We start from the raw sequence: 288,358 nt of genomic DNA, 5'->3' as shown, positions 1-288,358 counted from the left end.
AAGAGAAGCTTGGATGTTCTCTCTAGGCTCCCATGACCTCTCCTCAGGACCGAAGCCCCTACGATCCACCAAAAAATAGGTCTTACCCTTTATCCTTTTAGTGGCCAAGATATTCTCTACCTCAAAAACATCCTCCTCACTGACGGGATCTGGAGTGGAACCAGGGTCTTTAAAAAAAGAACTCAAAAATATGGGTTTGAGGAGGGAAACATGGAAAGAATTAGGCACATGTAATGAAGCTGGCAATTTCAATTTGTACGAGGCAACGTTGATCTGTTTCAGGACTTCAAATGGACCGATGACATGGGGACCCAGTTTGTAAGAGGGCATCTTCAGATGGATATACTTGGAGGAGAGCCATACCTTATCGCCAGGCCAAATGGAGGGAGCATCCAGACGTCTTTTGTCCGCATGCTTTTTCATACGTAGAGAAGCTTTTTCTAATGCAACCTTGGTGTCGCTCCATACTTTCGAGAATTCTTCAGTACAGGTATCAGCTCCAGGAACACCAGAAGACCTAGAGATGGGAAGCAGAATCTTTGGTTGGAGTCCAAACACAATTTGAAAGGGAGATTTACCAGAGGACTCACTTACTTGATTATTGTACGAGAATTCTGTCCAAGGTAGCAACTTGATTCAGTCATCATGATGCACGTTGACGAAGTGACGCAAGAATCCTGTCAGAATCTGATTTGTCCTCTCTACTTGCCCATTGGACTGAGGGTGATATGCGGAAGAGAAATCCAGCTCTACTTGTACAGACTTAAAAAGTGCTCTCCAGAACTTGGAGGTGAACTGGACACCCCTGTCGGACACAATGTGGAGAGGAAACCCATGAAGACGGAAGATAAGTTGCATGAAATGGTCAGCGAGCTCTGAAGCAGATGGGAGACCAGATAACGGAACAAAATGAGGCATCTTAGAAAAACGATTCCACCACGACCCAGATGACCGAGCAGCCGGAGGAGACGGGAAGATCAGTAATGAAGTCCATTGCAATATGCTGCCAGGGTACAGAAGGAACAAACAGAGGAAATAACTGCCCAGAGGGCAAATGCTTATCAGTCTTGTTGCGAGCACATGAAGGACAGGCAGCAACATATTCCTGAACATGGCAGATCCTGCCCCTCCCTGCTGTCCACTTTTTATGTCTCAATAAAATGATGCATACCACACTAGGGTAAGTGCGCTCCTATTTTTTTCTTATTTTTCTATTTTTTTAACATATTCCTGAACATCTTTGCCCATGGTAGGCCACCAGTAGTAGCGAGAAATGAGTTGCAGAGTCTTCCTTTGTCCGGCATGACCGGCCAACTCAGAAGAATGGCCCCACCGAAGAACTCGTTTCTGATCAGAAGTAGATACTAGGGATTTTCCTGGAGGGAGTCGAGCAAGATTAACCGCGGCCTCCGGCATCAATCTGGATGGTTCAATAATGTGGTGCGGTCCCTCCACTAAATCATTAGGCAAAAACGCTCTAGAAAATGCATCGGCTTTAATGTTCTTATCAGCTGGACGGAAATGAAGCACAAAATTAAATCAAGCAAAAAACAAGGCCCACCAGGCTTGACGAGAATTTAGTCTTTAAGCAGATTGAAGATAAGCGAGGTTCTTATGATCTGTGTAAATGACAACCTGATGTGCAGCTCCCTCAAGGAGATGACTCCACTCCTGCAGGGCTAACTTGATCGCCAATAACTCTCGATCTCCCACGGAGTAATTTCTTTCAGAAGCAGAAAAGAGTTTTGAGAAGAATCCACAGGTAAACATCCGGCCGGACGATGACTTCTGGGTAAGAACTGCGCCAGCACCTATGGAGGAAGCGTCTACCTCAAGCAGAAATTGTTTTTTGGAGTCCGTTCGATGAAGAACGGGTGCGGAGGAGAAGACATGCTTAAGGGAAGTAAAAGCCTCCTCTGCCTCTGGTGTCCATTCCTTGGCGTTAGCGCCTTTTCGGGTCAAGGCAGAAATAGGTGCCACTCGAGTGGAAAAATGTGGAATGAACAAACAATAATAGTTGGCGAACCCCAGGAACTGTTGTATTGCCTTCAGACCGCATGGGCGAGGCCATTTAAGAATGGCTGACACCTTTTCCAGATCCATCTTTAAACCTGTAGACGAGACAATATAACTAAAAAAAGGCAGAGAGGATTGCTCAGAAACATTTTTCAAATTTAGCATAAAGTCTGTTCTCCCTGAGTCTTTGAAAGACCAGATGAACTTGTCTTCGGTGAGAGGCTAAATCTGCAGAGAAAATCAGGATGTCATCCAAGTAAACAACAACACACGAGTAAAGCAGATCTCTGAAAATATCATTTACAAATTCCTGAAAAACTGCAGGTGCATTGCTTAAGCCCGGGTGTTAAAAGCGGTCTTCCATTCGTCTCCCTTACAAATGCGTATCAGATTGTAAGCTCCTCTGAGATCCAATTTGGTGAAAATTTTAGACCCCCTAAGACGATCAAACAATTCTGAAATTAACGGCAACGGATACCTGTTCTTTACCGTAATCTAGTTCAGCCCACTGTAATCGATACAGTGTCGTAGAGATCCATCCTTTTTCTTCACGAAGAAGAATCCAGCTCCAGCAGGTGAGGAAGACTTCCGGATAAATCCTCTGTTGAGATTCTCCTGAATGTACTCAGACATGGACTGAGTCTCTGTTTGAGAAAGAGGATAAATCCGTCCCCGAGGAAGACTTTCGGATAAATCCTCTGTTGAGATTCTTCTGAATGTACTCAGACATGGACTGAGTCTCTGCTTGAGAAAGAGGATAAATCCGTCCTCGAGGAGGCGAAGCTCCGGGAAGCAGATCAATAGGGCAGTCATACGACCTGTGTGGAGGTAATTTCTCTACCTCCTTCTTCGCGAAGACATCAGGGAAGGACCAGTAAGAGGAAGGCAAACCCGGCAGGGCTTTGGGTTCTAACGGACGAAGAACAGGTCTAACCGGAATGATACATTGATCTAAGCAGGAATCTCCCCAGCGCAGGACCTCTCCCGTCTTACAATTTAGAACAGGTTCATGCTTCCGGAACCAAGGTAGACCTAGAAGCAAGGGGTGAGACAAATCTGGCAACACATAAAAACGGATTCTTTCAGAATGAGTTAAGGTACCATCACACTAGACGATATCGCTAGCGATCCGTGACGTTGCAGCGTCCTGGCTAGCGATATCGTCCAGTGTGACAGGCAGCAGCGATCAGGCCCCTGCTGTGCTGTCGCTGGTTGGGGAAGAAAGTCCAGAACTTTGTTTCGTCGCTGGACTCCCCGCAGACATCGCTGAATCGGTGTGTGTGACACCGATTCAGCGATGTCTTCGCTGGTAACCAGGGTAAACATCGGGTTACTAAGCGCAGGGCCGCGCTTAGTAACCCGATGTTTACCCTGGTTACCATCGTTAAAGTAAAAAAACCAAACGCTACATACTTACCTACCGCTGTCTGTCCCCGGCGCTCTGCTTCTCTGCTCTGGCTGTGAGCACAGCGGCCGGAAAGCAGAGCGGTGACGTCACCGCTCTGCTTTCCGGCTGCCTGGCGCTCACAGCCAGAGCAGAGAAGCACAGCACCGGAGGACAGACAGCGGAAGGTAAGTATGTAGCGTTTGTTTTTTTACTTTAACGATGGTAACCAGGGTAAACATCGGGTTACTAAGCGCGGCCCTGCGCTTAGTTACCCGATGTTTACCCTGGTTACCGGCATCGTTGGTCGCTGGAGAGCGGTCTGTGTGACAGCTCTCCAGCGACCAAACAGCGACGCTGCAGCGATCCGGATCGTTGTCGGTATCGCTGCAGCGTCGCTTAGTGTGACGGTACCTTTAGACCCACCCGCAGTTCCAAGAGCTCAGTCTGGAACCGTACGGACTCCAACAGGGGTCTGCAATCCACAGATGTGACCTGCAGCGGCTCTGGTAAATGCTGGACTGGAATCTGATAACGATCCACTACTGCCTGTCGAATAAGGTTCCCGGCGGCACCAGAATCCAGGTGACAGAACTCCAAAAATCTCGTCTTGCCGAAGGCCAAGGAGACTGTTATTTGCAGAGCTGGAGAGGAATGAACCCTACCAGAATCCAGGTGACAGAACTCCAAAAATTTTGTCTTGTCGAAGGCCAAGGAGACTGTTATTTGCAGAGCTGGAGAAGAATGAACCTTACCCTAGGCACTGGAGTTTCCCAACCTCTTAGGACAATAGCGGATATAATGCTTGGCAATGCCACAGTAGAAATAGCTCCCCTCCCGGTGACGCACCTCCTGGCGAAGGGTGACCAAATTTACTCGATCCACCTCCATAACCAAAGGAGCGGGAGACAAAGTTGGAGAGTTCGCAGATTTTGGAGCACAAGCAACCTGGAGATTGGATTCTATTTCATGACTGATCTCGTTGGACCGCTCCTGAAACCGTAGGTCTACCCGAACTGCCAGGGAAATCAGGTCATCCAGGTGAGTAGGCAAGTCTCGTCCCACCAGTTCATCCTTAATTCTCCCAGAGAGTCCCTGCCAGAAGGTTGCCACCAAAGCCTCATTGTTCCAGGACAGTTCAGATGCCAGGGTACGGAACTGCACTGCATACTGAGCCACCGTAAGTGCCTCCTGTCGTAGTCAAAGAAGAGCAGAAGCCATCAATGTGGTATGACCAGGTTCATCAAAGGTCCTGCGGAATGCTTCTAGAAAAGACTGGAGGTTAGTAACCAATGGATCCATCCTCTTCCACTACGGATTCATCCAGGCTAGCGCCTCACCATTGAGGTGGGACCTAATGAAGCCATCTTTGGCCCGATCAGAAGCGAACCTATGTCCTAGCAGTTCAAAGTGCAGTATGCACTGATTTATGAACCTTCAACACAAAACGGGACCACCTCGGAAGTGGGTGGGAGCCGCTAAGCGAGAATCCTTACTTACCTGCCACCTGTGCAGTTAGATACCTGAACACTGGTGGCAGGAGCAGATGCAGTCAGAGAAGCCAGACTATCCAGGCGACCAGAAACGTTGTGCAGGAAAGGCATGATTTTGTCCTGTTGCTCCCTCAGCTGGGAGACCTCCTGACGTTACTCCATGGCTGGTGATTTCTGGGATCCAGGGGGTTCCATGGCCGGAGCAATCTGTAACGAATGGAAACGGAGGCACAGATGTAGAAGTTCACATTCGTATTTCTTGAGGTTAGATGTGGAACCACTAGACCACGGTACGGGGGGCTCCGAAGGGGGCGTTACTGCGTGAGCCCCAAACACCCGTAGTAAGTCCCCTCGAACAGGGACAGAGTGGAATGTCTGGAGGACACGGGTGCTGCCTCCATTTAGACCCCGTACTTGTGGCGGCTGTCCCAGCGGAACAGACGGATAAGCAGGGTTAGCGGATACTGCAGAGCTGGCCGGAAGATACCGGGTGCTTGAATAGTGGCTGGTACCGGGAGTACTGGCAAAGTCCGGAAGAGTAACTGGCAGACTGGCGGGACTAGACGGGTCCAGCGTAGACAGTGCGGATGCAGTCCAGATTAACTGGGTAACAGGTTGCAGAGGCTCTGTGGAGACAGACAGTGTAAGCAGAGTACTAGGCAGATATCTCAGAAACAGAGACGCATGTTAACAGGAACCGGAAGTAAGCAACAGTTGATACTTATTGCTCCGGTGCCCTCCTCCGGGTGGAGGAGCTAGAAATAGTAACCAGCCATACGCTATTGGTTAGAGGCAACTTTTGGAAAATGCACACTGTCTCTCCAAGAGACCGGGAGCGAGCGCGCGTGTGACCTAAGAACCCTGTCTGGGAAGCTGCTAGCCGCAGATAGAATACAGGTATGGGCCTAGGTATGCAGCCCCCAGGATGACAGAAGCAAGACATACAGAATACAGGTACAGGCCTGGGTATGCAGCCCCCAGGATGACAGAAACAAGATAGGACAGGACCTGGCAATGCAGAAGCACAAAGCAGACTGAGAGAGTTTGTTGCTCAGGCATCTCCCTGTAGGAGGACATGCCTTAACTACCCAATACCTCTTAGCAATAAGATAGGGAAATAATAGGAGTGTACACACTGTCTCTATCAGGCTGCCGTCACACTAGCAGTATTTGGTCAGTATTTTACATCAGTATTGGAAGCCAAAACCAGGAGTGGGTGATAAATACAGAAGTGGTGACATGTTTCTATTATACTTTTCCTCTAATTGTTCCACTCCTGGTTTTGGCTTACAAATACTGATGTAAAATACTGACCAAATACTGCTAGTGTGACGGCAGCCTAAGACTCAGGAAGTCCCGGGGCTACCACCCTAAGCATACAGCCAGGAATTATGCAGCAAGCAGGGACATGAGGTTCACAGTAAGAAGCCGGCAGAGGACAGAACTCACAGCATGGCCCGCAGTGGTGAGTAAGATGGGAGATGGAAAGCCATGCAGTGATTCTGGCAGGGATGTTAAAAAAAAATGGTCCCAGTATCTTACAAGCTGCGGCATAATATAGTTCGAAGATGCCAACAGCAGAATCAGTAGTTCATGGACAGGGACCCCTATGTGGGATGCTTTGGGACGCAGAAGTAGAGGTCGGCCAGTCTTGTCCCTTACGTATGGACCCACACCAATCAGCAATTTACCACTTATGTTACAGGTAGGTTATAACTTCTATGACTGGGAATAGCCAATGTATTAGTATGGATTGAGTCAATTATGCTAAACTAGAGATTTCTGTAGCCATAGAAAGTTCTGTGCAGCATATGATAGTTTTTCATAGAAATTACCTCCCCAACAACTAGGCGCCTCACAGTCTGTGAAGCAATGCTCTTAACAATAGACAATACCTTATGGTTGATACTGACAGATCTGCAACAAGAAGACACTCGGCCAGTACTTCTGGGTGATTGCCAGTCCCATGTGCTTGGAGTCAGGGTTTCTTAATATTTTGTTTTATAACACTTATGAGGAAGAGGGCAGAGGAATACAACTGACAGGGGCCTTTATGTTTTATCATCTAACCTACATTTGTACTACAACTGCTTCCTATCTCTTATTTAATACTGACCCAGTTCAAGAGATTCACTATCTTGGTGAATCATGTGTGATGATATGATCTGGGTGAGGAGCTCTATCAGTTTTAATATTAAGTACTTAAACCAACACTGCACAAAAATCATGCAATCCTCTATAAAATGCTTTTTACAACACACAACAGAATATAGCATCCGAAGATTTAAAAAAACATATTTAACCCCTTCATGACCCAGCCTATTTTGACCTTAAAGACCTTGCCGTTTTTTGCAATTCTGACCAGTGTCCCTTTATGAGGTAATAACTCAGGAACGCTTCAATGGATCCTAGCGGTTCTGAGACTGTTTTTTCGTGACATATTGGGCTTCATGTTAGTGGTAAATTTAGGTCAATAAATTCTGTGTTTATTTGTGATAAAAACGGAAATTTGGCGAAAATTTTGAAAATTTCGCAATTTTCACATTTTGAATTTTTATTCTGTTAAACCAGAGAGTTATGTGACACAAAATAGTTAATAAATAACATTTCCCACATGTATACTTTACATCAGCACAATTTTGGAAACAACATTTTTTTTGCTAGGAAGTTATAAGGGTTAAAATTTGACCAGCGATTTCTCATTTTTACAACGAAATTTACAAAACCATTTTTTTTAGGGACCACCTCACATTTGAAGTCAGTTTGAGGGGTCTATATGGCTGAAAATACCCAAAAGTGACACCATTCTAAAAACTGCACTCCTCAAGGTACTCAAAACCACATTCAAGAAGTTTATTAACCCTTCAGGTGCTTCACAGCAGCAGAAGCAACATGGAAGGAAAAAATGAACATTTAACTTTTTAGTCACAAAAATGATTTTTCAGCAACAATTTTTTTATTTACCCAATGGTAAAAGGAGAAACTGAACCACGAAAGTTGTTGTCCAATTTGCCCTGAGTACGCCGATACCTCATATGTAGGGGTAAACCACTGTTTGGGCGCACGGCAGGGCTTGGAAGGGAAGGAGCGCCATTTGACTTTTTGAATGAAAAATTGGCTGCACTCTTTAGCGGACACCATGTCACGTTTGGAGAGCCCCCGTGTGCCTAAAAATTGGAGCTCCCCCACAAGTGACCCCATTTTGGAAACTAGACGCCCCAAGGAACTTATCTACATGCATAGTGAGCCCTTTAAACCCCCAGGTGCTTCACAAATTGATCCGTAAAAATGAAAAAGTACTTTTTTTTCACAAAAAAAATCTTTTAGCCTCAATTTTTTCATTTTCACATGGACAACAGGATAAAATGGATCCTAAAATTTGTTGGAAAATTTCTCCTGAGTACACCGATACCTCACATGTGGAGGTAAACCACTGTTTGGGCACATGGTAAGGCTCGGAAGGGAAGGAGCGCCATTTGACTTTTTGAATGAAAAATTATCTCCATCATTAGCGGACACCATGTCGCGTTTGGAGAGACCCTGTGTGCCTAAACATTGGAGCTCCCCCACAAGTGACCCCATTTTGGAAACTGGACCCCCCAAGGAACTTATCTAGATGCCTAGTGAGCACTTTTAACCCCCAGGTGCTTCACAAACTGATCCGTAAAAATGAAAAAGTACTTTTTTTTCACAAAAAATTTCTTTTCGCCTCAATTTTTTCATTTTCACATGGGCAATAGGATAAAATGGATCCTAAAATTTGTTGAGCAATTTCTCCCGAGTACGCCGATACTTCATATGTGGGGGTAAACCACTCTTTGGGCACACGGCAGGGCTCGGAAGGGAAGGCGCGCCTTTTGACTTTTTGAATGGAAAATTAGCTCCAATTGTTAGCGGACACCATGTCGCGTTTGGAGAGACCCTGTGTGCCTAAACATTGGAGCTCCCCCACAAGTGACCCCATTTTGGAAACTGGACCCCCCAAGGAACTTATCTAGATGCCTAGTGAGCACTTTTAACCCCCAGGTGCTTCACAAATTGATCCGTAAAAATGAAAAAGTACTTTTTTTTCACAAAAAATTTCTTTTCGCCTCAATTTTTTCATTTTCACATGGGCAATAGGATAAAATGGATCCTAAAATTTGTTGAGCAATTTCTCCCGAGTACGCCGATACCTCATATGTGGGGGTAAACCACTGTTTGGGCACACGGCAGGGCTCGGAAGGGAAGGCGCGCCTTTTGACTTTTTGAATGGAAAATTAGCTCCAATTGTTAGCGGACACCATGTCGTGTTTGGAGAGCCCCTGTGTGCCTATGCATTGGAGGTCCCCCACAAGTGACCCCATTTTGGAAACTAGACCCCCCCAAGGAACTTATCTAGATGCATACTGAGCACTTTAAACCCCCAGGTGCTTCACGGAAGTTTATAATGCAGAGCCATGAAAATAAAAAATAATTTTTCTTTTCTCAAAAATGATTTTTTAGCCTGGAATTTCCTATTTTGCCAAAGGTAATAGGAGAAATTGGACCACAAATGTTGTTGTCCAGTTTGTCCTGAGTACGCAGATACCCCATATGTGGGGGTAAACCACTGTTTGGGCGCACGGCAGGGCTCAGAAGGGAAGGCACGCCATTTGGCTTTTTAAATGGAAAATTAGCTCCAATCATTAGCGGACACCATGTCGCGTTTGGAGAGCCCCTGTGTGCCTAAACATTGGAGATCCCCCACAAATGACCCCATTTTGGAAACTAGACCCCCAAAGGAACTAATCTAGATGTGTGGTGAGCACTTTGAACCCTCAAGTGCTTCACAGAAGTTTATAACGCAGAGCCATGAAAATTAAAAAAAAAAAATTATTTTCTCAAAAATGATTTTTTAGCCCGCTATTTTTTATTTTCCCAAGGGTAACAGGAGAAATTTGACCCCAAACGTTGTTGTCCAGTTTCTCCTGAGTACGCTGATACCCCATATGTGGGGGTAAACCACTGTTTAGGCACATGCTGGGGCTCGGAAGTGAAGTAGTGACGTTTTGAAATACAGACTTTGATCAAATGCTCTGCGGGCGTCACGTTGCGTTTGCAGAGCCCCTGATGTGGCTAAACAGTAGAAACCCCCCACAAGTGACCGCATTTTGGAAACTAGACCCCGAAAGGAACTTATCTAGATGTGAGGTGAGCACTTTGAACCCCCAAGTGCTTCACAGAAGTTCATAACACAGAGCAGTGAAAATAATAAATACGTTTTCTTTCCTCAAAAATAATTATTTAGCCCAGAATTTTTTATTTTCCCAAGGGTTACAGGAGAAATTGGACCCCAAAAGTTGTTGTCCAGTTTCTCCTGAGTACGCTGATACCCCATGTGTGGGGGTAAACCACTGTTTGGGCACACGTCGGGGCTCAGAGGGGAAGTAGTGACTTTTGAAATGCAGACTTTGATGGAATGGTCTGCGGACGTCACGTTGCGTTTGCAGAGCCCCTGGTGTGCCTAAACAGTAGAAACCCCCCACAAGTGACCCCATTTTGGAAACTAGACCCCCAAAGGAACTTATCTAGATATGTGGTGAGCACTTTCAACCCCCAAGTGCTTTACAGAAGTTTATAACACAGAGCCGTGAAAATAATAAATACGTTTTCTTTCCTCAAAAATAATTTTTTAGCCCAGAATTTTTTATTTTCTTAAGGGTTACAGGAGAAATTGGACCCCAAAAGTTGTTGTCCAGTTTCTCCTGAGTACGCTGATACCCCATGTGTGGGGGCAAACCACTGATTGGGCACACGTCGGGGCTCAGAAGGGAAGTAGTGACTTTTGAAATGCAGACTTTGATGGAATGGTCTGCGGACGTCACGTTGCGTTTGCAGATCCCCTGGTGTGCCTAAACAGTAGAAACCCCCCACAAGTGACCCCATTTTAGAAACTAGACCCCCCAAGGAACTTATCTAGATATGTGTTGAGCACTTTGAACCCCCAAGTGCTTCACAGACGTTTACAACGCAGAGCCGTGAAAATAAAAAATAATTTTTCTTTCCTCAAAAATGATGTTTTAGCAAGCAATTTTTTATTTTCACAAGGGTAACAGGAGAAATTGGACCCCAGTAATTGTTGCGCAGTTTGTCCTGAGTATGCTGGTACCCCATATGTGGGGGTAAACCACTGTTTGGGCGCACGTCAGGGATCGGAAGTGAGGGAGCACCATTTGACTTTATGAATACAAGATTGGCTGGAATCAATGGTGGCGCCATGTTGCGTTTGGAGACCCCTGATGTGCCTAAACAAACTATTTTTTAAAGTAACCCAGCCAGTCCCTCAGATTCTCACTCACTAATTTCTTACATCTTTTTTTTCTGGCTCCAGCTCCTGTATAATTGTGTTTCTTTGCTCATTGTGAATTGGGCGATCCTTCAGTGGTATGTGACCACTGTAAACTACATTTCCCAGAACTCCCTGCTTCTCCTCCAGGCTCCCTACTCTCCACCATGTACAGATAGTGAGTCACCCACCAGGGCAATGGGGATACTCGGTACCGGGTCCGGTCGCTCTTTAAAGGGATGTCACGGTGGCTGCAACCTGGTCCGTGGCCCTGGGCGCTCACTTAAAAGGGGAAAAGTCTTTAAAGGGAATTTGGTAATAAAGTCTATTTGTGACGCCACCTGTGGCTCTCGGTCAGAGTGACCGATGCTGCTTAAAGGGGTCCTCTGGGGTGATGTTGTTGCAGCAAGATGGTGATGCTTCCCACAGGTGAAGCGGGGTCTCCGGGGCTCCCAAGGTATATGGCAAGGATGGTGGGTTGCTGGTAAATAATGAATGACACAGAGTTGCAGTCTTTACCTGGTTTTCTCATGGTAACTGGCCTCAGTCCAGGGTACCGGCAACAGGTGCAGAAGCAGTCCAGGCAGCCTGAAAACAAGTGGTAATCTCCCTTGGCAGGTCAGGTTGGGAGCCTTCTTCTATGCGCTGGTTTTCTGGCCCCTTGCTACCTGTAGTTCACTGGCAAGGCGCCATTTTCTCTCTCCTGTCCTGGGACAGTACCTGCACGGCAGGCAGCTTGATCTGTACTCTTGGGGGTCTCTGACATGGTGACTCCAGGCTTTATCTGCACTGTACCTCAGGTATGGTATGGGCAATTAACATACAGTCCTATGCCCTCTGGTTCTACTGTGGACCTTGCAGTTATCCACAATCTCGGGCTCCCAGTGCCTGTTTTCTGTGCTCTGGCTCACAGGAGGCCCAATTGCAGCCTCCCTGTGCTCCTAATCACTCCTCTCCCTTCACTGTCTGCTCCAGACTGAACTAAGTCCTCCAGACCAGGATAGAAATCAGGAAAGTTCCCCTAAAACAGGGTTCTGAGCTCCCCCTTCTGGCCTGGAGTTAGAATATGTTGTGTGTAAGATTTACCTGCCAAAGGGATCCCACTTGTCTCCAGGCATGGCACTACCCTCCCCGAGAGGAAGGCAGCATCACTGTGGTACCCAAACTCCTGGGGTGCCACAATAGCAATAACTGCTCCTCCAACTGTTCAGTGATTTACTAAAGTCCCCAGGGGCAGAGCTGACAGTTGGAGATGTGGTGGCATGCATAGTTTTTAATTGTACATGAAGGAATATAACTTTTGTACATTCAATTTTTAAACAGTAACCGTAGCTTTAATTTGAAATACCCAAATCAATAATGCAAATGAAAATAAGCAACTTTGTAAAATATCTTATCAGAGAGATATTATTATTTATTATTATTATAGCGCCATTTATTCCATGGCGCTTTACATATGAAGAGAGGTATACATAATAAAAACAGGTACAATAATCTTACACACAATACAAGTCATGACTGGTACAGGAGGAGAGAGAAGATATGTTTCTTTCTCTGGCAAAATTGATCTCTGTCTCTAGCTCTTTCCTCCTCCCGTCTACACAGAATCTCATCAATGGTATCGCTGCTTTCAGAATAGTCCGATTTATCAAAATATAAAAATAATTAATCTGATCGGTAAACACAATACACTAAAAAAAACAGGGAAGCAAAAATTAGGTCTTTTTGGTCACTGAAATTCCGCAAAGAATGTTGTAAGAAACAATCAAAATGTCTCATTTTTCCCAAGATGGTTTCAATCAAAACTTTGTCTTATCCAGCAAAAAATAATCCATCACACAGCTTCATCAACTGAAAAATACAAACGTTTTGGTTCTTGGAAAATGACGACACAATCCCAATTTTTTTTTTGCAAATTTGCAACAATAAAAAGAATTGGACAAGTTTGGTGTCGCTCTACTCGTACTTATGAACAGAATGATATTGTAAGGTGATTTTTACCACAAAATGTACACCGTAAAAACAATTCCCAAAAATGGGTTGATTGTGACCTGTAGGATCGCTACTTCCAAAAGGTGGAGCTATAGAGTTTAAGTCCTCTTTTTCTCAGAAGAGGCAATTTGCATATTAAATTTCCCAGAGGAGCATTGCACGGCGAATAAGCCTCCTTACCTTGACAAGCCAGAGATGGTATGTCACTCTCCATAAGGAGAAACATTACCCCTTAGACCCCAGTCCAGAGCCTCTCATCTAGCTGACGAGGGCCAACAGCCCGAAACACCGTGTCTGCGAATTGAGATACTGATTTGTCATTTTATCCTAAGTCATAATGCAAGACTCGTTAAAGGGTTGATTGTGACTTGTAAGATCGCTACTTCCAACAGGTGGCGCTATAGAGTTCAAGTCCTCTTTTTCTCTGAAGAGGCAATTTGCACACAAAAAAACAATGTTAGATTTGTGGGGGGGGTTTCACAATTTCTCCCCACTTGGAATTTATTTCACGTTTTCCAGTACACTATGTGGTAGAATGAAAAGTGTCATTCAAAAGTACAACTTGTCCAGCCAAAAACAAGCTCTTGTAATGTCTATGTGGACAGAAAAATAATAAAAAGTTACTGCTCTGGGAAATGAGTAGGAAGGAAGAAAGGTACAAAACGGAGATTGGTCGCGCCTGGAAGTGGTTAAGGGCTAACATGGTGAAGTAAATGGCCATGTATTCCCAATGCAATGTGTGCAATAGACTGCAATTTTCATGAATAATGCTACAGAAAGGACATGTTACAGCTTCAATTTACAGCAGTTATGTCATGGAATCTGCATTGACTGCAGGTAAAATGGCCTTTATAAAGCACCGTTTGCACTGCAATGTACTGTGAATTCCAAACTGAATATCTTCAACAATTATGCCACATGGGAAGGACACATACAAGGAATGCTGGCTGTATTGTTCCCTATGTTTGGGCTGGTGGACATGCTGCGTGAAGACGCTTTTGAGGATTCTATCAGTTTACATTTTTTTTTCCTCTTCCCGTTTCCTTTACAAATGTCTACTAATGAGGCCTGTGATGTCAGATAAACATCTTTTTTGCAGCTTTTTCTTGGTATCCGCAAGAGTCGACTTATTATTCTGTTCGAAATAAGGATGACATAAAGACGTACAAAACGTTGTGTCTTCTCTTGATCATGCACTGTTTATGGAAAAAATGTGACAGCGTTGTACAATTTTTTTTCTAATAGATTCTTGAGGAATTCCTAAGAAAAAAAAAGCTTTGTGTGCCAAATACTGAGCTCTGTATTACAAATCTGCACCTCCGAGTTTGGTGCATTTTTTGCAACTAACTAGCTATGGAATTTACACTGCTGATACCCTACAGTTATCAGTTCTGTGTCCGGTCTGGTGTACCCCAACTAAACCTGACATCCCAATCCAACCACAACTTACAGGTCCTTCTTCAAAATTAGAATGTCATCAAAAGGTTAATTTATTTCAGTTCTTCAAAACAAAAAGTGAAAGTCATATATTGTTAGGGCTGGCGGAACGCACCGAGTTAATTTGAGAGATGTTATTTGGTGCGTTCGCAGCCCGGGGTCCACCGTGCAGGAGAGGACCTGCGCTGGCAAATGGCGGACCTATATGGCGGTAGAAACGCACTCTGTTACTTCACAGAGACGCTGTGCCAGATCTCACTCTGACCCTCGGTGGCTTTTAAGCCCGCGCCAGAGGACGCCCCGAGTCAGCAGCTGAGACCTTGGCAACTAAGAAATGTGGAACCCTGTTGACTTCACAGGAGTATCCAGCAACTGCCGAGCTAAAGGCATACAATCTCCTCACCGGAGTAGCCGGTATTCTAGGGGCTTATTTCAGCCGGAGCCCTAAATCCATGCACACAATCTCCTCGCCGGAGGTGCCGGCATTCTAAGGGGCTTATTTCAGCTGAGTCTCTGCACACACATAAATGTGACCACACTGGCGCATGCACATAACTGATTCAATACTAGCGCATGGTCGTGCGGTCATGAGAGCCTTAAATAGCTGCAGCAAGTACAGGACCTTCCAAGAAGGACCAATGAGGAGCTGCTACAGAGCCTGAGCACCTACAGGACCTTCCTAGAAGGACCAATGGATTTAGCTGCAATATCTGAACATGTGACCCTCAATCTCCACTGAGAGATCTTACTCTGGGCATGCTCAGAACGAGAAAAGCAGGACTTAGTCCTAGAAGCGTCTGCTCGCCGCTGCCCAACACTGACTTCAATGGCAGAAACAGGAAAAGCAGCAGTAACCCTTTGTACAGAGTCAGACTGAGCGAGACTCTGGGACTGATGTCTCTGCTGAGCAGGCTCCACTGCGGCAAGAGAAGAATGGGAGATCGCAGCGTAGATGGCCTGAGATTCCCCCTGTGCAGAGGCAGGAACTCGACCCCTAACATATATTACATAGAGTCATTACAAACAGAGTGATCTATTTCAAGTGTTTATTTTTGTTGATGATTATGGCTTACAGACAATGAAAACCCAAAAGTCATTATCTCAGTAAATTAGAATGATTAACAAAAAACATCTTCAAAGGCTTCCTGTGCATTTAAAAATGTCTCTTAGTGTATTTCAGTAGGCTCCACAATCATGGGGAAGACTGCTGACTTGACAGATGTCGAGAAGCCAGTCGTTGACACACTCTACAAGGAGGGTAAGCCACAAAATGTCATTGCTAAAGAAGCTGGATGTTCACCAGCGAAACGTCCATTGGGGACCGTAGACACAACGTTCACTGCTGTCAGCCATTTGTAATTACTAACATACTTCCTACTGTCTATAAGTCCGTCATATGTTGCATTGTACTGCTTGTTGGATACATGCATGTACCTTGGGGTAGAGATTCTACTGCCAAACACTGAGTCTTTTGTACGCTATTGTACTATGCATTGTTTTGAACTCTGCCATACTTTGGCCACAGTGCAGAGTTCATTTATTGAGACCCACAGTGTATTTTGGCACAGTATATACAAACCAGAGACACAATTCGACATTGGATACATTTTTCCTGGATGGACATGTATGAATATTACAAATATATACGAAATAATTGTTACTACCCTTTGAGCTTGTCAATCAGTGCCACTGACCACTTAATCTCTCAGCTCATTGCCACTATCTTTTGCCCTCATTTTCACTCCTTGCCCAATTTTTCTATACATGTTAACGTGTGTATAAATTTCTAATAAAATTTGTTTCGATTTTTGATAACTTTTTGTGGCATTAACTTTTTGTATTGAAGAACTGAAATAAATTAACTTTCTGATGATATTTTAGTTTTGGGAGAAGCACCTCTGGATACCAACAGGAAAACAATTGCGAAATCTATCGGAAATTAAAGGGAACTGACAGCTGACACACGGTGCCTGATCTATGAGCAGTGTGCACTGGGCTCTGGCTGTATGATTTCAGCAGGTATGTTTGACTCTGAAAGGCAGTGGTGTTTCACAGAAAAACATACGGCACTTTAAGGCTATGTGCACACGTCGCGGATTAGCCTTAGGAATTTCTGGTGCAGATTCTGCATCTCTTAGCAGAAAATGCAGCTGCGGATTTGTCGCGTTTTTTGTGCGGATCCACAGCGTTTTTTGTGCGGTTTTGCTGCAGATTTTTAGTGTTTTTTACCCCTGCAGATTTCTATAATGGAATGGGTAGAAAAACGCTGCAGATCCGCAAAAAAAAAGTGACATGCTACTTCTTTTAATCCGCAGCGTTTCCGCACAAAATGTTCCACACCATCTGCACAGCGTTTTTTTTTCCTCATTGAATTACATTATACTGTAAATCAATTGCAGATCTGAAGCATTTCTGCACCGCAAAAAACGCTGCTGATCCACAGAGAATCCGCAACGTGTGCACATACCCTAAAGGGAACTTGTCATGTGAAAAAACGATATTACCCCGCAGATACAGGGTTAATCTGCAGGTTAATAACAATCTGATCCCTCCCATTGCCAGCACTTAGAGCTGCGCTGCTAGGAGGAAATGAACTTAATTCCTCCCATTAGTGTTCAAATTTGTCAAGGGGTTGGCACCGCCATGGGTTCAGTCACCGCTCTACGCATAGAGAGCAGTGGCTGTAATCGCGCCCCTGGCACTGACTGACAGTGGGGGAAAAAAAAACTATTTGAAAATGGCACCTGCGCAGTAGCAGCTATTGTTGTCTATAGCTATGATACGATAGCAGCTGCTGCGCATGCACCAGCGGCGCCATCTTACTGGAGAAGAAAAAAAAATTCCTCCTCCAAGATGGCGCTTCCCGCACCTGTGCAGTAGCAGCTCTCGGATCACAGCTATGGACACCGATAGCTGCTACTGTGCATGTGCAGACGGCGCCATCTTGGAGGAGGAAATTTTGTTTTCTTCTTCAGTAAGATGGCGCCGCCGGTGCATGCGCAGTAGCAGCCCTTGGATCACAGTTATAGACACTGTGCAGGCGCAGCGGATGCCATTTTCAAATTGTTTTTTTTCCCTAGCTGGATAACATCAAGAAAATGTATTATTGCCACACTAAACATGCAATTATGCTGCAGAGCAGGTGACATGGCTGGCACCTGCCTGCAGAAGCGTTTTCTGTCTCTTTCGTTAGTATGTTAGGTATTCATTATGCAAACTATGGGTCAGGTCACTACGGATCAGTGACCTGTCAGCAGTCTGCATTATGAATATATAAACAGAGCACCACATACCCCACCCTGCCTTAGGGCGCGGGCATATCATTAACTACAAACTGAAAATAAAGCTTAAGAAACAACCACAAGACATATTTCATCAACCCAGGTATCATTGTAATCAGTATAACGGCGCCAACCTGACACTATGTGTAGGTTACTGTGCACAATCCTGCTGACAGGTTCCCTTTAAAGCGGTAGTCACTTTTGAGGATTATTTCTTTTTTTCTTAAGTGCATGTATTTGGGGATAAAAATATTTTTTTTGCAATTGAGCTTCATTAAAAATTGTACTCCGTTTGGCTATAACAAGATTTTGATTCCCTGCGCATTCAACTTTGATGTGGTCTGTGGTTCTAAAACAACTTGGAGGAGCTGAGAAAAAGAGGGATAAATGAGATACAATCCCGATCGTCTGACCTTCTTCACGAGCTCTCTGATAGATTCTCGGTGAACTCATTCAGCAGCCAGCTATACCCCGTGCAAAACAAAGACTATAGAAAGAAAACGCTGCAAGACCTTTAATGAATACGAACTGCAAAAATGATTTATATCCCTAAATAAATGCATTTAAGTAAAAAAAAAAGCTAAACTTTACTTTTTTCTGATCACAGTGTGTGGACAAATTAATAAGCTGTGCCATTCTGCCAATCAGCTTTAGACACAATTAGAATTCACACAGAATTTTTATTTTATTATTATTTTATTATTATTATTTATATTATTATTACATTGATTTGGCAGCGGATCTCCTACAAAATTGACATAGAAGCGCATTCAAAGTGTTGTTTAATGTGGATTTTGAAGCCATAAACCAGTGGTGATAATATAGAAAAATTTTACCACCTTCTGCTTTGTGAAACCACATGAATTCAATCTACCAAACAGAAGAAATAATGGTTTGGGTAAAAGAACCATTCAGGCACAGTATATACACATCTAACGGTCAATGTCTACCTAAAAGCTGTGTTGCGGTTTTACTGCAGATCAGTCCGGTTTTCAAATTATCGCCTATGGTTTTAACAGGTAGAGAACACCTTGGCTGGACTGTGGCAGCTACATGTGTCAGTACAAAGCAACACCCTTGGTTTTACAGAAGAAAGTGCCTGCTAGATAAAACATAACACTTTAGAAGCCCTGAGATGGCAGAGTGCGTAAAGGAGTGAATACATTATATCTGGCAAAGTGATTTATGCATGGAGTATTTTGCCTTAAGGAATATATTTCTTGATCTGTATGATTTTGCTTTCACTGCTGCATTTTAATTACAGTTAGGCTAAGAGTATTGGGATTGATGGAATTTTTAATATGCTCCATAACCGCTTTAAGCTTTAATCTTGGTGGTTAAGTTAATAAATTTGCTAGCTATTGCAACTATTAGGCTGGAATCACAGTATTGTATGGCATCCGATGTGAGAGCATGGGATCAGGGCCGCCATCAGGGCATTACTGCCCTGACTGGCGTATGGGGCCCGGTGGGCAGAGGGGCCCGCATCAGGCCCCATCTCTTCTAATCATCGGGCCTGGGCCCCAGCGGCAGGTTGTTGCTGATGCAGTAACTGAACCTGCGTCCAATCAGAGGCTGGCAGCTGACGTCAGCGTGCATGTCACCCACGTATTACATCATTGTCATTCGCCGGCGAGTGCGCGCTTGAAACGCCGGAGTGATCATCACCGCAGGAGTCCGGCAAGGTAAGGAGAAAGGTGTTTTTTTTTTTTTATTTCCATTTTTATTGAAAACGGCAAGCCCCAATGTTTCACCGGCAGGATGGAGACAGATGAACCATGTGTCTCCATCCTGCCCGGCGCAGAATGGAGACAAGGGGCCGAATGGGCGACACGGGGGCAGGATGGAGACGCGGGGCAGAATGGAGACAAGGGGCAGAGTGGAGACAAGGGGCAGAGTGGAGACAATGGGGTAGAATGGAGACACAGAGGCAGAATGGAGACACGGGGGCAGGATGGAGACAGATGGGGAAAGATGGAGACAGATGGGACAGGATCATGGTGCAGGATGGAGACATGGTGCAAGATGGAGACAGATGGGGAGGATCATAAGGCAGGATGGAGACAGATGGTACAGGATCATGGGGCAGGATGGAGACACATGGGGCAGGATCATGGGACAGATGGGGCAGGATAGGACATCACATGGGGCAGAATCGATACTCATGAGGGCAGGATGGGAGAACATATGGCTGGAGCCAGGAATGAGACACAAGGGGGCCAGGATGGGGGATATTATTTCCATGGGGCTAATTAAGGGATATTATTACTGCAGTGATGTATTTATTTTATTTTTTGAGGATACTGTTTTAAATGCGGGAGGCGGTCCTGTTACTGTGCAGAGCGACACTCGCCTTTTTATCTTCATCTGATGTAGTTTAGAATTTGGGAAAAAAATTAAGTAATGTGTTCTGCAAGTGGAGCTCTAGATACCTGTGTTATTTCCTGCAAAGACCAGGCCCTGGCTGGATGAAGATGAAAAGCAAAGATGAAGGACTTCACCTAGAGACGTCATCAGTGAGTCAGTGTGTTACCTGTACACTGACACAATACACTGAATACTCTATACAGAGGTCATGCGTACAATGTCACCAGTTATCCCTGTATTACCTTTACACTATATACAGAGCTCCTGTGCATAATGTCATTGATCACAGTATAACCTGTACAATATATACAGTTTTCATTTGTATATACAGAGCTCTTGTGTAGAATGTCACCGGTAATCACTGTATTACCTCTACACAGACACTGCATACTAAGTCAAGTTCTCCTGTGTATAATGGCACTTATAGTGATATTAGTATTGTGTTTTTTTTTACTAATGATCAGTATTGTAGTATTCAGTCTCTATGTGCTGGTAATATGTTGTCCGGCCATGGTGTGGTGGTATTTGTTCCTTGAATGTGCTAATATTTGGTCACTATGTGGTGATAATACAGTATGTGGTCTGGTCATGGTGTAGTGGTATTTATTCCTTGTATGCGGTATTATTCGGTCACTTGTGGAAATATGTGGTCTGGACATGATGTGGTGATCTTTGTTCCTTGTATGTGGTATTATAGGTCACTATGTGGTGGTAATATGGTGTCTGGTCATGGTGCGGAGATATTTGTCCCTTGTATGTGATACTATTGGTCATTTTAAAAATTGAAAAACGAATAAAAATCTAAGACTGTATTGGATATTTTAACAAATGTTTAGTAAGTTACAGTAGCGTAGAACCCAGCCAAAAGAGTCTACCTTGTCGTTTTGGCGGCTTGAAAAATCTTTTGGCCAAAACAAAAGCTGCTGGCTATATGTGTGATCTTGTGATCTCGTGATGGGAACTGTTCATGTGTGATTGGTGAGAAGTGGAGTTTTTTCAAGAGAGAGCAGTGGGACTGTGGACAGTTTGAGGGGTGGAGGCGGGGATGGGGTGGAGTCTCAAAGGGACTCTGAAAGTTTTGCCAGTATGGGGCCCCAAAATTCCTAGTGGCAGGCCTGTATGGGATATGATGTGTTAATAACTCCTGTCTCCTCTTTTGCTGCTAGCGTGAGCTGAGTGTCAGTGCTTTGTGCTCCTATCCTCTCGCAAGAGAATCACGGCACAGGTGTGAAGGAGACAGATAAAGTAATTTCTCCTGTCTCGGTGTGTATCAGACTGCACTGGGATGACATCCGAGTGGAGTCTGAATTTTCATACTCACCTATAGACAGGGGTGCGAGGGAGCCAAGTCTCACTGCCAATCCCAGCATGCTGCCATTGTTCTCTCATGCCGAATCAGCACAAGAAAATAACTGCTGATCTGCTCTACACCGTAGTAGAACCTAGTGCTCTCTGATAAAACATTGTATAGCACTTGGTCGTGTTATACGTTAGTGTGACCCCGGCCTTAGAAATACTATTACGCGGCATAAGAACATGCCAACTTTCACTTGTTCATCCCAAACTCAAGAAGTGGGACCTTTGAAAGATTTCAGACACGGCCTCTTGAGATGATGAAGACTAGTGTTCAATCTGACCTAAAATCTCGAGAGGGTCAATTCTGTTGGCAAAATTGTCATAATAAGAGAGGACAGAATAACAGGTGAACATTCGTACCAGCCATCAGGATGGAGACCCAAATAATCATGCAAACAGGGAAACTGTGCTGTTGTATCAATCCTGACAGAGCTCACAATGGAGCTGCTGTGTTTCAGGGATCAGTCCTTCAGTAAATATCTAACAGTGTTTGTCTATAAAGAGGACATCAAAGACTAATAATTATTGATGAGCGAATATACTCGTTACTCGAGATTTTCCGAGCACGCTCGGGTGACCTCCGAGTATTTTTTAGTGCTCGGAGATTTAGTTTTTCTTGTTGCAGCTGAATGATTTACATCTGTTAGCCAGCATAAGTACATGTGGGGATTCCCTAGCAACCAGGCAACCCCCACATGTACTTATGCTGGTTAACAGGTGTAAATCATTCAGCTGAGGCGATGAAAACTAAATCTCAGAGCACTAAAAAATACTCGTGCTCGGGAAATCTCGAGTAACGAGTATATTCGCTCATCACTACTAATAATATAAATTCCCCTAAAAAGCTTTCTTTATTAAAGAGAACCTGTCAGCAGGATTTTGCTAAGTAAACTACAGGCATTGTCAGGCTGGTGCTGTTACACTGATTAAAATGATACATTGGGATGAAGAAATCCGTCTTGTGTCATCAGTGTTAGAAGTTTTCAGTTAATGAGATGCCCGTGCTTCAAGGCGGGTCTGAAGGCAGAGCCTTATCTTCCTGCTCTGGGCCAGAGAAACCAAGAAGAGACCTGTCCACAGGCCACCCCGAAGCACAAACATGTTCCTCATCATAGAGACAGAGAGAGACAGACTATCTCTCTCTTAACCATCATCCACTCATACAGTATGTACATAGCACCCTCCAGAGACCCTGCCATAGCAGCACAGAGTACCATATATACTCGAGTATAAGCCGACCCCCCTAATTGTGCCACAAAAAACTGGGAAAACGTAATGACTCGAGTATAAGCCTAGGGCAGAAAATGCAGCAGCTACTGGTAAATTTCAAAAAATAAAAATAGGTACAAATAAAAGTAAAATTAATTGAGACATCAGTAGTTTAAGTGTTTTTGAATATCCATATTGAATCAGGAGCCCCATATAATGCTCCATACAGTTCATGATGGGCCCCATAAGATGCTCCATACAAAATACACCCCATATAATGCTCCATACAGTTTATGATGGGCTCCATAAGATGCTCCATATTAAAATATGCCTCATATAATGCTGCACAAATGTTGATTATGACCTCATAAGATGCTCCATAGACACACTTGCCCTGTATAATGCTCCACAAATGTGGATTATGGCCCCATAAGATGCTCCATACAGATATTTGCCCCATATAATGCTGCACATTGCCCCATAAGATGCTCCATAGAGATATTTGCTCCATATAATGCTGCACATGGCCCCATACAGATATTTGCCCCATATAATGCTGCACATGGCCCCATAAGATGCTCCATACAGATATTTGCCCCATATAGTGCTGCACATGGCCCCATACAGATATTTGCCCCATATAACGCTGCACATGGCCCCATACAGATATTTGCCCCATGTAATGCTCCACATGGCCCCATACAGATAGTTGCCCCATATAATGCTGCACATGGTCCCATACAGATATTTGCCCCATATAACACTGCACATGGCCCCAGATATTTGCACCATATAATGCTGCACATGGCCCCATACAGATATTTGCCCCATATAATGCTGCACATGGCCCCATAAGATGCTCCATACAGATATATGCCCCATATAACGCTGCACATGGCCCCATAAGATGCTCCATACAGACATTTGCCCCATATGCTGTTGCTGTGATTAAAAAAAATAAAAAAATTACTTACTCACCTCTCAGACCCCCGCCACTTGCTATATTCACCTGCTCCCCGTTCCACCGCCAACCGCCGCTGTGTCTTCCCCCTCCTCTGCACTGACATTCAGGCAGAGGGCGGCGCACACTAATTGCATCATCGCGCCCTCTGACCTGAGCATCACTGCAGAGAACGCTGAAGATGCAGCGACGCCGACGGCGGAACGGGGAGCAGGTGAATATCACGCACTGAGTTATACTCACCTGCTCCTGGCGCGGTCCCTGCACATCTGTTCCCCAGCGCTGGCAGCTTCTTCCTGTAGTGAGCGGTCACATGGTACTGCTCATTACAGTAATGAATATGCGGCTCCACCCCTATGGGAGTGGAGTCGGGTCCATATTCATTACTGTAATGAGCGGTACCATGTGACCGCTCACTACAGGAAGAAGCTGCCAGCGCCGGGGAACCAGGGACATGCAGGGACCGTGCCAGGAGCAGGTGAGTATTATTACACAGCTCCACACCCCCTCCCCTGCCAACCCCTGGGTATGACTCGAGTATAAGCCGAGGTTACTTTCAGCCCAAAAAAGTGGGCTGAAAATCTCGGCTTATACTCGAGTATATACGGTAAGTCAGAGACTCCCCCTCAGCAGTAAAGAGTATGTCAGCAATCCCGCCAAAGCAGCACAGAATGTATCAGGGACCCCCGCCAAAGCAGCACATAGTGTGTCAGCAACCCCGCCACAGCAGCACAGAGTGTATCAATAACCCCGCTGCAGCAGCACAGAGTATGTAATCAACTCCTGCCACAGTAGCAGAGTATGTCAGTGACCCCCGCCACGCCACAGCAGCACAAAGTGAGTCAGCGACCCCCGCCACAGCAGGACAGAGTATGTCATGGACCACCACCACAGAGTATGTCAGCGATTGTTTTTGTAGCATTTATTCTATAGGTTCATACTTGGTACTATTTCTGTCAATTTAATGAGCCAGTGCATGTACAGTATATGCATAATTTCAAGGACTATGTCCACCTCTTTTTTTGTTAAATAGACCATATTTGGTTTCCTCAGGCACTTCCCCATTGTGGTTAGGCCTGTTGGAAGGGCTGTGTTTTACTTCTCTGAGTTCTGTAGCAGTCTTTGCATATGTATTCCCCTATTCTTGTATGTGTTTTTATATTTCATGTCCTTTTGAGATTAATAAAGAATATTTTTGAATAATATGATTGGGCTTAAGCTTCTCTTCTTCATAGGCTTTTTTATATTGTTTGGAAGTGCCTGTAATACTTTATTAGGCCTTTATCTTTTGGTTTATTCAATTTCTCTATATTTACGTTTTTATTGGCCAGAATGTATATTAACCCCTTCGCGACATGCGCCGTACTAGTACTGCGCTGCCGGCACTGCATTAGTGCCAGCAGCAGTACTAGTACGGCGCACCGATCACCGCGGTCTCGCGCTGAGCGCCGCGGTGATCGGGTGCGGGTGTCAGCTGTATATGACAGCTGACACCCCGCAGCAATGCCCACGATCGGCGCTATCGCCGATCGCGGGCATTTAACCCCTCTGATGCCGCTGTCAGTAGTGACAGCGGCATAGAGGGGGATCGCGCAGGGACGGGGGCTCCCTGCGCTCTCCCACCGGAGCAACGCAATGAGATCGCGTTGCTCCGGTGACCCGGAAATGACCTGGCTAGCCGGCGCCTGCTGAGAGCAGGCGCTGGAAAGCCAGCTAAGCTGCCTGTCAGATCGTTGATCTGACAGTGTGCTATGCACAGTGTCAGATCAACGATCTGATCTAATACAGAGATGTCCCACCCTGGGACAATGTTAGAAAGTAAAAAAAAAAAAAAATAGAATGTGTAAAAAAAAATAAAAAAAAATCCCCAAATAAAAAAAAAAAAACATTTCCCAATAAATCCATTTATTTATGTAAAAAAAAAAAAAAAAACAATAAATGTACACATATTTGGTATCGCTGCGTCCGTAACGACCCGCTCTATAAAACTATCCCACTAGTTAACCCCTTCAGTGAACACCGAAAAAAAAAAAAAAAAAAACAAGGCAAAAAACAACGCTTTATTATCATACAGGCGACCAAAAAGTGGAATAACACACGATCAAAACGATGGATATAAATAACCATGGTACCGCTGAAAACGTCATCTTGTCCCGCAAAAAAAAAGCCGCCATACAGCATCATCAGCAGAAAAATAAAAAAGTTATAGCTCTCAGAATAATGCGATGCAAAAACAATTATTTTTTTTATATAAAATAGTTTTTATTGTGTAAAAGCGCCAAAACATAAAAAAAATTACATAAATGAGGTATCGCTGTAATCGTACTGACCCGAAGAATAAAACTGCTTTATCCATTTTACCACACGTGGAACGGTATAAACGCCCCCCCTAAAAGAAATTCAGGAATTGCTGGTTTTTGTTCATTCCGCCTCCCAAAAATCGGAATAAAAGGCGATCAAAAAATGTCATCTGCCCGAAAATGTTACCAATAAAAATGTCAACTCGTCCCGCAAAAAACAAGACCTCATATGACTCTGTGGGCCAAAATATGGATAAATTATAGCTCTCAAAATGTGGTGATGCAAAAACTATTTTTTGCAATAAAAAGCGTCTTTTAGTGTGTGACAGCTGCCAATCATAAAAATCCGCCAAAAAAACGCTATAAAAGTAAATCAAACCCCCCTTCATCACCCCCTTAGTTAGGGAAAAATAATAAAATGTAAAAAAATGTATTTATTTCTATTTTCCCATTAGTGCTAGGGCTAGGGTTAGGGCTAGGGTTAGGGCTAGGGCTAGGGTTAGGGCTAGGGTTAGGGCTAGGGCTAGAGTTAGGGTTAGGGCTAGGGTTAGGGTTGGGGTTAGGGTTTCAGTTATAATTGGGGGTTTCCACTGTTTAGGCACATCAGGGGGCGTCCGATCTCAATTCCAGCCAATTCTGCTTTGAAAAAGTAAAACAGTGCTGCTTCCCTTCCGAGTTCTCCTGTGTGCCCAAACAGTGGTTCCCCCCAACATATGGGGTATCAGCGTTCTCAGGACAAGTTGGACAACAACTTTTGGGGTCCAATTTGTCCTGTTACCCTTGGGAAAATAAAAACATAGGGGATAAAATATCATTTTCGTGGAAAAAGAAATATTTTTTATTTTCACGGCTCTGCGTTATAAACTGTAGTGAAACACTTGTTGGTTCAAAGCTCTCACAACACATCTAGATAAGTTCCTTTGGGGGTCTAGTTTCCAATATGGGGTCACTTGTGGGGGGTTTCTACTGTTTAGGTACATCAGGGGCTCTGCAAATGCAACATGACGCCTGCAGACCAATCCATCTAAGTCTGCATTTCAAATGGCGCTCCTTCCCTTCCGAGCTCTGCCGTGCACCCAAACAGTGGTTCCCCCCAACATATGGGGTATCAGCGTTCTCAGGACAAGTTGGACAACAACTTTTGGGGTCCAATTTGTCCTGTTACCCTTGGGAAAATAAAAACATAGGGGATAAAATATCATTTTCGTGGAAAAAGAAATATTTTTTATTTTCACGGCTCTGCGTTATAAACTGTAGTGAAACACTTGTTGGTTCAAAGCTCTCACAACACATCTAGATAAGTTCCTTGGGGGGTCTAGTTTCCAATATGGGGTCACTTGTGGTGGGTTTCTACTGTTTAGGTACATCAGGGGCTCTGCAAATGTAACATGACACCTGCAGTCCATTCCATCTAAGTCTGCATTTCAAACGGTGCTCCTTCCCTTCCGAGCTCTGCCATGCACTCAACCGGTGGTTTCCCCCCACATGTGGGGTATCACCGTACTCAGGACAAATTGGACAATAACATTTGTGGTCCAATTTCTCCTGTTACCCTTGGGAGAAAAAAAAATTGCGGGCTAAAACATCATTTTGTGGAAAGAAAAAATGATTTTTTAATTTTCACAATGCTACATTCTAAACTTTAGTGAAACAATTGGGGGTTAAAAGTGCTCACCACACATCTAGATAAGTTCCTTAGGGGGTCTTCTTTCCAAAATGGGGTCACTTGTGGGGGGTTTCCACTGTTAAGGCACGTCAGGGGCTCTCCAAATGCGACATGGCGTCCGATCTCAATTCCAGCCAATTTTGCATTGAAAAGTCAAATGGCACTCCTTCCCTTCCGAGCTCTGCCATGCGCTCAAACAGTGGTTTATCCCCATATATGAAGTATCGACGTACTCAGGACAAATTGCACAACAACTTTTGGGGTCCAATTTATCCTTTTACCCTTGGGAAAATAAAAAATTTGGGGCAAAAAGATCATTTTTTGTGAAAATTAATAAAAATTTTTTTTTTACGGCTCTACATTATAAACTTCTGTGAAGCACTTGGAGGTTCAAAGTGCTCACCACACATCTAGATTAGTTCCTTAGGGGGTCTACTTTCCAAAATGGTGTCACTTGTGGGGGTTTCCACTGTTTAGGCACATCAGGGGCTCTCCAATCGTGACATGGGCTCCGATCTCAATTCCAGCAAATCTTGCATTGAAAAGTCAAATGGCGCTCCTTCCCTTCCGAGCTCTGCCATGTGCCCAAACAGTGGTTTACCCCCACATATGGGGTATCGGCGTACTCAGGACAAATTGTACAACGACTTTTGTGGTCCAATTTCTCCTGTTACCCTTGGTAAAATGAAACAAATTGGACCTGAAGTAAAAATTTTGTGAAAAAAAAGTTAAATGTTCAATTTTTTTAAACATTCAAAAAATTCCTGTGAAGCACCTGAAGGGTTAATAAACTTTTTGAATGTGGTTTTGAGTACCTTGAGGGGTGCAGTTTTTTGAATGGTGTCACTTTTGGGCATTTTCTGTCATATAGACCCCTCAAAGTCAAAAATGGTTTTGCAAATTTTGTTGCAAAAATGAGAAATCGCTGGTCAACTTTCAACCCTTATAACGTCCTAACAAAAAAAAATTATGTTTCCAAAATTGTGCTGATGTAAAGCAGACATGTGGGAAATGTTGTTTATTAACTATATTATGTGATATAACTCTCTAATTTAAGGGCATAAAAACTAAGAGTTTGAAAATTGCCAAATTTTCATAATTTCCGACAAATTTTTGTTTTTTTCACAAATAAAGGCAAGTCATATCGAAGAAGTTTTACCACTATCATGAAGTACAATATGTCACGAGAAAACAGTGTCAGAATCACCAGGATCCGTTGAAGCGTTTCAGAGTTATGACCTCATAAAGTGACAGTGGTCAGAATTGTAAAAATTGGCCCTGTCACTTAGGTGAAAACAGGCTTTGGGGTGAAGGGGTTAAAGTCAGGGATCTTCCTGGCTATCATGTGTTGATACTGTTTTTAATGGGGAAACAATGCAAAGTGTATCTACTGAGAGTGGGCTGAAATTGGAACTAAAAGTTCAATGAAATACATGCTCAAAAAGCAAATGATGACATGGTGGAACAAGGCAGATTCTCTGGAGAGTTCCCTAGAGAAAGGTTTCATTCCAAGAGGCCTGAAAGTAAGGCTGTGTGCTCAAGTTCAGGATTTTTCACGTTTTTTCTCTATAAAAATTCAATAAAAACGCTTAAATAACACATACATATGCATCCCATCATTTATAATGCATTCCGCAATTTTTGTGCATATGTTGCATTTTTTCCGCGAAAAAAAACGCATCGCGGTAAAAAACGCAGCATGTTTATTAATTTTGCAGATTGTTTGCGTTTTTACCGCTATTTAATTGCATTGGGAAAGGTCCGGAAAAAACACACGAAAAAACGCGATGAAAACGCGTAAAAAACGCATGCGGATTTCCTGCAGAAAAAGTCAGGTTTTGTTCAGGAAAATTCTGCAGAAAATCCTGACGTATGCACATAGCCTAAAAATCATGCCATCCTTCCAGGTGGAGGACATTACCTTCAGAACTAAGTGTGAGGAAGCATGCAACATAAGCTCTAGGGCTCTCTTTGAATTATTAATAGGCAATAACAAAAAAGGTTTGTGCACACTTAATATGGACATGGATACAACTGAGATGTTATCTGCTCCAGAGAAATGGAGGTATTATATAAAGATGTAGACACCCAGTTGCAGTCTAATCAAAATAGAGAGCATTCAACTACAAGAGCTAAAAAAAATTTCATCAAGAGATGAAGTTAGTGAATCTTGGAATGGCAATCATTTTACAACCTAAGAAGAAATAAACAGAGAATGAGCAACCAATTGAAGAACAGTTGAGATAGACGTAATGTTGCATTATCAGGAATGTCTAAATTCCAGGTAGTTAATCTGTCTAGTGTTGAACTACAAGAGACGCAGAAGGATGTTCTGGGCCTGGGTCTCAATTTTTCACCTTCATCTCATTTTGAGTTTTTTTACAGCCATGAAGGACCTCCACCTCTTCGAAAATTGAGTCCTAGTGTCAAAGAATTGAATATCTTTATCAGTTTGAATTCACAATTTTTTCTTTCTCTGTCGTCCTTAAAATGATCTTATAGTATTAAGACTTGTAAATATGACAGACTTAAAAGCCTTAATACTAAAAGGCCATTTTAAGGATGACAGAGAGAAAAATTTGGGAATTCAAACTGATAAAGATGTTCAATTCTTTGACACTAGATCTCAATCTAACACTTGGATTTATGAGTCACTACATGGATACAATTCACACCTCCACCAGACGGACTCCAGATAACTAAGAACATTATTCCCACTGCCTCTCCATTTGTAACAAAATTCCTAATTTGATTTCCTTGGCTTATCTTCAGTAGGCATCAAACCCCCCACCTCATGAACAAATGTCCTACTGTAGTATCCCTTAAATGTTGTGCTTTTTTTCTTATTAATCTATTTGTAATCTTGCCTGAAGGTAGCCAATAAAGGTACTATATCACTCCGAGAATACTTTTGTCATCATTGGGCAGAAAAGTATTCACATTGTTTTTTATTTTAAAACACAATTTTTTCATCTTCAAGGAAACCATTTATTTGCAAACACAGGGGGCTGCCATGGGAGCAGCCTTTGCGTCCTCCAATTCTAATCTGTTTTTAGGTCTCTAAGGCTAGTTTCACACTAGCGTTTCTTTAACATTGGGTATGCAGGCCATCAGTGGCGTAACTACAAAGTTATGGGCCCCGATGCAAACTTTCAAATGGGCCCTCCCCCCCCCACCATGCCAAAATATTTTCCACCCAAATTCACATTTTCCCTATTCATATCGCACACTATAGCTTTATTGCAAAGTTGTATAGTGTGACCTCAGTGGCGTAACTATCCGGTGCCCCATCCTGGTATATACTGTATTTGTCCCCCGTACTGCCAATTGTTATGTAATGTATACAAGAAAATAAATCATCATACTCATCAGGGGCTTACATAGAAGTCATGGGGATCCATATAAGAAGTATAATGCACCCCCATAGTCATCCTTATAATATAATGCACCCCGATAGTCCTCTATATAATATACTGCACAGTTCATAGTCATCCATATAGTATAATACACTGCCAATAGTTCTCCATATAGTATAATACACTCCCCATAGTCCTTCATATAGTATTATACACTCCTCATAGTCCTCCATATAGTATTATACACTCACCATAGTCCTCCATATAGTACTATACACTCCCCATAGTCCTCCATATAGTATTACTAGATGGTGGCCCGATTCTAACGCATCGGGTATTCTAGAATATGCATGTCCACGTAGTATATTGCACAGCCCACGTAGTATATTGCCCAGCCACGTAGTATATTGCCCAACCGCGTAGTATATTCTCCAGTCATGTACTATATTGCCCAGTCACATAGTATATTGCCCAGTCACTTAGTATATTGCCCAGCCACATAGTATATTGCCCAGCCACGTAGTATATTGCCCTGCCACGTAGTATATTGCCCAGCCACGTACTATATTGCCCAGTCACGTAGTATATTGCCCAGTCACGTACTATATTGCCCAGCCACATAGTATATTGCCCAGCCACATAGTATATTGCCCAGTCACGTACTATATTGCCCAGCCACATAGTATATTGCCCAGCCACGTAGTATATTGCCGTCACGTACTATATTGCCCAGTCACGTACTATATTGCCCGGCCACATAGTATATTGCCCAGTCACATAGTATATTGCCCAGCCACATAGCATATTGCCCAGACATGTAGAATATTGCACAGCCCGCGTAGTATATTGCACAGCCGGCGTAGTATATTGCACAGCCCACTTAGTATATTGCACAGCCCGCGTAGTATATTGCACAGCCCGCGTAGTATATTGCACAGCCCGCGTAGTATATTGCACAGCCAGCGTAGTATATTGCACAGCCCGCGAAGTATATTGCACAGCCCGCGTAGTATATTTCACAGCCCGCTTAGTATATTGCACAGCCCGCAAAGTATATTGCACAGCCCGCGTTGTATATTGCACAGCGCAATATACTATATAGCAATGTGGGCATCATATCCCTGTTAAAAAAAAGAATTAAAATAAAAAATAGTTATATACTCACCTTCCGTTGGCCCCTGGATCCAGGAAGCATTTACCGACGCTCCTCGCACGCTCCGGTCTCCAGAGTGCATTGCGGTCTCACGATATGATGACGTAGTGGTCTCACGAGACCGCACGTCATCATCTTGCGAGATCGCAATGCATGGAGCGGTCACCGGAGCATCGCAAGGAGCGGGAAAGGCGCCGGAAGGTGAGTATATGATGATTTTTATTTTTTTAAATTATTTTTAACATTAGATCTTTTTACTATTGATGCTGCATAGGCAGGATCAATAGTAAAAAAATTGGTCACACAGGGTTAATAGCAACGTTAATGGAGTGCGTTACACCGCGGCATAACGCGGTCCATTAGCGCTGCCATTAACCCTGTGTGAGCGCTGACTGGAGGGGAGTACGGAGCGGGCACTGACTGCGGGGAGGAAGGAGCGGCCATGTTGCCACCGGACTGTGCCCGTCGCTGATTGGTCGTGGCAATGGTCGTGGGTGTTGTGCCACGACCAATCAGCGACTTGTATTTCCATGACAGAGGCCGCGACCAATGAATATCCGTGACAGACAGACAGACGGAAGTGACCCTTAGAAAATTATATAGTAGATACAGTCATGGCCAAAAGTATTGACACCCCTGCAATTCTGTCAGATAATACTCATTTTCTTCCTGAAAATGGATTGCAAACACAAATTATTTGTTATTATTATCTTCATTTAATTTGTCTTAAATGAAAAAACACAAAAAGAATTGTCCTAAAGCCAAATTGGATATAATTTCACACCAAACATAAAAAAGGGGGTGGACAAAAGTATTGGCACTGTTCGAAAAATCATGTGATGCTTCTCTAGTTTTTGTAATTAACAGCAGCTGTAACTTACCTGTGGCACCTAACAGGTGTTGGCAATAACTAAATCACACTTGCAGCCAGTTGACATGGATTAAAGTTGACTCAACCTCTGTCCTGTGTCCTTGTGTGTACCACATTGAGCATGGAGAAAAGAAAGAAGACCAAAGAACTGTCTGAGGACTTGAGAAACCAAATTGTGAGGAAGCATGAGCAATCTCAAGGCTACAAGTCCATCTCCAAAGACCTGAATGTTCCTGTGTCTACTGTGCGCAGTCCAACAAGACTGATCCCAAACATAAAGCAAAATCTACAATGGAATGGTTCACAAATAAACGTATCCAGGTGTTAGAATGGCCAAGTCAAAGTCCAGACCTCAATCCAATCGAGAATTTGGGGAAATAGCTGAAAACTGCTGTTCACAAACGATCTCCATCAAACCTCACTGAGCTCGAGCTGTTTGCTAAGGAAGAATGGGCAAGAATTTTAGTCTCTCGATGTACAAAACTGATAGAGACATACACCAAGTGACGCAGCTGTAATCGCAGCAAAAAGTGGTGCAACAAAGTATTAAGTTAAAGGGGCCGAATATTATTGCATTCCCCACTTTTCAGTTTTTGAATTTCCACAAAAATTTTAAATAACCAATAAATTTCGTTCAACTTCACAATTGAGTTCCACTTGTTGATTCTTCACTAAAAATTTACATTTGGTATCTTTATGTTTGAAGCATGATTTGTGGGAAAAAGTTGAAAAGTTCCTGGGAGCCGAATACTTTTGCAAGGCACTGTATATATATATAGATATACACACACCGTATTTTTCAGACTATAAGACACACCGGACCATAATACACACCCCAAATTTTTGGGTGAAAATAGCAGAAAAAAAGATTTTTATAAGATGGGGGGGTCTGTCTTATTGTCCGAATTTAAGGTATCTTACCTGAGGGTTGGCGGTGGTACAGCAGGGTCACAAGAGGTATGGTCCCTTCTTCGGGATAAGTCCGGTCCGGTGTCGGCAGTGCTGATGTTCGGTGTGGGCTGTGGGGAGTGCACCTTAGCAGGGTCCCCTACTGCTAAGGTGGGTTACGCCATGGCCTGGTGTCCACGGGGGGTTGCGGCAGTGGTGTCGCGGCGGCAGAGGTGCGATGATGCTGAGGTGCGGTGGGCAGTACGGCATGGACCTTAGCAGGGTCCCTTCCTCAGGTGTGGTGAAGCCACAGCCCGGAGTCCAAGGCAAGCAGCAGAGCCGGGTTAATCACGGGTTTCTCGGTGGTGGCGGCCATCTTCCTGAGGCCGCACGTGCGCAGGTTGAGTACTCTGCTTCCTGGGGCTTCAGGAAAATGGCCACGAGAGGCCGCACAGGTGCAGACTGAGATTGCGTCGGTCATCTTCCTGAAGCTGAGATCTCAATCTGCGAACTCAGCTTCAGTAAAATGGCCTGAAGCCCCGGGAAGCAGAGAACTCAATCTGTGCACGCGTGGCCTCAGGAAGATGGCCGCCGCCACCGAGAAACCCATGATTAACCCGGCTCTGCTGCTTGCCTTGGACACTGGGCTGTGGCGTCACCACACCCGACGAAGGGACCCTGCTCAGGTGCATGCCGTACCGCCCCTCAGCATCACCGCATCTCTGCCGCCACCACACCACTGCCACAACCAACCGCTAAGCCTGCGTTCGCACTGTAAGACGCACCCCCCACTTTCCTCACAATTTTTTTGGGGGAAAAGTGCATCTTATAGTCCGAAAAATACGGTATTTATATATATATATATATATATATATATATATATATATACTGTATATACAACCTACCATTCAATAGTATAGGGTCACCAAGACATTTTTATGTTTTCAATGAAAAATCATACTTTTATTAATCAAATGAGTTGCCAAATGAATTGAAAATCTAGTCCAGACATTGACAAGTTTCGAAAAAAAGATTTTTATTTGAAATAATAATTTTCTCCTTCAAACTTTGCTTTCGTCAAAGAATGCTCTCTTTGCAACAATTACAGCAGACCTTTGGCATTTTAGCAGACAATTTGCTGAGGTAATCTGGAGAAATTCCCCCCCCCCCCCCGTGCATCCAGAAGCCCCTCCCACAAGTTGGTTTGGCTTGATGGGCACTTTATGCGCACCATATGGTCAAGCTGCTCCCACAACAGCTCAATGTGGTTGAGATCTGGTGACTGCGCTGGCCACTCCATTACAGATAGAATACCAGCTGCCTGCTTCTTCCCTAAATAGTTCTTGCATAATTTGGAGGTGTTCTTTGGGTCATTGTCCTGTTGTAGGATGAAATTGGCTCCAATCAAACGCTCTCCACAGGGCATGGTGTTGCAAAATGGAGTGATAGCCTTCCTTATTCAAAATCCCTTTTACCTTGTACAAATCTCCCACTTTACCAGCACCAAAGCAACCCCAGAACATCACATTACCTCCACGATGCTTGACAGATGGCGTCAGACACTATTCTAGAATCTTTTCAGTTGTTCTGCATCTCACAAATATTCTTCTGTGTGATCCAAACACCTCAAACTTGTATTCGTCCGTCCATAACACTTTTTTCCAATATTCCTCTGTCCAATGTCTGTGTTCTTTTGCCCATTTTAATCTTTTCCTTTTATTAGCCAGTCTCAGATATGGCTTTTTCTTTGCCACTCTGCCCTGAAGGCCAGCATCCCGGATTTACCTCTTCACTGCAGACATTGACATTGGCATTTTGCGTGTACTATTTAATGAAGCTGCCAGTTGAGGACCTGTGAGGCGTCGATGTCACGAAGTGACTGTCCTAGTGTTACCCGACCCGACGAGTGGTTGGTCACAAAATGGCTAAACACACAAGGGTACACCGGGGACACTTTAACAACAGTGGGCCCTGTCGGTAGGGAACAAGGAATGGACACCTCCTGCACTCACCTAAAGATGAGCCCTGCTTACTACCATTCCTATACGGGTTCTTTCATCCCGTCGCCGACCAGGTTACCTAGTCCCTTACTTGCCCTGCACCTATCACTAAGTAGGGAACTGGCAGGTGAGAGCACTGGTCCCACTGCTGCACTAATACAACACAAGGTAAGATAAGGCTACGTTCACATTAGCGTTTTACGTGTTTGCGTCGGGCGACGCAGCGGCGACGCATGCGTCATGCGCCCCTATATTTAACATGGGGGATGCATGGACATGCATTGTGCTGCGTTGTGCGATGCATGCGTTTTTTTTACGCAAGCGTCGGGCGCAGAAAACGCAACAAGTTGCATTTTTCTTGCGTCCAAATTTCGGCAAAAAACGACGCATGCGTCGCAAAACGCAGCGTTTTTGTGTGCGTTTTTATTTGCGTTGTGCGTTGCATCGCCGACGCAGCGGCGCACAACGCAAATGTGAACGTAGCCTAAGACAAACACCAGGGGAAAAGGAAACACAAAACAACACTTAGCTTTGTCTGCTGCAATGCACCGCACGGCAGAGTAAGGCACCAAATGGAAGAATTCAACAGAACCACCACTGAACCAAGCAAGCTCCTGACTCCAGCTTGGTTGGTCTCCCAGAGGACCTGTATAACCAACAGTCAGCTGATGCATCAGGTGATCTTATGAAGGATGGTGGGAGTGGTCACCAACATCAGCTGACCCAGCAGCCGTGCAATGCAATAACATCAGCGGCCACCAGGGGGAAAACTGCATTAACCCCCGATGATCAGAAAGGAAAAAAGGTTTAAATCAGAGGAAAACCAGATCTGCCACAGATCCAAACATGGATCGTGACAGTCGATTTCTCAAACTACAGTCTCTAATGTACTTGTCTTGTTGCTCAGTTGTGCAGCTGGGCCTCCCACTTCTATTTCTACTCTGGTTAGAGCCTAAAACACATGGGCTACTTGCACAGTGAACAAGTCTGTAGAAACCTGTTCACACCACCAAGTGTGTTTCTTGGTGTTGTGAACAGGTTTCTACAGACTTGTTCACTGTGCAAGTAGCCCATGTGTTTTTGGTTCTATAATTGTTCTCTTGTTTCTACAAGACTGGGGAGTCCACCACTCCTCTGTGGGCCATTTGCACTAAAGCTGTTCCATCCTGCAAGTCCACATAGATATTTTCTCTCTGAACCCTGCTTATACAGGTATTATACAGATGATCAGGTTTTTAATACATCAGATAGGGATTATATACATTAGATAGGACTGCTCTATTATGGGTATACCTTGGCGATTGGTGGAGCAGCTTAATATACATTTTTTTGCAAAAAAACGTATTAACTAAATCAACTGTATTTTTTTTCATTTTTTGACTAGCACTTGCTCATTTACTGTGACTTCTTTACAACAGAGTATTTTTGACCTCGCTGTGCTCTTTTTGTGTCTTCTGGTTAGAGCCTGTTTGTGGTCTCCTCTGAAGGGAGTAGTACACACCGTTGTAGGAAATTTTCTGTTTCTTTTCAATTTCTCGCATGGAATAGCCTTAGTTTCTAAGACCAAGAATAGACTGTCAAGTTTCACCTGAAAGTTCTTTTTTTTCTGGCCATTTTGAGAGTTTAATGGAACCAACAAATGTAATGCTCCAGATTCTCAACTAGCTCAAAGAAAGGTCAGGTTTATAGGTTCTCTAATCAGCCAAACTGTTTTCAGCTGTGCTAACATACTTGCACAAGGGTTTTCAAGGGTATTCTATCCATCCATTAGCCTTCTTACACAGTTAGCAAACACAAAAGTACCATAAGAACACTGGAGTGATGGTTGTTGGAAATACACCTATGAAAATATTGCATTACAAACCAGACGTTTGCAGCTAAAATTGTCATTTACCAGATTAACAATGTATAGAGTGTATTTCTGAATCATTTAATGTTAGCTTATTGGAAAAAACTGTGCTTTTCTTTCAAAAATAAGGAAATTTCTACGTGACCCTAAACTTTTGAATGGTAGTGTATATATATCGGGGATGGAAGCTGGTCCAAATCTGGCACCGAAGCCCATCAGACTCTAGTTATGCCACTGAATAGAATCAATAGATCCAAGTGACAAGGTTACTATGCCAATGACGGAATACAGTATAGATCCTTTAGTGGATAGAGCTACCACCCCAGCCACAGCAGCACAGAGTATGTCAAGCAGTTAACCTGCTCTTTATCATGGCATGATTAAATGTATGTGAAACACATAGGCTCCGTGCTCATTTTATGAGGTAACTCTGTTACATGTTTTTACTGAACATTCACTGAAGATTTTATGCTTCATCCATGTGGCTGGACTAAAGTTGCATTATGGGGTTGTCATGAGATCCAGAAAAACAATAACTTGTAAGAATATTTCAGATTTTCCAAAGGCCATGACAGCACCCATGCTAAAGCCTACAGTATCCTTCTCTACAAAGCAAGATCAGAATAAAAATGGACCTACAATCTATAATATTTAGAAAAGGTTTAGGAAGAACGCCATGTAGCTGCATTAAAACTTGGCATGAGAAGCATCTGTTCTCTTTGCCCAGGAGGTGGCCGTAGACTCTCTATAATGGACACCAGAATTCATAAAAAATCTACTGACTGATACAACCAAATAAATGGCAGGTTTAATCGATCTGGCAATGGCTCTTGAGATGGCTTTGTATCGCTTAGGACATTCCTGACACTGTAGTAAAAAGTTCTCATCCTTACTTCATTCTGAGGAAGCAGCTAAGTAACGGATGAGGCACTTCCTCAAGTCTTACTTCAGAGAGATGTCATCTACAAAATGAAAGCTTTCTTCAGTAGAATCGAGATTAAGATAAGAAAGTCAAACAACCTTTTGAGCTTGGTAGAAATTAGACACAACCGTTAGTAATGCCTGTTTCATACTTCCATTTTTTTATGCACGTGAAAAACAGACCGATTTCATCAGTATTCAGCCGGTTCTTACCATCAGTTTCAGCAGTTTTTCAAGTATACAAAAGATCCACTGATGGAGCTTTCTCAAGACTCAGTCAGTAACCCCCCTGCCCTCCATAAAACACAAAGATGCAATTGGGGTGTTGTCTGTGTCTTTCTCTGACTCATAGACTTAAAAGTCTGATTTTGATCTGAGACTACGTTCATGATCGAACAGGTCTCCATTTTTCATTTTTGGGAACCATTAGTCTGCCAATAGCACACATCTGAGCAGCCCTATATACTCTAAAGCCACATTGACACGTTGAGTATTTGGTTGAGTTTTTACCTCAGTACTTTTAAGCTAAAACCAGGAGTAGTAAAAAAAATACTGAAGCGGTGGCTTGTTTCTATTTTACTTTTCCTCTGATTGTAAGTCAAAACCAGGGATGGAACAAATACTGAGGAAAAAAAGTACCAAATACTCATCATGTGTACATGGCCTGTTAGAAGTGAAAAGGACCTCCAGGCACATCGTATCCAATGCAAGGTTCACTAAACCATCCCAGACAGATGTCTCTCCAGTTTCTGTTTGAAGACTTCCATTGAAGGAGAACTCATCACCTCTGGTGGCAGCCTGTTCCCCTCATTGATCACTTTTTCAAAAAGTTTTTCTAATATCTAATCTGTATCTTCTCCCTTTCAGTTTCATTCCATTGCTTCTCATGTTTCCATGTGCAAATGAGAATAATGATGATCCCTCTACACTGACATCCCTTCAGATATTTGTATACTACTATTAAGTCTCCTCTCAGCCTTTTTTTTTTTAGCAAGCTAAACATTTCATTTAAATGTTCCTCATAGAACATACTTTGCAGTCCGCTCACCATCCTGGTAGTTTTTCTCTGAACTTGCTCCAGTCATATACTAGCTTAAGCAGTGGGACACGTCTGGCACTGCAGGATCTGAGTCCATGGTGGCGTAGTGTGTTACTGATGGTAGCCTTTATGGTGATCCCAGCTCTATGCAGGTCATTCACTAGGTCCCCCATGTGGTTCTGGGATTTTTGCTCACCATTCTTGTGATCATTTTGACTCCATGGGGCGAGAGCTTGCTGCGTGGATCCCTAGATCGAGGGAGATTATTAGTGGTCTTGTATGTTTTCCATTTTCTTATTATTGCTCCCACAGTTGATTTCATCCCACCAAGCTGCTTGTCAATTGAAGATTCAGTCGTCCCAGCCTGGTGCAGGGCTACAATTTTGTTTCTGGTGTCCTTAGACAGCTCTTTGGTCATCACCATAGTCGAGTTTGGAGTCAGACTGTTTGAGGTTGTGGACAGGTGTCTTTTATACTGATAACAAGTTCAAACAGGTGCCATTACTACAGGTAACGAGTGGAGGACAGAGGAGCCTCTTAAAGAAGTTACAGGTCTGTGAGAGCAAGAAATCTTGCAAGGTTTTAGGTGACCAAATACTTATTTTCCAACATAATTTGAAAAATAAATCTTGCCAAATCAGACAAGGTGATTTTCTGGATTTGTTTTCTCAATTTTGACTCTTAAGCTATGTGCACACATTCAGGTTTTTTCGCTTTTTTTTGGCGGGAAAAACGCTATAAAAACTCATTAAAAACGCATACATTATGCATCCAATCATTTAAAATGCATTCTGCATGTTTTGTGCACATGATGCGTTTTTTTTCCGTGAAAAAAACGCATCGCGGTAAAAAAAGCAGCATGTTCATTAATTTTGCAGATTTTCTGCGTTTTTCCCGCTATTCTATGCATTTGGGAAAAAACGCATAAAAAAACGCGTGAAAAACGCATGCGGATTTCTGGCAGAAATGTCCGGTTTTTGTCAGGAAAATTTCTGCAAGAAATCCTGACATGTGCACATACCCTGATAGTTGTGGTCTACCTATGATGTCAATTACAGGTTGCTCTCATCTTTTTAAGTGGAAGAACTTGCACAATTGGTGACTCACTACTTGTTTCCCCACTGTACCTCATGTAATCTAGACTGTATGCTTCTCTTAATACATCCTAGAACTGTTTGCCTTTTTTGCTGCTGCATCACACTGTTGACTATGTGCAGCTGTGATCTATCAGTATACTCATCTTTTTCACATGCGCTGTTGCTTAGTTCCATTCTTGACATTCTGTCGATGTCTTTTGTTTTTCTTGCCCAGATGTAGAATTTTGCATTTCTCCATTAAATACCATTCTATTAGTCGCTGCCCATTGTACAAGCTTTTCTAGATCATCCTTTGTCTTCTCTAGTGTTAGCTATTCCTCCTAGCTTTGCATAATCTGCAAATTTGGTTTACCTGGTTATTAGTGTATTCTTATCCAAGTACTTACATACATGCTGTTTAATAGGTTGTTCAAATATCTTTCCTGGGATAGAAGTAAGGCTCACTGGCCTGTAATTTCCTGGCTCCGTCTTCTTTCATTAATTTTTTTAAGATCGGGACAACATTTGCCCTTCTCCAATCTTCTGGGACTTCTATTCTCCATGAATTTTCAAAGATTCTGCCTAGTAGTTCTGCAATTCCCCCTGCCATCTCTTTCTGTAACCTAGGATGTAATTCAGCTGGACAAGAAGATTTAAATTCAGTTAAACAGGGTAAATGATCCCTCACCATCTCTCTATTTATAGATAACGCAAATTATTTCATTCCTTTGATAGCTGTAAAAGGACAGGAATGCCCCTTAAAAATATACTAAACTTATAGTATCAAAAGGGTGACTCTCCTTACACCTCTATTGAAGTCCGATATTAACTATTATCGCTGAACTTGGCTATTAATAATTAATATCCACTTAATATGCCTCAACGTTATCTTATCCTTATACTGAGACAAAACAGTGTAACAATAAAGGGTATTTATTATACACACACAAGTTTGCAGTCTATAACATACATATATATTTATACCCAAGCTGGCGACTATAAATATATATATATACACAAATATACGGATCTACAACTCTAATACAGTAAGATCACTACAGTATACAGTGATATCCCAACAATATCACACATTAATAACCCACAATGTCCAGTAATATCACAACATCACAGTACAAAAACCCACAATTAACTGCCCGATTACCCAAATCACATATGCAATATCAGCCCTCCCAATCTATAGCTTTCTAACCCTAAGAGGTTACAGGGCCTACTAAGAAAAGGGGATACAGAGTATACTTATCCACCATGTGGTTATTCATCATTCCAGGCAATGCAAAAGAGGGTCTCCAAGCACATCTGTTGTCCCTTTTATATCCAGCCAAGAAGAGGTGTGTTCAGCCCAAGGTGTGTAGGGATGAGGTCACAAGTCTATTGTCCACTGGCAAAGGTACATCCCCTCAATCCTGAATGAGCAAGGTGGAAGATGGGGCCTACTGAGCACATGTGAGGGAATTATACATAGGTATATACACATCTCTATGTAAAGATGTACATTTTTGGGCACTTTCCTTCTACAATAGCACAGTGAAGATTAGTTGATCTGTTTATTAGTTCACTACTGGCTTTACCTCTTCTAATGCTTACCCTGCAGACATTATATTCTTTAGATATGCCCCCTCTTTCCATTTGATATGTTTCTTTTTTCAGCAAGTGTTTAAGTTCTGTATTCATTGTTCCATTTTTCAGGATTGTTACTGATTGTGCAGTGAGAATTTCATTTATTTGCATGTTTAAAGGGAATCTGCCAGTAGGATCAACCCTCCTAAGCCGTTTACATGGACATGTAGGTCATAGGAGGCAGAATAACCTGATACCTTGCTATCTGATGTTTTATTCCAGAGAAAAACTTTTTTCTTATGTGTAAATGAGCTGCTAAGATCTATGGGTAGAACATTGGTCTGCATGAGAATCCACCTCCACAGATTATTTTAAACACATGGAGGAATTATTCGTATAGAACAAGTAACTAATAGTAATGAGCGAATGAAATCGGCTAAGGTGTTATGGGAGCATGCTCGGGAGCTAACCGCGTATCTTCGGCGTGCTGGATTAATATGTTCTGGGCTTTTCTGCTTCACACTTCCGAGACTGGGCACATGCGCTCTGTTGTAATAGTGATCACTTAGGCTGCCGTCACACATTCAGTATTTGGTCAGCATTTTACATCAGTATTTGTAAGCCAAAACCAGGAGTGGGTGATAAATACAGAAGTGGTGCATATGTTTCTATTATACTTTTCCTCTGATTGTTCCACTCCTGGTTTTGGCTACAAATACTGATGTAAAATACTGACCAAATACTGATTGTGTGACGGCAGCCTTAAGGTACCTTCACACTGAACGATATCGCTAGCGATCCGTGACGTTGCAGCGTCCTGGCTAGCGATATCGTTCAGTTTGACACGCAGCAGCGATCAGGATCCTGCTGTGCCATCGTTGGTCGCTGCAGAAAGTCCAGAACTTTATTTCGTCGCTGGACTCCCTGCAGACATCGCTGAATCGGCGTGTGTGACGCCGATTCAGCGATGTCTTCACTGGTAACCAGGGTAAACATCGGGTTACTAAGCGCAGGGCCGCGCTTAGTAACCCGATGTTTACCCTGGTTACCAGCGTAAACGTAAAAAAAAAAAAACACTACATACTTATCTTCCGCTGTCTGTCCTCGGCGCTCTGCTTCTCTGCACTGGCTGTGAGCGCCGGCCAGCCGGAAAGCACAACGGTGACGTCACCGCTCTGCTTTCCGGCCGCTGTGCTCACAGTCAGTGCAGGAAAGCAGAGCGCCGGGGACAGACAGCAGAAGGTAAGTATGTACTGTTTGGTTTTTTTACGTTTACGCTGGTAAACATCGGGTTACTAAGCGCGGCCCTGCGCTTAGTAACCCGATGTTTACCCTGGTTACCGGGGACTTCGGGATCGATGGTCGCTGGAGAGCTGTCTGTGTGACAGCTCTCCAGCGACGCTGCAGCGATCGACATCGTTGTCGGTATCGCTGCAGCATCGCTCAGTGTGACGGTACCTTTAGTCGTCAGAGTTCTCTGCTCCTTTCTTACATTTCCCATTATTCCTTGTGCTGGGCTGTAAGGCAGCAGTGAGCATTAAGAGAAGCATACAGTCGAGATCACATGAGGTACAGTGGGGAAACAAGTAGTGAGTCACCAATTGTGCAAGTTCTTCCACTTAAAAAGATGAGAGCAACCTGTAATTGACATCATAGGTAGACCACAACTATCAGGGTATGTGCACACGTCAGGATTTCTTGCAGAAATTCTCCCGACAAAAAACGGACATTTCTGCCAGAAATCCGCATGCGTTTTTCACGCGTTTTTTCCCAAATGCATAGAATAGCGGGAAAAATGCAAAAAATCCGCAAAATTAATGAACATGCTGCTTTTTTTTACCGCGATGCGTTTTTTTTGCGGAATATTAAAGCACAGAGCAGCATAGTGAGGTCATTTATGTACACATGAGCACTTAAGCACTTTGTCTGTGTTGTATAATTGTTAGCGCGAGTGAGACACCAGTTTAGGGCTATTGCAGGAGATTTAGGGGCAGCCGTCGTTGAGTGGGGGTGCCAACCTCCGCGGATAGGTAGTGTGGCGTCGGCACTGTGGCAGGGGCATATCTAGAGGGCACGGTTGTCTGTTGTGTTTGTGGTTGTCTTTTCATGGTTTTTAAGATATCGATTAAAGTTATGTTTTATCTTGAATATCAATAGGGGTCAAGGTTATTTGTATTGTTCTTGTTGATTTCCCAGGACCTTGAGTTTAATATATTTTTTGGCGTTTTTTTCTGTGACGCCCCTTTTAAGATTAATTTGTTTAGCATTGGAGTTATATGAAAATAAGGGCACGGAATGACAAAAATAAAGAAAAACAAAACAATTCAATACGAGAAAAAAAATCATTTAATAAAATCTGCAATAGTAAATAAGCCCATAGGCAGTAACACATCCGCACATTTTCACACTATATATATATATTATACACACACGGTACTTAGTCTGTGAGCAACAAACACTAAAAAAGGAAATAAAGCTATAAAATGACAAGCTGGGAGCTCCCCATAAAGCAGTATCCTGCAGCACCCGGGTGTGAGCTGTGTGTGTCCACGTCACCGCTGCCCCATGTCCCCTAGTTACCAGTGGTGGCGCCCTCAGCACCTGGACCACAGAGCACAGGAGAGACCATAAGAGCACAGGCGGGGGGGGACCATGAAGCGACATTGCCCAGTACGGTGTATGGGAGGGGGGGATTCCTGTAGGACGCCGGCATCGGTCATCATATTCATTACGGGCCCGGGCACTTCCTGCGTCTCCACCACAGACACGACCTGTGCGAGGGCACTTACTGCACAGCCCCGCCCACTAACGCGTCATTTATCGTTGCCCCTCACGCTCCGCCCACTGTCGCCTAACTGTTACGTGTAAAGACCGTTAATTGTTTTCATTTCTCTCCCTACCACAATGCGAACAACATACGAAAGAGACCGTAGCCAGCGCCAGACTGTCCGTACAAGTAGACGCGACACAGCGGGCGCCCCCTGGCGGGGATCCGCGCACCCAACAGCTTCCTCTGAATATGTCTTGTCGCAATGACGTGTGACTGGCTTTGGCCCCGCCCCCTAGCCACAGCCAATCAGCGCAGCGCTCACATGAGGTTTGGCGGTTACACTGTGGAAGGTGGTGTCCGGGGCGCTGCGCTGTGTGGCTGAATTTCAAGGAAGGAGACGGCACACCGAGCAGCAGGAGGAGGAGTGTACGCCCGCTCCTTCCAGCCTCCGCCCGCCCGGTGTGGAGTGTGACCCGAGGGTACAGGCCGGACACCGTCACCTCCCCCAAGGCTGGAGGAGCTGTATGCGGGGGGAGGACGCCTGACACCCAGCACCGCGCTGCGCACCATGGTGTTCCTGAAGCTGCGGGAGCAGGTGAGAGGCGGCCGGGCCCCGCCGCTGTGTGCGGAGCTGTCACTCGGTGCCTGCACGGGAGGTGGGCAGGTGCCAAGGGCATGCAGGGCTCCCTGCCATGTGACCTCGGGCTCTGCTGGGTGTCGTGGTGGAGCCTGTGGGCTGTGCTGGTCCCACAGGTGTGTGCCCAGTGCCACCAGTAAGGAGTGCGGCTCCCTGTCATCATCATCCATAAGAAAAGTTCTCGTTATTTCCAATGTTATCAGTGATGGTGTAGGACTGCTCCATCCCATAATGTGAGGGCTCGGGTGCCCCTGCCCATCAGGCCTCCATGCACAGAGAATGGCATCTACTGATGTGACAGCATCAGAAGTCCTGTCATTACACAGACATGGCATCAGAAGTCCTGTCATTACACAGACATGGCATCAGAAGTCCTGTCATTACACAGACATGGCGTCAGAAGTCCTGTCATTACACAGACATGGCGTCAGAAGTCCTGTCATTACACAGACATGGCATCAGAAGTCCTGTCATTACACAGACATGGCATCAGAAGTCCTGTCATTACACAGACATGGCATCAGAAGTCCTGTCATTACACAGACATGGCATCAGAAGTCCTGTCATTACACAGACATGGCATCAGAAGTCCTGTCATTACACAGACATGGCGTCAGAAGTCCTGTCATTACACAGACATGGCGTCAGAAGTCCTGTCATTACACAGACATGGCGTCAGAAGTCCTGTCATTACACAGACATGGCGTCAGAAGTCCTGTCATTACACAGACATGGCGTCAGAAGTCCTGTCATTACACAGACATGGCGTCAGAAGTCCTGTCATTACACAGACATGGCGTCAGAAGTCCTGTCATTACACAGACATGGCATCAGAAGTCCTGTCATTACACAGACATGGCGTCAGAAGTTCTGTGATTACACAGACATGGCGTCAGAAGTCCTGTCATTACACAGACATGGCATCAGAAGTCCTGTCATTACACAGACATGGCGTCAGAAGTCCTGTCATTACACAGACATGGCGTCAGAAGTCCTGTCATTACACAGACATGGCGTCAGAAGTCCTGTGATTACACAGACATGGCATCAGAAGTCCTGTCATTACACAGACATGGCATCAGAAGTCCTGTCATTACACAGACATGGCGTCAGAAGTCCTGTCATTACACAGACATGGCGTCAGAAGTCCTGTCATTACACAGACATGGCGTCAGAAGTCCTGTCATTACACAGACATGGCGTCAGAAGTCCTGTCATTACACAGACATGGCGTCAGAAGTCCTGTCATTACACAGACATGGCGTCAGAAGTCCTGTCATTACACAGACATGGCGTCAGAAGTCCTGTCATTACACAGACATGGCGTCAGAAGTCCTGTCATTACACAGACATGGCATCAGAAGTCCTGTCATTACACAGACATGGCGTCAGAAGTTCTGTGATTACACAGACATGGCGTCAGAAGTCCTGTCATTACACAGACATGGCATCAGAAGTCCTGTCATTACACAGACATGGCGTCAGAAGTCCTGTCATTACACAGACATGGCGTCAGAAGTCCTGTCATTACACAGACATGGCGTCAGAAGTCCTGTCATTACACAGACATGGCATCAGAAGTCCTGTCATTAGACATGGCGGGTAGTAAACATTGCGCCATAATCACTCCTCCATCAAGGTGCTTGATGCCATCATCGCTGTCCCCACAATCCAGACCCCTCTTCAGTAGGAATCCCACACAAACACGGGGGGGATCATGCAAGCTCCTTGCAGATGTGGTGGGGATAGAACCCAGGACCTCAGTGTTATTATTGGACCTAATCCAAAGTTTTAAAAGGGGTTTCCTGCCCTGTTGGCCAATAGCCTCTCCATCCTGGTTCCCTGCTGCTTGGTTTTGGATCCTGTGCCTAAAGCAGTGTGTGTGAAGGGGGCTGGCTGATGCCCATAGTTTAGGCCATCCTCGTTCTCTGCACAAATAAGGAAAGGGACTGGTTTAGCGATTTAATGGGCAATCCGCCAGCCTCCTTCACGGACGGCGTCGATAGAGTGAATCTCCCAGAAGTTAAGCGTCTATCAGAGGATCCTGGCACCTTTTGACTATTTATATAGTTTTTTATGCTTGGGAACCACCATAATGGGGTGCCCTGCTGCGTTTAGACCTCTACCTGCTGACAGTGGGGGTATCGGTGATTATATATAGTGTATCCATTGCCAGGCTCGGTGCCGCCTCATATGACAAGTGAAACAATCTCACATTTATTTTAGGCCAAAGTGAGAGGACAGAATTAGCCGAGACTGAGGCTGTATATCCAGGAACACGCTGTCGTGACGTCACTGCTTCTCTGTACAGCACAGTCGTGTGTCGTAACCTGCACATGCTATATGTGCTTATCCAGATCATCGGGCTCTGGGCTTTTATGAAATGACTGTTTGCTATAGTTTTTATTTGGGTTGATGCCTGCGGGGTGACAGGTGCATTTCCTCTGAGAATAATCCCCTGGATGTACGCATGAGTGCCATGCCAATCCCTCACCTGCCTGGCTGCATTCACCTCCATTATGTACCATCCTTCCCTGTGTACATTGCACTGGGCTCCTGCCATCTAGTGTTTCTGTAGTGGGAGCATTCGGTGGAGTCTTCTCTGTACACGCTTTTTATGTAATACATATGGTGGTTTTATTTTTTTGTTTTTCTTGCATTTACCATACAGTTTTCTCTGTCCTGAAATCCCAAATCTGAGTATTTGACTTGTTCTGAGCAGTGACCACCGATATAGGGCATTAGGATCTCTGTTGTGGCAGCTTCAGGCTCCGCTGGGGCATAACTGCAGCCCGGCTGTATGGACTGTAAGCTTATTCTATTCCTTATTGAACTCTACGTACGCCAGACAGTTTCTGCCAACTATAGATGTGCAGCAGAAGTTGTGTAGCCCCGGCCTAAGAGATGTCTATCTTTTGTGTTCTCGTTTACAGCCCTCAGTCCTTCAGCCTTGTCATTGACATGAACGCGCCATATATCTTCTTTGAAGGGGCCTTTTCCAGTGGCTTTACGGATGAGATTATTTAAAGGGACACTGTCACCTGGATTTGGAGGGAACAATCTTCAGCCACGGAGGCGGGGTTTTTGGGTTTTTGATTCACCCTTTCCTTACTCGCTGGCTGCATGCTGGCTGCAATATTGGATTGAAGTTCATTCTCTGTCCTCCATAGTACACGCCTGCACAAGGCAATCTTGCACAGCGCAGGTGTGTACTATGGAGGACAGAGAATGAACTTCAATCCAATATTGCAGCCAGCAGGTAAGGAAAGGGTGAATCAAAAACCCTGCCTCCGTGGCTGAAGATTGTTCCCTCCAAATCCAGGTGACAGTGTCCCTTTAAAGGGATCCTACATTAAAACTGTTATTGTCAAATTAGAAGTTGATTGCCTTCTGTGAATTTTCTGAAATTTTTACAAAATAGTCCTATATTTTTCAGCCCAACACTTAGAATCTAGGCCAAGTACTGATACTTTCGCATGGGATTTGCAGTATCCGTCAGAGGATGCCATTGTACAGTGCTGTCGCAGTCAATACGTTCCCATGTATTTTTTGTTTAAATCACTCTCACCCTCTGTCAGGTGAGTCGGGACCTACACTTAGATCATCCATGTAAGAATAGCTTTTATATCTGCAGGATAGTTCATCAGTATTAGATCAGTGGGGGTCCGACACTCTGGCATCATTATGCATTGTTGGCCACAGCAGTGATGTGTGTTGTAGTTGTGACATCATGGCTGCAGCCAGTGCACCGAGACTGGAGCAGCAATGGAAATCTGGGCCCAGGCAGGGCGAGTATTCTCTGGTTTCAGTACTGGACGTCAGAAGTATGGTGGTGGAACCCCCCCCTTTTAAGGGTATGTTTCCACAAGCCCTATTGCTTGAATTTTTGCTGCGGGTTGGACGCTGTGTACAGCCACAGCGTCCAATCCGCAGCATCCAGATGTTACAGCATAGTGGAGGAGATTTTATGAAATCCCATCTCCACTATGCATACAAACACGCAGGGGGGCAGACCCGCATAACCAGACATGTGGCGCTTCTTTATAGACCGCAGCATGTCTATTTATCTTGCGGAGATGCTCAGTCTCCGCAAGATAAATGACACAGTCTACGTATAGGATGCGGTGATTTCTCATGCGTTCAATAAAGACAGGCGGAATCAACGCGCATACAAAAGGGGTCAGGGCTTTGGTCGGAGTGGGGTATCCGCTGCGTCCAAAGCGTTGCCAATACGCCCCGTGGGCACAGCCTGAAGCATTAGCCAAATTCTCTTTTACGTAGCTTGGAAAGACTGAAATGCAGGGGGATGTTGATGGACTATGGAAATAGACCAGCTGAAGGTGATTGCTTTAGTTTATTTCCCTTTAAGAAATATTTGCATGTGGCATCTTTCGCATTTCGGGGAATGTGTTTTGTTTAGCAGCTGTATAGAAAATTCTGCAACAGGTCTGCGGCGTGTGAATGTATTGGATGCTTCATGTTTATTTGATGGAGTTTTATGGTGTTAATCGAAACTTATACTGAAACGTATACGAGTACAACCTGGTGCATGAATGAAAATTCCATGTTTTCCGGACACGGTTTAGTGCTTTCCCTTTAACTGGGATGTCCCAGTGGCGTTCCACTGGTAATGGAGGCCATATGCGACACATGGCCGCCACACTGTGATCACTTCACTGAAATGACACACACAACCACAATTCAATTACTTTCCTAAGATTCTACAATTAAAATGGGAGGACGATGAATGGAAATGATTTCACTGGTGTTGATTATAAATTAGTTATCCGCAAACCTTTTAGTTAAAGTGAATCCCCAACTACAATCAGAAGTGAAAAGATGTTTCCAAGTACAGTGCATTTTCCTGCAAAAGTGCTGTATATTCTGAGGCTCTTACCAGTGGCTGAGTTGGTCCCTGATCGAACTACATTCTTGTAGAAACCGCCTTCTATTATTTCAAAAAGTGAATGTAAAACTGGCATAAAAGGGCCTTTTTTTTTTTTTTTTTTGCTATTGACTTACACTTTGTAGTTTACCCCTTTTTTGTAATCTCAATTTCGCAGATATGAAAAGTTTCGTGACCTCAGTCATTCGTTTTTTTTTATAGACCTGAATGTTAGTTTCCGTTCATTTTGCAATCGACGTTTCCTGACTAGCTGCCTTCTCTAATTTACATGACTCGCGATGTTCATCAACTGCTCATGAAGGTGAAACAAACGCATGTAAAATCATGAACAAAAATGCGTTTGAATCTTATAAGTTCACCAAGAGGAGGCCAATTCTGTGCTAGTGCATCTACCAGTGACATTACTCCATGCCGGGCACCACTCATTATAGATTGATTTTTGCTTTAGTGCCATTATTTCACCATTATCCACAACACTGATCAGATGTCAATCAAGAACATAGAGATAGCGCTGAGTGGGTAATAATGCAGATGATTGATGCATCGGCGGTGTGCCCGCCCTCGGTCTGCTGGCGGAGTGCCGCCCTCGGTCCGCTGGCTGTGTGAGAAGTCTTAGATGGTAGTGGGAGTTACGTACAATGACTGGCACAGGGTAGAGGCATCCATGTAACGGTTGGTGAGGAATATGATCCTGGCTGCAGCATTCAAGACAGACTGGTGAGGGGAGAGTTTGTTAAGAGGGAGGCCGATTACTAGAGAGTTACAATAGTCCAGACGAGTTAGTAAGGCTAGTTTCACACTAGCGTTTATCCAGGCTGCGGAGCATGCAGACTTCCTCTGTGAAGCCCCACCCACTGCCGCTCCTCTTCGTTCAGCTCCGCTTACGGCTACATGCACACCCTATCTTTAACATTGGGTACGCAGGCCATGCCGCTGTATGCGGATGCTGCCGCATGCATCGTTTTGACGGTGCGACAACCTGCGCCAAACGTAACATGTTGCATTTTCGTGCAGATGCCGCACCTTCAAAACGACGCATGCGGAGGCATCCGCATACAGCGGCATGGCCTGCGTACCCAATGTTAAAGGTAGGGTGCGCATGCAGCCGTAGGCGGAGTTGAACGAAGAGGTGCGGCAGTGGACGGGGCTTCACGGAGGAAGTCTGCATCCCTCCGCAGCCCGGATAAACGCTAGTGTGAAACTAGCCTAAGAGCTACAGTAAGTGTTTTTGCAGAGTCAAAAGTAAGAAAAGGTCGACTTCTAGAGATGTTTTGGAGGCATAGGTGACATGAGCGAGCCAGTGATTGGGTGTGGGGGGGTGAATCAAAAATCTGAATCAAGTATGACCCCAAGACAGACGGCATATTGCTGGGGAGTAATGGTAGAACCACACACAGAAATGGCAATGTCAGGCATAGGTAGGTTAGTGGAGGGAGGAAACAAGGAGTTCAGTTTTTGACAGGTTCAGTTTCAGATAGAGTATGGTACGAGGGGATTGGGAGAAAATTTCCTGTCAGATGTGGTAAATTTTTTCTTTTAAATAATTAGCCAGATCGTCAGCTCTGAGATCTGTAGTTGGGGCTTGAACTCTTGGATTGAGGAGGGAATGAAAAGAGTCAGAGATGTTTATGATTGTTGGATAGTGAGGTGATGAGGGTGTTTAAATAGGTTTATTTGGAGAGTTAAAGGGCAGAGTTGTATGTTTTAAGCATAAACTTATAAGGGATGAAATCTTTGGCCAGATTGGATTTTCTCCACAGACATTCGGCACACCTGGAGCACCGCTGCAGGAAATGTGTTTGCAGCGTGTGCCAGGGTTGTCACCGTCATGTAATAATCTTGGCGTTATCTTTAAAGCGCTCTTTAAAGGACTACCATGAGTTGGAGTAATGATATTGCAACCACTAGTGGCAGCACTGGCATGTAGCGTTGTTGAAGGATAAGCAGTAATCGTAGTCAGGATATTGCCAGAGGTTGGTACACGTAGCAGCAGTAGGATCTTGATGACAGCAGGTGGGAAGAAGCAAGACTAAGGCTGCCGTCACACTATCAGTATTTGGTCAGTATTTTACATCAGTATTTGTAAGCCAAAACCAGGAGTGGGTGATAAATGCAGAAGTGGTGCATATGTTTCTATTATACTGTTCCTCTAATTGTTCCACTCCTGGTTTTGGCTTACAATTACTGAGGTAAAATACTGACCAAATACTGCTAGTGTGACGCCGGCCTAAGGCTGGGAGCTCAATAATCTCACAATGAATGAAGTGCAATGCCAGGTGTAAGTAGGGTGTTCAGTCAGGAGATCACAAGGTGAGCCAATCAGGAACTTGGGGTGGAGACATCAGGAACAACACAGGTACTAGTATCTGATTTGGCGAGGAACTGTCCAGTGAGCTGAGTAGCTCAGAGGGAAGAGCTGCTGCCTGATGCACAAGACGTGCTGGGTTCGAATCCTGACATTTTCCTCAGGTTCATTCTAACTGCAGTCATTAAATGGTTATTCCTGAAAAATTGTTATCCCCTATCGATGGGCTAGAGAATAATTTGTTGATCACTGGGGTCTGACTGCTGGGATCCCAATTGATCCTGAGAGTGGGGCTCTTAATCCTGAAGAACAAAGCTTTGCTGCCCCATCCTGAATGAGGGGGTTGTTTGCATGCTAGGCTTCTACTGTATTCAATGGCTTTTGTTTTTAACTATCGGCCTATGAACTTGCCAATTACTTACCGTACTTGTTCTACCCTTTGACGATCTCTTCCCGCTCTGGTAGAGCTTCTCCGGCTTCATTTAATCTCACGTCAACAGAGGAGCTATTTCCCTTCCAGTCTGCTCTGTCGACAGGGCATCACTGCTGAGATTTTTTTGATCATCAGTTGGCTCAGTCTAACCCAGCGGGGAGCCTACTGTCAGTCGGCATGATATCGGCAGTGACGCTTCACCAGCAAACCCAAAGAAAAGCTATTCTGTTGATATGATGTCAACAGACATGGGCGAATTGATGGCAGGAGCAGTACGTGACCACTCTGAGCATTGAGAGATCGTCACAGGGCAGATAAGGCAGGCAGCTAGCAAATGCCAGCCAGAAAAAAAACGGGTTATCCAAGACGGTTTTTTTTTTTTTAAGTACCGTATCTTCTCTGCAACTCAGATCTTCTGATCTTAAGTTAATACAAATAAATTCACTGTGGGAATGAGGGCGCAAATATTACTAAACTTACTTTCTTCTTGAATGCACGTTGTGGCCGTCTGTATCCCGGACTGTTACAGACTATGCATTTTACTTTCATTGAAAGGCTTCATCACCCTACAAAAATATCTGCATTAGAGTAATATGATGTAAAGCTAGTCTAGATTTTATTTTACATTTTTAACCATACGTGTGTGTCTCGTCAACTTTGCTTAAGGATTATTAAAAAAAAAATAAATAAAAAAAAAAAAAAAATATATATATATATATATATATATATATATATATATATATATATATATATATATATAGTGAAGTAGTCCCATATAACTGTCCTGCCAAGCATCTTTCAAATCTGACATTTCTCCTTGTGGAGAGTGACATTCCTGCCACTTAAGAGTGAGGAGACTTCTACACCATGCATACTCCTCTGGGAAATTAAATATGCAAATTGTCTCTTCAGAAAGTAAGAGGACTAGAACTCTAGTGCCACCATTGGAAGCAGCGACCCTAAAGTCAATATCGACTTTTTAATGAGCCTTGACACATGACTTGGGATAAAAGCCAAACCAGAATCTGTTTGAAGACATGGTGCTTTGGGGTTTTTCGTCTCGTCAGTGCAAGGTATGAGGTCTGATTTGGCTACTTGAGAGGCTCTGGACTGGGGTCTAAGGGGTAATGTTTCTCCTTGCGTAGATTGTTAGTTTGCTTACTGTAAGCACCATGGAATTAATGGTGCTATATATAAAAAATAAATAATAATAATAATTGCATAGTGTATAAGTCTCCTCACTCTGATATGCCAGATCTGGCTAGTCACTGTCCACATGGAGAAACGTTACCCCTTAGACCCCAGTCTTAAGCCTCTCACCTAGCCAAATCAGACCTCATACTTTGCATTGATGAGGGGCAAAACCCCAAAACACTGTCTGCAATTTGATATTCTTGTTTGGTTTTTTATCCAAAGTCATTTGGCAAGACTCGGTAAAGAGTTGATATTGACTTTTAGGATTGCCACTTCTAATAGGTGGCGCTAGAGGTGAAGTCCTGTACCACTCTGAAGAGGCAATTTGCATATTTTTCCAATCTGCAACATGTCAATTTCTCTTGCGTTTTATTTTCGGATTTTATCTCATTTACATCTATAGGTAAAGAAAATTTTGCATATACAGTAAAAACTGCATTTAAAAAAAGTCGTAACAGTAGATATGCAGTAAAAGAAAAATAAACACGATTTTATCAAGAACGTTTTATCGAAACTAAATAGCAAGAAATACCCAAAGCAAAGCTATTTTATTCACAACATAAGGCAAAATCATAATGGAAAAAATGAAAGTAACCAAGTTTAGCTAAGTGCAGAAATGTCACAGAAAAAAGCAGAGATGTTTACCTGCTGAAGCCTCCAACTGAATGCACCAGCAGGGCGCAGCGGACCCGATAAATGATGGCAAACACACAGGTGCAAAAAATACCGATGAAACAACCACTTTCAATCCAGTGTTGGCTGTTTGGCATTAGTGCACAAAAAGATAAAAGATCTGTAAACTATTGGCCTCTGTTCACACAGCATGCATTTTGTAGCACTGGGCAGCCCGCCTGTATGTGCGTTACTAATAGGCTGCAAACCAGATGCATTGCATTGTGTGTGTGAATTATGCCATATACAGACTAGTATCTTTTATCTTTTTTGTGCACTTTTTTCTGTGACTTTTTTGAATTTTTTGGAGGATTTGTAAGTCCTCTTTTTGTGTCGGTGAGCTTTTATTCTAAGGCTACGTTCACATTGGCGTTCCGCCAATGTGCGTCGCTGTTGCGTCGGCGACGCAGCGGCGACGCGCCCCTATGTTTAACATAGGGGACGCGTGCGTTTTTTTGGTGGCGTTTTTCGACACGTGCGTCGTTTCCGACGCTAGCGTCGGACGCAAGAAAATGCAACAAGTTGCATTTTTTGTGCGTCCGATTTTCGTCAAAAAACGACGCACGCGTCGCAAAACGCAGCGTTTTTGCGCGCGTTTTTTGTGCGTCGTGCGTTGCGTCGCCGACGCACCGGCGCGCAACGCTAATGTGAACGTAGCCTAAGTGCAGAAATGGTGCAGAGAATCTGGCTAAGGTTGTGTGCACATGTTGCGGATCCGCAGAGGTTCTGACGCTGCGGATTTGCAGCTGTTTTCCATGAGTTTATAGTACCATGTAAACCTATAGAAAATAAAATCCGCAGTGCACATGGTGCGGAAAAAAAGCGCGGAAACGCTGCGTTGTTTATTCTGCAGCATGTTCATTCTTTGTGCAGATTCCGCAGCGGTTTACACCTGCAATAAGAATCCACAGGTGTAAAACCACAGGTAGAATCCGCACAAAAACCGCATAAAATCTGCAGTAAATCCGCAGGTAAAACGCAGTGCTTTTTACCTGCGGATTTCTCAAAACAGGTGCGGAAAAATCCGCAGATGTTCCGTCTACGTGTGCACATACCCTTAGAGGCAAATAATGCAGATGAGCCTAAAGACACCCCTGCTTCCTCCAAATAATCCCGTTACCAACGCCCCCTTTGTAATGACTATAAAACAATAGCAGGAATACAGTAACAGAAACTGGATATTCGGATTGCCCTCACCAATGCAAGTCAATGATGACATCTGAGTGCAGTCTGATTCCCACGTACTGGCAAAATGGAGAAGATGGAGAATTTTTTTTCTACATCTTCTCTTCTGAGAGACTCTGATCACACTCTGTTTCGTATTATTGATCCGATTCTTTCTGTAGAGAGACGATGCGCTCGTCTTCACCTGTTCTTGAGGCCAGTATTTTGACTTTTGCCTTTTTAAAATGTTAACATTTTCTTTATCCATTGACTCGTGTGCTTGGGTTCATTGTCTTGCTTAATGATCCACGTTTTCTTGAAATTCAGCTTATGGGCAAATGTCCTGAAATTTCCTTAGACTTTAATGGTATAATTCAGAATTTATTATTGCGTCAATGTTGACATACCATCCTGGCCCAGATGCAGCGAATCATGCCCAAACTATGATGTTACTAATTTCACCGTCCAATTATCTCCTGATTTTTAAAGTTCACATACTTTTGCCACTCGGACATGCGATGTTAGATTATTTTCCTCAATTGAAAAAATGATATATTTTGGGCTTCTTGTTTTATTTGGTTTCTTGTATTTACTTTTAAGACTTGTGTGAAAGTCTAATGTAGTTTTTGATCAAGTTTATGCAAAAATATAAAAAGTTCTGAAGGGTTCACAAACTTTCAAGCACTACCGTTATATGCAATTTATGGGTTTTGGGACTCCTCATGGCTGAAGACTCCTACAGTTCATCCAGTATTATCATGCTGAGGAAGTTCTGGGCTTGTACTGTTAGTCGTAGTTCTGTATTATTGTGCCAGCATCAGTTTAACTTCTGCCTTTGATATTTCCTCAGAACTTAGTATTAAAGGAGTTGCCTGTTTCACTAGCATGTTTGAATAACATGCATGGCTGCAATTGCGCGGCCGGGCCCGGATACGTGCTCAAGTGTGAATATAGCTTTCCACTTTACAGGCAGCTGCCAGCAGGTCATACAGTAGGGAGGAGACACCTAATGGCCAGAACTTTGTATTGGTTTTTCATGTGTAAGACCTTGTAATTTGTGAATCGCACACTTGGCACATTACCTAGACATTAGTGCATGTGAAATGTTATATTTACACTTTGCATATGTGTTCTTAAATTAGTATGAATATTGATGCTTTAAATATTTTTGATGTAGCTACTATATATGATGTAAAAGACAATGCCATAGTTGACTTTTTTAATGTATTTTGCCTTTTGTAACTCAAAAAGTTAACAATAGTTTCCCCTCCAACATTAAAAGAAGATACGTCATCAGGTTTTTGCCATGTAATCTGCTAGGAGCATAATGTAGGGGCAGAGACCCTGACTCCAGCAAGGTATCACTTGCTGGACTGTTTCTTGCAGTTTTGATAGAATCCCTGTTTTCTCTTCTGTGGATGTAGCAGTGGTCCGACTGCTGAGCTGTGTATAACCCCACCCACACCCCTGATTGGCAGCTTCCTGTGTACATTGTAAGGAAGCTGCCAATCAGTGGTGGGGGCGAGGTTACTGAGATTGACCTGACTGGCCTGCACATCAGATCTAGTCCTCTTGTGATAATCGCATGCTGATAAAACACTGACTGTATTGAAACTACATCACAGAACGTATGTGACACATCACTGTAATCAGGATCTCTGTCCCTACTTGATCTCAGATTAAATAGCAAAGACCTAGTGACAGATTATAATCTTTGAAATAGTGTGTTCAGTGTATTTGGCATGGAATTTGTGTAAACAAAGAAGAAAATCCACAAACCTTGTATTAATTTTTTTTAAATATATTATAGCTAATGCTTGTGTGTATGGGATTCCTTGAAGACAAAATATGGGCATTTGTGCGGATACTGCTGGATCTCTCAGTATGGTGACTGATAGCATGCATCAGTGATCGTTACTCTTTGCCACATAAGGCTTCATCAGTATAACATGTTCCCACCCCCGTTGTTTGACAATGGCCACCTTCAATCACTAGAAATAATACTTCACATTTTCCTTATCGCAAAACAAACACTGAACTTTTGCAATACCGGCCTTATTGTTAGTACTGAAAATAAGTGTCCGATAAAGGAATGTAAAAATTGGAAAGCACTCCAGGTATTTGTGTCGTATAAAGTAGTTACTGTCTAACAGGTTTATATATTAGTTACATGGTAATGACTAGGCTTTGTGCGAGTTTATTCTTACGTCCCGCTTAGTCGGACTCGACAGTGGTCTGTGGCCCCTGCCCAGGATCGGGAGTGCCGCCTCTTATTGCATCCACAGCTCTGCTTTTCATTAGCCAGCCTGCCCTGACGTGCGTCACACTGCAACAATGACGTGACGCCTGACTGGCTCCATCAAAGAGCGGCCACAGATGCCGTCGGGTAAGAAGCGGTACTCCCGATCCCCTGCAGCGACCACAGACAACTATTGTGACGGATGTAATGGGTCGCTCATATTGATTTACACTAGCTCTATCTCTGTGATAAAGCTGAATTATGCCCATTACCAGAAATGACCAGTTTCTGATCTATAAATCACTTGTCCTGCCACAAAAAGACGATGTCATTTGGCATCTTTTATAACTTGCAACATGTGAAAGTGAACATGTTTTACTTGTTAGTAACTGCAACTACACACTTGCACTAAGAAGATATTTTGGTCTTTGTCCTTTGTGAGAAGGTAGCTTTGGGTACATTGATATGAATGCAAAGATGCAGAAATGCTTGAGTGGGCTCTATAGCTAGAACATTACTGATCGATTGCCTTCAGTATAGGAATTGGCTTTAAAACGTATCTGTTGACTTTTCAGAAAAAGCTGTAGTGTACGCATGAGAAATAACACGCTTTCCAGCTACTACTGTATATGATTTCCTGTCTCTGCGGCACATAAGCAGGAGCAGGGAAGACAATATCTTGCAGTACTGAGCAGTGTAGCTGTGAATCCACCACTGAAGTGACCTAAAACAATGACTAGAAAGCAGCAGCACTTTCTGCATGTGTCCATGCCTTTTTCAACTGCTCCCTTTTCTCTCCATAAGTTTCAATAGACAGCTATAACCAAATCTGTCAGCTGGTATTCTGTCTTTTTTGAGCAAGTAAGATTGAAGTTTTTAATATGTTGATGGCTTATTTTTAGGTCTGGTAATCCGTAACTGGTGGAAGTGTGACACCCTGCACCCCCTCCGATCAGCAGTTTCCAGTGGTAAATGGTTGTGCTCAACTGTATAGTGGCCTTCGTCTGGTTACCACAACTCCCCACCCCATCATATCTGAATTATTACGGGGGCAGATATACATTACTTGGCTGCGCCCTATATGCAGTTGATGGAGCTGTGTAGTGTTCACCTCGAATAAACACATCAGCTGCCGCTGGCACCAGGAATTGCTGATCCGCCAGGCTGCCCCACTGATCAGATATTGATGCCCTCTCCTAAGGATAGCCATCAGCATAGAAGTCCTGGACAGTTGCCTTCAACCATTAATTTAAGAGGCTGCTGGGAGGAAAAAGAATAATAATTCTCTTAAGATATTGCAAAGTTTCTTTGATTTGCTTGGACTATTGATTTATGCAAAATTGTTGAATCTGTGACCATTTTAATTTTGTGATTGAATGCAGTTACTTTTGGCTGAACATGTCTCAGATCAAAAAGCATACCCCCCTATAAGCTGTTTAAAGGGGTTTATTGACCCTTTTTTTCCCTCCTAGTCTGACATTTGTTTTTAAAAGAAACAGAACCACCTTTCTTGCAGTGGATTTTTTTTGTGCGTTTATTTTTTTTACATTGTTCTGTTCGCTTTTATTCTGACTTTTTTTTTTACAAACTGCATTTATTTTTTAGATTGAACAACCTTTTTTTTTTTTATAAGCTTGGATAGTTAATGGGTAACCTGGGATTCGTGAAAAAAATTTGGCACAAGAGTTAGCTGCCTTTCTGGAGAATGTATTGCTGAAGTGGTTTCGTTAACCGTTTACACCATTTGGGAATAGACTTTCTTGCACTGCAAATCTTCACTTGTTATATTTGGAAGATGGTTGTGGCCTTTGCACGAACTTCACTTCCTTTTATGATTTGGAGCACAATCTGTCCTTAAAATAGCAATGTTTTTCATATCTGCACATTTTTAGTGTCTAAAGTCATGTAGATGGTGGAAGGCTGTGTACACGTTTTATATCCAGTTACTGTATAAGACAGTCATTTCAGAAATATCAGAATATTGTAACAGATGACACTGTGAGTAACACGAAGATTTGGTTTGTTTAAAAAGAATTAACTGATCCGCCAATTACTTTAATACGCCAAATACTTTTTTTGATTGAGGAATACCTGTAAGGCCAGTCTCACACGTCCAGATAATTCCGGTACCGGAAAAATCGGTACCGGAATTATTCGTGTCCGTGTGCCCGTGCGTTTCTGTGGCACATCAGTGTGGCACACGAGCGGCACACGTGTGCCGACTGGGTACCACACGCACCGTGCAGGAGACAGCGCTAGAGATAAGCGCTGTCCCCCCCCACATGGTGCTGAAGCCGCAATTCATATCTTCTCTGCAGCAGCGTTTGCTGTAGAGAAGATATGAATAATGCTTTTTTTTTTGGTTTCTCGTGTTTAACATAAAGATCCATGTCCCCAACCCCCTCTCACCCCCTGTGCGCCCGCCCGCTGTTATTAAAGGGAACCTGTCACCCCGTTTTTTCAGATTGAGATATAAATACTGTTAAATAGGGCCTGCGCTGTGCGTTACTATAGTGTATGTAGTGTACCCTGATTCCCCACCTATGCTGAGAAATACATTACCAAAGTCGCCGTTTTCGCCTGTCAATCAGGCTGGTCTGGTCAGGTGGGCGTGGTGACATCGCTCTTTTGTTCCCCAGCTTTCCGTTGGTGGCGTAGTGGTGTGCGCATGTCCAAGTTCCGAATTCCCTGCGCGCACGTGAAGAAACAGCGCGCGATCTGCGCTGTAATCCCTTTCATCGGTGGGGGCGGCCATCTTCCTGGGGCCGCGCGTGCGCAGATGGAGTGCTCTGCTGCACGGGGCTTCAGGAAAATGGCCGCGGGATGCCACGCGTGCGCAGAAGAGATTGCGGCGGCCATTTTCCCAAAGCCGAGATGCAAACTTTTATTCCATGGCGCTTTACATGTGAATATGAGGCAAATATAGACAAATACATTAAACATGAGCAAATAACAGGCACACGGGTACATAAGGAGAGAGGACCCTTCCCGCGAGGGCTCACAGTCTGCAGGGGATGGGTGATGAAACACTAGGAGAGGGTAGGGCAAGTTGCGCGGCGGTTCAGTAACTTCAGGATCACTGCAGGCTGTAGGCTTGTCGGAAGAGGTGGGTCTTCAGGTTCTTTTTGAAGGTTTCTATGGTAGGCGAGAGTCCTACCATAGTCCATTAAATGTATGTTGTTGTCTTATCTTGTCTGAATTCCTTTAAATCTGAGTGATATGGTTCCTTAACTTCAGAACTTTATGTACGCAGCAATATTATTTAAGATAGGTAAAGAGGTTTGTCTCTTCATAAAATTGCAAAGTGCTTATGAAAGCAAGCAACTTTGCAGTTTATCAGTTTTTAAAAATCCTCTACAGTTTTTAAAATGGTAATTTTTAACTTAATAATTTGCAGCTCATTTCCTAGGTTATAGGCTACCTCTGCAGTCTGTCAGCCTTAGCCAGTCTCTTAGGCAAATATCTCAGTGTATTCAAGCTCTTTGGCTGTAGAGCAGGGGTGTCAGACTCAAATACGCAGAGGGACAAATTGAGAACTTGGACAAAGTTGCCTGCCAACCTTGATATTTATTATAAAAAATGTCTACAATTGAAGAAAATATTTAGAATTGAGTCCTCAGTGGTTGATACCCTTTTAATGGCTAAGGCAGGGTTCACATTGCGTTGGTGCAGTCCGTTCAAGTTTGTGTTAAAGGGACTGCACCAACGCTAGTTCCTTTTAAAGATCGCGTTATCCGATCGCGCTGGCGCAGATGCTCCACCTACGCTATCGGTAGCGGACCTGGAAACGCTGCAGCCCGCATCCGAGGGTCCGTCACAGAATGACGGCACATCGCTAACGCATGCCGATTATGAGATGCGTTAGCGATGCGCTACATAGTGGCAGTCAATGGGTGCGCTAACACATCCGTTACATAGCGTTAGTGCCGCTGTGTAGCGGATGCCGTCAGCACATTGCCATTGACACAATATGAACCTGGCCTAACTGGAAAGATGGTAACAAATTGCAGGCTTTCGAGACTACTCAGGTCTCTTAATCAGGCATAGACTGATAGAAATTCTGAAGAATCACATATGAAGAGACCTGTGTAGTCTCGAAAGCTTGCAGTTTACCATCTTTTCAGTTAGCCATCAAAAGGTATCAACCACTGAGGACTCTCAATTCTAAATATTTTTCTATCCTCTGGTACCCCGTTACCAAGATCTATATCTTTCCTGTACAGTTGAGGAAGATTTTCTTTATCGCCGATAGCACAGGTCTTGGCTGCAAAAAGAGAGGTTTTTGCTGAATGTGAACATATGCTTTAATTTGCATTTAAATGATTCATGTGCCTGCAGTTTGGTCAGCATGAGTATCATTTCATGATTAGACAGACTGGCAAGATGTCACCTGTGAGCTGCATAAGAGCAGGTGGCGTGACACAATGTCGGACAATCAAATGCTGTGTCCAAGAACCCAGAAGCTCAGGAAAATTGCTCCACTCCTGTCCACGGCCAGAGAGCACTGACGTGGATCCCCTTGTCTCTAGATAGGGGATGACTTTCTGATTGATTGCGGTCCCAGCACTTAAACCCCCAGTGATTCCAAGCATTGGGCCTTGGACCCAGCAATTGGGCTTTGGTGAATACTGTTTGGAATATAGCAGGGACATAAGTCACTGCCAGAGGAGTCTGAAAGCAGCACTCTCTCAGGCAAAGCATTAACTCGGTTGAGTCAAGTGTGCATTTGTATATGGGAGTCAGGAGAGATGGCTTGCCTATGCCAATTAATAAGTACAGGTGCTTCTCACAAAATTAGAATATCATCAAAAAGTTAATTTATTTCGGTTCTTCAATACAAAATGTGAAATTCATAAATTATGTAGTCAGCAGTCTTCACAAACAGAGTGAACTACAGTATTTCTAGTGTTTATTTCTGTTAATGTTGATGATTATGGCTTACCGCGAACGAAAACACAAAAGTCATTATCTCAATAAATTAGAAAAACTAACAAAAAAAACGCCTGCAAAGGCTTCCTACGCATTTAAAAAGGCTCCACAATCACGGGGAAGACTGCTGACTTGACAGATGTCCAGAAGGCAGTCAGTGACACACTCCATAAGGTAAGCCACAAAAGGTCATTGCTAAAGAAGCTGGCTGTTCACAGAGTGCTGTATCTAAGCGTAATAATGAAAAGGTGAGTGGAGGGAAAAAGTGTGGTAGAAAAAGGTGCACAAGCAACTGGTATAACCGCAGTCTTGAAAGGATTGTTAGGAAAAGGCCATTCAAAAATTTGGAGTAGATTCACAAGGAGTGGACTGCTGCTGGAGTCATTGCTTTAAGAGCCAAGACACACAGATGTATCCAGGACATGGACTACAAGTGTCGCATTCCTTGTGTCAAGCCACTCATGGCCAATAGACAACGCCAGAAGTATCTTACCTGGGCCAAGGAGAAAAGAACAGGACTGTTGCTCAGTGGTCCAAGGTGTTGTTTTCAGATGAAAGTAAATTTTGTGTTTCATTTGGAAATCAAGGTCCCAGAGTCTGGAGGAAGAGTGCATTGGCCACAATCCAAGCTGCTTGAAGTCTAGTGTGAAGTTTCCTCAACCAATGATGGTTTGGGGAGCCATGTCATCTGCTGGTCTAGGTAGGTCCACTGTGTTTTATCAAGACCAAAGTCAGCACAGCCATCTACCAGGAAATTTTAGAGCACTTCATGCTTCCCTCTGCTGACAAGCTTTTTGGATATGGAAATGTCATTCTCCAGCAGGACGTGGCACCTGTCCACAGTGCCAATACCTGGTTTAAAAACCGTATCACTGTACTTGATTTTCCAGCAAACTCTCCTGACCCTGACCTTAACCCCATAGAGAATCTATGGGGATATTGTCAAGAGGAAGATGAGACACCAGACCCAACATTGCAGATGAGCTGAAGGCTGCTATCAAAGCAACCTGGGCTTCCATAACACCTCAGCAGTGCCACATGATGATCACCTCCATGCCACACCACATTGATGCAGTAATTGATGCAAAAGGAGCCACAACCAAGTATTGAGTGCATTTACTGAAAATTTCAGTAGGCCAACATATCGGATTTTAAAATCAATTTTAAAGCTGGTGTTATAAAGTATTCTAATTGAGTGAGATAATGACATTTGCGTTTTCATTGGCTGTAAGCCATAATCATCAACATTAATTGAAATAGATCACTCTGTTTGTAATGACTCTAGATAAAGCTGAAGAAAATGCTGGAAAAATGCTGAAAGATTTGACATTGTGCAGATTTAAGAAACACTACAATTTCCCAATTCAGGCAGTTTTTTTTGGTGCTTTTTTGTGTGTTATATCTATATGCAGTTGTCCATTTATGGTCTGGGTCCGCCTTGGTCAATATGATGGATTTAATTGAATAATATGATTACCAAGACGGACCATGTATTCTACTGAATTGTGTCATATTATTTACCTGCAGATTACCAGTGTGTCTGCAGTTAATCCCGCTTTTCATATTTTGTAACTGACAAGTTCCCTTGAGGCTATGTACACACTTTGCGGATTTTGCTGCGGATCCGCAGCAGTTTCCCATGAGTTTACAGTACAATGTAAACCTATGGGAAACAGAAAACGCTGTGCCCATGCTGCGAAAAAAAAAACGCACGGAAATGCAGCGGTTTACATTCCGCAGTATGTCAATTCTTTGTGCGGATTCCGCAGCGTTTACACCTGCTCCATAATAGAAAACCACAGGTGTAAAACCACAGTGGAATTTGCACAAAAACCGCTGTAAATCCGCAATAATCTGCAGGAAAAACGCAGTGTTTTTGCCCTGCGGAATTATTAAATCCGCTGCTAAAAAAATCCGCAGCCCTCACAAATACATAGCCTTAATATTTGCTGCCCTTGGCAAACAGCTGTTTATTCTGGGAGAACATTGAATCCCTTCTGAATCTCCTCCTCTATGTCAGACTAGTGCATCTTTCCTGTTCACAGAGTCCGTGTTTCCTTATTATTACTTAGCCAAATGTCTTGCAGTTTGCTGATCGGGTCTATTGTTTTTGTTACATGCGAAATTTATAGCCCAAAGGTAAATACATAAATGACATTTAGTGTAAACCCAAACCCATTCAGTGTTGGCTTAACGTCTTAACTTGTCAAGTCTTCCACCAGCAGGTTACAATAATTGTTGGGGGAGTTGTTCTTTGTAACCTGTTGGCCTTGTTATTTAGGCTGTAGATCCTGACGAAGCCTTAATTTCCAGTTCATTTAGAGGAGGATCACACCCTGATCCACACTGGATGAGAGTATATCGCATGTCATAATTTGTCATTGGGTGTTTGGGCTTTACTCTGCGCAGTGTTCAGATGTAACCGCATCCAACTTCACATGATGAGCCGGGTGGAAGTACCCAGCGCCAAAGTATATGACGGTAAGCGCTAAATCCGGTCATCGGGACACATTCTCCAGTCTCCATGGTGACCTGATAACCAGGGGGTTTGCTCAGCCCTGAAGTGTCAAAGCAATATAGAGAGAAATGCAAGTGCCATACCAGGCTAATCGGTAAGCTTTACACCGCCCATACTTATCGACCTACTTGAGTGTGGAGATCCACCTCTGTAAGATCTGGACAGTGACATCCTTTGCTAATTTCCAGTTCGAATAGCTTCTCAACATTTCAATTGCAACACCAAGAAGCCATGAACCAGAAATCACAATCAAATTTTAAAAATCAGGAAAAAATAAATGTTTATGAAAAACAGGATAAGGAAATTTGGCACTTCCTAAATGGGTTAAAACTTGGTTTTCTTTATTGCATCACCATTAAATCGTTACATGCGCTTTGCGCAATTAGGACCTCTGATGTGATTCTCACATTCCACACCCTTAGTGGTAGAGATCAGAAACTCATCGGAGGTTCTAAATGCGCAATGCATCTAATGCTTTAATGGAGTTGCAATAAAGAAAACCAAGTTTCCTTATTCTGTTTTTCTTGATGTACTGCTGGCACCAGCACCTACATGTACAAGCTTTGAAGAGGCCAAATTATAGACACTGGGTCTAGAAAAAAACATTACATTAAGAAATGTTAATCTGAAAATGATGGAACAGCATTTTCAAAACATCAGTTTATTCAGTTTTGAGTATGAATAACTGGTGCAGAAATCTCAGAACTTGCACACCTTGGCTTCTATCAATGAGGCTACTAATGGTTCTCTGAGGAATGTTCTGCCACGCTGAATACACCTAGCGATGCAAATCATAAACATCCACTGTTGTCGGCTCCTATAGCAATTGCCTGCCAATGATGTCCCAGATGTGCTTGATGGGAGACTGGTTTGGAGACGCTGCAGATCATGGTAGCGTGTTTAGGCCACGCAGGCTCTTCACAGTGGTACAAGAAACATGTGGCCGGTTGCTTTCTTGTGGAAAAATGGCTTCTAGTAAGCTTTGGACAAATGGCAGTAGCACTGGATCCACGAGCAAATTAATGTTATGCCGAGCTGTTAGTGTACTTGGTATGAAGGCTAAAGATGTCCGGCTACCACAAATTATTCTACCACCACAATCCTAGGAGTAGGACCAGTATGACATTACCTCGTGAAGGCCTTCTCATTGGTTTCCTCAATGGTCTCGTCAGTTTTGCCGAACGACGCATAGTGAATGATCCATTCTGTACTGCAAGTGAAACTGACCTTTCATGCCACATCTCAGTCTTCAAACAGTGTCTACACAAACCATCAGAAGGTTTTAGTAGAACATTGGGCCATGAGCCAGACATCCGTGTACAGCTGTTCCATTGACCTCACGCCACCTTTCATGATGCACAGCCAGACTGCAATGAATGTCTATTTTCTTCATCGATAAGTCTTGTTTTTCTCATGGACACAACGATGGCCAGAGATCTAGAACGAGACAATGTGGACAGCGCATTAAAGTGGCCTTCTCAATAGAATGTGAAAGTTTCCCAGGAGCCATTTTTCAGCACAGCGCCAAGCCGCATGTTGCTGATGCTACTGTGCACAGCCTGGTTGGCCTAACTGTGCTACCAAGGTCTACAGGCTTTCCGGACTTGTATCACATCGAGCACATCTATTAGATGCCATTGGCCAGCAATTACAATGGAGCTGCCAGCATCGGATCTTTATGATTTGACCAAGTTTATTCAGCTTGGCAGAACGTTCCTCAGACAACTATTAATAACCTCAATAATGGCAGCCAAATTAGAAGAGTTTCCTTTTTTTTATTGTTTGCATATCATTATCATGTTTGTTAATCCTGTGATTTTCATAACTATGACTTTTCCTTCTTGGTGTCTCAATTTCACTGTTGAGTACAGTTCAGGCAGACATAACCGTAGCCAGGATGTTATTCTGTAATATCACATTGGGGCAAGACTAAATGTGAAAGAGCCAAAATATATAGATGAAAGGGTTAAAAAGCATTACGTTGGCAGAGAAAAAGCAGGATTTAATGAGTGGTTACACGGATGAATGCTTAAAGTTCTGACATTATATATTACAATATATTTAATTCTTCTGAGAAAGCATTCTTGGGAACTGGCCTCCAGTTCACTAATATTCTTGGGTTAATTTACCGTCACATTTAGCGACGCTGCAGCGATCTAGACAACGATGCCGATCGCTGCAGCGTCGCTGTGTGGTCGCTGGAGAGCTGTCACACAGACAGCTCTCCAGCGACCAACGATGCCGAAGTCCCAGGGTAACCAGGGTAAACATCGGGTTACTAAGCGCAGGGCCGCGCTTAGTAACCCGATGTTTACCCTGGTTACCAGTGTAAATGTAAAAAAAAACAAACACTACATACTTACATTCCGGTGTCTGTCCCCCGGCGTTCTGCTTCCCTGCGTTCTGCTTCCCTGCACTATGTAGGCGCCAGCCGTAAAGGAGAGCGGTAACGTCACCGCTGTGCTTTACGGCCTGCCGGCGCTCAGTCAGTGCAGGGAAGCAGAACGCCGGGGGACAGACACTGGAATGTAAGTATGTAGTGTTTTTTTTTTTTTTTACATTTACACTGGTAACCAGGGTAAACATCGGGTTACTAAGCGCGGCCCTGCGCTTAGTAACCCGATGTTTACCCTGGTTACCAGTGAAGACATCGCTGAATCGGCGTCACACACGCCGATTCAGCGATGTCTGCGGGAGATCCAGCGACGAAATAAAGTTCTGGCCTTTCTGCTCCGACCAACGATGGCACAGCAGGATCCAGATCGCTGCTGCGTGTCAAACACAACGATATCGCTATCCAGGACGCTGCAACGTCACGGATCGCTAGCGATATCGTTGTTAAGTCGCTCAGTGTGAAGGTACCTTAATGAGTGGTTCAAAAAGTTGAGATGAGATGATTGTCTTGTGCAAACAAGTACCATGATACAAAAATGTGGCAAAGGCATTGAATGTACCTAGAGATACAGTTGGAAGATAATTTGCAAAATAAAGTTAAAGGGCAAGCCATCACAAGCTGCCGCCAGATTTCTGAGGAGGCAGATGGTCAAAGACCCTCGATGGACTGGCAAAATACCTGCAACAAGATTTGGTGAATGCTAAATGCTGAAGTTCTCCATGCCCAAGCTCTGAGACGAACACCTGTACTAACCCAAAAGCAGAAGAACATGGGCTCAAAACCATAAAGCCATAGACGTTTTGGGATTTTGTTCTGTGGAGCAATGGAACAAACAAAATTGAAATATTATAGATTTATGGATCAGCAATACTTTTGGAAGAGGAAAAATGATGTACACTGAAAAGAACAACCGTAATACGGTGGAGAATGGTGGTGGTTCAGTGATGATCTGGGGTTACTTTGCTTCCCTTGGCTCTGGCAACCTGCAGCGTGTGGAGGACAAGATGGATTTAATCAAATATCAGGAATTCCTATATGAAATCCTAGTGCCTTCCGTGTGGAAGCTGAAACTTTGCACCATTGGCTGTCAAACAGGTCAATGATCCCAAGTATACCTCAAAGTATACCAAGGCTTGGTTTCTGAAGTAGTCTTGGAAGATTGTGGAGTGTGCATCATTCGTCTCACTTGAGGCTCATAGAAAATTTATGTGCTGTTCCGAGGAAGTGGGCTGCAGCTCGGGAACCCAATATTTGTGAACTGGAAGCCATTGCCCATGAGGAATGGAATCCAAATTTAAAAGAACGCTGCCAGAAGCTGGTGAATGGCTATGAATCAGGTTTACAGCAGGTCATACAGCCAAAGGGGCTCCACTAAAAACTTAAGAAGATTGAATACTTCTGAAACTGCAGTAATAATTAAAAGTAGCAATTTGGAGAAACCACTTGTTATGGTATGTGCCCATGATCAGGAAATAGCAGCACTTTGGATGCTACGGACTTACTGCATCCAATACATTCTATTGTGACAGGCTGCGGCTCGTAAACCCGCACCGCAGGTGAGTTTATGTAACTTCAAATAGAAGTGCTGTGGGCATCGGATTTCTAGAAGTCCCATCCGCTGTGCTTCTATCGTAGAACGTAAGATTATTAACATTGGTGAGCTGCATCCAGAACTCTTCTATTCCTGATCGTGGGCACGTACCCTTAGTTATCTTGAGCTATTTAAATTGTTTGTTTCGTTGGTTTATTCAAACTTGCGTAAAGCTTATACATTTTTGAAAATGTTACTACTAAACCTAATTTGGGGGCTGAATAAATCTGATTGCACCTGTAAATCAAATGGGTATTCTTAGGATCTTGGCCACATTTTGTAAAGGATGTTGACCATTGCTACTGCAAACATTTATTTTTTATTTTTTTTTTATAAAATATTTGGTTTGTTCCCTCTATTGTATTTTTTTCCTCTCCGAGAACATTAAGGGTGCGTGTCCACGGTCCATAATCACGGCGCTTTGGATGGAGCGGATAACCCGTGCCGCCCCTTCTGTACGTCTGGTGATTCCAGATGTGTTCAGTGAACACATCCGGGAATCTCTGCACCCCATACATAGGGCCCTGTGTTTTACCTTGCGGCTTCGGAGCATCGCCGCAAGGTAAACAGACGTGCTGTGTTCTAAAAAGACGCGCCGCATGTCCGTAAACGCAGGGCCGCCGGATGCGTGTTCGCACGCATAGTGGAGATGGGATTTCATAAAATCCGCTCCACTATTGTGTAACATCTGGGCGCTGCGGGTTGAACGCTGCGGCTGCGTTAAATCCGCAGCTAATCTGGATCTAAAACTGAACGTGGACACATACCCTAAAGGAGCTGCTGGTCTAAAATGAAAACTGTGCACTAACTCTGTATGACTGCAGACTTGTGACTCCGGTGAGCGCACCCGCTGCAAGCATTCGCTGTTGTCTGCCCCGGAACGGTGGTCACATATGAGATGCATACTCCCAGGAAGAACCCGTCTAGTGGGTCCAGCCTCGCTCAATACAAGTGACAACAACGAATACTCACAACGCACAGTGGGTTCACAAGTCTGCAGTCACATGGATTGAGTTAAGCATATTTCAGTATTAGAATGCCAGACTCGCTATCCTCTACCAGTATGTACTGTCTATTGTATAGTATACAGTAGTGGTGATTTACTGTTAGAAGTCAGCCTTTCTGACTATTCCTGCCAAGACCAACATTTTAGGCATGTGCTATTGTTTAATTTTCATTTAGCAACTATTATGGCAGTCATTCAAATTTCCCTTGTTCAGAACAATAGGAAGTATCCATGTCAGACCAATAATAAGTTAAAAAAACAAAACCTGGGTGGATGGTTTCCATTTGTAGTTCATCCCCACAGCAGTCAGTTAATTGTTTCTTAAAGAGATTTTACACCTTTATGTCAATGGCCTCTCACTTGAAGCAAAATGCTGTGTAACTTGTAAGGAAGGTGGAATGCTTTGAGAGTGTCCTTCTGTCCTTTGAGCGTTGCTGCCTACCGATGATTTAGTCGTCATCATATAGGAAGAAGTACATGCCCCTAGTCAAAACTGTCTAATACCCACTTAACTTTTTAAATTTAACTCATTATGTGCTGAGTAGAAGAGAAGCAAAATCAAAATCAATAAAGTCTGCTCTGCAGCCTGTATTTCCATTATTGTAGCCTGTGTGCAGTTCAACATGTAAAATTTGATTAAAGGTCCTCTTTAAGGGTAGGTGCACATGGTCAGTACACAGCATCCAACCTGCAGCGTCCAGATGTTACAGCATAGTGGATGAGATTTTAAGAAATCCCAAGTCCACTATGCGTTCAGAGACGCCCGTGGCTTACCTGCGGAGATGGACATGTGGTGCATCTTTCCAGACTGCAGCATGTTTATTTATTATGCGGAGGCACGAGCCTCCGCAAGATAAATTTCACCTGTACAATGTATTGGAATCAGTGATTCCGCCCGGTTCAATGAGCATATGCGGAATCACCTGCCTTCAGAAGCCGGCGGCACTTTGGACGAAGCGGACATGTGCTGCCTTCAAAGCGCTGCCAATTACTGACCGCGTGCACCTGTCCTAAAGGGAGTCTCCGTACAGAATGACTGTTCAAATCAAGTACAGGCGCTCGATGCACGCTTGTCTCGGCCAAACAGTTCAGTGTACCTTCTCTACTGCCTGCTTTCCCTTTAATCTTTATCTGCCCCATCTCCTTGACAGCTCAGACTTTAAAGAGTCAGAGAAGGGCAGAGGGATATGGAAAACAAGTGGGAAGGTGCGCTCACTCACCTGGTCGGTCGGGCAGTGCGGTCCGATGGGCGTCGCGGTTCGGGGCCTCCCATCTTCATAGGATGACGTCCTCTTCTTGTCTTCACGCTGCGGCTCTGGCACAGGCGTACTTTGTCTGCCCTGTTGAGATCTGAGCAAAGTACTGCAGTGCACAGGCGCTGGGCCTCTCTGACCTTTCCCGGCGCCTGCGCACTGCAGTACTTTGTTCCGCCCTCCACAGGGCAGGCAAAGTACGCCTGCGCCGCAGTGTAACTACAAGAAGAGAACGTCATCGTAAGAAGATGGGGGGCGGGGGGTAGGGGGGGGCCTGGACCGTGACGCCCATCGGACCGTACCTCAGCGGGACCGCCCCTGGGTGAGTATAATCTAACCTCTTTTTCTCATCTTTCAGGATACATCAGGGGCTTATCTACAGCATTACAGAATGCTGTAGATAAGCCCCTGATGCTGGTGGGCTTAGCTCACCTTCGATTTTGGGGGTGACAGGTTCCCTTTAAAAACAGCTACTGCTATAATGTCCGAACAAATGATGATTTATTAGTATTAAAACAATAAATGGTATAGCAAATAAATGGCAACGTGTCTCAATATCAGTGACTTCTTCCCGATCTGAGATTGCAGTACTCCACCCAGCTCGCCGTAGGGAGGGAGCAGCAGCTGATATAAACATTGTGCCTGGTATCTGCCCAGCTAACCAAGGTGCCTGGCACTCTGTCCTCCGCCCAGTTCAGTGCGAGGCCTCTGCACTATGGAGCGCCCGTTCTTCTGTTCTATTTTACGTTATGTGCGTACATGTGGAGTAACACGATTTCTAGCCATTAGGATTTGTATCCGGCATTGGTTATCATTTCCCCTACTTGCATACCTTAGCCAATAGAAGCTGCATATTTCTTTGTCTTTATTCCTCATTTTCACTCTAGCTTCCTCCTCCACAATCCATTGACTTTTATAGTCAGCAGCAGTAAACCGGTCCCTTAGTGAAAACAGATCTGATGACAGATTTAAGCAGTTTTTGATAGAGAATGATCAGTGCAAGAGATGGTGGGGCGGGGGAGGTGGCTGATAAGTGAGGAAAGAAGCATATTTCTTTAATGGGATCTATTACAAGAGGGGTATCGGGCTATCTTAGAAAGTGATGGCATATATCTGACATTTAAATTCACTTTGATTGCTGGGAATTCAACCTCTGGGATCCACCTATTCCTGCAAATAACATGTCCCGATGCAGCCAGATTACCGAGAATGATGTGCCGGGAAATCTTCAGTGAAGACGGAGTACTGCAGCCACCAGATATCTGACCCTCACCTATCAGTGATGAGCCTTGACTTGACAAAATAGGAATAACCCTTTAAGACGCAAGAGTGAAGTGTTCATGTGTATAATGTAAATCCAACATGTATATATTTGTTCACAATATACACCCGGAACAAATACAGTAAATCGATATTTACTACACGCACTCAAAATAGAATGAAAAAAAAAAAAAAAAAAAAAAAAATATATATATATATATATATACATATACACATACATACACACACACACACACACACACAAATAAGTATTTGATCCCTTGCTGATTTTGTAAGTTTGCTCACTGACAAAGACATGAACAGTCTATAATTTTAAGGGTAGGTTAATTTTAACATTGAGAGATAGAATATCAAAAATAAAATCCAGAAAATCACATTGTTTATCTAATATATAATTGCCTAGAATACTACTTCCTGCAATTTGTGCCAACTTCCGTGGCTTTGTCCGGAGCTAATGTCCGGAGCTAATGTCCGGAGCTAATGTCCGGAGCTTAATTGCCTAGAATACTACTTCCTGCAATTTGTGCCAACTTCCGTGGCTTTGTCCGGAGCTAATGTCCGGAGCTAATGTCCGGAGCTAATGTCCGGAGCTAAGTGACGTCAACAGTGTCCAGTGTCTGATTGGTTGCCGCCTGCTGCGAGCGACCAATCAGAAACGTGCCGTACTGTGACACACTCCGCCCGCCATTTTGGTGTGATTTTTGAATTTTTACCTCACAGCAAGTTTCTACTGCGTGGAGGCGGGCCCAGTGACGTTGCTCTTCAAGCTCCTGCCGAATTTCAAGTATATATGGATTCTAGACTCCCGATTCTTTAGAATCGGGCTGCCATCTAGTATTATATAAATTTGTTTGTATTTTGCTGTGAGAAATAAATATTTCACGCACGCATACAGACACGCATGCATATGCATACACATAGACAGACACCCGCACGCGCAGCCGTGCAGACACACAGACGCGCAGCCACTTAAGTTTTGAGCACCCCTGGTCAAAATTACTGTTGTTGTGAACAGTTGAGCAAATGAGGATGAAGTGAATTCTAAAAGGCTAAGGCTAGGTTCACATTGCGTTTTAGTGTGAGCGCTAGCGGACAGCGTTGCACGGCGAAATTAACGCCGTGCAACGCGTCCGTTAGCGCTCCCATTACCCGCAATGTTAAAGCGCATTGCTAGCGCATGTCATTTTCGGCACGCGCTAGCGATGTGCCGTTCTTTTGTAGCGCGCCTCGGACGCTGCTTGCAGCGTCCGCGGCGCGCCCGAGGTCCGTTCCCCGCTCTCGCAGATCGGGGATCTGCGAGAGCGGGGACGTTAACGCGACCCCGAAAAAGACATTGCGTTAGCGCAATCCGCTAGCGCTTAGCGCTAAACGGATTGCACTAACGCAATGTGAACCTAGCCTTAATGTTAAAGATGACACATTTGTCTTATTTAAGGCAAAATATATATACAGTCATGACCAAAAGTATTAACACCCATGCAATTCTGTCAGATAATACTCAGTTTCTTCATGAAAATAATTGCAATCACAAATTCTTTGGTATTGTCCTAAAGCCAAATTGGATATAATTCCACACCAAACATAAAAAAGGGGGTGGACAAAAGTATTGGCACCGTTCGAAAAATCATGTGATGCTTCTCTAATTTGTCTAATTAACAGCACCTGTAACTTACCTGTGGCACCTAACAAGTGTTGGCAATAACTAAATCACACTTGCAGCCAGTTGACATGGATTAAAGTTGACTCAACCTCTGTCCAGTGTCCTTGTGTATACCACATTGAGCATGGAGAAAAGAAAGAAGACCAAAGAACTGTCTGAGGACTTGAGAAACCAAATTGTGAGGAAGCATGAGCAATCTCAAGGCTACAAGTCCATCTCCAAAGACCTGAATGTTCCTGTGTCTACCGTGCGCAGTGTCATCAAGAAGTTTAAAGCCCATGGCACTGTGGCTAACCTCCCTAGATGTGGACGGAAAAGAAAAATTGTCAAGAGATTTCAACGCAAGATTGTGCGGATGTTGGATAAAGAACCTCGACTAACATTCAAACAAGTTCAAGCTGCCCTGCAGTCCGAGGGTACAACAGTGTCAACCCGTACTATCCGTCGGCGTCTGAATGAAAAGGGACTGTATGGTAGGAGACCCAGGAAGACCCCACTTCTTACCCCGAAACATAAAAAAGCCAGGCTGGAGTTTGCCAAAACTTACCTGAAAAAGCCTAAAACGTTTTGGAAGAATGTTCTCTGGTCAGATGAGACAAAAGTATAGCTTTTTGGGCAAAGGCATCAACATAGAGTTTACTGGAGAAAAAAAAGAGGCATTCAAAGAAAAGAACATGGTCCCTACAGTCAAACATGGCGGAGGTTCCCTGATGTTTTGGGGTTGCTTTGCTGGCACTGGACTGCTTGACCGTGTGCGTGGCATTATGAAGTCTGAAGACTACCAACAAATTTTGCAGCATAATGTAGGGCCCAGTGTGAGAAAGCTGGGTCTCCCTCAGAGGTCATGGGTCTTCCAGCAGGACAATGACCCAAAACACACTTCAAAAAGCACTAGAAAATGGTTTGAGAGAAAGCACTGGAGACTTCTAAGGTGGCCAGCAATGAGTTCAGACCTGAATCCCATAGAACACCTGTGGAGAGATCTAAAAATGGCAGTTTGGAGAAGGCACCCTTCAAATATCAGGGACCTGGAGCAGTTTGCCAAAGAAGAATGGTCTAAAATTCCAGCAGAGCTTTGTAAGAAACTCATTGATGGTTACCGGAAGCGGTTGGTCCCAGTTATTTTGGCTAAAGGTTGTGCAACCAAGTATTAGGCTGAGGGTGCCAATACTTTTGTCTGGCCCATTTTTGGAGTTTTGTGTGAAATGATCAATGTTTTGCTTTTTGCTTCATTCTCTTTTGTGTTTTAACATTTAAGACAAATTAAATGAAGATAATAGTACCAAAGAATTTGTGATTTGCAATCATTTTCAGGAAGAAACTGAGTATTATCTGACAGAATTGCAGGGGTGTTAATACTTTTGGCCATGGCTGTATTCATCTTTTACATTCTAAAAATTGCAAAAAGGAAAATGGGTCAGTGTGAAAGTTTAAGCACCCTGCATGGTTAGTACCTACTATCAGCCCTTTTTGATAGTGTCACAGCTTGTAAACGCCAAGAATCTTTAAATTCTTTTTTTGAGGGATGTTCATCCATTCCTCCTTTGGATAATTCGTCCAGTTCTGGGAGATTCCGGGGTCTTCTTGCATGCCCTGCTATTTTGAGGTCTAGCCACAGATTTTTAATGATAAACCTCAAAATAGCAGTGCATGCAAGATCAGGTGACTGAGGGCCATTGTAAAACCTTCAGCTTGCTCCTTTTAAGGTAGTCTATTGTGGATTTTGAAGTGTGTTTAGAATCATCATCCATTTGTAGAAGCCATCCTCTTTTCAGCTTCAGGTTTTTTTTACAGATGGTGTTATTTTTGCATCAAGAATTTCATTAAAATTTCATTGAATCCATTCTTCCTTCAACCAGTGAAATATTCCCCGTGCCATTGGCTGCAACCCAACCCCAAAGCATGATTGATCGTCCCCCATGCTTAATGGTTGGGGAGATATTCATTACCTGAAATTGTGTCCTTTGTTTTTTCTTCACACATACCTTTATCGATGTGGCCAAAGAGTTCTATTTTAATTTCATCATTCAACAGGACTGGTTTTTAAAATGCATCGGCCTTGTTTATATTTTTTTTTTTTTTTGTATACTTCTTTTGCTGAATTTTTTGGAGAGGATGCAGGAGAGGTTTTTATTCTGATGACTCTTCCATAAAGGGCATATTTGTTCAGGTGTTTCTGAAAAATAGGACCATGTACCACAACTCTAGAGTTTTCTAAATCTTTCTTAAGGTCTTGTCCAGTCAAGCAGGGGTTCTGATTTGCCTCTCTAGCAATCCTACTAGCAGATCTCACTGAAATTTTGCTTGGTCTTTTAGACATTGTCTTGACCTCCACTGTTCCTGTTAACTGCCATTTCTTTAATTACATTTCAAATTGAGGAAAGGGCACTTGAAAACGCTTTACTACGTTCTTTTAGCCTTCTACTTCTTTGTGGGCCTCCATCATTTTCAAAGTCCTAGGCAGCTGCTTCAAAGAACCCATGGATGTTGCTTATTGGCACACGGTTAGAGGAGGCTGGGTTTTTATAAAACTGGGAACTTTGCATCACCAGGCCTTTCTGAACGATGATAGTGAAAAATCCATAACCCTAGCAGGATAATTAAGGTCTGAAACCTTGGTCAGTCATCTGAGCACACAATTCTCAAAGGGTGCCTGAACTTTTGCATCGGCCTATTTTCCTTTTTGTAGTTTTTAAAATAAAAATAAAAAACTGACTTTTTTTTTTTTTGCCTAAAACTCAAGGGAAATGTGTTATCTTTTTGTTCTGGGTGTGTTTTTTTTTTTCTGCAGCTCTGTAATGAGTATGTATAATTTCGTATTAGTTTTGCTTAGTTGCCGTTGATACGTGACAGAATAATGTTTGTGCAGTGGATATATTTGCAAGGAATGTTTGGCTAAGCCGAAATGATAATGCATTTTGTAGTAATGCTGTTGAAGGGTGGTCTTCCTCGCTGATCTTTTCTGTATGATGTCTTGAAGTCTTCTTAAGAAATACTTCCTGTTCGGCTTGTAGCTGTGACATATCCTTTTCCTCATGGTCTTTGACTCTTATTGTATTTTTGATATTTTGCTGACGTTCTGTTGTAAGCAATTTTTATACGTTAAACTTGTTTCCCCTCCTTCATTTCCGAGATTTTCTTATTTATTTCATCCACTTAAATAGAAGTGATGAGTACAGTACAACCCTTTTAAAAATGTAATTTTGTGGGAACATTTGCATCAATATTTAGACTTTATCTGATACTATTACAAAAACTATTTCTTTTCAGAATCAGTACCTGGCTTTTGATCATGTCTCAAGCCTTTTTAAATACAATGGTGCATTTTCTCTCCTTTTTAATGTTGAAAAACAGACTGCAGGAATTGTGAAATGAATGTATACGATAGATTAAAGAGAACCTGTCGGCACGATTTAGCAATGTAAAATAAAGCCATGGCCTTAATGGCGCTATAATACTGGTTACATCAATACCTTTGTTGGAGAAATCTGCTCGGTATCATTGGCGTGTGTACCTGGAGCGGCGTACGTGCAGATGACATCTGGGCTCCATGACGTCTTCATTAAGCTGAGATCGCAATCTGGCCCCAAATCATTCCAACTGGTTTTCTTTAAGTGCTTTTAACATTTCGGCTTTATATGAGGGGGTATCACAAGAAAACTAGAATTACCTGTATTTATTTAAAAAAAAATTATTCATGAATAACTTCTTGAAAACATTGATCCCCTTCAAAATTCTGTCCGTTAGATCAGGGGTCCCCAACTCCAGTCCTCAAGGCCCACCAACAGGTCATGTTTTCAGGATTTCCTTTGCATTGCACAGGTGATGCAATTATTACCTGGGCAAGACTAAGGAAATCCTGAAAACATGACCTGTTGGTGGGCCTTGAGGACTGGAGTTGGGGACCCCTGCGTTAGATGATCTGCACTGGTCCCAACGGTTTTTCCACCGTTAGAAACATTCTTTATATTCTTCTGAACTATTGCTGGTAAGCGCCTCCGGCTATTTTTTTCTGAACCTCTTCTACTTCTTGAAAACGCTTTTCCTTTTAGGTTTTTTCTTAATTCTTGGGAATAATAATAAGTAGGAGTGAGCTTGGTCGGTCAAGTAAGGGGGGGGGGGGAGGGATGGGGGTGAGAATCCATTGTTCTGCCGTTTTTCACCAAAGACCGGTTTATTCTCAACGCTGTGTGAACATGTGCGTTGTCATGATGAAGCTGCCAGTCCTCCGATCGCCACAATTCAGGTGTTTTTTTTTTCTCATTGCCTCACGCAATCGCAGATTGTAATGTCGGTTTTCTGCCGTGCCCTGAGAAACAAATTCAACATGAACGACTCCACTGATGTTGAAAAAAACCATTATGGACTTCTAATTTGATTTCACTTGCGGTACTTTTTTGGTCTGGGTGATAAAGCTGCCGCCTTCTCGCTGAACCGCTGTTTTGTTTCAGGACATAGGCTTAACACCATGATTCGTCCACCCTCTATGATGACTTTAGACAAAAAATCAGGGTCAGTTTGTGCCTGTTCTTTCAATACCTGACACGCTCTGACGGTTCTCCCTCTCGTCATTTAACAAGAAACAGAATGCGATGTTGGCGTTCATCCTTAAAGTTTGCCATTGAAAAAATGGCCAGAGCATTGGGAGGGGCTTAAGCAAATGATCACTGCCCGATGCGATGGATTCTCATTAATGCTACTTGGCCACCTGAGCAGGGAGAGTATCTAGTAAGCCTACCGAGCAGGAGAGGACTGCCAGCCCACTTGCCTACAGAAAATCTCCATTCTTTTGGGTACCCCTGTCTACAAATATAAAAGGAATCCCAAAGCTGCTTTCTGGTTTGTGAGGATGTTGTGTAGCTATGGCCTAAAGCTGCAGGAACATCACACAATAAGTAGTCGCCTCAGTTCTATGTATCTAGTGGAAGAGGAGGCAGGAACAACCATGTTTGGGCTCAGAAACAACTTGGAGTCGCACCATGTAAAAGGCAGAGAAGTGCAAGCGGCTGAGCTACTAAATGAGAAATCTGCTTATTCCCCTCTCCCCACGCTTCACATAATGCGCTGGTAACTGGCTGATGAAGGAAACTGTCCAGAACAGGGCAAGAAAGCCATCGGATGTGGCCAGCAGATCTGTGCATTGGGGCTTCCCACTTGCCCTGTTGCGGTGGCAAGTGGGGTTCATATTTGTGGGGTTGATGTCACCTTTGTATTGTCAGGTGATATCAAGCCCATGGCTTAGTAGTGGAGAGGCGTCTATAAGACACCTATCCATTACTAATCCTATAGCTGAATGGTAAATAAACACACAGCAACTATAAGGGTATGTGCACACGTCAGGATTTTGTCAGGATTTTTCATCAGGATTTGTAGCCAAAACCAGGAGTGGAACAATTAGAGGAAAAGTATAATAGAAACATCTGCACCACTTCTGTATTTATCACCCACTCCTGGTTTTGGCTACAAATCCTGATGAAAAATCCTGACAAAATCCTGACAAAATCCTGATGCAATCCTGACGTGTGCACATACCCTTAAGCCTTTTATTTCAAATAAAACAAAACACACTTTTTTATTTAAAAATAAAAACACAGTTAGGGTATGTTCACACGTTCAGGATTTCCATCCTTTTTTTTTCCTGACTGTTTTTTAAAAAACTGCAGCTCTTGGCAGAAAACGCAGGTCCTTTTTTTGGTCCTTTTTTGGTCCGTTTTTGATGCGTTTTTGATGCGTTTTTTGATGCGTTTTTTTGATGCAGTTTTCTAGCCAGAGTCTGTGTGTTTTCTAGGAATTTTTTTAGGGTTAAAATGGCTGAAAATACCCTAACCCTACCCCTACCCCTAACCCTACCCCTAACCCTAACCCTACCCCTAACCCTACCCCTACCCCTAACCCTACCCCTAACCCTACCCCTAACCCTAACCCTACCCCTAACCCTAACCCTACCCCTAACCCTAACCCTACCCCTAACCCTACCCCTAACCCTACCCCTACCCCTATTCTAACCTTAGTGAAAAAAAAAAAAAAAAATTCTTTATTTTTTTTATTGTCCCTACCTATGGGGGTGACAAAGGGGGGGGGGGGTGTCATTTACTATTTTTTTATTTTGATCACTGAGATAGGTTATATCTCAGTGATCAAAATGCACTTTGGAACGAATCTGCCGGCCGGCAGATTCGGCGGGCGCACTGCGCATGCGCCCGCCATTTCGCAAGATGGCGGCGCCCAGGGAGAAGACGGCCGGACGGACACCGGGACGCCGGGTGAGTATAAGGGGGGGAGATTAGGGCACGGGGGGGGCATCAGAGCACTGGGGGGGGGGCATCGGAGCACGGGGGGGCGGGATCGGAACACGGGGGGGGCAGCCACACTCCGCCCACGCACTTCCGCCCGCTCCCCGCACTTCCTGCTGCAGCGGTTCTGCACATCAAATCGCAGTAAAACCCGCAGATATATTTTTGATCTGCGGGTTTTACTGCGGTTTGGACCTCACAATGGAGGTCTATGGGTGCAGAACCGCTGCGGCTCCGGAAAAAGAATTGACATGCTCCTTCTTTTTTCCGGGAGCTATTCAGCGCGTCTTTTTTTTAACAATTTCCGGACCATGTGCACAGTGTGTCCTGTTTTCCATAGGGTACAGTGTACTGTACCCTGCATGGAAAACAGCTGCGGAACCGCAGCGGCAAAACCGCCGCGGTTCCGCGGTAAAAAACGCACTGTGTGAACATGGCCTTATACTCACCTAACGCCTAATTCCACTGAATCCCTTGTCTCCTATAATAAAACAAAAAATAAGAAACAACCACATCACTCACCTATCTGTCGTTCTGTCTCTCACCGTAATCCATATCTGGGGGATAAACAGTTTTCAACCTGGACAGTGCCAAGCTGCGACCGTCCAGGCTGGGAACCACTGGTGAATGAGCTTGCAGCAACAGTGACTGGCGGTGACGTCATCAAGATTACCTCAGGTCACTGAGGCTACGTCCCCAGCCAGGCTGAACTGCGGTGACCTCAGTGAGATCCCCCCTAGCACCGTTTTGTCAGTCATGTAACATACCATAGAAACATTGTTTGACTTGTTTTTTTAAGTTTGTATGGAAAATGCCATTAAGTTGCCGATGTCCTTTCTATAGCAGTCTACTGAATAACCATTCTGTAGCCTCTCATAGACCGGCATGTACGGGTCTAACAAAACCCCTGGTTTGTTTCCTGTGGGAGCCAAGGATTGGGCCTATCGAAATTAGTCATACCAATCTTCTTTTCTTTTGACATTTCCCACCGAGTGAGTCTGTACACCTCCAAACATTGGTTTGTCAGCAGTGTACTTGCCATTATTAGTCTAAATGCACGTTTTGTGGGCACTGTTTTTCATAAGATTGTAATAATTTGTAAATTGATCTATGGCGTTTGCCATTCTCTTATATCGAGCCTTGTGGCTATTCACATTCTTCCTCCATTCAGCAGAAAAAGTAAAAATGGTTTGTAGGAATCAATGCTGATATCTGGTCTGTATTGCATGCAGATCCATAACCCAATGTAATAGCTGGCTTGTCCAGCCAATATGTAATGTTTTCTATTTATTTTTTAATTGCTTCAGAGCTTAATAATTAACATCTGACCAGTTCCCTACTGCTCTGCTTTCCGAGTTCTCACTTGCTTCTGTCTTTCATAGTAATGATGGCTTGACAGACCCTTTAATTGATCATCATTTTACGCGAGCTTGTTAACGAGTAGATAAACGCTCATAGGAGTGCTTGTTATCAAATATCTGCTGGTGTAAAGATGCCAGCAATATACCGCCGAAAAAGCAAACCCCCCTGGTCTGTCAAGTATTTGGGTGGTTTATGCCGATCTCCGCTGATTCTTGGCGGCACATTGCCCTTGTATGCGGATCGTGTGCTTTATACATGAGCTGTATATTTGGACTGAATGGTCATATTGGCTGTTTGTCCCATCGCTGCTAGGAGAGCCCTGTATGAACAAGCGCCTAACATCTTCCTATATAGTCAGCAAGTCTGGATGGGCCATTATATGTACACGTGGTCCGGTATTTTATCTGTAACGTGGTAATCATGGAGAGCATTTTATTTCTCATGAAGTAAAGCTGTAGCAGCCATTCCACTGATTCTATAATGGCATGCAAAGTTCTCGCAGTAATTTAGTCACAAGAGGGAGTTTCAAGGTTTTCTTTTTATGGGCCCTGACTCACCAATATTCTTAGCTTTCCCTCAGTTATATATATAATAAAGCTAAGCTGGTGACATGAGGAGTCGTTGTCTATAGTCATCGTTGCAGTGACATCCTGATTTATTTGTGGATGCAATTAAATAATGTTCAACGTGACAGGGCCATGGTTTTTTCTTATTAATGTACACTCTGCACCACATCTTGACTGAAAGAAAACAGAAATGTAGTAATGTTTGCAAAGTTATTAAAGCAGAAAATCTGAAATATCACATGGTCATAAGTATTCAGACCCCTTGCTCTGTATTGAGTAGAAGCCCCTTTTGAGCTAGTACAGCCATAAGTCTCCTTGGGAATGATGCAACAAGTTTTTAACACCTGGATTTGGGGATCCTCTGCCGTTCTTCCTTGCAGATCCTCTCCAGTTCCATCAGGATGGATGGTGAACGTTGGTGGACAGCCAGTTTCAGGTCTCTCCAGAGATGGTCAATTGGGTTTAGGTCCGGGCTCTGGCTGGGCCAGTCAAGAATTATCACAGTGTTGTTCTGAAGTCACTCCTTTGCTATTTTAGCTGTGTGCTTAGGGTCCTTGTCTTGTTGGAAGGTGAACCTTCGGCCAAATCTGAGGTCCAGAGCACTCTGCAAGAGGTTTTCATCCAGGATATCTCTGTACTTGAGGCGCATTCATGTTTCCTTCAATGACAACCAGTCGTCCTGTCCCTGCAGCTGAAAAACACCCACATAGCATGATGCTACCACCACCATGTTTCACTGTTGGGATTGTATTGGGCAGGTGATGAGCAGTGCCCGGTTTTCTCGACACATATTGCTTAGAATTATCACCAAAAAGCTCTATCTTCATCTCATCAGACCAGAGAATCTTATTTCTCATAGTCTGGGAGTCCTTCATGTGTTATTTTTTTTTTTTTTATTAAGCAAACTATGCCGGCTTTCAGGCCCCTCTGCCATAAAGGCCTGTCTGGTGGACGGCTGCAGTGATAGTTGACTTTGTGGAACTTTCTCCCATCTCCCTACTGCATCTCTGGAGCTCAGCCACAGTGATTTTGGGATTCTTCTTTACCTCTCTCACCAAGGCTCTTTTCTGACGATTGCTCGTTTGGCTGGATGGCCAGGTCTAGGAAGGCTTCTAGTGGTCCCAAACTTCTTCCATTTCAGGATTATGGAGGCCACTGTGCTCTTAGGAACCTTGAGTACTGCAGAAATTATGTTGTAGAAATTCTGTTGTAACCTTGGCCAGATCTGTGCCTTTCCACAATTCTGTCTCTGAGCTCCTTGGCCAGTTCCTTTGACCTCATGATTCTCATTTGGACTGACATGCACTGTGAGCTGTGAAGTCTTATATAGAAAGGTGTGTGCCTTTCCAAATCAAGTTCTATCAGTTTAATTAAACACAGCTGGACTCCAATGGGAGTAGAACCATCTCTAGGAGGATCACAAGGAAATGGACAGCATGTGACTTAAATATGAGAGTCTGAGCAAAGGAACTGAATACCGTACTTTTGACCATGTGATATTTCAGTCTTTCTTTTTTTTATTGAAATTGCAAAAATTTCTACATTTGTTTTTTTTTTCCAGTCAAGATGGGATGCAGAGTGTACATTAACCCCTTTCTGACCTCGGACGGGATAGTACGTCCAAGGTCAAAGCCCCGCTTTGATGCGGGCTCCGGCGGTGAGCCCGCATCAAAGCTGGGACATGTCAGCTGTTTTGAACAGCTGACATGTGCTCGCAATAGCGGCAGGTGAAATCACGATTCACCCGCCGCTATTAACTAGTTAAATGCCGCTGTCAAACGCAGACAGCGGCATTTAACTACCGCTTCCAGCCGCGCGACCGGAAATGCGCGTATCGCCGACCCCCGTCACATGATCGGGGGTCAGCAATGCTTCTGCATTGTAACCATAGAGGTCCTTGAGACCTCTATGGTTATTGATCCCCGCTAGCTGTGAGCGCCACCCTGTGGTCGGCGCTCATAGCACACCTGCATTTCTGCTGCATAGCAGCGATCTGATGATCGCTGCTATGTAGCAGAGCCGATCCAGTTGTGCCAGCTTCTAGCCTCCCATGGAGGCTATTGAAGCATGGCAAAAGTTTTTAAAAAATGCGAAAAAAAAAGTAAAAAAAAATGTGGAAAAAAAAAAGTTTAAATCACCCCCCTTTTGCCCCATTCAAAATAAAACCATAATAAAAAAAATCAAACCTACACATATTTGGTGTCGCCGCGTTAAGAATCGCCCGATCTATCAATAAAAAAAAGCATTAACCTGATCGCTAAACGGCGTAGCGAGACAAAAATGTGAAACACCAGAATTACTTTTTTTGGTCGCCGCGACATTGCATTAAAATGCAATAATTGGCGATCAAAGAACGTATCTGCACAAAAGTGGTATCAATAAAAACGTCAGCTTGGAACGCAAAAAATAAGCCCTCAACTAACCCCAGATCATGAAAAATGGAGACGCTACAGGTATCTGAAAACGGCGCAATTTTTTTTTTTTTTTTTTTTTTTTTTAGCAAAGTTTGGAATTTTTTTTCACCACTTAGATAAAAAATAACCTAGTCATGTTTGTTGTCTATGAACTCGTAATGACCTGGAGAATTATAATGTCAGGTCACTTTTAGCATTTAGTTAACCTAGCAAAAAAGCCAAACAAAAAACAAGTGTGGGATTGCACTTTTTTTGCAATTTCACCGCACTTGGAATTTTTTTTACCGTTTTCTAGTACACGACATGCTAAAACCAATGATGTTGTTCAAAAGTACAACTCGTCCCGCAAAAAGTAAGCCCTCACATGGCCATATTGATGGAAAAATAAAAAAAAGTTATAGCTTTGGGAAGGAGGGGAGCGAAAAAACGAACACGGAAAAACGGAAAATCCCAAGGTCATGAAGGGGTTAATGTGAAAAAAATGAATTTTTTTGAATTTACCAAATGGCTGCATTGAAACAAAGAATGAAAATTTTAAAGGGGTCTGAATACTTTCCGTACCCACTGCATTGTGCGTAAAATCTAGGATAAAAACAATAAGCGAATTCCCTTGCTCTAATACTATGTTTGAGTCCCCATGGCTGAATGTCTCATGGCTGTTTGACAAACACATCCCTGAACGTGTTGCATCTGTTGAACAGCCACGAGACATTCAGCCATGGAGATTCGAACATAGTGTTAGAGCAAGCTGAAGACACTCCATTGGCACTCGCGCATGCTCGGATAAGGTATTATCAGAGCACGCTCGCTCATCACTACCTGCAGTAAATACGTTGTTATAATAAACTAGCTATTGAACCCGTTCTACGCCCGGGTGGCGAGCATTTATATTGGTATATGGTCTCCATCCTGGTATGTGTTGCTTCCATCCTGCTCCCTAATCTTGTCATGTGCTGCTACCATCGTGTGCCCCCATCCTGTTTTGTGTGCCTCCATCTTGTGATGTGCTACTGTCTTCCTGAGCACTCATCCTGTCACATGCTCCCATCCTGTACCCCAATCCTGTCATGTGGTGGTCCCATCCTGATGCCAATGCTGTCATGTGGTGCTCCCATACTCCACCCCAATCCTGTCATGTGCTACCATCATGCGCCCCCATCCTGTTATGTGCTACTATCTTCCTGAGCCCTCATCCTGTCATGTGCTCCCATCCTGCGCCCCCATGCTGTCATGTGGTGCTCCCATCCTGCACCCCCATGCTATAATGTGCTGCTCCCATCCTGCGCCCTCATCCTGTCATGTAGTGCTTGCATCGTGCACCCACATGCTGTCATGTGCTGCTCCCATCCTGCGCCTCCATTTTGGTTATGTGCTGCTCCCATCCTGCGCCCCATCCTTTCATGTGCAGCTCTCATCCTGCGCCCCCATCCTGTCACATGCTGATCCCATCCTGCGCCCTTATCCTGCCATGTGCTGCTCCTATCTTGTGCCCCCATCCTGTTATGTGCTGCTCCCATCCTGTCATGTGCTGCTCCCATCCTGTGCCCCCATGCTGTCATGCGCTGCTCCCATCTTGAGCCCCCATTCTGTCATGTACTGCTCCCATCCTACACCCCAGTTCTGTCATGTGCTGCTACCATCCTGCGGCCCCATTCTGTCATATGCTGCTCCCATCCTGCACACCCATTCTGACATGTGCTGCACCCATCCTGCGCCTCCATTCTGTCATTTGCTGCTTCCATCCTGCGCTCCCATCCTGTCATGTGCTGCTCCCATCCTGCGCCCCCGTTCCGTCATGTGCTGCTTCCATCCTGCACCCCCGTTCCGTCATGTGCTGCTGCCATCCTGCACCCCCGTTCCGTCATGTGCTGCTGCCATCCTGCACCCCTGTTCTGTCACGTGCTGCTCTATTCTGTCACGTGCTGCTCTATTCTGTCACGTGCTGCTCCCATCCTGCACCACAGTTCTGTCATGTGCTGCTCCCATCCATATGCCCCATACGCTGCTCCATAAAGGTTGTTGCCCCCATAAGATGCTCCATAGGATTATATGCCCTGTATGCTTCTCCGTTATGGTTGATGGCCCCATAAGATGCTCCATAGGATTATATGCTCTGTATGCTGCTCCGTTATGGTTGATGGCCCCATAAGATGCTCCATAGGATTATATGCCCTGTATGCTGCTCCGTTATGGTTGATGGCCCCATAAGATGCTCCATAGGATTATATGCTCTGTATGCTGCTCCGTTATGGTTGATGGCCCCATAAGATGCTCCATAGGATTATATGCTCTGTGTGCTGCTCCGTTATGGTTGATGGCCTCATAAGATGCTCCATAGGATTATATGCCCTGTATGCTGCTCCGTTATGGTTGATGGCCCCCATAACATGCTCCATAGGATTATATGCCCTGTATGCTGCTCCATTATGGTTGATGGCCCCATAAGATGCTCCATAGGATTATATGCCCTGTATGCTGCTCCGTTATGGTTGATGGCCCCCATAAGATGCTCCATAGGATTATTTGCCCTGTATGCTGATGCAATAAAAAAAAAAAAAACATACTCACCTATCGTCGCTGGGCGCCGAGTGCCAGGGGCCTGAGCAGGCGGGGACACCGGCGCGTTGTGGGGGTCAGGTGCCGGAGTCACCGCTAGCTCAGGCCCCCGGCACTTGCTATAGTCACCTGGCCCTGATCCAGCGCTGCGCGCCGCTCCGTCTTCCGGCTCCTCTGGCTGTGACTGTTCAGTCAGAGGGCGGCACGCATTAAGCGCGTCATCGCGCTCTCTGAACTAAACGTCACAGGCAGAGGATGTGGAGGACGGAGCGGCGCGCATCGGTGGAACGGGACAGGTAAATATAACATACTCACCCTCCTGGCACGTCCCTGCTTCTCCGTTGGAGATCGCGGTATGCGTTCAGTGTTTACGCATACTGCGATCTCCTGGGAGCGTCACTCTGTGGGGTCCAGACTGCGCCGGCGCTTGCGCAGTCTATAAAGGCTTCGGACAGAGTTACGCTCCCAGCGTTATATTATAGATGTACATTTCTTCAGTTTTGCCATTGACTGTTTTCTATGCACAGTAATCAGGGGCTGGTAGGGAAAAAGGGGTAGAGAAGGTTCGTTATCAGCTTTTGAATTTAGAAAAATACCAGATTTTGGTAACGAGACATTCGTTTAGCAAGAAGTGCCTCTATCATAAAGGATGTGCTTGGGAGACCCTTGTCCTGGATGATTGAATCGGGCCCATGTGCTTGAGTAAACAGTGTTTTCGCCTGATTTCTGTCATAAAACACTTAGAAAAGTCGTAAAAATTTTTCTCAACTCGGAAGTTGCACAACAATTTTGAAACTTTTTCTCCTTTTCACGTCCGTGCCAGTAAGGTTCTCCTAAGTGGGCTGAGCATGGACAGTGCATGACACAGCCCAGCTGACAAATTCTTAAAAAGTTACACCAGAAATATTACTCCTGTCCCTGAAAAATTAAGGTAACCTTTTTTTTACTAAGTGCAAGGAGGCACAATCCAATGACAAGATGCACCTAAAGCATTAAAGGGGTTTCCCAATAACAAAAGTTGTTTTTAATCAGTAGATCTTGGGAAAATAACAAGCTCCTCAATTGGATGCTTAAAACAAATGTTCCTGTGCTGAGATAATCTTATAAATGTGTCTCTGCTGTGTACTGTGTAATGGCTGTGTCTGACCGTACAGGAACATGGTCTGATCATACCACAGCTCCTGGACAGGGGAGGAAGGAAAAGAGTATACAGACAGGACAGCACGGGATCACAGAGGATTCTTTCTTTGAAGTAAAACATTGTTTAAAAACAGACAGGGAAATATTTTACCTCGCAATAAGCAGCATCTGTGATCCCGTGCTGTCCTGTCTGTATACTCTTTTGCATCCTCCCCTTTCCAGGAGCTGTGGCATGACTTTTCATCTGGTGATGGGTTTCCCTTAATATTATTGCTTCTCTGAGAAGATAATGATTTCCTGATCATTTTGAGCTCATATCCGGACACATGATAAACACTGACACCATCTGCTGCTGTAGACGTTTACATGGGTGATCACAGAAATGTATAGATCTACAGGATAGCCCTAATTGTCTGACCAAGGACGGTCCTACTACTGGGGCTCCAGCCGATCGGGGAGCGTGGACCCGTGTCCCGTTTGGTGTCGTGGTCGCGCAGGGACAGAGCCTCTCTATTCTATTCCGTTCAGCTTTTTCTGTGGGCGTTGACATTTCTTTTTATTCAGCTTTGATAAGTCCTTATGTAATACAATGTCTCCATCCTCTGCCTTTCCACATGTTGTGATAACTCCTTTTATATCCCAGTAGTTCCGGTCCTGGGAGTTGTAGGTTTATCATTGTTGCAAAGGCCCAGGTTTGACTTTTTCACTGGTCATTTATGCATTTTTTTAAATTTTTTATAGGCTTTCCACATTTTCTGAAATGCAAGCACAAAATTGAGCAGTGAAAATGTGTATCAAATCCACATTTCAGCAACAAAATCCACAGGGGTTATCAACTGCTTTTGATAGTAATAGCTCCTGAATGTTATATTTGTGCGGATTTGAACCTCCACATCACCAGTGAACCACGTTCATCAGGTCTGAAAGTAGTTGGATATAAACTGCATATAGAGCAACGTATTCCAGCGTCTATATACTGCGTAGCTCCAAATCCGGGATACTGCAGGTCTGCTCCTGTGCAATAAATAGGAGTGAACGTGAAGATATAGAGATTCTCAGCATAAAAGGACAATGACCAGATGTCACCATAACTAGATATGGGCGGACACCTGGATGTTCGGCTCCAGCAGGCTCGGTCGAACAGTTACAAAAAGTTCAAGTTTGGGTACCTGAACAGTACCTGGAGCCCATTCACTTGAATGGAGTGTCCGAACCTCCAGTGTTTGCCACGCTGTCATGGTCATGACAGAGCATCAAATTGCTTCTGATCGGCGGTGAAATCATCCCCACCGGTCAGAGAGCCGTCGTTCCCACACTGTCAAGACAGCGTGAGCGCTCAGTTGTGATCGGAGGTATAAAGTTTACCTCCGGTCACGTGTCAGCTGATGGGACTATAGCTCCCATCATCCAATGCCTGCTGCTGCTAATAACAGCAGGAGCTGCTGATGGGAGTATTCATTAGCTGGCTCCTGCTCTGTAAATAAATATTAAGAAAAAAGAAAACTGTGTGGGTTTCCCTGTATCTTTGATAACCAGCCAGGCAAAACTCACAGCTGAGCTCATCTGTCAGTTTCAGCAAGGCTGGTTATGAAGAATTGAAAAACTAATAATAAAACTCTCACGGTGCTAGGGGGGATCTCACTGAGGTCACCGCATTTCAGCCTGGCTGGGGACGCAGCCTCAGTGACCGGAGGTAATCTTGATGACGTCACCGCCAGTCACTGTTGCTGCAAGCTCATTCACCAGTGGTTCCCAGCCTGGACGGTCACAGCTTGGTACTGTCCAGGTTGAAAACTGTTTATCCCGGCAGTAGTGATTTCACCGCCGATGAGAAGCAGTGTTTGCTGCGTTGCCATGCACGTGACAGCGTGAGAAACACCTGGTGTTCGGGCAGCCGAACAGTAACACGGATTTCCTGGTGAAGTCCATGTTTGGTGTCTGTGCCCGAACTGTAGGTGTTCGGTACGGACGCCGAACTTTACTGTTTGGGTTCACCCATCTCTAACCATAACCCATTAATTGATAGCATGTCAGTCTTCCTCCTGGAAGGTAGCTGTGGTTCCATTCCCTGAAAACAGGGTATTTTGGATTCTCTTTTGTATCCATAATCTAATGCCTTGTATACATAGTAAATAAAGTGTAGCAGATGGGGCTGTGAACTCGATTTGGACTGACACTTTGTTTAGGCAATAAACCTTCCTGCTCCTCTGTGGTATTTCTCTTTTGTGTAACATTTTGTCAAGACAAGATCTCTACATTGTGAAGAAATAATGCATCGCATCCGGAGCCGCTGAATACAGGAGCATGACTGTGACGGATATTTTTGCATGATGGCATTTATTGGGCTCTCCTGTAATTGCAAAATGCCTACCCTGCTCCACAACATCAGTAGGGTGGATGAGCCCAATATCGGGTAAATCCTGTGGAATAAATAGACGTTTTTTCACACTTTTTGTGTAGTAATTATTGGTAGGTTTATCCCATTGTCCTTATCCCAGCAATGATTAACACTATACTTTTCTTCCACAAGGTGGCAGCAAAACCTGAAAAACTGAATGGTGCCTTCCTGTGTGTTCTGTGATGGGAAGACTGTGACTTCTCCCTAAACTTCAGCTACAAGTGACTGCAATGGGTCATTCCTGAATGTGAATGATGGGCATTAAATACAAACTGAAAGATAAAATTAAGGCTGTTCTTGGCATATTTTTCGCCCAGAGCTGGGGTGACATCTGTAGCCATAGCACCTCTGTGTTCATAGTGAGCGTGCTGTATACACTTCACCTGTAGGATATGCTGCGTATACAATCTGAACAGGACCCATCCGCTTCATGGCACGTGGTTAGATATACCTGTTGGGTTAGGGTTACTCGCTCTAGCGGCATTACAGCCTTACATGGTTTTGTGATGTTACTAAAGCAACAGCAGCCCCCTCATTATTTGGGTTCCTCTTGCTTATAATTTTTGGCTCAAGATATGTTTCCATCCGAGAGTCTGGTTTGCATCTCGCCCATGTAGCGGCAGTGGCATAATGAAGAGCTACGGCAGGGTCTTCTGATTCCTGGAAAATGTAGCTTAGAGGAAAGCAATGGAAATCTCCTCCTGTAAGTTTAATCCCCATGTGAACGGTGTCCAGTGGCAGAAAACCTTAAATTAGTGGGAACTGTAAAAGATCTAATATAGAAGCATAGGCTGATGGTAACCACAGAAACCTGCAGGAGTTCCTGGGCAGCGCAGCCTTATAACACCCGCTACATGTGGTGCCCGATGGCCGACTTCTCCTTTGGTTGTGATAATACACACTGCTCCTCTCTGTGGCCTTTTCAGACCCATCCACGGGCCCTCACTATAAGAAAATAGTGGTTCTCCAATTCCTAGCAACCCTATAGATCAGTCCACTAAACCACTGTGGCGAGTCATGTGGCACAGCAGCTCTGTAGGATGTCGGTGCTGAAAACGCTCTATACAGATGCTGCAGAGAGCTTGTAGTACCATTCACGGCCACCACACAGTGTTTGGCGCTGTGACACTTTCATACATAAAGCGTTTAGGAAATCGACCTATTTACATTTCAGAAGCCAAAATCGTGTTCATGGACGCACATTCTGCTCTTGCTGGTGGTACGTATTTCATACAGCTGGTCCTCCTGTAGCAGGAGTTCAGCAAAAATAAAAAGTTGTTATTGTTAACATGGATCATCCATTTTTTCTGCTGGAGATTAACCCCCACTGTCAACAGCTTTCCTTTTTCCACCTAAATGCTGACCTTTACTTCAGCACATACATTTATTTTTATCATTTCTTATCCCCTACATTAGTCATTCTTGTCCTCCGTAGGCTATGTTACTGGCTAAGGATAGGAAATGGTGTAAAATAATCTATTCAAACCAATTTAGTTCTCCAGCACCACCAGTATGATGGCGGCAGTGATGACGTCCTGTCCATTATCTTCTGTCCGCTGCAAGAAATCCCTGACTTCTAGATCCTTCTGGGACTTGAGGCCAGTGATTGACTGCAGCGGTCATGTGTATGATGCTCCCTGTGATTGCTGCAGGACGGTCTGACATCAGAGCAGCAGCACTGGAGCGCCAGGGGGGTAAGTTCAAATGTTACTTTTTATCAATTTTTTTGCTCTTGGGCTATGTGCCCACAATAAGGATATAGCAGTGCTTTGGATGCAGCGCATATTCTTTCTCATCACTCAGGTAAATGTGTTCTTTGAACCATGTAGATTTACCGCATCTAATGAATGGCTATGGGTGAGATAAGCAGCGGAGACTAGTCTCCACTGCAGATAATTCACATGCGGCTCGTAAACCCACAGCGTGTGTGAGTTTACACAGCGTCGAATAGAAGCATAGTGGGCATGGGATTCACTGTGCCTGTAACCTAGAATGCAGATGAGCTGCTTCCAAAACGCTGCTATTCCGGATTGTAATCGGAGTCTGTCCGTTTTGATGGAGTCGGTATAGAATGGATCGACTCCGACTCCTAAAGTATACATAATACATTGGGTAGAGTACAACAGTGCAGGATATGCTGTAAGTGTTCTCATAAGAATTCAGGAAAGTTATGAAGTGTCCTGTAAATGTCTGTTCTGTTCCTGATCTAAGGATCTGGGCTTTTAGTTGAGATGAATCTGTGCTGCACTTTATGTGCGTGGCGACGAGTAGTGACTAGTGCTGTCGGAGTCAGTGAAATTGAGAAGTCGGAGGTTTGGCTTACCAACTGCACAGCCCCGGTAGGCACAAACCCTTACTCCCATTTTAAATTAAGAAAAATGAACAGATGCCGCTGTGCGTGGTCCTGGCGCCGCTGTGCGCGGTCTTGGCGCCGCTGTGTGCGGTCACGCCGCTGTGCACGCTGGAAAGATAAATAACCGTAATCTTTTCATGTCCTGGTCTTGCTGCTGACGTGCGTCATGGTGGAGTACGGCACATTACAAGTTTTGCTATGGTTAGTTGTTACGCCCCTATTAGCTCCACATTTTGCTAATAGTTTGCATGTTTATACACTTCTGTGGATATTTGGAATTTATGCTCTAAATTCAGAATAAATGGAAAATGTAGCATGTCTTGTGGCTAAATACCTTGCTTTTTAGCTAAAGTGAAATGTTTTACGTGTGCCAGGACTCTGCTGAAATGGACGTTTATTGCTAGTACACAGAAACCATATCTGAGTCATGCCTTTATTTCCGGTATGTCTCACTAAGATTCTAAGAAAGTCCTTATTTAACATTAGATTTTCTGCAGCAAAATCTGACTTGGTCTCGTCTGGACAAATCTATTTTTCAGAGGGAATCTATTAGCTGCTTTGCCTCAACCACCCATTACTTTCCCTTCCAGGAGCATGATTTACCATTATTTTTGCAAGAGCGTCATCTCTGACGGAACTTTGCAGGTTTTGCTCAGTGTTCTACCTCCAAGGGGGATGTTCAATACGCTTCCCGCCTTCATCCGCGCACCGCCCAGGCTCAGGGAGGCAGAATGTTGCGCACATGCGCGAGATGTGCAAAGTGCTGTGTCTTTAGCCTCTTAAAGTTGAGATGGAGTATTACTGCATGGTGGTCAATGCCCCACTGGACTAGTCCTCACAGATTTGCATAGACTTGATTATACAATTACAGAGCAATCACTAAGGCAGAGGTCCCCAGCCTGTGGCTCGTGGCTCTCTGCCAGCTTGGTGCGTTAGCACCAGGTATAGCAAACGGCTATGAAGAGCAGATCTCTAGATGGTGACTTTTGTGCGTAGGCCTGCACAGAAGAGCAGATCTGAATGGGGAAACCCTGGAGCTTGGCATACTGCCTTGGTGTGATTTCAGTGGGGAATCTTTGGCTGTCATTACACTGGTAATGGGGGCTCTGGGTGTCATTACTGTGAGGGGGGCAGGAGCTGGTTGGTGACCTTCTTTCATAGCTAAATGTGGCTCTCAAGATCAGAAAGGTTGGGGAACCTCTGCACTAAGGCATAAGGAGGAGCTTGTTAGAATGTAGAAATAGGGTGGATTAGAGACAAAATGGTGGCTTAGGTGGGTGTTGCTGACATTTCCCTTTTAAAGGGAGAATCTCTCATTGATTGACCCTCCTAAGGTGTCTATATGGGCGTGTAGGTCATAGAAAAGCTGAATAAAATGATACCTTGATATCTGCATCCAATGTCTTAATCCAGAGAAATTCACATTAATCTTAATTTGTAAATGAGCTGTTAAGATCTATGGGCTGGACATAAATCTCCCTGAGAATCTGCCTCCAGAGCCTATTTTATATTAAAGGAGGAGTTACCAGTGTGAGACATGTAGATCAGGAGAGCAGACTCTGTCATTGCAGATCACAATATAATGCCCCCTTTCATTTAAAATAAGCTCTAGAGGCAGATTCTCAGGGAGATCTATGTCCAGCCCATAGATCTTAACCCCCGGATCTTTTTTCGGTTTTGCGTTTTCGTTTTTTGCTCCCCTCCTTTCACAGAGCCATTACTTTTTTTAAAAAGTTTTTTCCATCATTATGGCCATGTGAGGGCTTAATTTTTGCGGAACGAGTTGTACTTTTGAACGACATCATTGGTTTTACCATGTCGTGTACTAGAAAACTGGAAAAAAATTTCCAAGTGCGGTCAAATTGCAAAAAAAGTGCAATCTTACACTTGTTTTTTATTTGATTTTTTGCTAGATTCACTAAATGCTAAAACTGACCTGCCATTATGAGTCTCTAGGTCATTACGAGTTGGTAGACACCAAACATGTCTAGGTTCTTTTTTATCGGTCATGAAAAAAAAATCCAAACTTTTGTTAAAACATAAATAAATAAATAAATTGCGCAATTTTCCGATACCCGTAGCGTCTCCATTTTTCGTGATCTGGGGTTGGGTTAGGGCTTATTTTTTTGCATACACAGCTGACGTTTTTAATGATACCATTTTGGCGCAGATACGGTCTTTTGATTGCTCGTTATTGCATTTTAAAGCAATGTCGCGGCGACCAAAAAAAACAAAACATAATTCTGGTGTTTTGACTTTATTGCTACACCATTTAGAGATCAAGCTAATCCTTTTCTTTTATTGATCGGGCGATTCCAAATGCGGCGATACAAAATATCTGTAGGTTTGATTTTTTTTTTTTGTATTGTTTTATTTTGAATGGGGCGAAAGGCGGGTGATTTGAACTTAGTGCTGTGCAAATTAATTGGGACAGCATTTTTTAAGTAAAACCGTAAGTTGGTTACCAGTCAGTGATTCAGACCAGTTTTAATAAATAATAAATCTTGGTCAACTAGCCAGTGGAAAAAGGTAATTTTCAGAATTGGTATGTAACCGTGCATTATAACATTTTATTTTTTTGCTTTGTCCCAATTAATTTGCACAGAATTGTGTATATACCGTATTTTTTTCATATGATCAGATCGCCTCTATGTAGTATAATTACAGACTTGCTATGAGCGCCATCCACAGGGTGGCGCTCATAGCAATCTGGCATCAACAACCATAGAGGTCTCAAGGAGACCTGTGGTTGTCATGCTGATGCACTGATGACCCCCGATCACGTGACGGGGGTCACCGGTGCTTGCATTTCCGGCCTGATGGCTGGAAGTGCTTGTTAAATGCAGCTGTCAGTTTGACAGTGGCATTTAACTAGGTAATAGGCGCTGGTGGATCGCGATTCCGCCCTTGTCTATTGCGGGCACATGTCAGCTGTTCAAAACTGCTGACTTGTCCCAGCTTTGATGCGGGCTCACCACCGGAGCCCCCATCAAAGCAGTGGATACTGCGATTGGACGTACTATTCCGTCCGATGGCAGTATATTTAAAATAGGCTCTGCAGGCAGATTCTCAGGGAGATCTATGTCCGGCCAAAGATCGTAAGAGCACATTTACATAGTAAGAAAATGTGGATTTCTCTGGAATAAGACGTAGAGAATAACTGATTGTATATTAAACTTTTACTATTATTTTAGCCAATGTGTTGAGGGTCTGGATTTGTGTCCCATACGTACATGTGACCAGTCCTGCCCATCAGCCTCCTCCAGGGGAAGAGCATCTTTGTCATGTGCAGTATTTTATCTTGGCGACATCTTGACAAGCGGCATGGTCATTGCTCCTCCATCAGCAGCTATTATCAGAACAGCAGAGCTGTGCAGTCTGTGAGGCAGACGCCAGGAGCCAGGACAGGAGAAGGATATGTGATAAAATCACGTATGTTATAATAAAATTGCTTACCCTATTAAATGAATTCACTCCAGCAATCAACTGCTGCGCCCCATAGCCCCTTGCATCAGGTACTAGTTTTTTAAAGGCAAGAATTATTTTTGTTTGTTATAACATTTCCTTCTGAATTATTTTTTTTTTTTTTAATGGGGCAGTTTTTTTGTAAGGTCATCCTCATCAGCATAGTTATGAAAGGGTCAGCAGACGTCTGCAGGCTTACTGATCTCATGTGCCTTTGAGTAGATGGACAGTCAGATATGATCGTTAAGTTTTGCCTACGTCATCAACGGTTTTCTCTGTTCCCTCCAATTTTTATTTTGTTTTTTCCCTTCTTCTCCAGTCACATGGCAACCTGAAATGAATAACTTTTCGGTTGCTGCTGTGAATAGCTGCCTGTGATGTGGTGAGGAAGCCCTGTGTTCTCGTGAGTCATCACTCTGGACTCTGGTAGCGGCCCCCACTGTCTGTCACCACCCCTCTGCAGACCCAAAATGTGAATCATATTGCTTTGGGGTTTCCCAGACGGAGTCTTGTGTAAACCTTTCCTCTCTTCCCTCCACTTTCCTTCTGCGCTGAGCCGCTCACATGGGAATCCTTGGAAACGGCACAAATTTCCATTCCTTAATTTAGTCGGATGCTTCTGTTACAATAGACCGTTTCTTTCTACATTTCAGATGCTGTTGGATGAAGCCTAGATTTGAGCATTGGGTGGAGTAGTGCTGCTCATGGTCTTAGATTGTTACACTGATTCATACAGCAATCTAGAATATGCCGCCACGTCTATTTGTGCATCTGCAAATCCCATGATGTTCTCTACGTTATCCAGTTTGACAGTACACAAATTCAGATTTGTGCTCTGTGTTACATACAATTGTGTTACATACTTGGAGCGATCTTCAGGTAGTGATGATAGGCGGCTGCAGGATGAAATCATATTAGGCTATGTTCACACTTTGCGGATTTTGCTGCGGATCCGCAGCGGATTTGACCGCTGCGGATCCACAGCAGTTTCCCATGAGTTTACAGTACAATGTAAACCTATGGGAAACAAAAAACACTGTGCACATGCTGCAGAAAAATCCGCGTGGAAACGCTGCGGATTACATTCCGCAGCATGTCACTTCTTTTCTGCGGATTTTGGAATTCTGCTGCGGAAAAATCCGCAGTGGAATCCGCAAAGTGTGAACATAGCCTTAAGGTGCTCCTTACAAGGAAATTCGGATGTAGACTTTATATACAACCTGTCACCGCTAGAAACACTCTGTACCTGCAGATATAGGGGTAAATGTAGCCGGCTTAGGCTACTTTCACACTTGCGTTTTTTGCAATCGTCGCAATCTGTCATTTTGGGAAAAAAACGGATCCTGCAAATGTGCTCGCAGGATGCATTTTTTGCCCATAGACTTGTATTCGCGACGGATGGCCACCCGTCGTGCGACGGATCCGTCGTGTTTTGGCAGACCATCGTCACAAAAAAAGTTCAATGTAACGTTTTTTTGTCCGTCGCGTCCGCCATTTTCTACCGCGCATGCGCGGCCGGAACTCCGCACCCTCCTCACCGGACTTCAGAATGGGCAGTGGATGCGTTGAAAAACTGCATCCACTGCCCACGTCGTGCACAAATTTCACAACGTGCGTCGGTACATCGGCCCGACGCATAGCGATGGACCCGTACCAACGCAAGAGTGAAAGTAGCCTAACTGGTGCAGCAGCTTGCTATGCTGTGAGCATGCTGTAACCTCCCCAGTACATTGATAGGCTGCACACACAGGCTGTCAGTCAATGTGCTGGAGAGTGATGACCGCTATATGCAGAGTATAGCAGGGGTGTCAAACTGCATTCTTCGAGGGCCTCAGACCATGCGTGTTTTCAAGATTTCCTTTGCATTACACAAGGTGCTGGAATCATTCTGTGCAGGTGATTAAATTATCACCTGTGCAATACAAGGAAATCCTGAAAACATGACCTGTTTGCGGCCCTCGAGGAATGCAGTTTGACACCTCTGGTTTAGTGAGTGATGACTAAAACCGCCCCCTGCACCACCCCAACAACTGGAAGCGAGCGGCTGCAGAGAGAACAAAACTTCATTTTCATCCTGCAGCCACTGCTCCAATATCCTCTGTATACACAGGATTTAAACGCCATTTATCTGCAGATTACCCCTATGTCTGCAGGTATACAGCATTTCTGAAGAGGCAGGTTCCCTTTAAACAATTAAGCCCATATAGAGGCACAGCTCCACTTTTGTTGCATAACAGTATTGGCCCCTGGCAGGCCGTCTGCCTCCACATCACATGCGGTGCGATGACATCGCCGATTACGTCACACCGCTCTATCTGTTCTCGGACGTCAATATTTTAGTTGATCACTTTTTGCCCATATGTTGTTTTTTTTTATGTCATCGTTTTCAGAGATGAAGGCTTTTTTTATTTAGTGCACCAATTATAATATTCATAGTATTTACAATGGGTCGTGGCTCACAGGGTAACTATGTACAGCAGCCTAAAGACTCTGACCCCTTCAGAGAATCCTGAGAGCAGCGCCCCCTTGGCAAAGACCATCAAACTTGGCAACAACTAGAAAAGCCTAGATCATGGCAGCGAATCGTATGGTGGATTAAAAAAAGGCAGAATATTAAAGGCGAAGAGCTGGAATAAAGAGCCGAACATGTTTACTTTTGACCTGATGACAGGTCCTCAGGTGGCATCACTCTAGGGCACCCACTGGTATTACTTTATATGACGTTCCCCGGCCGTTGTTGTGTAACTGTGTAAAGGGGTCACTGCCCATTGTTACTGTATATGGAGGCCCTCTGCACACTATTATTGCATAAGGGTGCACAGTGGGGGCTTAATTTTTAAGTGCTAATTAGGCCATTATTCCTTTCGTAAGATGGTTTCTTAAATGATTATAACCTTCCAATGTACTCGGGGGACTTTTATGATTTTTTTCTTTGCAGAGGTTAAAGCTGATGACCATCTCTCAGAGCTGATTGTGTCTCTTTAAGCTAGGGTACACTCACACTGGCATATATTCTCTCATGCCATAGAATCGGGCTGATTATGTAATGACACCCTTCTCAAACTTTCAGAGTGTGATCTATTTCTCTCGCATGAGAGACTCAAAGCACAGGCATGGAGAAGATAGAGAACATAATTGTCTCTGTGAGGATACATAAGGCTGCACTCAGACGTCATTCGAGTGCAGGTCGATGTTTTCTGGGCACTCTTGGACGTGCATGGCTCGGGCGCATGATCAGAATATTGTAGCCACTTGCCGAATGCCGCGATTTTCTCATGTCGAATCGGCATGGTAAAATAATGGCAGATCTGCAGTATCCTGTAGTATAACATTGGGCAGAGGGCTAGCTGATAAAACCTCAGAGAGCACTTGGCCCTAAGAAAGGTTGGGGACCCCAGATGTAAGGGATGATTTTTTGCCAACTCCGGCAAATTTATCTTATTAAATGGCACATGTGACGTCCGCTTCAATTGATCAGTCTTAGGCTTCTTTCACACTAGTGTCGGAATCTCCCCGTCGCAATGTGTCGGGGAGAGATTCCGACGCTAGCGTTTGCTGCATTGCACAATGGAGGCAGCGGATGCATTTTTCCGGCGCTTCCGCTGCCCCATTGTAAGGTGCGGGGAGGTGGGGCCGGAGTTCCAGCCGCGCATGCGCGGTCGGAAAAAGCTGTCCGTCAAGGGGAAAAAAAACGTTACATGTAGCGTTTTTTTCTCCCGACGGTCCGCAAAAGCACGACGCATCCGTTGCAAGACGGATGCGAAGTGTGGCAATCCGTCGCAAATGCGTCGTCAATAGAAGTCTATGGGGAAAAAACGCATCCTGCAAGCACTTTTGCAGGATGCGTTTGTGACTAAACCACTCTCACCTTCTGCGCTCATTTTTAGTGATTTGTTTAATTTTTGTGTGTAGAATATTACGACCAATCTATGGTAATTGTCACGTATGGCATATGTGTGGCCAAATATGTCTTGCTCCATTTTACACATTTTTTTGCAGTTAAAGTAAAATCTTTCCCTTTTGTAATGTGCTTTTCTGGCCAATAAATGGGAACGCTCCATGTGCTTTATTTTGCGCCTTTGTACAAAGTACAAGATCCCTTTTTAATCCTCATTTTGCTCATTTATTGAGCTCAGTGAGAGGAATTTAAATTCAGATTTTCCTCTAATCTGTTATGTAAATTCATGTGAACGGCTGTTGAAATCTCTTTGGGTAAAAGTTTTTAATCTTCTGCTGCGCTAATCTTGTGACTCGGATGTCCTCCCATAGTGACGGCTAATCCCGTGTGACAGCTGGAGGGAAGTGAGGCTTCTCTGGCTCCTGTGACGTCAGGAGCTCGCACATGGTCTTCATCCAAACGTCAAACACATAGGGAATGCCGAGAAATGTTTCCCCGCATAGAGCCTCAGCGCAGCTATAAAACCATTCCTTTGCGACTGCTTGTAAAGGATAAAGACTGAACTACTGGTGTAAAAATGATCTGTCAAAGTTGTGTTGTAACAAGCCCTGTGAAACTGTGCCGTAATCTGAATGTCATCAGCACATGTGCTAAGTGAACAGGCACATTGGTAGTAGAAAGGAGTGCGCTGAGGGAGCCCACCAGCATAAAACGACTGTTCACACTAAGCACAGGCACTTGGTGTACCCTTGGTGTGCCCACCTTCCCACCCACTTGTTAACAGCTATGAGTTTACAATAGCTTGAAATAGATGTAAAACCAATAGGTGGGAAGATGCCCTAAACTGCTTTGCTATGACAAGGGTGCACGAAACACCTGTGCTTAGTTTGAACAGTCATTTTATACCGATAGCCTGCCATGATGCAGTGTCTGTTGTTCCCTAATAAGAGCTCTCTTTTTATAAGGGAACATTAGACTAATTTTAGCCGAAGCAGCCAACATCAATGAGTTTCACCTACAGTCTAATGTGTTTGGGGAGCCTTCGGAATAGTATTGATCCTGCAGGTCCGATTTCAGACTGCCGATCGTATTCTCTGCTGGAGAAAAGCCGTAGCCAGACCTCTCTGGTGACTGTTCTCTTAGAGAATACAGCAGCACTTGGCTGAATGAACGCTCCACTATATAGGAGAGTCAGGCTAGGATGGCTGTAGACCGAACCAGCGTATGGCCAGCAGCCATTTAATGTGTATGGGCGAGTCTGTCAGCACATAATGACTGGTCAAACCGAGCACAAGCGTTTGGTGTACCCTTAACATCACCAAACGTGTCTACCCTCTCTCTCCATCTTTCCTCTTCCTTGACAGTCCTTGAACCAGAGATAGGTGGGGGTGCACTGAACTGATTGGCCATGTCAAGGGTTCAACGAGCGCCTGTACTTGGTTTGAACAGTCATTCTTTAGCTCTCCTGACATGTTTGTTATAGTGACTACCATAATTAAATTTACCACAAAATAACAATGCTTTAGTTTATTTTCTTTGAATTATTACTTTGATATTCCCCTTGGAAGTGTATGAATACATTGACAGCTTGGTGATACCTTTCTATTTGCCATTGGCATGTGACTCTGTCATCACTGAGCCACGTTAGGCCTTATGGATGCAGACAGAATGTGACACTGTCAGCACTGAGCCACGTTAGGCCTTATGGATGCAGGCAGAATGTGACATTGTCAGCACTGAGCCACGTTAGGCCTTATGGATGCAGACAGAATGTGACATTGTCAGCACTGAGCCACGTTAGGCCTTATGGATGCAGGCAGAATGTGACACTGTCGGCACTGAGCCACGTTAGGCCTTATGGATGCAGACAGAATGTGACATTGTCAGCACTGAGCCACGTTAGGCCTTATGGATGCAGGCAGAGTGTGACACTGTCAGCACTGAGCCACGTTAGGCCTTATGGATGCAGGCAGAATGTGACACTGTCGGCACTGAGCCACGTTAGGCCTTATGGATGCAGACAGAATGTGACACTGTCAGCACTGAGCCACGTTAGGCCTTATGGATGCAGGCAGAATGTGACACTGTCAGCACTGAGCCACGTTAGGCCTTATGGATGCAGACAGAATGTGACATTGTCAGCACTGAGCCACGTTAGGCCTTATGGATGCAGACAGAATGTGACATTGTCAGCACTGAGCCACGTTAGGCCTTATGGATGCAGGCAGAGTGTGACACTGTCAGCACTGAGCCACGTTAGGCCTTATGGATGCAGGCAGAATGTGACACTGTCGGCACTGAGCCACGTTAGGCCTTATGGATGCAGGCAGAATGTGACACTGTCGGCACTGAGCCACGTTAGGCCTTATGGATGCAGGCAGAATGTGACACTGTCAGCACTGAGCCACGTTAGGCCTTAGGGATGCAGGCAGAATGTGACACTGTCAGCACTGAGCCACGTTAGGCCTTATGGATGCAGGCAGAATGTGACACTGTCAGCACTGAGCCACGTTAGGCCTTATGGATGCAGGCAAAATGTGACACTGTCAGCACTGAGCCACGTTAGGCCTTATGGATGCAGGCAGAGTGTGACACTGTCAGCACTGAGCCACGTTAGGCCTTATGGATGCAGGCAGAATGTGACACTGTCAGCACTGAGCCACGTTAGGCCTTATGGATGCAGGCAAAATGTGACACTGTCAGCACTGAGCCACGTTAGGCCTTATGGATGCAGGCAGAATGTGACACTGTCAGCACTGAGCCACGTTAGGCCTTATGGATGCAGGCAGAATGTGACACTGTCAGCACTGAGCCACGTTAGGCCTTATGGATGCAGGCACAATGTGACACTGTCAGCACTGAGCCACGTTAGGCCTTAGGGATGCAGGCAGAATGTGACACTGTCAGCACTGAGCCACGTTGGGCCTTAGGGATGCAGGCAGAATGTGACACTGTCAGCACTGAGCCACGTTAGGCCTTATGGATGCAGGCAGAATGTGACACTTTCACCTACGGCGGCGTCTTCATTATGTGGTGAGTCCCCTGTCTCCATGGGTACCTGTGATCCGGCGCGGGTAGCACATGTGCGCTGGCGCTTCCTCCCCCTCTCATCCACGGCGGCGTCTGCATGTTGCGGTGTGTTAACAGTTTCTATGGGAACTTTCCCAGCACTCCCCGCTTCATGACTCCGGCCTGTATGATTGGGCGATGTAGGCTCCGCCCACATGCGCTCGTCAGACGCTGCCGGGGGGGTGCTTTTTCTTTTCTTTTGTTCCTGCTCCACACAGGTGCTTAGTTTAGGATTGCACATGGGACTATATAAGGCTCTGGTTTGGCACACTATCACACTGCCCCTTGAAAAAGCAGCAGCGAAACGCGCGTTGGGGTAACTGTGCGGTGGGTCACGGCGTTCACGGGTAAGATATGCCTATCATTTCATCCCTATGTACTTTTGGCGTTGCACTGTCAGCTTTATTATAATGTGGCTGGGTTATTACATGTTACTTCCCACTCACATTCTGTTCTGTTTTTGCCTGTGATATGTGGCGTACTCTATCCCCATTTATCTTAGTGGATTTCCACTAGGTTGCTCTGTCCTACATACATGCCATGTGATATGACATTCTGCCTTTATATTTATTGTGCATTTTTTGGTATGTAGACTTAACATATATTTGTGAGCGCCTCTGTTCTATTGGATTGCCGGCCCCTGCCAGTTTGTATCATCATTCTGTAGACCTGTCCAGTTTTTTTTGTTTTTATGTTTTGTACTTGTGTGTTTGGCTTTAATATTTGTACTATAATAAAGTTATACATTTTTATACACCCCTTTCTTGCCTTACACTAGTTTTTTTTTTTTGTAGCATTTTTGGCTATGTTTTGGAATTTAAAAGCTCTGGTTTTTTCATATGTTTTCTAGAATGTGACACTGTCAGCACTGGGCCACATTAGGCCTTATGGATGCAGGCAAAATGTGACGGTCACTCCTTTATTGAATCCAAATTAAAACAAACCATTTAAACTAATTTCAGCGCCCAATCCACTGAAGCCAATATCCCCTGTAAAATAATTAAAATAATAAGCAACCATATTCCTTACCGAGAAGATAATCCAGTTGTCCCGTGACACATCTAGCCCTGCCCCATCTAGAAGGCAGGCTGCATTGTTGCTTGATGCGACTATCCAGCCTGCTATCCAGCACTGCCTCGCGGTGACGTGGTAAAGTTGAGCGGGCTTCATATCCAATGAACTCCTTTCACCTCACTGACGTCATCACGAGTCCGAGAAAGCTCCAGAGCCACATCACAGGGGGAGACACGACATGTGATATGCATATAGCACATGTCGTGATGGGGTTTAAAAAAAATGTTTCTCTGCTAAGATATTCTTATAAATGTTCCCCTGCTGTGTAATGGCCGTGAGACATGGTCTGATCATACCACTGCTCCTGGGCAGGGGAGGAAGCAAGAGAGTATACAGACATTGCAGCATGGGATCACAGCTGATTCTTTCTTTGAGGTATAACATTTTTTTTTTTAAAAAGGGCAGTAAAATGTTTTGCCTCAAAAAAAGAATAACCTGCCCTCCCTGGCAGTCTTGTCTGTACACTCCTTCCTCCCCTGCCCAGGACCTGTAGTATGATCAGACCATGTCCCTGCACGGTCAGACACAGACATTACACAGCACACAGCAGGGACACATTTATAAGATTCTCAGCACAGGAACTTTTTATTTTTTTAAATACATCCAATTGTGGACATTATTATTGCAAAATCTATTGATTAAAATAAACTTTAAAATTAACTTTGTGTGAAAACCATTAAAATAAAAGGAATCTTTCAGCAGCTTTTTGCTATGTAATGTGAAGACAGCAGGAGTTAGGGGCTGCAAACACTGAATGTAATGATGTCATTTATTAAGCTGTGTGCTGTTTAATACCAGGACTTTATCACTGCAAGGTCTGGTGCTACAGGACTGCTAGTCAGACTCCGCCCCTTCTGTGATAAGCAGCTCACTGTGAATAGACCATGTACACAGAAAGCTGTGCTGTTGGCTGGGGGCCGCTTTCTCCGCTCTGCTTCATTTAACATTTAATAACTGATTGTGTCACAACTGCTCCACCCAGTAAACAGATACATCCTTGGAATTGAGGTCTTTTTTTTTTCTCCTACATCACTGCTCTCAGATATGGTAGCAAAATATTGGTGACAGATTCCATTTAAAGGCGGTATCCCCTTTCAGCTTGTCTAGAAAATTCATCCTCTTCCGATGAGCCCAATGATTGGCTGCAGCGCTGTTGATGTGACGTCACTACTGCTGCCTGTACTAAATCAGCAGAGCCGAGGTGCAGTGCTGGACCTGGGGAGAATGAGTGAGTGCCAGCTTTTCAGCGGTGCTTCATAGGTTATACTTCAGAATGGCAGGGATACAAAGAAGTGGATAAATTCCAGCACCTGTTTAAATCAAGACACAGAAAATATATTGGAGGCGGTGGGAACCCCTCCTGCATGGAGCCCCCTCTGCTTGTTGTACCACGAGGACTGGGTCTTTTGTTGGGCATATGTGACTGCCATCCAGTTGATCAATATTTAATCCCTGCTTGGACTTATTTTTCTATTCTTGGCGAATTTCAGGTTGTTGAGGAGATGTAGTCTTGCATATCCTAACTGCTTTCATATGTGGCAGTGAAAGAATTCTAGCTGAAGCCGGTCCTGGTTATAAGACCAAATGTGCCGTTATTCTCATGGAAAACATGTGTAAAGTTGAGTTGTAAAGGGTGCCCCCTCCTACTGCAGATCAGTCACAGGAAGTTACTGGTTTGCCCAGTGCCGTGGCTCCAGCGCTGGGTAACGTGTTCGCATTACTGGGCATTTCATTCTGCAGCTCTGCAGTGTGCGCTCCATTGCTGCCTCTGCTGGGGGAGTGCGTTCTGTCTGCTCGCTTACAAGCCACCTCTGCGCCTGGGGCTCTGCAGATCTGAGCAGCATCTCTGCAACAAAGGAGTTATTCTCAGATGGTGAAAGGGAAGCCTATGGGAATGTCAAGCCTGGCACATTAGGAATGAAGATGTTTGCCTGGTGCCCGCTCTGGCTGAGGATTACAGAGGATGCCATTGCCTTTTGGGTGCTACTTTGCTAACTTGTGAATGAAGTGCTGCAATCACCTTTCCTGTATCCACAAGAAGCTGTGGGTTTATATGATGGTGGCAGAGCTTTTGCTTCGGGAATTGAATCGCTTGTAGCTGGCATAATGGAGTAAACACATCCTCTGTCTTTGTCATGTGGGACTTTTGGGATTTAGCCGGCAGCATTTCTCCGAGTACCCGGCTCCCTTGTGGTCTGAATCATCACGAGTGAATGAGCATTTTACTTTAGACTTCATTGTTTCTAGTTTTGTAGACTTTTATGGCTTTTTGTGTGTTTTTCTTTTACCTCTAGATTTTACGTTGAATGTCATTACCGGATTAGAACTCATGAAAGCCGTGCAATGAATGGAAATCCTTTTAGGATGATCTGAGAAATCCAGCATTGATTTAGCAGGATGCAATGGTGTCCGGCCATGAAACAGCTGACTAGTGCGTTTTAGCCACTGACCTTGCATGGAGCACTTGCTCTTTTTACCACCTCCTAGTAAATAAGTATAGAAGACTTTTATAGCCACTCATAGAATTGATTCTTGGATAATTCTCTCTAGTAAATCGGACAAGAGAGAATCTCAAGTCTCCCTGCATGTTATTCGCTTTACGGATTTGTGGCATTGCAGCGGTCTACAAGATGACACAATGGATGGCACCTGTTTTTGTTAGTGGAGCTGTTGGTTTTTTTTCCTGCATTGATTTTTCTAGATGTCACGAGATTTCCGATGTTTTTTTCTAAGGTGATATGAGGCTTGGATCAGTGATAGAATAGAGTGAAGACATGAGTGGGCATTGTGCCCTTATTTTACACTTCCAGTAGCACATGATAAAGAGCCTTGGCTCCAAGCAAGATCGAATGAGCCGCGTTTGTATTGTGGTGCTTGAGGAGGGGGAGGATGAGTCCCCTCATTTTCCCTCCAAGTTAGTAAATTATGGAAATCCCTATCGTCATCCCGCTCCGAAAGCTGTGTCGGTAAGACTTTCATCTGTTCCTACTACGGCTGTGTTCCAGATTACTTTCAGGCTAAGATTCTGAATCTTTAAGGCTATATTCACACTTTGCGGATTTTGCTGCGGATCTGCAGCGGATTTGACCGCTGCGGATCCGCAGCAGTTTCCCATGAGTTTACATTTCAATGTAAACCTATGGGAAACAAAAAACGCTGTGCACATGCTGCAGAAAAATCCGCGCGGAAACGCTGCGGATTACATTCCGCAGCATGTCACTTCTTTTCTGCGGATTTTCAGCTGCTCCAATAGAAAACTGCATTTGAAAATCCGCAGAAGAAAACGCAGTAAAAACCGCGATAAATCCGCAGTGAAAACGCGCTGCGGTTTTCACTGCGGATTTTGGAATTCTGCTGCGGAAAAATCCGCAGTGGAATCTGCAAAGTGTGAACATAGCCTAAGTGCAGAATAACGTTCCTTCAAAAACTGAAAGGAAATCACCTGTAAAGTATTTAATTGGTTAAAATTGTTGTTCTGCAACTTTTGTGTTACCAGTTTCCAGGAAATCTTGCTGCTGTGTATAATCAGTATCTCAGCTGACTTGGGCACTGATATAACATTCTTGTATCCACAACTAAGTCAGTTTGCCATTCAGGACTGTAGAAAAGCTGGGTAACTCACCCTATATCTACTAGTCATTTTGGATGGATACATAAGAATATAAATGCAAGGCAAAAATGATACAAAACATCCCTTTGTTTTTATACCTTTTGCGCTGATTGTATTTCTTTTTCTATTTCATTGTGATATATATATATTCTAAAGTATATTGCTTTCTGTATTATTGTACTGTACTGCCTACCACTAATTGATGCTTTTACCATACTTTTCTAAGACGAAAACTGGATAGAAGCCTGTTTGACATTTATAGCCATGGAAACCTTGTCACACTTCTGAATTTCTCCTGCTAAATCCTGTGTTCTGGGGTGGAAAGAATTTTTCCATGAGGCTTTTGAGCTTCGTGGCAAACCACAAAATAATTGTGTTTTTTTTTTTCCCCCCTTGCTTATTAAACAGTTTGTTTACTATAGTTATACATTGTTTATCTTCATTTACTCTATATTGACTCTTCTATAGTAAATATTTGCATGTGGATACTTGGTTTCCATAGATATATGAGAACGTGGGCAACAATGTATTTCAAATCTATATTTTGTTGGAATTTTTCCTGTGGTCACAAAGTTTGTAATGAGAAAGGAGAGGTTGTAGTTAATATTGAGTTTGTAGAGCTTTCATGTTCACCGATGACACCCATCAAGATTAGTGCTGGTGTTGTTATATTATTGGAGCCCTTCCACCCACAACCTTTGGCATCTCACTCCACTCCCCTGCAGTAGACATTCTGAACTTTTACCATAACAAAATTCTATTTTTTTTTTTATTTTTTTTTAGCTCTTACCCATCAGGTGGTAAGGCGCATACCCTGGAGGACCCCATAGCCTTAGCATGAGATTTATGGCACTAGTATTTGCATTCTCCTATATTAACTGGTGGCCATACACCTTAGAGGGCTGTTGTTGGAACACCCGTTTAGTTGTCAGCTGTATTTCCCTACTGTCCCACAGATGATTCTCACTTTGTTGCTGGTGTTTTCAGTGTGGAGATGAGAATGCAAATTGGCTCTTGCCACAATAAAAAAAAAATCTGGCGAATACCACCTAAATTGGTGGAAGTTGCCCCATAAGTAGAGTTGGTGTGAAACAATTAGCAGGACCCAGTCCACCGGCCAGGTGAGCCGGACAGGAGCCCTGCGAACAGCCTCCTTCTTATTGACGCCCACTATTGAGTAACCGTCATCATTGTGGCATGACTCGTGGTGTTCGCACCAGGCCAGCCAATTAATAAAGCAAGGCTCCGTTCCTAATCACACCTACTGTACCTGTAAGTCTGGGTCTGACTCTTTAATGAGCCATTTAACATGGCAGGGGATATTTTTCCCATTTTCATCCGCATAAGAAATGGGAACACAGCAGTAAACCACTTCTTTCTGTAACATTGGATAACTCCTCTAGCAGCCAATTCTCTCCCATGGAATGTAACAAGTGCGCATGTTAAACCCCCCTTTTTCCAAAATTAGTTGCTTTCCCAATTTGCATCTAAATATGAGCATCTTCGATGGCAATGCGAACATTTGCCAACCCCATATCCTTGGTGACCAGCTTGTAAGATTCCCTATCTGTCATAATTATAAAGGTACAGCTGACCCTGGTAATTGGTATTTGCAGCATGTATTTTACTAATTCCTTCCCATGGTAGCACAGTCTCTAGGAACTGGTCTCAGTCTTAACTACCTGATACTATACCTGTCATGTTCTCAATAATTAGTAAGTTCTATGTATTTTACAGCCAATTGTTATATTTTTTTTTCTGTTTTTTTAATGTCTTACAGCCTCCCCTGGTTCAAGCAATTTTTAATGGAGATCCGGAGGAAGTCCAGGCGCTAATATTTAAAAAGGAAGATGTTAACTTTCAGGTAAGTGGTTTCTGTAGGTGTTAGTATATTTCTTCTAAAGAGCTTAAAGGGAAGGTGCCACCAGTTTTCTTGTATTTTGTTTTTTTGTGAAATTTAAGCTTAAAATAGTAATTAAAATGTATTAATGCAATGTTTGCACTGTTTGCAAACATTTCTATATGAAAAATATTATATATATTTTTCTACAAATATACATATTTACCACTAGGGGGAGCATTTTCCGTTTTAGACCTGAAGCAGCTATAGTAACATTTAGCAGCTCTGCCCCAGGGATATTAGACCACCCAAAAGGGGAGGGAAATGGTGATGTCAGCAGTTACTGCCCCAATTTTGCTGCTAACAGTAAGAATGAAGAGCAGCATCACAGGGCAGCACCATTGTGTGTGACTGCCCTGTGACCTGCTATCACCAGCAGTTACTGCATCAGAGGCACAGCTTGTTTACAGAGGAGCAGAACACAGTGGGCTCAGCAGCATTTTTTGTGAATAACATTCTTGCCATCCCCCTTCCCCCACCTTAATCCCTGTCCTGTCAGCTGCCCTTCCTGCTCTCTCCAGGTGTCACCTCCTCTCTCTGCATGCTGTGAGCGCAGCTTACCGGAGATCACAGGGACTGTGTGTGAGGGGGAGGCGGAGAGACAGCAGGAGAAGCACACAGGGCAGCATGTGAGGAGCAGAGGATGTGTGCCTGCCTGGAGTACAGAGGAGCAGTGAGGGCTTCTTCTGTCCTGCGATAGAGAGTAAGTGGAGCTCGGCAGATAGCACAGGGCTATAATAAAATGGCAGCTAGTTACACCTACAGCAGTGAGTTGTGCAGCCCACAGAGGCGTGCCCAGCTCACTGCTACTGCTGCTACAATGTTACAGATGGGGTCAGCGCCGGTCTATTACCTCCTATGTCCATGGGGTGCCGTAATCTGACACTGATAGTGCCCTGCTACTGCTGCAAAACCAAGATGTCAACCATAGTGCATTCTTTAAACTCATATAACACATGAAATCTGTTTCACATGCATTTCACACTTGCTTATAGCAGCATGTTATGCTACATTACAGTGATTTAATAATAATCTACAAACGCGGTACCTTCCCTTTAAGAATATTTTCTACTTGAAGAGGACCAGGTAAAAAGTAGCCAGTTTTTGCTCTTCTCTTACTCCCGCTGCTCCCCTGAGTACGATTTCTTTTTTTTTTTTTCTTCTTCTTCTTTAAATTCCCCCGTACAGCTCCAGAGTGCGGGGATATTTAGTGAGTACAATATGCAAATATGTACAGTCTTTACCAAGAGGGCGTTCCCCATTGGGTACTTGTGCCACGCAGCCTAAAGTCTCACCCCCAGTGAATCTTCTAAACTCCCCAATTCCTCCCCATTGGTAAAGACTTAAAAAATTAGCACAAATTTAAAAGGCCCATAACTCTGGAATGGTATGGCCGATTATATAAAGGAGAAAAACTGCATATTCACTGGAGCAGCAGGAATAAAATAAGAGGAAAAACTGTCCCCTTTTGACCTGGTGACAGGTCTTCGAGTCTTTATTCACAACTTTTAAAGTGATCACATTTCCACTGGATAACGTGCAAATCAATGGCGGTTTGACCACTAGTACCTCCACCGATCCGGAGAATAGGGCTCAGAAGGGGGATGTGCATGTGCTGCTCCCGCTCCATTGATGGTTTATGGTGCTGCCAGGAAAGGGAAGAGACAGCTGCATTCTGCTACCACTGGGGGTCCCACAGAGAATTGACGGAGCGGGGGCTGTGCTTGGGAAGTCCAAAAGGGGCATTTCAGAGCCAAGAATCAATGTAATCCCTAAAATGCCCCAAATTAAGGGTTAAAACTGCGTACCCCTGCATAGGGCAGAGAGAAGCATCACAGTGCTGCATTGAAAATCCAATTTAGCACTAATTCCAATTTCTGTAACCCGAGAAGAAGTAAATGTAGTGACTGTAAGCCCATACAAAGTTCTGTTTTGCTCAGTGAGATTTTCCCTTGCAGGCTTGTGTAACCTTGGGAGAATTTCTGCTATTTTTGAGCGAGAGTATGAGGGAACTGCACCATAACTCCTATAAGGTCACCGGTGTCACCTGTTCTGCAGGCTCACCATCCTGTTGGAGCATGTCCTGTGGGGGTATTGTTAAAGCTTCGTATTAGCGTGGTTTCACTTCCCACTGAATTCCTTATCTTCCAGAGTGAGACAAGCAATGATGTGAGGTATTGCTGCTTGGCAAATTTACCGCTATCCCCTGTTAGTAAAATATCTACCAGCTCCAGTCTGGTGGTTCTCGTGTTCTTTTCTCCTGGTTTAACCTTGCTTGGTCATTGGAGTCCCTATACATTTTTGGGCAGAGTCTGGGTGGGCCATGAAGGAAAGTTGGGAAGCAGATGGAAAACGTGTACTCGGAAGACGACCGGTGACGAATCGTGGAGTGTGATTCATTTTATAACTGAACAGTTTTAGCAGAAAAAAAGTTCTGAGACTGACAGTAAGTAGTAGGCAGAGAGTGGGATTCGTGATGGATATTCTATATCACTGGAAAACTTCTGTAACTGCAGGCGGCACAAATTAAAAGTCTCTTGAGATGATCTGTGATTTCTAGGTTATTACAGAGCGTTGTGTTATGAGATGTCTGTGAGTGCAGCAATGCTGATACTTCTGGCTCATAACTTGGTGCTGGATTGTTTCAAGAATACAGGAGACAAATATGAGATTGGCCCAAGGCTTCTGTGAAATGTCATTTCTTTTAAAAGCGGACTTCTTCAGTGGCCACCACAGCTTAACCCCAGGGGTCTTGGAGTTTTACGCTATGCTTAAATGAGGTTTCTACTTAACATCCATGGCTCTTATAGGGGTGCGTCTGATACCCCGAAAACCATAATTCTGCTGGAACCTCCCGCAAAGTCAGAATAATGAGACAGAGTCCAAAGTCTTCAATCTTGGACTCCATTTGGACTCTTACGTACAGTTAATAGAAATATTACACTAGTCCTACCTTTTATAAAAAAAAAAAAGAGCAAAGAATCCGCACCACTGCAACAAGGGTTCACTGCGCCTCACTCTCACCACAGCCACGTGCCATAAACGCCCCAAAAGGATCGGGTGCTCAATCTGAGAAAAGTATGCAGGAAAACTCCAATGAAAGAAGAAAACTGAGAGCACTCACCGTCTTAAAAATAGTTCTTTATTGCAACAGAAGAATCTTCAGCGTTGTGAATTGTGACAGACGACGGCCGTTTCGCGCTGCTGCACTTCCACGGGTCCTACTATTCACATTCTCCCCTGCTGAAGATTCTTCCGTTGCAATAAAGGACTATTTTTAGGATGGTGATTGCTCTCAGTCCTACCTTTATGCCTCATGTTAATTGTCTTGATGCTGAGAAATGTTATATTCTTTCTTTAAGTTAATGACTTCTTCCAGGCTTCGGGGCGTGCGGTGCCTAGAAGAAATCACTGCCTCCTGTCTTCATTGTAATACCCCCTCCCATCAGTGTCAGTTACGACCCCAGAAATCACACGCCAGCGCCCTGTACTCCCTCAGAAATCTATACCTCATCCCCCTTTCTATGGGTGCTGCATTCAGGGATCTTCTGTGCAGGCGACTTCCTCTCCAGTGTGCGTGCAGATTAGGTGCTCTCCCTATCTCCTCCCTGCATAGTCATCGCCATGTGCACATGGTTCCTAGCGATGACTGTGCAGGGAGGAAGAGGGGAGGGCATAATATTGGAGCGTAGGACTAGTGTAACATCTGTCACCTGTATAGCCATATTAATAGGTCATATACATCCCAGGGGGTGACAGATTCCCTTTAAATATCATCGTGTACTTTTAAAGGGGCTTTCCAAAATCATAACCCAGATGAGCCATCAATATCAATACACTGCAAAACCTTACACAGTGACTACTAAGTAGATATCAAGCAGGTGAATGGAGGACATGACACAGATATGAGGGTTGTCTGATCCTCAAAAGACTTCACTTTAGCGTAGATGGTTTTCAGGTCCTCTTGAAACTGAACTAAAAGCATACTGAAAAAAATGAATTTGAGTATTATTATTCTTTTTTATAGCTCCATTTATTCTGTGGTGTTTTACATGTGAAAAAAAGGGGCATACATAGACAAGTACAATAAACATGAGCAATACTAGGCACAAAGGGAGAGAGGACCCTGCCCGCGAGGGCTCACAGTCTGCAGGGGATGGGTGAGGATACACTAGGAGAGGGTAGAGCTGGTCGTGTGGCGGTTCTGTAGACTGAGGATCACTGCAACGACAAGAAAGAAACAATGGAGTTGAAGTCCATAAACAAATATTTATTATTTACAACAATTGGCCACCATAGCCAAGAAACATGCAAATATTATAATACAATTTAGACATTACACATAACTGAAAAGGAGGATGAATGGTAGCAAAAGATGGAAATAGACACCATGTGGGTGATCCTGATACCAACTTTAATATTAATAAAGTGCATAGTGCCACAAAAAATAACCGGGAAAAGGACCAGATAATATCAGGCTACCCCTATAAGTCTATACTAATGGCTGTATATACATATAACTAGCCCTGCGCACAGGCTAAATGACCACAAAAACTGGTCGATAGTCAAAGGCCAAAAAGAGAAGGGGAAAAAAACGCCATAAATAAACCCTATTGATCCTTACCCTCAGGTTGGTAACCAAGATGACCCACGCGGTGGCCCCAAAGCGCGTTTCGCGTCAGCTTCGTCAGGGGGCATACATAGACAAGTACAATAAACATGAGCAATACTAGGCACAAAGGGAGAGAGGACCCTGCCCGCGAGGGCTCACAGTCTGCAGGGGATGGGTGAGGATAGACTAGGAGAGGGTAGAGCTGGTCGTGTGGCGGTTCTGTAGACTGAGGATCACTGCAGGTTGTAGGCTTTTCTGAAGAAGTGGGTCTTCAGGTCCTTTTGAAGGTTTCCGTGGTAGGCGAAAGATGTGTTGGGGTAGAGAGTTCCAGAGTATGGGGGAAGCACGGGAGAAGTGTAGGTTTGTATGCATGCAAAATAGAAGCATGTTTACATTGAACAGGAAACAGACAAAACCTAAGACAGAAACAAAATGAACATATACCCTGCTGTAAGTAAATAAGTAAAAGCAATGGTGCCTATAAATAAGGTACGGTACTTAGTAAACATCGTTTCGTTAAAGCCATCCCACCAGCGTTAAGGCATACCCAAATTCGGGAACTTCCTAGCCTCTAATATTAAAACCTTACCATGTCATAGTGATGTCACTGTGAATAAGGGCTTGGCAGGACCGGGTCCCGAACATGGACACACGGCAAAGCTGAAGCCATACAAATATAATGTCCAGCTCAAATGAAGGGAGGCCGCACGCTTACCTGCACTAAATGCAGAAACCTGAAACTTAACCGGAAAAAATGAATATCAGTTGATATGCATGAAAAATAGGAGCATGTTCACACTGACCATTAGACAGACTAAACGGCGCTTCCTTTGAGCTGGACATTACAGCTGGAGCTTATATAAATGGGATGTGCCATTAGTATATATATATAAAAAAAGACAAGCTCGTTTTACCTGGCGTAGTGATAAGGCTGCGTTCACATCTGTTATAAGTGATGGCCACAGTGTCCATCCTGGTGTGGACGAGTGTGTGTTACCTAACATGATGGGGATTAGACAGTTCAAGCAAGTTGATATATCAGTTCTCCATAGTGATGTTATGGGGCTCATGAGCTTTGCCAGTGACATCATGTGTGGCTTTTGGCTGTGTTCATACAACCATCTTCCCATTCCTAACGACCTGGACCAGATAACTCCAATCCCACTCATGTAATCCTCAGACACTGCGGCCAAAGCTGGCTATACTTTCCTCTGGCTAGACGGTGACTCCCTCTGTCACCATGATTCCCTGGCACATGCCAGAGGCCGGGGGTAATACACAATGATACACCGTACAGAGGAAATAATAAAACATTTTCGCTATAACATTTTTATTATGTAAATAAAATGAATTAACCAAATTGCTCTTGCTGCAGCTGTTATAACCATAGAGCTAAAACTGTCATGTTTTTTTTTTTAAAGTTATAAATGCATTATTTTTTTCTAATCCTCCCCACCCCCACATCCCCACAAAATCTTTGTCTATTCTATCATTTTTGCGCTGAGTCGTATAATTATAATGTACAGATGCATAGTCACATACTATTCTTAAGATTGAGATCTTGTAATTCTGTTCTGTGTCGCCAATGCCTGAAGCGTTCTCTAAATTGGCTGCTGGTGTGAGAAGAAGTTTCTGCGATGCTAATCCTTTCTGGCATTTTGCTTCTTGGCAACTTTGTCAACATGAAAGTGAACGTTATCCTGTACAGGATTATTATTAATTATAGTAATGTATTGGTATTTATCACATGGACTTTACAGAATGGGTGGTAAAAGAAACTGCAACTGCATAGCACAACGAAGTGTTTAAGGCCTGCCCTGTATTGTGTGCGCGCGGTCTGTGCTTGTATGGAGGACGGTCTCTTTACAGCCAAGTGATCTGTTTAGTAAGTAACCAAATCATCATTATAGGCAGGTCAAAATATAATGTATTGGCCGAGACAGAATGAGTGCTCACCTTCAGCATTCAGTTGCAGTTTCTAGTACAGGCAGTCCATAGGTTAAGAACAAGAATGATTCTAAAGATGAATTTAATGTAAGGTAGAGCGGGTACATATGTGTATGTAAGGTAGATCGGGTACATACAGTTAGGTCCATATATATTTGGACAGAGACAACATTTTTCTAATTTTGGTCATAGACATTACCACAATGAATTTTAAACAAAACAATTCAGATACAGTTGAAGTTCAGACTTTTAGCTTTCATTTGAGGGTATCCACATTAAAATTGGATGAAGGGTTTAGGAGTTTCAGCTCCTTAACATGTGCCACCCTGTTTTTAAAGGGACCAAAAGTAATTGGACAATTGACTCCAAGGCCATTTCACGGACAGGTGTGTGCAATACCTTCGTTATGTCATTCTCAATTAAGCAGATAAAAGGCCTGGAGTTGATTTGAGGGGTGGTGCTTGCATTTGGAAGGTTTTGCTGTGAAGTAAACATGCGGTCAAAGGAGCTCTCCATGCAGGTGAGACAAGCCATCCTTAAGCTGCGAAAACAGAAAAAACCCATCCGAGAAATTGCTACAATATTAGGAGTGGCAAAATCTACAGTTTGGTACATCCTGAGAAAGAAAGAAAGCACTGGTGAATTCATCAATGCAAAAAGACCTGTGCGCCCACGGAAGACAACAGTGGTGGATGATCGCAGAATAATCTCCATGATGAAGAGAAACCCCTTCACAACAGCCAACCAAGTGAACAACACTCTCCAGGAGGTCGGTGTATCAATATCCAAATCTACCCTAAAGAGAAGACAGCATGAAAGTAAATACAGAGGGTTCACTGCACGGTGCAAGCCACTCATAAGCATCAAGAATAAAAAGGCTAGACTAAACTTTGCTAAATAAACATCTAAAAAAGCCAGCACAGTTCTGGAAGAACATTCTTTGGACAGATGAAACCAAGATCAACCTCTACCAGAATGATGGAAAGTGAAAATTATGGCAAAGGTGTGGTACAGCTCATGATCCAAAGCATACCACCATCTGTAAAACATGGCGGAGGCAGTGTGATGGCTTGGGCATACATGGCTGCCAGTGGCACTGGGTCACTAGTGTTTATTGATGACGTGACACAGGACAGAAGCAGCCGAATGAATTCTGAGGTATTCAGAGACATACTGAGGGCTCAGATCCAGCCAAATGCAGCAAAACTGATTGGTCGTCGTTTCATACTACAGATGGACCATGACCCAAAACATAAAGCCAAAGCAACCCAGGAGTTTATTAAAGCAAAGAAGTGGAATATTCTTGAATGGCCAAGTCAGTCACCTGATCTCAACCCAATTGAGCATGCATTTCACTTGTTAAAGACTAAACTTCAGGCAGAAAGGCCCACAAACAAACAGCAACTGAAAACCACCGCAGTGAAGGCCTGGCAGAGCATCAAAAAGGAGGAAACACAGCGTCTGGTGATGTCCATGAGTTCAAGACTTCAGGCAGTGATTGCCCACAAAGGGTTTTCAACCAAGTACTAAAAATGAACGTTTTATTTAAAATTATTGAATCTGTCCAATTACTTTTGGTCCCTTTAAAAACAAGGTGGCACATGTTAAGGAGCTGCAACTCCTAAACCCTTCATCCAATTTTAATGTGGATACCCACAAATGAAAGCTGAAAGTCTGAACTTCAACTGCATCTGAATTGTTTTGTTTAAAATTCATTGTGGTAATGTCTATAACAAAAATTAGAAAAATGTTGTCTCTGTCCAAATATATATGGACCTAACTGTATGTGGATGTAAGGTAGACCGGGTACATATGTGTATGTAAGGTAGACCGGGTACATATGTGGATGTAAGGTAGACCGGGTACATATGTGGATGTAAGGTAGACCGGGTACATATTTGGATGTAAGGTAGACCGGGTACATATTTGGATGTAAGGTAGACCGGGTACATATGTGGATGTAAGGTAGACCGGGTGCATATGTGGATGTAAGGTAGACCGGGTACATATGTGGATGTAAGGTAGACCGGGTGCATATGTGGATGTAAGGTAGACCGGTTACATATGTGTATGTAAGGTAGACCGGGTACATATGTGGATGTAAGGTAGACCGGTTACATATGTGTATGTAAGGTAGACCGGGTACATATGTGTATGTAAGGTAGACCGGTTACATATGTGGATGTAAGGTAGACCGGGTACATATGTGGATGTAAGGTAGACCGGGTACATATTTGGATGTAAGGTAGACCTGGTACATATTTGGATGTAAGGTAGACCGGGTACATATTTGGATGTAAGGTAGACCGGGTACATATGTGGATGTAAGGTAGACCGGGTACATATTTGGATGTAAGGTAGACCGGATACATATGTGTATGTAAGGTAGACCGGATACATATGTGTATGTAAGGTAGACCGGATACATATGTGTATGTAAGGTAGACCGGGTACATATTTGGATGTAAGGTAGACCGGGTACATATTTGGATGTAAGGTAGACCTGGTATATATTCGTAAGTTTGACTCCAGCCAAACAAGAGCCAGCTTCTTGTACTGTACAGCACCAGACCCCAAGAACCTTTCACCCCTCGTCAGCACAGGCACGGTAGCGTTACAACTACTGGCGCACTTCACATTATGCTGCGGCCTCAGACCCCCCCCACTGTACAGTAATAGCCTCTTTTCGCAAGTACGAGTCGTATGTAAGTTGGATGCTCGGAGACGGCTTGGATACTGGGATGTCCAGCGTCAATGCTTATTCTGCATGTCGATAGGTTTACTCTTACCTGGAAATACACGGTCTGTAATCCTGGCTCAGAAATAGAATTATTGCGGCTGTTCTCCTAGGACACAGCAGGCAGAATGACAAATTGAGTTAAAAATAATTTAATTAGTAGGGGTATTCCAGGAGCGCTCAGGCCTAAATATAGCTGTGAATTGTAAATGCAGATTTTAGGCATTCTCAATGCATTATCCCGTGAGCTACAAAACCCTGTAATTAGAAAACCCCTCAAACTATATATGTACTGCTCGGGATAATGACGGGAACATGTAAGTCACACATCACATCTCTGTGAATGAAGTATTCAAGTTAAAAGGGTCATCCAGGGCTTTTTTTATAGGCTGAGAACTGACAGGTAGTTGCTGTTGTTCAATATATATGCAAAACTAGAAGAATCGGTGAGTAAGGATAAGGAGAACATAATTATTTGTGGTCGCCAACTGCAGAATCATTGCTATTTTTTGGGGTTACCTCTGTAGTGTCACTTTCATTGGCTCTAAGGCAGAGATGAATTCACAGTCGCTGATGTAATTGTACGTTTCATCTACCTATAGTTTAATTATCTTGGGGTTATATTGTAATTTGTTTATCCTGTTACTTTGTGTACAAACTTGGGTTTCTGTATTCTGACCAAAACTAATCTATAACCCAAGACAAGACCGAGCTCAGAAACTGTATGACCTGAAACAAATCCATCCAAGTAAACCTCATGTTATTGCATACATGCGATTATATAGGACGATGCAAGCCAGCGTGTGACATTGATGCGGGTACTGATATGAAGCTAAACTGTGGGCCTCGTACAAAAAATGCTTTGGGGAGAAGTGACAGTGTTATCCATGGCTGGCTTCTTTTTTCTTAAAGGGAACCTGTCACCCCGAAAATCGCGGGTGAGGTAAGCCCATCGGCATCAGGGGCTTATCTGCAGCATTCTGTAATGCTGTAGATAAGCCCCCGATGTTACCTGAAAGAGGAGAAAAAGACGTTATATTATACTCACCCAGGGGCAGTCCCGCTGCTGGTCAGGTCGGATGAGCGTCTCCGGTCCGCTGCGGCGCCTCCCATCTTCATTACAAGACGTCCTCTTCTGATCTTCAGCCACGGCTCCGGCGCAGGGGGCCTCTTGAGGGCAGAGGATAGTACTGCAGTGGCTGAAGATCAGAAGAGGACGTCTTGTAATGAAGATGGGAGGCGCCGCAGCGGACCGGAGACGCCAATCCGACCTGACCAGCAGCGGGACCGCCCCTGGGTGAGTATAATATAACGTCTTTTTCTCCTCTTTCAGGTAACATCGGGGGCTTATCTACAGCATTCCAGAATGCTGCAGATAAGCCCCTGATGCCGGTGGGCTTACCTCACCCGCGATTTTCAGGGTGACAGGTTCCCTTTAATTGCTGTGCAGAAATGATTGCTGTATTGCTCACTATGGAATACACGGGTACTTTTCCTGAGAACAGTTTTCACACATGAGCCCATGGATGGAGATTTGGCATAAGATGATTGCGCATCGCTGCTTATGTTCATGGTGTGTACTGGTCTACAACAACCAAGGTCATGATTAAGGGAGCTCAGTCTCCAGAAACGGGTTGAGATTCTTACCCATATGGTTCGTGCTGAAGTCTGTATCCTCCATGCTTAAAGTTTGTGAATAAAGAAAACTCTTTTTTTACGGAATCAGTGAAGCTGGACATTCTCTTCTTTTTTTGTATGTTGAGGGTGCCAGGCCTTTTGGCCCCACTTGGCTCCGTGTTACCTCACACAGGCTGAGCTCGGCAGAGCATTTTGCTCTGCATGCTGCTGTGTACTCTCATGGCCTCAATACGCTTCTGTGCACGTCCTGGGGATACACATCGCCCCTCACATATGACACCGGTCACTGCCTCACATCTGTGAAAAACCTAATGTCACGTATATTCATCGTACAGTCAAACCTCGTGCTTAAACAATGATTTGGCCTTTAAAAATGGTCAATTTCGGCTCATACTTGGAGGCTTTCTTGCTGCATAATTTGTGTGTGCAAATGTGTTTTTACCAATGACTGCAATTTATCTTCATCAGGAAACACATTTCTGGGTCATGCTCTTGGTGGATGTGTGGATGAATTCTCTGTATTATGATGCCCTCCTTAGCTCTTGGTGGATGTGTGGATGGATTCTCTATTGTGATGCCCTCTGTAGCTCTTGATGGATGTGCCGATGAATTCCATGTATTGTGATTCCCCCTGTCGCTCTTGGTGGATGGGTTCTCTGTATTATGATGCCCCCTGTAGAAGGTTGGTGGATGTGTGGATGGATTCTCTGTATTTTGATTCCCCCTGTACCTCTTGGTGGATGTGTGGATGGATTCTCTATTGTGATGCCCTCTGTAGCTCTTGATGGATTTGCCGATGAATTCCATGTATTGTGATTCCCCCTGTCGCTCTTGGTGGATGGATTCTCTGTATTATGATGCCCCCTGTAGAAGGTTGGTGGATGTGTGGATGGATTCTCTGTATTGTGATGCCCCCTGTAGATGTTGGTGGATGGATTCTCTGTATTGTGATGCCCCCTGTAGATGTTGGTGGATGTGTGGATGGATTCTCTGTATTGTGATGCCCCCTGTAGATGTTGGTGGATGGATTCTCTGTATTGTGATGCCCCCTGTAGATGTTGGTGGATGTGTGGATGGATTCTCTGTATTGTGATGCCCCCTGTAGATGTTGGTGGATGTGTGGATGGATTCTCTGTATTATGATTCCCCCTGTAGATGTTGGTGGATGTGTGGATGAATTCTCTGTATTATGATTCCCCCTGTAGATGTTGGTGGATGTGTGGATGAATTCTCTATTATGATGCCCCCTGTAGATGTTGGTGGACGTGTGGATGGATTCTCTGTATTATGATGCCCCCTGTAGCTCTTGGTGGATGTGTGGATGGATTCTCTGTATTATGATGCCCCCTGTAGCTCTTGGTGGATGTGTGGATGGATTCTCTGTATTATGATGCCCCCTGTTGCTCTTGGTGGATGTGTGGATGGATTCTCTGTATTATGATGCTCCCTGTAGCTCTTGCTGGATGTGTGGATGGATTCTCTGTATTATGATGCCCCCTGTAGCTCTTGATGGATGTGTGGATGGATTCTCTGTATTATGATGCCCCCTGTAGCTCTTGGTGGATGTGTGGATGGATTCTCTGTATTATGATGCCCTCTGTAGATGTTGGTGGATGTATGGATGGATTCTCTGTATTATGCCCCCTGTAGATGTTGCTGGATGTGTGGATGGATTCTCTGTATTGTGATTCCCCCTGTAGCTCTTGATGGATGTGTGGATGGATTCTCTGTATTATGATGCCCCCTGTAGCTCTTGGTGGATGTGTGGATGGATTCTCTGTATTATGATGCCCCCTGTAGATGTTGCTGGATGTGTGGATGGATTATCTGTATTGTGATGCCCCCTGTAGATGTTGGTGGATGTGTGGATGGATTATCTGTATTGTGATTCCCCCTGTAGCTCTTGGTGGATGTGTGGATGGATTCTCTGTATTATGATGCCCCCTGTAGCTCTTGGTGGATGTGTGGATGGATTCTCTGTATTATGATGCCCCCTGTAGCTCTTGGTGGATGTGTGGATGGATTATCTGTATTATGATGCCCCCTGTAGATGTTGGTGGATGTGTGGATGGATTCTCTGTATTATAATGCCCCCTGTAGATGTTGGTGGATGTGTGGATGGATTCTCTGTATTATGATGCCCCCTGTAGATGTTGGTGGATGTGTGGATGGATTCTCTGTATTATGATGCCCCCTTTAGATGTTGGTGGATGTGTGGATGGATTCTCTGTATTATGATGCCCCCTTTAGATGTTGGTGGATGTGCCGATGAATTCCCTGTATTGTGATGCCCCCTGTAGCTGGACAGCTCTGACTCGGCCGTTGCTCGTGTGTTATTTCGCTGGGTGGGGTGAAAGCATGCGGTTCTAATTTCAGATGATTAGCGTCTCAGCACTGAATGTGTTGAGTGGACATGATGTACTAACAATCTGCTCTCTCAGCAGGACTCCCTGCCTGTCAGGTAATTGAATTATTGTAAGTAGGGCATGAAGAAAAATCAACGTTTTCAGTTATCAATTAATTATAAATCTGATGTTCCTTTTTGGACATAGTGCAGAAATTAAAAAGAAATATTCCCATTTCGGCATTTCCTGGCTGAGAATGGGTTAATTCTGTCCATCCTTTAAGGTTAGATGTGAAGCTGTGGAAAGTGCGGAGTATGCGGTTTCTGTAACGTACATTGGAATGAAAGGTGAACGGCCGAGCTGAGACGCTCGCTCTCTAATCGTCGTAGGCTGAACAACATTATGGGAGACTGAGATTGGAATAACCGTTAGAAGTAACACAACAAGACTCAATGTTTGCATAATCTTGGCTTATATAGAATCAAAACTGTTATTCAGTAAGATGTACTTACAAAAATGAATGTTCTTAGTGCATAAATTGGCCAATTAATGTATGTCCATCAACCACAGCAAGTTGACCTCCTTCTGATGGGTCCCTGTTCTACTGTACATGCCTCTCTTGTGCTATCGGCCTACAGTTAAATGGACAAACAAATCACGAATGCAGGCATAAGTTAGATATGGCAAAAAACGGAAATGGAAAGCAGTACATGTGGTCAAAAACATATAGCTCAAAGACATTATGCCTCATAGATATAGGGGAGGTGTGAACAGGGAGACTGACCTTAACCCCTTCCCGACCCATGACGCCACGTAGGCGTCATGAAAGTCGGTGCCAATCCGACCCATGACGCCTATGTGGCGTCATGGAAAGATCGCGTCCCTGCAGATCGGGTGAAAGGGTTAACTCCCATTTCACCCGATCTGCAGGGACAGGGGGAGTGGTAGTTTAGCCCAGGGGGGGTGGCTTCACCCCCTCGTGGCTACGATCGCTCTGATTGGCTGTTGAAAGTGAAACTGCCAATCAGAGCGATTTGTAATATTTCACCTATTTTAACGGGTGAAATATTACAATCCAGCCATGGCCGATGCTGCAATATCATCGGCCATGGCTGGAAATACTAATGTGCCCCCACCCCACCGATCGCCCCCCCAGCCCCCCGATCTGGCCGGTACACTGCTCCGGCTCCCCTCCATCCAGTGCTCCGCTCCCCCCCGTGCTCTTGTCCGCTCCCCCCGTGCTCCAATCACCCTCCCGTGCTCCAATCACCCCCCCTGCATTCCGATCCACCCCCCCGTGCTCCGTTCCACCCCCGTGCTCCGTCCCACCCCCCGTGCTCCGTTCAACCCCCCGTGCTCCGTTCCACCCCCCGTGCTCTGTTCCACCCCCCGTGCTCCGTTCCAGCCCCCGTGCTCCGTTCCAGCCCCCCCCGTGCTCCGTTCCACGCCCCCGTGCTCCGTTCCACGCCTGCCGCGCTCCGATTCCCCCCCCCGTGCTCCGATTCCCCCCCCCCCCCCCGTGGTCCCCCCCACCCCATCATACTTACCGATCCTGCCGGGGTCCCGTCCGTCTTCTCCCTGGGCGCCGCCATCTTCCAAAATGGCGGGCGCATTCGCAGTGCGCCCGCCGAATCTGCCGGCCGGCAGATTCGTTCCAAAGTGCATTTTGATCACTGAGATAGATTATATCTCAGTGATCAAAATAAAAAAAATAATAAATGACCCCCCCCCCCCCCCTTTGTCACCCCCATAGGTAGGGACAATAAAAAAATAAAGACATTTTTTTTTCCACTAATGTTAGAATAGGGTTAGGGATAGGGGTAGGGGTAGGGCTAGGGTTAGGGCTAGGGTTAGGGTTTCGGTATGTGCACACGTATTCTGGTCCTCTGCGGATTTGATAAATCCGCAGTGCTAAACCGCTGCGGATTTATGGCGGATTTACCGCGTTTTTTTCTGCGCATTTCACTGCGGTTTTACAATTGCGATTTTCTATTTGAGCAGTTGTAAAACCGCTGTGGAATCCGCACAAAGAAGTGACATGCTGCGGAATGTAAACCGCTGCGTTTCCGTGCAGTTTTTCTGCAGCATGTGTACAGCGATTTTTGTGTCCCATAGGTTTACATTGAACTGTAAACTCATGGGAAACTGCTGCGGATCTGCAGCGTTTTCCGCAGTGTGCACATACCTTTAGAATTAGGCTATGTGCGCACGGTGCGGATTTGGCTGCGGATTGGCCGTTGTGGATTCGCAGCAGTGTTCCATCAGGTTTACAGTACCATGTAAACATATGAAAAACCAAATCCGCTGTGCCCATGGTGCAGAAAATACCGCGCGGAAACGCAGCATGTCAATTCTTTGTGCGGATTCCGCGGCGTTTTACACCTGTTCCTCAATAGGAATCCGCAGGTGAAATCCGCACAAAAAACACTGGAAATCCGCGGAAAATCCGCAGGTAAAACGCAGTGCCTTTTACCCGCGGATTTTTCAAAAATGGTGCGGAAATATCTCACACGAATCCGCAACGTGGGCACATAGCCTTAGGGTTAGGGTTGGAATTAGGGTTGTGATTAGGGTTATGGCTACAGTTGGGATTAGGGTTAGGGGTGTGTTGGGGTTAGTGTTGGAGGTAGAATTGAGGGGTTACCACTGTTTAGGCACATCAGGGGTCTCCAAACGCAACATGGCGCCACCAGTGATTCCAGCCAATCTCGTATTCTAAAAGTCAAATGGTGCTCCCTCACTTCCGAGCCCTGACGTGTGCCCAAACAGTGGTTTACCCCCACATATGGGGTATCAGTGTACTCAGGATAAACTGCGCAACAATTATTGGGGTCCAATTTCTCCTGTTACCCTTGTGAATCTAAAAAAATGCTTGCTAAAACATCATTTTTGAGGAAAGAAAAATGATTTTTTATTTTCACGGCTCTGCGTTGTAAACGTCTGTGAAGCACTTGGGGGTTCAAAGTGCTTACCACATATCTAGATAAGTTCCTTGGGGGGTCTAGTTTCTAAAATGCGGTCACTTGTGGGGGGTTTCTACTGTTTAGGCACACCAGGGGCTCTGCAAGACCCGCAGACCATTCCATCAAAGTCTGCATTTCAAAAGTCACTGCTTCCTTTCTGAGCCCCGACGTGTGCCCAAACAGTGGTTTACCCCCACACATGGGGTATCGGCGTACTCAGGAGAAACTGGACAACAACTTTTGGGGTCCAATTTCTCCTGTAACCCTTGGGAAAATAAAAAATTCTGGGCTAAATAATTATTTTTGAGGAAAGAAAACGTATTTATTATTTTCACGGCTCTGCATTATAAACTTCTATGAAGCACTTGGGGGTTCAAAGTGCTCACCACACATCTAGATAAGTTCCTTTCGGGGTCTAGTTTCCAAAATGGGGTCACTTGTGGGGGGTTTCTACTGTTTAGGCACATCAGGGGCTCTGCAAACGCAACGTGACGCCCGCAGAGCATTCCATTAAAGTCTGCATTTCAAAACGTCACTACTTCACTTCCGAGCCCCAACGTGTGCCCAAACAGTGGTTTACCCCCACATATGGGGTATCAGCGTACTCAGGATAAACTGGACAACAATATTTGGGGTCCAATTTCTCCTATTATTCTTGGCAAAATAGGAAATTCCAGGCTAAAAAATCATTTTTGAGGAAAGAAAAATTATTTTTTATTTTCATGGCTCTGCGTTATAAACTTCTGTGAAGCACCTGGGGGTTTAAAGTGCTCAATATGCATCTAGATAAGTTCCTTGGGGGGTCTAGTTTCCAAAATGGGGTCACTTGTGGGGGAGCTCCAATGTTTAGGCACACAGGGGCTCTCCAAACGCGACATGGTGTCCGCTAACAATTGGAGCTAATTTTCCATTCAAAAAGTCAAATGGCGCTCCTTCCCTTCCGAGCCCTGCCGAGTGCCCAAACAGTGGTTTACCCCCAAATATGAGGTATCGGCGTACTCGGGAGAAATTGCCCAACAAATTTTATGATCCATTTTATCCTACTGCCCATGTGAAAATGAAAAAATTGAGGCGAAAAGAATTTTTTTGTGAAAAAAAAGTACTTTTTCATTTTTACAGATCAATTTGTGAAGCACCTGAGGGTTTAGAGTGCTCACTAGGCATCTAAATAAGTTCCTTGGGGGGTCTAGTTTCCAAAATGGGGTCACTTGTGGGGGAGCGCCAATGATTAGGCACACAGGAGCTATCCAAACGCGACATGGTGTCCGCTAACGATGGAAATAATTTTTCATACAAAAAGTCAAATGGCGCTCCTTCCCTTCCAAGCCCTGCCGTGCGCCCAAACAGTGGTTTACCCCCACATATGAGGTATCAGCGTACTCAGGACAAATTGGACAACAACTTTCGTGGTTCAGTTTCTCCTTTTACCATTGGGAAAATAAAATTGTTGCTAAAAGATCATTTTTGTGACTAAAAAGTTAAATGTTCATTTTTTCCTTCCATGTTGCTTTTGCTGCTGTGAAGCACCTGAAGGGTTAATAAACTTCTTGAATGTGGTTTTGAGTACCTTGAGGGGTGCAGTTTTTAGAATGGTGTCACTTTTGGGTGTTTTCAGCTATATAGACCCCTCAAACTGACTTCAAATGTGAGGTGGTCCCTAAAAAAAATGGTTTTGTAAATTTCGTTGTAAAAATGACAAATCGCTGGTCAAATTTTAACCCTTATAACTTCCTAACAAAAAAAAATTTTGTTTCCAAAATTGTGCTGATGTAAAGTAAACATGTGGGAAATGTTATTTATTAACTATTTTGTGTCACATATCTCTCTGGTTTAACAGAATAAAAATTCAAAATGTGAAAATTGCAAAATTTTCAAAATTTTCACCAAATTTCCGTTTTTATCACAAACGCAGAATTTATTGACCTAAATTTACCACTAACATGAAGCCCAATATGTCACGAAAAAACAATCTCAGAACCGCTAGGATCCGTTGAAGCGTTCCTGAGTTATTACCTCATAAAGGGACACTGGTCAGAATTGCAAAAAACGGCAAGGTCTTTAAGGTCAAAATAGGCTGGGTCATGAAGGGGTTAAGGGAAGAGAGAAATAAGAGGAGGAGATGCCACGCTGTAGATAATAATTATGGAGGTTCCGGAAAGAACTGTGAAAAGAAGGGTATATGCTGGATGTAGGTAGGAGGCAAAAGGACAGCAATCATGGGTAATAGAAACCCTGGGGTGGGGGTGGGGGGGGGAGTGAGAGCATACCTAATAATTTAGAGTTCAGGTGCAATGTTTTATGCAGTGAGAACAAGTTGCTTTCAGAAGAACCGCAGTGTGGAAACAAGCAGAAAAGCATAAGCAATAGCATTCATCGGGTCTCTGGGGAAGGAGATCATTGAAATGGCCATTTTCATGTTCTTTGTCGATCCTCTGCCTCCGCACTTCCTGGTTGTCGCGAGGGGGCAGTTTGCTCCGGATGATTCAGTACGAAGCAGCAGCATGATTGTGTCACTGTCCTCATTGCCTCTGCAACATTGGGGGAGTGCAGGGGGACTGGTGCTGGCTGGATCCAGGTTCAGGGCAGCACTTGGAGTGCACGCTCCTCACCTAGGAGACCGGCCACCTCTGATACTCTGGAATGCTGTAAAACTATAAAACTGAAGTGAATTACAATAACAATTAGGAGGTAAATTGCAAAGTTGTATGTTATTTACAGCCGCTTTAACAGGATAAGACCCAACACTTAAGAGTTATGATTTTTACATGACCAATGAGCCTGACGTGACTCCCTGTTCTGTGGAGATCACTTTTCAGTAGTCATCTAATTGTTACCGTCAAAAGTGTTACCAGTAATCGCGTCCTAAAGCTGGATGCACTTTATACCTAATCCACCATTGACAATGGGTAATGAGAACAGTCACTTCCCCGCTAGAAAACAAAGCCGATTGGACAAACGCACTTAGAAAGATTTAAGATTTCATTATTGCACTCCATTTTAACTTTTATCAGCTCATGTCATGGGCCCTGATTCATCAAGACCAGCTAGAAAATTGGCGGTGCTGATGAGGGGGCGTGCTGGAGTCAGCCTCTCTGATTCATTAAGATTTGCCTCTTAGGAGTATCTGACAAGTGATCTGCTCCTCCGTGGCCACTCCAGAAATTTTACTCCAATCCGGGCCTGTAGTGAGATTTCTGGCATCGCACTCCCCGTCCAACTTCATCCATTTCGGTGGAGCTGGGAGTCGCAACATTTTTGCTCAACTCACACGTTACTTAAAAAATGTTGCTACAGAATTGTGGCGTCATTGCTGTGAGGGATCGGGGCCATAGTCTTTTCCAGTCTCTGCTAGGCATAAGCTTGGTAGAGATTTCACTGGAACGCGCACCGCTCTGCTTGTAATGTTTGAGGGATACGAGATACAACAATGTCAGGAAAGATATTCACTGCGGTTTCTGGAACATTGCTATGCAATCTCTAATGTGTCTTATTAAAGGTCAGACATCTCAGGGTGGTCTTCCCGCCAAGGCATTTGTACAGCTTCTGTGCTTTCCATGCTTGTTTCAGCACTTTGGGTACAATTGTAGAAAGAATCTGCTGGTGTGAAAATGTATTTTTGCAGCCTGGTGTGTTGTTTTCCACACTTGAAAGCCTATTCTTGTGCAGCATTTAATTCAACAGGAATTGTAATTAACCTGAAAAAGCATTTCCAGCTTAAAACTTAAAGGGACCCTGTCTGCAGCTTTTACCTCCTTAAACGGTCACAGATTTTGCTTTTTACCATTGATGTTAAAGGAAATATTTTGCCTATATTAATGTTTACGAAACTAAGGTTCTCCAAATGTTGGCAAACTACAACTCCCATAATCTCCTGACTGCATGCGTCATTCCGGGTATGATGGAAATTTGTAGTTTTGAAACGTCCGGAGAGCCACCAGTTTAGAACTACGTGATATTTGTTTGTGTTCTGAAACCTACTGATAGATCCACTTTAATCCACCAGTTAAATAGATGCAAATACAATAAATGGATGCTGCAATATCATCGGCCATGGCTGGAAATACTAATGTGCCCCCACCCCACCGATCGCCCCCCCAGCCCCCCGATCTGGCCGGTACACTGCTCCGGCTCCCCTCCATCCAGTGCTCCGCTCCCCCCCGTGCTCTTGTCCGCTCCCCCCGTGCTCCAATCACCCTCCCGTGCTCCAATCACCCCCCCTGCATTCCGATCCACCCCCCGTGCTCCGTTCCACCCCCGTGCTCCGTCCCACCCCCCGTGCTCCGTTCAACCCCCCCGTGCTCCGTTCCACCCCCGTGCTCCGTTCCACCCCCGTGCTCTGTTCCACCCCCCGTGCTCCGTTCCAGCCCCCGTGCTCCGTTCCAGCCCCCCCGTGCTCCGTTCCACGCCCCCGTGCTCCGTTCCACGCCTGCCGCGCTCCGATTCCCCCCCCCCGTGCTCCGATCCCCCCCCCCCCCCCCGTGGTCCCCCCCCACCCCATCATACTTACCGATCCTGCCGGGGTCCCGTCCGTCTTCTCCCTGGGCGCCGCCATCTTCCAAAATGGCGGGCGCATTCGCAGTGCGCCCGCCGAATCTGCCGGCCGGCAGATTCGTTCCAAAGTGCATTTTGATCACTGAGATAGATTATATCTCAGTGATCAAAATAAAAAAAATAATAAATGACCCCCCCCCCCCCCCTTTGTCACCCCCATAGGTAGGGACAATAAAAAAATAAAGACATTTTTTTTTCCACTAATGTTAGAATAGGGTTAGGGATAGGGGTAGGGGTAGGGCTAGGGTTAGGGCTAGGGTTAGGGTTTCGGTATGTGCACACGTATTCTGGTCCTCTGCGGATTTGATAAATCCGCAGTGCTAAACCGCTGCGGATTTATGGCGGATTTACCGCGTTTTTTTCTGCGCATTTCACTGCGGTTTTACAATTGCGATTTTCTATTTGAGCAGTTGTAAAACCGCTGTGGAATCCGCACAAAGAAGTGACATGCTGCGGAATGTAAACCGCTGCGTTTCCGTGCAGTTTTTCTGCAGCATGTGTACAGCGATTTTTGTGTCCCATAGGTTTACATTGAACTGTAAACTCATGGGAAACTGCTGCGGATCTGCAGCGTTTTCCGCAGTGTGCACATACCTTTAGAATTAGGCTATGTGCGCACGGTGCGGATTTGGCTGCGGATTGGCCGTTGTGGATTCGCAGCAGTGTTCCATCAGGTTTACAGTACCATGTAAACATATGAAAAACCAAATCCGCTGTGCCCATGGTGCAGAAAATACCGCGCGGAAACGCAGCATGTCAATTCTTTGTGCGGATTCCGCGGCGTTTTACACCTGTTCCTCAATAGGAATCCGCAGGTGAAATCCGCACAAAAAACACTGGAAATCCGCGGAAAATCCGCAGGTAAAACGCAGTGCCTTTTACCCGCGGATTTTTCAAAAATGGTGCGGAAATATCTCACACGAATCCGCAACGTGGGCACATAGCCTTAGGGTTAGGGTTGGAATTAGGGTTGTGATTAGGGTTATGGCTACAGTTGGGATTAGGGTTAGGGGTGTGTTGGGGTTAGTGTTGGAGGTAGAATTGAGGGGTTACCACTGTTTAGGCACATCAGGGGTCTCCAAACGCAACATGGCGCCACCAGTGATTCCAGCCAATCTCGTATTCTAAAAGTCAAATGGTGCTCCCTCACTTCCGAGCCCTGACGTGTGCCCAAACAGTGGTTTACCCCCACATATGGGGTATCAGTGTACTCAGGATAAACTGCGCAACAATTATTGGGGTCCAATTTCTCCTGTTACCCTTGTGAATCTAAAAAAATGCTTGCTAAAACATCATTTTTGAGGAAAGAAAAATGATTTTTTATTTTCACGGCTCTGCGTTGTAAACGTCTGTGAAGCACTTGGGGGTTCAAAGTGCTTACCACATATCTAGATAAGTTCCTTGGGGGGTCTAGTTTCTAAAATGCGGTCACTTGTGGGGGGTTTCTACTGTTTAGGCACACCAGGGGCTCTGCAAGACCCGCAGACCATTCCATCAAAGTCTGCATTTCAAAAGTCACTGCTTCCTTTCTGAGCCCCGACGTGTGCCCAAACAGTGGTTTACCCCCACACATGGGGTATCGGCGTACTCAGGAGAAACTGGACAACAACTTTTGGGGTCCAATTTCTCCTGTAACCCTTGGGAAAATAAAAAATTCTGGGCTAAATAATTATTTTTGAGGAAAGAAAACGTATTTATTATTTTCACGGCTCTGCATTATAAACTTCTATGAAGCACTTGGGGGTTCAAAGTGCTCACCACACATCTAGATAAGTTCCTTTCGGGGTCTAGTTTCCAAAATGGGGTCACTTGTGGGGGGTTTCTACTGTTTAGGCACATCAGGGGCTCTGCAAACGCAACGTGACGCCCGCAGAGCATTCCATTAAAGTCTGCATTTCAAAACGTCACTACTTCACTTCCGAGCCCCAACGTGTGCCCAAACAGTGGTTTACCCCCACATATGGGGTATCAGCGTACTCAGGATAAACTGGACAACAATATTTGGGGTCCAATTTCTCCTATTATTCTTGGCAAAATAGGAAATTCCAGGCTAAAAAATCATTTTTGAGGAAAGAAAAATTATTTTTTATTTTCATGGCTCTGCGTTATAAACTTCTGTGAAGCACCTGGGGGTTTAAAGTGCTCAATATGCATCTAGATAAGTTCCTTGGGGGGTCTAGTTTCCAAAATGGGGTCACTTGTGGGGGAGCTCCAATGTTTAGGCACACAGGGGCTCTCCAAACGCGACATGGTGTCCGCTAACAATTGGAGCTAATTTTCCATTCAAAAAGTCAAATGGCGCTCCTTCCCTTCCGAGCCCTGCCGAGTGCCCAAACAGTGGTTTACCCCCAAATATGAGGTATCGGCGTACTCGGGAGAAATTGCCCAACAAATTTTATGATCCATTTTATCCTACTGCCCATGTGAAAATGAAAAAATTGAGGCGAAAAGAATTTTTTTGTGAAAAAAAAGTACTTTTTCATTTTTACAGATCAATTTGTGAAGCACCTGAGGGTTTAGAGTGCTCACTAGGCATCTAAATAAGTTCCTTGGGGGGTCTAGTTTCCAAAATGGGGTCACTTGTGGGGGAGCGCCAATGATTAGGCACACAGGAGCTATCCAAACGCGACATGGTGTCCGCTAACGATGGAAATAATTTTTCATACAAAAAGTCAAATGGCGCTCCTTCCCTTCCAAGCCCTGCCGTGCGCCCAAACAGTGGTTTACCCCCACATATGAGGTATCAGCGTACTCAGGACAAATTGGACAACAACTTTCGTGGTTCAGTTTCTCCTTTTACCATTGGGAAAATAAAATTGTTGCTAAAAGATCATTTTTGTGACTAAAAAGTTAAATGTTCATTTTTTCCTTCCATGTTGCTTTTGCTGCTGTGAAGCACCTGAAGGGTTAATAAACTTCTTGAATGTGGTTTTGAGTACCTTGAGGGGTGCAGTTTTTAGAATGGTGTCACTTTTGGGTGTTTTCAGCTATATAGACCCCTCAAACTGACTTCAAATGTGAGGTGGTCCCTAAAAAAAATGGTTTTGTAAATTTCGTTGTAAAAATGACAAATCGCTGGTCAAATTTTAACCCTTATAACTTCCTAACAAAAAAAAATTTTGTTTCCAAAATTGTGCTGATGTAAAGTAAACATGTGGGAAATGTTATTTATTAACTATTTTGTGTCACATATCTCTCTGGTTTAACAGAATAAAAATTCAAAATGTGAAAATTGCAAAATTTTCAAAATTTTCACCAAATTTCCGTTTTTATCACAAACGCAGAATTTATTGACCTAAATTTACCACTAACATGAAGCCCAATATGTCACGAAAAAACAATCTCAGAACCGCTAGGATCCGTTGAAGCGTTCCTGAGTTATTACCTCATAAAGGGACACTGGTCAGAATTGCAAAAAACGGCAAGGTCTTTAAGGTCAAAATAGGCTGGGTCATGAAGGGGTTAAGGGAAGAGAGAAATAAGAGGAGGAGATGCCACGCTGTAGATAATAATTATGGAGGTTCCGGAAAGAACTGTGAAAAGAAGGGTATATGCTGGATGTAGGTAGGAGGCAAAAGGACAGCAATCATGGGTAATAGAAACCCTGGGGTGGGGGTGGGGGGGGAGTGAGAGCATACCTAATAATTTAGAGTTCAGGTGCAATGTTTTATGCAGTGAGAACAAGTTGCTTTCAGAAGAACCGCAGTGTGGAAACAAGCAGAAAAGCATAAGCAATAGCATTCATCGGGTCTCTGGGGAAGGAGATCATTGAAATGGCCATTTTCATGTTCTTTGTCGATCCTCTGCCTCCGCACTTCCTGGTTGTCGCGAGGGGGCAGTTTGCTCCGGATGATTCAGTACGAAGCAGCAGCATGATTGTGTCACTGTCCTCATTGCCTCTGCAACATTGGGGGAGTGCAGGGGGACTGGTGCTGGCTGGATCCAGGTTCAGGGCAGCACTTGGAGTGCACGCTCCTCACCTAGGAGACCGGCCACCTCTGATACTCTGGAATGCTGTAAAACTATAAAACTGAAGTGAATTACAATAACAATTAGGAGGTAAATTGCAAAGTTGTATGTTATTTACAGCCGCTTTAACAGGATAAGACCCAACACTTAAGAGTTATGATTTTTACATGACCAATGAGCCTGACGTGACTCCCTGTTCTGTGGAGATCACTTTTCAGTAGTCATCTAATTGTTACCGTCAAAAGTGTTACCAGTAATCGCGTCCTAAAGCTGGATGCACTTTATACCTAATCCACCATTGACAATGGGTAATGAGAACAGTCACTTCCCCGCTAGAAAACAAAGCCGATTGGACAAACGCACTTAGAAAGATTTAAGATTTCATTATTGCACTCCATTTTAACTTTTATCAGCTCATGTCATGGGCCCTGATTCATCAAGACCAGCTAGAAAATTGGCGGTGCTGATGAGGGGGCGTGCTGGAGTCAGCCTCTCTGATTCATTAAGATTTGCCTCTTAGGAGTATCTGACAAGTGATCTGCTCCTCCGTGGCCACTCCAGAAATTTTACTCCAATCCGGGCCTGTAGTGAGATTTCTGGCATCGCACTCCCCGTCCAACTTCATCCATTTCGGTGGAGCTGGGAGTCGCAACATTTTTGCTCAACTCACACGTTACTTAAAAAATGTTGCTACAGAATTGTGGCGTCATTGCTGTGAGGGATCGGGGCCATAGTCTTTTCCAGTCTCTGCTAGGCATAAGCTTGGTAGAGATTTCACTGGAACGCGCACCGCTCTGCTTGTAATGTTTGAGGGATACGAGATACAACAATGTCAGGAAAGATATTCACTGCGGTTTCTGGAACATTGCTATGCAATCTCTAATGTGTCTTATTAAAGGTCAGACATCTCAGGGTGGTCTTCCCGCCAAGGCATTTGTACAGCTTCTGTGCTTTCCATGCTTGTTTCAGCACTTTGGGTACAATTGTAGAAAGAATCTGCTGGTGTGAAAATGTATTTTTGCAGCCTGGTGTGTTGTTTTCCACACTTGAAAGCCTATTCTTGTGCAGCATTTAATTCAACAGGAATTGTAATTAACCTGAAAAAGCATTTCCAGCTTAAAACTTAAAGGGACCCTGTCTGCAGCTTTTACCTCCTTAAACGGTCACAGATTTTGCTTTTTACCATTGATGTTAAAGGAAATATTTTGCCTATATTAATGTTTACGAAACTAAGGTTCTCCAAATGTTGGCAAACTACAACTCCCATAATCTCCTGACTGCATGCGTCATTCCGGGTATGATGGAAATTTGTAGTTTTGAAACGTCCGGAGAGCCACCAGTTTAGAACTACGTGATATTTGTTTGTGTTCTGAAACCTACTGATAGATCCACTTTAATCCACCAGTTAAATAGATGCAAATACAATAAATGGATGCTGCAATATCATCGGCCATGGCTGGAAATACTAATGTGCCCCCACCCCACCGATCGCCCCCCCAGCCCCCCGATCTGGCCGGTACACTGCTCCGGCTCCCCTCCATCCAGTGCTCCGCTCCCCCCCGTGCTCTTGTCCGCTCCCCCCGTGCTCCAATCACCCTCCCGTGCTCCAATCACCCCCCCTGCATTCCGATCCACCCCCCGTGCTCCGTTCCACCCCCGTGCTCCGTCCCACCCCCCGTGCTCCGTTCAACCCCCCCGTGCTCCGTTCCACCCCCGTGCTCCGTTCCACCCCCGTGCTCTGTTCCACCCCCCGTGCTCCGTTCCAGCCCCCGTGCTCCGTTCCAGCCCCCCCGTGCTCCGTTCCACGCCCCCGTGCTCCGTTCCACGCCTGCCGCGCTCCGATTCCCCCCCCCCGTGCTCCGATCCCCCCCCCCCCCCCGTGGTCCCCCCCACCCCATCATACTTACCGATCCTGCCGGGGTCCCGTCCGTCTTCTCCCTGGGCGCCGCCATCTTCCAAAATGGCGGGCGCATTCGCAGTGCGCCCGCCGAATCTGCCGGCCGGCAGATTCGTTCCAAAGTGCATTTTGATCACTGAGATAGATTATATCTCAGTGATCAAAATAAAAAAAATAATAAATGACCCCCCCCCCCCCCCTTTGTCACCCCCATAGGTAGGGACAATAAAAAAATAAAGACATTTTTTTTTCCACTAATGTTAGAATAGGGTTAGGGATAGGGGTAGGGGTAGGGCTAGGGTTAGGGCTAGGGTTAGGGTTTCGGTATGTGCACACGTATTCTGGTCCTCTGCGGATTTGATAAATCCGCAGTGCTAAACCGCTGCGGATTTATGGCGGATTTACCGCGTTTTTTTCTGCGCATTTCACTGCGGTTTTACAATTGCGATTTTCTATTTGAGCAGTTGTAAAACCGCTGTGGAATCCGCACAAAGAAGTGACATGCTGCGGAATGTAAACCGCTGCGTTTCCGTGCAGTTTTTCTGCAGCATGTGTACAGCGATTTTTGTGTCCCATAGGTTTACATTGAACTGTAAACTCATGGGAAACTGCTGCGGATCTGCAGCGTTTTCCGCAGTGTGCACATACCTTTAGAATTAGGCTATGTGCGCACGGTGCGGATTTGGCTGCGGATTGGCCGTTGTGGATTCGCAGCAGTGTTCCATCAGGTTTACAGTACCATGTAAACATATGAAAAACCAAATCCGCTGTGCCCATGGTGCAGAAAATACCGCGCGGAAACGCAGCATGTCAATTCTTTGTGCGGATTCCGCGGCGTTTTACACCTGTTCCTCAATAGGAATCCGCAGGTGAAATCCGCACAAAAAACACTGGAAATCCGCGGAAAATCCGCAGGTAAAACGCAGTGCCTTTTACCCGCGGATTTTTCAAAAATGGTGCGGAAATATCTCACACGAATCCGCAACGTGGGCACATAGCCTTAGGGTTAGGGTTGGAATTAGGGTTGTGATTAGGGTTATGGCTACAGTTGGGATTAGGGTTAGGGGTGTGTTGGGGTTAGTGTTGGAGGTAGAATTGAGGGGTTACCACTGTTTAGGCACATCAGGGGTCTCCAAACGCAACATGGCGCCACCAGTGATTCCAGCCAATCTCGTATTCTAAAAGTCAAATGGTGCTCCCTCACTTCCGAGCCCTGACGTGTGCCCAAACAGTGGTTTACCCCCACATATGGGGTATCAGTGTACTCAGGATAAACTGCGCAACAATTATTGGGGTCCAATTTCTCCTGTTACCCTTGTGAATCTAAAAAAATGCTTGCTAAAACATCATTTTTGAGGAAAGAAAAATGATTTTTTATTTTCACGGCTCTGCGTTGTAAACGTCTGTGAAGCACTTGGGGGTTCAAAGTGCTTACCACATATCTAGATAAGTTCCTTGGGGGGTCTAGTTTCTAAAATGCGGTCACTTGTGGGGGGTTTCTACTGTTTAGGCACACCAGGGGCTCTGCAAGACCCGCAGACCATTCCATCAAAGTCTGCATTTCAAAAGTCACTGCTTCCTTTCTGAGCCCCGACGTGTGCCCAAACAGTGGTTTACCCCCACACATGGGGTATCGGCGTACTCAGGAGAAACTGGACAACAACTTTTGGGGTCCAATTTCTCCTGTAACCCTTGGGAAAATAAAAAATTCTGGGCTAAATAATTATTTTTGAGGAAAGAAAACGTATTTATTATTTTCACGGCTCTGCATTATAAACTTCTATGAAGCACTTGGGGGTTCAAAGTGCTCACCACACATCTAGATAAGTTCCTTTCGGGGTCTAGTTTCCAAAATGGGGTCACTTGTGGGGGGTTTCTACTGTTTAGGCACATCAGGGGCTCTGCAAACGCAACGTGACGCCCGCAGAGCATTCCATTAAAGTCTGCATTTCAAAACGTCACTACTTCACTTCCGAGCCCCAACGTGTGCCCAAACAGTGGTTTACCCCCACATATGGGGTATCAGCGTACTCAGGATAAACTGGACAACAATATTTGGGGTCCAATTTCTCCTATTATTCTTGGCAAAATAGGAAATTCCAGGCTAAAAAATCATTTTTGAGGAAAGAAAAATTATTTTTTATTTTCATGGCTCTGCGTTATAAACTTCTGTGAAGCACCTGGGGGTTTAAAGTGCTCAATATGCATCTAGATAAGTTCCTTGGGGGGTCTAGTTTCCAAAATGGGGTCACTTGTGGGGGAGCTCCAATGTTTAGGCACACAGGGGCTCTCCAAACGCGACATGGTGTCCGCTAACAATTGGAGCTAATTTTCCATTCAAAAAGTCAAATGGCGCTCCTTCCCTTCCGAGCCCTGCCGAGTGCCCAAACAGTGGTTTACCCCCAAATATGAGGTATCGGCGTACTCGGGAGAAATTGCCCAACAAATTTTATGATCCATTTTATCCTACTGCCCATGTGAAAATGAAAAAATTGAGGCGAAAAGAATTTTTTTGTGAAAAAAAAGTACTTTTTCATTTTTACAGATCAATTTGTGAAGCACCTGAGGGTTTAGAGTGCTCACTAGGCATCTAAATAAGTTCCTTGGGGGGTCTAGTTTCCAAAATGGGGTCACTTGTGGGGGAGCGCCAATGATTAGGCACACAGGAGCTATCCAAACGCGACATGGTGTCCGCTAACGATGGAAATAATTTTTCATACAAAAAGTCAAATGGCGCTCCTTCCCTTCCAAGCCCTGCCGTGCGCCCAAACAGTGGTTTACCCCCACATATGAGGTATCAGCGTACTCAGGACAAATTGGACAACAACTTTCGTGGTTCAGTTTCTCCTTTTACCATTGGGAAAATAAAATTGTTGCTAAAAGATCATTTTTGTGACTAAAAAGTTAAATGTTCATTTTTTCCTTCCATGTTGCTTTTGCTGCTGTGAAGCACCTGAAGGGTTAATAAACTTCTTGAATGTGGTTTTGAGTACCTTGAGGGGTGCAGTTTTTAGAATGGTGTCACTTTTGGGTGTTTTCAGCTATATAGACCCCTCAAACTGACTTCAAATGTGAGGTGGTCCCTAAAAAAAATGGTTTTGTAAATTTCGTTGTAAAAATGACAAATCGCTGGTCAAATTTTAACCCTTATAACTTCCTAACAAAAAAAAATTTTGTTTCCAAAATTGTGCTGATGTAAAGTAAACATGTGGGAAATGTTATTTATTAACTATTTTGTGTCACATATCTCTCTGGTTTAACAGAATAAAAATTCAAAATGTGAAAATTGCAAAATTTTCAAAATTTTCACCAAATTTCCGTTTTTATCACAAACGCAGAATTTATTGACCTAAATTTACCACTAACATGAAGCCCAATATGTCACGAAAAAACAATCTCAGAACCGCTAGGATCCGTTGAAGCGTTCCTGAGTTATTACCTCATAAAGGGACACTGGTCAGAATTGCAAAAAACGGCAAGGTCTTTAAGGTCAAAATAGGCTGGGTCATGAAGGGGTTAAGGGAAGAGAGAAATAAGAGGAGGAGATGCCACGCTGTAGATAATAATTATGGAGGTTCCGGAAAGAACTGTGAAAAGAAGGGTATATGCTGGATGTAGGTAGGAGGCAAAAGGACAGCAATCATGGGTAATAGAAACCCTGGGGTGGGGGTGGGGGGGGAGTGAGAGCATACCTAATAATTTAGAGTTCAGGTGCAATGTTTTATGCAGTGAGAACAAGTTGCTTTCAGAAGAACCGCAGTGTGGAAACAAGCAGAAAAGCATAAGCAATAGCATTCATCGGGTCTCTGGGGAAGGAGATCATTGAAATGGTCATTTTCATGTTCTTTGTCGATCCTCTGCCTCCGCACTTCCTGGTTGTCGCGAGGGGGCAGTTTGCTCCGGATGATTCAGTACGAAGCAGCAGCATGATTGTGTCACTGTCCTCATTGCCTCTGCAACATTGGGGGAGTGCAGGGGGACTGGTGCTGGCTGGATCCAGGTTCAGGGCAGCACTTGGAGTGCACGCTCCTCACCTAGGAGACCGGCCACCTCTGATACTCTGGAATGCTGTAAAACTATAAAACTGAAGTGAATTACAATAACAATTAGGAGGTAAATTGCAAAGTTGTATGTTATTTACAGCCGCTTTAACAGGATAAGACCCAACACTTAAGAGTTATGATTTTTACATGACCAATGAGCCTGACGTGACTCCCTGTTCTGTGGAGATCACTTTTCAGTAGTCATCTAATTGTTACCGTCAAAAGTGTTACCAGTAATCGCGTCCTAAAGCTGGATGCACTTTATACCTAATCCACCATTGACAATGGGTAATGAGAACAGTCACTTCCCCGCTAGAAAACAAAGCCGATTGGACAAACGCACTTAGAAAGATTTAAGATTTCATTATTGCACTCCATTTTAACTTTTATCAGCTCATGTCATGGGCCCTGATTCATCAAGACCAGCTAGAAAATTGGCGGTGCTGATGAGGGGGCGTGCTGGAGTCAGCCTCTCTGATTCATTAAGATTTGCCTCTTAGGAGTATCTGACAAGTGATCTGCTCCTCCGTGGCCACTCCAGAAATTTTACTCCAATCCGGGCCTGTAGTGAGATTTCTGGCATCGCACTCCCCGTCCAACTTCATCCATTTCGGTGGAGCTGGGAGTCGCAACATTTTTGCTCAACTCACACGTTACTTAAAAAATGTTGCTACAGAATTGTGGCGTCATTGCTGTGAGGGATCGGGGCCATAGTCTTTTCCAGTCTCTGCTAGGCATAAGCTTGGTAGAGATTTCACTGGAACGCGCACCGCTCTGCTTGTAATGTTTGAGGGATACGAGATACAACAATGTCAGGAAAGATATTCACTGCGGTTTCTGGAACATTGCTATGCAATCTCTAATGTGTCTTATTAAAGGTCAGACATCTCAGGGTGGTCTTCCCGTCAAGGCATTTGTACAGCTTCTGTGCTTTCCATGCTTGTTTCAGCACTTTGGGTACAATTGTAGAAAGAATCTGCTGGTGTGAAAATGTATTTTTGCAGCCTGGTGTGTTGTTTTCCACACTTGAAAGCCTATTCTTGTGCAGCATTTAATTCAACAGGAATTGTAATTAACCTGAAAAAGCATTTCCAGCTAAAACTTAAAGGGACCCTGTCTGCAGCTTTTACCTCCTTAAACGGTCACAGATTTTGCTTTTTACCATTGATGTTAAAGGAAATATTTTGCCTATATTAATGTTTACGAAACTAAGGTTCTCCAAATGTTGGCAAACTACAACTCCCATAATCTCCTGACTGCATGCGTCATTCCGGGTATGATGGAAATTTGTAGTTTTGAAACGTCCGGAGAGCCACCAGTTTAGAACTACGTGATATTTGTTTGTGTTCTGAAACCTACTGATAGATCCACTTTAATCCACCAGTTAAATAGATGCAAATACAATAAATGGATCTCTCAGACCTGATGTGGCCGGTGTACTGTGAAAATCCATCGCTGAATGATTCTTAGACTAATGAACTGCTCATCTTAATAGCAAGGGGGGACTTTAAGGATATGTTCACACGGTAAGTATTTGACGCGTAAATTTATGCATGTCTTGCCAGGAAAAACATGCGGTTTTGGTGAAGATTTTTCCCCCCCACTCATTAGCATGGGTGAAATCTGCAGTAAAAACGCTAAGAGGTGACAAGCACCAGATTTACTTTATTTCTGCAAGTCCTAAATAAGCAGCGTGTGCATGAGACTTCAGGGTTCTCAATCATTTTGCTGGCATCCAGAAACCCTTCAAGTTTTGTGACAAACCTGCTTTGAGAAACGCAGCAAAACCGCAACGTGTGCACACAGTCTAAACAAGGATTTTAGTCATTGTCATATGGATTTTCAGATCTCAGAGAGCAGTTTAGTAAAGGATACATTTATATGGATACCCCTGGGTGGGCCATTTATAAAGGTGGATCCAAAATGGCTGACTTCAAAATGGCCGCCATGGTCACCACCCATCTTGAAAAGTTTTTACCCTCCCATATACTAATGTGCCACAAACAGGAAGTTCTCACCAACCATTCCCATTTTATTTAGGTGTATCCATTTACATGGCCCACCCTGTAGTTTACTACTCATTGCCTAGTTTACCAGCCACTGCTGCAGTCCTATCATCCGTGGCCGGTCTTCTAGGCAAAAGGAGTTGAGTACTTCAAGTTTTATTTTTCCCAAAGAGGTTTGAAGCTTTGCCCTTAATCTGCCTGGATTCCTCGATCTGGCCATCTTCAGTGCCCCCGCGCTCCCCCCATGCTGCAGAACCAAAGCTTCCTTAGGCTACGTTCACATTGGCGTTCCGCCAATGTGCGTCGCTGTTGCGCCGGCGACGCAGCGGCGACGCAGCGGCGATGCGCCCCTATGTTTAACATAGGGGACGCGTGCGTTTTTTGGGTGGCGTTTTTCGACACTTGCATCAAATTTTTTTTGGTCAAAAAACGACGCACGCGTCGCAAAACGCGCGCGTTTTTGCGTGCGTTTGCACGCGTTTTTGCATGCGTCGCGCGTTGCGTCGCCGACGCAGGGCGGCGCAACGCTAGTGTGAACGTAGCCTTAGCTTGCACCATTGAAGGGTGCACAGTTCACGCTGCCACCCCCATGGGCACTGCTGGCAAGCGCTGAGCCATGAGGCTGAGGAGTGGTGCACTCTTGAAGATTGTACCTGAGACAATCCCTTTATAGCCGCACATCTCTGGGGAAAAGTCAAACAAATATCTTTTTGTTGGCTTGTCCTTATTTTATTTCAGGCAAGGTCCATCAGGTAGGGATGAGGTCTGCTCTTTTTTCCGCTCTTTTCAAAGCAGGGAAAAATAAAGAAAACGTATCAAAAATATCTCACATGGGAATAATAATAATAATAATAATCTTTATTTATATAGCGCCAACATATTCCGCAGCGCTTTACAGTTTAACAGTTTCAGGGAATTAAACCAAACAAACTTTAGCACTGGAGTTTTACATAGAGCACTACGGTGTGAGGGAGCGCTGCAGAGTTCTTGCTCTTTGCAAACATTAGGATTCTTGTCATTAATGGGAAAACAAAATCCTGAAAAGTTCTGGAACACAATCCGCCTGTGTTGTGTGAGCGTATTACTGAGCTAAAGCCGGCGGTGCTGGAAATAACAATCTACCTGCTGCTTCAGCTTTTTGTTTCAGCAGCGCACAAGTGCTTTCTAAATAAAGACTTGGTTCTCTGTACCCTACTGAACAAAGGCCCACGGGGCGCCGGTAAATGTTTGTTTCACTTGTTGATGTAGTCACGATTCATGAACTGATTCTAGCCATGGTTTTAATGAAGTCTTTGAGTTGTTTCCCATTTTTCTTTTCGGCAGAGGCTTATCCCGTTGCTGAGCACCTTTGGCCGCCCAGCAGTATTTTTCGCTAGAGGAGCTCTGGATGAGGCAGAATCTTCACACTTAAACTATCTCCATCTTCAGAAAGTAATAATTCTTTTACTGTTATCCTTGATGCAATGAGCTCGCTTATGGGACCCACACAGTATGTTTGCTTGTTTTTCTACAGATAGTGGCATGTGCACCGTATGCCGAAATATGGAGATCTATTGCATCTATGGGTGCGCTGTGTATGTGAACCCTTATGGTCCATCCATGTGCTATCCCTTTTTCACAGACACTAAAACGGGGCAAGATCCTGGTCTTGCTCTTCAGTACTAAAGATCAGCTCTTCACCTGAGTAGTGGCCCAAACTGGTAACTGATCGGTGAGGGTGCTGGGTGTCCGACCCCTATAGACCAATATCACTGCTGTGAAACCCCTTAGTGGTCAAAACACATTTTTCTGTAGTCTAATTGTGAAGAGACCCCCTTCCCCAACAGACTGCTCAGTTATAACTAACGTTTTGGAGGGACTTCTAATGCCTTAATAGGACAGCTGCCTGGCACAGTGCGAGGAAGTCTTTGGCCATGTTCTCACATAGCATACACACTGCATTTTTTTTTCCTGCTGCATTTTCTTTTGGGGGAAAATCCGATGCATTTAACAGTTCAAGCAAAGTGGATGTGACTTTATGAAAACTCCTGCCTCACTGTAAGTAAAAGGTGCTGGGAACGTTTGCATTTTTTTGGAGCATTTTTTTTTTCTCCTTAGACTTTTGTAGGAGGAGGCTGAAAAAATGCGTATAAAATTGTGAATGCATTATTGTAGGTTTTGACCTGCGCAAAATACCCCACGATTTTGGCCTATATGAACATAGCCTGTCTACAGTCTATTAGCAATTCATCTTGGGCTTCCCCTTCTGCATCACACTATGTCAGCGCTCAGCCCTCAAGGTGAGGAGGAGAAGGTGTAATGGAGGTCCTTGGTGCCGATTTATCATGCACAAGGGTACTGACCACCGATCGTGTTACCATAATCTTTCAGTGTAAACATGCCACTGATCAGTCACACAAGCAAATTCTTGTTCGTCAGGTTCTCGACAGCGCGAGTCATGTTTACAAAGCACAATGCGCTGCCGAGAATGATGATCTTTTATTGCAGATCGTTCAGTGCTCATCTGAAGAGCAGTCCACTTGTTTAAATCTGCTAGTAAACAACCACTGACTGGTATATTTACAGTCGGTGGTCATTAAGTGCCCCCGATCAGCCTGTATACTCTCTCTGGACATTCCTGATTATTGTGTCCATTTAAAATACCCTCTGCGCCCCGATTTATCTGGGAATTGTTTCTATAGTAGATTTCGATCTGTTGATCTATGGGGTCCTGCTAGTAGTAAGAGAAAATGTTATTCCTTAGTATGTAATGCTTTTTTTTATTGCTCATCTTTACCCTGCTTAGTCAGGGGTTGTTGGGCATCTTCCTTCATTATTGATAAACGCGCATCCTGATGGATGGGACATATCTGGGCTTTAGGCCAGGCTAATATTACTATTAGTACAGCGAGCTCGGCCCTCTGCATCCTATTAATACAGCGAGCTCGGCCATCTGTATACTATTAATACAGCGAGCTCGGCCCTCTGCATACTATTAATACAGCGAGCTCGGCCCTCTGCATACTATTAATACAGCGAGCTCAGCCCTCTGCATCCTATTAATACAGCGAGCTCGGCCCTCTGTATACTATTAATACAGCGAGCTCGGCCCTCTGCATACTATTAATACAGCGAGCTCGGCCCTCTGCATCCTATTAATACAGCGAGCTCAGCCCTCTGCATCCTATTAATACAGCGAGCTCAGCCCTCTGCATCCTATTAATACAGCGAGCTCGGCCCTCTGCATACTATTAATACAGCGAGCTCAGCCCTCTGCATCCTATTAATACAGCGAGCTCGGCCCTCTGTATACTATTAATATAGCGAGCTCAGCCCTCTGCATACTATTAATACAGCGAGCTCAGCCCTCTGCATCCTATTAATACAGCGAGCTCGGCCCTCTGTATACTATTAATACAGCGAGCTCGGCCCTCTGCATCCTATTAATACAGCGAGCTCGGCCCTCTGCATCCTATTAATACAGCGAGCTCGGCCCTCTGCATACTATTAATACAGCGAGCTCAGCCCTCTGCATCTTATTAATACAGCGAGCTCGGCCCTCTGTATACTATTAATACAGCGAGCTCGGCCCTCTGCATACTATTAATACAGCGAGCTCGGCCCTCTGCATCCTATTAATACAGCGAGCTCGGCCCTCTGCATCCTATTAATACAGCGAGCTCGGCCCTCTGCATCCTATTAATACAGCGAGCTCGGCCCTCTGCATACTATTAATACAGCGAGCTCGGCCCTCTGCATCCTATTAATACAGCGAGCTCGGCCCTCTGTATACTATTAATACAGCGAGCTCGGCCCTCTGTATACTATTAATACAGCGAGCTCGGCCCTCTGCATCCTATTAATACAGCGAGCTCGGCCCTCTGCATACTATTAATACAGCGAGCTCAGCCCTCTGCATCCTATTAATACAGCGAGCTCGGCCCTCTGTATACTATTAATACAGCGAGCTCGGCCCTCTGCATACTATTAATACAGCGAGCTCGGCCCTCTGCATCCTATTAATACAGCGAGCTCAGCCCTCTGCATCCTATTAATACAGCGAGCTCAGCCCTCTGCATCCTATTAATACAGCGAGCTCGGCCCTCTGTATACTATTAATACAGCGAGCTCAGCCCTCTGCATCCTATTAATACAGCGAGCTCGGCCCTCTGCATCCTATTAATACAGCGAGCTCGGCCCTCTGCATCCTATTAATACAGCGAGCTCGGCCCTCTGCATACTATTAATACAGCGAGCTCAGCCCTCTGCATCTTATTAATACAGCGAGCTCGGCCCTCTGTATACTATTAATACAGCGAGCTCGGCCCTCTGCATACTATTAATACAGCGAGCTCGGCCCTCTGCATCCTATTAATACAGCGAGCTCGGCCCTCTGCATCCTATTAATACAGCGAGCTCGGCCCTCTGCATCCTATTAATACAGCGAGCTCGGCCCTCTGTATACTATTAATACAGCGAGCTCGGCCCTCTGCATACTATTAATACAGCGAGCTCGGCCCTCTGCATCCTATTAATACAGCGAGCTCGGCCCTCTGCATCCTATTAATACAGCGAGCTCGGCCCTCTGCATCCTATTAATACAGCGAGCTCGGCCCTCTGCATACTATTAATACAGCGAGCTCGGCCCTCTGCATCCTATTAATACAGCGAGCTCGGCCCTCTGTATACTATTAATACAGCGAGCTCGGCCCTCTGCATACTATTAATACAGCGAGCTCAGCCCTCTGCATCCTATTAATACAGCGAGCTCGGCCCTCTGTATACTATTAATACAGCGAGCTCGGCCCTCTGCATCCTATTAATACAGCGAGCTCGGCCCTCTGCATCCTATTAATACAGCGAGCTCGGCCCTCTGCATACTATTAATACAGCGAGCTCGGCCCTCTGCATCTTATTAATACAGCGAGCTCGGCCCTCTGTATACTATTAATACAGCGAGCTCGGCCCTCTGCATACTATTAATACAGCGAGCTCGGCCCTCTGCATCCTATTAATACAGCGAGCTCGGCCCTCTGCATCCTATTAATACAGCGAGCTCGGCCCTCTGCATCCTATTAATACAGCGAGCTCGGCCCTCTGTATACTATTAATACAGCGAGCTCGGCCCTCTGCATACTATTAATACAGCGAGCTCGGCCCTCTGCATCCTATTAATACAGCGAGCTCGGCCCTCTGCATCCTATTAATACAGCGAGCTCGGCCCTCTGCATCCTATTAATACAGCGAGCTCGGCCCACTGCATCCTATTAATACAGCGAGCTCGGCCCTCTGCATCCTATTAATACAGCGAGCTCGGCCCTCTGCATACTATTAATACAGCGAGCTCGGCCCTCTGCATCCTATTAATACAGCGAGCTCGGCCCTCTGCATCCTATTAATACAGCGAGCTCGGCCCTCTGCATCTTATTAATACAGCGAGCTCGGCCCTCTGTATACTATTAATACAGCGAGCTCAGCCCTCTGCATCTTATTAATACAGCGAGCTCGGCCCTCTGTATACTATTAATACAGCGAGCTCGGCTCTCTGCATACTATTAATACAGCGAGCTCGGCCCTCTGCATCCTATTAATACAGCGAGCTCGGCCCTCTGCATCCTATTAATACAGCGAGCTCGGCCCTCTGTATACTATTAATACAGCGAGCTCGGCCCTCTGCATACTATTAATACAGCGAGCTCGGCCCTCTGCATCCTATTAATACAGCGAGCTCGGCCCTCTGCATCCTATTAATACAGCGAGCTCGGCCCTCTGCATCCTATTAATACAGCGAGCTCGGCCCTCTGCATACTATTAATACAGCGAGCTCGGCCCTCTGCATCCTATTAATACAGCGAGCTCGGCCCTCTGTATACTATTAATACAGCGAGCTCAGCCCTCTGCATACTATTAATACAGCGAGCTCAGCCCTCTGCATCCTATTAATACAGCGAGCTCGGCCCTCTGTATACTATTAATACAGCGAGCTCGGCCCTCTGCATCCTATTAATACAGCGAGCTCGGCCCTCTGCATCCTATTAATACAGCGAGCTCGGCCCTCTGCATACTATTAATACAGCGAGCTCGGCCCTCTGCATCTTATTAATACAGCGAGCTCGGCCCTCTGTATACTATTAATACAGCGAGCTCGGCCCTCTGCATACTATTAATACAGCGAGCTCGGCCCTCTGCATCCTATTAATACAGCGAGCTCGGCCCTCTGCATCCTATTAATACAGCGAGCTCGGCCCTCTGCATCCTATTAATACAGCGAGCTCGGCCCTCTGTATACTATTAATACAGCGAGCTCGGCCCTCTGCATACTATTAATACAGCGAGCTCGGCCCTCTGCATCCTATTAATACAGCGAGCTCAGCCCTCTGCATCCTATTAATACAGCGAGCTCGGCCCTCTGCATCCTATTAATACAGCGAGCTCGGCCCACTGCATCCTATTAATACAGCGAGCTCGGCCCTCTGCATCCTATTAATACAGCGAGCTCGGCCCTCTGCATACTATTAATACAGCGAGCTCGGCCCTCTGCATCCTATTAATACAGCGAGCTTGGCCCTCTGCATCCTATTAATACAGCGAGCTCGGCCCTCTCCATCCTATTAATACAGCGAGCTCGTCCCTCTGCATCCTATTAATACAGCGAGCTCGGCCCTCTGCATCCTATAAATATAGCGAACTCAACCCTCTGCATCCTATTAATACAGCGAGCTCAGCCCTCTGCATCCTATAAATATAGCGAGTTTGGCCCACTGCATCCTATTAATACAGATAGCTTGGCCCTCTGCATCCTATTAATATAGCTACTCTGCTCAAGGTGTATTGTTGATGTAGCAAACGTGGCCCAATGCATACTATTAATATAGCAAGATGGCAAGCCCTGCCTGCCTCATACTAGTGATGTGGCAAGCTTGGCCCGCCTCGTGCTAGTGATGTGGCAAGCTTGGCCCGCCTCGTTATAGTGATGCGGCAAGCTTGGCCCGCTGCATGCTAGTGATGCGGCAAGCTTGGACCGCTGCATGCTAGTGGTGCAGCAAGCTTGGCTCGCTGCATGCTAGTGGTGCAGCAAGCTTGGCCCATTGGGGTTTTTTTTTTTTTTTTTTTAATAAATCGGTAGTTCTATTTATTTCATGACATTACTCAATATGTAAACTAAAATGTGTATGTGGGTGGACTCACTGGGCTTCCCCTGCTGGATGTGCTACAGCTGCCTCTTTGGGTAGTCCTCCACTCTGAATGCACAGGCAGTCTGTGCGAACACGTCCTTATAGCTGATCAGATAAACATCATCTGCTGACTCTGTATTATCTCATGGCTTTCATTATTGTATTCATAACTTGGAGTCTGTTTTGCACAGGCATAGTACAGGTGCATTTGTGATCCTGTATTGCAGCCTCAGGGCCTGACCTGACTACTTGTCTTATAACCCAAACACACAACATCATATCACATATTACACTTGTGTGAAAGTGGCCTAAGGCACAAAGGCTGAACTCGTATCATACTGCAGATGTTTTGTGATTTTTTTTTTAAATTTTTTTTTGTTGTCTACAAAATAACTACATTGCGTAAATTCTGCCTAAGGATTTTGGATCCTTATTTATTTTTATTGAAAAATTTAGCAAAATACTCGTACGTTTCCACATGATGGTTTGCAGTGAAAAATACTTTGCATCAGAAAACATATCTGATGCCACATTATTTGCAGCATAAACTGACATAACCATGGTATCTTAATCTGTGGCTCTGCTTCAAAAATCCGCAATAAAACTGACCCCGAGAGTGGGTGACCTATATAAGACAGCTAAAATGGACTAAGATGGAGCAGAACGTTCTGTTTTGTTCCGTACCTGATCCACATTTTCATGCAGAAGTGTGAATAAGTCCCATATATTTGTATTTAGTATGTTTGTGTCCAAATCCTCACCCCGTCATACATTGCAGCAGTTAGTGTATGAGAAATAAAGGACTTGCTGGGGTTGGCACTGCTATGTGGCTATACTTTGTTTTAAAGGAACGTTTTATATCTAGGAAAGGATAAACCGCTGACAGTTGGTAAAACAATAATAATAAGCATATTGAGTTTCATTCCTCCCTAGAGTCAATATTTACCCTTATATCTGACAGCATGTAGTATCTCCAGATTATATATCAGAAACAGTCTTTTAAAGGGGTTGTCCACTACTTTTTATATTTTTTTTGTATTCATTTTACTCACTCATATAGCACCATTAATTCCACAGTGCTTTAGACATTATTGGCACTGCCCCATTGGGGCTCACAATCTAAATTCCTTTTCATTATGCCTTTGGAGTGTGGGAGGAAATGGGAGAACCCAGAGGAAACCCACGCAATCACAGACAACATACAAACTCCTTGCTGAAGTTGTCCGTTGGTGGGATTTGTACCCAGAACCCCAGCGCTGCAGTGCTAACCACTGAGCCACCGTACTACCCTGTAGTTATGGTTTATTGTGAATAAAGCTCATCAATAACAGATTGTGGGGACACAACACCCGGCACCCACAGGGCTGTGGGGTCTGAGCTGTGGAACCCATTTTGGTGGAGTCGGTGTCATGGAAATTGAGGAGTTGGAGGTTTGGCTTACCGACTCCACAGCCCTGGACACACACACGGACCATCCTGTACCAGATCAGGGTGGTATACAGAACAGCACAGCACCAACAACTGTCTAGATACTGCAAATCCACTACAAGTCACTTGAATATAGGTGGCGGATGTGCAGTCCCTGGCCGCGGCCACTATAGACATACAGCTCTGTTCAGCTCCATGACTGATCACATCCTGCTGGCATCGGGAACAGCTGATCGGTGCAGCTGCTGGGGGTCCCACCCCAACCAATCTAACATTTATTACCTAAGAGGGAGGGTTCATTGCGATCCCAAACAGTGCTTCATGAATATGCGACAGGCTCTATAGTCACCACCAGGACGGATGCCACATCCTGAGCCACTCATTTCTCAATTTGTAGCAGAAGAGTCAATCCACCCTCTATAGATCCTAATGATTTTATCAAGACTACATGGCTGTAATGAGATGGCAAGGAGGGCTCCTGTCACACTATACATGACATGCTAATTTTTTTCATGGTCTGCTATATTTTTATTGAAATATAGAGGTGAGAGCACAGAGACGATACAAGGAGCCTGTGCTAGCTGAGCAGCTGTTTAGGCATGTAGCACACTGGTGGGTAACTCGTATAAAGCGGCGGTCCGGCGATCGGGAGCTGCCAGGGTCTTGTTCTTTTTCTGGCTGCTCCATTTGGTTTAGCCATACATTTGACTTGTTGGCTTATTTTTCATGTGTAATATGTTTGTGTCATAATTGTGCTTCATAAAACTTTCCCCAAATGAATGAAATATGCCAGAGTGAATTTACACAAACATTTCTATGTATATACAGTTTACTAAAATATTTTATGTTCTTGCATTTTATGTTAATTATATCTTACTTGTTTTCCTTTAGGATAATGAAAAAAGAACACCTCTCCACGCAGCTGCCTACCTAGGAGATGCTGAAATAATAGAGCTCCTTATTTTATCAGGTATGTTCTGTAGTTTCTGCATGAGAGTACATACTGCACCGTCACCTATATACTATTTGTATCTAGCCGCTCGTTGCTTGGACTAGACACGCTGCACTTTGTTCAATGCCTGTATCCCGAGAGAAAACTAGCAAGTAGCCTTCCCATATCTGGCCCGGGCAGCCTCTTACTCTGATGTCATAGAGAATGATGCAAAATGATCGCTTGCAAAATTTTGACTGCTTGTACACTGCCTCTATTGTTTTGGGGATTTGATGATGGATTGCAGCTGCTGAAATTCTACTTGTTTATATATAAAGCAAAATGGAGGATCGGATCTTGTACAACAGAATAGGTAGTAAATGTATGAGTTTACAGGTCTTAGCAGTTGGATCCCCTCAGACTGAGAACATGGGTCTCGTATTCCTCATGTGACTGATGCTGTAGTGCACATGCCTGACCACTTCAGTGCAGTATTGGACACACACATAAACGGAAATAAGTATTTGATCCCTTGCTGATTTTGTAAGTTTGCCCACTGACAAAGACATAAAGAGTCTATAATTTTAAAGGGGATCTGTCACCTCATTTTTTGCATAAAAGCTGCGGCCACTGCCATTAGGGGCTTATCTACAGCATTACAGTAATTCTGTAATGCTGTAGATAAGCCCCCGATGTACCCTAAAAGATAAGAAAAATCAAGTTAGATTATACTCACCCAGGGGAGGTCCGTGTCGCAGGTATGGGTCCGGCGCCTCCCATCTACATACGATGTCTTCATGCTCCTTGCTTCGTGTCGCGGCTCCCGCGTAGGCGTACTGATTTGCTCTGTTGAGGGCAGCATAAAGTACTGCAGTGCGCACTGCAGTACTTTGCTCTGCAGAGAATTACGCCTGCGCAGGAGCCACGACGGAATCAAGGAAAAGGACGTCCAAGCATAAAGATGGGAGGCGCCAGACCTGAACCTGCAACGCCTATCGGACCCAGATCGCCCCTGGGTGAGTATAATCTAACTTGCTTTTCTTATCTTTTAGGTTACATCGGGGGCTTATCTACAGCATTACTGAATGCCGTAGATAAGCCCTTAATGGCGGTGGCCGCAGCTTATATGCGAAAAATGAGGTGACAGATTCCCTTTAAGAGTAGGTTAATTTTAACATTGAGAGATAAAATATCAAGAATTAAATCCAGAAAATCACATTGTATAAATTATATAAATTTGTATTTTGCAGTGAGAAATAAGTGTTTGATCCCTCTGGCAAACAAGACTTAATACTTGGTGGCAAAACCCTTGTTGGCAAGCCCAACAGTCAGATGTTTTTTGTAGTTGATGATGAGGATTGCGCACGTCATGAGGAATTTTGCTCCTCTCCTCTTTGCAGATCATCTTTAAAAAATTAAGAATTTGGTGCTGTCGCTTGGCAACTCGAAACTTCAACTCCCTCCATAAGTTTTCTATGGGATTTAGGTCTGGAAACTGGCTAGGCCACTCCATGACCTTAATGTACTTCTCTTTGAGCCACTCCTTTATTGCCCTGGCTGTATGTTTTGGGTCATTGTCTTGCTGGATACCGAGCCATGACCCATTTGTAATGTCCTGGTGGAGAAAAGGAGGTTGTCACTCAGGATTTTACGGTAAATAGCTCCATCCATTCTCCTATTAATGCCGTGAAGTAGTCCTGTGCCCTTAGCAGAGAAACACCCCCAAAACATAATGTTTCTACCTCCATGCTTGACAGTGGGGATGGTGCTATTTGGGTCATGGGCAGCATTTCTCTTTCTTCAAACATGGCGAGTTGAGCTAATGCCAAAGAGCCCAATTTTTGTCTCATCTGACCACAGCACCTTCTCCCAATCACTCACAGAATCATCCAGTTATTCATTGGTAAACTTCAGACGGGCCTTCTTGAGCAGGGGGACTTTGTGGGCACTGCAGGATTTCAAACCTTTACGGCGTAATGTGTTACCAATGGTTTTCTTAGTGACAGTGGTCCCAGCTGCCTTGAGATCATTGACAAGTTCCCCCCGTGTAGTTTTAGGCTGTTCTCTCACCTTCCTCATGATCAAGAATTCCCCACGAGGTGAGATTTTGCATGGTGCCCCAGATCGATGTCGATTGACAGTCATTTTGTATTTGTTCCATTTTCTTACTATTGCACCAACAGTTGCCTCCTTCTTACCCAGCGTCTTTCTTATGGTTTTGTAGCCCATTCCAGCTTTGAGCAGTTCTATGATCGTGGTGTCCCTGACATGCTTAGAAATATTTTTGGTCTTGCCCATCTTGTAGGGGTTAGAGTCTGTCTGAGTTGAGGGTATTAGATCAGCATCTCTCACAGGTAGGATGTGTCAGCTCCTGCTCTGAGCCAAATTTTGCAGGCCACCGTACTTGGGTAACCCTGTGGCCTTCTTTCGGCCCGGTCATCATGGAGACCATCAGCACAACGCAATCACAGTGGCTTTATGCCGGTTGGAGCAGCGAGGGAGCTCCCTCACTTTGTCATGCTCCTCGATGTCTGTCACTATTGACAGCAGCATCAGATGGGTTAAACACCTGGGATCGGCGCTAGCACCAATCGTGGGCGTTGCTGCAGGCTGTCAGCTCTCCTATATCACTGATGCCTGCTTTTGATCGCGTCTACACTAGGAATGAGCCTGCGCGATGATCATGTACGATGATTTGTAGTAACGCACCTTTCACAGTGCTGTACATGTATGGCGGATGTCGTGAAGGGGTTAAAAGTATTATCCCGCAAAGTGTTAAGGGTTAAAGGGGTTGTTCAGGATTAGATAAACATGGCTCAGGCTTTTACGGACAGTGGAACCCCTGACCATTGGTTGTGTGTGTAGTCATAGATGGTGCTCTTTCTGGAAAAAAGCTGCCATATTTCTCTAGTCCTGGACATCCCTTCTATAAGGGTTGACCACTTTTTCGGCAGCCATTCTGTCTCTTATAGGGCTATGAGAAAATTTGCACTAACCAGTGCAGGTGCAGAATATGTAGTTTCCATAAGTGCTACAAAATAGTGTTCTCCAACACATTTGCTCCAAAAACAAAAAAGTGGACCTCCCCTTTCGTGTCTTAAGGTACCTTCACACTTAACGATATCGTTAACGATATCGTTGCTTTTTGTGACGTAGCAACGATATCGTTAAGGAAATCGTTATGTGTGACAGCGACCAATGATCAGGCCCCTGCTGGGAGATCGTTGGTCGCTGAGGAAAGTCCAGAACTTTATTTCGTCGCTGGATCTCCCGCTGACATCGCTGGATCGGCGTGTGTGACGCCGATCCAGCGATGTCTTCACTGGTAACCAGGGTAAACATCGGGTTACTAAGCGCAGGGCCGCGCTTAGTAACCCGATGTTTACCCTGGTTACCAGCGTAAATGTTAAAAAAACAAACACTACATACTTACCTTCAGCTGTCTGTCCCCGGCGCTCAGCTTCTCTGCACTCCTCCTGCATCCTGGGTCAACACCGGCCAGCCGGAAAGCACAGCGGTGACGTCACTGCTCTGCTTTCCGGCTGACCGGCGCTGACCCAGGATGCAGGAGGAGTGCAGAGAAGCAGAGCGCCGGGGACAGACAGCTGAAGGTAAGTATGTAGTGTTTGTTTTTTTAACGTTTACCTGGTAACCAGGGTAAACATCGGGTTACTAAGCGCGGCCCTTACGCTTAGTAACCCGATGTTTACCCTGGTTACCGGGGACCTTGGGATCGTTGGTCGCTGGAGAGCTGTCTGTGTGACAGCTCTCCAGCGACCAAACAGCGACGCTGCAGCGATCGACATCGTTGTCGATATCGCTGCAGCGTCGCTGAGTGTGAAGGTACCTTTACACTTTGTTTACATAAAAATGCTGCTGGAGAAAAGAGCGCAATAGGGTCTTATCTGAGATACAATTGATTAGATAGATCACATTCTAGTCACCAATTTGAGCCGAAGGAAAGGCTCATAGATATATCCTGCTGCAGCAGATCCACCGGTCCACGAGTGACCAACAGAGGTAAAAAAAAAAAATAAGGCTAAACAGTGGTTTAAACAGCACCGCACTGCTGAAAAGAATAAATCCACGATCTAATGGCTACATATTTGGACTTTGAATCATTCAGCAGCGCAGTTTAAATCCACGTTTTACTCCCTTTTTTTTTTACTTTGTTTACATGACAGAGCAGGTTGATTGTGATCTTGCAGGCCTTTTCGGTAATGCAGATCTCCCACCGTTGATATGTGGAAAGGAGTATACAGTCATTACTGCAGGGGAACACACAAAATTTGTTCTTTGAGGTAAAACATTTTTTTAAAAACATGCAGTGAAATGCTTTATCTCACAGAAAGAATCAGCTGTGATTCGGTGCTGTCCTGTCTGTATACTCTCATATGCTTCCTCTGCTGCCCAGGAGATGTGGTATGATCAGACCATGTTCCTGTACGGTCACAGACATTACACAGTACACAGCAGGGGCACATTTGTAAGATTATCTCAGCACAGGAACATTTTATTTAAACACATCCAACTGTGGGAATTATTATTATTCCAAGATCTACTGATTAAAATCCACTTTGTTCGTGGGAAACCCCCTTTAATGTCTGAATAGATGAGGCAATGTTTATAGTGAGATTACCTACAGTAATACATAAAAGCTGGAGTATTACTGTAGGTATTCATTTTATTTACATAGTGCCAACATATTCCACATCACATTACAATTAAACTGGGACATGAACAAACACTAAAGACATCACAAAGTATACACATTCACCAGTTACAGGAGGAGTGAGGGTCGCTTGCAATCTAAAAGGAAATAGGGAGGACACAATAGGTTGTCATGTCTAGCCCAGCCATCATTATAATGAATAGGGCATTTCAAATAAGCTGCATGATCCGGTCATCGGCCAGGATCTGTCTATGTGCAGTTACCAAGTGCCCTCGGATGCCAGGAGGATGTGGAGATGGATGAATAGGAGAGACCAGATTCTGATTAAAGTTTAGAAAGAAGGAACAGGGGAGATTTAGGTTGAGCTGATCGGCCTGTCTAAAGAGATGTGTTTTTAAAGCATGCTTAAAATCGTAGGGGCTAGGTTTTAGTTAAAGGGATCCTGTCACCCCCAAAATCAAAGGTGCGCTAAGCCCACCAGCATCAGGGGCTTATCTACAGCATTCTGTAATGCAGTAGATAAGCCCCCGATGTATCCTGAAAGATGAGAAAGAGGTAAGATTATACTCACCCAGGGGCGGTCCTGCTGCGGTCCGGGTTCGATGGGTGTCGTGGTCCGGGGCCTCCCATCTTCTTACGATGACATCCTCTTCTTGTAGTCACGCTGTGGCTCCGACACAGACGTACTTTGTCTGCCCTGTTGAGGGCAGAGCAAAGTACTGCAGTGCGCAGGGGCCGGGAAAGGTCAGAGAGGCCCGGCTCCTGCGCACTGCAGTACTCTATTTTGGGGGGTGACGGGTTCCCTTTAAATCATCAGTGATAGTACGTTGCAGAGAACTGGTGCAGCACGGGAGAAGTCTTTGAGATGGACTTGGGAGGTTTGGATTATGGAGCATGTTAGTCTTAGATCGGTTGCGGAGCCAAGAGCACAGGATGGGTGATAGACCGAGATGAGGGAGGAAATATAGGGTGGTCCAGAACTCTGAAGAGCTTTGTGGGTGAGAGATAACTTTGTATTGTATATTTGCAATGACAGGAACAAGGTGGAAAAAGGTGGAGGCATTGGTGAAACTGCTCGACCGAAAAACTACCCTGGCTACCCCATTCGCAAATTATTGTAACGAAGAATGTTTAGTTAGGAGACCGATCAGTAGAGAGTTGCAGCAGTCCAGACGAGAATGAATGAGAGCAACTGGTTTTTTTTGCAGTTGAAAAGGCGAGAAAAGGTCAGATTGTGGAGTTATTTTTAAGTTGCAGGTGACATGAGTGAGTGATTAGAAATATGGAATAAACAGTTGTGTCCAATATGACCAAAGTCAGCGAGCGTGCCACGGCTGGGTTCACATTGCGTTAGTGGGTGTCCGCTGACGGAATCCGTTACATGGCGCAATTAACGCTATGTAACGGAGCCGTTAGCGCACCCATTGACCGCAATGTATTGAATGCATCGCTAACGTATGCCATTTTTGGCATGCGTTAGCGATGTCCTGTTATTTTCTGACAGACCTCGAACGCTGCTAGCAGCGTTCGAGGTCCGTTTCTCGCTAGCGTAGATCGGGCATCTACGCTAGCGGGATCGCTAAACGCAATCCCTTTTTGGACATTGCGTTAGCGCATTCCATTAGCGTATGCGCTAAACGGATTGCACTAACGCAATGTGAACCTAGCCTTAGGGTACTTTCACACTAGCGTTTTTTGTAAATCCGTCACAATGCGTCGTTTTGCAGAAAAAACGCATCCTGCAAAAGTGCTTGCAGGATGCGTTTTTTCCCCATAGACTTCTATTGGCGACACATTTGCGACGGATTTGCACACTTCGCATCCGTCTTGCGACGAATGCGTCGTGCTTTTGCGGACCGTCGGGGAAAAAAAACCCTACATGTAACGTTTTTTTCTCCCGACGGACCGCTTTTTCCGACCGCACATGCGCGGCCGGAACTCCGCCCCCACCTCCCCGCACCTTACAATGGGGCAGCGGATGCGCCGGAAAAATGCATCCGCTGCACCCATTGTGCAAAGTGTTAAACGCTAGCGTCGGAATCTCTCCCCGACGCATTGCGACGGGGAGATTCCGACGCTAGTGTGAAAGAAGCCTTAGGTGGTTAAACCACCCAAGGCAGTGTCACTATATACAGTGGCGCAAAAAAGTATTTAGTCAGTCAGCAATAGTGCAAGTTCCACCACTTAAAAAGATGAGAGGCGTCTGTAATTTACATCATAGGTAGACCTCAACTATGGGAGACAAACTGAGAAAAAAAAATCCAGAAAATCACATTGTCTGTTTTTTTAACATTTTATTTGCATATTATGGTGGAAAATAAGTATTTGGTCAGAAACAAAATTTCATCTCAATACTTTGTAATATATCCTTTGTTGGCAATGACAGAGGTCAAACGTTTTCTGTAAGTCTTCACAAGGTTGCCACACACTGTTGTTGGTATGTTGGCCCATTCCTCCATGCAGATCTCCTCTAGAGCAGTGATGTTTTTGGCTTTTCGCTTGGCAACACGGACTTTCAACTCCCTCCAAAGGTTTTCTATAGGGTTGAGATCTGGAGACTGGCTAGGCCACTCCAGGACCTTGAAATGCTTCTTACGAAGCCACTCCTTCGTTGCCCTGGCAGTGTGCTTTGGATCATTGTCATGTTGAAAGACCCAGCTACGTTTCCTCTTCAATGCCCTTGCTGATGGAAGGAGGTTTGCACTCAAAATCTCACGATACATGGCCCCATTCATTCTTTCATGTACCCGGATCAGTCGTCCTGGCCCCTTTGCAGAGAAACAGCCTCAAAGCATGATGCTTCACAGTAGGTATGGCGTTTGATGGATGCAACTCAGTATTCTTTTTCCTCCAAACACGACAAGTTGTGTTTCTACCAAACAGTTCCAGTTTGGTTTCATCGGACCATAGGACATTCTCCCAAAACTCCTCTGGATCATCCAAATGCTCTCTAGCAAACTTCAGACGGGCCCAGACATGTACTGGCTTAAGCAGTGGGACACGTCTGGCATTACAGGATCTGAGTCCATGGTGGCGTAGTGTGTTACTTATGGTAGGCCTTGTTACATTGGTCCCAGCTCTCTGCAGTTCATTCACTAGGTCCCCCCGCGTGGTTCTGGGATTTTTGCTCACCGTTCTTGTGATCATTCTGACCCCACGGGGTGGGATTTTGCGTGGAGCCCCAGATCAAGGGAGATTATCAGTGGTCTTGTATGTCTTCCATTTTCTAATTATTGCTCCCACTGTTGATTTCTTCACTCCAAGCTGGTTGGCTATTGCAGATTCAGTCTTCCCAGCCTGGTGCTGGGCTACAATTTTGTTTCTGGTGTCCTTTGACAGCTCTTTGGTCTTCACCATAGTGGAGTTTGGAGTCAGACTGTTTGAGGGTGTGCACAGGTGTCTTTTTATACTGATAACAAGTTTAAACAGGTGCCATTACTACAGGTAATGAGTGGAGGAAAGAGGAGACTCTTAAAGAAGAAGTTACAGGTCTGTGAGAGCCAGAAATCTTGATTGTTTGTTTCTGACCAAATACTTTATTTTCCACCATAATATGCAAAAAAAATGATAAAAAAAACAGACAATGTGATTTTCTGGATTTTTTTTTCTCAGTTTGTCTCCCATAGTTGAGGTCTACCTATGATGTAAATTACAGACACCTCTCATCTTTTTAAGTGGTGGAACTTGCACTATTGCTGACTGACTAAATACTTTTTTGCCCCACCATTGCCTCCTCTATTCAGACATTAATTGCTGCGTTCTTCTGACATTTATTTTCTGCTGATTTGCTTTTTACATTCTGTACATCTGCTTGACAGTATTGTACTTATTACTTCCCTTGATGCATTTTTTCCTTACATTTTCTATCTTCTTTGGTACTTTTTAGATATCGACCACTACTTTTTAGTTTGTTTTGATCTTGTACACTTCATATTGTGACTAATAAAGACTTCTTTTTTTATTTTAACACACACATGCTGTCATATCTGTGGGTTTTCTCTTTGAATGTTGCTTGTGACTGCAACTGGGCTTATTTACACAGCCTTCTGGCTTGTTGCCATTATGTGTAGGTGTAAAATGGTTATTCCTGATTTAAAGGGGTTGCCCACTACTTGGCCTTCACAATCTCTATATTTCCCCCTTTAAAATAACTCTTATGCCCACCTCAGGTGCTGACACTGTGTCTCAGGGCAATAGTGTATGACTTCAGGCGATCCCCGTGATCAGTGGCACTTCACTCTCCGCGCCTTCGGACATATCACATACTTTCAGGGGAAGAATGAGAACAGCAGTGTTCTCTTCCGCCGGATGAAAGTGATTTTGTCTGAAGGGTAGAGTGAAGAGGCCACTGATTGCCTGCAGGGTTCATCTGACATCACACACGGTTACGCGATCGCCATTAGAGACAGTGCAGACTCCGCTGTAATGGTGCCGGCACTGGACGTGAGAATCAGTGATAAAATTTTACAAGGAGGGAAACAGACATATTGAGAAGGAGTTTGTAGGTGTACAGCTTACCATTTTCTTTTAAGTGCTTCCCGTGACAACACCATATTTTTACATATTATGGAAAATGACAGTTAACATAAAGTCACGGAAAGGCAGGCCCTGTTCACCCTCGGATTATGATCCCGGTGCTTCTGCTGTCTGAAACCTCATTCAGACATCCATTTGTCACATGCAAGTTTTATCCATGTTGTTCATGGATAAAACTTGTACCTAGCATACAGGTGCTTCTCACAAAATTAGAATAACTTTTTGAGGATAATTTATTTCAGTTCTTCAATACAAAAAGTGAAACTCATATATTATATAGTCATTACAAACAGAGTGATGTATTTCAAGTGTTTATTGTCTTATAGCCAATGAAAACCCAAAAGTCATTATCTCAGAAAATGTAAATACTTTATAACACCAGCTTGAAATATCATTTTAAAATCCAAAATGTTGGCCTACTGAAATGTATGTTTAGTAAATGCACGCAATACTTAGTCGGGGCTACTTTTGCATCAATTACCACATCAATGCGGCGTGGCATGGAGGCGATCAGCTTGTGGCACTGCTGAGGTGTTATGGAAGCCCAGGTTGCTTTGATAGCAGCCTTCAGCTCATCTGCATTGTTGTGTCCGGTGTCTCTCATCTTCCTTTTGATAATACCCCAAGATTCTCTATGGTGTTAAGGTCAGGCGAGTTTGCTGGCCAATCAAGCACAATGATACTGTTGTTTTGGAACTTTTGGCAGTGTGGACAGGTGCCAAGTCCTACTGGAGAATGAAATTTACATCTCCAAAAAACTTGTCAGCAGAGGTAAGCATGAAGCGCTCTAAAATTTCCTGGTAGACGGCTGAACTGACTTTGGTCTTGATAAAACACAGTGGACCTACACTAGCAGATGACATGGCTCCACAAATCATCACTGATTGTGGAAACTTCACACTAAACCTCAAGCAGCTTGGATTGTGGCCTCTCCACTCATCCTCCAGACTCTGGGACCTTGATTTCCAAATGAAATGCAAAATGTACTTTAATCTCAAAGCAACACCTTGGACCACTGAGCAACAGTCCAGTTCTTTGTCTCCTTTGCCCAGGTAAGAAGCTTCTGGCGTTGTCTATTGGTCATGAGTGGCTTGGCACAAGGAATGCGGCACTTGTAGCCGATATCCTGGATAAGTCTGTGTGTGGTGGCTCTGGAAGCAATGACTCCGGCAGCGGTCCACTCCTTGTGAATCTCCCCAAAATTTTTGAATGGCCTTTTCTTAACAATCCTTTCAAGGCTTCAGTTATCCCAGTGGCTTGTGCACCTTTTTCTACCACACTTTTCCTTCCACTCAACTCTCCATTAATATGCTTGGATATAGCACTCTGTGAACAGTCAGCTTCTTTACCAATGACCTTTTGTGGCTTACCCTCCTTGTGGAGTGTGTCAGTGACTGCCTTCTGGACATCTGTCAAGTCAGCAGTCTTCCCTATGATTGTGAAGCCTACTGAAACAGACTAAAAATACCGTCACATTAAGCAACTTACCAACGAGAACGACAACGATCCGAGACGTTGCAGCGTCCTGGACTACAATCTCTTGTGTTTGACACGCAGCAGCGATCAGGATCCTGCTGTGACATCGCTGGTCGTAGCTGAAAGTCCGGAACTTTATTTGGTCGTCAGGGCGGCGTGATTTGTCATGTTTGACAGCAAAAGCAACGATGCCAGCAATGTTTTTTAATTGAGCCAGCGACCAGCGAGAACAATAAGTACGTCACTGCATCGCTCCTGCATCGTTCTGCTGTTGCCGTGTTTGACGTCTCCTAGCGACCTAAACAGCGACGCTGCAGCGATCGGCTCGTTGTCTATATCGCTGCAGCGTCGCTAAATGTGACGGCACCTTTAGGGACCTTTTTTTAAACGCTTAGGAAGCCTTTGCAGATGTTTTTTATTAATTCTAATTTACTGAGAATGGATCACTCTGTTTGTAATGACTATATACTTGCTTCCAGCAGCGGCCGGGCGATCACGGGTGCACACTACTTAAGAGTTATGAATATTCACCTCTTACCACTCCCATAAGCATAGAAAGAGGTGAATATGCATTGCCTTAATGAGCAGGGACACCTGATCGCCCTGCCGCAGGAGCTGCTGACACCGGAACAAAATGCTGTGAGAGTGTGCAGGGAAGGTAAGTAGGATGTTTTTTTTTTTTTTTTTATGCTTTTCGCATGGGGGCAATGCATACAAGGATAGGGATGAGGAATCATGCATACAATGATAGGAATGCGGAACCATGCATACAAGAATGGGGATGAAGGGGCCACGCATACCCGGTTTTTACTCAAGTCAATACATTTTCCCAGTTTTTCGTGGCAAAATTAGGTGTCTTGGCTTATACTTGGGTCGGCTTATACGCAAGTATATACGGTAATGAGTTTCACTATTTGTTTTGAAGAACTGAAATAAATTTAAAACTTACGGTAGATTTATAAACTTTTTGATGATACTCTAATTTTGTGCGAAGCACCTGTAGTCTATGGGGCAGTTCATTTGTCTGCATATTTTTGCACACTGAGTGGTCCGTACAAATTCACTGAGACCTGTCTGACTTTTTTTTTTTATTATTTGAATCTCCCCAGTGCAAGTTGAAAAGAAAAAGAAAAAATAATGCAGCTGTCTGTTGTCAATTGAGAAAGATTATTAATTTTTTTTTTTTTTTAAATAAAATCTTATTTTTCCCCCTAAAAACAAATCTGGTATCAATCACCGCATCGGAAGCACGTCCCGGACAACCCATACTGTGGAAAGATTTATCCCACAAAGTGAAGCTTGCGAGGCAATACATATATATTCCAAGAACTGACCCATTATTTGCTGCTGTTTGTTCATCCATTATACAAATAAATGAAATAAAACGCCTGAGTCTCAGAAAATGGTGGCAAAAAAGCATTTTCTTTTTTAAAAAGTACCGTAACTTTTTATTTTACTACTTTTTATTTTACTACTTTTCCTGAAAAACCTAAAAAAAACATTACATACATTTGTATTGTCATTATCCTTGTCAACCTGCTGAAAAAAATAGCATGTTAATTATACGGAATAGCAAATAGTGTTAAAAAAAACAAAACAATTCGTAATTAATTACAGGGTGTGTTCTGGTTTATTAAACCAAGGAAAAAGTGTGATAAAACAAAGTCATAAATATCCCAAGATGTAATAAATACATCTAATCAGTCATAAATAAGCCCTCATACAGCTCTTTGGATGGAAAAACGCATCAATTGTCAAACAGAAGAATTACTTTTTTCCCCCGTCCCATAAAGAGTAGGTTAGGTATTAGGTTGTATATTTGGCAAAGGCAGGTATCTGTCCAAATCGATCTATAGTTAAAAATAATTCACTTTATTAACAAATCGTTAAAATCAATTTGGATGTGGAAAAAACAATCCATTTAGACTTTTGGAACTCTACATGCATTTTTAATGATGGTTTACTTACTGTATATTTATTAGATCATGTCCCAAAGTGCTGTCACTGACATATTACTAAGTCACTGAAAAACAAGCCCTCCTACATCTGCGTCGACGAAAAAAGTAAAAAAGAAATGTTGCTTGAAATTCAAGGATGAAACAAAATTGATGTGTGGACATTATGGCCAGATTTAAGAGTAGCCCTTAGAGGTGTGCAGGTACGGACTGGGGATGAAATTCAGCCCTGGCATTTAAAATCACATAGGCCCATGTCGTCCCCGTCCCCATGAACCAGATGGGATATATTACTAATATTAGGCTTAAAACCAATTTTATTATAACAAATTTAAAACACACACCAACCCAGTGCTTAATGGCAGGGAAAAAATCTGCCTGAAAAATACAAAAAAGACCAAGCTCTAGCGCATACCCTGCAGTGACCTTTCCTGTCACTTGCCTGGCTGTGGAGGTTGACGCCCTAGTAACGATTTTTTGGCGCCCCCCACTCAACGTGGACTAACGCTCACTGCCCTGTCTCACCCTACTATGCAGGTGGGAAAACAATAATGTATAAGAACAGAGATGAAGAAAAGCAAAAAAATGGTCAAAAAAATCAAAACACAATATAATGAAATTGGCAAAAAAGGCAGGAGCAGGACAAATGCTATAATTGTTGCAGGGATCCAGCCCCTTTGATAAACCAATCGCTAAATACTGCTAGTTTGCAGTGGGTATGCTACCAGACATGCCACATAAACATAATAATTCAGCATAAACAAGAACTATTACCCATACCACACATAATTATATCCTGTAAGCTGTCTAGCTGACTTGAGCACACACATATATATCGATCATCAGTCCAATGACAGCCCCTTGAATGGGGCTGACAGCATCGGTTATTACTATAGAATGCCCATAAAGATACACTGAGCCAAACTATAGGGTATGCCTCTATGGGCCCCTGTGGGGAGTGGGTGCGCCAAAAATTCGTTACTAGGGTGCCAACCTCCACAGCCAGGCAGGTGACAGGAAAGGTCTCTGCAGGGTATGCGCTAGACCTTGGTCTTTTTTGTATTTTTTTAGGCAGATTTTTTTCCCTGCCGTTAATCACTGGGTTGGTGTGTGTTTTAAATTTGTTATAATAAAATTTGTTTTAAGGGGATTCATGTTCACCAAGCTTCTATTCTAGTTCCCAGTATGAGATTTTTTTCTATAAATATTACTAATATTACCCTGGATGAAGGAAAGGAAGATTTACTACAAGACAAATATTTCTATTGATACCTGTGGCTTGCTGGTGTAAGTTATGGAGTCAGCGACTTTGTGCTCCATCGCAACTCTTAACAGTGTGGGTGTCTTCAGAATATCGATTCTGTTAACAACGTAGCAGACAAGGCAGCCCATGACCAGACAGGCCCTTCTGGCATTTGCCAGAATTGCCAGATGGCCAGTCCGGCCCTGGAGGTGTGTTATCAAGTTTGAAAGTTGGCTCCAATCCAATGGCTAGGGGATAACTTTCTGATCACTGAGGCTCTGACCATCGTGGCCCCAACGATCCAAAGGGTTCTGAAGAGCGCAAGCTAATTGGAGCAGAGGTCAGGCATGCGCACTGCCTCTCCATTCATTTTATATTGAAGTGCCCAAGATAAACCAAGCACAGAACTCCACAATCTCCTGCCCTCCAATTAAAAATGATTGGAGCGGTAGTACCCATAATTGACCTCTGCTCCATTGAGCTGGGGCCCTATTCTTGGGATTGGCCGTGGCCACTGCGGTCTGATGCCCAGTGATTGGAAAGTTATTCTATATCCTCCACCCTTGAGAAAACTGCGTTTTTTGCACAGAATGACGCATTGCAACATCTTCAAAAAGACGGAAGTGTGAAAGAGGCCTAAGAGTCAAGTATGTCTTTATCTTTTCCATCCTGTCTTTTCCATCCTTGGGCAGAACTATTACTACCTCATATAACGAGTAACACCGCTGATAAAAGCATTATTAATAATTTCCAGGTAGCTCTGTAATATCTCTTCCTCAAAATGTTTATAGATTTCTTTCTGAAGACCATCCAATCCAGTGGCCTTATCATGAGCCATGTTTCAAACAACCTGGTTGTAATGCCTGCTGCAGCGCAATAGCACTAAACCTCCACCAGGGTGTGCGGGTGAAGGAAAATAAATAAACTCACAGAGAAACCACAGAGCAGCAGGCAGTAGCCACTAGGTGGCGGAAGAGTCATCAGAAAAGCTGGGTCAGCAACAGAGAGGGAAAACTAAGTACCAGAGGTCACAGCAATACACGTGATCAGAAACAAGCCAAAGAAGTCAGAGCCAGAAAACAAACCGGTCAGGGGACAAGCCGAGTCAAATACCAGGAGGTCACAATGCAGAGAGCGAGTACTACGACGAGCGAAGTCACAGGGGAAAACAGAAACGGGACCTAGGTAAACGGGCAGAGGACAAATCTGGGTATAACTGGGTCAGCTGCTGAGGCCAGAGACTGAAACTATAACGGACACCGCTTGCAGGTAACAGCGGACTGAAATAGCCAGACATACCAAAATGAGGCAGGGAAGATTAACTCCCGCATGACTGTCCCGGGGAGAGAGTAATCAGAAACAAACCCCGGACTGGATCATGACACTGGCTAACGTCTTTCAAGGAAATTGGCTGATCTAAAAAATAAACTAAATAAATAAACTACCGTACGTACTCGAGTATAAGCCGAGATTTTCAGCCCACTTTTTTGGGCTGAAAGTCCCCCTCTCGGCTTATACTCGAGTCATATACCCGGGGGTCGGCAGGTGAGGGGGAGCGAGGGCTGTGTAGATATACTTACCTGCTGCGGCGCGGTCCCTGGCTTCCCCGGCACTGCAGATTCTTCCTGTACTGAGTGGTCACATGGCACCGCTCATTACAGAAATGAATAGGCGGCTCCACCTCCCATAGGGGAGGAGCCGCATATTCATTGCTGTAAATGATCGGTAACTGTGACCGCTCAATTACAGGAAGAAGCTGCAGCGCCGGGGAAGCCAGGGACTGCAGGGACCGCGCTGGAAGCAGGTAAGGGGAGCGCAGCGCTGCGCGATATTTACCTGCTCCTCGCTCCGGTGCGGCTCCGTCTGCAGCGTCCTCTAGCAGTGACGCTCAGGTTAGAGGGCGCGGTGACGTAGTCAGTGCGCGCCCTCTGCTGAGCGTCAGTGCTGGAGACGGAGCCACACGAAGAGCAGGTAAATATTGAAAGCGCTGGCGTCCTGAGCAAGAGAAGTGAGTATGTGATTTTTTTTTATTTTTTTTTATGGCAGCACCAGCAGCATTCTATATGGCACAGCATTGTATAAGGAATATGAAAAATGAGAGCGTTTAGCGCATAAAAATGGCCAATTTTATGTGTACCTGGTAGCCCCTTTACGGCATCTCTTATACCAGGTCCTACACTTGCCTTGCCTCGCTGAGAATAAACGTCTCCATCTGAATGGATACATGGGAAACCTCTTCCTAGACTAAAATTCTCTCTCTCTGTGGAGGGGTATTGGACCTGCTGTAATTAAAACACCTGTGGCTAGGAAGCGGATTGCACGATCAGAAGGCTAAAGAATACATTTCAAAAACCTGACCGGCACATCCAAACATAGACTAAGTGTGAACAGGTGCTGAACCTAGAGTCACCAACTCGTATATAGTTAAATAAATAAGGCAGCACACTTGGATGTGCCGGTCAGGTTTTTGAAATGTATTCTTTAGCCTTCTGATCGTGCACTCCGCCTCCTAGCCACAGGTGTTTTAATTACAGCAGGTCCAATATCCCTCCACAGAGAGAGAGAATTTTAGTCTAGGAAGAGGTTTCCCATGTATCCATTCAGATGGAGACGTTTATTCTCAGCGAGGCAAGGCAAGTGTAGGACCTGGTATAAGAGATGCCGTAAAGGGGCTACCAGGTACACATAAAATTGGCCATTTTTATGCGCTAAACGCTCTCATTTTTCATATTTCTAGTGCAGTAATGCAGTTCAAATTTCGTGTTTCAAGTTTGCATGTTTCAGCGCTGCAGTGTGCTGCCTTATTTATTTAACTGTATACGAGTTGGCGACTCTAGGTTCAGCACCTGTTCACACTTAGTCTATGTTTGGATGTGCCGGTCAGGTTTTGGAAAAGCATTATATAAGGAGCATCTATGGGGCCAAAAAGTACGGTGCAGAGCATTATATATGGCACAGCTTTATATGGCACATCTATGGGGCCATAAAGAACGGTGCAGAGCATTATATATGGCACAGCTTTATAAGGAGCATCTATGGGGAAATAATCAATGGTGCAGAGCAATATACTGTATATGAGGCACAGCTTTATAAGGAGCATCTATGGGGCCATAATCAATGGTGCAGAGCAATATACCGTATATGGGGCACAGCTTTATAAGCAGCATCTATGGGGCCATAATCAACGGTGCAGAGCAATATATATGGGGCACAGCTTTATAAGGAGCATCTATGGGGCCATAATCAACGGTGCAGAGCATTATATGTGGCACAGCTTTATATGGAGCATCTATGGGGCCATAATGAACAGTGCAGAGCATTCTATATAGCACAGTTGTATATGGAGCATCTATGGGGCAATAATGAACGGTATGGAGCATCTATTTTTATTTTTGAAATTTACGAGTAGCTGCTGCATTTTCCACCCTAGGCTTATACTCGAGTCAATAAGTTTTCCCAGTTTTTTGTGGCAAAATTAGGGGGGTCGGCTTATACTCGGGCCGGCTTATACTCGAGTATATACGGTATATACTATCTGTATCCTCCAGACAAAAGAGTTATTCCCGAGACATAATTCAACAAATTATCTTGCGAGTTATTGACCTTACACGAATATACTGGTGCTACTCACAAACTTAGAATATTTTAAAAAAATTATTTCAGTTCAATACAAAAAGTGAAGCTCATACATTATATAGTCATTAGAAACAGTAATCCATTTCACGTGTTTATTTCTGTTAATGTTGATGATTATGGCTTACAGGCAATGAAAACCCAAGTCATTATCTCAGTAAATTAGAATACTTTAGAACACCAGCTTGAAATATGATTTTAATATCCAAAATGTTGGCCTACTGTAAAGTATATTCAGTAAATGCACTCAATACTTGGTCGGGGCTGCTTTTGCATCAATTACTGCATCAATGCGGCGTGGCGTGGCGTGGCATGGAGGCGATCAACCTGTGGCACTGCTGAGGTGTTATTGAAGCCCAGGTTGTTCTGATAGCAGCCTTCAGCTTGTCTGCATTGTTGGGTCTGATGTCTCATATTCCTCTTGACAATACCCTATAGATTCTCTATGGGGTTAAGGTCAGGCGAGTTTGCCGGCCAATCGAGCACAGTGATACTATTGTTTTTACACCAGGTATTGGTACTTTTGGCAGTGTGGACAGGTGTCATGTCCTGCTGGAGAATGAAATTTCCATCTCCTAAAAGCTTGTCGGCAGAGGGAAGCATGAAGTGCTCTAAAATCTCCTGGAAGATGGCTGCACTGACATTGGTCTTGATAAAACACAGTGGACCTACATCAGCACATGACATGGCTCCCCACACCATCACTGATTGTGGAAACTTCACACTAGACCTCCAGCAGCTTGGATTGTGGTCTCTCCACTCTTCCTCCAGACTCTGGGACCTTGATTTCCAAATGAAATACAAAATTTGTTTTCATCTGAAAACAACACCTTGGACCACTGAGCAACAGTCCAGTTCTTTTTCTCCTTGGCCCAGGTAAGACGCTTCTGGCATTGTCTATTGGTCATGAGTGGCTTGACACAAGGAATGCGACACTTGTAGCCCATGTCCTGGATACCTCTGTGTGTGGTGGCTCTTGAAGCAATGACTCCAGCAGCAGTCCATTGCTTGTGAATCTCCCCCAAATTTTTGAATGGCCTTTTCTTAACAATCATTTCAAGGCTTCAGTTATCCCAGTGGCTTGTGCACCTTTTTCTACCAAACTTTTTCTTTCCACTCAACTCTCCATTAATATGCTTGGATGCAGCACTCTGTGAACAGCCAGGTTCTTTAGCAATGACCTTTTGTGGCTTACCCTCCTTGTAGAGTGTGTCAGTGACTGCCTTCTGGACATCTGTCAAGTCAGCAGTCTTCCCCATGATTGTGGAGCCTGCGGAAACAGACTAAGGGACCTTAGTCTTAGGAAGCCTTTGCAGGTGTTTTTTGTTAATAATTCTAATTTACTGAGATGACTTTTTGCTTTTCATTGGCTGTAAGCCATAATCATCAACATAAACAGAAATAAACACTTGAAATAGATCACTCTGTTTGTAATGACTTTACAAAATGAGTTTCACTTTTTGTATTGAAGAAATGCAATAAATTAACTTTGATATTCTAGTTTTGTGAGAAGCACCTGTACATTAGAATATAAACTATGTAAGACCTTTAGTGTATCCGGGGTCTTGATGGCCATATTGCCCTCTACATCCCTCCTGACAACCAAATTAACCTCTACCTCCCTCAATTGATATAAAAAAGCATTTTCCTTTTGGGCTAGAGCCTTCTTTGCAAGTAACCGACCCATGGTCTTTCCCTCCTTATAGAATTGCTGATTAAAACCATACATTTATTATTGGCCTATTCTAGTAGGAATGCCCACAGCTGTTTTTGCGATTTCTTCCACTGTGATAGATGTTCAGGGCTATTATTTTGAATAAGCTGCAATTCAATATCCCATACTGTTTCCCTGGTCTACCCCCTATTTTGTGTGGTATACTTAAGACATTTTTTATCTTTTCAGGCCCCTCAGGAAGGCCTTAATTTTATCCCAAGCCACACTTGTGTGCCGACCTCAAATTAGTGGAAAAGAGTTCCGGTAGTTGCACACATTGTTACAGTCAATAATTTTCAGACGATAGATTAAGCCTCCACTCCTGAGAGAACCTAGACCTCATCGGATCCACCTGTAACCATAGGGGAGAGTGATCTAATAACGACCTAGGAGAATATTTTATATTAACGAGCCCTGGAATCATAGAAGGATTATGTAGTACCAAATCAGTTATTGAAAAAGATGATTCACAATACAAAATACTTGAAATAAAATATTCTGTATTGGTTGTCTCCTACATAGAGCCCACCACACCAAAAATAAACCATAAAACTTGCACAGATGCGCCACTATTAGTGATAAGCTAACGTGCTCTAATAAGGCGTTATCCGAGCATGCTCCGGTACTAACAGAGTGCCTTCGGCGTGCTCGAATAATGTGTTCAAGTCCCTGCGGCTGGATGTCTCGCCACTATTTGACAGCAGCAACACATTCAGGCATGCATTTGTTAGGCAATCCGTGCATGTGTTGATGATGCAGCCACGGGGACTCGAACATATTTTTCGAGCACGCCGAAGACACTGTTAGCACCTGGGCATACTCAGATAACGCCTTATCCAAGTTCGTTCTCATCACTAGTCATTAAACATCACACTATTTCTTGCAACTTCCACATTTAATCTGTCACGATGGAAGCATATGTGGCATAGACTTTACTTACCCCACATTTTAATCACCAAACGAACAGTGTTCTCAAGAATTTGCTAAGAGAATAACTTAGGCACCAGAATGGTGATTTCTTGGCTGCCGCAATGCCCCACAAAAAATACGGAAAGATGCAATCAGAATATCGTATGTAAACCAAAAGTTGTCAATAAAAAAAGTTATTCCTGCTTGGTATGACCATAATAGTACTGACCTGGGAATCATATCGCCAGGTAATTTTTAACGGATAATGAAGTCTGTAACAACAAAACCCTGAAAACTGTCAGAAGTGTTTGTTTTTTGTTTTTTTCCGGAAGGGTAAAATCTTAACGCTTTTCTGGCTAAGAGACTGAAAGAGAAGTGCTGTCCTTTATAATGATGTTGGCACGTGGTCTCATGACTCTTATGTATTGGATAAGTATTATCGCACAGAAGGGAATCTCTGATGGCAATCTCGCCATAGTATAAGCCTGGTGCAGTTGTGTCCTCTGCTCTGTTGTATGTTAGAAGACCAGGAAAGAATGATGTCCTGCTTTTGTATAGCCACATTAAATACCTTAGTTCTACCAAGTTCCTGGTCATTAAGAAAACGTCCTCCACTCGTGGTGAGAAAGGAAGTGTTGGCGAGCCAGACTCGACCATGCTGACTAACCTGGCGGAAGCTGGTCACACACTTCCTGATTTGCTTTTCTTAGCGCTGTTTTTTTTTCTAATTGGGTCTGTTTAATGTCAGCGCCTGTTGCTGTGGTTACATGTTCTTACAGTTTCTTCCGTGAGTCATTATTTGCCTCCTATTCAAGTGACTTTTTATGCAGATGAAATTCCAGAAAGCTGCCGAGCATTGAGACCCCTTTCTGGCGCACAGCTCTACACCGTGACCTTTCTGTAGCAGATTCCTATACAGTTCACGCTCTGCTATGAATGCGACCTTTCATAAATGCTAAATCCTTTAACTTTGCTTTTTTAAATTATTGAATACTTTTGTTAATTATAATTACTATTATTTGCTGATACTTCCTGTATTTTATAAATTCCTTATTTGGCACCCAATTTCTTATTTTTGTTGCCCAAATTATCCATAATTTTAACAAACCAGATTTTGGTACTTATTGGAGTAGTCTAACCTCAGCAACAACTTACCAGTCTGCATGGATGTCATAAAAATAACAAAATTGGGTCTACTCCTCTGCTGTCACCCCTGTGTGGATCCAGTGCAAGTTGCTTGGGTGGTCTGCTCTGGGGACAGAAGCAGTGATGTTCCATTCTTAATCATCTGACTGCTTAGGCCTGTGATTGTCTGCAGCAGTCAGCTGCCTGGGGGTGCTTTAAAGATGCAAGTTTGATGGCGCTCTGTTCCCATCACCTAACCGCTGTAGAAAAAGCAAATTAGTTCCCAAGCAGTCGGATGATTAACGAATGGGACATAATTGCTTACGGTCTGGGCACAGGCCACCAGAATGAACTGCTCTGGATCCAAGGACATCCGGTTTTGTTATATTTAAGGCTATGTGCACACGGTGCGGATTTACTGCAGATCCGCAGCGGGTTTTTTTCCGCGCAGAAACGCTGCAGATCCGCGAGTGATTTACAGTACAATGTAAATCAATGGAGAAAAAAAAATTTCTGTGCTAATGGTGCGGAAAATTCTGCACGGAAAACACTGCAGATCAAAAGGAGCATGTCATTTATTTGTGCGGATCTGCAGCATTTTTGTACCCATTCCATTATAGAAATCCGCAGGGGTAAAAACGCATGAAATCCGCATAAAATCCACATAAAAAAAAACCGCATCAAATCCGCACCTGCGTTTCCTGCCAAGAGATGCAGAATCCGCACAAAAAATTCCAGAGGCAAATCCGCAACGTGTGCACATAGCCTAAGCCATCTGGTACGCTTCTTTGAGGATATATATGTGATTATTTGGGCTTGCCTGTATCACTTTGAATCCATGTGCATTGCGGGTCCTGGTCAGATTTTTGTCTAAACAGTATCTGACATTTTAGATGCTGCTTTTGCTTTTCTTCTTTAAATGAGTGATGTCTGAGCAGAGATACGGTAATCCAGTTATTGCTAAAATGGTCACTTTATGAGCAAACAAAGAGGAAAATACGGTACTTGAAATTGCAGTAGTTTGCTTTATGCCTTTTGCCACTTTTTCTAACAATCTGATTCAATTCTGTAATGTTTCAAGTAATTGTTAATTAGTATTACTTGTGCTACTGTTTTACAGGAGCCAGAGTAAATGCCAAAGACAGCAAATGGTTAACGCCTCTACATAGAGCTGTTGCCCCCTGTAGTGAGGTAAGTGTGAAGTTAGATGCCAAACATTGCATACAAAACTCCTCACATCTCCAGGTGTGTATGTGTACTGTCTATGTATATGTGTCCATATTTATATAGATACGCATGTATATATTTATTATGCTTTGCTTATATGGCGCGATCTTATTCCGCAGCTCTTTACATACATTATCATCACTGTCCCCAATGGGGCTCACACAATCTATCATATATTACATTCTAATTTATATTTATTACGGTATACTATATTATAATATATTATATTCTCAAGTGCATATGTGTGTGTGTGTGTATGGAACAACCCCTTTTTAATGTCCCTCAAGGTAACTAGTAAAATGGAAAAACAAAAAAAACATGCATACCACCAGGACTGGCGCCACTCTTCATACTGTGTACCCCGGCGATCTCGTCACATTATTCGTTTAGACGAGTGTTGCAGTTGCTGATCTGCAGCGCTCACATGATTTAATGTCACAAGATCCCCAAGGGTTCACGTGGCGAGGGGAGTATGTGTTATATATACGGTAACAGTGAGTCATTTCTCAAACCTAGAAAAGTCCAAAATAAATCAGTGATCGGAGTGTGAGGTCTTTCTTATCAATTCTCTTATAACGCTTGAAATTGTGGGGATGCAGATTTTGCAAATAATCAAAGAACCAAACACTTGCGTTACACCATACAGTGAACCAGGGATTTTTAAAAAAAAAATTTTTAATTACTCCTACATAATACAAACATGACCAAAACACTTGTAATGAGATGTATTTTCTGTTATTTAGTGTCCATTTCCCCATTCATGGTTTTGCTTCCTTTTCTGCCAGGATGGTTTTCACACTTTTGACAAAAAATTAAAAGTTAAAAAAGTCAAAATGAAAATCCATATTCTCACTCGGATATAAGCAAGAAACCATCAGTGTAAAAATACAGCCCTGGACTTAACACAAGTTGGTGCTTTCTTGCTATCTTGTATCAAAGTGTAACCGTTTGTATAAGTGCATACAGCCATATTTGTGTCTGTACGTCTCTATTCGCACTTTTTGTTTTTGCTGCTTTTTTTTCTGCAGGCATAACCTGCTCTCTTGGCAGTAAAGAAGCTGCTTACAAAAATCAGATTTTACTGCTTTTTTATTGTGTCTTGTGCATGCTGATAAAGTTTAGTGCACCCCCAAAAATGATGATGCAACTTTTTTTTATGTTTTTGCTGCTTTTTTTGCACTTGCCCATTTCTTTCTATGGGTGTAAAAACGCTGAAAGAAGTGACATGCTAAGTTCTCAAAAACACATCAGTTTTCCAATTCAGTCAAGAACAAAACCCAATTTGTATGCATGAGATTTCTGAAATCTCATAGCTTTTGCTGATGCTGTAAAACGCAGCTTAAAATTTGCTGCAAAAATGCAGTGTGTGAACATAATTTCATTCTGACTGTGAAGGATGGCACCGGTGAATCCCACCGCTGCCACCACATGTGAAGAACCCACACCTCACCACCACGTCTGACGTCACTATTACGTCTAGGGGCTCACGTAGTACTCTTTTCATTTGCATCATGTGACGATCCACACCCCCTGGGGACGCACAAGGTCAGCTTGGCACAGTTTTACACAGACACCCCCTGTCCATTCCTCGCCCTTGGAGGCACGGGGAGTGAGGCAGGTTGGCCCATGCAGCTGCTGACGTGGCACCACACTCACAACCCCAACAGGCTCACACCCCTTCACTACACCAGTTAAACAGAGCGCTGCCAGCCCGCTAGGACTGCCGCCAATCACCAACGGGATTATATCTGACCAGAAACCAGCCCCGGTTGCATGGAAAGTTTAGCCTAATGTGGATTTGTGGTTCAAGATAAAAGAACAACCCAAGGTTAAATTATGTATTTAATTGCCTTAATGGCACACCAGACAAAAAGCTAAATACACAATGGTTATACATATACAATGGTCAGATGTACAAATATAAATAGTGGGTAGTACAAAGTTTGCAGAAGATAAGTCAATCAGATGAAAGGCCTGGCTTGTGGGGAGGGGCCTACACATGGGATTCTGGTGGTCTCCTTTGTTCCTTGACTTCTCCCCACAGGATATGTAGTCGCAACCTCCTTAGAGAAAAGCAATAGACCATGCTTTCCACGAGCATTTGACCCATTTGCGTCACTCCCCTCCTGCTCCCTTGGGCTGAATCTAAATCCCCTTTCCTTAACTCTAATGGCTAAAAACGCCAAACCACGGCCCCCTGAGGAAGCCCACGCGAAACGCGCATTGGGGCTGCGTTGTCAGACCAATTGCAAGGACATACCTGGGTGAGATATTATTTTTGCTATGATGCACATTGTTTAAAGATCTGGGTATTTATATAGGGCCATAGCTATGGTGATAATGTGTCTTTAATTAACCCTCAATATACCCATCGTGCTGTGACTGTTGCAATATATATATTACGATCATTGAAATCCCCGTCCTAGTCTATATAATTGTCTAAGGGTCACTTCCGTCTGTCTGTCCTTCTGTCACGGTTATTCATTCGCTGATTGGTCTCGGCAGCTGCCTGTCATGGCTGCCGCGACCAATCCGCGACGGGCACAGTCAATTTAGTCCCTCCCCTACTCCCCTGCACTCACTGCCTGGCGCCCGCTCCGTAATCCCCTCCACTCACCGCTCACACAGGGTTAATGGCAGCGGTAACGGCCCGCGGTGTAACGCACTCCGTTACCGCTGCTATTAACCCTGTGTCCCCAACTATTTACTATTGATGCTGCTTATACAGCATCAATAGTAAAAATATGTCATGTTAAAAATAATAAAAAAACAAAAAACCTGCTATACTCACCATCCGCTGCCTTTGCCGCTCGTCGCCATGCTCCCGGGACCGCTCCATTGCAAGCGGCAGCTTCCGGTCCCAGGGCTGGTGTGCGACAAGGACCTGCCGTGACGTCACGGTCATGTGACCGCGACGTCATCATAGGTCCTGCTCACACCAGCCCTGGAGCGAGGAGCAGCAAAGGCGGCGGATGGTGAGTATAGCAGGACTTCCAACGGGCCTTCGGAAGGTGAGTATATGTTTTTTTTTTTTTTAAGTCTCTATACTACGTGGCTCTGTGCTGGGCAATATACTACGTGACTGGGCAATATACTACGTGACTGGGCAATATACTACGTGACTGGGCAATATACTACGTGGCTGGGCAATATACTACGTGGCTGGGCAATATATTACGTGGCTGGGCAATATATTACATGGCTGGGCAATATACTACGTGGCTGGGCAATATATTACGTGGCTGGGCAATATATTACATGGCTGGGCAATATACTACGTGGCTGGGCAATATATTACGTGGCTGGGCAATATATTACATGGCTGGGCAATATACTACGTGGCTGGGCAATATACTACGTGGCTGGGCAATATACTACGTGGCTGGGCAATATACTACGTGGCTGGGCAATATACTACGTGGCTGGGCAATATACTACGTGGCTGGGCAATATACTACGTGGCTGGGCAATATACTACGTGGCTGGGCAATATACTACGTGGACATGCATATTCTAGAATACCCGATGCGTTAGAATCGGGCCACCATCTAGTTATATATATAAGCAATTGTGTCGGACTTTTCTGTTTGTGTCCTTCACTATATAAATTGTTTGTCCGTATAACTTTTTTAATATATGTGTCTATGGTATTTACTATTTTATTAATAACCAATAAATTTTTGATATTTTTATGGGTAGTTTGGTACTCCTTTCTCCTAGGTGACTAGAACTGTCTGCTATCCAAATGCTATAAATCTTCATGTCTAGAAGCTAACATGAGGCCTGAGGCACAGGAGATTGTTAGCTTCTTACTTGTTTAGCAAATTTTTTTTTTTTTAAATCCTAACTTTGAGCATATAGAAACCCGATTTAACAGGTTGTTCAGTACTTTATATTAATAATTTATTGATAAGGTGCAGTCAGACGACCTTCCAAGTGGGCTCGAGATCTTCATGCAGTGAGCCGCTGGCCAGTCCGTGCTCTGCATTCCAGTCTTGGTCCGATTTCTGAGGCCGTCTGACTGCACCCTTTGGATAGGTATCGGGCACCCTCATCAATCGTTCTCGATGCCAGCTGAGGCTGGGCGTGATCAGTTGCGGAGCTACACAGACCCGTCAGCCCTATAGTGGCCACAACCAAGATCTGCCCATCTGCCTATATTTAAATGAATAGTTGTGGATCGCACCCCCACTGTTCTTATATTGGTGACCTATCCTATAAAGTACTGCACTGAACCTTTAATGAAAATCTGTCGCCATATGAAAAGTGGCCGTTTTTTGCTCTGATTTTATTCCTGCTTCTAACCTGAGTATTTGTTGTTTTTTTTGTTTGTTTTTTAAAATCCGCGATCTGTTTCCCATTATATGGGCCTTTTTGTTTAGTGCGTATTCTTCTGGTCTTTACCAGGTTTATGTGGCTCACTGGGTAAATCATGCAGATCATCCTTTTTTTTTTTTCCTCCCCAGGATGCCGTTAAGGTGCTGCTAAAACATTCAGCTGATGTCAACGCTCGCGACAAGAATTGGCAGACCCCTCTACACATAGCCGCAGCGAACAAGGCTGTGTCGTGTGCGGAAGCACTGGTGCCTCTCCTTAGCAATGTCAATGTGTCGGACAGGGCAGGAAGAACAGCATTACACCATGCAGCCTTCAGCGGTCATGTGGAGGTACGGTACCGGAGCTTGTGTCTTTTGTCCTTTGCACAAGTGTCTCCTTGCATGCTGTGCTCACTGCTGATGCTTTAGCTGTACGACTTGGGCTTTCAGCAATTATTTTGTCAGGCTTCTGGGAGGCCGATACCTCAGCACGGCAATCATATTCCGGCACAGCAATGTTCTTCAGAGACATCTGCTGTCCAATTCTAGAAGCGCTGCTTGAATGTACTCCGTCTATTCAGTCCCTACCCGCCTTGTTATCTAGGTTTGCTGTAAGTGGCAAGTTCCCCATGGTACTGAATTGAATTCAAGAATCCTGCATTTGTGCCTTCTTTCCAAGGTCTGCATCCTGCCCGGCGTGCGTCGCTAAAGATATTTTAAGCCTATATTTCCTATGAAATTATAGAAGTAACTCGCATTTGGAGACTTGCTCTTAATTTGTCATAGCCGCTTGCATTTCTAATCAAATTAGCCTCAGTCTTTTCGGTATGACTACTAATGTGTAAACAGGTTTAGGTAGAGATTTGGTTTTGTTTTTAAATGGTGCAAACGTGTTTAAAGGAACCCCTGATAAAGTTGTGGAGACCAGTACTTTCCATTTGCCATTTTGGAGAGTATAGACAACGTTAACAGAAAATTTAACACTAGGGTCCCCCTCTACCAGTTAAGCCAAACTCTGTCCGCTGTTTTGCTACAGAGTAATAGGGGTTTCTGTAGCGGGAGATCACCTTGTGAAAGGCACCGACGAAACGCGCGTCGGGACTGTGTCTGTGGTGTGAGGTCAGTACCAGTGACAAGCGAATGTTATCCAACCATGCGCCAGTGTTATACAACCGCTGAGCATGCTCGTATATTATGTTCGAGTCCTTGCGGCTGCATGATTTGTGGCTGTTAAACAGCCTGAACATGTGAGGATTCCCTAACAAACGGGCAATCGCCACATGTGTTGAGGCTGACTAACTGCTGCAAATCATGCAGCCGCAGGGATTCGAACATAATATACAAGCACTCCCAGATGCTCGGATAAGACGTTATCCGACCATATTCACTTATCACTAGTCTCTACTATTGTATTGTATTCTGTAATATAAGATTTATTAAGATGTATATATGTACCACTTCTGGGTGTGTTTACTTTATTGCACTTTGTGGATCGATATTATACTGCTGCCTTTCTCCTCTGACATGAACATAATGCCATCTTCAAGTTTCACCTGTTTTGGCACTTACACGTATGCACTAATTTTCTTGTGCAGTAGTCCGACACTTTTTTTTTATACCCTTTTGATATTTGCTTATGTATGTGGCATTTTTGCATATGTTTTTGAGATTTGTGGCATAGTAACTTAAATTGAAATTTACATTTTTTTTCATCTTTATTATATAACTCTCATCTTTGTATGCTTAGTATTTACATTAAGTGAATGTTATTGAGGTAGGGTCTCTTTACCCACTATACTGACTTTTTTTCCTCTCCCATATGGATGTATGTTTTTTTCTTTTGTTTTTTTTTTTTTTAACCTACAGTTGTGTTTTTCTGCTTTCTTAATTTTTAAATATTTATTTTTAATAAACTTATTATTGCCTTTGTTAATCTTCAGGCCATGCCTCTTATTTCTAGGTTTTATAGCTTTGTCTCGACATGACCATATATTATGATTATTTGGTTTATTAAATTAATCTTATCACAAGTAGTGTTACCCATTTTTTTATGATGCACTGGGCACTTATTCTGCAGACACTCACTTCACTGAGATCATTTGCTTTAGTTAACAAATTACTGAACCATGTGTCAGCTTTTCATAATGGTTTTTCTCGTCCTGATCAGCCTTTCTGTGTTGCAGATGGTCAGTTTACTTTTATCACGAGGTGCCAATATTAACGCATTTGACAAGAAAGACAGGCGGGCCATACATTGGGCGGCCTATATGGGTATGTTTATTTTCTGCTGGGTAATTAAATCTGATCACACTTGACAAACAACCGAAAGTCCAACACTTTTGGAAATGTATGTCACTCTGTGTCGCAGTATATCGCAGGTCGCAACGCGACACTATAGGAGATCATTACGTCCAGTGTTGCTTTGTGTTACATATCGCCAGATAGTCCTAGCCTAGCTCACATGTTGCAGGTAGCCCTAGCTTAGCTCACATGTTGCAGGTAGCCCTAGCCTAGCTCACGTGTTGCAGGTAGTCCTAGCCTAACTCACATGTTGCAGGTAGCCCTAGCCTAACTCACATGTTGCAGGTAGCCCTAGCCTAGCTCACGTGTTGCAGGTAGCCCTAGCTTAGCTCACGTGTTGCAGGTAGCCCTAGCTTAGCTCACGTGTTGCAGGTAGCCCTAGCTTAGCTCACGTGTTGCAGATAGCCCTAGCTTAGCTCACGTGTTGCAGGTAGCCCTAGCCTAGCTCACGTGTTGCAGGTAGCCCTAGCCTAGCTCACGTGTTGCAGGTAGCCCTAGCCTAGCTCACGTGTTGCAGGTAGCCCTAGCCTAGCTCACGTGTTGCAGGTAGCCCTAGCCTAGCTCACGTGTTGCAGGTAGCCCTAGCCTAGCTCACGTGTTGCAGGTAGCCCTAGCCTAGCTCACGTGTTGCAGGTAGCCCTAGCCTAGCTCACGTGTTGCAGGTAGCCCTAGCCTAGCTCACGTGTTGCAGGTAGCCCTAGCCTAGCTAACGTGTTGCAGGTAGCCCTAGCCTAGCTAACGTGTTGCAGGTAGCCCTAGCCTAGCTCACGTGTTGCAGATAGCCCTAGCCTAGCTCACGTGTTGCAGGTAGCCCTAGCCTAGCTCAAGTGTTGCAGGTAGCCCTAGCCTAGCTCACGTGTTGCAGGTAGCCCTAGCCTAGCTCACGTGTTGCAGGTAGCTCTAGCCTAGCTTGCGTGTTGCAGGTAGCTAGCTCACGTGTTGCAGGTAGCCCTAGCCTAGCTCACGTGTTGCAGGTAGCTCTAGCCTAGCTTGCGTGTTGCAGGTAGCCCTAGCCTAGCTCACGTGTTGCAGGTAGCCCTAGCCTAGCTCACATGTTGCAGGTAGCCCTAGCCTGAAGCGTTATAAGTTTTCCAGTTATTAAACTGCTGGCAGCACATTATGACCTTCCTAATTATGATCCTAACAATCCGTTCCTTGAGCCTCTTCATCTTTGCATCCTTTAAGAAATCTCTTTATTAATAATAATAATCTTTATTTTTATATAGCGCTAACATATTCCGCAGCGCTTTACAGTTTGCACACATTATCATCACTGTCCCCTTTGGGGCTCACAATCTAGAATTCCTATCAGTATGTCTTTGGAATGTGGGAGGAAACTGGAGTGCCCGGAGGAAACCCACGCAAACACGGAGAGAACATACAAACTCTTTGCAGATGTTGTCCTGGGTGGGATTAGAACCCAGGACTCCAGCGCTGCAAGGCTGCAGTGCTAACCACTGCGCCACCGTGCTGCCCACTGCTCTCCGCACCGAGCCTTCTAATTGGCCAATGTGAGCGAACCTCAGCACCTCCTATGAGCTCCCTCCCCTGACCCCATCAATCAAGGGTAGTGTACCAAGCAGGAGCGCAGTCAGTATTTTTACATGTATTGGGTGATGAAAACATTTTTTTTAAATGTTTACTTAATTTTTTTAGACCCCTAAACCTGCAGGGTTCTGTCTGATTACTTATACTATGTGCTGCTGTACTAGAGTATATATTGAGATTGCGGTTTTCCTATGAAGTACAGCCTGTGGCTGAGCTTTACAGGGGGGCTAAGATGGCAATTATGGGGGGCCTGCAGCAAGTCCCGGCTGCTATGGTTACCCATCAGGACCCTGCAATCTCATCTGATAAATTTGTTATCTAAATTGTTAAACTGCTGCGATCAGAACAAGATCTGGTTGCTGCAGAGGCCGGCTGTAACACAGCCAGTATATGCTTGTTGTGATGCAGGCTCAGCTCCTGAGCACGTTTCAAACAGACCTGGTGACCAATAACAAAAAGATACGTTAATGCGTGTCCTGTCAGCAGAAAATGACTGTTCAAACCCCAGTTCAGGTGCTCTGTGCATCCTTGGTGTGCTCGAACACTCCAGTTCACTTTAACACCTAATTCTTTATCCTCCATCACCGCCCTTCTGTAAAACCAGAGCTGTCTATCTGGCAAGAGGAGGAGGATGGAGCTAGATGGGAAATTGGACGGAACTGTTTGGCCACACCAAGGATGCACTTGACCTCCTGTGCTTGGTTTGGACAGTCATTTTGTGATGACAGACTCCTTTTAGCCTGATCATCTTAAACCATGTATGTATTTTGGCAATCCCATTTAAACCACATACGTGTCACTCATGTCTTCATTTTATTTCTTTTATCCTAGGTCACATTGAAGTTGTCAAATTACTTGTGACTCATGGAGCAGAAGTAATGTGTAAAGACAAGAAATCCTACACACCGCTGCATGCCGCAGCCTCCAGCGGGATGATCAGTGTCATCAAGTATCTGTTGGACTTAGGAGTGGATGTAAGTTCAAGCTCTTCTTTGAACTCGCCTCTTATTTCCCCAGCCTACAGGCCTGCCAGCCGTCACTTGTCAGGACTTCACATCAGCAGGTCTCCTTTTTTATCCATAGTTTTTTAGTACTTTTTTTTTCAAATGTAAAGATGGGGAATGTAACAAATGTAATAATGGAGAAGCAATACTGCAGCAAAATGATCCTGTTGTGTAATCTCCGTAGCTTGTGTAAAGTGTAGGCTGCAGTGCGGCACTCCTTATTTTTTATTATTGTTATTGTAGCTGGTTGTAGAAAAACAGAAGACGTTTCACACCCTCTCATTTTCTCACCCTAATTAGATGAATGAATCGAATGCTTATGGCAACACCCCTCTCCATGTGGCCTGCTACAACGGGCAAGACGTGGTGGTGAACGAACTCCTAGATTGTGGTGCTAATGTGAACCAAGTAAATGAGCGCGGATTTTCTCCTTTACATTTTGCTGCTGCATCGACCCATGGAGCCCTGTGCCTGGAACTCTTGGTGTGCAATGGTGCAGATGTCAATATTAAGGTGAGAAACATTCACTGACCATTTAAAGCCTTTTGCTGAATGGATGACACAAACATCTATACGAGTGTATATGCCAAGTCTGTTGAGTTTCAGTAAAAAGAGAAAAAAAAATGCTTTTAATATTCAGCACCAAGTTGTATATTTATTCAAATGCTTGTGTCCATAGACTTTTCCAATACTCTTACCAGACAGTCTCTGTATATTTGGTGTGAACTCAGCTTTACCGATTCATCCCTGGATCTCATCAATTGCCTGTTGGTAACAGTCAAGTTTTTTTTTTTCCCCTCCATATGATTCATTAGTCTCTATTTTACCAGAAAGGGCCCAGTTACTTACTCTCTAATTCACAAACCTACAAGCACCTCCATATAAACCACCACCTTTACCTCCTCTTTTACGGTAGTCTCCCAGTTTGCATATAAACACCCAACACCCTCTGCCTAGCCTAAAAAATACCTTTTATAATCCCCTATACTGCACGGTCCGGTCTGATGGGGGTTGCTGATTTTGCTCAAAAAGCAGTTTCTTAAAATGCAGATACTGGTGAATACTAATGCTGGTGGAGGAGGAGAGAGCCGGCGACTCCTTCTTCCACCATTCAGCACGTGTGACTGAGACAGCAGACGCAGACATCACTACATCACGTCTGCAGAGCCTCCGCACACACAGCAAAGAGCAGAGCAGCGCGTCAGGGGAACAGGAGCAAGGGGGTGTTTAGTTTTACATGCGTGGGCTCACACTGTATACAAGGGGGCTGTGGAGGCTCACACTGTATACAAGGGGGCTGTGGAGGCTCACACTGTATACAAGGGGGCTGTGGAGGCTCACACTGTATACAAGGGGGATGTGGAGGCTCACACTGTATACAAGGGGGCTGTGGAGGCTCACACTGTATACAAGGGGGCTGTGGAGGCTCACACTGTATACAAGGGGGCTGTGGAGGCTCACACTGTATACAAGGGGGCTGTGGAGGCTCACACTGTATACAAGGGGGCTGTGGAGGCTCACACTGTATACAAGGGGGCTGTGGAGGCTCACACTGTATACAAGGGGGCTATGGAGGCTCACACTGTATACAAGGGGGCTGTGGAGGCTCACACTGTATACAAGGGGGCTGTGGAGGCTCACACTGTATACAAGGGGGCTGTGGAGGCTCACACTGTATACAAGGGGGCTGTGGAGGCTCACACTGTATACAAGGGGGCTGTGGAGGCTCACACTGTATACAAGGGGGCTGTGGAGGCTCACACTGTATACAAGGGGGCTGTGGAGGCTCACACTGTATACAAGGGGGCTGTGGAGGCTCACACTGTATACAAGGGGGCTGTGGAGGCTCACACTGTATACAAGGGGGCTGTGGAGGCTCACACTGTATACAAGGGGGCTGTGGAGGCTCACACTGTATACAAGGGGGCTGCGGAGGCTCACACTGTATACAAGGGGGCTGCGGAGGCTCACACTGTATACAAGGGGGCTGTGGAGGCTCACACTGTATACAAGGGGGCTGTGGAGGCTCACACTGTATACAAGGGCAATTTTGCTGAAACTGGGAAAACTCTTTTAATCAATTACATTTTAATGAAAATTTCTGTTTTCTAATGGTTGATAGAATAAAGCTGATGAATTGTGTTTTTTTTGTTATTCTCTGGGAAAGTGGTTATGTGGAAACTACAGTTTTCCCTATGGAATTTGGTTTGCACTATACTTAGTTCCAATTTTGACTCTTAGTCCTTTTACATGTAGCTACGGTAATTGTATTTACCAGCAAAACCAACATTTTTAACATTCTTTCACAGCCATTATATTAGCTAGAGGGAAACTTTAAGCAGCTTTTATCTCGTACTGTATAGTTTTCTGGAATATCTTTGTCCTGTTAGCAGCTTTAATCGTCTTTCATGTTGGACTCTAGTTGTCTGCTGGGTTTTCGTATTTTGTGTTTTAATATGATGTGCTTATTCTACCCTCCAAACCTTACTTTGCACCACTTTGTTTTATTTTTGTCCTATATAAGGGTTATATAATGCAATCCTCTTTTGTCATCCTGGGGTATTTAGCAGCTGCGTTGAGGTATTGTTGGACTATGAACCTGAAATGGAATGGACTCCGTTGAATGGAGTGTATTCTTGGCTAAGGGCGCAGGTTTCAGTCTTAAGTGCTTTTCAGAGGAAGCTGATTAGGCCAAAGTTGACCTAGTTTCTTGACACACTCCATGGCTGAGCGACGTGAGCATGCATGTGGAGACTGTTAAGCATACAGCACATCTATTATGGTTGAACAAGCTGCCGTGATAGTCTGGAAGCACTATGAGATTCGCTTGTCATACAACATCAAAAGAGCCGCTCCACATCTGAGGAATCCTTCACTGAACACATTTTCTTTTGGAAAACAAGCCTAAAAGTTTAACGTTTGATCACCACAGAATAACTTGTAAAATGATAAAATGAAGAGAATTACCATTTAAAAGAACAGATTTGTTTTCTCTGAATAAATTGTTAATAGGATATAAAATGACTGCGCATCAATCACCAAATTTAATAAGGCAATGCGCCTTCAGTAAAATATTGTGAAAAGGTGCGTTGGAGTCCTATGCTTCGTATAATTGGCTTTATTCACGTTTTAGCCTCTGCCACAAATTTTGTCGGGAGGGCTAGCGCTATATATATATATATATATATATATATATATATATATATATATATATATATATATATATATATATATATATATATATATATATATATATATATATATATATATATACTATACAAGTTTGATACTGTTGCATTCGTACTGACCTGAAGAATCATGTTTCTACATGTTTCCAGGTCATTTTTACCAAACTATGAACCTCATTAAAAAAAAGCTACAACTTGTCGCGCAAAAATAAAATCCTCATATGTCTGTTGATAAGAAAATAAAAGGTATGACTCTTGAAGGAGGGATAGAAAAAAATGGAAAATTGCCCAGTCAGGAAGAGGTTAATCTCATACACATGATGCAAATGATTTCCTCCACAAAAATTGACCGGAGTATTGCAGGATCCAGATTTATGCTGTGCATGTATAGGTGCGAATTTCACTCTTTGCAACTAGAGGGAAGTGCGGCCTCCCCTCTTCTTCACAGGCATATCCACAGCTGTAAATGTTGTGGATATCACTGCAGGGGAGATGTTACATGGTAATGTAGTAAAAAAGGGCAGTAACAAGGATTTGTAAGTAAAGTTCACTTTTACAATATAACAGATAAGGGAATGTTTGAGGGAAAGTAGGTATTCCAACCAATAGCACCTGATATTTGATCTTGTTTTTCAGAGTAAAGATGGGAAGACACCTCTACACATGACGGCTATTCATGGTCGATTTTCCAGGTCACAAACAATAATCCAAAATGGTAATAGTTTTTTTTATGTATATATATATATTGTACAAGCCACTTGACCTCTCCATAGACCTAAAATTATCAAATTCTGGCAGCCTCCATTATGGGGAGCATTTTGCATGCTGTTTTATTATTCCTTTCAATGTATAAAAGAGTCAGCTCCGAAGTTACTTTTAAGTAGAGATGGGCGAACCCGAACAATACAGTTCAGCATCCGTACCGAACACCTACTGTTTCGGCATGGACACCGAACACAGACTTCACCAGGAAATCAGTGTTGCTGTTTGGGTTCGGTTACCTGAACACCGGGCATTTGTCACTGTCATGTACATGTGATGACGTATCAGTCTCACGAGACCGCTACGTCATCTGAGGTAATTGCCACGAGGCATCACTGGAAACGGAAGCTGCCGGGAGCATCGCGGGGACGCCAGAGGTGAGAATATCACGATTTATTATTATTTTTTTTAACATTAGATCTTTTACTTATTGATGCTGCGTAGGCTAGTGTTTAGCGGGAAAACGCATGCCAATTCCGCATGCGTTTTACCCGTGGCATAGTGGAATTGCCGAATAATATTCCGCGGCAGTTCCGGATGTGTGCACATAGCCTTAAGGTTCTGATTACGTGGAGCTATAAGCGGCACGATACAACCTCCCAGTGGTAAACCTTTCAGTGTCTATTTACTCATGCAGACCAAAGCAAACAATGAACACTAAGGCCTCTTTCACACTTCCATCGCTGCGGGTGCGTCGCAATGCAGTGAAGCGACGTGTCGACGGATGTTGTGAAAGTAGCTGAAAACGTATGCAACGCATCCAGTCTTATGACGGATGCGTCGAATGAGTTCCTGCCTGGATTGAGAGAGCTACTGACTGACTTTTTCCCAGACTTGAAAATCCTTCCGGGCATGCTCAGAGTGGAAAAACTGGATACGTCGCTGGATTCCTGTGTTTGACGGTCAGCGACGGATCCTGCTTCCATAGGCTTCCATTATAGCCGACGACTGACAGCGCAGGACCCGTCGCTGAGCGATTTTCCGACGTTCAGAAAAAACGTTCCTCTGAATGTTTTCTCTGCCCGACGGACCGCTATTTTCCGACGGATCCAGTGCACGACGGATGAAACTGATGGCCATCTGTCGCTAATACAAGTCTATGGGAAAAAACAGGATCCTGCAGAAAAATTTGCAGGGTCTTGTTTTTTCAAAACTTGATAGATTTCGACGGGAGAGAAAAGACGGAAGTGTGAAAAAGGCCTGAGCCATCTAGTATATAGATCGTTCAGTGCTCACAGGCTCCCATGGTCCTCTGCAGTGTGAGTCCTGTGTACACTGGATGATGCACCGCTGAGGGTGATGATCTTTTGTGCTGCACCTGATGAACAAGCGATTGCACGTTAATCAGGTGATTGGCAGCCTGTTTACACAACAAGATAATATTGATCAAGCGTTTTTAACAACACTCGTTCACGATGGTCCCACAGTGTAAATGCCCCTTAAGTTTCACGTATTATATGCAAACAATTGTTCATTTGCTATTATAAATAAGAATGGAAGTCCGCAAGGACAGGGTCTTCTCTCCTCTGTACCAGTCAGTCATTGTAAATTTGTTGACTGTAAACATTATCTATAACCCTGTACGTAACCCCTTTTCACATGTACAGCACCATGGAATTAATGGTGCTATATAAATAATAATAATTAACTATAATCACCATAAAGATACTATATTTTGATACATATTGTACCCACTGCTGGGTTGCAAACAAGTAAAGAAAGTTATCCCACAAGAAACATTGATTCAGAGGATAGGTAACATGCCCCTGGAAGAAGAAGATAGGCGAAACGCACGTCGGGGTGAGGGACCCAGCTGCTACTTCGTCTCTAATGCCTTCAATTAGGTAAAACGTTGACCATATATGCGGCTATTATTTGGATACAACACCTATTTTGCACCAATATCTGCCTATAATACTTACCTTGTCTTGATATATATAGCGCTAAGAACTTTAGATTTAATTATTTTGCTCATATATGCTTTACTATACTGATTTAACCCTGTATGATCAGTTTATATGGTGACTATCCAGTACTATTTGTAGGTGGGTAATCCTATATACGGTATATTTGGGCTTTGTCCTCTTTCTTGTCGTGAGGCACCTTGTTTTAACTTTGATATTATTTTAATGTAATATCGATACATTTTTTTTTTTTGTATACACTTCTTTTGACTTTGGATTCCAATCTAGTGCCTGTGTTGAGCAACGTCATGTGAAGCGTGAACTTGTAAATGTTTAAGGATAATTGGACTAATATGTTTGCTAGAGGATGGATAATTTATGATTTACTTGTGCACTCTCCAACATTCACTGGTGTTGCTTTAACTGGTGTTGCTTTAAAGAGCAATTCCTGCTGGCTTAAGTCTGTAATTTTTTTTCTTTGGCATTTCTTTAACAAAATTGCCGGTTATGTTAGCTGCCTGTGATTGTATGTTTTATGAGCTGCACAAGTTCAGATCTCGCCTATTTATTGCTTTGGCCTTTACCAGCTTCTGTTCCTCCTTCATCTGTGCTCTGGGTATGACATAAATAACTTGGCTTTGCCCTTCTCTACTGACCTCCTGGAAATAATTGATCAGGCTTATCAGAAAAATAAATTACAGCATGGGCATGTCCCTATTTTTTTGTTGACTGATTTTGATGCTTGTATTAAAGGGAACCTGTCACCCCCAAAATCGATGGTGAGGTAAGCTCACAGTCATCAGGGGCTTATCTACAGCATTCTGTAATGCTGTAGGTAAGCCCCCGATGTAACCTGAAAGAGGAGAAAAAGAGGTTAGATTATACTCACCCAGGGGCGGTCCTGCTCCGATGGGTGTCTCAGGTCCGGAACAGCGCCTCCCATCTTTATTCCATGACGTCCTCTTCTGGTCTTCCTGCCGTGGTTTGGGCGCAGGCGCACTTTGTCTGCCCTGTTGAGGGCAGAGCAAAGTACTGCAGTGCGCAGGCGCCGGAGAGGTCAGAGAGGCCCGGCGCCTGCGCACTACAGGACTTTGCTCTGCCCTCAACAGGTCAGACAAAGTATGCCTGCACCGGAGCCGCGGCGTGAAGACCAGAAGCGGACGTCATGGAATGAAGATAGGAGGTGCTGGAGCGGACCTGAGACACCCATTTGACCGGACCGCAGCGGGGTCCGCCCCTGGGTGAGTATAATGTAACGTCTTTTTCTCCTCTTTCAGGTTACATCGGGGGCTTATCTACAGCATTCCAGAATGCTGTAGATAAGCCCCTGATGACGGTGAACTTACCTCACCATCGATTTTGGGGGTGACAGGTTCCCTTTAAATGTAACTATAACCAAGTACTGTCTGCTGTGCTATGTTATAGGAGCGGAGATAGACTGCGAAGACAAGAATGGAAACACTCCACTGCACATAGCAGCCAGATACGGCCATGAGCTCCTCATTAACACTTTAATCACCAATGGTGCAGATACCTCAAAGTAAGTGGTCACTCCTGCCCGAGGGTATTTCACAGCAGATATGAGATTTGTCCTTCCATTGGGCTGTTGGAACCTGCATGCTAACGTGCATATGAGTGGTTTGTCAATACTCCCATTTCTAGTATCTTATATGGTTAGTAAAGAAGTTAACTCTTTTTTTGCCTTCTATATTTTTTTCTGTTTTGCTAATTTTACTAAATTGAGAGATAGTACACTGTGTGCAGAATTATTAGGCAAGCTGTTCAGGCTTGAGAGCCAACTACCAATTAAGTAGACCAGGTGATGTGCATCTCTGTAATGAGGAGGGGTGTTGTCTAATGACATCAACACCCTATATAAGGTGTGCTTAATTATTAGGCAACTTCCTTTCCTTTGGCAAAATGGGTCAAAACAGAGATTTGACGGGCTCTGAAAAGTCCAAAACTGTGAGATATCTTGCAGAGGGATGCAGCAGTCGTGAAATTGCCAAACTTTTGAAGCGTGATCACCGAACAATCGAGCGTTTCATGACAAATAGCCAACAGGGTCGCAAGAAGCGTGTTGGGCAAAAAAGGCGCGAAATAACTGTCCATGAATTGAGGAAAATCAAGCGTGAAGCTGCCAAGATGCCATTTGCCACCAGTTTTGCCATATTTCAGAGCTGCAACGTTACTGGAGTAACAAAAAGCACAAGGTGTGCGATACTCAGGGTCATGGCCGAGGTAAGGAAGGCTGAAAAATAACCACCTTTGAACAAGAAACATAAGATAAAACGTCAAGACAGGGCCAAGAAATATCGACTGACTTTTAAAAGGTTTTATGGACTGATGAAATGGGAGTGACTCTTGATTCTAGGTTCTGTAGAAGGACGTAGATCTGGGAATTTATTATGATGGAATATAGGCTGAACTGGATGGGCAAATGTCTTTTTTCGGCCTTACTAACTATGTTGATGGGCCAGATGGATGGGCCAGAGGCTGGATCAGTAAAGGGCAAGGAGCTCCACTCCGACTCAGACGCCAGCAAGGTGGAGGTGGGGTACTGGTACGGGAGGTATCATCAAAGATGAACTTGTGGGACCTTTGTAGGGTGAGGATGGAGTGAAGCTCAACTCCCAGACCTACTGCCAGTTTCTGGAAGACAACTTCTTCAAGCAGTGGTACAGGAAGAAGTCGGTATAGTTCAAGAAAAACATGATTTCTCCTTCGCCACATTGGGGAACACAGGACCATGGGTGTTGTGCTGCTGTCACTAGGAGGCTGACACTAAGTTGAGACAAAAAGTTAGCTCCTCCCCTGCAGTATACACCCTCATGCTGGCTTCCAGAGACCCAGTTCAAGCTTAGGGTCCGTAGGAGGCACACTGGATTTAAACCTTTTTTCTGGACGAAGGGGCGACGGAACCTTTCAACGCTCCGATCTCCCCGAACCAACAACAGGCGAGCACGGGAGTTTTACCCCTCCGTATCCTATCCTGCGACATGGGATGCCACTGCCTGAGCTGAACTTTGGGGTGACGGGCCCCTTCAAGGGCACCGATTTACACCCCCCTCCCCCCCGCTTTACAGACGAGCACTGGTGTGTCACCTCCTGTATCCTCTTCTACAGCCAGGCCTTATTACAGGACATCTGCTCTGCCCACCGAGTCTCACTGAAAAAGAGCGGATGATGGAAGGAGGCAGACGGTTCCTCTCCACCCCCCTTTTAAGGGGATGGTGGATGGAGGCTTCCCCCACCCTGCACCGTCCTATTTACCCCGGGCACCTTCATTTTGGGGTAAGTGTACTAGGGGTCGGTTTTTCCGGCGGTGGGTTAAGAGATCCCTCTATAACGGGAATCATCGGCCAGCAGGGGCCGCTCTCACCTGAAGGAGGTACGGATATAAAAAAAACGCATCCGCACTACCTATCTTGAGCATTCACCACGCCATTCAGCCTCTGGTAGCTCCACTTCTCGCTCACCCTCTCCAGGGGCTCGAAGCAATCACGACTCTGAGTATGAGTCTGAGGATGATGGAAGGAGGCAGACGGTTCCTCTCCACCCCCCTTTTAAGGGGATGGTGGATGGAGGCTTCCCCCACCCTGCACCGTCCTATTTTCCCCGGACACCTTCATTTTGGGGTAAGTGTACTAGGGGTCGGTTTTTCCGGCGGTCACCAGGTTTTTGGAGGGCTCCATAGCGGCTGGTTTCCCAGGGCACCGCGATTCCTTTCCCTGCGGTCCGCGGGTGCACGCTGGCCCGAAGCCTGAAATTTAGTCAATTTAGTCCCCAGCTTCGGCCTAGTCTAGGCCGCATCTTGGTAGGCTCTGCCCACCGCACGCATCATCCCTGCGGCTCCGCCCACGCTTTTGGCGCTTCTCGCTCCCTGAGAGACTACCCCACAGACTCTCGGCAGCCATCTTCCTTCTGCACAGCAGCGCCGGCTGGCTTTTCCACAAAGCTCCGGAGATTTTCCCACTCAGCGCCACCTATCCGATTGCGGGGCACAGGACCTGGGTAAGGAGACGGCACTACGTGCTTCCCAGCAGCGTTACCCCTCAGCTTCCACTAGTAGCCCTCTTTTTTTTCTTCTCTCATTGGGGTACAACATGTCGCAGTCAAGGGTTAAAAAGACCACTAAGGTACATACCACCTTTTTCTCTGCATGTACCACCTGCCAGGCCCCCCTCCCTCGGCCTCAAAGCTCCCCACTCTGCCCTGCCTGTGATGCCCAATGTGCCCAGGAGCCCTCCACCGCTACCGACCCCAGTGTATCTAGCCCCCCTGAGTGGGCTGCGTCACTGTCACAATCCATGGCTTCGCTAACCAAAGCGATTGAATCCCTTCATGACCCCTCTGGGGAGCGGGGCGCTAGTTTTCCTGGGTTAAGAGATCCCTCTATAACGGGAATCATCAGCCAGCAGGGGCCGCTCTCACCTGAAGGAGGTACGGATATCAAAAAAACGGATCCGCACTACCTATCTTGAGCATTCACCACGCCATTCAGCCTCTGGTAGCTCCACTTCTCGCTCACCCTCTCCAGGGGCTCGAAGCAATCACGACTCTGAGTATGAGTCTGAAGCATCCCTGGACCCGGATTCTCCGGAGTTTAGATCAGCTGTTGACTCCCTCATTGAGGCTGTCAATCATGCGCTAAAGGTTGATGATGACCCTAATTCAGCTCCAGATCACGCAGTTTCTTTTACGAGAACCAAGCGATCCCATAAGGTGTTCACCTCCCATCCAGACTTCCTAGAGATAGTTCGGTGGCACAGGGAACGACCGGATAAATGCTTTACGGGTAAAAAGGCCCTGGAATCAAAGTATCCCTTTTCCGCAGATCTGGTCAAAGATTGGACAGAACCACCACTGGTAGATCCTCCGGTATCGCGTTTGGCTACCAAAACGCTTTTATCCGTACCTGATGGGGCTCCAATTAAAAATCCCACAGAACGCCAGTTAGATTCCCTGGCTCGCTCAGTGTATGAAGCCTCAGGTTCCTCCCTATCTCCTTCTTTCGCTGCGGCATGGGTTGCCAAAGCAATGGTTTTCTGGGCAGATGCTCTTGCAAAAATCCATTCAGGACCAGGCTTTTCCGTCTGAGGGGGCGGATCTCGCCAAACAAATTGCTATGGCTGGAGATTATGTGATGTACGCGTCATTAGACGCAGCGGACTGTGCGGCAACTGCGGCTTCAAACGCCATCACCATTAGGAGAGCTATTTGGCTTAGAGCGTGGCGTGCGGATTCCTCCGCAAAAAAGTCTCTGATTTCCCTTTCAGAGCGGACGTCTGTTTGGAGAAAAATTGGACCAGCTTATTTCCGATGCTACAGGGGGGAAAAGCAAGTTCCTCCCTCAACACAGGCCTAAAGCTGCCTTTCAGCACCAATATTTTCGCTTTCGCCCCTTTCGCAGTGGCCCTTTCTGGTCAAACTCCACAGCATCGTCCAGATCAGAACGATCTACATGCACAGACAGAGACCCTCGCCCTTCTTACAGGCCGAATCAGTCCTGGCGAGGAAAACCTAGACAACCCAGAACCAGAGGCTCCAGGTCTTCCAGATTTCCTTTGCAATGACTTGGGGGGTATTCCAGTCAACACCACCAAAGTAGGCGGACACCTGCTTCTTTTTCAATACGTCTGGTTTTCCGTCATCAACGACGAATGGGTCAGAGACCTGGTGTCTTCTGGTTACAAAATAGAATTCTCCGCCTCCCCTCCAGCACGGTTTTTTTCCCTCTCGTCTCCCAAGTTCGGGGGCTCAATCTCGCGCACTTCACTGCGCCATTGAATCCCTCCGCCAAAACGAGGTCATCATTCCGGTTCCGGAGCACGAGAGATTCAGAGGTTTTTACTCAAACCTCTTTGTCGTGCCAAAAAAGGACGGTACAGTGCGCCCCATTTTGGACCTGAAGCTCCTAAACAAGTACGTAAAAGTACGGCACTTCCCTCCGGTCGGTCATCTCCTCAATGGAGATAAGGGAGTTCCTAGCATCAATAGGCATCAAAGATGCTTATCTTCATATCCCAATCTTCCCGCCACATCAAAGGTTCCTCCGTTTCTCCATCCAAGAGGATCATTTTCAATTCACGGCCTTACCCTTCGGTCTTGCCACTGCCCCCAGGGTATTCACAAAGGTCATGGCGGCTATCATGGCCATTCTTCACTCCCGAGGAGTGGTCATCTTGCCATACTTAGACGACCTCCTGGTCAAAGGTCCGTCTTATCATGCCTGCGAAGCAAGCGTCTGCATTACCTTGGATTCTCTTTCGCACCTGGGCTGGTTAATCAACCTGGACAAGTCCTCCCCCGTTCCAGCCCGACGGATCTCTTTCCTGGGCATGATCCTGGACATGTCCAAGGGGCTGGTTTTAGTTCCTCGGTCCAAGGCCCAAGCGCTTCAGCAGAGAGCCTGGACGCTCTGACGCCCTTGTCCACAGTCCATTCAGTTTGTCATGAAGATCCTGGCGAAGATGGTGGCCCCAATGGAAGCAGTTCCCTTCGCTCAACTGCATCTCCGTCCCTTGCAGCAGGCCCTGCTAGACAATTGGGACACGAGTCCCTTAACTCTCGACCGGCCATGTCCTCTGCCCCCGCGGATCAGGCAAGCGCTCAAATGGTGGACTTTGGAATCATCTCTCAACCGTCTTTTCTCCCGATCCATTGGCTCGTGGTGACTACCGACGCCAGTCTCTTCGGTTGGGGAGCGGTGTTTTGCCACCACACTGCCCAGGGGAGTTGGACGATTCGGGAGTCGAAACTTCCCATAAACATCTTGGAGATCCAAGCTATCAGATTTGCCCTGAGACATTTTTACTTCCTGCTCGCGGGTCACCCAATTCGAATTCAGTCGGACAACGTCACAGCGGTGTACATAAACCATCAGGGGGGTACCCACAGCAGGTTGGCGATGCAGGAAGTCTCCCACATTCTCCGTTGGGTCAAGACCAACCACTCCACCATTTCTGCAGTGCACATTCCAGGCGACGAGAACTGGGCGGAGGACTTTCTCAGCCATCAGGGTCTCGCCTTGGGGGAGTGGGAATTCCATCCAGAGGTTTTTCAACAAATCTGCCTTCGCTGGGGAACTCCGGACGTGAACCTGATGGCGTCCAGACTGAACGCCAAGGTTCCCAACTTCATAGCACGTTCTCGAGATCCCTGGGCCGTCGGGGTGAACGCACTGATATCTCCATGGCACCAGTTCCAATTCCCGTACGTGTTTCCTCCACTTCCTTTGCTGCCGAAAGTAATCCGAAAAATCAAGATGGAGGAGGTTCCTGTGATCCTTATCGCCGCGAATTGGCAACGTCGTGCATGGTATGCGGTGCTCGTTCACCTTGTATCTGACGTCCCCTGGCGGTTACCAGACTGCCCAGATCTGCTTCGCCAAGGACCGATTTACCACCAGAACTCAGGGGCCCTACGTTTAACGGCTTGGCTGTTGAAACCTGGATCCTAACTCAAGCTGGTTTCTCCCAGCAGGTCATCGCCACCATGATCAGCGCTCGTAAGGCGTCTTCCGCTCGCATCAGTCACCGCTCCTGGAAGGCCGCCTTCACATGTGCAGGCTCCGCAGTCGTCGTTCTCTCGTTTTCTCAATTCCCTCCATTCTGGAATTTCTCCAGTCCAGTTTGGATTCCGGCCTGGCGCTCAGTTCCCTCAAGGGTCAGATCTCAGCGTTATCGGTGTTTTTCCAACGTAAGATTGCTGCTAACTTGCAAGTCAGGACCTTTATTCAAGGGGTCTCCCACGTGGTACCCCCCAACAGAATGCCGTTAGAGACCTGGGATCTCTATTTGGTCCTGAGCATCCTTCAGGAATCTCCGTTTGACCCTTTGTAGGATGTCTCGCTGACCATCCTCTCCTGGAAGGTTGCTTTCCTTGTGGCAGTAACATCTATCAGTTGCATCTCAGAGTTGGCCGCACTATCCTGCCGGGCGCCTTTCCTTTCTTTCCACCAGGACAAAGTCTTACGCCCATCTCCGGCTTTTCTCCCTAAGGTGGTTTCATCCTTCCACCTTAATTAAGATATCATTCTTTCCTCCTTCTGCCCACAGCCGAGACATAGGGTCGAAAAGGCCCTTCACACCTTGGACATGGTAGGAGCCCTCAGGAGGTACATTTCTAGAACTGCTCCCTTCCGCAAATCGGACTCCCTCTTTGTGCTCCCTGAGGGTCACAGAAAGGGTTCAGCTGCTTCTAAGGCCATGATAGCCAGATGGATCCGATCAGCTATCCAAGAATCTTATCGGGTCAGGGGCAGACCTATCCCGATGGGGATTAGGGCACACTCTACTCGATCGATGGGTGCTTCCTGGGCCATTCGGCACCAGGCAACGGCGGAGCAGGTTTGCAAGGCCGCAACATGGTCTAGCCTGCATGCTTTCACAAAGCACTACAATGTCCACACTCAATCTTCCGCGGATGCGGCCCTTGGCAGACGTATTTTGCAGGCGGCCGTCATGCATTTGTAGTCAGATGGTACACAGAGTTATTTGGTTGTATTGTTTCCCACCCAGGGACTGCTTTGGGACGACCCATGGTCCTGTGTCCCCCTATGTGGTGAAGGAGAAAAAGGGATTTTTGTGTACTCACCGTAAAATCCTTTTCTCCGAGCCACTCATCGGGGGACACAGCACCCACCCTGTTAGCCTTACGGCTCATTAACTCTTTTGGTTCTTGACTTTCTCTGACACGTTATACTCTAATGTTATGTTATATATTGTTATTAATCTCCTACTGCTTTTGCACTGAATTGGGTCTCTGGAAGCTAGCATGAGGGTGTATACTGCAGGGGAGGAGCTAACTCTTTTTGTCTCAACTTAGTGTCAGCCTCCTAGTGACAGCAGCATAACACCCATGGTCCTGTGTCCCCCAATGAGTGACTCGGAGAAAAGGATTTTACGGTGAGTACACAAAAATGCCTATTTTCATGCAGGACAATGCTCCATCACATGCCTCCAACTACTCCACAGCGTGGCTTTCCAGTAAGGGCCTGAAAGAAGAAAAAATAAGGACATGGCCCCCTTGTTCACCTGATCTGAACCCCATAGAGAACCTGTGGTCCCTCATAAAATGTGAGATCTACAGGGAGGGAAAACAGTCCACCTCTGGGAACAGTGTCTGGGAGGCTGTGGTGGCTGCTGCAGGCAATGTTGATCGTAAACAGAACAAGCAACTGACAGAATCTAAGGATGGAAGGCTGTTGGTGTCATCATAAAGAAAGGTGGCTATATTGGTTACTAATTTTGGGGGGGTTTGCTTTTGCATGTCAGAAATGTTTATTTCTAAATTTTGTGCAGTGATATTAGTTTACCTGGTGAAAATCAACAAGTGAGATAAGAATATATTTGGTTTTTATTAAGTTGCTTAATAATTCTGCACAGTAATAGTTACATGCACAAACAGATATCCTCCTAAGATAGCCAAATCTAAAAAAAAAACACTCCAACTTCCAAAAATATTAAGCTTTGATATTTGACTCTTTTGGTTTGACTGAGAACATAGTTGTTGATCAATAATAAAAATGATCTTCTAAAATACAACTTGCCTAATAATTCTGCACACAGTGTATACCACTAAGATCAAAGTAATCAGTAACTATTTGGTTTGTCCGTTTTGTCGGTTTAATTAAAACCCCCACAAAAAAACATACGCACCTCTTAGTTAATAGAAAACATCACTGAGTGCCCTCATTGGAACAATCCTTATAAAAACCTGTTAAAATGTTGGCTGCTTACCTGTTACTCTATTTATGTGAACCCTTGACTCCTGTAGGCGAGGCATCCATGGAATGTTTCCTCTCCATCTGGCTGCACTGAGTGGTTTCTCGGATTGCTGCAGGAAGCTCCTTTCTTCAGGTTAGTCTTCTGGATTGGAACCCAATATTTCTGACACTTACAAATGTACCTGGATGGAATCTGGTTTTCTCATGAATTTACGCTCTGAGTACATGCGCACAATGTCTTAACCAGGCAGATTCTGGCTGAATCCTACCTGGAAAAGTGCTGAAATACATTAAAAAGAATGATCATATGCACAGCAAGGTATTTTGGAGCTTCTTTTAAATTGAATCTGTCAGCAGGTTTTAGCTATGTAATCTGAGAGCACCATAAATTAAGGGCAGATAGACGGATTTCAGCGATGTCACTAACTGGACTGTGGTTTTAGTTTTAATACAATCATTGTTTTATCAGCAGGAGGTAATCGCTAAGGGACAATGATTTTTTATGCAACAAGTAAACTACGTGATACATAGTTGGAATCGGGGTCTCTGTCCCTACATAATGCTGCTGTCAGATTACATAGCAAAAAGTTACTGACAGATTCCCTTTTAACAGCCTCAGGCTTTGAAAGCCGTAAAGCTGCTGATAGAAGCAACCTTTCCATTCTTCCATTTGTAAGCCACTTGCAATTTATAATTTAAATTCATTAGAAAAAAAAAAGACAAGATGCCAGAGAAGATACTTAAAGGGGTATTCCCATGTCCAAGATCATATCACAATATGTAGTAGGTGTAAATATTAGCAAATACCTCCAATCAGAAATGCAGCATAGTTCCTCTGATTCGCTATGTTGCATTAGGGTAGACTATTGTGTCCAACTAGAAAGGAAAGGAGGGCAAGCTCCTGCAGTGTATAGTGACGCCACCTTTCCTAGTTGCTAACCAGCTCCTTGACTGACTTGACCCTTTTGCAGACCCTGCATTTATATTCAGTGTCTTACGGAACAATATGTTTTTTTTACTGCCAGTTATACACATAAATAAAATAATTACAATAAAAGCTACTATGTTCTGGAAGTAATCCATATACAACCGCCGTGAAAATAAAGATCACTAGAGGAAAACCAAAATATAATATGAAGAGGTTTGGGACAGAAGGTGTGTTAGGCTGTGTGCACACGCTGAGGATTTAGTGCGGATCCACAGCGTTTTTTTCTGCTCAAACGCCGCAGATCCGCAAAGTGATTTACAGTACTATGTAAATCAATAGAAAAAATAATGCTGTGCTAATAGTGCGGAAAATTCTGCATGAAAAACGCTGCGGAACAAAAGTAGCATGTCAGTTCTTTTGTGCGGATCCACAGTGTTTCTGCACCCTTGCATTATAGAAATCCGCAGTGGTAAAAAACGCATGAAATCCGCGCAAAATCTGCAACAGAAAACGCACAAAATCCGCATACAAAAAATGCATCAAATCTGCACATGCATATTCTGCCAGGAGATGCTGATTTTGTGCATAAAATTCTGCACCCCAATCCGTAACGTGTGCACATAGCCTTAGTGTGCAGTTTCCATACAGTAAGCTTTGCATTTTGTGTTCCAGGTTTTGATATAGATACTGCAGATGACTTTGGCAGGACCTGTCTGCACGCTGCCGCGGCTGGAGGGTATGTCGCACTTACTATTATGTCTATAAAGTCTCCCTACAAACTTGTTCTCCCGCGTGGTCAGACATTCTGGAGTGGTGCGACACTAAGAAAAAATGCAGTCAGAGTTTTATTAATCCTAATATGGTACCAATGAAAAATGTACAACTTGTCCCGTAAGAGCAAACCTTTATTATAATAATAATAATGTTTTATTTGGTAGCACCAGCATATTCTACAGCACTTTACAATTCAGAGGCGACATGTACAGACAAAGACAATACAGAGTAACACAGATTCCCTTTCTAAGCCTAAGTTCTAGCTCTTGGAGGACGGGACTGGAAAAAACTACAATGCAAGAAAAAAATGGGTCCATAATGAGAGTAGCAGAAAGACATGGGTGCCCACTTCCAAAAAACAGCACCATAGCTGTCTTTCTTTTTGTTTTTTTGCCTTGTACTGGGCATAAAAACGGAGCTTGTGCTACTTGTATGTATTTATCAGTTTTGATAATTTTTTGATTGAAGAATACTTTATTACACGTAGATATACATCTGATTATTGCCCTTTATGTATTCTGTTACACCACTTTTTTGTCTGAAAAATTTGCAGGCACCAGATTGACAGACAAAGGTGTGGAATTGATTCCTTCTGAATTAAGAATGTATAATTCCTTTTCAGGAACCTGGAGTGTCTGAACTTGTTGTTAAACACAGGTGCAGATTTCAACAAAAAAGACAAGTTTGGAAGGTAAGCGTTTTTTTTTCTTCCAAACTCCGTGGGTTCTGGGGGTTTTTGTTATAATCTTTATTTTTTCTTTTTTTTTTTATATAGCGCTAACATATTCCGCAGCGCTTTACAGTTTGCACACATTATCATCGCTGTCCCCGATGAGGCTCACAATCTAAATTCCCTTTCAGTATGTCTTTTGGAATGTGGGAGGAAACCGGACTGCCCGGAGGAAACCCACGCAAACACGGGGAGAACATACAAACTCTTTGCAGATGTTGTCCACGGTGGGATTAGAACCCAGGACTCCAGCGCTGCAAGGCTGCTGTGCTAACCACTGCTACCTTTTTTGGCAACTTTTTACTATATTTTTTCAAACTGCTAGCCAGTCAGTGAGTTAACATGCACTGTAGAGCTTACATAGCAGTAGTCATTTATATGCACCTAATAATTAGAAGTGGCATCCCAACAAACTCCATCCTTTACCCACCGATGACTGATTTGGGTCTGAACGCTCATATTGCTGAGTTGCAGGGGCTCCTGGGAGGTAGTGGTGGTGTCTTATTGTTCAACCCCCCGTTCATATGTGTGCAATATATCTTTGTCCCTTTGATGGGCAGGCGCACCTTCCAGCTGGGAATTGGAACGGTTGTTACATTGGGGCTAATGCTATATAAAAGAATCTGCAGCACAATGTGTGCACGTTTTTAAATGAATTCACTTTGCATTACCACATATGATGTCTGAGATGAATATTTTCACATTTTTAGAACCTGTTGGGAAGGATTTTGAAATGTTCATTATGCAGTCAAGTCAACCCAGATTTTCCACGGCACTAAGATGGGATTTAGAAAACTCCATCCATGTGTATTGTGCATAGTCTGGAACTTAAAGAAGCACTCCTCCTCCCATCAAAGTTTTTATCCTCTTAATTAATTGGACTCGTCATAATATACGGCACTGTGTATTTACAATTGCTCATTTTGCCTTTCTACCAGCTATTTTTTTCTCTTTTCTTTGCTCTATGTGAAAACAGGGAGTCTATTGTCCCTGCATTTATCATTCCCCTCTTCAACTCCTGACTCAGCTGTTCCCTCCTCCCCTTGCCTGGGACTTTTGCAGTGATTCATGACTTGTGCAGAGAAAATTGACCTCCTGTTTCTTACCTAGAGCTTAAAAGGATTCAGCTAGTCAGTTTTTAATCATGTGAAGTCATATACCTAATGGAAAAGAGAAGAATTAGCTGGGTAGAAAGGCAAAACGAGCAATTGTAAGTACACAGTGCTATATAATATGATTGCAGTACATTAAATTTTGATAGGAGGAGGGCTTCTTTAAGGGGTACGTTCACGCTTCAAAAAGCAGGGGTTATTTCCACTTGTGCTTCCGGAAAATCCACTGCATTTTACAGTCCCAGCATTGTGCATGAGTTTTTAAGAAATCACATGTCACTATGAGAAATATCAATGTTCTAAATGGACCAGTTCGGTGGATATGAAATCCAGTGCGTGCCAATTGGTCCTGTGGACGTCATGGCGTATGTGCGGCTCTCGCACCTTTATTTGTAAGGATATGGTCTGCGGTAAATGCTGCTGCACGAGGTCAGGAGCGGAGGTGCCTCATATTTACTGATGTCTGTAGAAATAATTGTGTTTTCACTTCTCGTTAAATGAAGGACTCCACTTCACTACGCCGCTGCCAATTGTAACTATCAGTGCCTGTTTGCACTTGTGGGATCCGGAGCCAGTGTGAATGATCTGGACGAGCGGGGCTGTTCCCCCCTGCACTATGCAGCCACATCCGACACCGATGGCAAGTAAGTCGTGCTCATGGCGCTGTATGATTTTGCCTTCCGTGTCATTTGGGTGAGCGGTCTGATCAGGGCTCCACGCCACGAGTATGGGAACTTCATCACATTTGTGTCTTTATGTCGATCACAGAGAATGTAGCCTTGTGAGACGGGGAGTTCTTGGCTGCTTCTCTAGGTTAAATCTGACGGTCACGCAGCTTGCCACGTTCACAAAGACCCACTTGTGTAGCTCCTTAGCCCTTTTTGTCCAGAAGAAATCTCAGCCACACTAAGGAAATTCTTTGATTTCGATATTTCATAAAAAAGTGGTACATTTCTACAATTTGCCCTTTGTGTAGTTTTTTTTCCCCGCTTTGTTGCTTTAGAACTACAATGAAGGGGTTGAGCACTGCCCGTAGGGCCAGGCTGGGTTTCGGGCTCAGACCATATGGACATTGATATTCATTTGAAGGATTTCTCCTGAAATGGTTTGCTCATATTGTAAAGTAACTTAATGTTGTTCATTCCCACTATTCTTTTTTTTTTTTTTTTCCTTTCTAATCGATCCTTGAAAACTAAACCCTAATTAGGGAAATCTTGAGCAACAAGGATTTTGGTACGAATTTATTATTTGCTGTTTATACTCTGAGTCTCGTAAATCTTAACGTCTAGCATGCACATGGATTATGTGATCTGCACTTTATTAACCTTGTCAAAGGCCTGCAGGTGCAGGAACGTGACGCCAACAGCAATTTCATTTTTCTGTGCTATAGCAGCTCGTTTCTGCCACCTAGTGACTCATACAGTGAACTAAAGCGGAAGAGTCTTTAATCTGACAGTATTTTTTGGACTTTTTTTTTTGCGTTGCATTTTATTTTATGTGAAAGTTATGGATTGGTGCGAGAATGGATCAAGCAAATAATTTATAATTCCTACAAGGTTACTTTCCATTAATTTAGGTGCCTGGAATACTTATTACGAAACGATGCAAATCCAGGAATCAGGGACAAGCATGGGTACAATGCAGTTCATTACGCAGCTGCCTATGGCCATCGTTTATGTCTAGAATTGGTAAGTGTTCGGTGTGAGGACATGGCTTGCCAGACTGTTGGGGTGGGGGTTATATTTAACCTTGGGCATTAATCATCCCTTTTTCCATCCCACCTTTATCTTTAACCCCAGCATAATATACAATACAAGTATTGTCACAAAACTTGACTTGGTAGTGGTAATTGTTTGACATAGGGACATGCAGTCATGAGAATAACTAAGTACACCCTCTTTTTTGAATTTTATTATTTTGAATATCAGGACCTAATAAAAAAAAAAAATCTGGTCCTAAAATTTAGTAAATAAATTTTCAGATGAGCAAAAAGACCTGACAACTGACAGCATTTCATTATTTACTCAACAAAAAGCCAAGCTAAAATGCAGAAGTTATGTGCAAAAAAAAAATAAATTATACATACCCTCATTGCTTTCTTAGGAATCAAAGGGAACCTGTCACCCCCAAAATCAAGGGTGAGCTAAAGGTACCTTCACACTGAGCAACTTTTGAATGATAGCAATAGCGATCCGTGATGTTGCCGCGTCCTGGATAGCGATCTCGTTGTGTTTGACACACAGCAGCGATCAGGATCCTGCTGTGAGATCACTGGTCGGAGCTAGAAGTCCGGAACTTTATTTCGTCGCTGGATCGACGTGTGTGACGCCGATCCAGCGATGTGTTCACTTGTAACCAGGGTCGCACTTAGTAACCTGATGTTTACCCTGGTTACCATTGTAAATGTAAAAAAAAAAAAAAACACAACATACTCACATTCCGGTGTCTGTCGCGTCCCCCGCCGTCAGCTTCCCGCACTGACTGCGTCATGACGTCACCGCTGTGCTCTGCTTTACGGCCGGCTGGCGCTGACAGTCAGTGCGGGAAGGTGACGGCGGGGGACGTGACCGATACCGGAATGTGAGTATGTAGTGTTTTTTTTTTTTTTTACATTTACAATGGTAACCAGGGTAAACATCGGGTTACTAAGCGCGGCCCTGCGCTTAGTAACCCGATGTTTACCCTGGTTACCCGGGGACTTCGGCATCGTTGGTCGCTGGAGAGCTGTCTGTGTGACAGCTCTCCAGCGACCACACAACGACTTACCAACGATCACGGCCAGGTCGTATCGCTGGTCGTGATCGTTGGTAAATCGTTTAGTGTAACGGTACCTTAAGCCCACCAGCATCAGGGGCTTATCTACAGCATTTTGTAATGCTGTAGCTAAGCCCCCGATGTATCCTAAAAGATGAGAAAAAGAGGTTAGATTATACTCACCCAGAGGCAGTCCGGTCCGATGGGTGTCGCTGTCCGGTCCGGCGTCTCCCATCTTCTTACGATGACGTCCTCTTCTGGTCTTCACGCTCCGGCGCAGGCGTACTTTGTCTGCTCTGTTGAGGGTAGAAGCAAAGTACAGAAGTGCACAGGTGCCAGGAAAGGTCAGAGAGGCCCAGTGCCTGCACACTGCAGTATTTTGCTCTGCCCACAACAGGTCAGACAAAGTACGCCTGCGCCGGAGCCGCAGCATGAGGACCCGAAGAGGACATCATCCTATGAAGATGGGAGGCCCCGGACCGCCCGCCCAGGTGAGTATAATCTAACCTCTTTTTCTCATCTTTTAGGATACATCGGGGGCTTATCTACAGCATTACAGAATGCTGTAGATAAGCCCCTGATGCCATTGGGCTTAGCTCACCCTCGATTTTGGGGATGACAGGTTCCCTTTAAGAGGGTAAGTAGCTGTCATGGGCTGCTAATCGAATACTCTTGATTAATTGCTCATTAGCAAGTGTGACCACCTCTATAAATGAAGAAGTTATGTTGGTTTGCTGGTCTGGAGCCTTTAGACATGAGTTTAAAACTATGCCAACTAGGACAGACATCAGCAATATTCTTAGAAAAGGAATCTGAGAAGGGTTAGAAGACGACCGTTTCCAAACAACTTGGGAGTCCATCGTTCTACAGTCAGATTATATACCAGTGGAAAACATTCAAGACTGTTGCCAACTTCACAATGAACGGGCATCCCTAAAAACGCACCCCAAGATCAGATCATGCAATGCTCATGCATTTTACAAAAAAAGCCAAAAGATGCAGCTCAGACACTAAACGCCTCAGCTTTTAGTTAAATCTTTCCTGACAGTCCAATTAGAAAAGGATTGAACAATATGGCTTAATTTGGAAAGGTTGCCAGGAAAAAGCCTCTTCTTTTTAAAGAGAACATGGCAACACAGTTACATATTAACAAACAACAAGATCCCTGGAACAATTGCCTTTGGTCATAATACTCTACACCATAACTGGTAGAAACCAAATAATGTATTGGTACAAACACCTCAAGTGAACTGCCAAGGACAATGGGAGTGGGAATAATTTGAGCTTGTTTTGCAGCCACAGGTCCTGGGCTCCTTGCAGTTGTTGAGTTGACCACGAACTGCACTATACATCAAGAATTCTAGTTTATACTTGTTTATTAGCACACCAGTGACTTCTACAGTCTGGTATCAGGTGGCTGGTTTCCTCCGCACGCTTTTCCAAGCTTTTAGAGCTTGCATGCTCTTCTTTGAAGCTGGTCTGGATCCAGTGCCTTCAGTGTCCTTGCTCTCCTCAATACTCCCTCTGATATCAGCATGGTGAGAGCGCACCGTTAGGGCCAGTGCTGCAGCCGTGCTACCTGCTTAGAACGGTCAACCTTTAAGGAGCGTGTACCGCCCCTGGCCTGTAAGGAGGCAGGGGAGAGGTGTGCTCCTGAAGATAGGCGATGACACAACCCATTTTAAAGAGTTATGTATAAACGAATGCCCACAAGTCTAAATGAACTTATGCAATGTTATAAAAAGTGACAAAATTGCTCCAGAACAACGTGAGAAACTAATAAAATCATACAGAAAATGATTACTTCGTTATTGCAGCTAAAGGAAGTTTTACAGTCTGCTGATTCCTGGGGTGTAATTACTTTTTCACACGCCTTCTGCATTTGGCCCAGTTTTTAGTTAAATAAAGAATGACACCCTGTGATTTGTCATGTGGTGTTGAGGCTGTATTTTCCTAATTTTAGGATCTTCCATGGAGCAGATATTTTATTATGCCCTGATATTTTTTCGTGACTTTTGGATCTATAGCTATGTAGTGAGGGACTTACAATAAAAAAAAAAAATGAAATAATGAATGTCTGTATTTTGGCTCAAGGTAAAAAGACCAAATAAGTTCACATATAAGGTAGACAGGCCGTTCTACAAAAGTTGTTGTGAACTTCACCTCCTCTTATTAATTTTTACAGATTGCCCGAGAAACTCCCCTAGATGTTGTAAGTAAATCCTTTTCCTTTTAAACTTTGAAATGAATTGGAGGTTTTTCTGAGATGTAAGAAAATTCACCAAAAAGGAAATTACATCAAAGTATCAAAGTACAAAATAATTGCCTGATAAATACAGAGCCGCATTACAGCGCTTTCCTCTGTTCTGTGCTTACAGCGCAGTGATATGCCCATCTACCCATTCGACAGCTGCCACCAGTCATTTGCCTGTGCAATATATAGAACAAGACCACTGAGGCCATTGACTGACTGCAGCGGTCATGTGAGTAGACTGGCATTACTGTGGCACAGTAATCAAAGACAAACTTGGATTATCAGAGCAGATTGGTTTGTAATGTAAGAAATGATTCCTTTGTTATTTTATGTCATTTTTCCCCTTTGGAATATAATTGGCTAATCCATGGACCCCCACCTTCTAGGTCATATAAGGGGTGGTCTTTGTGAAACAGCACCTTAAAGATGGCCGAGATGATATGCAATAAACTAAATCTTCAGTTTAATGTTGTGCCCTTTACTTTAGAAGTTTTCTTGTATGATGTGATCATTTATGATGTATTGAGTATCTGAGTGCTTCTTGTTTTCATACTGTAAATGTACAGATTGTTAATGTGCTTTACTATTTTCATTCAGCTTATGGAAACTTCAGGTACAGACATGCTGAATGAGGCAGATACCCGTGCACCAATCAGTCCTTTGCACTTAGCCGTAAGTTTCTTAAAGGTCAATTTGGATTGCTTGTTAAAATGTTATAATGGAGACCAGATCCCTTTAAAGTGTTCCAATCACCAATCTGGAGCTGCCCTTTATATTTCATATAACAGTGGTGGGCGTCCGCAGACTGGTAATTTAAATATTATCTAGCAACAAAACTTTTCAGAAGTAACCCTAATGTCCCCCAAAAGTTCTGGGATGTGCGGTCACGGCATGCAGAGCTGGATCGCGGCTGATCTTGCTTTGAAAGAGTAAAGGTACCGTCACATTTAGCGACGCTGCAGCGATCTAGACAACGATCCCGATCGCTGCAGCATCGCTGGAGAGCTGTCACACAGACAGCTCTCCAGCGACCAACTATGCGAAGTCCCCTGGTAACCAGGGTAAACATCGGGTTACTAAGCACAGCGCCGGGGGGACAGACACCGGAATGTAAGTATGAAGTGTTTGTTGTTTTTTTTACGTTTACGCTGGTAACCAGGGTAAACATCGGGTTGCTAAGCGCGGCCCTGCGCTTAGTAACCTGATGTTTACCCTGGTTACCAGTGAAGACATCGCTGAATCGGCGTCGCACACGCCGATTCAGCGATGTCTGCGGGAGTCCAGCAACTAAACAAAGTTCTGGACTTTATGCTCCGACCAACGATGTCACAGCAGGATCCTGATCGCTGTTGCCTGTCAAACTCAACGATATCGCTAGCCAGGACGCTGCAACGTCACGGATCGCTAGCGATATCGTTCAGTGTGAAGGTACTTTTAGATATTGCAAGATCTCACTCTTTCCGTCTAGCCGACGCTGCCGCATACTATACAGCCGGGATCATTCGGTAACAGCTTGTAAAAGATAATACTGATCGGTAACCACTTAGTACACAGCAGGACTAGTGGAAGTGACAGATCTCACTCTCTCACATCGGGAGTGGTTGTGGGAAGCCATGCAAATAAATAGCAGAAACTGCTATGTGCAACATGTAGACTTGGGGTCAGCAGCCTGGGGCACTCCAGCCATTGCGAACTACAACCCCTAACGTCTCCTAATAGTCAAAGAGTACAGAAGGTTCAGCAACCCCCGAATTACACCTACAGACATTCTGTACAAGATTTTTCCTACTAAAGAAAAGGGACTATGGCCATAGAGGATGTCTTCAGAAAGAGCGACCCAAAATGGTGGAAAGTGTATTAAATATACCACACACATCCATCAATGGTTTGCCTTAAAGGGCCTCTGTCAGTACAGAATGATTTTTATAACCAAGTACAGGCGCTCGTGCTCCAATATCGTGGCCAAACATTTGTATACACCTTCCCACCTCCTGGCTTTCATCTATCTCCACCCTCCTGTTCTTTGTCAGCTCTGACTTTATAGAGCCAGAGAAGGGCAGAGATGGATGGAAACAAGTAGGTGGAAAGGTATATATGAATGATTGGCCTCACCAAGGGGTTTGAACAGTCACTTTGTGCTGACAGTACCATTAAGATTTTGTGTAATACGAGCAGAGTTTTTACCTTAAATATCCTTGATAACGCTAGATGAGTTACCGTATATACTCAAGTATAAGCTGACCCAAGTATAAGCCGAGACCCCTAATTTTGCCACAAAAAAACGGGAAAACTTAATGACTCGTGTATAAGCCTAGGGTGGAAAATGCAGCAGCTACCGGTAAATGTCAAAAATAAAAATAGATACCAATAAAAGTAAAATTAATTGAGACATCAGTAGGTTAAGTGTTTTTGAATATACATATTGAATCAGGACCCCCATATAATGCTCCATACAGTTCATTATGGGCCCCATAAGTTGCTCCATACAAAATACGCCCCATATAATGCTCCATAAAGTTTATGATGGGCCCCATAAGATGCTCCATATTAAAATATGCCCCATATAATGCTGCACAAATGTTGATTATGACCCCATAAGATGCTCCATATAGACATTTGCCCCATATAATGCTGCAAAATGCTGATTATGGCCCCATAAGATGCTCCATAGAGATATTTGCCCCATAAAATGCTGCACAAATGCTTATTATGGCCCCATAAGATGCTCCCTAGAGATATTTGCCCCATATAATGCTCCACAAATGATGATTATGGCCCCATAAGAGGCTCCATAGACTATTATGCCCCATATGTTGCTGCTGTGATTAAAAAAAAAAAAAAAAAAAAAAGACATACTCACCTCTCGTCGCTCAGGCCCCCGGCACTTGCTATAGTCACCTTTCCCCGTTCCACCGCGGGGCGCCGATGTGTCTTCCCCGTCCTCCACACTGACGCTCAGGCAGAGGGCGTGTACTAACCACGTCATCGCGCCCTCTGACCTGAGCGTCACAGGCGGAAGACTGCGCCCGGCGGTGTAACGAGGAGAGGTGAATATCTCCGTTCTCCCCCTCACCATTATACTCACCTGCTCCCAGTGCGGTCCCTGGCAGCTTCTCTGATGGACTCTCCGGGCGTGGCAGCTCTTCCAGCGTTAAGCGGTCACTGGTACCGCTCATTACAGTAATGAATATGCGGCTGCATCCCCTATGGGAGTGGAGTCGCGTCCATATTCATTACTGTAATGAGCAGTACCATGTGACCACTCAACGCTGGAAGAAGCTGCCAGAGACCGGAGATGCAGGGACCGTGCTAGGAGCAGGTGAGTATGTCACAGCAGCCCCTCCCTGCCGACCCCCCAGGGACAATGACTAGAGTATAAGCAGAAAGGGGCACATTCAGTCTGAAAAAAAAAATGGGCTGAAAATCTCGGCTTACACTCGAGTATATACGGTATTTCATATTAATGTTCATGTATGATAGATTACCATGTATAATATAGCTAATACTGATATGTATAATAGTAAAATTATATAGTCATGCTCTGTACAGACTCAGGAGAGATTAAAGAGGTTGTCAACTTCTTTTACATTGATGACCTATCCTTAGGATAGGTCATCAATGTCTGATCGTCCAGGATTCAGCTGTTACCTGTGTTGGCGGCCGCCAGCCGGAAGTAAATACTTGCCGAGCTGCTTCATCTACTTGTTTTGGCCTCTTCAGTGTACTACACATCCCCCTCCTATTCAAAGCAGCTCGGAAACTGAGTACTGGCGGTCGCCGATACCGAGAACAGCTGATCGGCAGGGGTGTCGGACCCCAGCCGATCAAACATTGATGATCTATCCTTAGGATAGATCATCAATGTAAACGTAGTGGACAACCTCTTTAAGAATCTACATATATAGTTGTCTAAGGGTCTGTTTGTCTGTAACCGAAATACCGCGTCGCTGATTGGTCGTGCCCAGCTGATATCGACCAATCAGCGTTCATAAATAAACTACATACATATACTAGAACGAGAATAACATGAAGGACAGTCTGTGAAGGAGAGAATAACATGGAGGACAGTCTGAGGGAGAGAATAACATGGAGGACAGTGTGTAAGGGAGAGAATAACATGGAGGACAGTGTGTGAGGGAGAGAATAACATGGAGGACAGTGTGTGAGGGAGAGAATAACATGGAGGACAGTGTGTGAGGGAGAGAATAACATGGAGGACAGTCTGTGAGGGAGAGAATAACATGGAGGACAGTGTGTAAGGGAGAGAATAAAAATTTTCCCCGTTTTTAAGTTTATCATATGGTAAAATAAATGGTGTCTTTGAAAACTATAAGTCATCCTGTAGAAAACAAGCTGTCATACAGCAATAGATGACTAATAAAGTTTTGACTCTTAAAATAAAGACAGGAGAAAAACAATGGCAGTGTGTCCAATGGGTTAAAACATAAATGTAAGCACCAATGTTTATATGAATACTAGATGGTGGCCCGATTTTAACGCATCGGGTATCTACTATATAATCGTCTAATTCTGTCTTTGTCTGTAGCGGAAATCCCACGTCGCTGATTGGTCACGGGCAGCTGGCGAGACCAATCAGCGTCAGGCGCAGTCCGGCCGCGAATTGGTCTGGGATTTGAACCACGCTTCGCTGATTGATCGTGGCCGGCCACGATCAATCAGCGATATTAGCTCGAGATTTAAACCCCGCTGCGCTGATTGGTCGCCCTCGGCCGGGACCAATCAGTGATATTGGCGCGGAATTAAACACCGCTTCACTGCTAATGTATATATTTTACCCGGAAAATCCTGTGTTTTCATTGCATTATTCTTAAAGCTTCATAAATAAACTACATACAGTACAGACCAAAAGTTTGGACACACCTTCTCATTCATTTTTTCTGTATTTTCATGACTATGCAAATTGTACATTCACACTGAAGGCATCAAAACTATGAATTAACACATGTGGAATTATATACTTAACAAAAAAGTGTGAAACAACTGAAATATATCTTATATTCTAGGTTCTTCAAAGTAGCCACCTTTTGATTTGATGACTGCTTTGCATACTCTTGGTATTCTCTTGATGAGCTTCAAGAGGTAGTCACTGGGAATGGTCTTCCAACAATCTTCAAGGAGTTCCCAGTGATGCTTAGCACTTGTTGGCCCTTTTGCCTTCACTCTGCGGTCCAGCTCACCCCAAACCATCTCGATTGGGTTCAGGTCTGGTGACTGTGGAGGCCAGGTCATCTGGCATAGCACCCCATCACTCTCCTTCTTGGTCAAATAGCCCTTACATAGCCTGGAGGTGTGTTTGGGGTCATTGTCCTGTTGAAAAATAAATGATGGTCCAACTAAACGCAAACCGGATGGAATAGCATGCTGCTGCAAGATGCTGTGGTAGCCATGCTGGTTCAGTATGCCTTCAATTTTGAACAAAAATTTCGAAAAACTGACCGTCACATCCAAACATAGATCAAGTGTGAACAGGTGCTGAACCTAGAGTCACCAACTCATACACAGTCAAATGAATAAGGCAGCACACTTTCAATTTTGAATATGTCCCCAACAGTGTCACCAGCAAAGCACCCCCGCACCATCACACCTCCTCCTCCATGCTTCACGGTGGGAACCAGGATGTAGAGTCCATCCGTTGACCTTTTCTGCGTCGCACAAAGATATGGTTGGAACCAAAGATCTCAAATTTGGACTCCTCAGACCAAAGCACAGATTTCCACTGGTCTAATGTCCATTCTTTGTGTTCTTTAGCCCAAACAAGTCTCTGCTGCTTGTTGCCTGTCCTTAGCAGTGGTTTCCTAGCAGCTATTTTACCATGAAGGACTGCTGCACAAAGTCTCCTCTTAACAGTTGTTGTAGAGATGTGTCTGCTGCTAGAACTCTGTGTGGCATTGACCTGGTCTCTAATCTGAGCTGCTGTTAACCTGTGATTTCTGAGGCTGGTGACTCGGATAAACTTATCCTCAGAAGCAGAGGTGACTCTTGGTCTTCCTTTCCTGGGGCGGTCCTCATGTGAGCCAGTTTCTTTGTAGTGCTTGATGGTTTTTGCCACTGCACTTGGGGACACTTTGAAAGTTTTCCCAATTTTTCCGACTGACCTTCATTTCTTAAAGTAATGATGGCCACTTGTTTTTCTTAGCTGCTGTTTTCTTGCCATAATGCAAATTGTAACAGTCTATTCAGTAGGACTATCAGCTGTGTAGCCACCAGACTTCTGCACAACACAACTGATGGTCCCAACCCCATTTATAAGGCAAGAAATCCCACTTATTAAACCTGACAAAGCACACCTGTGAAGTGAAAACCATTCCCGGTGACTACCTCTTGAAGCTCATCAAGAGAATGCCGAAAGTGTGCAAAGTAGTCATCAAAGCAAAAGGTAGCTACTTTGAAGAACCTAGAATATAAGACATAATTTCAGTTTTTTCACACTTTTTTTGTTAAGTATATAATTCCACATGTGTTAATTCATAGTTTTGATGCCTTCAGTGTGAATGTACAATTTTCATAGTCATGAAAATACAGAAAAATCTTTAAATGAGAAGGTGTCCAAACTTTTGGTCTGTACTGTATATATTCTAGAATACCCGATGCGTTAGAATCGGGCCACCATCTAGTGTACTATAATGTTTCAAGATCACTGTATCTGTACCCAGAAAAATGATCTTTTCAGATCTAGATGTTACATGTTGGATACTGGCTTCAAGGCAAAATAGGCATTTTACAAAACTTGCTTTGTTTGTTTTTGGCAACTATTCAGCTGTAAAGGGGATTTTCAGTCACATACAATTCTTTGCGACAGCCTAAAATACTGAGCTGCTCATTGCCCTCACTGCATTGGCATCTTTATGGCACAAAGCATCAGGTGTAATTGGCCACCATGCTCCTGTGCAATATCATCCTTACATATAATGCATCCCATAGGCAAGTACACAGCCAAATGCAAAGCTTTCTCCTGTAGGAAGACATGCGTTATTGCTTACTATGCCATTTACATACAAATCAGGTTATTGGCCCAGAAAAGACCCGAAAAGTACCCAAACCTTCCAAAAGATACCTAGGGTTTATGAAGTGCGGTAGTACAAACAGCTATAAAGCGTACACCATAGGATTATTGCTACACCTACTGACGTTGCAAAAAATAAAAATTTTTGTGCATTTGTTTCTAGGCCTTCCATGGGCACCACCAAGCCCTAGAGGTTTTAGTGCAGTCTTTACTTGACCTTGATGTACGGAACGGCACCGGCAGGACTCCTCTGGACCTTGCTGCGTTCAAAGGACACGTTGAATGTGTAGATGTTCTCATCAATCAAGGGGCATCTATATTAGTTAAAGACTATGTTGTGAAAAGGACCCCCATACATTCAGCAGGTATGGCATACAACGTAATGGGCTATATTTTAGTTCTAATGTTGTTTTTGTTGACTTAATGAAAATGTTTACTTTTTATTAGCTATTAACGGACATTCAGAGTGTTTGAGACTTCTCATAGGAAATGCTGACATTCAGACGGCAGTGGATATTCATGATGGAAATGGACAGTAAGTACAAACTTTTAAGTCAATTACATTTTTAGCAGCTGCCAACTTATAGGCTGCGGCACTACATTGATAGAGTGGTACATACGTTGGCACTCTGTGCTATTCCCAAGCCGTTCTCATTTCATTTGCATGTGTGACACTTCCCTATGCCCGTAACACGCCCAACCCAAGGTGATACTTCTGTAGAAATAAAAATCTCAGGCTACGGGCACATCTGCATTGCAAGCATCTCTCATGGGTTTTCTTGAAGTTTGTCACTTTAGATGGCAATAATTGTGTAGTACAGGGTGGGTTTATTTTTCCCAAGGGTAGGGGGCAACATGAGACTGTGACTGTTGTGGAGGGCCGAACAAATACACTAAAATAAATTCTGCTCAATATTAATATTGGCATATTGTTACAAATATTTTATATTGTATCACTATTATATTGAGCAGAATTAAATATGCTAACACCCCCTATATACTGTATGAGCCTGCACACAGCCCCCTATATACCATATGAGCCCGTACACAACACCTATATACAGTGAACCTCATATAGCCTCCTATATACAGTGTTAGCCTCCACATAACCTCCTATGTGAGCCCCCACATAACCTCCTGTATACAGTGAGCAGCCACATAGCCTCCTGTACAAAATATGAGCCTCCTATATACATTGAGCCTCACACAGCCTCCTATATACAGCGTGTGCCCCCACATAGACTCCTATATACAGCGTGAGTCCCCACATAGCCTCCCATATACAGCGAGAGCCCCCACATAGCCTCCCATATACAGTGTGAGCCCCCACATAGCCTCCCATATACAGTGTGAGCCCCCACATAGCCTCCCATATACAGTGTGAGCCCCCACATAGCATCCCATATACAGTGTGAGCCCCCACATAGCATCCCATATACAGTGTGAGCCCCCACATAGCCTCCCATATACAGCGAGAGCCCCCACATAGCATCCCATATACAGTGTGAGCCCCCACATAGCCTCCCATATACAGTGTGAGCCCCCACATAGCCTCCCATATACAGTGTGAGCCCCCACATAGCATCCCATATACAGTGTGAGCCCCCACATAGCATCCCATATACAGTGTGAGCCCCCACATAGCATCCCATATACAGTGTGAGCCCCCACATATCATCATATACAACATAAGCCCTCACAATATCCATTATGTGCTCCATGGGCAACTGTTTTCTCCCCCTGAGCTGCCTCTGTCCATGGTCTGGCCTGGAACAGTCAAAGGGCTGGATGTGTCTTGCGGGCTGCACTTTGCCCAGCTCTGATCTAGTAATTAACCCCTCTGTGACCTTAGACGTACTATCCCGTCGAGGTGCCCTGGGCTTATCTGACCCTGGACGGGATAGTACGTCATAGCCGATCGGCCGCGCTCACGGGGGGAGCGCGGCCGATCGCGGCCGGGTGTCAGCTGCTTATCGCAGCTGACATCCGGCACTATGTGCCAGGAGCGGTCACGGACCGCCCCCGGCACATTAACCCCTGGCACACCGCGATCAAAGATGATCGCGATGTGCCGGCGGTACAGGGAAGCACCGCGCAGGGAGGGGGCTCCCTGCGGGCTTCCCTGAGCCCCCCGCAGCAACGCGATGTGATCGCGTTGCTGCGAGGGTCTCCTCACCTCCCTCCCTGCTCGAGCCCCGGATCCAAGATGGCCGCGGATCCGGGTCCTGCAGGGAGGGAGGTGGCTTCACAGAGCCTGCTCAGAGCAGGCACTGTGAAGCAGCCTGCACTCCTATCAGATCAGTGATCTGACAGAGTGCTGTGCAAACTGTCAGATCACTGATCTGTGATGTCCCCCCCTGGGACAAAGTAAAAAAGTAAAAAAAAAAATTTCCAAATGTGTAAAAAAAATAAAAAAAAATATTCCAAAATAATGAAAAAAAAAAAAAAATATTATTCCCATAAATACATTTCTTCATCTAAATAAAAAAAAAAAACCAATAAAAGTACACATATTTAGTATCGCCGCGTCCGTAACGGCCCGACCTATAAAACTGGCCCACTAGTTAACCCCTTCAGTAAACACCGTAAGAAAAAAAAAAAAAAAACGAGGCAAAAAACAACGCTTTATTATCATACCGCCGAACAAAAAGTGGAATAACACGCGATCAAAAGGACAGATATAAATAACCATGGTACCGCTGAAAGCGTCATATTGTCCCGCAAAAAAAGAGCCGCCATACAGCATCATCAGCAAAAAAATAAAAAAGTTAGTCCTGAGAATAAAGCGATGCAAAAATAATTATTTTTTCTGTAAAATAGTTTTTATCGTATAAAAGCACCAAACCATAAAAAAATGATATAAATGAGGTATCGCTGTAATCGTACTGACCCGAAGAATAAAACTGATTTATCAATTTTACTAAACGCGGAACGGTATAAACGCCTCCCCCAATAGAAATTCATGAATAGCTGGCTTTTGGTCATTCTTCCTCACAAAAATCGGAATAAAAAGCGATAAAAAAATGTCACGTGCCCAAAAATGTTTTCAATAAAAACGTCAACTCGTCCCGCAAAAAACAAGACCTCACATGACTCTGTGGACCAAAATATGGAAAAATTATAGCTCTCAAAATGTGGTATTGCAAAAAATATTTTTTGCAATAAAAAGGGTCTTTCAGTGTGTGACGGCTGCCAATCATAAAAATCCGCTAAAAAACTCGCTATAAAAGTAAATCAAACCCCCCTTCATCACCCCCTTAGTTAGGGAAAAATAAAAAAAAATGTATTTATTTCCATTTTCCCATTAGGGCTAGGGTTAGGGCTAGGGTTAGGGCTAGGGTTAGGGCTAGGGTTAGGGTTAGGGCTAGGGTTAGGGCTAGGGCTAGGGTTAGGGCTAGGGTTAGGGCTAGGGTTAGGGCTAGGGTTAGGGCTAGGGTTAGGGCTAGGGTTAGGGTTAGGGTTAGGGCTAGGGTTAGGGCTAGGATTAGGGTTAGGGTTAGGGTTGGGGCTACAGTTAGGGTTGGGGCTAAAGTTAGGGTTAGGGTTTAGATTACATTTACAGTTGGGAATAGGGTTGGGATTAGGGTTAGGGGTGTGTCAGGGTTAGAGGTGTGGTTAGGGTTACCGTTGGAATTAGGGTTAGGGGTGTGTTTAGATTAGGGTTTCAGTTATAATTGGGGGGTTTCCACTGTTTCGGCACATCAGGGGCTCTCCAAACACGACATGGCGTCCGATCTCAATTCCAGCCAATTCTGCGTTGAAAAAGTAAAACAGTGCTCCTTCCCTTCCGAGCTCTCCTGTGTGCCCAAACAGGGGTTTACCCCAACATATGGGGTATCAGCGTACTCAGGACAAATTGGACAACAACTTTTGTGGACCAATTTCTCCTGTTACCCTTGGGAAAATACAAAACTGGGGGCTAAAAAATAATTTTTGTGGGAAAACAAAAAGATTTTTTATTTTCACGGCTCTGCGTTATAAACTGTAGTGAAACACTTGGGGGTTCAAAGTTCTCACAACACATCTAGATAAGTTCATTGAGGGGTCTAGTTTCCAATATGGGGTCACTTGTGGGGGGTTTCTACTGTTTAGGTACATTAGGGGCTCTGCAAACGCAATGTGACGCCTGCAGACCAATCCATCTAAGTCTGCATTCCAAATGATGCTCCTTCCCTTCCGAGCCCTCCCATGCGCCCAAACGGTGGTTCCCCCCCACATATCGGGTATCAGCGTACTCAGGACAAATTGGACAACAACTTTTGTGGACCAATTTCTCCTGTTACCCTTGGGAAAATACAAAACTGGGGGCTAAAAAATAATTTTTGTGGGAAAACAAAAAGATTTTTTATTTTCACGGCTCTGCGTTATAAACTGTAGTGAAACACTTGGGGGTTCAAAGTTCTCACAACACATCTAGATAAGTTCATTGAGGGGTCTAGTTTCCAATATGGGGTCACTTGTGGGGGGTTTCTACTGTTTAGGTACATTAGGGGCTCTGCAAACGCAATGTGACGCCTGCAGACCAATCCATCTAAGTCTGCATTCCAAATGATGCTCCTTCCCTTCCGAGCCCTCCCATGCGCCCAAACGGTGGTTCCCCCCCACATATCGGGTATCAGCGTACTCAGGACAAATTGGACAACAACATTTAGGGTCCAATTTCTCCTGCTAACCTTGGAAAAATACAAAACTGGGGGCTAAAATATAATTTTTGTGGAAAAAAAAATATTTTTTATTTGCATGGCTCTGCGTTATAAACTGTAGTGAAATACTTGGGGGTTCAAAGCTCTCACAACACATCAAGATGAGTTCCTTAGGGGGTCTACTTTCCAAAATGGTGTCACTTGTGGGGGGTTTCTACTGTTTAGGTACATTAGGGGCTCTGCAAACGCAATGTGACGCCTGCAGACCATTCCATCTAAGTCTGCATTCCAAATGGCGCTCCTTCCCTTCCGAACCCTCCCATGCGCCCAAACGGTGGTTCCCCCCCACATATGGGGTATCAGCGTACTCAGGACAAATTGGACAACAACTTTTGTGGTCCAATTTCTCCTCTTACCCTAGGGAAAATACAAAACTGGGGGCTAAAAAATAATTTTTGTGGGAAAAAAATTTTGTTTTATTTTTATGGCTCTGCATTATAAACTTCTGTGAAGCCCTTGGTGGGTCAAAGTGCTCACCACACATCCAGATAAGTTCCTTAGGGGGTCTACTTTCCAAAATGGTGTCACTTGTGGGGGGTTTCAATGTTTAGGCACATCAGTGGCTCTCCAAACGCAACATGGCGTCCCATCTCAATTCCTGTCAATTTTGCATTGAAAAGTCAAACGGCGCTCCTTCCCTTCCGAGCTCTCCCATGCGCCCAAACAGTGGTTTACTGCCACATATGGGGTATCAGCGTACTCGGGACAAATTGGACAACAACTTTTGAGGTCCAATTTCTTCTCTTACCCTTGGAAAAATAAAAAATTGGGGGCAAAAATATAATTTTTGTGAAAAAATATGATTTTTTATTTTTACGGTTCTGCATTATAAACTTCTGTGAAGCACTTGGTGGGTCAAAGTGCTCACCACACCTCTAGATAAGTTCCTTAGGGGGTCTACTTTCCAAAATGGTGTCACTTGTGGGGGGTTTCAATGTTTAGGCACATCAGTGGCTCTCCAAACGCAACATGGCGTCCCATCTCAATTCCTGTCAATTTTGCATTGAAAAGTCAAACGGCGCTCCTTCCCTTCCGAGCTCTCCCATGCGCCCAAACAGTGGTTTACTGCCACATATGGGGTATCAGCGTACTCGGGACAAATTGGACAACAACTTTTGAGGTCCAATTTCTTCTCTTACCCTTGGAAAAATAAAAAATTGGGGGCAAAAATATAATTTTTGTGAAAAAATATGATTTTTTATTTTTACGGTTCTGCATTATAAACTTCTGTGAAGCACTTGGTGGGTCAAAGTGCTCACCACACCTCTAGATAAGTTCCTTAGGGGGTCTACTTTCCAAAATGGTGTCACTTGTGGGGGGTTTCAATGTTTAGGCACATCAGTGGCTCTCCAAACGCAACATGGCGTCCCATCTCAATTTCTGTCAATTTTGCATTGAAAAGTCAAACTGCGCTCCTTCCCTTCCGAGCTCTCCCATGCGCCCAAACAGTGGTTTACTGCCACATATGGGGTATCAGCGTACTCAGGACAAATTGGACAACAACTTTTGAGGTCCAATTTCTTCTCTTACCCTTGGAAAAATAAAAAATTGGGGGCAAAAATATAATTTTTGTGAAAAAATATGATTTTTTATTTTTACGGTTCTGCATTATAAACTTCTGTGAAGCACTTGGTGGGTCAAAGTGCTCACCACACATCCAGATAAGTTCCTTAGGGGGTCTACTTTCCAAAATGGTGTCACTTGTGGGGGGTTTCAATGTTTAGGCACATCAGTGGCTCTCCAAACGCAACATGGCGTCCCATCTCAATTCCTGTCAAGTTTGCATTGAAAAGTCAAATAGCGCTCCTTCCCTTCCGAGCTCTCCCATGCGCCCAAACAGTGGTTTACTGCCACATATGGGGTATCAGCGTACTCAGGACAAATTGGACAACAACTTTTTGGGTCCAATTTCTCCTGTTACCCTTGGTAAAATAAAACAAATTGGAGCTGAAGTAAATTTTTTGTGTAAAAAAGTTAAATGTTCATTTTTATTTAAACATTCCAAAAATTCCTATTAAACACCTGAAGGGTTAATAAACTTCTTGAATGTGGTTTTGAGCACCTTGAGGGGTGCAGTTTTTAGAATGGTGTCACACTTGGGCATTTTCTATCATATAGACCCCTCAAAATGACTTCAAATGAGACGTGGTCCCTAAAAAAAAATGGTGTTGTAAAAATGAGAAATTGCTGGTCAACTTTTAACCCTTATAACTCCCTAACAAAAAAAAAAATTGGTTCCAAAATTATGCTGATGTAAAGGAGACATGTGGGAAATGTTACTTATTAAGTATTTTGTGTGACATATCTCTGTGATTTAATTGCATAAAAATTCAAAGTTTGAAAATTGCGAAATTTTCAAAATTTTCGCCAAATTTCCGTTTTTTTCACAAATAAACGCAGGTACTATCAAAGAAATTTTACCACTATCATGAAGTACAATATGTCACGAGAAAACAATGTCAGAATCACCAGGATCCGTTGAAGCGTTTCGGAGTTATAACCTCATAAAGGGACAGTGGTCAGAATTGTAAAAATTGGCCTGGTCATTAACGTGCAAACCACCCTTTGGGGTAAAGGGGTTAAAGCAATTATGATCAAAAATTTTGGAAATCTTGAATTGACCCTTTTTTATATTAATTGGTACTATTGGGTGCTATTGGATGTGTCAGAAGCCATAATACCATTGTAAGCAAAGCCTTAGAGGCGATCTGTCACCAGGTTTTTGCTACCCCATCTGAGAGCAGCATAATGTAGGGGCAGATACCCTGATTCCATTAGTATGTCGCTTATTGGGCGGGTTCTGCAGTTTTGATAAAATTCCTGTTTTCTCTGCAAAATATCCACCAGTTCTCTGAACGCTGAGCTCTGTCTGACACTGCCCCCACCACTGTTTTTTGTTTTTTTTGGAGGAAGGGCACAAATTTACCGCTCTAAAATAGTTGCACAATTGTAAGTTGCAGTCACAGTGATGTTACTTGCAGGACTAGCATAAATGTTGTCACAAAAACAGAAGCGCTACCATATTGATGAGCAAAGTCTAGACTCACGAGCTAAAAACAAATTCAGCTAAAATAAAAAAATAAATAAATAAATAAAAAATGCATTGGTTGCTATCAGTAATTAGCCAGTGCTGCCAATCCTCCTGGTTTGCTGATCTGGTCTCCCTACATAAGTAATGTCTTGTATACCTTAGCACATATGCAATAACCATTGTCCTCCGTAGTCATCCGGCCTTCATCTCCGGCACTTTTCCTCCCCCTTCCCCAACCTGTCTGGCTTCATATTCTGCTGGAGATTGCTTTATACCTCTGCTCCCTGGTTAAGTGCATATCTGGATGTCCGCCACAGGGGGATACTTCTGCTGACTGATGCGCTTTCTTTCTGATTTGTTCCTTGTATTACTTAGGACTCCATTGATGCTGTCTGTGCTGAACGGACATACGGAGTGTGTGTATTCCTTGCTGAACAAAGGAGCCAATGTGGATGCCAAAGACAAATGGGGGCGGACAGCGCTGCACCGAGGGGTATGCGTTCCTCTTCTGGATGCCTCTGCTGCAGCACCGCAGCATGGACCAAGTGCAGGGCTGCCAATATCTGCACTATTAGGAATATTCCCATCTGCGACACTTTAATTATTTCAGGCTTTATTTAAAAAAATCAATGTTTTATTCTTGTATTTGTGACACCGTTGCTTCATAAAAGGGCATAGTAATGTTAGGAGGTAAAACGCCAACATGTTCCTACAGCTTTTTAGTGGTTTCTTTAGTAGGCTTCCCCTGCCTAATTTATAGGTGTATAGTTATCAGGTCTTTATAATACAGCATTCATTATAATAACACAGATTTTACCTTGGTTCCTTATAAACTTTGCTGCTTCCCAACCCCAGATCTGTATCATTCATATTATAGAAGAATCATAGTTTCTGCTTTTTCTTAGGCCTAATACATAATATGGCTGTGCATACAACTATTGTGCATTGTGGATGTGATACATTTGCACTTAATCCTAGAATATTCAGTTGTGTGAATTGTGATTTCAGCTGTTTTCCCTCTTCTAGGCAGTGACCGGACACGAGGAGTGTGTGGAGGCGTTGCTCCAGCACAGCGCTAATTTCTTGTTGCGGGACTGCAGAGGTCGCACCCCTATTCATCTGGCGGCAGCATGCGGTCATATAGGTGTCCTGGGGGCTCTCCTCCAGACCGCCGTATCTGTTGATGTTGTTCCAGCAATAGCAGACAATCACGGATACACATCCCTTCACTGGGCCTGTTATAATGGTATGCTTCATTCTTACTTATCATATGGAGGTGGTAATACGGGGTTCAGACGCATCAATACATTAGCTTTATACTATAATTGATATATAATTATCGGTGCAGGTTTTTATATGCTTCCAGTCCCATTAATCTGCAGTTAATGGGTTATCCGACTGTAAAATATTTTTTTATACGATGATTGATTAAAAATCATATATGGAGGTGTATTCCTCTTCTAGTGCCCCTGGGGATCCAGCACAATGTGCTGTAGAATTCTCCGCCATCTTGAGAAGCTGTGTTTGCCGCTTCCGTAAGTCCTAACATCTGTTGACCCTTTCTTCTAGTCACCTGACTTCTGCAGCCAATTATAAGCTGCAGCACTGCTGGGACTTCCAAACAGGGCAACCGGCAACTAAGACCTCCGGAGGGGCCTGCAAGGGGCGTAGGCCTGAGTTTGTTAATTTGAATACATGCATGATATAAAAAAAATTTCAGACACCCCCTTTAAACCCTTCACGACCTTTGACGTACCTGCACATCATGGTTGGAAAGGGGTTCCTACCCCATGACATAGTTACAGTTGGTAATCGTGAGCAGCATAGGATCTGTGCCCACCGGACCACCGCCGGGAGCTTGACTTATGTGGTTGCTGAGCCCCGGCTGTCACAGCCAGAAGTGGTGCAGGCACCACCCCACCTGTTTAACCCCGTAAATATCGCTGTCAATATTGTAGCATTTGGGAGCCAAGGAGGGGAGGAAGCTCCCTCTCCAACGTGATCAACACCCCCGTAAACCACATCACTGGCTGCCAATTGTTGTCATGGCAACTCGAGGTCGTCATGATGACCTCCGGGTCTGCCAGCTACGGTGGCCTGTTTAGACCTTGCCCAAGAGCATGGTCTAAAAGGGGTTCCGTCAGTGTAAAAATATAAAAAAAAAAAAAAATCACAAAACAATAATAAAAAAGTTATACCCATATATACATATTTTTATGTAAAAAGAACAAAAAAAAATACACATTTGGTATTCCAGCGTCTGGAGCGACGTGATCTATAGAACTGCAGCAACCAATTATAGTTAACCCCTTCAGTGAACACCATTAAAAAATAAATTAAAAATGAAGCAAAGAACTATACTTTTTCATCATACCACAAAACAAAAAAATTGAAAGGACGAATGTAAATAAAAATGGTATCTCTGAAAATGTCATTTTGTGTCTCAAAAAAGAAGCTGCCATACAGCTCCATCAATGGAAAATAAGTTATAGCTCTCAAAATACAGCGATGCAAATACAATTATTATTTATTTTGTGCAAAAGTAGCAAAACAAAAAAAAAAAGTGTAAATGCATCGCTATAATCGTGCTGACCTGAAAAAAACGCATCGCGGTAAAAAAACGCAACATGTTTATTAATTTTGCGTTTTTTTTGCGGATTTCCCGCTATAAAATGCATTGGGAAATGTCCGGAAAAAAACGCACCAAACACGCACAAAAAACGCATGCAGATTTCTTGCAGAAAATTTCAGGTTTTTCTTGGAATTTTCTGCAAGAAATCCTGAACATGTGCACATAGCCTAATGCTATGTTCAGAAGTTGCGGTTTTGTGGCGTTTTTTTTGCTGTTTATTTATGGAAATTTTAAGCTGCGTTTTACAGTACCATCAAAAGCTATCAGATTTCAGAAATCTCATTCACACACTTTTTTTTCCTCACTGAATTGGAAAACTGCTGCTTTTTTAAAACTGCAGCATGTCACTTTTTAGCATTTTTGCTGCTTTTTTGCAGCTTTTTATCACCTATAGAAAGCAATGAATAAGTGCAAACACCACAGGTATTGCTTTTTCTGTATTTTTTGTGAGAAAGAGTATGTACAGCAGAATGTGAAACACATTTATTCTTGTGATTTCCCCCCCACCAAGCTAAACCCAGTGGCAAACTATTCCTGACCACTTGAACACCCTCTGCTGTTACAGTGCATTTGCAGTTGTGTATTTTTTCATGAACTCATATGTGAACGTTTTTGTCCAGAATAGTCAGTTTTTTTCAGACATAAAATATCTTTTTTCCCTAAATGACTTAATCAAAGTGCCTTTTTTTTTTTTTTTTTAGCTTTAGGATCCTGAAAAACGCACCTAAACCTGCTTTTTGTAAGCAGCATCTTTACTGCCAAGAAAGCAGGTTTTTCCTGCAGAAAAAAAACGCAGCAGAAATGCAACATGTGAACATAGCCCTAAGCTGCTTTAACAATATTACCACGAGGAGCGGCTTAAAAAAAAAACTTAATTGCTGGTTTTTGTTAATTATGCCTCCCAAAAATCGGAATAGAAAGCGATAAAAAAATATGTGCCCGATAATTTTACTAATAAAAAAAAAAAGTCAACTCGTCCCTCAAAAAACAAGCCCTCGCATGACTGTCTGCAGAAATATGGAAAAAATTATAGCTCTCAAATATGGGGATGCAAAATCTTTTGTTTGTTTAAAAAAAAGTGTGTGACAGCAGTCAAACATAAAAACTGTCTCCTAATAACTTATACTCAACGTCCCAAATGTAAAATGTTCTCAACAAGAGATAAAAACTCAATCCATAAAAAAGCAAGCCCCACTCGGGTCCGTCATCTGTTAACATATATATATATATATATATATATATATATATATATATATATATATATATATATATATATATATATATTTATTTATTTATTTAGCGTCCTCATGATCTGTTAACATATATATATATTTAGCATCCTCATGTTTGGCATTTTCTGTAGCGATGAGAGCCTGCTCAATTTTTACTGGTGCATTTCTCCAGAAGCACAAATTGGGCACTATAACCTACTGGGCACTACAATGGCAGATTTGCAATTTTTACTCTGCAACATCCACTGCTGCTTGTTTCTGGAAAACACCCATGGAGTCAAATCGTAGAACTACACCTGTTGATGAATGCACAAAGGGGTATATAACAGATTGTAGGGGGCAAAGAAGGTAAGACAGAGGGCACATAATATCGAAAATAGATATTAATCACTGCAGTGATGATCTGCACAGAGTGGCTTTCAGAAAAATGTGTATTCAATAAAAAGTGCGAAACTCCTATAGAGACAATGGGTCTGTACTAGGCATGCAATACTTACGGACTAGAGGACAAAGGAATAATCCTCGATGTTCATCAGAGGCCCATTACTAAGCTGGACTATTCCAGTCGGGGGATGTCAGATGCATTGTGAGTTAATTCATAATCAGGGAAGATCAAAGTGTGATGCTTCTTAGAAACATACAGGTTAGTACAAGTAGTTCTTGATTCAAACCTTGATTTTTTTAGTGAGTGAATTTTCAGAATATTTTTGTGATAAAGCAATTTAAATATTTTTTGCCATTTTTATAATTGGTTTTGTTAGAACTTACTTGTCATTTTCCCTTCCAATGTTGAATCATAAATGTAAAATTGAAGTGAATTCTGGCTTCTTTCTCCCTGCAGGCCATGATTCGTGTGTAGAACTACTGCTGGAACAAGAAGTATTTCAGAGAATGGAAGGAAATTCTTTTACTCCCCTGCATTGTGCAGTGTAAGAGGACCCACAAGTAGTAAGGACCTGAGTAATTGGCCGCTCACCTCATTCCTGTTCTAACATTTTTTTTCCTCTTGCTTTCAGCATCAATGACAATGAAGGTGCTGCAGAAATGTTAATAGACACATTAGGTACAAGCATTGTGAATGCCGTGGACGCCAAAGGAAGGTGCGTACAAGAAGCACAAAACAGACAGACAGTTGGGTCTTTATCTTTCCTATGTCTTGGAGGTTCTAATAGTAGTTATATGCATGCATTGGCATCCTGATACTGCACACCCCGACGCGCGTTTTCAGAAATAACATTCCTTCGTCAGGGGGTATAATAGTAGTTATACGCATGCACTGGCACTGCACTCTCTTTGCAGGAGCTTAGGTATCCATGATTGCGACCACTCATATAAAGTTTTAAAACTTCTGAAGAACATAGATTCAATTTTTATATTTTTTTTAAATCAAAATATAAAATTATCCCAATGGGTAAATTGTGTAGTGAGAGAGAAAATAAAGATGCAAGTATTGCAGGGTTTTTTTGTCGTTGCAAAAGCACAAAAAAATGTAATAAGATCATCATATCTACCTTAAAATTGGATCAGTAAAAACATCAGCTCTAGGTGCAAAAAACAAGCCCCCAAATAGCACTATTAACCAAAAATTGTAAACGTTACAGGTCTCGGAAAATGGCAACACAAGCAAATTGTTTTTTCTCTATCGCCTTTCATTGGGGGACACAGAAACCATGGGTGTATGCTGCTGCCACTAGGAGGCTGACACTATGCAAATAAAAAAGTTAGCTCCTCCTCTGCAGTGTACACCCTACCGACAGGAAGTAGGATATTCAGTTTAGCTTAGTGTCAGTAGGAGGTGGACACGGGTCTTTCATTAGACCCTTATCTACCTCAATGTGCGTCGTTTCTTTTCAGATTTTTCCAGAGGGATACAGGGTGAACAGTCACACCTGTAGTCCCACTATGCGGACTATGAGTACGGCGTGTACTGCCACCCCGTATCCTCATAGATCCCTCTCCAGGACCAAGATCCTAGCACACCAGCGTGCTCAGAAGTCCGGTCCTGGCTCCGTCCCCCACCCACTCGCCCACCAGAGCCTGTCGGTTGGAGGAGACGAGGACGTCCATCACAGCTCCGTGGACGTCTGATACCTTCAGGTTAGTAACTGCGTGGGATGTTTAGGTGAGTATTTCCCCTAAATTTCCAGATCTTCCCCTTACTCTCTCACGGTGTGGGGGAGTAGTTGGCCCTAAATACGCTGCACTATCTTCTATGGCGGCGCTGATTTTATTTTAAAAGGGATCCTAGGGGCACCAAGACGAGCAGTGGCTCTGCACTACGGGCTATCCCCTTCATCGGGGCCGCAGTGCCCTCCCTGCGGCCACACTGCGCAGCGGCCGCAATGTCACTTTTCTGGCGACGCCGGCACCGCTCCCCCCTGCGGCCGCCCTGCGGGCTTCGGCGCCGCGATCCCCTTTCCGGCGGCGCCGGCCTCTAATTTAGGTCCCAGCTTCTGCCGGGGCCTACTTCGGCGCCGCGTCCCGTCCTCCCTGCGGCTCTGGCAGGCTGCCGCGCTGCTCTGCAGTGCACTGTTCCGGGGCCGCGGTTTCTTTTCCAGCGGCGCCGGCCTCTCCTTTAGGTCCCGGCTTCAGCTGGGGCCTACTTCGGCGCCACGTCCCGTCCCTGCGGTCCTGGCAGGCTGCCGCGCTGCTCTGCGGTGCACTGTTCCGGGGCCGCGGTCTCTTTTCCAGCGGCACCGGCCTCTAATTTAGGTCCCGGCTCCCGCCGGGGCCTACTTCCGGTACCGCGCTCCTTCACTTCCGCTTTCTTCGGGCGGGCTTTCTCCCGCCCGACAAACTGTGCCCTGCAATCTCCGCCTACCGGCGCCATGTGGGCTGTCTCCGCCCCTTCCCCCACGTCGCTGCTGAGCCAGGGCAGGAGATTCCAACTTGCTCGCATTTTCTCCTGGGGGCACAGCACATCATCTGCGCGGATCACACCAGAGGCTGCAGGGCAGCAGCTCCATCTTTCTGTTCCACTGCTGTTCTTCAGGCCTGCAGTAAGTTCCGGACAAGAGTGCCCCAGATGTGTCTACCTGCTCTCCTAGGGGCTATTGTTCCTGAGGAGCATCTTCCAAGCCGTGCAGCCTTCCATCTGGACACCGCAGCGCCTGCCGTGAGTACCTCTGCACCGCAGTTTGACTCAAACCCCTAATCTTCTGACATTTCCCTTATGGGCCCGTTCGGTCTAATTTTAAGGGAGGTCGCTCCCAGCCTCCTACCTTTTCCTGTGTCTTAGTGAAACACTTTCAGGGTTCGCCTTGTAACCACAAGCTCCCTTCAGGCAGGCCTGCAGCAACCCACATTTTGTTCCCGTTGCTCCGCCTCAGAGCGAAGTCCCCACCCCAGGTTGGGCCTCCCCTCTGTCTCTATCAGTAGCGGATCTCACACGGGTGTCCCAGACCCTTGTGTCCGTGCTCGATCGGTTGCCCCTGCAGCCTTCCGTAGTAGCCAGCGGGTCGCAGGAAGCTCTGTCCGAGTTTTCCAATACAGGCCGCGAAAGATTCAGTCGGGAACGCCAGTCTGAGTTATCTTCTCGGTCCATCTCGCCCCACGGTCTTTCTCTGCGGTCGAGCTTCCCCTTATCCTCCCCCCCCCCCCCCCCCCCGGAGTCAGGCGAGGCTTTCTCTGATGTGCCTTCGGAGGATAATTTGGGGCCGGAGTCGAACCATATCTTATCATGAGGGATATGGTTCAAAGCCTCATTGGAGCGTCCAATCTGACTTGTGGCTACAAAGATTCCTCTACGAAACCTGCAGATCAGGCGGTTTCGTTTAGACGGTCTAAACTACCTCCCAAGGGATTCGCTCCTCATCCTGAATCGAGGAGCTTCTGGCCAGAGAAAGAGCGAATTCGACCAGACGTTCTCAAAGAGGAAAGCGTCTTGGAGTCTCATATCTCTTTCCTCCGGATCTCATCGCCAACTGGAATGAGAGGTGATGGAGAACGACCTCTCCCCCTGTGGATCCGCCGGCCGCTAGACTTGCCACCAACACAGTCCTCACGCTGTCCGGTGGGGCGACTGACAGGTTCCATCGATAGGATCATGGAATCCTTTGTGAATTCGGCTCTCGAACCTGCCGCATCATCCCTATGCCCGCTTGCACTTGGGTTTCGAAGTCGGTATCCGAAGGGGCTAAAACAACTCCATTGGGGCATTCTAGCCGGAGCTCCACCAGACTGGCTGGCGGAAGTTACCACCCAGATTACTCATGCCGGGGAATAATGTGTTCTCTGGACGTCGCGTCTTCTGCCGCTCAGACACCCGGTAATGTTGTTGCCAGCCGTCGTTCTGTTTGGCTCAAGAGTAATCAAAGAAGTCCCTTACGAGCCTGGCTTTTTCAAGGATCACGTCCTTTCGGTTCCAAGCTGGACCAAGTTATTAAGGACGCCACTGGCGGCACCAGTTCTCTTAGGCGGCAACTTCGGTCCTTTTCGGCCTTTTTTGCGTCGTTTCGCGGCATCAGATTCCTTTTCGCAACAGAGGCCACAGGCACGTTAAGAAAATAAGGTATTCTTCGACTCACTCCTTCCTGGCGTCCCCGCTACTCCTAAGGTGGATTCTCCAGGTCCAGGACTGGAAGTTCCACCTAGGCATGACCCACGACTAGACTCTAGCCCGTTTCTCCTGTTCCTCAGGGACGTCTGGGTCTCCTCAGTAGAGGACGCATGGGCCAGGGCACTTGTATCCTCTAGATACAAAATCTTCATTTCACGGCCCTGGGATCGTTTTCTTCGAATCCCAACCTCCAAGAGACCCCGCTCTAGTCCCGGGTTTCTTTACAGCCATTGTTTCCCTCCTTAGATCCGGGGTAATCGTTCCCGTCCCAGAACAGGAACGGTTCAACGGTTCACAGGCTTCTCTTCGAATCAGAGGACGACAAGGTTCGTCCCAGTCCGGATCTCAATTTGCTGAACAGGAGGTTTCGTCGGAGACACTTCAGGATGATATTCCCTCGTTCAGTAATCGCTTCCATGGAGGCTCAGGAATTTCGGTTTCAGGCTCCCGAAAGTCTATCCATCTTCCCGACACTCTAGCCGTTGCGGGTGGCTCGTCAACAGGAAGAAGTTCCATCTTGTTCAGCGCCTCGTATCTCCGGGCATGTTCTTCGACACTTGTCGGACCAGAGTCTTCCTTCCCGAACACAGGATATCCCTCCTTTGTCAGGAAGTTTGCTTGCTCCAGGGTTTTCGGCTCCCCTCCTTTCCGATGGGCCTTAAAGGTCCTAAGGAGGTTGGTTGCAACATCGGGAGCAATTTTCCCTTCGCCCGTTTCATTCAAGACTTCTTCAGCAGGCTATTCTATCACAGGGGGACAGGTATGTCTTCTCCCTGCATCGTCCGATCCGGCTTTCCCCCCGGGTCAAACGGTTCCTCGACTGGTGGCCGAGGTCACTTCTCTTATCCCAGAGTAGATCCTTCACAGCATATCTTTCCTTTCAGTTCCCTGGCAGGTGGTGACGACGGACGTCAGCCCGCTCGGTGGAGGCGCGGGGCTTTGTCACCTGTTCTTTTCAGGGTTGTTGGTCGGTGCAGGAGTCCTCCTTGCCGATCAATGTCCTCGAGTTCCGGATCATCTTTCTGTCTTTCCTTCACTGGGTAAGGATTCTCAGCAGCCTAGACAGACAATGACACAGCAGTGGCATATATCTACCACCAGGGGTGGACTCGGCTGTCTCTGGCCTCGGCCGAGTTTCCAGGATCCTCCTTTGGATAAAGGTAACGGTCCTGGTGAGCTCCGCAGTGCATGTCCCCAGCGTGGACATTTAGGCCGCCGACTTCCTCGGCCGCGAGGGCCTTGTGGCAGGGGACTGGTACTTCAGGAGGTTTCCTATCGGATTGCTCTTCGATTGGGGGACTCCAGATGTGCACCTCATGGCGTCCCGATTGAATAGGAAGGTCCCTTGGGTCGGTCCAAGGTCCCGCGATCCTCTCACAGTGGTGTTAACACTCTGGCCATTCCTTGGTTGCAGTTCGCGCTCCCCTATCGGTTCCCACCCCTTTCCCTTGCTTTCCAAGCTGTCGAAAAGATCAAGGCGGGATGGGTGTCGGTCATTCTGATCGTCCCGGATTGGCCCAGGAGGTCTTGGTTTGCGGACATCATCAATCTTCTCCCGGTCACCCCTGGTGCCTTCCAAACAGACCCGATCTGCTGTCTCAGGGTCCGATCTGCCACCCGAATTATCGGTCGCTCAGTTTAACGGCGTGGCTGTGGACTCCACAGTTCTAAGAGCGTCCGGTCTTTCGGCCCGGATGGGTCACGCTATAATCCAGGCTAGGAAGCCTTCGTCTTCTTTCAGGATCTACTATCGTACCTGAAAGGCTTACTTTCGTTGATGCGAGTCCAACCGCTTTTCACCTATGTCCTTTTCCTGCCTTCCATTTGGTTTTCCTTCAGGCAGGACTGGATTTGGGCTTCGCTCTCAGTTCCATAAAGGGCCAGGTTCCTGCGCTCTTCTTCCCTTTAAGAAGACGTTATCTTCTCAGCCACAGGTTAAGACCTTCCTTCAAGGAGTAGCCCACTCTGTCCCTCTGTACAGGGCCTCTGTGGATTCATGGGATTTAAAGGTTGTGCTGGTTATTCTCTGGGGTTCCCCCCTTTTGAGCCTCTCGGGGAGTTTTCCCTGTCAGTTCTATCTCGGAAGGTGGCTTTTCTCAAGTCTATCTCTTCGATCCGCCGCGTGTTTGAGTTGGCGGCCATTTCTTGCCGACCTCCTTTATGGTTTTTCCATTTGGTTTTCCTTTATGGTTTTTCCACCAGGACAAGGTGGTCCCAGGCCTCCGCCTTCCTTCTTTTCACGAGGTGGTTTTCATCTTTCCACCTCAGCGAGGACATCGTTTTGCCTTCCTTTTGTCCAGCTCCGACTCATCCTCTGGAGCGATCGTTGTACAGGCTGGACCCCGTCAGGGCAGTGAGGATCTCCCTGGCTAGCACGGCCGCTTTCCGAAAGATGGATTCTCTTTTCGTCATCCTTGATGGCGTGCGTAGAGACCTGCTGGCTTCCAAGGCGACTATTGTTCGCTCGATCAGAACGGCAATTTTGGAAGCTTACCGGGTCAAGAACAGAGTGCCCCTCCTGAGATAAAGGCTCACTCTACCCGGGCAGTCGGCGCTTCCAGTGTGGTACGTCACAGGGGCTTTCGCCGACGGCTTTGCAAAGCGGCAACCTGGTCTTCCATCCACACGTTTCGCCGGACTACGGCGGACTCCAGCCTGGGCAGAAGGATCCTGCAGGCGGCAGTGGTGAGTCCTCGTACTTGATGGAAGTCTGTTTTTCCCACCCCAGGGACTGCTTTGGGACGTCCCATGGTTTCTGTGTCCCCCAATGAAAGGCGATAGAGAAAACAGGATTTTTGGTTGCTTACCGTAAAATCTGTTTCTCGGAGCCTTCATTGGGGGACACAGCTCCCTCCCAAGTTGAACAGCTCTGTTTACTGTATACGTTTGAGTTCTTTGAATACTCTTTGAGTGCTTGAAACTGTTAATCTATGGAGCGCCGTGGAATTTGTTGGCGCTATGTGGATAAAGTTTATTATGTTATTATTATTCTTTCTCTTTTACACGTTGCTTCTCCTACTGCTTTCTCACTAACTGAATATCCTACTTCCTGTCGGTAGGGTGTACACTGCAGAGGAGGAGCTAACTTTTTTATTTGCATAGTGGCAGCCTCCTAGTGGCAGCAGCATACACCCATGGTTTCTGTGTCCCCCAATGAAGGCTCCGAGAAACAGATTTTACGGTAAGCAACCAAAAATCCTGTTATTTCTTTTTTTAAACAAATTTTCGCCAACATTTTTCACCACTTAAAAAAAAAAAAAATTAGATTAACACAAAGAATGACATCCAATGGTATTATATAGATACCCAATAAAATCAATATTTTTATATATAAAAAATGCTCAATTAAACACCATTGAATCACCTTATGTGTAAAGATTAAATGGGAACCACTTATAGAGTAGGACTAATCCGTGCACCACGACAGGATCCAACCAAGAGCCACCATAACATGGAATGTGCAATAAAATATATATTTATTAAGAAATACTATGACAATATAACATTAAAAAATTGTGCACGTATCAAGAGATGCATAAAACAATATGTATATAGAAAAAAGACCATTTTTTCGACTAGTGGATAAAGTAACAAGAATGAATCTATTTATAATATTTATCCTAGAAATTATAAGCACCACTCATAAATAAAAAAAATTAAAATAACAATTTTTTAAAATTTTACCTACTAAATAAAAAAAAATGTGAAAAAAATGCAATGTGTGACCTGAGTAATAATAATAATATAATATATATACTAAAAAAATATATATACTAGATCATGTATACACACAGTGCACTGATCAAAATAGGATCAAAAAGCTGTGCCCACATAGAGGAAACAACTTGCATATCCTATGTACTACAATGAGCACTGTAAATAGGAGGCACAGGAGATAAGGTGCAAGTGCAATGAACAACAAGTAAAACAAAGTACATTACTAAAGTGATTTGTGCATGGTGCTCTAATTCCACTTGGGAGTAAATAAGAGGACTGTACCTTTAAATGCTGCCAGATCCTGATACCGCGCACCCCGACGCGCGTTTTGGAAATAACATTCCTTTCTCTCTCTCTCTCTCTCGCTCTCTCTCTCTCTCTCTCTCTCTCTCTCTCTCTCTCTCTCTCTCTCTCTCTCTCTCTCTCTCATTTTTTTTTTTTTTTTTTTTTTCAAAATATAATAATATCCCAATGCGTAATTGGTGTAACGAGAAAGAAAATAAAAAGGCAAGTAAAGCGGGGTTTTTGGTTGTTGCAAAAGCACAAAAAAATGTAATAAGATCATCATGTCTACCTTAAAATTGTATCAGTAAAAACCTCAGCTCTAGGTGCAAAAAAAAAGCCCCCAAATGGCACCATTAACCAAAAATTGTAAATGTTACAGGTCTCGGAAAATGGCAACACAAGCAAATTGTTTTATTTATTTTTTAAAACAAATTTCTCACCACTTAAAAAATATATATGGATAGCTATATAAATACATGTTTGGTATCGCCGTGCTTGTACTTAACTAGGGAATCCTATTGCCAGGTAATTTTACCGTTAGATTACTATAAATGAAACCTAAGGAAAAAAAACTATTGCCGAATTTAGCTTTATTCACTGTTTCACCACATTTTAAATTTTTTTCCAGCACATAAAATAGGTGTTACTTCAAAAGTACAAGTTGTCACACAAATAAAAAAAGTTCTGGCTCTTGGAGGCAGGGGATGATAAAACAAAAGCACAAAAGATGGAAACTTGTCCAGTGGGGAAGGAGATTAAAAAAAAATCTAGAAATCTTGCAATTTTCACACTTCCCTCACACGTCCTGAAGACTTTTCAGTAGCATCATTATCATCATCACAGACAGTGTAACGCCCATATGTACAATGGATGGCCCAAAATGTGCAATTAGCTGTTCAGAAAGAAGGCTACTGTAGAATAGATAGGGTCTCGTCAGTCGTGCTGCTTATGTCCATTTGTTCAGCAGGAGGTTGAAGTCTTAAATTAGAGAAAATTGGTTCACTGGCTCCAATCATTCAGCCATTTTGCTGGTTGACGGGAGCACTGAGATCTGCCGCCTACCTGACCGCAGCCGCGGCTCCTCTGGTGATTAATCGGCCTGGTGTGACATCGTCTTTGCAGCGTGAGGCACACGTGACCTCGCACCAGGCCAAATAATCAAAGGAAGATCTCCAGATGCTGGTGGGCGGGAGGTGGTTCTCACGATGCTCGTCCTGCGGCCAAAGATTACTGACATGGCCACCGGGCCTGGTCTTGCTAATTGAATTGCTGTCTCTATGGACATTTACACGCACTGTCACATGGTAGTAGAGCTACAGTGTCTGTCTAGGCTAGGTACTGTGAAGTGTTTTATCACCTAAACGCCAGAATCTCAGGGGCACCTTAGGTAAGTGGCATTGAGGTCCCGGCCCCCTGTTTCTACTCCTTCATAGCCGCTGTGAAGGTGCAGTTTGGATGCATCGCTGATCCCGCAAACATCGTGTAGCTCCCTTGGGAGTGTGAGACAGCCAAGTAGAGTGCTAGACTGCTCTACTGCTCCTGCTTCCGACATCTCTCCTCATAGATGTATTCTTTCTCTGCAGGACGCCCCTTCATGCTGCAGCCTTTACAGACCATGTTGAATGTTTGCAGCTTTTGCTCAGCCATAATGCTCAAGTAAACGCTGTGGATTCTTCTGGAAAGACTCCACTAATGATGGCTGCCGAAAATGGGCAAACAAATGCAGTAGGTAAGAGTTCTTGACCACATCAGTCATCATTGTTTTGCTCCGGACAGATGCTATGGTGGATTACATCTTGAAAAATGCATTTTTTTTTTTTGCAAGTAAAAACTCCACATAATTGGCGATAATTATAAAAACTTGTTCTCTTTAGCAACCAAGCCCCAAATCTCTTTAAGACCGTTCCATAAATCTCCCCCATATTGGTACAGCACTATTCCATGTTCTGTACAACAGCATCAGACATTACACGGCTTGTCTGGTCTTAGAGTACAAGCCTGCAGTTACATCGCGAGCACTCTGAAGGCTCGCCGGTGCTGGCGGTAAGTATGCCGGTGCTGGCGGTAAGTATGCCGCCGCTGCTGGCGGTAAGTATGCCGGTGCTGGCGGTAAGTATGTGATTTGCTTACATGCGGTCACGTGCCGACTAGATGAGCGCAGTCTCACTCAATACATGTGTATTGAGCGAGGCCACACAGTCTAGTTGGAATGTGGCCGGAAGTATGAAAATCACATGTTAAGATCGCATGACCTCCTGACAGAGAAGCTTCACAGCGCGTAGTACACGTGGTGTGAGGATTCACAAGTCTGCAGTCACTTTAAGGCTGGACAACTCCTTAAAGTACAGTTTTCGAGATAGTTGGTAAATTTAATCTCACTAATCGGCCCCAGTTCATCTGACTGGGGAAGATTGGTTTAAGACCTATGGTTTTTTTTAATCTTTTTTATTATTTTAGTTTTAAGTGGTTTTTTTTTCTTTTTTTTTTCCAATCATTGTTGCGTCTGTGTATAGCTTTTGTTTTCTGTTCATATGTTAAAAATATTTTGCTATAAAATTATAGGCTAATGATGCACAGAATAGTTTGGTCATCTATGAGTAGTGATTCCTTCAAAAAGTCCATGTCATGAGGGTTCTTAGTGCAAGCAACCAAAGGTCTCCTTAGCTGTAAAAATGGCTACAGAATCCTGCATTGTAGCGCCATATTCCGTCACTAGGGATCGCTAGTGGGTCTGAATACAGGACTGGCTCGGCAGCACAGTGCAGCTCTGTCCCAGTAATGTTGATATTTCTCAGACAAGGTAGAAGTTCCCAGTACACTGCTGGGCTTTGTGCACTCGTTGCATTTGTTCTGAATTTTTTGCAGGTTTTTTTTTTATTTTTGTGCAAATTTTAAGCTGGTTTTTACAGTAGCAGAAAAAGCTGAGATTTCAGAAATCTCAAGCACACGTTTGTTTGTTTTTCCCCCAACTGAATTTGCGAGCTGCAGCGTTTTTGAGATCTGCAGCATGTCAATTCTTTTGGTGTTCTTGTAATGGTTTTTTTTTTGTCACCCATAGAAAGCAATGAGAAAGTGAAAAAAAGGCTCCTGAAAGCACAATGTTTCAGTATTGTAAGCGGCTGCGTTGAGGGTTAGGCTACTTTCACACTAGCGTCGTTTGGGATACGTCGCAATGCGTCGTTTTGGAGAAAAAAACGCATCCTGCAAAATTGCTTGCAGGATGCGTTTTTTCTCCATAGACTAACATTAGCGACGCATTGCGACACGTCGCAACCATCGTGCGACGGTTGCGTTGTGTTGTGGCGGACTGTCGGCACCAAAAAACGTTGCATGTAACGTTTTTTGGTGCGTTGTGTCCACCATTTCCGACCGCGCATGCGCGGCCGGAGCTCCGCCCCCTCCTCCCCCGCAGCTCAGAATGGGGCAGCGGATGCATTGAAAAACAGCATCCGCTGCCCCCGTTGTGTGGCGCTTCCACAGTATGCGTCGGTACGTCGGCCCGACGCTAGTGTGAAAGTAGCCTCAGATTGTGGGAACATTGGAGTGTGCAGGTATTGGCAGAAAATTGCAGACCTCGTAAATGACGGCCTTGAGCTGTAATTTATGAAGTGGTTTTGTTTTTTAGTGTTTATTGTTTTTTATTTTCTCTTTCAGAAGTGTTGGTCAGCAGTGCAAAAGCGGATCTAACTCTGCAAGATAACAATAAGAATACTGCGTTACATTTGGCATGTAGTAAGGTACGATGGGACAAAAGGAATTATAAAGGGGATTCATCTGATAATGAATAAAACCAGACTGTGCAACTGGCTGCATTGCCAAAATGCATCTCGCCCATAGTGGCCAATGGCTGATTATGACACAGAATCGTGCTGCTGGGGCAGCACAGCCGGATCTCACCCCAATCCTCCTCAGCCCTTGAATTGCCTGAGCAGCCATTCCCACAGGAACACAGCGCTCTTATTTTTTGTTTAAAAAAAAAAAAAAAATTATAATTTTTACATGTAAGCCTTTCTGGAGTTCGGAGTCTGTCAGGATTTTCCTCCTCATACATATTAACATCTAGCTCTTTGTGAATACTTTCCTTCTCAATGATGACAGAAGTATTCTAGGAGTGATACCTTTATTGGCTAACCAGAAAATGTTTGCAAGCTTTCAGAGCACCGAGGCTCCTTCTTCAGCTAAGATTACAAATAGATTAATAAGAAACAAGCACAACATTTAAAGAATACTACAGGAGGACATTTGTTCAGGGAGTGGGAAGTGTGATGCCTCATAAAGATAAGCCTAGGAAATCAAATTAGGCATTTTCTTAAGGTACCGTCACATTAAGCGACGCTGCAGCGATATAGACAAATAAGTCGATCGCTGCAGCGTCGCTGTGTGGTCGCTGGAGAGCTGTCACACAGACAGCTCTCCAGCGACCAACAATGCCGAGGTCCCCGGGTAACCAGGGTAAACATCGGGTTACTAAGCGCAGGGCCGCGCTTAGTAACCCGATATTTACCCTGGTTACCTAAAAAAAACAAACACTACATACTTACATTCCGGTGTCTGTCGCGTCTCTCGCAGTCAGCTTCCTGCACTGACTGTGAGCGCCGGCCGTAGTGAAGACATCGCTGAATCGGGGTCACACACGCCGATGTCAGCGGGTGATACAGCGACGAAATAAAGTTCTGGCCTTTCTGCTCCGACCAGCGATCTCACAGCAGGATCCAGATCACTGCTGCCTGTCAAACACAACGATATCGCTATCCAGGACGCTGCAACGTCACGGATCGCTATCGTTATCGTTCTAAAGTCGCTCAGTGTGAAGGTACCTTTACAAATGGAGAGGCAGTGGGAATAATATTGTTAGTTATCTGGAGTCCACCTGGTGGAGGTGTGAATTGTATCCATGTAGTGACTCATAAATCCAAATTCATTAGTTTGTATTCCCAAATTTTTCTTTCCCTGTGGTCCTTAAAATTACCTTTTAGTATTAAGACTATTAAGTCTGTCATACTGTGTCCAAATCCAGAGAAATGTTTTCCCACAGGTGTGTCCATTTCATTCCTGATAGTGTCTGTGTAGATTCATCCTAGTTTGTAGTTTTTGCATGGTTTCCCCTATATAAATACTTCCAGGGCACCTCGTACATTGTACCATGTACACCACGTTGGAGGATGTACAAGAAAAGGAACCCATGACCTTATAGTCCTGATTTGTGTTTGGTACACGGACTATATCTGTTGATAATATGTGGGTACACGTTTTGCATTTTTTATTGTTACAGGGGAATGTGCCAGTCACTGATGGTGATGAGAGGATACCTCTGACAAGGAGATTCCTTAAGTTAGGGGGCTGTTTATAGGAGAGAAGTGGTAGTTCTGGGAATATGTCTTTCAATTTGTGATCTGTATGGAATATGGGTTGGAGATCAGCACCAATTTTCCTTAGGATGCTCATGTGGGGGTTGTATGTGACCACAAGAGGTACCCTGTTGTTATCCTCTCGCATTTTGTAATCCAGGAGGCTGTTTCTTGGGATCCTTGTAGCCCTGTGGATCTGTTCATCTATTACCAGTGGATCGTATCCTTGTTGTAGGAATGTGTTCCTCTGTGATCGCAGCTGTAGTTCCCCGTCTTTGCTGTCTGAACCGATCCGAATATACCTCAGAGCTTGACTGCAGATGATGGATTTTTTTGTGTCTTGGATGAAAGCTGATCCATCTAAGATAATCTGGACGTCCGGTGGGCTTGTGGTAAATTGATGTTTGCATGGCGTTGTCCTTAATGTATATGGTCATGGCCAGAAAATGTATTTGGGTCTTTGAAAAGTTGAGGGTGAGCTTGATGGTTGGGTGGTACTTCTTGAAGTTATTGTGGAAGGTGAGTAGATCATCTTTCGAGCCTGTCCATATTATTAGCAGATCATCAATGTAGCGGAAGTATGCAAAAGGTTTAACAGAGCAAGATGACAAAAATTCTTCCTCCAGTTTCGCCATAAATAAGTTAGCATATTGTGGGGGCATTTTGCTTCCCATGGCGCTGCCCATACACTGTTTGTATAAATTGTTCCCAAAAGAAAAATAGTTGTGATGGAGCACAAACCTGATAAATTGCAGTGTTGGTTCTGTGGCTAGATTGTTCTTTTGAAGGAAATATTTGCATGCTGCACTTCCATCCTCATGAGGAATGTTGGAATAGAGAGACTCTACATCCATGGTGGCTAGTATCGTGTCATCTGGAAGTGGGCCCAGCGCTGACAATTTGCAAAGAATATCCGTGGTGTCCTTGATATATCTGGGTGTGCGCATCACCAAGGGTTTCAGAATGTTCTCCACCCAGCCTGAGATATTCTCAGTTAAAGTCCCAATACCAGAGATGATAGGCCTCCCAGGATTACCTTCTTGATGTATTTTAGGCAACATGTGGAAGGTACCTGTTTGGGGATTGTCTGGTATTCGTTCCAGCAGTGAGGATGAAGTGGAATAAAATCCATTGACGATATGTGTTAGTTCCTCTGTGTATTTTTTGGTCGGATCTCCCTGACGTGGAGTGTAGTATTTTATATCCAAGAGTTGTCTGTTTGCTTCCTGGATGTAATCTGTCGTGTTCATTATGACTACAACGACAGCTACATCTAGCGCTTTCAAAGACAAGTCCAGCAATACCTTTACATGGCCAATCCGTTCCTCCATTACTGAGAAATCAGCATATGAATTTATATGCAAAGGAATCTGAAGAGCTATGGTCGATCTGAAGCTCTATTCCTTGTCCGTCACTACCTCCTGCTTGATTTTACTTCTTCTATGCTGTGTGATTTCAAGCAAATTAGCCATCAGTCAAGCAGAAGACGACAGACAATACAGGGCTGGGAATAGAGCTGGAATGACAGAAGTTTCAGATCTACCATAGTCTTTCAGCCTCTTCTTCATATCAATTCAAACGCTGATTTCTCAGTAATGGAGGAACGGGACTGGTGATGAAATGGTATTGCTGGACTTGTCTTTGTAAGGGCTATATGCCCATATAAATTATTTTGCAATGTGAAATCCTGCTAGCAGATGACTCCCTTTAACCACATATCCAAGCCCTTTCCACTTCCTGCCGCTTTCAACTCAAAAATATTTCACGAATCCGTTCATTCCTCAACTATGAATCTGCAAAAACCCTAGTCCATGCCCTCATCATCTCTCGCCTTGACTACTGCAACCTCCTGCTCTGTGGCCTCCCCTCTAACACTCTCGCTCCCCTTCAATCTATTCTAAACTCTGCTGCCCGACTAATCCACCTGTCCCCCCGCTATTCCCTGGCCTCTCCCCTCTGTCAATCCCTTCACTGGCTCCCCATTGCCCAGAGACTCCACTACAAAACCCTTACCATGACGTACAAACCCATCCACAACCTGTGTCCTCCATACATCTGTGACCTCGTCTCCCGGTACTTACCTACCCGCAACCTCCGATCCTCACAAGATCTCCTTCTCTACTCCCCTCTTATCTCCTCTTCTCACAATCGTATACAAGATTTCTCTCGCGTACCACCCCTACTCTGGAACCCTCTACCACAACACATCAGACTCTTGCCTACCATCGAAACCTTCAAAAAGAACCTGAAGACCCACCTCTTTAGACAAGCCTACAACCTGCAGTAACCACCGATCGACCAAACCGCTGCATGACCAGCTCTATCCTCGCCTACTGTATTCTCACCCATCCCTTGTAGATTGTGAGCCTTCGCGGGCAGGGTCCTCTCTCCTCCTGTACCAGTTATGACTTGTATTGTTTAAGATTATTGTACTTGTTTTTATTATGTATACCCCTCCTCACATGTAAAGCGCCATGGAATAAATGGCGCTATAACAATAAATAATAATAATAGGCTATACCGAAAAATAATTGTAACTTGTGCTCTGATTGCATGAAATGTATGTTTAATCATTTGAAATTGGTAATACTAATAAACTGCAGTAATGAAATGCATTCACAGACCTTCTTGCTTCAAGAACTTTGCAATTTTCTTTTGTTTGATGGTATATTACAGAGCTTTTTATTTTGTCTCCGCTTGTAGGGTCATGAAACTAGTGCCTTGTTAATATTAGAGCAAATTACTGACCGAAACCTCATCAATGCAACAAATGCAGCTTTGCAAACGTGAGTAACTTTTGATACTACATAAGAATATATTATTAGTGTGTGGGGGGGAAAAAGAGATTCTATTAAATTCAAACCTAACTAAACAATCCTTGATTTTTATATATCTAAATCTTAATGTTTTTTTGGTTACAATGGAGTCTGGAGATGGAAATCTATATTTTATTGTGTATTCTGTTTTGCAGACCTCTGCATGTAGCTGCCCGGAATGGTCTAACAGTTGTTGTCCAGGAGCTTCTGGGGAAAGGAGCAAGCGTTTTGGCAGTCGATGAAAATGGTACATGATGAAATGCGCAAAAATCACATTAGGGGACACTTAATAAATTAAAGATTAATTTTTGGAATAAGAAAAAAAATCTAATGTACAGGTCTTGTGCCTCACTCAACATGTAGGCATGGCTTAGTTTGATAAGACCATCTATTCTAAGTTATATTGTCAAAATATCAGAATTTGTAAATTCGCCCCCTGTATTTTGGGTTGCCTTGCTCTCACACGCAATCTATCTTGAGCATTGCCATGATCTCTCGTGCCTTTCTTCACTTATGTGTGTGCGTATCTGTATTATACAGTCTGTGTATGTATGTGTGTACATACTGTGCTAAATTTTGGCCAGGTTTGGAGGGAAAAATTGTGCTGCCAAGTAAAAATTGCTCGAGAAGTCTAAATCAAATCAATATTTGATGTGACCACCTATTTTCTAAATTACACCAATTCTTCTAGGTACACTTGCACAAAGCTGGGGATTTTGTAGCAGTATAGCTAGGTGTACTATACTGAAAAGGTGATAATGGTCATTTTCATATGTAGGTTGAAACAGTCATTATAACTGAAACAAACTGCTGTATAAGAGGCTTAAGAATGGGTGAGGAACAGCCAAACTCTGCTACACAATTGAGGTTGTAGAAGACTTTGTTCCATTGCATAGGTCAGACACCACTGCAAAACTGAGAAAATTACATGAAGCTAGATCCACAGAATATCTGTGGTTAGTTCTACAAGATGTTTGGTCGCAACCTCCCTGTTGAGTTAATTCAAAAGTTGTGTGCAGGTGTACCTAGAAGAAGTGATGCTGTTCTAAAGGCAAAGGGTTGTCACCAGGGATGAATCAGACCCCAGTACCCAACACCTAGTGTCCAGTACCAAGTTCCGAACACAGATTTTTTTACCGGAAGTCTGTTTTACTGTTTGGCTGTGCTGCAGCATTTCAACAAACTTTATTTGGCACCCAACCCAATCAACAAGCTTTTAGGCTGTGGGCATTTCCCGGGCCATCGCAGCCATGTCAAATATTGGCATGGCTGTGATTGGCCAGCATGACACATGACCCGGCCTGTATAAATGCAGGATCACGGGTAGCACCGCCATTGTGCTCTGATTAGCGTAGGGACAGTGTAAAATTTTAAAAAATAAAAATCTATGTGGGGTCCCCCTTATATTTAATAACTAGCCAAGGGAAAGCTGGTCTTGTTATGCTGGAAAAGGGCCAATAACCATGGAGCTTCCCAGCCTATTAAGAACAGCCCCTAGCTTTCTGCTTTGCCTTTGCTGGTTATTAAAAATGGGAGGACACAAAAAACAAGACATGGAGTCTCCCCTATTTTTAATAACCATCTAAGGCAAGGCAGACAGCTGGGGGCTAATATTAATAGGCTGGAAAGGTCCATACATATTTCCCCCTTCCCAGCCCAATAAGATCAGCCCTCTGAAATGTCGCATCCATTAGATGCACCAATTCTGTCACTTATGCACCAATTCGGGTCTTCCCGATTGCCCTGGTGCGGTATCAATAGGGGTAATGGTTTTGGAGTTGATATCAGCTGTGTAATGTCAGCTGGCATCAAGCCCAGGGGTTTAGTAATGGCGAGGCTTCTATCATACACTCCCATTACTAACCACATATTTAAAAAGGCACACACTGAAAAAAGTGGTTGCTTTTTTAATAAATACTCCACACATTCCCTGGTTTACCTGTTTATTAAAAAAAAACTATCATAACTGCTCCAGTGTAATCCATTGTAGTTTCCATGACGTCGAGCGATTCTCTTCTGCAACTTATGGAGCATCGTTCTGAGAACAAATCTTCATAGGTTATTTATGGTTATGTCTCACAGGTGATGACATCAGTAACATAATCGCCCATGAGACATGACCGTGAGTGGCCTATGCAGCCTCTTTCTCTCAATTACTAACCCCTGGGATTGATGCCAGCTGACATTACACATCTGATATAAACCCCCAAAACTATTACCCTGATTGCCACCACACCAGGGCAACCGGTAAGAGCCGAGGCTAAGCGACAAAAGGCAGCTCTGTAGCCCTTACTACAACCATTTTACAGCACCAAAGTTCTGGTCCCTGTTGACTTATGTGGGATTTAGGTTCGGGGTCAAGTTCTGCTGCCTGAACCAAACTTTAGACTAAAGTTCAGCCGAACCCGAACTTCCATGGGGTCCACTCATCCCTAGTTGTCACACAAAATAGTGATGTGATTTAGATTTCTCTTTTGGTCATTCACTTTGCATTTTGTTAAGTTTATTTTTTATCAGTGAATACTGCTATTTCCAAAAGAGTTCTCATATTTCAGCATTTTTGTTTTCCACACTTGCCTAAAATCTTTGCACTATACCGCATACTAATATATACATATATTAGACACACACGGGTGAAATAAGTATGCAACGTGTCACCAGTTTTCTAAGGAAAGATATATCTAAAGGTGCTGTTGGTATGAAATTCTCACCAGATGTCAATAACACATCCAATCCACAGAGGCAAATAAATCAAACCATAGATGTATTAAATACATGAAAAAAGAGAGGTGCAAGAAGCCATGGAACATAGTGGCACCAGCTGAAATCTATCAGTAATTAGAAAGAAATCTTGCCACATAGTGAAAAATATTATCTGGTTCAACTGATGGCCTATAAAAAGGTGTCTCATTACCAATGTGCCACACAAGAAACATCTTGTGATGGGTAAAACCAGTGAGCTAGCTCAAGACCTTTGCCACCTTATTGTTGCAAAACATACCAATGGCGTTCGTTACAGCAGAATTTCTAAACCACTGAAGGGTCCAGCGAGCACTGTTGGGGCCATATTCTGAAATTGGACAGCTGCTAGAATGGCCCAGCCAATAACCTGACCGGCATCCAATAGAAAATTTATGAAAGGAACTGAAGCTCAGAGTTCATAGGAGTCCACGGGAACATTGCACCTGAGCAATGCATGTGACTAGTTTCTCCATACAGGAGGCATGTTACAACTGTTATTACCAACAAAGGCTTGTGTGTACAAAGTATTCATTAACTTTCAGTAAGCATGTTCAATACGTTTTCTCTGTGTCATTTCTCGCTATTACACCTAATTTAATTTGTGGACTGGCTGTCCACAAATCAAATTAAGTGTAATGAAGAGAAATGACACAGAGAAAAAGTTTGGTTTGATTTCTTTCCCTCTGTGGATTGGATGGGTTGTTACCGACATCTGGTTAGAATTTTATGTCAGTAGCACCTTTAGAAATATATTTACTTAGAAAATTAGTAACATGGTCAACACTTATTTCACTTGCTGTATGTGTGTGTGTGTGTGTGTGTGTGTGTGTGTGTGTGTATACATATAATTATGCCTGGTTACATAATATATTCACACATATTTGTATATACAGTGGCATGTAAAAGTCTCGGCACCCCTGGTCAAAATTACTGTTGTGAACAGTTGAGAAAGTTAAAGATAAAATGGTCTTTAAAAGGCTTATAGTTAAAGATTACATATTTCCTTTGTATTTTAGGCAAAAAATATATTTTTTTTTAATCTTTTACATTTTAAAGATTACAAAAAGGAAAAAAAAAGCCAATGCAAAAGTTTGGCCACCCTGCATGGTTAGTACCTAGTAGCTCCCCCTTTTGAAAGTATCACAGCTTGTAAATGCTTTTTCTAGCCAGTCAAGAATCTTTCAATACTTGATTGAGGAATTTTCATTCATTCTGCCTTGGGAAATTTTTCCAGTTCGGTGAGATTCCTGGGTCGTCTTGCATGCACTGCTATTTTGAAGTCTAGCCACAGATTTTCAATGATACTCAAATCGGGACTGTGAGGGCCATTGTAAAACCTTTTGAGGTAGTCTATTGTGGATTTCGACGTGTGTTTGGGATCATTATCCATTTGTAGAAGCCATCCTCTTTTCAACTTCAGCTTTTTTACAGATGGTGTTATGTTTCTATAAAGAATTTGTTGAAATTTGATTCAATCGTTCTTCCCTGTGCCATTGGCTGCAACACAGCCCAAAGCATGGTTGATTTACCCCCATGCTTAATGGTTGGCAAGATTTTCTTTTCCTGAAATTCTGTGCCTTTTTTTCTCACATATCTTTGATCATCAGTCCACTGGACTTGTTTCTAGAATGCGTCAGGCTTATTTGGATATTCTTTTGCATACTTCTGCTGCTGAATTTTATGGTGAGGACGCCGAAGAAGTTTTCTTGTGATGACTCTTCCATGAAGTTCATTTTCGTGCAGGTGTCTTTAAAGACTACAACAATGTACCACAACTCCAGAAGTCTGTTAAATCTTTCTGGAGTCAAGCGGGGGTTCTGAGTTGCCTCTCTAGCAATCCTACGAGCAGCTCACTGAAATTTTGCTTGGTCTTTGAGACCTTATCTTGACCTCCACTGTTCCTGTTAACTACCATTTCTTAATTACATTTCGAACTGTAGAAAGGGCAACTTAAAAAAAACCTTTCTATCTTCTTATAGCCTTCTCCTGCTTTGGAGGCCTCCACCATTTTCAGAGTGCTAGTCAGCTTCTTAGAAGAACCCATGGCTGATGTTTTTGGCAGAAAGAAGAGCCTGGTTTTTATAAATCTGGGAAATTTGCATCACTTGGCCTTTCCTAATCGTGAACAAGCCATAACCCTAACAGGCTAATTAAGGTTTGAAACCTTGGTCAAAGTTATCTGAGCACAGAAATCTCCAAGGGTGCCCATAATTTTGACCAGGGGATGCCCAAACATTTACATGCCACTGTATGTATCTTTGTTTTATGCCTCATTAATTTCTATGTCTCTGATAATACAGGCTACACACCAGCATTGGCTTGTGCTCCAAATAAGGATGTTGCTGACTGTCTGGCTCTCATCTTGGCCACCATGATGCCGGTCTCATCATGCAGCACAATGCCATCTCTAACTTTAAACCACTATACCAATCCCTCAAAGACTGTCACATTTGACTCTTTGCCTATCGTGAGAAGCGAGCACAGCTCTTACTGCAGTTTCAACAATATCGGCAGGGAGGATGGATATCCATACACAGAAGAAGACGAGCTCAATGACTCTGACTCTGAGACCTACTGAGGTGCTACAGGAGCCCATATTTTTTTTTTTTTTAAGTTCTTTCATTTGTGCAACCTGAAAGAGTTTTCTTCCTTGTTCTGCCACAATGGCCAGAAATTTAGGGGTTAAATTATCTCCTTTTTTTAAAAAAAAATACACTGATTTGATGAATAACTTTGGATATGTTTTAATCTGACCCATTTTGTTGGTTAAGAATCCTTTCTACATCTGAATAAATAACAAAGTTTGGAACTGGTCATTAGAAGCGAGGGAAAGTGGGAACAGAGGATTTGAGGACTTTCAAGCAGTTGTTACTGTTTTATTTAAACTTTTATTGTCTGTGTCGAGAGAATCTTTTATAATGCGGGGCATAGCAGTCCAGTCAGCAGACTCCTATAATTATTATTATTATTATTATTATTGTACAGGAAACATTATAATAAACAATGTATAAATAAAATTAAACAATTTTGATGGCAATAAATGAATTTGGTACATCTGGCATTGTGTGTACATCAGTTTGCCAAAGGACCAAATAACTTTTTTTTTTTTCTTTCTACAAATGGTTTTTGGATGTGTAATGACTGGAATCCGTTAATCAAAAACTGTACATCTAATCTTTACTTCTAGGTCATGTTTGTTTTTGTCCATGCCGAGAAAATGTCCAGAAATGGGCTGATTTTCTTTTATTATTTTTTTTTTTGTAGCATACAGGATGATTTGTTAGCTCTTGGCTTTTGTTCACTTTTCTGGCAATGGGCAATGTTGTATGGGGAATCAATAGTTGTCATGTTTTTCTGTTATTGCTTTTAAGTGGCACTAGTAGTATGTACCCATAAATGAACATATGTGGCAGGATTCCTCATGTTCATTTGGTCTTAAGTTAAAATAAAATCTAAAAAATAAATGATGACTTGGCTATATAAAATAGATATGTTATTGCTCAGATAACCGGGCTTTGATTTACTTGCAATGTGAAATTATTTTTGATGGTTCGTAACCACTGCAAACCAGCACAATGCCATGTGCATTGGATAGCTCACTTGGTCTAGATTACATTTTCAGACAATATTAAATATTTTTGTTTTCTTTTATTACTTTTTAGAAATGGTTTAGGTTTTTATGATTTTCTAATACTCTCAACTTTGTTACTATATTCTAATCTCCCCTGCCACACGATCCAATTTCGGTTTAGGCCTTGCAGATGCACTAGCGGTAATAAAATGTGACCCTCTATAGCTGTGATAAACCATTTCACACAACAGTATTTTGGTCGTTATTTTGCATCAATATTTGCCAGACTAAACCCAGAGAGGAACCAAAGTATAATGGAAAGATTTGCACATCTTACACGTTTTGGATCCATTCTTTCCTGGTTTTGGCTTACAATTACGGATACAAAATACTGAAAAAATGACTGGCTTGTGAAAGTGACCTTAAATTGAAGGTATCCTGGTAGACTTTGTATACCTCCAGGCATAGTACATTCTTAGACATGTTTTTTCTTTTCAGTAGAACTATTAATACTAAACAATAGGTCAAAACTGCACTTAACATTTTCAGGGACTTTAAGAAATATATATATATTTTGAGGCCTCGTTGCTTTTCATCAGGGTTATGTGACGTATGACTTGCAAACCTCTTCTGTACCACCTGGAATACTGTCTGAGTCAGGGTGGGGTCCATCTATGAGATATGTTCATACATCGCACGTTTGTTGCAGACATTTGTGACCGTCTTCTACACTTCAAATTGTCTACAACATATCTGTCATGTTCTGTTTAGTGAGCACCATTTCAGGAATTAGTATTTATTTCAGCTTTAAAGAGGTGTCATGAAAGCTAGCCTGTCCAGACTATTGGTGTATAGTATTCCAGACCATGACAGTCACAAATTGGTGTTTAAAGGGAAGCTGTCACTAGGTTTTCTTGCTGTATGATCTGAAATCTGCATAATGAATAAGGAATACCGAGGGAGTTTTCAAAAATGATCTAAGAATCAAGATATGAGGATCAAGTAGTTTGTCAACACGTTTCAAAGTCAATCTGACATCTTCCTTGGGACAACCACGTGTTCCAGCAATTTTTTACTCACTGTTCTGCTTGCTGCAGTTTTGATCCAATCACCATTTTCTCTGCAGCAGATCTAGCAGTTCTCTGAATGCTGAGCTGTGTATAACCCCGCCCACATCACTGATTGGCAGCTTTCTACACTGTACACAGAAAGCTGCCAATCGGGTGGGGGCGGGGTTACACGGAGCTGGAGACTACATGGTAAGAGACAGCGAGTCCTCTAGTGATAATCTGCTGATAAAACAGTGATTTTTTTTTTTATTATTGAAAATACAAAAAGCAGCCAAGCAATCGCACATAGCTAGACTCTGAGGCTCTGCCCCTACAATATGCTGCTGTCAGATTCCATGGCAGAAACCTGCTGAGATATTCCCTTTAATGATATCCAGCCATCTTTCCTTCACACCAAGATATCTGAGAGCAGCTACTATGACAAAGTGGAGGAAATGTATAGATTTAGCTAAAGTGGGATGAAATGAATAATATACTCAGACTATTGATGGTGAATAATTGTTATATGTGGAAGAAAATGTGTGGACTGATTTAAGACACAAGCAGAAATTGAGTATCTTGTAGGCCAGTAACCGTTACCAATAGCTGCTAATTTCTGGACAACTCTTTGGGTGACCTAATGCCCCATAAATCTAGATTGTGTACAAGACGAGCACAAGGGTGGTACAGAAAAAATTGAGATGAAACGGACTGCTGTCCAAGAATTGTTAAATAGTTAAACTTTGTTCTTGATTTTTTTTTTTTATCAGGAACTTGAAGTACCTTCAGACTGGTGGGGATCTGAGTCCTGGAGGCCCGGGGAAGCGAACAGCTCCTGTCTCAGCGTGTCCACAGCCTGGAGTATGGAATCGGCAGATGGCGTAGGCTACGAAGCCAATACTTTCTTTTGAATCCATACTCCCGGCAATGTGCGGGCTCAGAGAGGAGCTGTTAGCCCCGGAGATGAGCAATCGGGACCTCCTATGCAAGTCATGAGCCTGCTAGCCATGAAACTATCAAGAACACAGTTTAACTACTCTTCAGGCGTCTCGGTGACCACCACATACACCCACACCAACCAGACTTCTATGGCATCTCTGTACTCTTTGTTATAAAATACTGTTTTGGGTAACCACTTATTTCCCCATGTCACACTTACATAAAAGTAGGAAGCTGAGATTTGCAAAGGAACGATTTCTCAGGGTCATTTTCTTTGTGACTAGCAAAATTGACCAACTGCAGGGTCAACAGTAAAGTGTGTGTAGGCCAGCAGCTCAAGGTTTTTTTTTTTTGGTTTTTTTTTTATAGAGATGAGGGATCATTGGTAATTGGCAACTCACCAACAGAACCTTTTTATCCATATATCTTGGCATCCTTGACCCTGTGTGATGCTGTTTTGCCTGTTCTGTGGTGAGATCCTCTTTGGTGTTATAGGCGTATCTGCCAAATCAAATCTAACTAACAAATTTAGACCTCATATTTAAGCCAGCATTAATCTGTTGCTTAGGAATACATTTCTAAGATCAATAATTGGAACTTTATTTGCTGAGTTTTTTTTGTTTTGTTTTTAAATATCCAGCATTATATAGTGAAATTCTGCAGGACATGTGGAACTCGATACAAAGGTGTGCGGGGTAAAGGCAACAAAAGTAGTTCACTTCATCACAATCATTATTACCTTATTTATTGTGTATTTATTTGTATTTCTAATCTAAACAAAAAAATGAATTTAAATAAAAACTGTAAATATGCAAAGCATTTGATTTTGCCATTTATTGCAAAATTTTAACACAGAATTTATTACCTACAAATTGAAATCACGTTACAGAAAGTAGATTTAATGCCTTTGTGAACTAAATGCATTTTAGTTTTTGAATTTCTTGTAAAGTTTTTTCCAGTCCATCTATAAGCAAAAAAAATCTTTTTTCTTTTTCTGTGATATTAAACTGGAACACTTTTACATTGTACATTATCTGCTGGTTTTATGAACAGAATGTGACAGTATTTTGACCTTTTGAAAATTTAGTGAAGGTTTTTTTTTTCTTTTCCCCTCTGTCCCCAAACTCCCCCACTTGAAGACCACATCGGCATGTACATAGAAATAGTGACTGCTTGGATACTGTATTTACCTGCACTCTTTCAGTACATTGAAATTCCTGTATATTTTATGGAGTATAATAAAATGTGAGTTATGTTTAATTAAAGTTTGATTCCATGGTGATCTCTTTTCAATTTTTATGGATTTTAATTTTATTTGAAAGTGTTTTTAAACCCAGAGAATGGGAAATATTCAGAGTAAATATTTATGGTGCAACAGTAAAGTGGTTACGCCAAATAAGTGGTATGAAACAACTTTGGTGTTTTTCATGTCTGTTTTTGGGCTATCAAAATGGGTGGCGCTGAGGAGGGGGTGGAGTAAGATTTCTAACAACCACACACCAATGATGAAATGCACCGAAATCATTAAGTGGTGTGCACCTCTGGAAGAATTTGGCACTTCTTATTCTTGCACACCCATCATTAACTGTAGCGAAAGCGAGACTTAATGAATCTGGCCTTAGTGTTTTTGCTTTGTTTTGTGTGATGGTCTACTGTCTTTGATAACCTAAAGTTTTAGAAAAAAACTACCAGAGAAGACTTGGCCATAGTATCAGCCATTACTCCACTATTGTAAAACTTGTTGCTTTTATGCATGTTTCTGATAATTGTGGGTTACCTAACTTCCTCCTATAGATGTGCTTCTATGGGTCAAAGTCGATCTGTGGCCACTCCCAAGCTTTCCACCTGAGTATAGAAGATATCTTCTCCATCTAGGCTGTCAAGTTTTAGCTCCTAATTAGTGGTGAAGTGGTGGCTGAGAAGACAGTTATTCCAGAAGAATATCATTCTTCGGATGAGGTGGATTCAGGCAAACTTGTCTAAGGAAAAAGACTGCCCTCCAGCCTGAGGGTCTTGAGAACAATGAGTTTGACCCTACGTGAACTCTAGTGTGAAACTACAGTTAGATTAATTTATCTCTCTACTCTGCCAGAACTAGTTATGAAATGGGCCATGAAGAATTTTGTGGATAGTTCTACCGTCTACATCAGTGTTCCCAACTCCGGTCCTCAAGAGCCACCAACAGGTCATGTTTTCAGGATTTCCTTAGTATTGCAAAGGTGATAATTGCATCACCTGGACAGGCAAGCATTCAATCACCTGTGCAATGCTAAGGAAGTCCTGAAAACATGACCTGTTGGTGGCTCTTGAGGACCGGAGTTGGGGAACACTGGTCTACATAATGGCTGTAAGTAACCTGTCCGGAGACCTATTCAGGAGACAGTCTTTGGAGGCAAGCTTCCATTCACCTGGCAACAAAGTCTTCCTTGTTATTTCAAAAAGGTGGTGTCTTCTAACAATAGATCTCATGGCTACCAGTAATAATGACAAGCTCAAAAAGTTCTCTACATGGCAGGTGCCCTATATGCTTTAAATTCTTGCCGTCCTGGAAAAGAGAGCCTAATGTAGACATTCCTTCCTCCTCTCATACAGAGAGTCCTCAGCTCAAATGTAGACCTGGCGTTCATTGCCTATTGGTACAGAAGGGTTTGGTTTTTAGACTTGATGGTTTTATTGTTGGAAACTTTGCATCTGTCAGCCAATAGACCACCACCTGTGTTTTAAGCGGCACCAAGGTATTGCATTTATGGGAATAAAATAGTACCACCAAAAGCAGAAAGATTATCTTTTTCTTACAAGAAGCATCATATGCAATAGGTACTTTGGTCTAGAAGTAGACTTGTTCTCTTACAATAGTATAGTACTTACTGCAGTAAAAGATTTAAATGGAAATACCGTAGATGGCACAGGAAATCAGATCTACTATTAGCCTAATATTTTCATAGATCGGGGTGCTCCTTTACTTTGGTAACCCTGTGACACCGTCTGAGGCTATATCTTGCATGGGCAAACAGCTGAAGTTCCACTGAAGAGCTCCAGGACTTCCTGACCACCTTTTGTTGCATCATACATTAGATGAGGCATAGTAGCTGTCATTGTGCTAGTATTAATGAAGTGAGCTTGTCCTTAAGAGGTTAACAAAACTTCACAAGTTTGTGTCATTAATGCAAAATACAAAAAAATTAAATATCTAACTTGTGATATTTGACTAACATCTGATGCACATACAAAAATAATGACTAAGTGGCTTCATGCACACATTATGACTATCTAAATGGTATTTGGCAAACAGATCTACCCTGTGTATCTCATAATGTAAACAAAAAGTCAGCCCTCGTACGAACACCTCCGCATGGAACATGACTGCCAAATCCCACAGTTCGTGCACACCCCACAGAGAAAGCAGCATATGCAATTACCCTATGTTCAAGGAAGATGCAGGATCCAAAATACCATCCACCCATTTAACTTTTTAATTGATCAAATCCTAATGTACTCATCAATGTAGGCTCATTGCGCGAAGCAGAATTTCCAAGCAGAATACTAATGAGAGTAAATTGCAAATAAACTTTACCCACAACGACAAAAGGTATCCAAAATCTAAGAGCCTTCTCTGAATACTTATTGAACCTAGGTAACTCCAAATAAATCCAAAACCTCTACAAAAGCTAGGACAACAAATGAATAAGGGGAATAGGCAACAGTAAAGAAATTAGGTCCTACACTTGTATACGAAAATCGTGACATACTGTAAGTATACATACCAGACATAGACTAAAGATTATGTGCTCACCAAAATGACCATTCCATTCCAAGTATGAAAAATCACAATAGAACACTGCAATAAAAACACAGAACAACTTTGTGTTTATAGACTATTGAGAGTGGCCAGATGATGCAGTGGTCATGGTTTCCGTTGGCACCAATGAAGGTAGATGGAAAGGTCCTTAAACCGGATATCAGGGATTTAGGCCATAAGCTTAGAAAATCTGACAGCAGGAATTCACACCACAGTCTACATATGTGCACTTGTAGCTCTTTACATGGCCAGTGTGTTTCTTATTTGCTGAAAAATCAGTGTTTGAATTAATATGCAAATGAAGCTGAAGAACTATGGTAGCTGTGATACTTTTGCCACTCCAGCTCTAATCCCCACCCAGCGCCAGCTCCTCTTGCTTGACTGACTCCTCCTTTTGGCTGAAGTCAAACAGCATTGTAGCTATCAATCAATTAGGAGAAATCAACACTGTGGGTAATAGAACTGGAGTGACGGAGGCTTTTGACCTACACTAGCCATTCTCATATCAATTCAAATGCCGTTTTCTCAGCAATGGAAAAAGGTATTGCTGGATTTGCAAAGGTATTGCTGGATTTGTCTTTGAGAGAGCTACATATACGTTAAAATAATTTGCTGTGAAATCCTGCTTATCGATTTCCCGTAAGGAAATACCTCAAAGGTTAGTATCCTCTTAAATACTACCTGTATAATGTGCCGCATCAGAGAGGCAGTGGGAGATTATGGAGGTGAATAAATGGCTCAGGAATTGCTTTGGGCAGCAGGCTTTTAGGTTCCTTCATAACTGGGCCAACTTCTCTGGTTCAATGGTAGGGATGGGCTACAACTCAAAGGAGAGGGTGCACCTATGGGAAAGGAATATCTAAAACGTTGGAATGTGTAAGTATTGTACAAGAGGGACAGATTGTGGTTTGGGACATAGTAATGAAATTAGGGGTGGTATGGGGAGGGATCAGAACAGAGAAGAGAAATAAAAATACATAGTGTATACATACTAATACCAGATGCATTAACCAATAACATGGAGGAATTATAATTTTCTTCTATCATTTATTAATTCTGATGTAGTTGAGATAATGGAGACCTGGCTGGACGACACCTGGGATTGGGCTCTTACTTTACTGGGCTAAAGTCTGTCCAGCAATGACCATACAAATCAGTGGAGGGGAAGGATTTGCTGACATGTAAAATCTTCACTTAAAAATCCACTGAGTAACAATATATGTGAGGCTAATGAAAATGTAGAGGCCTTGAGGGTAGAAATAAGGGGAGGGAATAAAGAATTCTAAAATACTGTTAGAGGTTTGTTATGTGTCCAACATAAAAGCAGAAGAAAATATCCACATCAAGTAAATAGATGAGGCAGCACATCAGAAGTAGTTATGGGGGACTTAATCGTGATCACAAAATACTAAGCTTCCACTTATCCTTTAATACAGGGATCAGGAACCTCCAGCCTGTTTACGGCCCGTGGTGTCATTTCCCAGGGACCGCAATGCTTGGGCCGCTAGCGCACTTTGTGGTCCACAGACCTTTTAGTTTCCCCCTTTCACCGTTCCCCCCCCCCCCCCCCCCAGGGTGTTTTTAAGTAAAAGAGCCAGCTTCAGCAGCACTAAGGCTGGGTTCCCATTGCGTTATGGGACCGCGTTAAACGGACAGCGTTGCACGGCGAAATTAACGCCGTGCAACGCGACCGTTAACGCGCCCATTCACGCTAATGGGAACGCGCTTCACTAGCGCGTGCCATGTTCGGCACGCACTAGCGACGCGCCGGTGATTCCTGGCGCGCCGCGGACGCTGCTTGCAGCGTCCGAGGCGCGCCCGCGGTCCGTTCCCCGCTCTCGCAGATCGGGGATCTGCGAGAGCGGGGACGTTACCGCGACCCCGACCGCAGCCCCATAGAAAACATTGCGTTAGCGCAATCCGCTAGCGCTAAACGGATTGCACTAACGCAATGTGACCCTAGCCTAAGGCTGCATTCTGTGAAGGTGGCTGTTATGTTTCTTATCCCTAGAAACGCTGAAATAATGAATTTCATAAATTTACTGCCATACGTCTATTGTGTCCTGGAGGTATGTCTTCTCCCCCGGTGTCACCCGCCTCAGAGCCGTCAATCATGTCCCTCTTGTGTTTGGGCGCCGCCTCCTGTGTGCCTGTTACATGCCCGGCGCCTGCGCTCTGTAATCAGTGCTCGGGCATGCGCCGTGCACGCGGCCTGTGAACTTACATCAGGTGCCTGCGTGTAGCGGAGGCCCCAGATCCCACCCTGCAGTGTGTTATGATGTATTCACACTGCGGGTCTGGGAATCTGGCGCCTGCGCAGTGGAGCAGGTCACCGTGTTCCTTTGAAGATAGTGCCGATGCCCTGCGAGACTTCGGCACTTCTATCGAGGAGCACGGTGACTCGCTCCACTGCGCAGGCGCCAGATTCCCAGCCCTACCGTGTGAATACATCATAACACACTGCAGGTTGGGATCTGGAGACTCCACTACACGCAGGGCAGGCACCTGAGCGCAGGCATGTAACAGGCACACAGGAGGCGGCGCCCAGACATGATTGACGGCTCTGAGGCGGATGACACCGGGGGAGAAGACATACCTCAGGGACACAATAGACGTATGGTGGGAAATTTATAAAAGTCATTATTTCAGCGTTCCTAGGGACAAGAAACAGCAGCCACCTTCACAGAATGCAGCCTTAGTACTGCTGAAGGTGGCTCTTTGACTTAAAAACGACCTGGGGGGGTGACAGGTTCCCTTTAAACTGCAAGCACTCGCATGCAGCATTCAGTCCAAAATACTGTGGCACAGGCAGCAAAGGAATACGTTGTGCCGCTGGCCAGTGTCGGGGTGTTATTTGTGGACGGAGTAAGTGTGCTCTGTAGCCCAAGAGGTAAGGAGGTCCACTTCTACTTTGAAAGCTGGTGAAATTGTGCATTATGATAAACTATTGAACTATAAAGGGCCCATATACTGTCTGCCACTTGTGATGTATATACATCAACTTAAGTGTCTCCTATGTGCTCTATATACACCAGTATAACCAAATATACTTCTAAGGGTGCTATTGTCCCTCTTTATTTCTTGCTTTCCCTTTCTCTCTTTATCCCAGAACTCCAAACATTGGTGTGGACTTATGGGGAAAGTCCATGTTCTGCGTTTTGCATCGGAAAGTAACCTTCCGGTAAGTGCTCATCTCTAGTAAGCACCCATCTAATCCACACATGTAAAGAAATCAAACCATAGATGTCCATAAGTTGTTAGGTGTAATAATGAGAAATGACACAAGGAAAAAGTATGGAACACGCTTACTGAAATTTAATTAATCGTTTGTACAAAATTTTGTTGATAACTATATATGGGCTGACCCCTGGATGTTCGGGTCTGGCCGAACAGTTAAAAAAAGAAGAAAAAAAAAGTTTGGATACCAGAAAAGTACCCCGACCCCATTCACTTGAATGGGTGGCTCGAACATCCAGTATTTGCCACGCTGTCATGTGCATTACAGTGCGGCAAACACTGCTCCTGAGCGCACCACCACTGTCTTCAGAGTGTACTGTGGCTTGAATGCACAGTTATGTGGTCATCTGACGAACTATCTGTGGCCCTTGGACCCAAAAAGAATAATTTTACTTTAATCAGTCCACAAAATGTTTCTCCATTTCTCTTTAGGCCAGTGGATTGTATCTGCTTGAGTACATGTGTTTGTTTTTTTTGTTTGTTTTTTAACAGTAGGACTTTGTGGGGACTTTTTGCTAAGAGATTAGCTTCGCACAGGCGTCTTCTGTCAGGGTATGTGCACACGTCAGGATTTCTTGCAGAAATTTTCCTGACAAAAAACAGAGATTTCTGCCAGAAATCCGCATGCGTTTTTACCGCGATTTTGACGCGTTTTTGGTGCGTTTTTTCCCAAATGCATAGAATTGCGGGAAAAACGCAGAAAATCCGCAAAAATAATGAACATGCTCATTTTTTTACCGTGATGCTTTTTTTCGCGGAAAAAAACGCATCCATGTGCACAAAACATGCAGAATGCATTCTAAATGATAGAATGCATAATGTATGCGTTTTTAATGAGTTTTTATAGCGTTTTTAGCGCGAAAAAACCTGTACGTGTGCACATAGCCTCACAGTTCTCCCAGGTAACTTGAGACTGTCTTTGATCATCCTGGAGCTGATCATTGATTGAGTTTTTGCGATTCTGGCTATTCTTCCTTCCGTTTGAATGGTAGTCTTCTGTTTTCTTCCGCATCTCTCTGGTTTGACTTTCCATTTTAAAGCATTGGAGATCATTTTAGCTGAACTATCATTAGCTATCATTGTCTGCACTTCTTTATAAGTTTCGCCCTCTATGTGTTTGGAATGTGGTAGGAAACCGGAGGAAACCCATGCAAACACGGAGAGGACATACAAACTCTTTGCAGATGTCCTTGGTGGGATTTGAACCCAGGACTCCAGCGCTGCAAGGCTGCTGTGCTAACACTGAGCCACCGTGCTGCCTATTCTGGCTTCACCCTTAAAATAAAGGCCACCTGATTCACACCTGTTTCTTCACAGAATGATTGACCTCACTAATTGAACTCCACAATGCTATTCTTGTGAACACACCCCTTTTCAATTAATTATTCTAATACACACTCAAAAACATGCAGATCATGAAGGCGGAGTCTGGTGGTTTTCTTACAATATACTGCACTAACTGATAAATTGTTTGACATGTGGTAATACAATGTATACCAAAAACAGTGATTAATCTGGTTAGTCATATTGGACTGCTATTATTTTTAACACTACTGTACATGCTTTTTGTTCAGCAGTGGAGTCTTGTGTGGTGACCGTGCATACACTACATGGAGGTTGAGAGTGCATTACTTATTGCTTTCTTTGAAACAATTGTACCTGCTGATTCAATTTCATTCTGTATCTCTTCACAGGTGTTCCTTGGCTCTTGGGCAACTCTTCTGATAATTCTATTCACCCCTCTGTCTGAAATCTTGCAGGAAGCACCTGGTCGTGGCTGTTTTATGGTTAAATAATATTCTTTCTACTTATGGATTATTGCATGAACAGCGGTCACTGGAACTTTCAGTAGTTTAAAAATTCTGTAACCAATGTGTCACGGCCACTCCTTTCGCTCATACTTACCCACTGCGGCGCGCTCCTCCTGCAAGCGCCCATCCTCTCCTTCATTCTTCTCCGCTCCCTGGTTCTTGTCGGGTGCGCGTGCGCACCGCTCACTCCAGCACTTCCTCTTTCTGATTTACAGGCGCTCTGTATCTCCTCTCTGTGATCCTGGAGGACCGTGACCCGGAAGTCCTCCAGCACTCCATGTATACAAGGCGATTCCTTCCTCTGCTCCTTGCCTGTCTGTCATTTGTGCTTCTGTAACTCAGGTTCACCTTTGTCTTTGCACTGCCTGTTTTGAGTCTCCACTCTGTCCAGCCAGTTCAGCTTCTCTGTCTCTCCCAGGCTTCCTTGTCCAGTCCTCCCAGTGTCCTCCCCGTACTCTTAGTCTGGTGTCTTTCCTGTCCTGCTTCCTTTGTGTCTTCCCCTTCGCAGTGCTCCTTTGGTCTCGCCTGTACCCAGCTCTTACCTAACTGTACTTCATCTTTCCCCGCTCTGTCCATCCTGCGCCTAGCTTCTCTATTTTGTACCTCCTACTACCTGTCTCCGGTTTCCAGCTTCTGCGGCAATCCCTTAGGTCTGCCCCTAACGCTCCCTGTATAGGGGGTGGTCTACCTGGTCAGCTCACCCTTGGGAGGTTCGTTGTCGTGGATCTGCGGGTCCACCCCAGGTATTCCAAAAGATCTCACAATAGGACTGCACTCCGATGACATCTGAGTGCAGTCTGATTCTCACAGTACAGACAGGCCATGGACCCCGCTGGGACCTCGCCTCCAACTCATAAGGAGTTATTGTTCCTACGGGAAAACCAGTCCAGGATTATGCCCTTTTTGAAGTCTATGGAGTCTCGTCTCTCAGTGCTACAGGCTTATGATCCCCGTAGTGCTTCGCAGCTGGCTACTCTCCAACAGGAGCTAGCTCAACAGCGAGATACTCAAGCCCATATACTTAATTTTATGGCTTCAGTGGATGATCGCCTTTGTGCTCTTCAAGCTTCTGCTCCCGTTTTACCCCCGGCCTCGGTCCCTCACCCACCTCCTCGTCTGGCTAAACCTCCTCGCTATAGTGAGGATCCCAAATTGTGTAGAGGGTTTCTAAACCAATGCCAGCTCCACTTTGAGTTACTTCCCTTGCAGTATTCCACTGACCGTGCTAAGGTAGCCTTTGTAATTTCTCACCTGGAGGGTGAGGCTTTGGCATGGGTTAATCCTCTCTGGGAGCGGGATGATCTTTCCATCTTTCTTGATACTTTCCGCAAGGTATTTGATGAACCGGGTCATTTGGCCTCTACCACCGAGTCCCTTTTTATCCTCCATCAAGGTACGCTTTCGGTGGGTCAATACGCCATCCGGTTTCGCACTCTTTCATCCGAATTATGATGGAATAATGAGGCTCTGGTAGGAGCTTTCTGGCGGGGGCTTTCTCCTCGGATCAAGGACGAGTTAGCGGGTCGTGATACTCCGACCTCCCTGGAGGATCTTATTTCTTTGGCAACCCGCATCGTTTTACGTTTTCACGAACGTTCTCGGGATACCGCTAGAGAGAGAAGGTCTCCTCCTCGTCTTCCGGCTATTCCTAGTTCTTCCCGTCCTCGTTCAGATTTGACATCTGCTAGTACTGCTCCAGAACCAATGCAGGTGGATCGCCTAAAACCTGTAGACCAGCGTCGGAAGGAAAGGCTAACCCAATGTCTTTGCTTCTATTGCGGCAGTGTATCACATCTTTTGAGTTCTTGTCCAGTTAGGCCGAGAAACGCCTCCACCTAGGGCAGGTAAGAGAGGTCTCCCTAGGTATCTCTGAACTCTTTCAACCCCTTACTCTCTGTTCTTTTGCATTTGGGTGATAAGCGTTTTTCTGATTTCGCCTATATAGACTCTGGGGCTGCTGGGAATTTCATCCATCTCGAGGCTGTTAGGAGATTGCGGATTCTGGTCAGATCCCTGGTGACTCCTCGACAGATTGCGTCGGTCGACGGTCAACCTCTGCGGGAGTCCGTTACCTCGGTTACCGAAGAATTGGAATTCTGCATTGGGATAAGATCGCCTTCTATGTGCTGCCTTCCTTGTCTCATACTATTTTGCTTGGTTTTCCTTGGTTGAGGATTCATGAGCCTACTCTTGACTGTCGGTCAGGAGAAATCCTGCGTTGGGGTCTCTTCTGTCAGAAGAGCTGTCTTCCGGTTCAGCCAAGAAAACCTTCCTGTCTTATTTCTGAGTCTTCAAATTTACCTTCCTCATATCAGGCTTTTTTGGATGTCTTCAATAAGAAAGAAGCAGAGACCTTGCCTCCGCATCGACCATACGACTGCCCAATTGATCTTGTACCAGGCTCTACTCCGCCTCGAGGTCGAATCTACCCGTTGTCTCCTACCGAGACACAAGCCATGTCTGAATATGTTCAGGAGAATCTAGCTAAAGGCTTTATCCGCAAATCTTCCTCTCCAGCAGGCGCAGGTTTTTTCTTCGTTAAGGATGGAACCCTCCGTCCTTGTATAGACTACCGTGGTCTCAACAACCTCACGATCAAGAATAAGTATCCACTTCCACTCATTCCTGAGGTGTTTGATCGTCTTAGGGGAGCACGTATTTTTACGAAACTGGATCTTCGTGGAGCCTACAACCTCATCCGTATTCGCTCTGGTGACGAATGGAAAACCGCCTTCAACACCCGAGATGGCCACTATGAATATTTAGTCATGCCTTTCGGCCTGTGTAATGCTCCGGCGGTGTTTCAAGAGTTTGTGAATGCTGTTTTCCAGGACTTACTCTACTCCAGTGTAGTGGTATATTTGGACGACATTCTTGTGTTTTCTTCGGATCTAGCTTTCCACAGAAGATACGTCCGCCAAGTTCTGTCTCGACTAAGAGAAAACCATCTTTACGCCAAACTCGAAAAGTGCGTTTTTGAACAAACTTCGCTACAGTTTCTTGGCTATGTCATTTCTGATTCTGGTTTGCGGATAGACCCGGATAAAGTGTCTGCTGTGCTTAACTGGCCGCGTCCGCAGGGAGTAAAGGCAATTCATCACTTTCTCGCATTCGCAAATTATCGCCAGTTTATCCCACATTTTTCCTCTCTGGTCGCCTCAATTTCAGCCTTGACTCGTAAAGGATCTAACCCTCACGTTTGGTCTTCGGAGGCTGAAGATGCTTTTCGCTTTCTAAAACAAGCCTTTGCCTCGGCTCCTGTACTCCTTCGACCTGAGATCAATATGCCCTTCATTTTAGAAGTAGATGCCTCTGCCATCGGCGCCGGCGCAGTACTTTCCCAGAGATCATCTTGACAACTGGCTATCTGTGGTTTCTTTTCCAAGATCTTCTCCATCTCTGAAAGAAATTACACCATTGGCGACAAGGAACTATTGGCCATCAAGTTGGCGTTGGAGGAGTGGCGGTATCTGTTAGGCTAGGTTCAGATTGCGTTAGTGCAATCCATTTAGCGCCTAGCGCTAGCGGATTGCGCTAACGCAATGTTTTGTAAAGGGGTCACGTTAAACGTCTCCGCTCTCGCATATCTCCGATCTGCGAGAGCGGGGAACGGACCTCGGGCGCTGCAAGCAGCGTCCACGGCACGCCACAAAACATCGGCACATCGCTAGCGCGTGCTGAAAATGGCACACGCTAGTGATGCGCGTCCCCATTGCTGTAAATGGCCGCGCTAACGGACGCTTTGCACGGCGTTAATGTCGCCGTGCAACGCTGTCCGTTAGCGCGGTCCCATTAACGCAATGGGAACCTAGCCTTAGAAGGAGCTGTTCTTCCTTTCATGATCTATACTGACCACAAGAATCTGGAGTATATCCGCTTAGCGCAAAGACTTAACCCCCGACAAGCCAGATAGTCGTTATTCTTTGCCCGCTTTGACTTTGAATTACATTTCCGTCCTGGCGACAAGAACCTCAAGGCTGATGCTTTATCCAGATCTTTTCTCGCATCCGATGCGGAAGAGGAGCCTTCACACATCGTGGATCCAAGCAAAATCATTCTTGTGGCTCCGGTTAGCATGTCTTCCTTGCCCCCTGGTAAGACCTTTGTCCAGGAGAACGAGAGGACTCAAGTTCTTCGTTGGGGTCATGCCTCTAAACTGGCAGGCCATGTGGGATATAAGAAGACACTTGCTCTCATTTCGCGCCACTATTGGTGGCCATCTCTTCTTCCGGATGTCTGAGGTTTTGTCGCTGCATGTCCTTCGTGTGCAAGGAATAAGGTTCCTAGACGTCTGCCCTCCGGTCTCCTGCATCCGCTTCCAGTTCCTTTGGCTCCATGGCAACATATTTCAATGGATTTCATTTCCGATTTACCCCGGTCTTCTGGTCATACAGTCATATTTGTGGTCGTAGATCGATTCTCCGAGATGGCTCATTTCGTTCCTTTGCTAGGCTTACCTTCTGCTCCAGAATTGGCAAGAATCTTCATTACTCATATCTTCTGGATTCACGGTTTCCCGCTACACATTGTCTCTGATAGAGGAGTCCAGTTCACCTCTCTATTCTGGCGGGCTCTTTGCAAACTAATGAACGTTACTCTTGACTTCTCTACAGCTTACCATCCACAGACCAACGGACAAGCAAAGCGCACAAACCAAATTCTAATGACTTATCTTCGTCATTTTTCCAACGGTCATCAAAATGACTGGTCTGATTTGCTTCCATGGGCCGAGTTCGCATACAATAACCATATCCATGTTTCTTCTTCCATGTCTCCCTTCTTTATCGTCTACGAGCAACATCCTGGTATTCCTCTGCCGATACTTCCTGTCTCGGGTGTGCCGGCGGCCGATCTTCTGTCCGAGGAGTTCTCCAGGGTCTGGCGTTAGAACAGGCACAGGCCAGGACTAAGAGATGCCTGGATCCTCCATTATTTCAGCCTAGTGATAAGGTGTGGTTGTCTTCCAAGTTTATTCGTCTTGAAATCCCCTCGTATCAACTGGGTCCACACTACGTAGGTCCTTTCAAGGTTTTGTCTCGTATCAATGATGTTGCCTACAAATTGAAGTTGCCCACCTCACTTCGCATTCCCAACTCTTCATGTCTCCCTTCTAAAACCTGTCGTTTTCAATCAGTTCCATGTTTCTCCTGCTCAAACTCCTTTATCTGTCTCCGACCCAGATGTCTTTGAGGTTACGGACATTCTTGCCATGAAAAAGTCTCGAGGTAAAACTCTCTCTTTTTGGTTGATTGAAAGGGTTTTGGTCCCGAAGAGAGGTCTTGGGAGCCCCGTGAGAACATACAAGCGCCTCAGATTTTATCCAGGTTTTTGTCTGGTCTTAGAAAGGAGGGGAGTAAGGGGAGGGGTACTGTCACAGCCACTCCTTCTGCTCATACTTACCCGCTGCGGCGTGCTCCTCCTGCAGGCGCGGGTCCTCTCCTTCATTCTTCTCCACTCCCTGGTTCTCGTTGGGTGCGAGTGCGCACCGCTCAATCCAGCACTTCCTCTTTCTGATTTACAGGCGCTCTGTATCTCCTCTCTGTCATCCTGGAGGACCGTGACCCGGAAGTCCTCCAGCACTCCATGTATATAAGGCGATTCCTGAGAGTGGTCGCAGCAGGGCTCTTCTTAGCTGTAGAGTCCGCCTAGACAAATCCGAGAGAATTAAGATCTGAGTTCCACCGAAGGTGATGATGCCTTTCTGTCTAGTGGCTAGCATAATGGTTTCTTTAACTTTATAATAATGTATTCTGCAGATGACGTCTCTAGGTCTTGAATCTGATTGCGGTTTAGGTCCAAGGGATCTGTGGATCCGGTCAAATTCTATAAAGCCTGCATCTTTGTAATTTAAGATCTCAAGGAACAGTTTTTGTACTGTAATATCCAGCTTAGACGGGCTTACGGACTCAGGGAGACCACGTATTCTAATGTTGTTACGTATGTTGCGGTTCTCCAAGTCCTCTAACCCTGTTGCTATATCCTCCAATCTCATATTGTGGTTTGTTATGACCTCTCTGTGGATTTGTAATTCTTGCCAGATAAGTTCTTGAGATTTCTCAACATCTTCTACTCTGGAGATGAATTCTAATTTTAGAACCTGCAGTTCCTTCTTGTAAGAGTTTTCAATTCTGCAAGCAAATGACTCTAAATCATTTTTAGTGGGAAGAGTTCTGATAAATTTACTAAGATCTTGAATAGTCAAGTCATCTGGGAATTCAGAATTATCATCCCCTTCATATGTTGCTGTATCAGGAGAGCTATGGGAAGCCAAAGAGTCCTGTGAGGAGGAATATTCCCCAGGAATCTTGGAGGAAGACTGGGATCTGGTATTTCTTTGCTGTTTTTTTGTAGTTATAAAGCGATCCATATCGTCGGAATGGGCTTTCGGGTCCAGAAGCTGTCCAGTACGCTTTTTGGGTTTGCCCATATATGTAAGTGGTTTTTAGTAAATTATATATGGGCATGTGGGGCAGGAACAGCTACATTATGCAGCGTAGTCCCCCATCGGCAAACTCCTCTCCCCTAGTGAGGCTTCCTCCCCATGAGTGGAGATGACCTTGGGTCTTTCAAGTGCTGAGCAGCTCCTGTGCTGCAATATTATTGTAGGAGGCGAGCACGTCTTCTGGCAAGATGGCCGCGTTTGGCGCCAAAAGAGGGGACCAGGGAGAAGGAGGGTGTGTCAGGAGCCTCCAAAGTCCCGCCGATGCCGGGCTCGTCTACCCTGCCTCAGATAGGTAAGATGCCGCGGGCGGCTGAGAGGTGAGGAGTCGCAGGAGGAGGGGAGCGGGGCAGCGCTGTAGGTGACCGGATCCACGAGCCGCCTGCTTCACCACGCTCCTGAATCAAGATGGCCACCGCGTCTTCCTCAGGCGGCTTCCCCCCCGCTCCACCGTTGCTCCCTCACTCACCGAGCCCTCCTTGCGATGTGCCGCAGCCTCCGGTGCTCCCTCCGGCGCTCTCTCCCAGGCCGATAGTCCCACCGTCACTCCGTCACCGTGACCAGACTGGCGATCCTCCTCCGGTCCCCGGCCAGCGAGCAGCAATGGCGCCCTGCCACAGGAGCGCTCCCGCACCAGCCGACACAGAGCCCCACAAGATGAGGGTCTCTCCTGATGGGAGATGATGAGGCAGAGATAATCCGGGGTCCACGGAGGTCTGTGAGGCGATTAAAGGGGTTAAATCCAGATAGGTCTGGGGAGCTCTCCTCACACACGTCCGCTCAGCTCTGAGACCAGGCCACGCCCCCTACACTCCGTGTTTTATCATTTATTAGCCTTTCTACGATTTCTGTATTTTTATCAGTAATTATCACACTGATTTTACTAGTAAAGTGTTTAACTACTTCCGTAAGCTGCTACCTGGTTAAAGAAAGGCAGCATGATAGAAGGGATTAGCAGGGCGGGACCGGGGATCAGGTTCTCCTTTCCTGACGAATAACTACATGGTAGCCTCTAAAGAGACTATACACCAACTAAGCAACTGCATGTTTATTGTGTGTGTGACTGCATAACCCCTGATGAACCCCCGCCATTCCCTATGGGGGGGAAACGCGTCGGGCAATGCTGGGGAACTATCTGACAGACGCTGGTGATGTTCATCTACATGAAACTGCTCTGTATTTTTGGCAACAGCCGGATCCACACTATGAGATTTCAGCAAATAGATGAGTACATTGGTTATAACATGAATCTGACTGTCTATTTGCACTAGCAGGACGATTGAGTCCTTTAACCCTCACTATAATTACTCTGAGGAGCCCTCGTTATATTATTACCGAGTGGTGGTTGTGGTCCTGACTGTGTGCCTTTTAGAGGTGCTTTCCTCGTTTTTGTCCATTTCTTGTCATTGTTATTGTGCCATATTTTATGGACATACACTATTGGTTATCCTACATCAAGCATTTGCATATTTTGTAGTGTAACAAGATTGGACCTCATTTAAGTGCTGGGTATTTCCTTGTGGACATATTATTGCATCCAGTATACCCGTATTTGGGTTAAGGTATTTTATTGTACAGTACCTGGAGTACATGTTTTCTCCATCACAGCATTTTGCTTCACTGGTATAGTACAGTGCTAGTACACATTCTTTCGTTGCTTATATTTTTTTGCTTAGGTTACTTTTTCTATTTTGTTTTGTTTTTTTTCTCTCTCTCTTACGGGTATCAGTGGTGTTTGTGGGACAAATTTCTTTGTCTATCCCGAATTTTAGGGATTATTAGGGACCCTAGGGCTAGCCATCGCTGAGTGGGGGCGCCTACCGCAGAAAATTAGGGTGCCTACCTCCACTGTCAGGCAGGTGACTAGCATAGATTTCATGAGCAGGGCTCACTAGTCTTTCTTTGATTATAGGTCCTTATAGGGCTTGTAAGGGCTAGCCGTCGAGGAGTGGGGGCGCCTACCGCAGTAAAGTAGGGTGCCAACCTCCACTGTCAGGCAGGGTTCATTGTAGCTCGATCTAGGGTCTACTAGGTACATTTAATACTGTTTTATTTGTATTGTGGATAAATATAGTCTTTTTAATCATATTAATAAAAGTTATTTTTTAGGGATCTCTGTTTTTCTTAGTTGGTGTATATTCTTTTCTGGGATTCCGTATTATTGTGATTTGGTTTTTTTGTAGCCTCTAAAGAGACTCATTATATATATATATATATATATATATATATATATATATATATATATATATATATATATATATATATATATATATATATATATTAAAGAGCAATTTAGTACTTGTATTCTATCCAAAAATGAGCTTTTAAATACATGGTGTTACATTGCTACGAACAAACATAACATTATAAGTATAGTTATAGGCATACATATAATTATAAATATGATTCACTCTAATACTTTATCAATTTTACTGCTATCGTCTCTACATGAATCAATTCATCCCATAAAAAATTAAAAAAATTTAAAAAAAAAAAGTAAAAAAAAGGATTTAGTTGTTATATTAACCCATGTGCAAACGACTGAGCTATTTATGACAAACCCTTACAGATTCTCTATTACATCATTAAGTCCATTTGGATAAAGGCTTTGTAACCTATATATCCAATATGACTCCTTACGGTTTAATAATTTGCTCTTGTTATTAGCCCCTTTTGGTATATGCTCCAACGGTGTGACCGTGATGCAGAAGCATTTATTGTGCTTCAGCAGGAGGTGATGGGACAGAATATGTTTAATCTGCCCATTTTTTTTCATTATAGCGGTGATTATTCATCCGGGCACTCGATTCCTGGGAAGTTCGTCCCACGTATTGGAGCCCGCATTTGCAAGTCACTACGTAGATGACAAAATCCGTTCTACATGTGAGTCTCTGCTTAATCTTAATTGTTTCCCCAGTAGTATTAGATTGAATACTCCTAGCTCCATGGTTAATGATCTTACAACATATACATTTGTTTGAAGAGCATCTATATACTCCTGTATTTACCTTCCCTCCATTCACATTGGTATTGTTTCCTATCATATTTTCTATATTTGGAACCTCTCTTAATTTACTCTGAGCTACAATATTTTTCACTGTCGCCCCTCTCCTAAAAGTTACTCCCAGTTCCCTTGGAAGCATTTTCCCAAGAATCACATCTTTTTTTAAAATATACCAATATTTTTTTTAAATTCTCCTTATCAATACATTCCCTTTATTATAAGTTGTTATAAAATTAAACTTCCAAAGATTTCTCTTATTCTCCTCATTGCTTGCTGGTCGTTCTTTCCCTCTAGTTTCCTCTGCATTACAATCTTTTCCCTTCCTACTTGGGAGACAATCCTCCTGTACTTTGTCCAAATTCTTTCTGTATGCTGCCTTTGTTGAGGAGAGCCATAAGATCAAATACTTAATTAACCCCAAGCCATAAGAGATTGAGAGAAATGACCCATAACGTGTATTGTTTGATCTTACATAAGTTTTTTAGATGAAAGTAAGACACTAAAGATGGCTGCCATTTCCTGTATCAGAGAGCCATGTGGCTGCCTGGCTGGTATCCAAGATGACGCCCACCCTGATGACCTCATGGATCCACCCACAGTGACGCCCACCTTGATGACCTCATGGACCAACCCACCCTGATGACCTCATGGATCCACCCATGGACTTGCTCATTGCCCAACCCACTAACCAATGGAATGCATCCGATCACTCCCCTTTTAGAGCTAACCGAGCCCCCTTACAGGGGATATGTAACCATGTGTTCTGACTGAATAAAGTCTCTTTTCCCTTGCAGCTGGGCCATAGATTGATCATGGAGAGTTTACATATGACTGTGTGTTGTTATATGTTTATTTCTTTGGTGCGCACCTGATCAATATCCATTAGGCCAGGAGTAGGCAACTTAAGTGAACATTTTATTAAATTGTTCAACCTAACAATTTGGCGCCCAACGTGGGGCCAGCAGAGGAAGAGCCCTGAACCCTGAGGACCGGCGACTGGAATGGCAGAACGCGCTGAATACCCCGAACGTGGAGACTGATCACCTCCTTATCAGAACACGGTAAGTCTGCTGATTTTTATAATCTGTAGTCTTTACCTGTGTCCTTCGGGGTATCCTGTGCAGATTGCCTGACCGTGTCCGGTCTTCGTGGTATCTGTAAGACGGCAGAAGGGTCTCTCCGCTGCTGGTCATTTAATTGCAAGAACCGTCACATGTTTTAGTTGCCTACTGCCTGTTATGTGTTGTGAGGAGGGGAGATGACTGGTAGTTAGAACAGGAAAAGCAAGTTGTTTTTTTTTAGTGAAGGAAAAGCAAGTGTTAGAACAGGAAAAGCAAGTTTTTAGAAAAGAAAAGCAAGCAAGTGTAAGAAAAAAAAAATATATATATTTTTGTCTGTGGTACAGTACATGGTTGTCGCCTGTGATAAGATTTTCAGTTCTGTATAAGAGAGACTAGGACCTTGAGTGATTGACTCGGCCTAGGGGGGCCCGGTAAAACTTGGAGTGAGATGACTCAGTTCGGCGCCTAATAAATTGTGTAGCGGCTCATTAAAACTTGGAGTGAGATGACTCAGTTCGAGCCAAATAAATAAATTTATAGTTTTTTTTTTGCCCCGTGGCATCGAGTGAGTTGACTCTGCACGGGGACTGGTAAGTTAGGGAGCAATTTGACTAAGTAGGGAATAATTGGTTTGTAAAGTACAGAATACGGAAGTCAGACAGGGACCACGTGACAAGAAAGAATAGGAACTGAGTACTGCAGACTCAGTTCCCTTTAGAATCTCAGGGTTGAGTCATCTCCCCCGTCTTATTGTTTGTTTGGTGCTTGTTATCTTGATAGGGATATAGATATCTATAGAAAGATGGAGAAATTAATGCAGTTCTGCCGTATTGGCACTAAGCCAAATTCAGATGGCAAGTTAGACCTGTGCACATTAGTAACGACTCGTGAAGGGAAGAGTCATGTTAAACAATGTAAAAAGCTTATGAAGTTGTGTGGAATGCCATAAGGGGGGAGGTTACAGCCCCTGGAGTGGAAGATTGTCTTGAAAGAAAGAAAGGGTATCCTAAAAGATAATGGATTTTTGTCTACTGCTAGGGCATGGGAGAGAGTCTCTGAAAGTCTGTATAGAGAAAATTGGGTAGAAGAGGAAAGGAATAAAAAGGGCAGAGTTTTGAATTATGTGTATTACAAAAATATATCCCGTGAGCGGCCACCACCTTATAATGGTGGCCAAGAGCCATGTGCTAACCCTGGTAGCAGCCATTTTATGGATGGTAAATTTGCTAATGCTGGTAGCATCCATTTTATGGATGGTAAATTTGTTAATGCTGGTAGTAGCCATTTTGTAGATGGTAAATTTGTTAATGCTGGTAGTAGCCATTTTGTAAATGGTAAATTTGTTAATGCTGGTAGCAGCCATTTTATGGATGGTAAATTTGCTAATGCTGGTAGCATCCATTTTATGGATGGTAAATTTGTTAATGCTGGTAGTAGCCATTTTGTAGATGGTAAATTTGTTAATGCTGGTAGTAGCCATTTTGTAAATGGTAAATTTGTTAATGCTGGTAGCAGCCATTTTATGGATGGTAAATTTGCTAATGCTGGTAGCATCCATTTTGTGGATGGTAAATTTGTTAATGCTGGTAGCAGCCATTTTATGGATGGCAAATGTGTTCATGCTGGCGGCGGCCATTCTGTGGATGGCAAATGTGTTAATTCTAATGGTGGCCATTTTGTGGATAACATGTAATTCTGACGGTAGCCATTTTCTGGATGGCAAATGTGCTGCTCCTGGTGGTGAACATCTTAGACTAAGGCTATACACCACATCACCAAATCCTTGTTACCCAGTAATGACCACTAACGGCCAATACTATTTTCCTTTGGGAAGTGAACAAGCTTTACCCATGTATCCTGTCTCAGTGGTTTCCAATGGGGCACCGAACCTTTCCCCTATCTAGCAATGCTCCCGCCTGGATCGTCCTCGGCACCAACCCTTTCTACTGTCACTTCCACTGCCAATTTAGCCGCACACCCACTGTTGTGAATTCTGTGGCCAAGCTCCCTCCTGTGGTCGTGAGTGGTACTTCGGCTGGTTCTGTCTATGAGCTTCCTTTGGTGGATGAGAGTGGTACTGCAGCTTCTGAGTTTCCTTCCTCAGGTGACGAGGTTAAGTCGTTAGGTGCTGCTCTATTTAACTCCACCTAGTGCTTTTATCCTGGCCTCCAGTAAATGCTCTAGTATTGGTCTTGCTTCCTCCTGGATCGTTCCTGTGGCCAGTCTGTCCTGCGTAAGCTAAGTTTTGCTTGTGTTATTTTTGTTTGCTATTTTTTCTGTCCAGCTTGCTTTGTTGGTTTTTCTTGCTTGCTGGAAGCTCAGACGCAGAGGGAGCACCTCCGTACCGTTAGTCGGTGCGGAGGGTCTTTTTGCCCCTCTGCGTGGTTGTTTGTAGGTTTTTGTGTTGACCGGAAAGCTATCTTTCCTATCCTCGGTCTATTCTGTAAGTCGGGCCTCACTTTGCTAAATCTATTTCATCTCTGTGTTTGTGTTTTCATCTTTACTCACAGTCATTATATGTGGGGGGCTGCCTTTTCCTTTGGGGAGTTTCTCTGAGGCAAGGTAGGCTTATTTTTCTATCTTCAGGGCTGGTTAGTTTCTCAGGCTGTGCCGAGTTGCATAGGGAGCATTAGGCGCAATCCACGGCTACCTCTGGTGTTGTGTGATAGGATTGGGGATTGCGGTCAGCGGAGTTCCCACGTCTCAGAGCTCGTCCTATGTTTTTGGTAATTGTCAGGTCACTTTGTGTGCTCTGAACTTCAATGTCCATTGTGGTTCTGAATTACCTGTTCACAACAACCCACACAAGATGCTCCAAGCAATGGCCTCTCCTCCCAACGCTTCCACTACAATAGCACTCTCACACAGTCTACCTAACCCTATACCCGGTACCTCACAGGCTCTCTTGCAGCTAAGTGCACACCTGTATGGGACGGTGGCAACTGTATCAAGGGGGGGGCTCAATCTGGGAGGGGGATGTCAATAGCACAGGAAGCACAAAGGGGAGGAAATGTTGACAACCTGTTTTCAAAAAGAACTTCCTGAGGGACCCTTGTTAGTGGTGGGAAAGGGTGACATAACGACAATGGAAACAGACGCTATTGTTAAAGCTGCCAATTCTCGGTTAGAGCATAATGGAGGTGTAGCTAGAGCTATAGTGTAAGCAGGAGGGGCGACTATTCAAGCTGACAGTCAAATCATTGTTGAGTCACATGGTCAGATAGCTGTTGGGGACATAGTGGTGACTAAAGCTGGCAATCTTCCATGTAGAATGATCATACACGCTGTGACCCCTACTTTTGACCCTATTCATCCAGACGTTAGTGCTCAACAACTTCATGCAGCAATAACTCGCATTTTAGAGTATGCGAATATTAGTGAGCAAATTGAGACCTTGACAATTCCGGTGCCATCTCTACTCCCGCCTCAGGTGTCACCACCAACAGTGCCAATGCTCATGTCTGAGGAGCCCACCCTCTACGTCAAGTTTACACCCCAGCAAGCTGCTACTCTGTTGTACCAAGCTCCAGATCCAGAAAAACAGCCGATGCCTTTCTACAGAAGCATGCTTCAAATCCAAAGTACTTACCCAGCTACGTGGCAAGATCTAATTTCCCTGGCAAATCTTAAAGCAGTCGATGCATATTGGCCTGTTATGGATATCGTGTTCAATGATGACTCACTTGCCAGTGACAAGACATGGGACTCTGGTGTTGAGTTCTGCCAAGAACCCAAGACATGGGCCTCGGATGAGCTGGCTGACCTATCACTTATTGTCGCCAAAGGATTCCAGATGCTTCAAAGCTGATGCAGCCATTGTACGAAGACCTCAAGACATCAGCGTTTCCACTATGTACCAAATCCGTGGAAGCTTTCTACGCTCTTAAACAGGCCATACAGTCTGCACCAGCTTTTGGAATCCCAAATTCTGATATCATCTGAGGACATCCAGTTCTCTTAATGGCTCCACACGACATAATTGCTATTCCTGCAACCCTAAACATCTGTTGGTGCAGCGTCATATGAGACTACAATATTCGCTGTTGGTTCCGGATAATGTCACTCTTGTCCGCTGCAGCATCTTCAAACTGTCCATGCTGCTTCCTCTTTCCAGGGGGGATGTGGATGATGATGCTCATGCTCTCGGAGAAGATGCCTCTACACACTCAAAGGAGGATCATGACTGTCTTGAACAAATGCAGAAAGAAGTAGCCTCCAAGAAAAACGTGTCTGAAGACCCATTCCCACATGCTGACCTGACGTTCCTCACTGATGGTTCCAGATTTGCAGATGAAACGGGAAGGTTCCATACGGGATATGCCGTGGTTACACATGACCAGGTCATCTCAGCTGGATCACTACCACCGCACATGTCTGCACAAGAAGCGGAACTTAAAGCTTTGACGTTGGCTTGTCAGGAAGCAACGGAGAAGGTGGTCAACCTCTACATGGATTCAAGATATGCTTTCGGAGTGGCTCATGACTTCGGCAGTATCTGGGCAGCCAGAGGATACCTAACTAACTTGTGGCCGCTCTTGATCTACGTTCGGAGGTTGCAGTGATCAAGATCAAAGCTCACGGAAGATTGGATTCTCCAGAAGCAAGGAGGAACTTCTTTGCTGACAAAACAGTAAAAACCTATGCTGCTGATCCATTTGGGAAAGAGAAAGCAGCGGTGTACGTGTCACAAAACACTGAAGAAGGGACTAAAGGCTCTCTTATGAGGATTATCCATCTACATCAAGACATTGGATGATGAAAAGAAGCCATGACAAGAAGGAGGAGCTAAAAAAGGATGAAGATGGAGTCTGGAGGGTGAACAAAAAGTTCTGTCTACCCCGTAATCTGTATTCCTCGGAGACAGAATGGGCACACGGTATCGCCCAGAGGCCGGAATCAGATGATTGACCTGATTTGGAAGACTTACATGGCACTTGGGATCTCTACTGTCACCCAAAAATACTGCAATTCCTGCCTTGTGTGTGCAACATGCAATCCAGCACTGCCCCAGAAAGTTACTCAGAAACATTGGCTAAACCACTCTATCCCTTTCGGAGGATTCAGATTGATCACAATCAAATGCCAAAAGTAGGGAAGTACGAGTATGTACTGGTAGTGACTGACATGTTCTCAGGATGGCCCGAAGCCTATCCAGTAATAAACATGACTGCCAGAGTGGCTGTTAAGAGACTGATGACTGAAGTAGTATGCAGATATGGGGTCCCAGAGGTAATTGAGAGTGACCAAGGACCTGCGTTCACTGCAGCACTGACTAAGGAACTATGGACATTGGTGGGAGCTGATTTGGGTTTACATACTCCATATCACCCACAGAGCAGTGCGAAAGTAGAAACACTGAATGGCACCTTGAAAAATAAAATACTGAAAGGCAGTTAGGAGGTCAGACTTGGACAGACATTTTGCCCATTGCCTTATACTCAGTCAGAAACACTCCCAAGGGGTCCCACCAAACTCACACCACACGAGATTCTTTTTGGGGGAGCCTCCAAGGTTGGGTCAATATTTTCCACAACAACTAGCTTTAGGAAGTGATACTCTTGTAAATTATGTAATTGTCCTTACTAAAAGAACTGTCAGTAACACATGTACAAGTTTTATCATCCATTCCAGATCCAGATTCCAGTGAAGGTACCCATGATTTCCAACCTGGTGACTACATGCTGGTAAAGAAGTTCATCAGAAAGACATCCCTGGAGTCGAGATTTGAGGGTTCCTACCAAGTGCTCCTGACTACTCCTACTTCAGTCAGGATTGCTGAGCGTCTTCTGGATTCATATTATTATTATTATTAATTGTTATAGCGCCATTTAATCCATCTCTCACATTATAAACTTGTTAGACAGTTAGGGACAGAGTAGGATCTGACCTGCTTGTCAAAGTCCAGCTACAAAGGGAGGTTTTCCACAAGGGAAAACTTGTCTCAAACTGGTGAAAACTCCAATTCCCCCCTCCCGGACGAGACGGTCAGATATAGGATGTGTTACATCAGGGTGAGTGACATATGTATTTTATGTAACCATGGAGATTGGAGAGTAATAGATCCAGCAGGTAGAAAAGTCCCGAGGACGCTGGTAGCGCGCTCCGAGATACCTCCTGATATATCCATGATTGGTCACACATTCTCTGGTGTCTATAGCATCTGTATTGTCATGAAGCCTCTGATGTCATAGTGACACTTAACACTGGTGGGTTAGGGAACCACGGTGGGATCAAGATAAAAAAAGGGTTAATAAAGTATTTAGGGGGGACTGTTGAGGAGAGCCATAAGATCAAATACTTAATTAACCCCAAGCCATAAGAGATTGAGAGAAATGACCCATAACGTGTATTGTTTGATCTTACATAAGTTTTTTAGATGAAAGTAAGACACTAAAGATGGCTGCCATTTCCTGTATCAGAGAGCCATGTGGCTGCCTGGCTGGTATCCAAGATGACGCCCACCCTGATGACCTCATGGATCCACCCACAGTGACGCCCACCTTGATGACCTCATGGACCAACCCACCCTGATGACCTCATGGATCCACCCATGGACTTGCTCATTGCCCAACCCACTAACCAATGGAATGCATCCGATCACTCCCATTTTAGAGCTAACCGAGCCCCCTTACAGGGGATATGTAACCATGTGTTCTGACTGAATAAAGTCTCTTTTCCCTTGCAGCTGGGCCATAGATTGATCATGGAGAGTTTACATATGACTGTGTGTTGTTATATGTTTATTTCTTTGGTGCGCACCTGATCAATATCCATTAGGCCAGGAGTAGGCAACTTAAGTGAACATTTTATTAAATTGTTCAACCTAACACCTTGATTAATTTTTCTGGATATTTCTTATCCCTGAACCTTTTCTTCAATATCGCTGATTGGATCACATAATCTTTGGTGTTTGTACAGTTTTTTCGTATCCTTAAGAACTAACTGAATGGTACATTAGTTTTCCACTTTCTATAATGCGCACTTCTAAAGTCCACGTAGCCATTCGTATCACAGCTTTTGAAGTGCGTTTTTGTTATAATTTTCCCCGCTTTATGCCCCAATTCCAGATCCAGAAACACAATTTTGTACCTTCTGATTCATGACGTAAAGGAGATGCCCCAGTTATTGATATTATGAGAATCTATTAATTTACAGGCTTCTTCCTCCGTCCGGGCCCAGAAAATGATCAAATCATCTATATATCTACGGTATAATAATATTTTTTCTTTGTATTCAGATGCATACAACATCCATGAGGACTCGAAACTCCCCATGAAGAGATTTGCGAAACTTGGCGCTACCCGAGTCCCCATCGCTGTACCGAGGCACTGCAAATAGAGTTTACCCTGAAACTCAAAGATATTGTGCGTTAATATGAATTTCAACCCTTCCAACAAAAATGTTTTTTGTTCCTCCCGCAATCCTGATATTAATGATAAATAATGATCTACTGATCTGATACCAAGTCTGTGATCAATGTTGGAGTACAATGAATTTACATCCAGTGTGATAAAGCTGTAATTCTCCTGCCATTTTATATTCCTACATTCCTTAATCAGTTATGCAGAGTCTTTAAAATATGAAGGAAGGGTAGTTACAATTTCTTGAAGAAATAAATCAATGTAATGCGAAAATGAACTTAAGGAATCGATTCCAGATATAATCGGGCGACCAGAGGGATTGGTGGAATTTTTATGCATCTTTGGAAGATGATAAAAATGTGCTATTGTTGGTGTATTGTTGGTCAAAAACTTTTCTTTTTTATTTATTATATTCTCTTCATGGGCTTTGTTTCTAAAACCATGATATTCCTTATTAAAATTGGCTGAAGGATCATTTTTTAGAATTTCATAATATTTAGTATCAGATAGGATGTTATAGGCTTCTTTCAAGTAATCAGACCTATTCTGAATCACTACCCCTCCCCCCTTATCTGCCTGTCTTATCACAATCTCTGTGTTGTTTTTCAAGGAATTCAATGCATTTTTTCCTGTTGTGAGATGTTCTCTTTGTAAACATTTTTAAGGTTTTTTTTTTAATTATTTTGTTTTTATCCTTTTATTCTTGCCAAAAGCTTTCTGTTCCTCATTAGAACTAAAGGTACCTTTACACTAAACGATATCGCTAGCGATCCGTGACGTTGCAGCGTCCTCGCTAGCGATATCTTTCAGTTTGACACTCAGCAGCGATCAGAATCCTGCTGTGATGTCGTTGGTCGGGGCTAGAAGGCCAGAACTTTATTTGGTCGCTGGCTCTCCCGCTGACATCGCTGAATCGGCGTGTGTGACACCGATTCAGCGATGTCTTCACTGGTAACCAGGGTAAACATCGGGTTACTAAGCGCAGGGCCACGCTTAGTAACCCGATGTTTACCCTGGTTACCATCCTAAAAGTAAAAAAAACAAACGCTTCATACTTACCTTCCGCTATCTGTCCTCCGGCGCTCTGCTTTCCTGCACTCCCTGTGAGCACAGCGGCCGGAAAGCAGAGCGGTGACGTCACCGCTCTGCTTTCCGGCCGCTGTGCTCACAGCCAGTACAGAGAAGCACAGCGCCGAGGACAGACAGCGGAAGGTAAGTATGAAGTGTTTGTTTTTTTACTTTTAGGATGGTAACCAGGGTAAACATCGGGTTACTAAGCGTGGCCCTGCGCTTAGTAACCCGATGTTTACCCTGGTTACCGGCATCGTTGGTCGCTGGAGAGCTGTCTGTGTGACAGCTCTCCAGCGACCAAACAGCGACGCTGCAGCGATCCGGATCGTTGTCTGGATCGCTGCAGCGTCGTTTAGTGTGAAGGTACCTTAAGACTATTTTTATTCAGATTCCTGAATTCTTCTGAAACAAGATGAAAAAATGTCTCTAGACAATGCCACCTATGGTGGGTCGGATAAAACGAAGAGACAGGCACTACTTCTTTATGTAGGTAGTTGCTAGCACTTGTGGTCTCTGTTTCCAAAATATCTATATTTTTATCAACTGGTTTCGTATCTGTTTGTACTGTGGCATTTCTTTCTTTAATTGTGAAGTGCCTCAATAGGGTTAATTTTTTTGTGAATCTATTTAAGTCCAAAAATAACTCAAAATCATTAGTGTTTTGTGATGGACAAAAATGTAACCCTTTCGTTAGGATGCCCATTTCAGTGGGTGATAACAAGTGATCAGAGAGATTAAAAATTTTTACTGTTGGAATACTTTTTATTTCCTCATTAATCCCTGTACTTATTTTATTCTGATAAACCGATACTGTAGATTTATCACACGTATTCCTGTTTTCTGATATTTTTAATTCATTTTACTTTCTAAATGTTTTGAATTTTTTAGAATTTTTTTATTTCTTTGTGAGGCTTCTGCCTCTTGTCCCTCTTGTTCTCTTTTTTTTTTTTTTTGCCCATTTGTGTTGGCAATTTTTGTGGAAATAACGTGTGATTCGATTCTGTTGTATGTTTGGTGGAGGATGAGAATTGTTCATTTTCACTTCGCTCGTATTGGTCAACATTTGGGGGTTTGTGTTTGTTACGATGGGTCTCGTTGGAACTATCGATAAAAAAGAAACGTGTGGGGGGCATGTCCTGGCCATGATGGAGGAAGGCTGCTGATCCCTGAGCTCCTGCTTCCCCGGCCGAATAAAGCCCTGCAACAGCCCAGAAACTGACTTTACCGGAGTCTATGCCTGCTAAACGGAAGCCTGCACGCTCCACCACCCCTTCTGGTCCCCCTGTGGAGTTCTCTGCGAGTATATCCCGCTTTTTAAGAAGCTCTGGGAAGGGGCCTTGGAGCTGCACTGATCCTAGGATGGCGGATTCCTCCCCCAAGCCCAGCAGCACTACGCATGAGGCAAAAAACAAACAGAGAGAGAAGGAGACTCCGCAGGCCCGCACGGAGGTTACCGGAGCGTCTGTCACCAGACTGTTTACTCAGGAGGGGCCCCTGGAGACCCCCCTGCAGGGGGTCTCGGATAAAGGTACCGGAGGGGAGAGGGAGGATGGTTGGGGCTCGGAACATGAGACTGTACAAACAGAGGGAGTAGCGGTGAAGTCCTGGACACAGAGAGCTGAGCTCTACCCCTCCCAAACTAAGTGGTCTGTGCTGCAGGAGACTCGGATGCCTCTTAGCCTGTCACCTTGGCCACTTACACCTACAGAGGGGGTGCTTCAACAACTCTCTATTCAGAAACCGGGCTGTGGAGCAAGTTATCCCCCCCTCTACTAAACCACCCCACAGAAGCCACAGGGGGTGAGCGATGAGTGGAGCCGACCATCAGTGGAGGCCCCAGTGGTTCCCCTATATTACCAAATATGCGGCCACAAGATAGCCCTGACCCAGATATGTGGGAAGCTTTTAAGGCCCGTATTAGCAACGTTCCAACTAAAAAGGAACTGGAGGGCTTTATCTCCAGGGTGGAGAACTCCTTTAAAGCTGAAACAATGGCCCTGAGAGGGGACGTCTCGGCTCTAGCAGGCAGAGTTACACTTACTGACACTACTGTGGAAAATCTTTCCAGCAAGATCCTATCCCTTGAGGATAAACTGTCAGCCCAGACGTCCACCTTTGAGAGCTTTCTAGACCATATGGAGGACTTGGAGAATCGGGAGAGAAGGCAAAATCTGAGAGTGAGGGGTCTACCGGAATCAGTCCAAGCCAGTGACCTAACTGCGACTCTTCAAGCTTTGTTTAATTCCGTTAGGAACACTGCACCAGGGGGGGGCGTGGCTTGACTGAGCAGGAGAGCGGTCGTGTGTTGCTGGAACTCCCGCTTGTCATCCAGCCAATATAGCATAACAGGCCCAATATAAGGCTTCCTACTAAGTCCAAAAGACTTCTCCTGGGTCCCTGAACCAAAAAGAGAAGACCCCCGGACAAAGGTCCTGGCCGCACTATCTTGCCTCAGAGAGAGCAGCCGGTGGAGGACACGGCGGGAAAGCTAGCCGCCATCTTGAACCTGCAGACGGGAGAGGTTTGGGGATCTGGAGGTCCCTGCGGGGGACTACCCGACCTGGTCACCTGCCTTATAACCTGTTCCCGGCGGCTGCCGCCGAAGTCTGCCTGCCCGGGGCTGCCTGGAGGTCGGGAGAGGCCGCGCGGCACCAGAGGAGCTGACCGGCACGGCCATCTTGTGAGGAGACGCGGGGACAAGCTGCCGGACCACGAGACGGCACCCTCAGAGGAAGTGCACGCGTAGCCTGAGGAGTGCGGGAGCCGGCTCCGGAGGAATACCCGCTCGCCTGCGGGTCAGGTGAGCGGACATCGCCTAAGTGACTCCCCTCCTGTTACCGACGTAGCCTGGCCGCCGGCTGACGGCTCCTGCTCTGCACCTTCTGCGGGCCTGCTGCGACTTCTGGTACAGCTGTGGCATCGCGGCCGCCGCTGGAGAGCGGACGGCGACGTGACCCAGCTGGACGCCTGGAGCTCTGAGGTGGGTCATTACAGACTAGGAGGCTGGGAGCTGGACACCAGCGGGGGACTGCAGATATCACCCAGACCTGGGCGTTAGGGGGAGACCAGCTGCGGAGCATTGTGGCTGCTGATGTCTGACACCCAAAAGTGCCACCCAACTAGCCCCCAGCTTTGGGGCCACCGATGCACCCCGTATTCTATTATAAGCACCATCGGCTGATCAGAACTGGCCTACCCCTCCACCTGATACTACACTACTTAACCCCCTGCAAACCTTACTGCAATACGTCTCTCTAATAATCTTTTAAAGGATTCCTCCCCCCCCTCCCCCCCATCGGGGCCTTATTACAAAACTCTACCTTTTGTTTGTATAACGTAAGATGTAACTACCACTAAGAGGAGCCGGAGGAGATTTGAGAGTTTTCTATTACCTTTGACTTGCAGCAATTTACTTACAATGGTCAAATCCACACAAAAACCAACAAGATCGAACTCTAGATCCATTAGCTCTACCCCTCAAGCAGATATGGAGAAATTTCTAAAAAAACAGAACAACCCAGCCATTACTACCAAACCTCTCCAAGCGCAAGAGAGAGACATGGAGACTCACACAGAATCTGAGTGTGAGAGTGACGGGGATACAGATGATCAGGGTGGAGGAGATCAAGTTACCAGATCTTTTATTAAGAGAATCCTAAGCAAAGCACTGGACCCTATAGGCAAAGACCTCTCAACTATTAAACAAGACCTTAACCAACTAGGCCACAGAATAGAAGCGGTAGAAACCTCTCAGTCAGAATTAATTCACAGCACTAACTCGTCCTTGAGCTGCCATATACAACAAGAAGAGCACATAAATCGAATTTATAACATACTAGAAGACCACGAAAACAGGGAGAGAAGAAATAATCTCAGACTAAAAGGTGTCCCAGAATCGATCCTCCCAGAAGCACTGATCCCTACCGCCATTGAAATCTTTCGCTCAATTCATCAGACCCTCTCAAGATTGATCTAGTAAGAGTTCATAGAGCTCTGAGACCAAAACCGAAACCTGATGAAACCCCACGAGATGTCCTATGCCGCTTTCTCGATTATAGAACCAAAGACCTGCTGCTTAAAAGAGCCCGGGAGGCGGAGTCTATCACACACGGAGGAACCCCAATTCAAATTTTTCAGGATCTCTCTGCCTCCACTCTATATAAGAGACGTCTCCTGAAACCCCTCACCTCTATTCTCCAGCAGAGACACTACCCATACCGCTGGCTATTTCCTTTTGGTATCTCTATATCGGCTAAAGACCGGAAATTCATGGTCAAATCTACGGCTGATATTAAAAATGTCTGCAAAGAACTGGAGATCCAACTCGATCAACCGCCTATCTTGGAGACTGTCCATGAAACCCACAGGCTGAGGCCTCTGCCTGTGCCCCTTCCTTGGCAGGATTCCGCGGCATCAAAATCTGCTCGCTCAAAACGCCGCTCCTTCAAGAATGCATCACCAAGAAACGAAGATCATGACCCAGACTGAGTGAGCCTAGGGGCAAGGAGCAGAAAAATCAAGATAAGAAGAATTCTCTGTTACCTTCTTGTGTTTTTTTTTTTTACATATGTTCTTTTTTGAACCCACACATTTTTTGTTCTCGAGTTTACTGAGATTATTGTCTTCTTTGCTGCTCCCCTCGGTTGGCAAGGATTATAACTTCGAAACGTTCTTGCTGCAACCTTTGAAGTATAAAAACTACAACATGTTGTTGTTATGTATGACTCCCTTCTCTAACCTCCTTCTCCGCTCCCCCTATCTCAGCTATGAAAAGTTTAATAACATCTAATGTTGTTCCCCTCCATTTACTATGTTCTGACTACTTTGTTTCCTTATGTTCTCATGATTCTAACTTTTTATCCTTCCTATTCACCCTCACTTCTAGACATCCCCCCTCTCCTCATGATCCGCGGGACGAGCCATCCCTTTGCCTGATTTGCTCTAAACTACACACATCATGGCGGTGAACCGCAAGTCCTTCCAGATTATTTCACACAACGTACACGGATTGAACTCCCCAATTCCTAGGGCGCAAACCTTAAATTTTTTCAAAAAATCTAAATATGACATTCTACTCTTACAAGAGACCCATTTTACTAAAGAAAAAACCCCTGCATTCGAAAAATGCTTTTTTGACAGGTGGTACCACGCCACATCCCCTCAAAAGGGATCAAGAGGAGTATCAATAGCATTCGCTAGAGATATACCTTTCCTCCTTGTGGAATGCCTCTCAGATCCTGAAGGTCGGTATATCTTTATCAAAGGCCTCATAGCTGGCAATATGGTTACAGTAGGCAACATATACGCCCCTAATAAACATCATTTAAAATGGTTACGCAAAGCCTTAACTAAATTAAGATCATTCCAAGAAGGAGCAGTAATACTGGGAGGTGACCTCAACGTAGCATTAGACCCCACCCTAGACACCTCAAACAAGAAAATCTCCATCTCATTAAAAGATCTAGCCTGTCTCAAATCACTTTTACATTCCCTTGAACTGATCGACGCTTGGCGCTATTTGCACCCAACCGACACTGACTACACATTTTACTCGCATCCTCACAACTCCTATCACCGCCTGGATTACATTTTAATCTCTAGACCCCTTCTCCATTCTACCATAAATGCGAATATAATCCCCGCTATCCACTCTGATCATTCTATAGTTCTAATTAATCTAGAATTTCATAAATCATACTCTAACTCTAGGACATGGAGGCTTAATGAATCGCTACTACAACGTGAAGACGTCAAAAACCGTATCCGTGAATCACTCCAAGAATATTTTAAACTTAACACTACTCCTGACATTGACCCCCCACTATTGTGGGAGGCCCACAAGGCCACGATCCGTGGAGTATTCATTTCAATTGCCTCGTTTTTAAATAGACAAAAGAAAGCAGAAATCCTAGCTCTTTATAATGATATTGCGGCCTTGGATGCTTGCCATAAGAAAGAGCTATCGGGTGATGTATTTTCTCAACTCACGAAAAAACGCCAATCTCTAAAAGATCTACTAAATATTCGCACTTCCAAATGCTACCTTTCTTGGAAAAATAAAATTTTTGCTCACGGAGATAAAGCATCCAAACTCATGATCTCCCTGATCAAAAAACGCCAGGCTCGAACCTTTATTCACAAAATTAAATCTCCTGATGGTCAAACTACGCAACAATATAAACAAATCACAGATGCCTTTTTGACCTTTTTTAAAGATCTCTATCAACTCCGTCAAAACGACTCAGTGGAAGACAAAAATCAAAGGCAAGCCAAAACCCAAGCTTTCTTATCTTCCCTACACCTCCCCCAACTTTCGGCTCCCCAACAGGAGTGCCTGCTCAGACCCTTTGACCTTTCTTAACTACAGTCCACTCTGTCTGGAAGGGCAAAGGGGAAATCTCCAGGCCCAGACGGTCTCCCCAAAATATATTACAAATCTTTCTTCGACATCTTGGGCCCTCACCTAATAAATGTGTGTAATGCAGTTATGGGTGGAAAATCTTTCCCCTCCCAATCGCTAGAAGCCCATATTTCCCTTCTTCATAAAGAGGGGAAAGACCCAGAAAGTTGTGGAAGCTACAGACCTATTTCCTTGCTTAACGTTGACCTAAAAATGTATGCAAGTATTATTGCAAGGAGACTAGCGGAGCTACTACCACAACTCATCTCACCTAACCAAACGGGTTTTGTGACAGGCCGGGAGGGGAGGGACAACACCTCAAGAATTCTACACCTGATTCAATATGCAAAAATGCACAAAACTCCTCTTGTCTTATTGGGGACAGACGCCGAAAAGGCCTTTGACAGGGTGGACTGGTCATTCTTACGTGAAACTCTCCTCACTTTTCACTTCCCCCCCAATTAGTAGACGCAATTTTCCAGATGTACACTACCCCCTCGGCCCGACTAAGAATTAACAACTTATTATCAGACCCCTTTCAGATCCAAAATGGTACGAGGCAGGGATGCCCTCTTTCTCCAATTTTATATGTGCTGGCCATGGAGCCTCTAATCCAAAGCATTCAACGTAATGCAGATATCAAGGGGATCCAAGTAGGCGGCTTCCATCACAAATCTGCAGCATTTGCGGATGATCTCCTGGTGGTGCTGTCTGATCCTGGGAGAGGTATCCCTGCCTTTATCCGTACAATAGAACTCTATGGGGAACTATCCAACTACAAAATTAATATTACAAAATCCGAAGCATTGAGCATTAACGTCCCCAGACCCGAAGTTGATAGATTGAAAAAACTTTACCCTTTCAAATGGCCCCCCCAAGTTCATAACAAATTTGGGTATCAAAATTGGGAGGTCGATGGGGGAACTCATGGAGCTTAATATTGTGCCCTTACTAAAACAGG

General features: G+C 44.2%; 1 protein-coding gene across 2 annotated transcripts; it reads left to right on the top strand.

The window, feature by feature from the left end:
- Positions 1-45,574: 45,574 nt before the first annotated feature.
- Positions 45,575-254,479, top strand: ANKRD28 (ankyrin repeat domain 28). 2 transcript variants are annotated; one of them, XM_069729947.1, is made up of 28 exons: positions 45,575-45,865; positions 111,432-111,515; positions 153,733-153,811; positions 176,156-176,226; positions 180,729-180,929; positions 182,762-182,849; positions 185,259-185,401; positions 185,732-185,944; positions 189,256-189,334; positions 192,711-192,825; positions 201,066-201,148; positions 202,616-202,679; positions 203,340-203,408; positions 205,063-205,203; positions 206,136-206,247; positions 209,499-209,525; positions 210,165-210,239; positions 216,755-216,956; positions 217,039-217,126; positions 224,701-224,818; positions 225,352-225,571; positions 229,031-229,118; positions 229,206-229,289; positions 238,333-238,478; positions 240,404-240,486; positions 244,801-244,883; positions 245,069-245,160; positions 249,956-254,479. In XM_069729947.1, exons 1-28 carry the CDS (start codon positions 45,839-45,841, stop codon positions 250,231-250,233), a joined length of 3,153 nt encoding a protein of 1,050 aa, XP_069586048.1. In that variant the 5' UTR covers positions 45,575-45,838; the 3' UTR covers positions 250,234-254,479. The 2 variants fall into 2 exon arrangements, with proteins under 2 accessions (XP_069586048.1, XP_069586047.1); XM_069729946.1 differs by lacking the exon at positions 45,575-45,865 and adding an exon at positions 107,910-109,007 and having other exon boundaries at positions 249,956-250,707.
- The last annotated feature ends 33,879 nt before the right edge of the window (positions 254,480-288,358 follow it).

This window comes from Ranitomeya imitator, chromosome 6 (assembly GCF_032444005.1).
Source record: "Ranitomeya imitator isolate aRanImi1 chromosome 6, aRanImi1.pri, whole genome shotgun sequence".
Taxonomy (NCBI): domain Eukaryota; kingdom Metazoa; phylum Chordata; class Amphibia; order Anura; family Dendrobatidae; genus Ranitomeya; species Ranitomeya imitator.
Note: the sequence above shows the minus strand (reverse complement) of the source record. Positions and strands in the feature narration are given on the sequence as shown.

Coding starts and splice junctions, on each gene's coding strand:
- ANKRD28 (XM_069729946.1), top strand. CDS start 108,858: ATGATAAAGAGCCTTGGCTCCAAGCAAGATCGAATGAGCCGCGTTTGT. Junction 180,930..182,761: donor CCTTCAGCGGTCATGTGGAG/GTACGGTACCGG, acceptor TCTGTGTTGCAG/ATGGTCAGTTTACTTTTATC. Junction 224,819..225,351: donor GGACAGCGCTGCACCGAGGG/GTATGCGTTCCT, acceptor TCCCTCTTCTAG/GCAGTGACCGGACACGAGGA.